The sequence below is a fragment of the Papio anubis genome, chromosome 18 (assembly GCF_008728515.1).
Source record: "Papio anubis isolate 15944 chromosome 18, Panubis1.0, whole genome shotgun sequence".
Taxonomy (NCBI): domain Eukaryota; kingdom Metazoa; phylum Chordata; class Mammalia; order Primates; family Cercopithecidae; genus Papio; species Papio anubis.
Window position 1 is genome coordinate 42,988,124 of NC_044993.1, and position 228,239 is coordinate 43,216,362.

Genomic DNA, 228,239 nt, shown 5'->3' on the forward strand with positions numbered 1-228,239 from the left:
TGCTATGATGTAATCGACTGTAATTCTACTCAGGGCAGAAGTCATCTATTTAGACACAGGGCATGCTGCCTCTTCCTAAAGGTAACAGAGTGAAGGACTGGGGAAGCCAGATTGCAGGACAGGAGAGGAGGATAGGCCTTTTTTTTTTTTTTTTTTTTTTTTTTTTTGAGACAGAGTTTCGCTCTTGTTGCCCAGGCTGGAGTGCAATGGTGTGTTCTCAGCTCTCTGCAACCTCTACCTCCCTGGTTGAAGCAATTCTCCTGCCTCAGCCTCCTGAGTAGCTGGGATTACAGGCATGAGCTACCATGCCTGGCAAATTTTGTATTTTTAGTAGAGATGGGGTTTTTCCATGTTGGTCAGACTGGTCTTGATCTCCCGACCTCAGGTGATTGGCCTGCCTCAGCCTCCCAAAGTGCTAGAATTAGAGGCATGAGCCACCACGCCCAGCCAAGGATAGGCTTTTGAGATATCTGTTTGTCGCCCAGGCTGGAGTGCAGGCCGGATCTCAGCTCACTGCAACCTCCAGCCCCTGGTTTACTTATTCTCCTGCCTCTAGCCTCCCGAGTAGCTGGGACCTGCTGTGCACCCCTCACGCCCTTCCCGGCTAGTTTTTATTTTGCAGACGGGGTTTCACTGTGTTAGCCAGGATGGGCCCTGGCCCTCTCTGACCTCAGATCCTGGGCTGCCTCGGCCTCCCAAAGTGCTAGAATTACAGGCTTGAGCCACCGCGCCCGGCCAAGGATAGGCTTTTGAAGACTGTTTGTGATAGATGATATGGCAGTGATGCAAGCAAGCCCCAGACAGATGAGGCCAGGGGCTGCTGGCCACAGGCTCCTTCCCTACAAGTGCAAAGAAAAGTGTCAGCTCATAAACTGGGGATGAACTGGATGTGTTCATCTAGCTGCAAGGCTCTGGTTCCAGCTCCCAGCTTGCTTGCCTGCCTGCCTGCCTCCTTCCTTCCTTCCTTCCTTCCTTCCTTCCTTCCTTCCTCCCTCCCTCTCTTTCTTTCTTTCTTGGAGTTTCGCTGTGTCACCCAGGCTGGAGTGCAGTGGCATGATCTCGGCTCACTGCAAGCTTTGCCTCCCAGGTTCATGCCATTCTCCCACCTCAGCCTTCTGAGTAGCTGGGACTACAGGTACGTGCCACCATGCCCAGCTAATTTTTTGTAGTTTTAGTAGAGATGAGGCTTCACCATGTTGGCTAGGCTAGTCGCAAACTCCTGACCTCACGTGATCTGTCTGCCTCAGCCTCCCAAAGTGTTGGGATTACAGGAATGAACCACCACACCCAGCCCTAGCTTTTCTTTTTTGTCTTAGACTCAGGTACTCAACTTGCTGGATTAGATACTTGATTAGACAGTTTGGCCACCAATGCAGAGCTCTCCTTTCTTGTTGCCTCAGGACACAGAGAACAGAGGATCTCAGCTTTTGAACAGTCTGGGGAAACAGAGTATACCAAAAAATATGAGAAAAATACAAATTTTACAAAGACCTGACAATCTTGTACTAGTCTTGAGTACCCAGAACCCTATTATGGTCAGAAACTCTTAGAGATGAAGAAATGCTCCAGCCAATTCTGTTGTTTGAGGGTTTGTTGTTGTTGCTGTGTTTTTGTTTTTGTTTTTGAGACAGGGTCTCACTCTGTCATCCAAGCTGGAGTGCAGTGGTATAAACACAGGAAAGGCAAGTGATATGGTTTGGCTGTGTCCCCACTTAACTCTTATCTTGAACTGTAGCTCTCATAATCCCCACATGTTATGGGAGGGACCCAGTGGGAGGTAATTGAATCATGGGGGTGGTTACCTCCATGCTGTTCTAATGATAGTGAGTGAGTTCTCACGAGATCTGATGGTTTTATAAGGGGCTTTTCCCCTGCTCCACTCTGTAGTTCTCCTTGCTGCCACCATGTGAAGAAGGACGTGTTTGCTTCCCCTTCTACCATGCCTGTAAGTTTCCTGAGGGGCTTTCCCGACATGCTGAACAGTGAGTCAATTAAACCTCTTTTTTTTTTTTGAGATGAAGTCTGGCTCCATCGCCACACTGGAGTGCAATGGTGCAATCTAGGCTCACTGCAACCTCTGCCTCCCAGGTTCAAGTGATTCTCCTGCCTCAGCCTCCCAAGTAGCTGGGACTACAGGTGTGTACCACCACACCCAGCTAATTTTAGTATTTTTAGTAGAGACGGGGGTTTCACCGTGTTGGCCAGTATGGTCTTGATCTCCTGACCTCATGATCTGCCTGCCTCAGCCTCCCAAAGTGCTAAGATTACAGGCGTGAACCACCATGCCTGACCTAAATGCCTTGCCTTGCCTTGCCGATGGAGTCTTGCTTTTGTTGTCCAGGGTGGAGTTGCAATGGCATGATCTCGGCTCACTGCAACCTCCGCCTCCTGGGTTCAAGCAATTGTCCTGCCTCAGCCTCCTGAGTAGCTGGGATTACAGGTGCCCGCCACTATGCCTTGCTAATTTTGTATTTTTAGTAGAGACAGGGTCTTGCCATGTTGGTCAGTCTGGTCTTGAACTCCTGACCTCATGATCCACCTGCCTTGGCCTCCCAAAGTGTTGGGATTACGGGCGTAAGCCACTGCACCTGGCCTCTAAACCTCTTTTCTTTATAAATTACTCAGTCTTAGGTATGTCTTTATTAGCAGCATGAGAGCTGACTAATACAATAAATTGGTACCACAGAGAGTGGGGCGTTGCTGTAAAGATACCCAAAAATGTGGAAGCAACTTTGGAACTGGGTAACAGGCAGAAGTTGGAACAGTTTGGAGGGCTCAGAAGAAGACAGAAAAATGTGGAAAAGTTTGGAACTTCATAGAGACTTGGAAGGCTCAGAAGACAGATGTAGGAAAGTTTGGAAAGATGGAGGAGAGTTTGGAACTTCCTAGAGACTTGTTGAGTGGCTTTGATCAACATGCTGATAGTGATGTGGACAATGAAGTCCAGGCTGAGGTGTGATCATATGGAGATGAGGAGCTTGTTGGGAACTGGAGCAAAGGTCACTGTTACTATTCAAAGAGACTGACGGCATTTTGCCTCTGCCCTAGAGATCTGTGGAACTTTGAACTTGAGAGAGATGATTTAGTGTATCTGGTGGAAGAAATTTCTAAGCAGCAAAGTGTTCAAGAGGAAGCAGAGCATAAAAGTTGGAAAATTTTCCAGCCTGAGGATGCAGTAGAAAAGAAAAACCCATTTTCTGAGGAGAAATTCAAGCCTGCTGCATAAATTTGCATAAGTAACAAGGAGCCAAATGTTAATGACCAAGACAATGGGGAAAATGTCTCCAGGGCATGTTGGAGACCTTCATGGCAGCCCCTTCCATCACAGGCCGGGAAGGAAGCCTAAGAGAAGACAATGGTTTCCTGGGCTGGGTCCAGAGCCCCCCTGCTGTGTGCAGCCTCAAGACTTGGTGCCCTGCATCCCAGTCACTCTAGCTATGGCTAAAAGGGGTTAAGGTACAGCTTGGGCCATGGCTTCAGAGGCTGCAAGCCAAAGCCTTGGCGGCTTCTGCATGGGGTTGACTGTGGGTGCACAGAAGTCAAGAATTGAGGTTTGGGAACCTCTGCCTAGATTTCAGAGAATGTATGGAAACACCTGAATGTCCAGGCAGAAGTTTGCTACAGGGGCAGAGCCCTCATGGAGACCCTCTGCTAGGGCAGTGTGGAAGGGAAATGTGGGGTTGGAGCCCCCACACGGAGTCCCCACTGGGGCACTGCCTAGTGGAGCTGTGAGAAGAGGGCCGCCATCCTCCAGACCCCAGAATTGTAGATCCAGTGACAGCTTGCACCATGTACCTGGAAAAGCTGCAGACACTCAACACCAGCCCATGAAAGCAGCTGGGAGGGGGCTGTGCCCTGCAAAATCAAAAGAGTGGAGCTGCCCAAGGTGGTAGGAGCCCACCCCTTGCATCAGCATAACCTGGATGTGAGACATGGAGCTAAAGGAGATCATTTTGGAACTTTAAGGTTTAGTGACTGCCCTATTGGATTTCAGACTTGCTTGGGGACTGTAGCCCCTTTGTTTTGGCCAATTTCTTCCATTTGGAATGGGTGTATTTACCCAATGCCTGTACCTCCATTGTATCTAGGAAGTAACTAGCTTGCTTTTGGTTTTACATGCTCATAGGCAGAAGGAACTTGCCTTGTCTCAGATGAGGCTTTGGACTTGGACTTTTGAGTTAATTCTGGAATGGGTCAAGACTTTGGGGGACTGTTGGGAAGGCATGATTGCATTTTGAAATGTGAGGACATGAAATTTGGGAGGGGCCAGGAGCAGAATGATATGGTTTGACTTTGTCCCCACCCACATTTCATCTTGAACTATAGTTCCCATAATCCCCATGTGTCATAGGAGGAACTCAGTGGGAGGTAATTGAATCATGGGAGCGGTTACCTCCATGCTGTTCTCATGATAGTGAGTGAGTTATTACAAGATCTAATGGATTTATGTATGTATGTATTTATTTACTTGTCTATTCATTTTGAGATGGAGTCTCAGTCTGTTGCCTGGACTGGAGTGCAGTGGCGCAATCTTGGCTCACTGCAACCTCTGCCTCCTGGGTTCAAGTGATTCTCCTGCCTCAGCCTCCTGAGTAGCTGGGATTACAGGTGCCTGCCACTACGCCCAGCTAATTTTTTGTATTTTTAGTAGAGATGGCGTTTCACCATGTTGGCCAGTATGGTCCTGAACTCCTGACCTCGTGATTCACCCGCCTTGGCCTCCCAAAGTGCTGGGATTACAGGCGTGAGCCACTGTGCCTGGCCAAGATCTCATGGTTTTACAGGGGGCTTTCTGCCACCTTTGCTCTACACTTCTCCTTGCTGCTGCTATGTGAAGAAGGATGTGTAAGTTTCCCCTTCTGCCATGATTGTAAATTTCCTGAGGCTTCCCCAGCCATGCTGAACTATGAGTCTATTAAATCTCTTTTCTTTCTAAATTACCTAGTCTTGGGTATGTCTCTATTAGCAATGTGTGAACAAACTAACACAGGAAGCAAAACTGCCATGAAACTTCCCTCCTTTTTTTTGAGACAGAGTCTAGCTGTGTTGCCCAGGCTGGAGCATGGTGGCATGATCTCAGCTCACTGCAACCTCCACCTCCCAGGTTTGAGCATTCTCCTGCTTCAGTCTCCTGAGTAACTGGGACTACAGGCACATGCCACCATGCCTGGCTAGTTTTTGTATTTATAGTAGAGATGGGGTTTCACCATATTGGCCAGGCTGGTCTCAAACTTATAGGCTCTAGTCAGCCGCCCACCTCGGCATCCCAAAGTGCTGAGATTACAGACATGAGCCATCATGCCAGGCTCCTTCCATTTTTAATGTGGCTTTTTCTTAGATGTGTATTCACTTGGTTGCTGGTCTTTTTATTGATTTCCACTGTCCCTATTAAGTTATTTTAGCCAGTTTCTAGTTGTTCATCTAATGTTTCCATAGTGGAAACAAGGACCTGAAACTTTCTAGTCCACCATCTTGCTGGTAACACTCCAAGCTTGTTTGTTTGTTTGAGGCAGAGTCTCACTCTGTTGCCCAGACGGGAGTGCAGTGTTGCAATCAGGGGTCACTGTAGCCTCAACCTTCTGAGCTCCAGCTATCTTCTAGCCTCAGCATCTGAGTAGTTGGGATTATAGGCATGCATCACCATGCCCAGCCCTTAAAGTAAAGGATAGAAATTCTTCAATATGTATCTCCAAAAATAAGAACATTCTATTCCATAACTATAATACCATTATATTATATTATATGTACACATTTAACAGTAGTTTCATAATACTACCCCTAGTCCATATTCAAGTTTCCCTAATGTAATTATTACATATTTTATTTCATCATTTTTAAAACTTTTTCTTATAAAATATAACACAGACATAAAAACTAAACATACATATGGTGAATTATTATAAATGAACACCCTTACAGCTACAACTGAGGACTAGAGATAGACCTGCCAGCTACCTCTGAAACTATCCACATACCGTATCCCAATTACAACCATCCCCCGCTCAAAGTGACCATGATTATAAGCAAGATGCCCGAGTTTTTGCACGTTGAGAGGTTGTTTTTGTGTCCCTTATACTCAGACACAAAATCTTGGCTCACACATTCCTTTTTTTGGAGACAGGGTGTTACTCTGTCACCTAGGCTGAAGGCAATGGTGCAATGAGCTCACTGCAGCCTCGACCTCCCAGGCTCAAGCAATCCTCATGTCTCAGCCTCCTAAGTAGCTGGGACTACAGGTGTGTGCCCCAACACCCACCTAATTTTTGTATTTTTTGTAGAGACGGGTTTTCACCATGTTGCCCAGGCTGGTCTCCAACTCCTGAGCTCAAGTGATCTATCCACCTTGGCTTCCCAAACTGCTAGGATTACAGGCATGAGCCACCACGCCCAGCCAATATGTAGTTTCAAATCTTTAAGAAAGTTTTCTTGAATTATAGATTTTGAGCTGGGCATGGTGGCTCATGCCTGTAATCCTAGTACTTTGGGAGGCTGAGGCTGGGGGATCACTTAAATCAGGAGTTCAAGACCAGCCTGGCCAACATGGTGAAACCCATCTCTACCAAAAATACAAAAATTAGCTGAGTGTGGTGGGACACACCTGTAATCCCAGCTACTTGGGAGGCTGAGGCAGGAAAATCCCTTGAACCTGGGAGGCGGAGGTTGCAATGAGCCAAGATCGCACCACTGCACTCCACCCTGGGCAACACAGTGAGACTGTGTCTCAAAAAAAAAACAAAAAAAGAAACAAACAAGAACAATTATAGTTTTTGGTATTTGCCATGTTTTCTTTTGCAGTTACTTCGATTTACAATATGTTGGAACTGCCAACCTGAAATAATCTAAAGGATCAGAATCCAGGTGGTTTTTTTTTTTTTTTTTTTGAGACAGAGTCTCACTCTATCGCCCAGGCTGGAGTGCAGGGGTGTGATCTCGGCTCACTGCACACTCCACCTCCCGGGTTCACGCCATTCTCCTGCCTCAGCCTCCTGAGTATCTGCGACTACAGGTGTGTGCCACCACGCCCGACTAATTTTTTGCATTTTTAGTAGAGACGGGGTTTCACCATGTTAGCCAGGATGGTCTCGATCTCTTGACCTCATAATCCACCCGCCTTGGCCTCCCAAAGTGCTGGGATTACAGGCATAAGCCACCGCGTCCGGCCCAGAAGCCAGTTTTAAAGAGTTTATTAAAGCGAAATGTTGGGAATGACTAGCTGGGAGACACAGAGCGTAGGGAAATGGGGTCAGTGTTCTGAAGTTAAAAGTTAAGTTATTGCTTAAGTAGGTAAAAAAACAAACAAGTAGGATCGTTTTCTATATGAGGCTGGTTCATGAGTTACAACCATTTAATTACAGCTTCTTTCCTTTTCTATATGGCTTGGTTTCTTTTCTCTACAACTGGTATTTCATTTCCCTTCCTACATATTTATTTTTGAGACGGCGTGTTCCTCTGTCATCCAGAGTGGAGTAAGATGGTGCAAACATGACTCATTGCAGCCTTCACCTCCCAGGTTCAAGGGATCCTCCCACCTCAGCTTCCTGAGTAGCTGGGACTACATGTGCTTGTCCCCATATCCGGTTAATTTTTAAAAAAATAACAAGAAGAAATAGGATCTCACTATGTTGCGCAGGCTGGTCTCAAACTCCTGGCCTCAAACAGTCCTCTCACCTAGGCTTCCCAAGGTGCTGAAATTACAGGTATGAGCCACCTCCTGACCCTCCTTTCCAATTTAAGGTATTTAGCATTCCATTTTATGACAATGTGATGGCCAAAAAGTCTTTGTGTGAGAAAGGTAAGAGGGAAGTCAATCTACAACGAAGATCGACAGTGCAGTCTTTCCTGATGCCCTGTAGTCATTTGCAACATTTTACAAAACAATGTAGGTAAGTAAGAAGACTAATCTATAATCAGAAACCAAGGGTTACAGCTGCCTAAGTTACAGCTGCCTGTCAGGTAACATTCCTCTACGGTTCAAAATAATTTAGAATTCCAATAGCTTAGATTTTAAATTATTTTCAGAGATCTTATTTGCATGACTTCAATATTTGTCACTTTTTTGCACATGCTTTTTGTTTCTTTTTTCCTTATTTTCAATTTTTTTTCACCTTCTATTTCTTATCAGGCAATATTTGTAGCATTTATTTACTTTTTTTTTTTTTTTTTGAGACAAGCTGTAGTACAGTGGCACAATCACAGCTCACTGAAGTCTGTGCTTAAGTGATCCTCCCACCTCAGCCCCCAGAGTAGCTGGGATTACTGGCACACGCCATCATGTCGGGCTAATTTTTTTTAATGTTTGGTAGAGATGGGGTCTCACTATGTTGCTCAAATTCCTGAGCTCAAGCAATCTTCCTGCCTCAGCCTCCCAAAGTGCTGGGATTACAGGTGTGAGCCACTATGCCCAGCTTATTTATTTTCCTTTGTTTTCCTTCTGGTTTAGTTTCATTTCTGAAAATTTTTTATTTATTACTATTTTTTCCCGGAGTTTTATCACCTAATTGCTATATTTTTCTAGTTCTGATTTACGTATGTATGTTGTTCTTTGTATCTTTCAAAATGTCTTTTAGCTAGTTTTGAAATACTAGTTTATACTGTTTATCTATTTTGTGGAAGGGAGCTTGGTTGATTAGTGCTATAGCTTGAATATTTAACCCTCCAAACCTCATGCTGAAATTTGATCCCCAGCCTGGCAGTGGCTCACGCCTGTAATCTTAACACTTCAGGAGGTCAAGGTAGGTGGATCACTTGAGGCCAGGAGTTTGAGACCAGCCTGGCCAACATGGTGAAACCCTGTCTCTACTAAAATCACAAAAGTTAGCTGGGCATAGTGGCTCACACTTGTAATCCCACCTACTCAGTAGGCTGAGGGAGGAGAATCACTTGAGCCAAGATTGTGCCATGTACTCCTGCCTGGGCAAAAGAGCGAGACTCCGTCTCGGAAAAAAAAAAAGAAAAAGAAAACAGAAATCTGATCCCCAGTGTTGGCAGCAGGGCCTAACAGGAGGCGTTTGTGTTAAGGGGGTGGATCCCTCATGAATGGCTTGGTGCCCTCTTTGTGGTAATGAGTAAGTTCTTACTCTACTAGTTCCCAAGAAAGTAGGTTGTTCAAAAGAGCCTGGTGCCTCCTCCTCTCTCTTCTTGCTTCTCTCTCTTGCCATGTGATCTCTGCCCATACTGGCTGCCCTTCCCCTTCAGTCATAAGTGGAAGCTTCCTAAGGCCTCACCAGAAGCAGATGCTGGCGTCATGCTTCTTATACAGTCTGCAGAGCTGTGAGCCAAATAAACCTCTTTTCTTTTTTTTTTTTTTTTTTTTTTTTTTTTTTTTTTTTTTTGAGACGGAGTCTCGCACTGTCGCCCAGGCTGGAGTGCAGTGGCGCGATCTCGGCTCACTGCAAGCTCCGCCTCCCGGGTTCACGCCATTCTCCTGCCTCAGCCTCCTGAGTAGCTGGGACTACAGGCGCCCACCACCGCGCCCGGCTAATTTTTTTTGTATTTTTAGTAGAGACGGGGTTTCACTGTGGTCTCGATCTCCTGACCTTGTGATCCGCCCGCCTCGGCCTCCCAAAGTGCTGGGATTACAGGCGTGAGCCACCGCGCCCGGCCAAACCTCTTTTCTTAATAAATTACTCAGCCTCAGGTCTTCCTTCATAGCAACACAAAAGGACTAAGACAATTGCTTTAAAAGTTGATGTTGTCTCAACTGCTCCAGCCCCTCCACGCTTATCAGAGTCTGCTTGTACTCACCCATATTGAAGCATGCAGAACACCTCCCACTTTCGCTGCTTTTCTCAGTTTGGCTCACTCTGCCCTCCTGCAAAGACCTGTTTGCTGGCCCCTCAAGTGCCCTATCTCTTCCCTCTGCATTCTTCTGTATAAATGTGAATATCATATAGATCTTATAGTGGTGGAAATGGTTGTCATCATGCTCTTTCATTTTACAGTTCATGGGGATACCTAATAATCTGGTTTTGTTGAAGACGCTCTTCATAGGTTTTTTGGTTTTACCATCTGGTTGCTCTGCCTTTTTTTTTTTTCCCCCTGCAAGGCGGATTCTAGGAGATCAAAAACAGCTATACCACTGCTGTGTCTTTCCAGAATTATGAAGGGAAAAAGTACCATGAGAGCTCAGGAAGCAAATTATTACATTTGCCCCCATGGCCAGGCCAGGACCATGTGCTGAAACCAGACTCAGATGTGAATAGGATGTAGTTCCCATGAAGCAAGCTATCTTATATTAGATTCTACACCCAAAGAAGGCAAAACATAACATATGTTTATTACAGTGTTTCATATCAGGTTTTATTTGAGGGTTCCACTACTTTAAAAAAAAGTATAAAAACATTAATCTAAGATAGTGTAATTATATGACTTTGCTTTAACTCCAACTTTTTACTTTTGTTTTATTTATTTATGTATTTATTTATGTATTTATTTATTTATTTTTGAGATGGAGTTTAGCTCTGGTTGCCCAGGCTGGAGTGCAATGGCGCGATCTTGGCTCACCACAACCTCTGCTTCCTGGGTTCCAGTGATTCTCCTACCTCAACCTCTCAAGTAGCTGGGATTACAGGCATGTGTCATCACACCTGGCTAATTTTTTTTCGTTTTTAGTAGAGATGGAGTTTCTCCATGTTAGTCAGGCTAGTCTTGAACTGCCAACCTCAGATGATCCGCCTGCCTCAGCCTCCCCAAGTGCTGGGATTACAGGCATGAACCACCATGCCTGGCCTATTTTTATTTTTAATTTTGAGACAGGGTCTCATTGTGTTGTCCAGGCTAGAGTGCAGTGGTGTGATCACAGCTCACTTCAGCCTTGACCTCTGGGTTCAAGCGATCCTCCTGCCTCAGCCTCCTGAGTAGCTGGGATTACAGGCACATGCCACCACACCCGGATAATTTTATTTTTTATTTTTTGTGGAGATGGGGTCTCATTATGTTGCCAAGCCTCTAGTCTTGAACTCTGGAGCTCAAGTGATCCTCCCATCTCGGTCTCCCAAAAGTACTGGGATTTACAAGTGTGAGCCACCATGCCTATCCCCTAACTTCAACTTTTTAATGGTAACTTTCAATTATATGACCTTCCTTCATAAGAGATGAACACATAGATGAGGCTAAAGTCCCCTTGTCTCTGGGTTCCCTTTGGATGCCTGGCTGACTTTAAATGCCACCTCAGTAGGCCTGAGGACCATGGACCAGAGTCTGCTGAGGATGGGACAAAGTCATTTTACCATTAACCAGGGTGAAATACAATCATGAAAGTGAATCCTTTAATGCAGTTATGAGGGATTATTTGTGCTGTTGCCATTCTCGGTTTGTACAAAAATGTAAAGCTTGAGAATGGTTGAGGATTTTACAAACATGTTCCTGGCTCTTTCTCTGTTGTTTAGCAAGGCGAGGACCTTGATTCACGGTTTCATTTTTGACTGGCAGACTTATTGTTCCATCCCAGCATTGGTAACTAATGGGCTTTCTGGCTTGGGTTTTAATAGGCTTATTGAGATTGTTTTGATTAGGATGCATTATGATTCAAGTGGCAGAAAACCCTACTTATATTGCCTTTTAAAAAGATATACGTTGGCTCATGGAGTGTGGAGGTATTTGACACTTCAGGAGTGGCTGGATTCAGCGTTCAAATGAGGTGATGGCAATATTACCCTTCCCAGCCCCAGGGCCCATTTATATTGTGTGACATGAGCCCAACACTATGTGCTCTTGGTGATGACCCAGTCGCTGCTGTGGCTTCTGGTCTGCAGCCCAGGTCCCCTCTTTGCTCTGTTTTCTCTGTTTGTCAGCTTTCCCTCAGGCAGCCTCCCCTCATGTAGTGAAAGGGCTACAGTAGATCCTTGCTGAACTCCCTGCCATCCAAAACCAGCAGAGAACAGAGAACTTCAGAGGCCTCAGGAAATGTCTTGTCAAGACTCACTGGCTCTCACTGCATCACAGCCCCAGCCTGAGTCCCGCCCAGATCACTGAGGTCAGGGCAAGGCTGATGTCCGACTGGCTCATACCTAGTCAAAGGCTCCACTGCTGGTTACCAATGAAGAAGGCAGCCTCATCAGAACTCCTTGAATGAAGAGGAAGGGAGAGGGGAATGTGACAAGGGATAACTCAGCATAGCTCAGATGGCACCCCCTCTGACAGGCAGCAGTCTCAATTAAAAATAAAATAAAATAAAAGGCTGGGCACAGTGGTCACACCTATAATCCCAGCACTTTGGGAGGCCAAGGCAGGTGGATCATCTGAGGTCAGGAGTTCAAGATCACCCTGGCCAACATGGCGAAACCCCGTCTGTACTAAAAATACAAAAATTAGCTGGATGTGGTGGCAGGCACCTGTAATCCCAGCTACTTGGGAGGCTGAGGCACAAGAATTGTTTGAACCCGGGAGGCAGAGGTTTCAGTGAGCTGAGATTGCGCCACTGTACTCCAGCCTGGGCGACTGTGAGACTCTGTCTCTCACACACACACACACACACACACACACACATACACACACACACACTACACACGAACAAAAGGGCCAGGCATGGGGGCTCACACATGTAATCCCAGCACTTTGGAAGGTAGAAGTGGGAGGATTTCTTGAGCCCAGGAGTTGAGACCAGCCTAGGCAATGTAGCAAGACTCACTTCATTTTTTTTTTTTTTTTTCAGGTGGAGTGTCGTTCTGTCGCCCAGGCTGGAGTGCAGTGGTGTGATCTCAGCTCACTGCAACCTCCACCTCCCAGTTCAAGTGATTCTCCTGCCTCAGCCTCCCAAGTAGCTGGGAATACAGGCACCTGCCACCACACGCAGGTAATTTTTGTATTTTTTTTTAGTAGAGATGGGGTTTTGCTATGTTGGCCAGGCTGGTCTTGAACTCCTGACCTCAAGTGATAGGCCCACCTTGGCCTCCCAAAGTGCTGGGAGTACAGGCATGAGCCACTGCTTCTAGCCCCCACCTCAATTTTTTAAAAAATTGAATTAACAACAATAACAAAAAGAGGCAGCATGTCACAGTGGTTGAGGGTGTGTATTGCAGTTCCGAGAGGCAGCATGTCACAGTGGTTGAGGGTGTGTACTACAGTTCCAAAAGGCAGCATGTCACAGTGGTTGAGGGTGTGTACTGCGGTGCCAAGAGGCAGCATGTCACAGTGGTTGAGGGTGTGTACTGCAGTGCCAAACCACCTTGGTTCTAACAATGGCTTTACCATTTAGGGTATGTGACCTTGGGTAAGTTACCAATCTCTGTGCCTCAGTTTCCTCACCTGTACAATGGGAGATAATAGCCTCACTGTTATAAAATTATTGACATAAAATTGATTTAATATGTATAAAATACTTAGAACTCTGACTGGCATGGAACAAGATCTAGATGTCTTAGACATTGCTGAGATTTCATGATCCTCAGAATAGGGGAAATTTCTAATGCAGCAAGTGTTCAACAAAGGGCAGTGTTCCTTTGGCCTAGGACAGTGATGCTGTGGCTTGAAGCGACCCCTTTCATCAGTTTACCCATCTTAGTCTGGAACGAGCAACTTCCAGGTCTCAGCCCTTTGCATGTGTTGGGGCTCAGAACACGATATCCCAAATGAAGGCTGCAGAAGCAGCCTCAGAAGCAAAAGGTTTTCACTGACCTGCCCTCCCATCTTTTAGGCCCATCTCCCCAAAACTAGTTATAGAAACTAGAATCCCTCTTCCTCAAGGCAGATCATAGACACCAAAACCCTTTTTCCCCAAAGCCAGCCATAAAACCTAAAAATATTCTGTGAAAAAACTGGCCTACCCTGTTTGACTGTAGGTCACAAGATCCCTATTCGGGAGAGGATCCTGCCCCATACCTAGAGGGAAGAAATGCCGCTGGGAGAGGCCAAGAAGAATCTAGACCAACAGATCTTGACAGGTTTCCCCACTCTATTAGTGTTAGCTCAGACCCTTTTTGCCCAATCCTATTTCTACATGGCTGTCGAGACTTTGTCGAATCCAAGCATAAAAATGAACAACTTCCCCTGTATCTTTGGGTCTTCATTCAGAAGGCTCCTGTGTATACATGTCATGCTTTTTCTCCAATTAACCTACCTTTTGTGAGCTGATTTTTCAGTGAATCTTCCAAGGGTGAAGTGAAAGTCTCCTTGGCCCCCCCACACACTGGGGTGTGGTTTGCCTTGAGGCTGGTCTGGGGGTGAGGGCATGGCTGTTGTGGTTTGGCTTGAGGCTGGTCTGGGGGTGAGGGCATAGCTGTTGAATACCATTAAGGGCATTTCACTGTGAGGTTTGATTCACAAACATTGTTCTAGAACTTTAGACTGATTCACAATTTTGCTGCCATCCGGTGCAGCAACTGCTTCCATCTGTGACGTCGTGCACTGATTTATAAACCATTTATAGCTCTCCTCCCCACTTGACACCACTGCTCCACAAATGACTCAGGATTGCAACTAGAGGGGAAACTGGGGACTGCACTTGAACTTTCCCATAATGAAGCGTAAATTGTCCTTTTGAAAAGTGCTTTCTTCATAAATCCGAGGCCTCAAATGTGGCAATTAAGAGAAGCCTTAAAAGCAAAAGAGGCTTGTGTTCCCAGGTCTTTTCAAACCCTAAATGTCAAATTCTCTGTGCCTGTGTCCTGGCCTGGCATCTTATTTCCCTCAACACCCTCCTCCCATCTCTTTCTTAGTAACAATCTCAGATCCTGGCAGCGAATGGCATGTGAAGCTGGGAACATTTTTCTTCTACACAGACAGGGTTATATAAATCTTCCTGTTTTAAAGTGATTTCTTTTACCCTTTATTTCTTTTGTGTGCCTTTAGGAGTCTGCTTGAATTCTTAATGGACTAGATCCCTGGCTGGCTTGTTCTCTGCTTAAAGCAAACCATGTTGATGCCAATTATTTTTATCCAGGCATGTGCATGTTTACTAAAGTCCTACTACCAGGCACTGATATCATCAGAGACTGTTTCCATATTCTTTGTATCCAGTCTTCTTCCAGAAACATTCTACTTTCGGCAGGGCACAGTGGCTCATGTCTGTAATCCCAGCACTTTGGGAGGCTGAGGTGGGCGGATCACAAGGTCAGGAGTTCGAGACCAGCCTGGCCAACACAGCAAAACCCTGTCTCTACTAAAAATACAAAAATTAGCCAGGCATGGTGTCGTGTGCCTGTAGTCCCAACTACTCAGGAGGCTGAGGCAGAAGAATCACTTGAACCCAGGAGGCGGAGGTTGCAGTGAGCTGAGATGGTGCCACTGCACTCCAGCCTGAGTGACAAAGCGAGACTCTGTCTCAAAAAAAAAAAAAAAGAAAAGAAAAAAAGGAAAAAAAAGTCTACTTTTGATAAATCTCGTTTCTGTTGTTACTGTTGTTGTTTTTTTTAGGGAGGGCCTCACTCTGTCACCAGGCTGAAGTGCAGCTGTGTGATCATAGCTCACTGCAGCCTTAAATTCTTAGGCTCAAGCAATCCTCCTGCTTCAGCCTTTGAAGTTGCTGGGACTACAGGCACATACCACCATGTCCAGCTAATTTTTAAAAAAAATTTTAAAGAGATGGGGTCTTGCTATATTGCCCAGGCTGGTCTCAAACTCCTGGCCTCAAGGAATGCTCACACCTCAGCCTCCCAAAATGCTGGGATTACAGACATGAGCCACCATGCCCAGTCTGTCCTTTTATTTTTTACTGTTTTTAAAAAGGCATTGGCTTAGCTAAAGGACCTGGTTCCTAGATAGTTCCTTCCTGTTCCAGAGAGTTAATACAATGAGACTAAGGTCGTCAAGTCCCCCCAGAATACATCAGGCTATGTTACATTTCCAATTTTTCAAATATGCTTCAGAGGGAATCTTCTTCTTCTCCTTCATCTCTCTAATGCCTTCTCATTTTTCTAAAGTTAGGCCAATGTCATGACTCTGCTGGGAAACTCTATTGGAGCCCTCTGATTTTGATATCCCTTCTCCAGGCTCCCTTGAGTTCACCATTCTTGGAGAAAGCATTGCAATTGGACAGTGATCATTGATTTACTAGTCTGCCTCCATCACTAAGGTAGAGGCCAGAAAGGGACTATGTCTGATTGAACTTATTTTCCTCAGTTTCTTTTTGTTTTTGTTTTTTTTTTTTTTTGAGACGGAGTCTTGCTCTGTCTCCCAGGCTGGAGTGCAGTGGCACAATCTCGGCTCACTGCAAGCTCCGCCTCCTGGGTTCACGCCATTCTCCTGCCTCAGCCTTCCGAGTAGCTAGGACTACAGGCGCACATCACTACACCTGGCTAAGTTTTTGTATTTTTAGTAGAGACGGGGTTTCACCATGTTAGCCAGGATGGTCTCGAACTCCTGACCTCGTGATCCGCCCTCCTCGGCCTCCCAAAGTGCTGGGATTATAGACGTGAGCCACTGCACCCGGCCATTTTCCTCAGTTTCTAATAGACAATTATCAAATGAATGAATAAATGTATATTTCCTGAATACCCTCTACGTGCCAGTTACTGTATGAGACTCTGGGGACATCAAGACCTTGTCCCCTTGAAGTTTATGGTGTAGTGGAAAGTTACACACTACATTAACAATCACATATATCACAATATTAACTTGACCTGATCAAGGAAAAAAACAGAATGCTTTGAAGGAAAAAAACAGAATGTTAGGAGACTGTCTGATAGGAGGACCCAGAGACTGGATAAGCAGGACTTTTATCTGGGAAGAAGGGAGAGGGAGGGCTGGAAGTGCTTTCAGGAGGTCCTGAAGTGTATCAAATGAGTAAACCGATGAAAGTGAGTGGGAGGGGGATGGAAACTCGCTGCCTGGTCATCGTGGGCATCCATGAGTTGGTTCGTCTTGTGTCTTCTCCAGGTGGCAGGATCCTGATTTTTGGAGGATCCAAGCCTCCCTCATTCTCATCCCGACCTACCCTCTTTCTAATAATGGGCACTTGACCTAGCCAAATTGAGTGTCATCTACCACGCCTCCTCCCATGTGATTAATTTAGGAATGAGTTTGAATTTAAGTCAAGTCTGGGATTCTTGGCAGAACTAGGAAGAAAGACTTGCATTTCTTTTAGCACTTTGGGTATTGTGCTTGAAAGAGAAGGGTAGAGATAGGTGGAGACGCATTGACTTCTGATTTTTTTTTTTGAGCACCTGGATCCAGCCATACCTGAAACTCGTGTGGCTACAGTTGTGTCTAAATTAACACACATATGGCTTTTAAAGCTATTAAGTAGGCTGGGTGAAGTAGCGCATGGCTGTAATCCCAGCACTCTGTGAGGCTGAGGTTGGAGGATCGCTTGAGCCCAGGAGTTTCTAGCCTGGGCAACATAGGAAGACCTCATCTCTACCAAAAACAAACAAACAAACAAAAAACATGGTGCACACCTGTAGTCACAGCTACTCAGGGGGCTGAGGTGGGAGGATTACGTGAGCCCAGGAAGTTGAGGCTGCAGTGAGCCATGATAGTGCCACTGCAGTCCAGCCTGGATGTCTCAAAAAAAAAAAAAAAAAAAAAGCTATTAACTGCCCCATCTTTTTATTTGGCTGAGGCTAGTTTGCACAGGGCTTCAGTTACTTGCAAGACCAATGGCACTCATTTGCTAAGTCCAAAGAGGGTAAGGGAGGCCAGCTAAAGCAACTATGGAAGTCATCTGGTCAGGCAGAGCCAAACACAGCAATCTTTCCTGCACCAGGAGAGTTCCCCCTAAGTGTCTATATTCTGGTCTTCTCCTCAGAGACTCTGACCCTTGGGTTTCTATCTGTTTGAGTGTCTAGCAACAGGTGCACTGAGGGAGGGTGGTTGGAGAGAGATACCAATAGGTACCTTTCCAGGTCCTGACAGGGCAGGGAGTCTCAGGTACCCAAAGTGCTGGAAAACCACGAACTGCCTCTGCATTGGAGGAATGTGGACTAACCCTGATTTGAGACTGAAGAGCCAGCAGGACAGCCGGCTTTTGCTGCACTGCAAATGATGAACCTACTGGGTCAGGCAAGCTGGAATTGTTAATGGGCTTCGGTGAACAAGAACACCAGTGGGTCACCGCTGCCATCTAGCGTCAGATGCCAGCTTTTGCAAGTTGTTTACTGGCTGTTTCCAGCTGAAAGGCCTTTCTGAGGGGCCAATTTGGGGGGAAAGGGGTAGGTCAGTACCTCTACTTTCATATTCAGGAAGAACCTTAAAATCAGACTTTCAGTATTATCTCTAAATCAGATTATTATACATATAGTCCCAGAGCCAAATGGACTAGATGACAAAAATGGGCAATCATTGCACAACATTTTTTTTTTGAGACGGAGTCTCGCTCTGTCGCCCAGGCTGGAGTGCAGTGGCCGGATCTCAGCTCACTGCAAGCTCCGCCTCCCGGGTTCACACCATTCTCCGGCCTCAGCCTCCCGAGTAGCTGGGACTACAGGCGCCCACCACCTCGCCCAGCTAGTTTTTTGTATTTCTTAATAGAGATGGGGTTTCACCGTGTTAGCCAGGGTGGTCTCGATCTCCTGACCTCGTGATCCGCCCGTCTCGGCCTCCCAAAGTGCTGGGATTACAGGCTTGAGCCACCGCGCCCGGCCCACATTAATCTCTGTTTCATTCCAAATCTCTAGACTGCTATGATAGATTGATCAGATAGATAGATAAATAGATAGATAGATAGATAGACAGACAGACAGACAGACATTTAAGGGCAGGCACGCTGGCTCATGTCTGTAATCCCAGCACCTTGGGGGCTGAGGCCCAGAGATCACTTGAGTCCAGGAGTTCAAGGCCAGCCTGGGCAACATAGCAAGACCCAGTCTCTACAAAAGATGGTGGTGCATGCCTGTGGTCCCAGCTCCAACCTGTGATTCCATCTCCAACTCGCTGCCTTGAGCAGAGAGTTGCTTGAGCCCTGGAGTTTGAGGCTGCCGTGAGCTATGATAGCACCACTGCACACTCCAGCCTGGGCCATAGAGTGAGAACTGTCTCAAAAAAAAAAAAAAAAAAAAAGATGGATTTTTAAAAAGATGGATATTTTAAAAATAAATCCTGTAATGGTTCTATTTACGATTCAGGTTTCTGGCAGAAAATAGGTAGGTAGTGTAACTGCCCAATGGGTTCACCTTGCCCGCTGCCTAGACCTGCCTAGACAGGGGAACTGCAATGGAGAAAGAGTAATTCATGCTCCGGCTGTGCAGGAGACCAAGGTTTTATGATTACTCAAATCAGAGCATTCAGGGATCGAAGTTTTGAAAGATAATTTGGGAGGTAGGGGCTTGGGAAGTGGGGAGTGCTGATCGGTCAGGTTGGAGATGGAATCACAGGGGGTTGAAGTGAGGTTTTCTTGCTGTCTTCTGTTCCTGGGTGGATGGCAGAACCAAGTGTTTCAGATTATGGTCTGTGGTTTCAGCTCGATCCATCCAGTGCAGGGTCCGCGAGAAATATCTCCAAGCACTGACTAGTCATACAGATAAGTACTGCACGGTGGCTCAAGCCCGTAATCCCAGTACCGGGAGGCCAAGACGCATGACTGACGAGGTCAGGATCGAGACCATCCTGGTTAACACGGGTAAAACCGCCTCTACTGAAAAAACCCGAAGCTGCCAGTGGCAAACAGGTCCCAAAGCTAGTTGTATGCTGAGGCAGGAGAATGCTGGAACCCAGGAGGCGGAGCTTGCAGTGAGCTTTCAGACCCGCCACCTGCACTCCAGCCTGGTGATAGAGCCAGGCACTACCCCAAAAAAAAGATACAGTGATGTTATCCCCTGCAGCAATTTGGGAGGCCCAGACCTGGAGTCAGAGGCTGCATGACCCTAAATCACAAATTTCAATCTAGAAGCAACGGCACTGGCAAAGGCAGACTGGGCCAAAGGTGGCAAACTTTTAGGAAGGGCTGCACTAATTGACCCTGAGCTCTAGAGTCAAACTATAAACCACCCTTCCATGTTAGTCTGCCAAACACCCAGGAATGAACAAGAACAGCTTAAGCCGGGCGAGGTGGCTCACGCCTGTAATCCTAGCACTCTGGGAGGCCAAGATGGGCAGATCACCTGAGGTCAGGAGTTCGAGACCAGCCTGGCCAACGTGGTGAAACCCCGTCACTACTAAAAATATAAAAATTAACCGGGCATGGTGGTGGGCGCCTGAGATTCCAGATACTTGGGAGGCTGAAGCAGGAGAACTGCTTGAACCCAGGAGGCGGAGGTTGCAGTGAGCTGAGATTGTGCCACTGCACTCCAGCCTAGGCAACAGTGAGACTCCATCTCAAAAAAAAAAAAAAAAAAGACAACTTAAAATTTAGTAAGGGAGGGGACCACCCCTCATATCATCTTATGCCCAATTTCTGCCTCCAAAGAAAGAAGAAGTAAAAACTAAAAGGCAGAAATGAAATTCACAGGTAGACAGCCCAGCACTGCACTCTGGGCCTGGTAGTTAAAGATCGACCCCTGACCTGATTGGTTATGTTATCTATAGATTACAGACATTGTATAGAAATGCACTGTGAAAATCCCTATCTTGTTTTGTTCCGATCTAATTACTGGTGCATGCAGCCCCCAGTCATATACCCGCTGCTTGCTCAATCGATCACGACCCTCTCACACGCACCCCCTTAGAGTTGTGAGCCCTTAAAAGGGACAGGAATTGCTCACTCGGAAGCTCAGCCCTTGAGACAGGAGTCTTGCCGATGCCCGAAGGCTGAATAAACCCCTTCTTTTTTTAACTCAGTGTCTGAGGAGGAGTTTTGTCTGCCGCCCGTCTGCTATATTAGAAGCAAGATAGAGTGGATTAAGTCTGATCTCTTTCACTGTCATAATTTCCTCAGTTATAAATTTTGCAAAGGCGGTTTCAGTAGTACACTACAAAGGGATGCCTGGGGAGAGTTTAACGATAGGCTACTAACAAAGGTGTGAGAAGGGACCAAAGGAAACAATCAAGGTCCAGGGAAGCAGGCCAGGGTCAGTGACTGGAGGAAGCTGCTTCCACCCTCCGGAACTGATGGGACAGGAAGAGGGCAGGAGCTCAGCAGGATGGCTCCGTAGGCCAGAGCTCCTGGGCAGGCACCAACCCCAGGGGCCGGTTCTTGGTTGGGTTCGGAGAAGTACTCCCTAAGATGTGGATTCCGGTGAGACTGAACTCGTTAAGGAGTGCTCCCAGGGGAGAGGGAAAATGGAGTAGCGGAGAGCAGGGCAGAGGAGAGGAAGCCAGCAGGTGTGACCGCAGGCATAGTCCTTTGGAGGTAGCTCCAGCTTGACCTGCAGGGCAACCCTGGAGGGGAAGTTGTTTCAGGAGGTCTGACTGCAGGCCAAGAGCTTGGCATTGAACTCCTGACCTATCAGTTATTGATCAAGTGGGAGGGCAAGAGGGGAAGTGCGGGAGTCATCCCAGGCACTTTGACTTTCTGCATGTTGGGTTGGACAAAGTATCTTCAAGAATGATTTACTTATAGGCTGGGCGTGGTGGCTCATGCCAGTAACCCCAGCACTTTGGGAGGCTGAGGTGGATGGATCAGTAGAGGCTAGGAGTTCGAGATAAGCCTGCCCAACATGGTGAAACCTCAACTCTACTAAAAATACACAAATTAGCAGGGTGTGGTGGCAGGCACCTGTAATCCCAGCTACTGGGGAAGCTGAGGCAGGAGAATCACTTGAACCTGGGAGGCAGAGGTTGCAGTGAGTTGCAATCGTGCCACTGCTCTGGCCTGGGTGACAGAGCAAGACTCCATCTCAAAAAAAAAAAAAAAAAAAAAAGATTTACTCATAATTTAGTAATGACTTTGTGAGAAGTACAGCAATAATGTGTGAGAGGTTTTAGTTATAATGTAAGTATGTTATTTGTTGAATTCTAAAGTACTCCGCAGGTGTTTTGATATACACTTGTTTGGGGTTAGCAACATACTTTCTGGTTAAACATCACAAGGGATTACACATTTCTCTTCTCACCAAAACAGGCTCCTGTAAGTGGTATGTAAATACGACAGGCCTCCTTTTTCTCTTAAACTCAATGTGATATTCTGGTTTCACTCATTTGCCTTCTAGCAGCCACCCCATGTTAGCCTTGCCACATGGTCAGTCTTCTATTTGTTGGTTTTATAAGTCCTAAAAGTCTTACTTCAGAAATAGCTCTAATAAACCAAGCATGGAAAATTTCACTCATTTCTTCTGAGGCTTTAGAATTTGCATCCATTTTTTTCGCAGCTGTCACAACTGTTGCAGATGCCTCTGACCAGCCCACAAGGTTGACTAGCCTGCTATACTCTACAGAGCAACTGAAAAGCATACAGAGATCCAAAGGAATACGGGTAAAGCCAGGAAAGCTGCTGTGAGTGGGGTGGGGGACCAGTGAGGTGTAGTGTGTCTGGGAGGAAGATGTGGAGATGGAGTTGGAAGTATCAGAGGTTTGTTTGGGGGAAAGGGCAACAGCTGTGAAGGATAAAGAAGGAGGAAGTAGGGTCGGGCAGGGAGAGGCTCAGAACACAATCAGCTCTTACATTATCTGCCGAGCTCTGGAGCAAAGATTACCTATTACAGGAGTCATGTATTAGGCACAAATGACCAGGCCCTGGTACACTTTGCTTTGTCTGGCCATTGGCTGGTGGCTGACTGAGCCAGACATGGATCCTAAAGGTGGTACAGCTGGAGACTGGTAACTAACTATACTCCTTGCAGTTGAATGGCAAGTTTTTGTGTTTTTGCTTTTGTTTTGTTTTTTGAGACAGGGTCTTTCTCTGTTGCCTCACTGCAGCCTCAAACTCCCGGGCTCAAGTGATCCTCCTACCTCAGCCTCCCAAGTAGGTGGGATTATAGGTGTGTACCATCATGCCTGCTCATTTTTTTTTTTTTCAATAGGGATGGCATCTTGCTATGTTGTTCAGGCTGGTCTCAAACTCCTGGCCTCAAGTTGTCAGAGGCATTTGAACTGGAGCAACTCCATCTTGAATAGGGGCTGAGTAAAATAAGGCTGAAACCTACTGGGCTGCATTCCCAGATGGTAAGGCATTCTAAGTCACAGGATGGAATAGGAGGTCAGCACAAGATACAGGTCATAAAGACCTTGCTGATAAAACAGGTTGCAGTAAAGAAGCCGGCCAAAACCCACCAAAACTGAGATAGCCACCAGAATGACCTCTGGTCATCCTCACTGCTACACTCCCACCAGTGCCATGACAGTTTACAAATGCCATGGCTATATCAGGAAGCGACCCTATATGGTCTAATAAGGGGAGGCATGAATAATCCACCCCTTCCTTAGTATATAATCAATAAATAACCATAAAAATGGGCAACCAGCAGCCCTTGGGGCTGCTTTGCCTGTGGAGTAGCCATTCTTTTATTCCTTTACTTTCCTAATAAACTTGCTTTTACCTTATAGACTTGCTCTGAATTCTTTCTTGCCTGAGATCCAAGAACCCTCTCTTGGGGTCTTGATCAGGATCCCTTTCTGGTAACAAAGTGATTCTTCCTCTTCAGCCTCCCAAAGTGCTGGGATGAAAGCTGTGAGTCACCATACCAGCCTGCAAGTTATTTTTGAAAAGAAATCCAAGTGGAGCATTTTCATGGCTGCCACACTTAATGAAATGTAGTATATTTGGCTATTGCAGTCATTCCTCCAACACCAATAAGGAAGACTCTATCTGCAAGGGGTACAGAAACAAGGGGCAGAGAAAGAAATAGGGCCCTGATGGCTCATGTGAGTGCATAGATCCAGCTGTGCCTGAAGCCCATCAGATTATTGGCTCTTTTGGTTCTGTGAGCCAGGAAATACTCTTTTTGCTTAAGCTATTTTGAGTTGAGTTTTTATTTCACAAAATTTCTGATTCCTGATTTAGATACTCCCTGAGTTTCATGTTCCTTAACTTTAAGATGGGGCTCGCCGGGCGCGGTGGCTCACGCCTGTAATCCCAGCACTTTGGGAGGCCGAGGCGGGCGGATCACGAGGTCAGGAGATCGAGATCACAGTGAAACCCCGTCTCTACTAAAAATACAAAAAATTAGCCAGGTGCGGTGGTGGGTGTCTGTAGTCCCAGCTACTCGGGAGGCTGAGCCAGGAGAATGGCGTGAACCCGGGAGGTGGAGCTTGCAGTGAGCCGAGATCGCGCCACTGCACTCCAGCCTGGGCGACAGAACTAGACTCCGTCTCAAAAAAAAAAAAAAAGATGGGGCTCATGATTCCACTTTGCAGGGTTTGAGAGAAAGAATAACGAGTAATGTAATGTAAAGGACAAGCTGCAAAGTAGATGCCCAATAAATAGTAAATAGCATGAAAGGGAAAACAAAGGAGGCAAAGCAAGGTGTGGGACTTCCCGGAGGCTCCTCTGTGCCCAGGGCAGGCAGCGGGCTGAGTACAGTGCTCAGCGAGGGTAGTGCCTGGCTTGGGCTGTCCAGAGCTACCCAGCTACAAAAGAGGCTGCCTCTTGAGCTGCTTTGAGCCTGTGGCTTCTCAACAATGAATGTGCCCACACAGTGTGTTATTAGCTCTGTAGGAGGAGAAGAAAAGCTCTCTTTCCAGCCCAAAATGAGGCTTCTCATACTCTTTCTCTTCATCTGGACAGTTTTGAGGGTTGTGGTGGTGTTTATTTTTTATTTTTATTTTTTAATTTTTTCGAGATGAAGTCTTGCTCTATTGCCCAGGATGCAGTGCAGTGGCATGATCGTAGCTCACTGCAGCCTCGATGTGCACGCCCGACTAATTATATTATATTTTGTAGAGACAAAGTCTCATTATGTTTCCCAGGCCGGTCTTAAATTCCTGGGCTCAAGCGATTCTCCTGCCTTGGCCTCACAAAGTGTTAGGATTACAGACGTGAGCCCACTGCTCCCAGCTGGACAATTACTTGTATTCATTTTTTTTTACTGTTGTTATTTGAAGATGATTCCTTTGTGCAAATATATAAAATTTGTAAAAAAAAAAAAAATTAAAAACATAAACAAGTGATGACACATTTGTAGCATTGTGATGATTCCCAAAGCTTCTGGGGAAAAAACAAACAAGAAAAAACACAAAGCCCTCTAATTTATTTTATTTTATTTTTTATTTATTTATTTTTTTTTTTGAGACGGAGTCTCGCTCTGTCGCCCAGGCTGGAGTGTAGTGGCCGGATCTCAGCTCACTGCAAGCTCCGCCTCCCGGGTTCCCGCCATTCTCCTGCCTCAGCCTCCCGAGTAGCTGGGACTACAGGCGACCGCCACCTCGCCCGGCTAGTTTTTTTGTAGTTTTAGTAGAGACGGGGTTTCACTGTGTTCGCCAGGATGGTCTCGATTTCCTGACCTTGTGATCCACCCGTCTCGGCCTCCCAAAGTGCTGGGATTACAGGCTTGAGCCACCGCGCCCGGCAAAGCCCTCTAATTTATAACTCCGGATCTATTTTCTTTTTCTTTCTTTCTTTTTTTTTTTTGAGACGGAGTTTTGCTCTGTCACCCAGGCTGGCATGCAGTGGCGCAATCTCGGCTCGGCTCCCTGCAACCTCCGCCTCCCAGATTCAAGTGATTCTCCTGCCTCAGCCTCCCAAGTAGCTGGGATTACAGGCATGCACCACCATGCCCAGCTGATTTTTGTATTTTTGGTAGAGATGGGGTTTCATCATGTTGGCCAGGCTGGTCTCAAAACTCCTGACCTCAGGTGATCCAACTGCCTCGGCCTCCCAAAGTGCTGGGATTACAGGTGTGAGCCACCACACCCACCCTAGGATCTATTTTCTTTCTTTCTTTTTTTTTTTTTTTTTTGAGACGGAGTCTTGCTCTGTCGCCCAGGCTGGAGTGCAGTGGCTGGATCTCAGCTCACTGCAAGCTCCGCCTTTCGGGTTCCCGCCATTCTCCTGCCTCAGCCTCCGGAGTAGCTGGGACTACAGGCGCCCGCCACCTCGCCCGGCTAGTTTTTTGTATTTTTTAGTAGAGACGGGGTTTCACCAGGTTAGACAGGATGGTCTCGATCTCCTGACCTTGTGATCCGCCCGTCTCGGCCTCCCAAAGTGCTGGGATTACAGGCTTGAGCCACCACGCCCAGCCGGATCTATTTTCTAAGATAAGTGGTTATGTTTATATTTTAAAGATCTGCTAAGGCTCCTACTGTTCCTGTTCTCCCACCAAAAATATAAAAGCCTTAAAAGGCTCATTGATAGGGGCTTTGTGTCCTGAATGTTAACAGTGACAGGTGCAGAGGTGGAGGCTGCATCTCATTTCTCCGCAACTCCAGGGGAAGCTCAGGTCCTAATTATAAGAGAGAACAAAAAGTGGCTTTGAATAGCCATTTTGGTTCATTCATCAAGTACTTAATACTTATTATTAAAGAACCTCCTGCTAGGTCTAATTGCATATTGTGAGATTAGAAGCTCCTGCAGTTACTTTAATAGCAAGCATGAACGATCTTGAGCAAAGTTAGAAACAGCATTAAAAACCAGTGAAAAGTGGACTCTTCTGGCACCCATTCTGGTTCTTTGTTTCTGTCTTCAGGTCAAGGATAGATGGCCTACACAGATCCTTCTCATTTTTCTTCAGGTCTTCACCTGTCTGTCACTTCTTCTGTGGACCTCTCCCCAGCATGCCCTGATGGAATTAGTTACTGTTTCATTTGAGTACCTATGAAAGCCGGCATCCAAGATGATCCCTACTTCCTGGGATACATGCCCTTATTTAGTCCCCTCCTATACTGACTGGGGTGATCTGTGTAACTAATAGGATATTGCAAAAATGACAGAGTGTGAGTTTTGAAGTTCAGGTATAGAGGACGTTGTGGATTCCCTCCCGTTCTCTGGTGGAAAATGTGCTCTGTAGAAGAACAGATGCTATGTTATAATGATACTCAAGCAGTCCTATGGGGAAGCCCACACTGTAAGTAACTGAGGCCACCTGACCTCAGCCAGTGTAGTGGTTTTAAAAGATGTCCACACATTCTTTGACATGTCTGCCTTTAAGAAGTGGAGTTTAAACCATGCACCTGTAATCTCAGCACTTTGGAAGGCTGAGGTGTGTGGATCGCTTGAGCTTGAGTTTGAGACCAGCCTGATTTTGAGACCAACATGGCGAGACCCCATCTCTACCAAAACCCAACCAAACAAACAAAAAACAAAAATCAGCTGGGCATGGTGTCTCGGGCCTGTAGTCTCAGCTGGAGGGACAGGGTTGGGGCAGGGGTTGAGCTGGGAGGATCACTTGAGCATGGGAGATTAAGGCTGCAGTGAGCTGAGATCATGTCACTGCACTCCAGCCATGGCAACAGAGTGAGATCCCGTCTTAAAAAAAAAAAAAAAAAAAAAAAAAAAAAGCCGGGCATGATGGCTCACGCCTGTAATCCCAGCACTTTGGGAGGCCAAGGCGGGTGGATCAACTGAGGTCAAGAGTTCGAGACCAGCCTGGCCAACATGGTCAAACCCCGTCTCTACTAAAAATACAACAATTAGCCAGACATGGTGGCAGGCACCTGTAATCCCAGCTACTCAGGAGGTTGAGACAGGAGAACCACTTGAACCTGGGAGGCAGAGGTTGCAGTGAGCTGAGACCGTGCCATGGCACTCCAGCCTGGGCAACAGAGCGAGACTCCATCTCAAAAAAAAAAAAAAAAATTGGAGTTTAATTCTCCTTTCCTTGAATGTGGACCGAACTTGTTGACTCACTTCTAATAAATAGAATATAGCAGACATGATGGTTTGTGACTTTTGGGACTTGGTTATGAAAGTAATTGCAACCTTACTCTCAGCCTTTTTTGTTGTTGTTGTTGGGGGGGCCTGCGGATGGGGACAGGCTCTTGCTCTGTCACCCAGGCTGGAGTGCAGTGGCATGACCACACCTCACTGCAGACTCAACCTCCCAGGTTCAAGCAATCCTCCTGTCTCAGCCTCCCAAGTGGCTGGGACTACAGGCATGCACCACCACGCCCAGCTAATTTTTCTTTTCTTTTCTTTTCTTTTTTTTTTTTTTTGCAGAGACAGGGTTTCACTGTGTTGCCCAGGCTGGTCTCCAACTCCTGGGCTGAAATAATCCACCTTCCTGGGCCTCCCAAGGTGGGCCTCTCTCTTGAATCACTTCATCTGGGAGGGAAATCAGCTGACATGTCACAAGGACATTATGGCATCCCTATAGATAGGTCCATGTGGCAAGGGATAAGGCCACTTGCCAATAGTCAGGGGCGGGTGCCATCTTGGAAACACATCTCCTAGTTCCTGTCAAGCCTTCAGATGCTCAGCCCTGGCCAACAGCTCAATTACAACTCCCTTTTGAGAGACTCTGGGCCAGAACCACCCAATTAAGCTGCTTCTAATAATCATTTAACTTTTTAATTAGGACTTTAAAATATGTATATATGGTTTAATCTTATTAGCTAAATTAAGGAATTAAAATTTGTTTCATTTATTTTTCACCAAACTGTGGCAAAATAAACATTATGAATTTTGCTTTTTTCAGTATTTTGTTGTTGTGTTGTTTTGATTGAGACAGGGTCTCACTCTGTCATCAAGGCTGGAGTGCAGTGGCACAGTCACAGCTCACTGCAGCCTTGACCTCCCTGGCTCAGGCGATTCTCCCACGTCAGCCTCCTGAGTAGCTGGGACTACAGGTGTGTGCCATCACACATGGCTAATTTTTGTTGAGACGGGGTTTCCTCATGTTGCCCAGGCTCGTCCTGAGCTCCTACAGTCTGCCCACCTCAGTCTCCCAAAGTGCTGGGATTACAGGCATGAGCCACCGTGCCTGGCCACATTTTTGTTTTTTCGAGAAAGCCAAAAGGTACAGTCAAGAGCTCAGGGCCGGGCGCAGTGGCTCATGCCTGTAATCCCAGCACTTTGGGAGGCCAAGGCGGGTGGATCACCTAAGGTCAGGAGTTCGAGACCAGCCTGGCCAGCATGGCGAAACCCCGTCTCTACTAAAAATACAAAAGTTAGCCGGGTGTGGTGGCAGGTGCCTGTAAATCCCAGCTACTCAGGAGGCTGAGGCAGGAGAACCGCTTTAACCAGAAACGCAGAGGTTGCAGTGAGCCAAGATCATGCCACTGTGTTCCAGCCTGGGTGACAGAAGAAAAAAAAAAAAGCACAGACTATGTTATTTGTGACCATGTACTAACAATGAAAGGATGAAAATTTAAATATTTACATTCAAACCCAAAGAAGGCCGGGTGCGGTGGCTCACGCCTGTAATCCCAGCACTTTGAGAGGCCGAGGTGGGTGGGTCACGAGGTCAGGAGATCGAGACCATCCTGGCTAACACGGTGAAACCCTGTCTCTACTAAAAATACAAAAAAATTAGCTGGGCGTCGTGGTGGGTGCCTGTAGTCCCAGCTACTCGGGAGGCTGAGGCAGCGGAATCACTTGAATCTGGGAGGGGGAGGTTGCAGTGAACCGAGATAGTGCCACTGCACTCCAGTCTGGGCAACAGAGCCAGACTCCATCTCAAACAAACAAACAAACAAAACGAAACAAAACAAAAAAAACCCCAAAGAAATAAATTCAAAACCAAAATAATATTTTAAAACAAAGATTGCTAAAGAGAAAACAAAAAAATACGGCAGCTCCTTTGGAAAACAGGCAGTTCTTTAAAAATTTAAACACAGAAGTTGGGTGCGGTGGCTCACGCCTGTAATCCCAGCACTTTGGGAGGCGGAGGAAGGTGGATCACTTGATGTCAGGAGTTCGAGACCAGCCAGACCAAAATGGTAAAACTTCGTCTCTGCTAAAATAACACAAACATTAGCCGGGTGTTGTGGCAGGTTTCTGTAATCCCAGCTACTCCAGAGGCTGAGGCAGGAGACGCACTTGAACCTGGGAGGGGGAGGTTGCAGTGAGCCAAGATAGCGCCACTGCACTCCAGTCTGGGGAAAAAAAAACTACTGTTACCATATGATCCCACAATTTCAATATTAAGAATATGCTCATGAGAAAAGTGTACATATGAATGTTGATAGCAGAATTATTTATAACGTTTAAAAAGTGGCCACGTTCAGAGCTGTGGACGGACCCAGCGCCACCGCACGCCTTTCTCCGACAGCCGCGGGGCGCTGAAGCTGCGCGTCCCAGTTCAGGACGAGTTTCCCGACCTGAGCAGCCACCAAGACCCAGTGGCTGAGGCGCTGCCCCAGCTGAACGCGCAGCTGCGCGCCACAGGTGGCTTCGCGCTGGAGACGCCATCCAGACCCGCGTGGACAGCCCAGGCCAGCCGTACTCAGGGCCGTGGGCCGCGTGGCGGCCGACGAGGAGTCCTACGACGTGTTCAAGGATCTCTTCGGCCCGATCCTTGAGGACCCGCACGGCACTACAAGCCCAGCGATCAGCACAAGACCCAGCTCAACCCCGACAACCTGCCGGGCGGCAGCCACCTGGCCCCCAACTGTGCTGAGCTCGCGGTGCGCACGGCCGAGGCTTCTGCCTCCTCTGGGACCCGCGGTGGACGCCCTAGAGACTGGTTGGCGACCTGGCGGGACCGGACGACGCGCGCAAGAGCAGGACCGACAGCAATAGCAGCTCCTCGACAGCCACTTCCTCCTCCACGAGCCGGTACCGCTCCTGCTGCTGGCCTCTGGAAAGGCCCAACGCCCGCGGCATCCGGCACAAGGACAGTTAAGACCTTCCCGGTGTGAGGACCATCTGCAGGTCATCTCCGTGCAGCTGGGGGGCAACACGAAGGAGGAGTTTACTGCTTCTGCCCTGGCCTCTCCCGGATTGAAACTCTTCAAGTCTAGGAATGACGAGTTCATGTGGAACCCTCACCTGGGCTCCATCCTCACCTGCTCTCCCAACCGGGGCACAGGGCCGCGGGAGCAAGTGTGCACATCAGACTGCCCCACCTGGGCAAGCACGAGTTCTCGGAGGTGCTTAAGAGGCTGTGACTTCTGGCTTCTCGGAGGTGCTTAAGAGGCTGTGACTTCAGGCTGGGCGCGATGGCTCACGCCTGTAATTCCAGCACTTTGGGAGGCCAAGGCGGGCGGATCACTTGAGGTCAAGAGTTGGAGACCAGCCTGGCCAACATGGTGAAACCACCGTCTGTACTAAAAATACAAAAACTAGCTGGGCATGGTGGTGGACGCCTGTAATCCCAGCTACTGGGGAGGGTGAGACATGAGAATCGCTTGAACCCGGGGGGCAGAGGTTGCAGTGAGCCAAGATCACACCACTGCACTACAGCCTGGGCGACAGGGCAAGACTCAGTCTCAAAAAAAAAGAAAAAAAAAAGGTTGTGGCTGGGTGCGGTGGCTCATGCCTGTAATCCCAGCACTTTGGGAGGCCGAGGCAGGTGGATCCCCTGAGGTCGGGAGTTGGAGACTAGCCTGACGAACATGGAGAAACCCCCATCTCTACTAAAGACACAAAAAATTAGCCGGGCGTGGTGGCGCATGCCTGTAATCCCAGTTTGGGAGGCTGAGGCAGGAGAATGGCTTGAACCTGGGAGGAGTAGTTTGCAGTGAGCCGAGATCGCGCCATTGCACTCCAGCCTGGGCAACAAGAGCGTAACTCTGTCTCAAAAACAAAAAACGGCCAGGCGTGGTGGCTCACACCTGTAATCTCAAAACTTTGGGAGGCCAAGACGGGCAGATCACGATGTCAAGAGATCAAGACCATCCTGACCAACATAGTGAAACGCCACCTCTACTAAAAATACAAAAATTAGCTGGGCATGGTGGCGCGCACCTGTAGTCCCAGCTACTCAGAGGGCTGAGGCAGAAAAATAGCTTGAACCCAGGAGGCGGAGGCTGCAGTGAGCTGAGATCGCGCCACTGCACTCCAGCCTGGCGACAGAGCGAGACTCCGTCTCAAAAAAAGGAAAAAAAAGAGGCTGTGACTTCAGAGGCAAGGGACAGATGGTGTGGATGTGACCGTGGTGGGTGGGGTCTTGGACGTCTCCAATGCTGATCTCCGGGGCTTCTCGGAGGTAGAGCTGGTGCAGATGCGGGTGGGTGTCATAAAGCTGCTCATTGAGATGGAACAGTGGCATCACCAGGGCCAGGCCACCTATGGCCTAATGCCTGCTCAGCCCACACCTGCCACCAGCCCTTGCTGCTTCCTAACTTATCACCAGGCCAGTGCCTGCCATGCACCCCTGATGTTGGACACCTGGCAAGCCCTTAGCCTCACTGTAGAGACTTTCGTCACCCTTGCTAGAGTTTATTTTTTTATGATAAGATAAAAAATGCCAATGCTGAAATAAATTAGAGTTTTGGCCTAAAAAAAAAAAGTGGAAACAATCCAAATATACATCATTTGGATAATAAAATGTGGTATATCCATACAACAGAATATTATTCAGCCATCAAAAGGAATCAAGTACTGATAGATGCCATAACATAGTAAGCCTTGAAAACATTATGCTAAATGAAAGAAATCAAACACAAAAGGAACATACTATAGAATTCCATTTATAGGAAATTACCAAAATAGGCAGATCCAAAGAGACAGAAAGTGTTAATAGATACGGGAAGTGGCTGTTATTGGGTATAAGGTTTCATTTTGCAGGGATGACAATATCTGGGAATTAAATAGTGATGACAGTTACGTAACTCCGTGAATATACTAAAAACTGAATTGCACACTTTAAGTGGTATGTGAATTATATCTCTATAAAGCTATTGTTAAAGCCAGCAGAAGCAGACATTCAGTATTTCCCACATAAACATTACTGCTTTTCGGCTTCTTATAAAGGTTCACTAAAACCATAAGATAGGCCGGGCGAGGTGGGTCACGCCTGTAATCCCAGCACTTTGGGAGGCCGAGGTGGGTGGATCAACTGAGGTCAGGAGTTTGAGACCAGCCTGGCCAACATGGTCAAACCCCGTCTCTACTAAAAATACAACAATTAGCCAGACATGGTGGCAGGCGCCTGTCTGGAGGCGCTACTCAGGAGGTTGAGACAGGAGAATCGCTTGAACCTGGGAGAAGGAGGTTGCAGTGAGCCGAGATTGTGCCACTGCAGTCTAGCCTGGGCAACAAGAGTGAAACTTTGTCTCAAAAAAATAAAAATAAAAATAAACAAATAAACAAATAAATAAATAAAACCATAAGATGACAAAGATATTTACTAGGAATGTGGGCAGGACTTGAGTTACTTCTAATAAATAGAATATAGCACATATGATGGTTTGTGACTTTTGAGTCTTGGTAACGAAAGTAATCGCAACCTTACTCTCAGTCTCTCTTTTTTTGGTGGGGAGCAGGGCTGGGGGAGGGGCACAGGCTCTCGCTCTGTCACCCAGGCTGGAGTGCAGTGGCATGATCACAGCCCACTGCAGCCTCAACCTCCTGGATTCAAGTGATCCTGCCATCACACAATATTGTGTGAATCTGTGGCAAGAATAATAGAACAAGGGCTGGGTGCAGTGGCTCAAGCCTGTAATCCCAGAACTTTGGGAGGCCGAGGCGGGCGGATCACTTAAGGTCAGGAGTTCAAAACTAGCCTGGCCAACATGGTGAAATCCCATCTCTACTAAAAAATCAAAAAAATTAGCTGGGCATGGTGGTGCATGCCTGTAGTCCCAGCTACTCGGGAGGCGTGAGGCAGGAGAATCGCTTGAACCCAGGAGGCAGAGGTTGTAGTGCGCCGAGATCACGCTGCTGCACTCCAGCCTGGGTGACAGAGCAAGACTCCATCTCAAAAAAAAAAAAAGATAATAATAATAATAGAAAAAGGGAAGCTAGCAAAGTATTTTTCCTTGCAACATAATACATGCTGAGATATTGCTAGGATGTGCACTTTGAACATGAAGGTGATACAAAGAATAAAATTGTTTTCCTGCTTCTTTGGTCACAAATACAACTAGCTCTGATACAGTCAACAAATGTGGTGTGGAGCTTTAGAACTGTGGAGAAGTCTGTGTGGTTGGCACAGCTGCAACATAAAATACTCTGGAGTAGGTAACCAGTTTAAGGAGCAGAGATCAAAATGTGAGTGAAAACAATGATTCTTTCCTTAAGAAAGTCATGCTACAAAAAGAAAGTCAGCTGAAATAAACAGTGCACTTAGGCATATAGTAAAAATTGTGAATTATGTAAAAGCGAATGCATTAAATTTGAGATTATTCTTTTTGTTAGGTGATAATATGGAAGGTGATCATAAACAATTGTTATTGTATGCCATAGTAGCTTGTAGCGAGTCCTGATACCTTTATTATTTATGAATCGTTATTATTCATGGATGCTGTATTTGCAAATTAGCCTACTCACTAAAATTTATTTGTAATCCCAAAATCAATACTTAAAGTGCTTTTGCGGTCATTTGTGGACATGTTCAGAGTGGTAAAAAAATTCAGCTGACTGACACTCCCATTCCCAGCAGTGGTCAAAGTTGATGCTTCGCTTCTTGTTTTTGCTCCAATACTGTAAACAAATGTCCCATTTGGTGGTCTATTTAGTGACACTTTGGGTGGGGGGAGGGGCTGTTGTTAGTGATTTTGCTGTTTAAAATGGCCTCCAAGGAATCGCAAGAACCCCGGAAGTGGAGGTTGCAGTGAGCAGAGATCCCACCATTGCACTCCAGCCTGGGGAACAAGAGCGATTTTCAAAAAAAAACAAACAAAAAATGCCTCCAAGCACAGTGCTGAAGTGCTGCCTCGTGTTCCAAAGTCGAGAAGTCTGATGTGCTTTACCGAAAATATACGTGTGTTGGAGAAGCTTCAGGCACAAATTGTTGTGCTGCTGGCTGAGTTCAATGTTACTGGATGAACAATATATATTAACCAACATGTTTTTAAACAGAAGTACACATAGACTAAGGTTCTCGATTAATCTCTTGAGATAAATATGACCAGAGGCTTGCAGGAAACGAATCCTGCATATTCCCTGGGAGCAATGGTCAGAATTTGCAAATTTGGTGTTCGCAGTGACTTTCTAGAACATAACTACTGCAAATAACAAGAATCAACTGCATGTCTTTGTGTAACTCTCTTCCACCAGGCCAGTGAATATAGCCTAGTCCTGTTTTACTAATAGAACTCAGTGGGAGCAATTCTCCATGACTTTTTTTTTTTTTGAGATGGAGTTCGCTCTTGTCACCCAGGCTGAAGTGCAGAGGTGTGATCTCGGCTCACTGCAACCTCCACCTCCTGGGTTCAAGCAATTCTCCTGCCTCAGCCTACCAAGTAACTGGGATTACAGGCACGCAACACCACGCCCGGCTAATTTTTTATATTTTCAGTAAAGATGAGGTTTTGCCATGTTGGCCAGGCTGGTCTCAATCTCTCGACCTCATGGTCTGCCTGCCTCAGCCTCCTAAAGTGCTGGGATTACAGGCGTGAGCCACTGCGCCCGGCCAAGTGCCAACTTTTAAAGATAAGGATTGGTCAATCAGATGTACTAATTTTTCTAATATCTTCAGTATTTTAACGATCCTAATATTTTACTTCTTTTTTTTTTTTTCTTCCCGAGACTGAGTCTTGCTCTGTCACCCAGGCTGGAGTGCAATGGTGTGATCTCGGCTCACTGCAACCTCTGTCTCCCAGGTTCAAGCGATTATCCTGCCTCAGCCTCCTGAGTAGCTGGGATTACAGGCGTAAAACAAAAACGTGTAAAACATACTTAGGAATAAAGCAAAAACGTGTAAAACATACTCTGAAAACTACAAGACACTGTTGAAAGGAGTTAACGATCTGAATACATGAAAAGATACCCTGGCTGGGTGTGGTGGCTCATGCCTGTAATCCCAACACTTTGGGAGGCTGAGGTGGGCGGATCACTTGAGCCCAGAAGTTTGAGACCAGCCTGGGCAACATGGCAAGGAGATATGAAAACAGTTTCTATTTTATCCTTTTTGATGATATTGTAAATGGAATTAATTTCATTATCATATTGTTGAGTCCAAGTATATAGAAATAGATTTGATATTTATACATTGTGTCCTAAAACTTTGCTGAACTCATTTATTCATTCTAATAATAGATTGACTTATTAGGATTTTCTACATATAAGACAATGTCATCTGCAAATAGAGATAGTTTTGCTTCTTCCTTTCCAATCTACATGCCTTATTTCATTTTCTTGTCTAACTGCCCTGGCCAGAACTTCCAATACAATTTTGAGATATCAACTTTTTTTTTCTAAAATGGGGTCTTGTTGCATTGCGCAGGCTGGTCTGAAACTCCTGGGCTCAAGCAATCCTCCTGCCTCAGCCTCCTGAGTAGCTGGAGTTATGAGCAAGACTCTGTCTCTAGTTTTGTTTGTTTGTTTTTAATGTATTAAAAAAAATAAAATATCCCATGTTCCTGGATTGGAGGTCTTAATATTAAAATGGCAATATTCCCCAAATTGATCTGCTGTTGAACACAATCCCTATAAAAATCCAGCTGGGTTCTCTGCAGAAATTGACAAAATGATCCTAAAATTCATATAGAAATTACAGGGACTCTGAATTTTTTCCCCGAACAACCCTGAAAAAGAATAATGAAACCATCTTGAAAAAGAAGAGCAAACCTGGAAGACTCACACTTCCAGATTTTAAAGCTACATAACAAACCAGTGCAGTACTAGCAGAAGGATAGATGTATAGATCAGTGGAATAGAGCTGAATGTCCAGAAACAAACCACATGCAAGGAGGAAGGCAGCCTCTGATCTCTTGGCCAGTGTGACTTCACTCACATACCCAATATCTTGGCAGACTGGAATCAACTAGGCCCAGCTAGAACTTCTAATACTATGTGGAATAGAAGTGAAACCAGGCAACCTTGTCTTATTCCTGATCTTAAGCGAAAAGCTTTCAGCCTTTCACTATTGAGTATGATGTTGGCTGTGGGTCTTTCATATACGGCCTTTAACATGTTGAGGAAGTTTCCTTGTATTCCTAGTTTATTGAATATTTTTTCTTTTTAATCGTGATAAAATACACATAACATGAAATTTACCATTTTAGCCGTTTAAAAATGTACCGTTTAGTGTCATCAAGTACATTGACATTGTTGTGTAACCATCACCACCATCCATTGCCAGTACATTTTCATCATCCCATACTGAAACTCCATACCCATTAAACAATAATGCCCCCTTCCCTCCTTCGTCTAGGCCCTGACAACCACTGTTCTACTTTCAGTTTCTATGAATTTCATGACGCTAGGTCTCTCATCTAAGTAGAATCATACAATATTTGTTATTTTGTGTCTGAATTATTTCACTTAGCATCCTGTCTTCGAGGCTCATCCATGTTGTGGTGTCACAATTTCCTTTCTCTTTATGGCTAAATAATATTTTGTTATATGCACAGTCATGAGTCACTTAACCATGGGGAAATGTCTACCATTTGGCTACTGTGAATAATGCTGCTGCGAACATTGGCATACAAGTATTTGCTTGAGTATTGGCTTTCAACTCTTTTGTGTATATGCCTAGAAGTGGAATTGCTAGATCAAATGGTAATTTTTTTTTTTTTTTTTTTGAGATGGAGTCTCGCTCTATCACCTAAGCTGGAGTGCAGTGGCACGATCTTGGCTCACCCCAACCTCTGACTCCCAGGTTAAAGTGATTCGCATGCCTCAGCCTCCCAAGTAACTGGGATTACGCGCACATGCCACCATGCCTGGCTAATTTTTGTATTTTTAGTAGAGACAGGGTTTCACCATGTTGGCCAGGCTTCTCGAACTCCTGAACTCAAGTGATCTGCCTGCCTCTGCCTCCCAAAGTGTTGGGATTACAGGTGTGAGCCACCACACCAGGCCTCAAATAGTAATTCTATGTTTAATTTTTTTAGGAATCTCCAGGCCACATTTCCACAACAACTGCACCATTTTACATTCCACAAGGGTTCCATTTTCTCCATATCTATATCCATATCAACACTTGTTTTCTGTTATTGAGTGTTTTTATCATGAAAGGGTGTTGAATTTTGTCAAATGCCTTTTCTGCATCAATCAAAATAGTCATGTCATTAGCTGGTCATGGTGGTACATTCTTGTAATCCCAGCTACTTGAGAGTCTGAGGAAGGAGGATCACTTGAGCTCGAGAGGCAGAGGTTGCAGTGAACCAAGATCGAGCCACTGTACTCCTGCTTGGGTGACAGAGTGAGAACCTATGTCAAAAAGGTCATGTCATTTTCCCTTTCATTCTATTAATGTGGTATATTACTCTGATTGATTTTTGTATGTTTAATCATTCCTGCATTACAGAAATAAATCCTCCTTTATCATGATGTATAATTCCTTCAAACTATGCTGAAGATGGCTTGCTAGTATTCTGTGCAGGAGTTTTGGATCTTAAAATTTTAGTGCAAGTAAGGAGGGCAGCATATTTTTCCCTAGTAGTTATGATTGAGAGATGCAAATTTAAGTAAGAAACTTGAAATAACAGGTATTTTACATATTATTATAATATGTTCCATGTTTTTACAGTAATTATTAAAGAGGCAATGAACTTGACATTGCACCTCTGTGAATGCTATAACTAAACATTTTACAAATGTGATAGAACAGTTTGAATTTTATTTCCCTCAAAAGAAAATTCCTGCATAGGAAAATCATAGATCTGAAATCAATTTTTCCACTGAAGATAATTTAAAATTTAACTATTACACTATAGGATAAATAGCTGACCAAGTTGTGAATGCAAAGAAAAAGTCTTGAAGGAAATCAAATGTGCCACTCCAGTGAACATGCAAATGATGAGAATGAAAAACAGCTGTACTACTGATATGAAGAAAGTTTTAGTAGTCAGGATAAAAGATCATAATAGCCACAACAATCCCTTAAGTCAAAGCCTAATCCAGATCAAGTCCCTAACTCTCTTCAATTCTATAGAAGACTACAGAAGAAAAGTTTGAAGCTAGCAGAGGTTGGTTCTTGAGATTTAAAGAAAGAAGCCAACTTGGCCAGGCGCAGTGGCTCACACCTGTAATCCTAGCACTTTGGGAAGCCAAGGAGGGCAGATCACCTGAGGTCAGGAGTTTGAGACCAGCCTGGCCAACATGGTGAAACCCCATCTCTACTAAAAACACAAAAATTAGCCAAGCATGGTGGCGGCCACCTGTAATCCCAGCTACTGGGGAGGCTAAGGGAGGAGAATCGTTTGAACTCGTGGGGGTGGAGGTTGCAGTGAGCCAAGATCATGCCACTTTACTCTAGCCTGGGTGAAAGAGCGAGACTCCATCACAAAAAAAAAAAAAAAAAAAAAAAAGAAAGAAAAAGAAAAAAAAGAAAGAAGCCATTTCCATAATGTAAAAGTACAAGGTGGGGAAGCAAGTGCTGATGTAGAAGCTGCAGCAAGTTATCCAAAAGATCTAGCTAATTTTATTAGTAAAGGTGGCTACATTGAAGAACAAATTTTCATTGTAGGTGAAACAGCCTTCTACTGGAAAAATATGCTACCTAAGACTTTCACAGCTGGAGAGAAGGCGGCAATCAAGGCCTGGCTTCAAAGCTTCAACAGAGAGGCTCACTGTCTTGTTAGAGCCAAGTGTAGCTGATGACTTTAAGTTGAAGTCAATGCTCATATACCATTCCCCAAATCTTAGGGCCCTTAAGAAACATGTTAAATCTACTCTGCCTATACTCTATATGGAATAACAAAGTCTGGATGACAGCACATCTGTCATGGTTTACTAAATATTTCAAGTCCTCTGCTGAGACCACCTGCTTGGAAAAAAAGATTCTTTTCAAAATATTATTACTCATTGACAATGCACCTGGTCACCTAACGGCTCTGATGGAGGTTTAAGAAATTAATGTTATTTTCATGCCTGCTAATCCATTCTGTAAGCTATGGATTATGGAATAATTTTGACTTTCAAGTCTTATTATTTCAGAAATAGATTTTGTAAGGCTATTGCTGCCATAGATGGCAATTCCTGTGATGGATCTGGGCAAAGTCAATTGAAAACCTTCTGGAAATGATTCACCATTTTAGATGGCATTAAGAACATTCATGACTCATGGAAGCAAGTCAAAATATAAACATTAACAGGAGCTTGGGAGGAGTTGATTACAATCCTCATGGATGACTTTGAGGGGTTCAATACTTCAGTGGAGGATGTAACTGCAAATGCGGGACACATAGCAAGATATAACCCGAATTAGAAGTAGAGTCTGAAGATGTGACTGAATTGCTGCAATCTCATTCTCTCCTCTTTTTTTTTGGGCACAGGGTCTCACTCTGTTGTCCAGGCTGGAGTGCATTGGTACGATTATGGTTCACTATAGCCTTGACCTCCTGGGCTCAAGCATTCCTCCCACCTCAGCCTCCCAGGTAGCTGGGACTACAGATGCACATCACGCCCAGATAATATTTGTATTTTTTTGTGAAGATGAGGTTTCACCATGTTGCCCAGGTTGGTCTCAAACTCTTGAGCTCAAGCAATCCTCCTGCCTCGGCCTCCCAAAGTGCTCGGATTAATGTTGCAATCTCATGATAAAACTTGAACAGATGAGGAGTTACTTCTTATAAAGGAGCAAAGAAAGTGGTTTTTTGAGATGGACTCTCCTGGGGAAGATTCTGTGAACATAGCTAAATGACAACAAAGGATTTAGAATATTACATAAATATTAGTTGATAAAGCAGTGGCAGGATTACGTTCTTTTTTTTTTTTTTTGAGACAGGGTTTCTCTCTGTCACCCAGGCTGGAATGCAATGGCACAATCATGGTTCACTGCAGCCTCGACCTCCTGGGCTCAGTGGATCCTCCACCTCAACCTCTTGAGTGGCTGGGACTACAGGCATGCACTGTCACCACTTGGTTATTTTTAAATTTTTTTTGGAGACGGGTTTCACCATTTTGCCCAGGATTTTTAGCCCAATTTTAACATCAAAGTGTGTACACTGTTTTTTAGACATAATGCTATTGTACTTTTACTATATTATGGTATAGTGGAAACATGTTTATTATATGTACTGGGAAACAAAAAAACTGAGTGTGGCTCTCTTTTTTGTAATGGCTTGGAACTGAACCCCTAGTCTCTCCAAGGTATGCCTGTAAATGACCAAACAGGAAGCAATCTCGTGGGTTTCATATTAAAAGCTTTAAACATTTACATACCTGTTATTTATACAAAGTGTGCTTACAGGCATTTACTATACACAATTGTAACTCATAACTTTGCTTTAGTTAACAATTGTAGAATAAAAAGTTATCAGTGGAATAGCCAGTCTCTGTAATAAATGCATATTGGCAAATTTTCTCTGAGCAACGTGTACAGTTTGTAAATTATTTTCTTTCTGTTATGTTTGTTCTGATTGTTTATTAAGCATAACTCTGGGTCTGTCAAATTAAATATTTAAAAGTAAGCTTACATTTTGCAGAGTTGTTTTTAACTCCCCCCTCCCCTTTCCTCCCGTCCCCTCCCCTCTCCTCCCCTCCCCTTCCGACGGAGTCCGACTAGAGTGCAGTGGCGCGATATTGGCTAACTGCAAGCTCCGCCTCCCGGGTTCACGCCATTCTCCGGCCTCAGCCTCCCGAGTAGCTGGGACTACAGGCGCCCGCCAACATACCCGGCTACTTTTTTGTATTTTTAGTAGAGACGGGGTTTCACTGTGTTAGCTAGCCTTGGCCTCCCGAAGTGCTGGGATTACAGGCGTGAGCCACCGCGCCCGGCCTTTTTTTTTTCTTTCTGAGACAGAGCCTCGCTCTGTCGCCCAGGCTGGAGTGCAGTGGTGCAATCTTGGCTCATTGTAACCTCCGCCTCCCAGCTTCAAGCGATTCTCGTGCCTCAGCCTCCCAAGTAGCTGGCATTACAGACGTGCACCACCGCACCCGGCTAATTTTTGTATTTTTACTAGAGATGGGGTTTCACCATGTTGGCCAAGCTGGTCTCGAACTCCCGACCTCAGGTGATCCACCTGCCTAGGCCTCTCAAAGTGTTGGGATTACAGGCGTGAGCCACCGCGCCCGGCCCTTTTTTTTTTTTTTTTTTTTTTTTTGGAGACAGGGTCTCCCACTATCACTCAGGCTAGAGTGCAGTGGCCGCAATCTCGGTTCTCTGAAGCCTCAACCTCATAAGCTCAAGCGATCCTCCCACTCCAGGCATGGGCCACCATGCTCAGCTAAATTTTTAAAATCTTTTACTTTTTGTAGAGATGGGGATCTCGCTATGTTGCCCAGCGTGGTCTCGAACTCCTGGGCTTAAGTGATCCGCCCGCCTGGGTTTCCCAAAGTGCTGGGATTACAGGCGTGAGCCATTGCCCCCGGCCTCGAATAATTTATTTAATGTTAATTTAGTAAGTATCGGTCACGGACAGATTGGAAAAAGAAAAACAACTGATCCCTCCTCTTGATAGTGAGTAGCACTGGTTTACACAGCTAGGCTGCTCCTTGAAGGCTGACACTGCATTTTATTCAAATTTTCCTGACAGTCGGACTTAGGCAATTATATATTGAATAAATAAATGAATTTTCACTCTGCTGCTAGGTCCAATGCTCTCATAAAATGTCTATCATAATTCTTCAACGATTAGCCTTGGTAACATCTACTTAAGTTTTTTTGTTTGCTTTTTTTTTTTTTTTTTGAGACGGAGTCTTGCTCTGTCGCCCGGGCTGGAGTGCGGTGGCGCGATCTCGGCTCACTGCAAGCTCCGCCTCTCGGGTTCACGCCATTCTTCTGTCTCAGCCTCCCGAGGAGCTGGGACTACAGGCGTCTGCCACCACGCCCGGCTAATTTTTTGTATTTTTAGTAGAGACAGGGTTTCACCGTGTTAGCCAGGCTGGTCTCGATCTCCTGACCTCGTGATCCGCCCGCCTCGGCATCCTAAAGTGCCGGGAGTACAGGCATGAGCCACCGCGCCCAGCCTACTGAAGTTTATTAAATGCCAGGATCCACGCTACGCCCTTCACCATTCATTCCCCAGCCTTCGCTCCCACGTTCTCGTTCCATGGGGAGGGGGCGTGCCCAGCACTACGGCCCGTCCTACCTGTGCATTCGTTGGTCGAGCTCGACGCCCGTTACTGCCGAGTCCCGCCCAGGCCTTGCCCCCTCGTAGTCGGCCAGGCCGAGAGGAGGCGTGGCCACTGCCGCGCCGGGGCGGTCCGGGAGGTCTCTTCTCCTCCAGTGATACTTTGGGCGAGCTCGCGGGCGAGCTGTGGGTCGCAAGTCGTAGTGGGAGCGCGTGTCGCGGTCCCCAGGAGCCGCCAGCCGACGCCCCGCCCCGCCCCCTTGGCGCGCAGGTTCCGCGCGAGCTCGCGCACGCGCGCGCGCACCCGCCAGAGGCTTGGTGAGGCTCGCGGGGACGGGGCGGCCGGAGGCCGGGCTGCCGAAGTGCGAGGGGAGGAGCCCAAGCCGTCGCTGCCGCCGCCGCTGAGGTAGAGGAGCATGTCTGCAACTCGAGCCAAGAAAGTGAAGATGGCCACCAAATCATGCCCCGAGTGCGACCAACAGGTGGGTGCTGGGGGCCGGGCGCGCGGGCGGGCGGCAGTGGCTTGGCGGCCGTTGTCTGTGGAGGGGGACCTCGCCGGGCTCTCGGTGGCCGAGCGGTGGGCAGGTCCTTGGGCCCGGCCGCGACGGCGGCGGTGGGGGTCCGGGGCCGGTCGGGCTGCACCGAGGGGTTTCGCGGGAAGAGCCCGGGGCCGTGGCCAGCCAGTATCCGCCTGGCGGCGGCCAGACAACCGAGCCCCTCCTGCTGTGTCCCGGCTGGGGGAGCACGCCTGTGGTGGGCTCATTGGGCGGCTGTCTGGCGCCCCAGACTCTTCTCGCCGGCGGCAGTGACAGCGGTGGGAGCCTGCGGGCGGCAGCCCCGGCGAGAGGGCGCCGTGCGCCCGCCTCCCAGACCAGGCCCTGGCTCCGAGAGCCCCTCCTGCGGCCCGGGCGGCTTTGTTCCCGGTTCCGACGGGTGCGGGGCTCCCCCAAAACGGCGCCTCAGCGACCGGGGCGGGCGCCTGAGTGGGACAAAGCGGGCCGCGTGTAATGATTTTGAGTTTCGGCGAATTTGGAGATTTTTTTTCCCCTCCTTACGTATTTATTATATTTTTGCTGTGCAATCGCGAATCCTGCATTTACGTTGTTTTTAATGGTTCATGATTGAATAAGGCCCCCGTTTAAGCCCTTCCTCCTTTTTGGGCGCTCGTTACTTCCCCACCCCTCGCAGTATCCACTGTTACAAATTTGGCCTGTCTGCTTCTAGATCTATATCTCTGTCTCTCTCTGTCTCTCTCTCCCTCCCTCTCTCTATCTGGTTTCTTGAATTTGAAACGATTCCTTTCTACATTGAGTTCATGGTGTAATAGTTGTAATTTAAACATCTCATTTCAGTGTTCTCTGTGTTGAAGCGTGTCTCAATTCTTTACTGGAGTAATAGACATTCCTTTAAGCCTTAACATCGAATGAGTTAAACTCCTTCAATTAAAAGCATTCGTAAGGCCCTCATTTGTTACCAGCGTGTAGATCTGGGTGTGTTTTTTCCTTTTCCACTGAGTGAATTTTTTCAAAATGACTACCTTTCTCGCCTCCCCTCCCCACCGCCTTTTAAAATTTTTTTAAATCAAGAGTAATTTGAAATGGCTGGAGACTTTTTAATAAGCTGACTTTAGTGCATTTTTCAAGGATAATTCTTGTAGGTTTTTCAAATCTTGTAACAGAAAACATGTTACATGTTTTATTAAGTATCCTTTATGGGCTGTAGTACAAACGCTCATCAGAAAAAGGTTGTGCAAGAAATACAGTGTAGGAGCTATGCCAGTATGCAGTATAAAAACAGTTTAGTCATGTTTTCCAAAGAGTTACTTTCATTCTTACTACTAAACTAAATTTGTTAAATTTTGACAAAACTGGTCTTTGCGATATGACTCTTTGTGGGAGATTATTTCAGTGTTTAAATCATTTCCAATTATTCCAGTTAATTGTGTAGAAGTATAAGGTTTACTTGGGGTATGCGTTATGCATTCCAGTTTCTGTAAGGCACAAGTATTTGCAAATCCTGACTTCGTTCTAATTGGCATAAAGCAACCTTTTGGGAAAACTAGCCAGTTTTTTATGACTATTTTTATATAAAAGAGCAAAGGATACTAAACTTATAGGAGTTTCTGAAAAGCTGTTCAACAAAACAGGATCAGTGTTTTATTTGGAAAGATCACATTCATTTTATTATACACCCCCTTCCCCATATTTATTCTTTCATATAAAATCAGCTTTCCCAGCTTTGGCTGTAATAACAAAATACCATAGACTGGGTGGCTTAAACAACAGAAATTTATTTTCTCACAGTTCTGGAGGCTGGAAGTCCAAGATAATGGTGCAAGCATGGTTATGTTCTGGTGAGGGCTCTCTTCTTTTTTTTTTTTTTTTTTTTTTTTGAGACGGAGTCTTGCTCTGTCACCCAGGCTGGAGTGCAGTGGCCAGATCTCAGCTCACTGCAAGCTCCGCCTCCCGGGTTCACGCCATTCTCCTGCCTCAGCCTCCCGAGTAGCTGGGACTACAGGCGCCCGCCACCTCGCCCGGCTAGTTTTTTTGTATTTTTAGTAGAGACGGGGTTTCACCGTGTTAGCCAGGATGGTCTCGATCTCCTGACCTCGTGATCCGCCCGTCTCAGCCTCCCAAAGTGCTGGGATTACAGGCTTGAGCCACCGCGCCCGGCCGAGGGCTCTCTTCTTGGCTTGCAGATGGCTGTCTTCTTGGTGGCCTCACATGGCGGAGAGAGGGTCAAGCTCTCTCCCTTTTCATAAAAGGTCTCTAATCACATCATGAGGGCCCCACCCTCATGACTTAATTTAAATCTAATTATCTCTCAAAGGCCCCATCTCCAAATACCATCACATTGGGGTTAAGGCTTCAATATATGAATTTGGGTATGTGGGGGGCGCATAATTCTGCCCATAGCAAGCTAGTACGTAATTTAATGAGTTTGGTTTGTTTTGTCCTTTATTCCAAATACTTAAGTGAATATAACGTGTATAAGGACTAATTAAAACTTTTGGTGATATGAACCTGATGTGAAAAAATAATGGATTAATTTTAGCTTTCTAATTTAAAAGTACTGGCTTCTTTTAGTTACAAACCAGAATATGATTATAATCTAGAAAGCCATTTTCTAAACATTAGATTACTGCTATGATTCTAAGTTGCCTAAAAAACATTAAATTAGAATTTAGGTATAGTTTATAAACATAAATGTAAAATCTTTAAATTTGAGATTTCCCAGTTGATTAGATTTACTTGTGTGTGTGTGCGTAAGTTTGAAAGACTGGTACAGAGATCAGCAAACAAGAAAAAGCTAGATTATCAACTGCTTTGTAACATCTCCTTTGCAGGCTTCTGTTGAACATATCATTCTAAAACATATTAAACCACAATACTTTTATTTTCAAGGGGTTTCATATCCATCAGTCACTCAAAATCACTGAGCTATTTTGTGTGCAGTGGTACTCAAGATTCTTGTCAGTTTTCTGGTATCTTTTGTGTATGCTTCTGTTTTTGTCTTTGTTTTTTAAAAAAATAGAGCAGCTTTTTTTTAATTTAAAGGAAATTTTATGTGATGGATAGCAAATATGTCTGGTATAAGTTCCTTTGGTTCTCTCAGTAATAAAGAATCTAAATGAGTTATCTGTAATGTAATTATTTTAGAGCTTTTAAAAAATCAGTTAAATGGCGTGCGCAGTGGCTCACACCTGTAATCCCAATACTTTGGGAGGCAGAGGCTAGTGGATCACGAGGTCAGGAGTTCCAGACCATCTTGGCTAACACGGTGAAACCCCATCTCTACTAAAAAATTAGCTGGGTGTGGTGGCATGCACCTGTAGCCCCAGCTACTGGGGAGGCTGAGGCAGGAGAATTGCTTGAACCTGGGAGGCAGAGGTTGCAGTGAGCCAAGATCGCACCACCGTACTCCAGCCTGGGCGACAGAGACTCCGTCTCAAAAAAAAAAAAAGGTGAAAAATCAGTGAAACACTATAGGACGAGATTTTTTTTTTTTTTTTTTTGCAGATTTAAAAAATCCAGGCCAGGCACGGTGGCTCACACCTGTAATCCCAACACTTTGGAAGGCCGAGGCGGGTGGATCACCTGAGGTCAGGAGTTCGAGACCAGCCTGGCCAACATGGTGAAAACCTGTCTCTACTAAAAATACAAAAATTAGCCGGGCATGGTGGCAGGCACCTGTAAACTTCATCTCAAAAAAAATAAAAAAATTGGCCGGGCGCGGTGGCTCAAGCCTGTAATCCCAGCACTTTGGGAGGCCGAGGCGGGTGGATCACGAGGTCAGGAGATCAAGACCATCCTGGCTAACATGGTGAAACCCCGTCTCTACTAAAAATACAAAAAAAAACTAGCCGGGCGTGGTGGCGGGCGCCTGTAGTCCCAGCTACTCGGAGGCTGAGGCAGGAGAATGGCGTGAACCCGGGAGGCGGAGCTTGCAGTGAGCCGAGATCGCGCCACTGCACTCCAGCCTGGGTGACACAGCGCGAGACTCTGTCTCAAAAAAAATAAATAAATAAAATAAATAAATAAATAAATAAATAAATAAATAAAAATAAAAATATCTGTTTTACTTGTAAAACATACAAACAACCTAAATCTTTCTTTCAAAAAGTGAATACCCAGTAAACTAGCAGTAAACAATACTTTTAATATTTTCTTTCCTTTTAAAATCCTGAAAGTATAACATTAGAATTTCATTACTGTTGTGTTTAGTATTATCAACTGAAATGTAAAGAAACTTTAGTGTGTTTGTTTAAAATCTAAATTATACTATAATTAATGAAATGAGGTTAATATTACTGAAGTTGTCCAACCTATTTGATAATTGTTTTTACAGGATCTGGGGTGGTGATGGTGGTGGTGGTGCGTTTGTTTGTTTGTTTTTCCAGGGCAGAGGTTGTGGGGAAGGAACTTTTTATTTTAAACAGGATGATAGAATGAATTAACTCAGGCACATGAAGGTTTATTGAGCATAAAACACTTTCATTTGTGGATGAAAATCAACCTATCAGTTGAGTTAGTGTTTGTGCATTCTGGGTCCCAAAGCCAAATGTACATTTCTCATCTAACTGCAACACTGTTAATTCTGGATATGGATTGATATGATGTTCTTTTGTATAAGACTGAAACCCAAATTCAAATTTATTGAGTTTCAGTAGCTGGAAGAAAATGCTTGCTGATTAGGAAAGGAGCTGTTGAGTAAGAACATGCATTTGTGTATTTTGGATAGCATTAATTTAAAACAATTTACATTACTGTGGATGCCCTTAATAATATGTTTAGGTGTAAATGAAATGAGTCAGTGCCTTTGGGCTTGGTTTATATGAAGATATGAAATTTGAAAAAATGGCAGACATCTCTTTTAGACAGATTTTACACTATTTAAAAAATGTAACTTTTTTTGGTTGTGATTTGAAGGGATCTCATCACATTCTTAACAAAGCAAGCTGTTAGACAAATCTGGAGTTTGATTATTTTTATTGATTTCTGTGCTATTTTTCTTAAATACAAACTGGAGATCCTTTGTTCAATGTTTTTATACAAAGAAAAGGAATTCTGCCAAAATTTCAATTTAGCTCAATTAGATCAAGTATTTAGATTTTGTAAGATGAGGCATTCTGTACAGACATAGATAAAAAGCTTCAGCAGAACAACTGCCAAATGGGGGAATTTATCTTACAAAGAAAATTGAAATTTTCTTACTGTAATTATTCTGTAAATACTTTTTTGTCAAGATTAGTTTCAGACTTTTGGTGAACAAGTCTTGATTCCAAGGATTGTTAACTTTGATATGGGTGAAATGATTATGGGGAAAACTAAAAAATTTTTCCAATGATTTTCAGTAGCACTTGGCTTAAGAAACAGTTACAAGTTTGGAGTAGAGAAAGAAAATTTACGTATTTTGCAGATTTGGAAGCAGAAGCTTGAAGATCTTAAATATCTTGTCCAGAGTCATTTCTGGAACTAAGATACAAGATTCTGGATCTAAATTCCTACTTTCTCCTACATTCTCTTTTTTTATGTCAGTATACTTTTGCCTCTCAAACTGGTTGTTGTTAGAAAGAATAAGACCTAATATTTGATAGTACAACAGGGGGATTATAGTCAATAATTTTTTTTTTGAGATGGAGTCTTGCTTATGTTGCCCAGGCTGGAGTGCAATGGTGCGATCTTGGCTCACTGCAACCAACCTCTGCCTCCCGGGTTCAAGCGATTCTCCTGCCTCAGCCTCCCAAGTAGTTGGGATTATAGGCATGCGCCACGATGCCCGGCTAATTTTGTATTTTTTTTTTTTAGTAGGGACAGAGTTTCACCATGTTGGTCAGGCTGGTCTCAAACTCCTGACCTCAAGTGATCCACCTGCCTCGGCCTCCCAACAGGTGTGAGCCACCGCGCCCAGTCCTATAGTCAGTAATAATTTAATTGTACATTTAAAAATAACTTAAAAAGTGTAGATTGTTTGTAACACAAAGGATGAATGTGTGATTCATGATGTGATTGTTAGGCACTACATGTCTGTGTTAGTGTACCCCATAAACATGTACACCTACTATCTACCCACAACAATTTAAGAAAAAACTGGTTGCTGTAAACTATTCTTTATTCTTTTTTGTCAGTAGTAGCTGATATCTTCTCCTCTCATGTTAGAATCCTGAGTTATTTTCACTTCTTCCCACTTTTTCACCAGTCATCAGTTTGGGCCTTTGTCTGTTTTTCTTGCCTTTGAAACTCTGGCAGATCTACCTTTTTCCATTTCCATTCTTACGATTCCACTTGGTCCTTCATAATCTTTTACCAGGGTTACTTTAATGACTTCCTGCCCACTCACCCTTTTCAAATTTGTTCTATACCATAAAATGCTGTCAAAGTAACATTTTAGGAAATGCTACATTTTTTTCCACATACTTCCCCTTGCTCTGACCCTATTACAGTTTTCTATTGGTCGCTCACATCAGTGCATATTTAATATGCATTTATTTTTTATGGTGTTGGTATGGTCCTCATGGTTTTGTTAAGCAGTAGAAGAATATGAATATCAGGCCGGGCGTGGTGGCTCACTCCTGTAATCCTAGCACTTTGGGAGGCTGAGGCGGGCAGATCACGAGGTGAGGAGTTTGAGACCAACCTGGCCAATATGGTAAAACCCTGTCTCTACTAAAAATATAAAAATTAGCTGGGCATGGTGGCGGGCGCCTGTAGTCTCAGCTACTTGGGAGGCTGAGGCAGAAGAATCACTTGAACCCGGGAGGCAGAGGTTGCAGTGAGCCTAGATCACGCCACTGCACTCCAGCCTGGGTGACAGAGTGAGACTCCATCTCAAAAAAAAAAAAAAAAAAGAAAAAGAAAGAGAGAATGTGAATATCTATGTGATATGATACTCATCTCAGACAATTTGTTGTAAGGAGTTGGGGTTTAAATAAATACGTGATTCCTACTTCAAGTAATTTATCATTCGTTTGAGGAGACCATATAGACACTGAGAAATTTAACAATAGAAAAATAGTAATAATATATATTTTTCTTTTTTTCCTACAGGTTCCTGTTGCATGTAAATCATGTCCCTGTGGTTACATATTTATTAGCAGAAAACTTTTAAATGCAAAACACTCAGAGAAATCACCACCTTCTACAGGTAATTGTGAGTTTAATACCTTTTTAGCTTTTTGATGTAGAAACACAAAGTTAATTTTTGTGAATTTACTATTTACATTTTTTTGTTGAAGTTAAAAGTTTAAATCTATTAAAGTGTCTTTGACTTTTATTAACTATTGGAATTAGTTTATGACATTGGTTTCATGTGCATTGCATTTAAATGTTAAGTCGCTTACAACCTGATAACGCTTGTAACAAATTATTTATTTTTGAAGTTGGAGAACCATTGATGGGTTTTAGTAAGTGACCTGATCTGATAGACAAACTTAAAAAAAAAATAGTTTTAGTAATAATTGACATTGAGTAAATTGGATGTATTTGAAGTGCACAGTTTGATAAGTTTTGACATATGTATATACCAGTTAATCACCACAATCAATATTATGAACATTCATCAGTTTCATAAGTGTCCTAGTTCCCCTTGTAATCCCTCCTTCCTGCTACCTCCACTCTAGGTAACCACAGATCTTCCTTCTGTCACTGTTCATATAAATGGAATCATACAGTATGTACTCTTTTTTGCCTGGTTTCTTTCACTGAGTGTAATTATGTAGGATTCAGCCATGTTGTATGTACCAATAAGAGTTCATTCCTTTTTATTGCTTAGTAGGAGTCTTTGTATGGAGATTTGTTTATCCATTTTCCTGTTGATGGACATTTGAGTTTTTTCTCTTACAATGCTGGTAAAATTTGCAGCAACTTTAAAGTTTTGTTTTTTTTTTAAACTAGTGACCATTGAAAAATATAACTTGGTTTTGGTATGAAAAATGTTTTTAGACATGTTGGCTATATTTTACAGTTCCCTGACCGAGGATATCCAAAAAATGATTTTGTTTGAATTTGTTGTTTTTCCATTAAAGTAGACAAATTGGATTTGTTCAATAGACATATTTATTAATACTAAAAGATACAATTTTGTTACTTATGCTTGGCTAAAAGCAGACCTTCATACAGTGGTGACCTCGAAATAAGAGTAGGTTGATTACAAATACGTACTGAGCACCTGCTGTATGCTAGACACTGTTCCAAGCCTTGGGCACAAAGCATTGAATTCTACTGTTAAGGCAGATTTACTGCTGTCATGGAGCTTATATTCTTGTGGGTGGGAGATAGTGAACAAATATACAGAGAAAATGTAACCTTGTGATAAATGCTTTATAGTCCTATGAAGTGACTGGAAGGCTACTTTTGATTGGGTGGTTAGAGAAGGTCCCTCTGAGGAGGTGACATTTAAATGGAGTCTCAGTGGATAGAAGGGGCTAGCCATGATAAGGTCAGGGAGAAGAGCGTTCTTGACAGATGGCAATAGCAAGTGCAAAAGTTCTAAGGTTGGACAAAATTTTGTATATTTTAGGAACAAAAAGACCATTGTGATTGCAGTGTAGACAGTATGATTAGAAGAGTGGAAGATGAGTTCAGAGGGCTAGGCAGAGGCTAGATTACTCTGATGGTAAACCAGAGTAAGAAGTTTGGATTTTGTTTGTAAACTGTGAGGAGAAACTGTCCCTGAGATGGGGTGGGACGAAGTGAGGAGAAGATGGCATCCTCTGATTTGAGTTTTAGAAAGATCATTCCAGCTGCTGTGTAGAGAACAGTTTGTAGGGGTACAAATATGGAAGTGGATTATTGCAGTAGGTTAACTAAGGATACTGAGTTACAGTGATTATAGTAGCAGATGATTCAATAATAATTTTTATTTATGTCTGAGAGGTTTATTTATCTTAGGTCTATATAGAAGTGGCGGGAAACTTGTTTAGTTCCATTTCTGTCACTGTTTCAGTTCTCTTCTAATCATGAGAATGAACATAATTCATTGGTTCTTAAAGGCGGTTGCTGGGTTGGCTGTATAGGATTCATCCAGAAGAGCTTGTTAAAAATGCATTTCTGGATCTTACTTTCTGAGAGTTTGGTTTAGATAAAGGAACCCTGAAATGATGATTCACTCAGTAGCTATTTTGGGGTGGCATGTCAGCTCAGTGCTGAGTTTCTAAAAATGAATAAGACATGGTCCTTGTTCTTAGGGAGACAAAGTGCTTATTTTTTTTATTCAAGTATTTTTGAGTTCATTTTATGTACCAGTGATTCAGATGAGAAATGAGTTAAGAAACTCAACAAAGATAAAAGAAGGAACAGGGCCAGGCATGATGGCTTATGCCTGTAATTCCAGCATTTTGGGAGGCCGATGCAGTAGGATCACATCAGCCTGGGAAGTTGAGGCTGCAGTGAACTGTGATTGTACTGCTGTATTCTAGCCTGGGTGACAGAGTGAGACCTTGTGTAAAACAAAATGAATAAAAGAAGAAACAGATGATACAAGTGTTAATGAGTTGTTAAGTTTAACCAGTTAAACCACAGGGAAGAATTTAGAAGATTCCCAGATCTCTGACTTGGATTGCTAGTTAAAAGAGAATATAAGAGGGAAAACAAGCTGTGGGGGAAAGATGAAGAATTTAATTTTGGGTATAGAAACATCATCCATGTAGTTTTTTTTTTTTTTTTTTTTTTCAGTTGGACATACAGTCTGCAGCCTTGGCTGCAGATAAAACTTTTGAGCCATCAGTGACTAGATGGTAGTTGTCATCAGGGAAAATGGATGAGCTGGCACTGCAGAGTTTGTAAGTTAGGAAGAGGAAGGCATTCAGGGACTAAACTTTGACAAACACCAATTTTACAGACAGGTCAGATCAACTGAGAAGAAATGTCAGCCGTAGGAGAAAAACCAACAGCACGATGTTATATAAGTCGTGGCAATGAGTGAGTTTTAAGAAGCAATTCATTATTATTTTATATTTGGAGTTTCCTGAGGTTTCCTTGTTTAATAAGAGTGGTCTTTTGACTTTGAAGTGAAGAGGAAACATTGAAGCCCAGAAATCCCTGCAGGAGGAAGAATCAGCAGCAAAACCAAACCAGAAAGGAAGGAGAAACGTCAAGGATTGGCTGTGCCATAGAAACCACAGGAGGAAAAGATTTTAGGGAGAGGATTAAGAGTATTCAAAGCCTCAAAAACGGTTCGGTAGAGTAAGGACATGGGGGTCAGAAAACCTGGCTTCAGATTCAAATTCTTTCCCTTTCTAAGCAACTTAGTTAACCTCCATGAGCAACTGTTGTTTGTTTATAAGATAGATTTATAGTACCGGTGTTAGAGGATTGAAGTGCGTATGAAAATGTCTGACATTTGCAAAGCATGTTAAGTTTTAGGTACTCAGTAATACTCGTTTTTACAATTAAATTTCTTAGAAATAAGGTTTGCCTTGGATAATCCCATAGTATGTAGGGCATTGAGAAGAGTTTAAGGTCACTACAATTTATCAAGTGCTTAGTGTTGTCAGTGAGATCTAGAACATTTCAGTTTTGAGGAAAGTAGTAGAGAATTAATAGAAGAAATGAAAATGTACACTATATATCTGAAAGATAACCAACTTCATTAATTATCAGGGAAATGCAGTTGAAACGAAATGCCATTCTTTTTGCCCACAGCTCACATAAGTGTAAAGAATTTCTGGCCGGGCGCGGTGGCTCAAGCCTGTAATCCCAGCACTTTGGGAGGCCGAGATGGGCGGATCACGAGGTCAGGAGATCGAGACCATCCTGGCGAACACAGTGAAACCCCGTCTCTACTAAGAAATAAAAAAAATAGCCGGGCGAGATGGCGGGCGCCTGTGGTCCCAGCTACTCGGGAGGCTGAGGCCGGAGAATGGCGTGAACCCGGGAGGCGGAGCTTGCAGTGAGCTGAGATCCGGCCACTGCACTCCAGCCTGGGCTACAGAGCGAGACTCCGTCTCAAAAAAAAAAAAAAAAAAAAAGAATTTCTAAGTACTTTCATGAGTATGGCAAAATGGATAGTCTCATACTATTGGGAACAAAAATTGGTACAGCCTTTTTGGAGACCAGTGTTACCAGTAATTGTTAAAAGGTTTAAATACACATAGCCTAGAATGCAGAGCCTAGAATCAGTAGGTAGGTAGCCTAGAGAGCCTAATTGTTTATATACACAATTAAGCATTTACTAGGATTTTCAAGGCAACACTTTATAATAGCAGAAGGTTGTTAGTAAGCCAGATGTAATCAATAGGGGAATGGTTAAATTAAGTAACTAAATTATCTTTTAGTTACTAGTATGTGCTAGTTTGAAAGAATGATACAGATTTTATGTACTGAAACGGAAAGATCTCTAAAACATTGTTAATTTAAGAAAAAACTGCAAAACAGTACTTGAAGTATGAGCTTGTTTTTAAAACCCCACAAAATGATTTCTACATGTAGTATTAATAAGGAAATACATAAATGGATAGATAGGTAATTTTTTTTTTTGGAGACGAAGTCTCGCTCTGTCGCCCAGGCTGGAGTGCAGTGGCGCGATCTTGGCTCACTGCAAGCTCCGCTTCCCGGGTTCACGCCATTCTCCTGTCTCAGCCTCCCAAGTACCTGGGACTACAGGCGCCCGCCACCACACCCGGCTAATTTTTTGTATTTTTAGTAGAGATGGGGTTTCACCGTGTTAGCCAGGATGGTCTCGATCTCCTGACCTCGTGATCCACCCGCCTCGGCCTCCCAAAGTGCTGGGATTACAGGCGTGAGCCACCACGCCTGGCCTAGATAGGTAATTATATAACAAGTACAGAGTCAAGGAAGACTTGTTTGCATAAGTAGACATCTTTTTTTAAAAAGGACTATAATTAAAGCTCGTTGATTTTAAAAATAAAGCTATAAAAGATATTTTTAACATTTCACTAGGTTGAAAGCTCTTATTTAATTATTGTACACAGTTTGTGATGTGCAGGAAGAAAAGAATCTGTTAGGCTGACTAGATTTAGCTAGATATGAATTGTTTAAAACTCATGTTTTTCATAAATACTAATCAATTATACCTTCATAACATTCATAGAAATTAGGGAGGTGGTAGAGTAAAACTATATAGAACTTAATGTAGCTGAAAATATGTATATATAAGCAAAATCTATTATAGAAATTAATGAATCTTTTTTTGTTTTTTTGAGCGAGAGCTCTTGTTGCCCAGGCTGGAGTGCAGTGGCGCGACATCTGCTCACTACAACCTCTGCCTCCTGGGTTCAAGCCGCTCTCCTGCCTCAGCCTCCCAAGTAGCTAGGATTACAGGCATTTGTCACCACGCCCCACTAATTTTGTACTTTTAGTAGAAGCGGGGTTTCTCCATGTTGGTCAGGCTGGTCTCAAACTCCCAACCTCAGGTGATCCGTCCGCTTCTGCTTTCCAAAGTGTTGGGATTACAGGTGTGAGCCACTGCTCCAGGTGGAATTAATGAACTTTTTAAAATTTAAAATTAATTTTGGTGAGAGAAGGAGATGCATGTTAGCACTAACACTGTGTTAAGAAATGCTCAGCCGGGTGCGGTGGCTCACGCCTGTAATCCCAGCACTTTGGGAGGCTGAGGCGGGTGGATCACCTGAGGTCAGGAGTTTGAGACCAGCCTGGCCAACATGGTGAAACCCCATCTCTACTAAAAGTACAAAAATTAGCTGGGCGTGGTAGCATGCACCTGTAATCGCAAATACTCGGGAGGCTGAGGCAGGAGAGTCGCTTGAACCAGGGAGGCAGAGGTTATAGTGAGCCAAGATCATACCATTGCACTCCAGCCTGAGCAACAGGAGTGAAACTCCACCTCAAAAAAAAAAAAAAAGAAAGAAAGAAAGAAAGAAAGAAATGCTCAGGCTGGGCACAAGGTCTCACACCTGTAATCCCAGTGCTTTGGGAGGCCGAGGCGAGCAGATCGCTTTGAGCTCAAGAGTTCGAGATCAGGCTGAGCAACATGGCGAAACCCTGTTTCTAAAAAAGAAAAATACAAACAATTAGCCAGGCATGGTGATGTTAACTCTGGAGTATGTCCAGGTTCTTGGTGTCTTGAACAGAGAACTGGACAAAACACACAAAGCAAGGAAGGATTGAACGGATTTATTGATAATGAAAGTACAGTGTGGGAGTGGGCTTGGAGCATAGGGTCTCAAAGGCCCTGTTACAGAGTTTTTGTGAGTTTAAATACCCTCTATTTGGGGCACACCCTATGTAAAAGGAGAGCATGAAGTAAGGTTACAAAGTCATTTACTTGGCCTACCCCCTATAGAGAGGATGAAGTAAAGTTACAAAGTCATTTATTTGGCCTATGCCCTATGAAGAGGATGTTTCCTGTTATAGCCGAAGTGTGAGATCGCCATAAGTTCCCTGCCTCCAGACCCTATTTTTGGCCTCAGTGGTATGTACCTGTTGTCTCAGCTACTTGGGAGGCTAAGGTGGGAGGATTGCTTCAGCCTGGGAAGCAGAGGTTGTAGTGAGTGGTGATCTTGCTGCTGCACTCCAGCCTGAGTGACAGAGTGAGACTCTATCTCAAATTAAAAAAGAAGAAAATTTTAATTATAAAAACTGTAGAAGGAAATAAATTTCTAAATGAGACACTAGTTCATAAAATTTAGAATTTAAAATTTAATAAAATTAAAAATTTAGAGTTCCCTGTAAAGGAAAGAAAAAATAGTTGAGACAGTAGGAAATTATAATTGCTTATTAGTATTTTAACTGTGTAATTTTCAATGAGTAAAAGGTTTAGGGTAAGCATAGTCAAGTAAATAACCTTCTCATTTTTTATGGGGAGAAAGAAAAAAGGGAAAAAAACCTAAACTTAGTTTTCAAATTATTCTTTAATATAAGTTAATAGGCTAAGGCTGATAAGCAATGAAGTTTATAAATGACAAGTTCACTTTTAGTTAAGGGAAAAAAATGGAGAAATGATTATCACCTGTACCTTTTATAAATCCAAAGTGATTGAGTGGTATAAGTGGTCCTCAACTCTGAATTGACTGTGGAGGTTTGGTTTTGTTATTCAGAAAGTATTGTTCTTTACTTGCTGGCCGGCGCGGTGACTCATGCCTGTAATCCCAACACTTTGAGAGGCTGAGGCAGAGGATCACTTGAGGTCAGGAGTTCAAGACCAACCTGGCCAATGTGGTGAAACCCCATCTCTACTAAAAATACAAAAATTAAAAAAAAAAAAAATGCAAGCCTCATTCCTTACTTGCTAATTGCATAAAAGTGCTGTACGTTCCTATATGAAACATGGCTTTTATGTAGTTGATTTTTGTGGGGGTTTTTTTGCCTTTTGATGAAAAAAATGCATACCTTTGCCTCTGAGCCTGTACTTTTGGATTCTTAATCATACAGTCTATGATATCTATATTCATCTTCAAAACACTTTTCATAGAGTTCTTTGACTTCTAATTAAGACTGATTGTTTTTTTTTTTTTTTTTTTTTTTTTTTTGAGACGGAGTCTCGCGCTGTGTCACCCAGGCTGGAGTGCAGTGGCGCGATCTCGGCTCACTGCAAGCTCCGCCTCCCAGGTTCACGCCATTCTCCTGCCTCAGCCTCCGAGTAGCTGGGACTACAGGCGCCCGCCACCACGCCCGGCTAGTTTTTTGTATTTTTAGTAGAGACGGGGTTTCACCGTGTTAGCCAGGATGGTCTCGATCTCCTGACCTCATGATCCACCCACCTCGGCCTCCCAAAGTGCTGGGATTACAGGCTTGAGCCACCGCGCCCGGCCAAGACTGTTTTTAGGTCTGCTGTACAGCTCTTGTACTAGGATTTCTTTCCATTGTACTCCCAGGATAATCCCTTTTCTTTTCTTTTCTTTTCTTTCTTCTTTCTTTTTGAGACAGTCTTGCTCTGTCACCCAGGCTGAAGTGCAGTGGCCTGATCTCGGCTCACTGCAACCTCCACCTCCTGGGTTCAAATGATCCTCCTGCCTCAGCCTCCCTAGTAGTTGGGATTACAGGCATGTGCCACCATGCCTGGCTAATTTTTTTATTTGTAGTAGAGACAGGGTTTCTCCATGTTGGCCAGGCTAGTCTTGAACTTCTGACCTCAGGTGGATCTGCTCGCCTCGGCCTCCCAAAGTGCTGGAATTACTGGGGTGAACCACCACGCCTGGTACCACTCTTTCTTACATACTGTGTGTTTGTTCCTTTTAACCCATGTGTTTTTACTTTTGGAACAAGTTTCCCAGAAATTGTTTTATTCCTGGAAAAACTTTTCCAGACAAGACATAATGGTACATTTCTTATCTTATATTGTGGAGAGTGCCTTTGTTTTGCATTCACACTTTAATTTTGTTCTCATTCTTCCTTGGCATTCAGTGGGTCCTTTCCATCTGAAAGCTCAGCTCTTCAACTCAAGGCAGTTTTTATCCATTATTGCTTTTGCCCCCATTTCCTTTCCTTTTCATTCTGGCATGCCTATAGGATCATGTTAGGATTGTGTTGTACACTGTATTGGAAATTGACACTGTATTGGAAGGAGGATAAAGATAGGCAGTACAAGGGTAGTGGCTCAATGATTTCATCAAAGACTTAGTCTCTTCTCTTTCTTCCACCTTAAGAAGATGTGGCTTACCCTCATTGTTCTGAGGTAGTTCTTATTGCACCTCTAAGCATCCTATGCACATTTCAAGAAGGAAGAAGAGGGAAGAGCAGAGAAACAAAGGGGCATGCCAGCTATGCTTCTTCCCTAGAAAAAATCTTTCTGGAAACCTTACCCAGTTTCACTTACCTGTCATTGGCTAGAGCTAGATGCCACCTCACCTGCAGGGAGAGTCTTGAGAATATATACCGATTTTAGGCATATTGCCCTCTTTAACAGAACAAGATTCTGTTCTTAATGAAGACAGGGAGAAGGAATAATGGGTAGATAATTAGCAGTTCTGTCATAGGGATATCTATTAGGTTTCTTGGATCTTTCCTTCATTTTTCTTTACTTTCTGTCACATTCTCTTTTTGTCTTTTTGCTTTATTCCAGGACATTTTGTTGATTTTCCTTTCTCCATCTATAATTTCGTCATCAAGTATGTCTACCATTTAGCTTATTAGCACCTAAACTTTTTTTTTTTTTTTTTTTGAGACGGAGTCTTGCTCTGTCGCCCAGGCTGGAGTGCAGTGGCCGGATCTCAGCTCACTGCAAGCTCCGCCTCCCGGGTTCACGCCATTCTCCGGCCTCAGCCTCCCGAGTAGCTGGGACCACAGGCGCCGCCACCTCGCCTGGCTAATTTTTTGTATTTTTAGTAGAGACGGGGTTTCACCGTGTTAGCCAGGATGGTCTCGATCTCCTGACCTCGTGATCCGTCCGTCTCGGCCTCCCAAAGTGCTGGGATTACAGGCGTGAGCCACCGCGCCCGGCCTTTAGCACCTAAACTTTAGCAGGGTATCTTGTTTTCTAATTTCTTCTTTTTCATAGAATTTTGAAAATAGTTTTATTATGTTAAAATATAACAAAATATACTATTTTAACCATTTATAAATGTACAGTTTAGTGGCATTAAGTACATTCATATTGTATTCTTAACCATCACTACCATCCAATTCCGGAACTTATTTTTCCAAACTGAAACTCTGTACCCATTAAACAATGACTGCCATTTCCTTCTCCCCCATGCCCCAGGCAACCACCATTCTACTTTCTCTGTCTGTGAATTTCACTGCTCTAGGCACCTCATGTAAATGGAATCATACAATATTTGTCCTTTTGGGTCTGGCTTATTTTACTTAACACAGTGTCCTCAAGGTTTCATCCATGTTGTAACATGCATGAGAATTTCCTTTTTAAGGTTAAATAATATTGCATTTTATGTATATGCCATATTTAGTTTATTCATGTATTAATCAGTGGACACGTGGATTGGTAACTTTTTGCTATTGTGAATAATGCTGCATGGTATACAAATATCTGTCCTGATATCTGCTTTCATTTCTTTTGAGTATATGCCCAGAGGAATTGTTGGATCATATGTTGATTCTATTTTAATTTTTTGAGGACTGACTTTACTGTTTTCCATAGCAGCTCCATTTTACATTTCTACCAGCAGTGTACAGATGTTCTAGTTTTTTTACATCCTCACCAACACTTATTTTCTGATTTTGTTTTGCTTTGCTTTTTATAATAATCTGGTGAGTATGAAGTGGTATCTTGCTGTGGTTTTGATTTGCATTTTCTTATTCATGTGATATTGAACATCTTTGCATGTGCTTAGTGGCCATTTATATATCTTCTTTGGAGAAATACCTATTCAAGTCCTTTGCCCATTCTTGAATTGGGGATTTTTTGTTGTTGACTTGTAAGTTCTTTATATTATTCTGAATATTAATCTCTTTTTTTTTTTTTTGAGATGGAGTCTCGCTCTGTCGCCCAGGCTGGAGTGCAGTGGCCGGATCTCAGCTCACTGCAAGCTCCGCCTTCCGGGTTTACACCATTCTGCTGCCTCAGCCTCCCGAGTAGCCAGGACTACAGGCGCCCGCCACCACGCCCGGCTAGTTTTTTGTATTTTTTTTTAGTAGAGACGGGGTTTCAGCGTGTTAGCCAGGATGGTCTCGATCTCCTGACCTCGTGATCCGCCCGTCTCGGCCTCCCAAAGTGCTGGGATTACAGGCTTGAGCCACCATGCCCGGCCTAATCTCTTATCTTGTAATAATTTGCCCATATTTTCTCCCATTCCATGTGTTGCCTTTTCATTCTGTTGATAGTGTCCTTTGATACACAGATGTTTAATTTTGATGAAATCCATTTTGCCTGTTTTTTTTTTCTTTCTTTGCTTTTGCTTTTGGTATCATATCCAAGAAATTATTGCCAAAATCCAATGTCATGAAGCTTTTCCAAGATTTTTAAAGCAATTTTATGGTTTTAGTGGTTATATTTAGATATTTGATCCATTTTTGTGTATGGAGTAAGATAAGGGTTTTTTGGCTAATGTGAATTATGCTACATTGTGTAGATACCCAGTTTTCCTGTTACAACTTGTGGAAGATACTGTACTTTACCTTGAATTGTCTCAGAGTCCTATTGAAAATCCTTTGACTGTATGTATGTGTTTATGTCTGAGCTTTATTTTTATTCCTTTATGTCAGTACCATACTGTTTTGATTATTATAGCTTTGTAGTAAGTTTTGAAATCAAGAAGTGTGGGACCTTTAACTTTGAATTTTTTCAAGATTGTTTTGGCTATTTGGAAATCCTTGGGATTCCATGTGAATTTTAGGATGGGTTTTTCTGTTTCTGCAAAAATAATTTTATTCTTTTTTTTTTTTTTTTTTTTTTTTGAGACGGAGTCTCACTCTGTCGCCCAGGCTGGAGTGCAGTGGCCGGATCTCAGCTCACTGCAAGCTCCACCTCCCGGGTTCACGCCATTCTCCTGCCTCAGCCTCCCGAGTAGCTGGGACTACAGGCGTCCGCCACATCGCCCGGCTAGTTTTTTGTATTTTTTAGTAGAGACGGGGTTTCACCGTGTTAGCCAGGATAGTCTCAATCTCCTGACCTCGTGATCCACCCGTCTCGGCCTCCCAAAGTGCTGGGATTATAGGCTTGAGCCACCGCGCCCAGCCAATTTTATTCTTAATGATAATCTCCTTTCAGATCTCTCAAGGTATGCATTAGAATGTTTTATTTGTTTGTTTGTTGAACTATCTTTGTTCTTCCTGTTTTATTTTGGTTCTTCTCTCGACTTTTATTTTCTTCTTATAGCTAGTAATGTTTAATTGGCTGTTGGTTTGATACAAATGAAGGACTTGGTTTATCAGTGTAGATAAGTTTAGTGAATATCCTATACTGTTTTAAATGTCTGTTTTGACAACAGAGCTCTTCAGTGTATAACTGGGAGTTTAGTAGCAGGAGGTGAGCAGGCAATACACTGGTGAATTCCCTTATTGCCAAAATAAGGCAGGCTTCATTCTGGGGTGGAATGTGAAATCTCTTACAATATTTCATTCCTGTCAGGAGCTGGCTTTTTCCTATGTTATGGAGGTTTGAAGTTCTCTTGCACATTGCTCTGTTCATAAGAGCTTCCTTATGTCAGTTGCTCTGTATACATAGACCCAACTGTACTGCAGTAGTCTCTAGTTATTTTGATGATCACCTGGTGGCCTGCTCTCACTTACTGTACTTTTTGTCCTGCCCTGGGATTATCCTTGAGAATCCTCCTTTGGGAGGAACAGCTCTCCCTTCTATAGCAGCTATCACTTACTCCTATTTTTGAATTGTAGTTTATTTTATTGCTGTTTCTTATCAGAATCATCAGGTTGCCAGTTTGCTGAAATTCTGTAATTTTGGGTCATTAATAGTACCTTTTTCTTGTTTCCAGCACCACATACATGTTTTCCTTTTTCTCCTTCCCCCTTTCCCATGTTTCTTCTCATTCAATGGGATTTTGAGAAGGTGGTGAGGTAAATGTATGTCCTATCCGATTTTATTTATTCAACAGTCTGTGTAAATAATGTTCTAGGTTCTGCAAATAAGGTAGGCAAAGGATTCCTAACTTTCATAAAGCCTGTATTTTAATGGAGGAGACGTATTGAGCATATAAGTAAATAAATAACAGATTATAGCTGTAGTAGATTACAGGAAGTGACTTGGGCTGGGAGAATCAGAGCAAGTGACCTGTATATGGATATCTGAAAGAAAAAAAAAAAAGCTTATCTCATGAAGAGCCTTGGGAAGATAATTCTAGGCAGAAGGATTAGCATATACATAGACTCAGCGGAGGAAGGAGCTTGTTTTATTAAAGGAAAGGCACGTCTGGAGTGTAGTGAGCAAAGTGGTGAGCATGAGCATCATGAGACTAGAGAAAGAGGCAAATGCCAGATCTGTTGGGGACTTGTCTTTGGTAAGGAATTTTTACTTTAAATATGGAAAAAAAGCTAATGAGAGGCTTTAGAAGGGAAGCTATGCCGTTTGATTTTTTTTTTTTTTTTAAGATAATGTTGACTGATATGTAGAGAATAGGTTTGGCTGGGATGTTGCCCATGGAGGTGGAGAGAAATGAAGAGATTATGGGTATATTTTGCAAGGAGTACCTGTGGGCCTTTGCGATGGTACAGGAAGCAAGATGAGTCACAAATGACTACAAGTTATTTGACTTGTACAACCAGGTGATGCTTTTTACTAATATGATGAAAGTAGGAGGAGTAACAGATTTGGGAGAGGGCAAATCAAGAGTTGTTTTTTGATACAATTTGAAATGCCTTTGAGACATACAAGTGAATTTGTCAGGTAGGCAGTCTAGAGTTTAGGGAAGAAATCAAGCAGAAGGTGAAAACTTTGTAGCCATTATTGTCCCGTCCCGCGGGATCGTCAATGTAGGCCCTAGAAGAGGGAGTGGGAACTCGGGGGGACAAGAGACACGAGAAATGGAGACAAGACAGTATCCTGATCAAGTCTCATTTATTGGTGGCTGTGTAATGCCTTATATAGACCGGCAGGGGCGGAGGTTGGGCCAGGGCGATGATGGTGGCCCTGTGGTGGGCGTGGCCAGGTAGGTCTCGGTTTCTTCCGTCGGACGTCATGTTGCACCTGCGCCGTCGGTTGGTAATTTTCCCGGGCACGGGATGGCGCCTGCCCTGTAAGTTGATCATTTTCCCGGGCGCGGGAAAATGGGTGATGAAGAACCCGGAAGAGCGCCATTTTGTACTGGCCTATGAGACAGCAGAACAGGGAAGAAAGTAAATCTAGGGAGGAGGCATAGAGTGGAAGCGTATAGAGCTCAGGCGTCAGTCGTCAGTTATAATCGCTATGGCCGGGCCACGCAGCTCCGGACACATTATAACAATAGTGTTTAATGCTGTGGGTTTATGAGATGATCTAGGCAAAGTCTAAGTAAGAGAAGAGGCCTCTGGACAGAATCCTGGGGCTTTGACATTAGATTGGGAAAGCACCTGGGGGAAGAGCACACAGCAAAGGCGATTAGGAGGAGTGGCTGGTGAGATGAGGAAACTAGGGGAGCCTGAGAATCAAGCGAAATAATTTCAAGGAAAGTAGTAGTCATCTTTGTTGAAGTTTTGAGAGATGGTGTAAGATGGTAAGTGAGGTGTCTATTAAGATTTGATAACAGGTTTTTTTTTAAATTATTATACTTTAAATTTTAGGGTACATGTGCACAACGTGCAGGTTTGTTACATATGTATACATATGCCATGTTGGTGTGCTGCACCCATTAACTCGTCATTTACATTAGGTATATCTCCTAATGCTATCCCTCCCCCTTTCCCCCACCCCACGACAGGCCCTGGTGTGTGATGTTCCCCTTCCTGTGTCCAAGTGTTCTCACTGTTCAATTCCCATCTATGAGTGAGAACATGTGGTGTTTGATTTTTTGTCCTTGCGATAGTTTGCTGAGAATGATGGTTTCCAGCTTCATCCATGTCCCTACAAAGGACATGAACTCATCCTTTTTTATGGCTGCATAGTATTCCATGGTGTATATGTGCCACATTTTCTTAATCCAGTCTATCATTGATGGACATTTGGGTTGGTTCCAAATCTTTGCTATTGTGAATAGTGCCGCAATAAACATACGTGTGCATGTGTCCTTTTGTTGTTTTTGACAATCAGTTTCATTGGGATAGGAACTATACTGGAATAGATTTGATGAGTGAATGGGAGATGAGAAACTGAAGGCAGGAAGTACAGGCACCTCTTTTGAGAAGTTTGGCTGTGAAGAAGTTTGCAGAGATGACTGGGTTGCTGGGGGAACAAACCTAAATTCACTGTTAGACTTTAATAGGCATACTATATAAAGCTTTATTTATCACTATTTCTCTTAACCTTTATTTTTTTGAGAAATTCTAAGCATATGCAAAAGTAGAAAATGACCAACCCTGCCCCATCCACAATCCTGAACATCTTCCCTTGCATCATTTTGAAGCAAATCCCATATAATTTCAGTTATAAACATTTCATTATGTTTCCAAAAGATGAACATTAAAAAATGTAAGCACAATGCCATTATAACATAAAAAATTAATAATTCCTTGTTATTAAATATCCAACTTGTGTTCACATTTTCACTTTTCTCATGAATTATCTTAGAGTTTTAAAAACAGATTTTAAATAAGGTCCACAGATTGCATATGGGTGCTATCTTCTTTATTTATTTATTTATTTATTTATTTATTTTTTGAGATAGAGCCTCGCTCTGTCACCCAGGACGGAATGCAGTGGCACAATTTCAGCTCACTGCAGCCTTCTGCTCCTGGGTTCAAGCAGTTCTCGTGTCTTGGCCTCCTGAGTAGCTGGGACTACAGGTGCACACCACCATGCCTGGCTAATTTGTGTATTTTTAGCAGAAATGGGGTTTCATCATGTTGGCTAGGCTGCTCTTGAACTCCTGACCTCAGGTGATCCACCCCCTTCGGCCTCCCAAGATGCTGGGATTACAGGCATGAGCCACCACACCCCGTCATTTGTGTAAGAACAGGGTGTCACTTTGTCACCCAGGCTGAGACAGGGTCTTGCTGTGTGGCCCAGGCTGATCTCAAACTCCTGACCTCAAACAGTCCTCTTGCCTCGGCCTCCCAAATGCCTAAAGTGCTTTTGGATTACAGGCATGAGCTACTGATCCTGATTTTTTTTTTAACCCTCTTATTGTCTATTATTTTCTCTTTTTTTCCTTGCAAGTTAGATGTTGAAGAAATGGCATCACCTGTTCATTTGTGTGTGCTGTTTGTATCCCCATGGTGTCAGTTAACATATTCCTTGAATAACTTCTCTTTTTCCTATTAGTTGTAAGTTAGATCTAAGGACTGGAGAGATTGGAATTTTTTTTTTTTTTTTTTTGAGATGGAGTTCATTTTTGTTGCTCAGGCTGGAGTACAATGGCACAATCTCAGCTCACCGCAACCTCTGCCTCCTAGGTTCTAGCGATTCTCCTGTCTCAGCCTCCCAAGTAGCTGGGGTTACAGACATGTGCCACCACACCCAGCTAATTTTGTATTTTTAGTAGAGACGGGGTTTCGCCATGTTGGTCAGGCTGGTCTCCAACTCCTGACCTCAGGTGATCCACCCACCTCGGCCACCCAAAGTGCTGGGATTACGGGCGTGAGCCACCGTGCCTGGCCTGCTTCTCTCTCTTTTAGTGATGTTAGTACCTGCTGATGTTCAGTGCTTAGAACCTTTAGTTCATTGCAGGTTGAAAAGTGTTGGCCGGGCGCGGTGGCTCAAGCCTGTAATCCCAGCACTTTGGGAGGCCGAGGCGGGCGGATCACAAGGTCAGGAGATCGAGACCACAGTGAAACCCCGTCTCTACTAAAAATACAAAAAATTAGCCGGGCGCGGTGGTGGGCGCCTGTAGTCCCAGCTACTCAGGAGGCTGAGGCAGGAGAATGGCGTGAACCCGGGAAGCGGAGCTTGCAGTGAGCCGAGATCGCGCCACTGCACTCCAGCCTGGGCGACAGAGCGAGACTCCGTCTCAAAAAAAAAAAAAAAAAAGAAAAGTGTTGATATTCTGATTCTGTCATTCCTTCTTCATTTATTAGCTTTAACATGAGAAACCTCTTCATCTGCCCTTTGGTTACCCTGTGAGTAGCACAGTTTAAATAGAAAAAGCAGAAGAAATGCTTTGTTCTTTCCCTTTATTTAAATTTTCAAAGTAATGAGTTGCTTCTTTAGTATCTTCATATGGTGGCCAAGTAGTTTTTGTTTTTAATGTTAATATATTCATATGCTTGATATATTTCAGTCTATTAACAGTCATTATTTTTATTGATACTCAAATTGTCCTATAATAGTAGGAACCTCTTCATGTTAGCCCAAGTCTTAACAACACCCTGCTTGTCTTTAATAACTTTCTTGCAATCTGGGATAATTAAATGTTCTTGTATTATCTGGTATATGTCTAATTTGAAACTCCAGATTAATTCTCCAAGGATATGTTATTTGGAGATAATATTACATTTTACTTTTCATTTTTACAGCAGTCTATTATCATACTTATTTTATAGTCTTTCACCTTGTTCCCTTTAGTTCTTTGGATATGAATTTTTCTGTTTGTTTTGCCCCTTTACCACTGTGATTTTTGGCATTTGGGGAATTCTCTTTCTTGCTTTTGATTGCAGGTATGTGTTAAAGCAGGGTATCATATATATTTTTTTCTTTAAGTTTATTGTTTGTCTTATCCAACATTTTGATTTGTTTAGAGTGGGAGGAGTGACTTCTTGCATTAATTAAATCACCATATTTAGTAAAGTTTCCCTATTGCTATTCCATTTATGGAGTAACATGCTCTTATATCAGAAATTACCTTATCTGTGGCTAAAGTGAAAACTACTCACTTGCCTAGGGTTTTTATATTTGTTATGGATGCTTTCTGTTTGATTTTTATTGTAAGCTTAATATATTGTCTTTAAGATCAGTTTTACTTTTGCATATTTCACGTATTTTAATCTTTAATTCAGGTAGAGGGCAAAAAGGTATGGAATTTTTTTTTCTTTTCTTAATATTTCACTACTTTTAGCTTGTAAACAGGAAGAAAAAGGCAGACAGGTTGCTATGGAATTGTGTGAACTTGTAGAGGCTGAAATTTAAGCTGCCAAATGAAGAAACTTGTTTTCTCTTCCAAGATTCCTCCTACTTCATGTGTTACTGCGATCTGAATTCCATTGAATTTCTTTTTTTCTTATGTGGGTGTGGGGGAGACATACATGTTATGGTTGTAGTTCTATGAAATATGCCAGGAAGCATACTGTAGTGCTATTTAGAAAGAAAAAGGAAGACAATGAGAACTTGGGCAAACAGTTCTTGCTAAGCCCTAAAATATATCACTTTTATTCATCCATACAGAAAACAAGCATGAGGCCAAGAGGAGGCGAACAGAGAGAGTTAGGAGAGAGAAGATAAATTCTACAGTAAATAAAGATTTAGAAAACAGAAAGAGGTCTCGAAGTAACAGCCATTCAGATCATATCAGACGAGGAAGAGGAAGACCTAAAAGTGCATCTGCCAAAAAGCATGAGGAAGAAAGAGGTATGAAATAAATCAAGCAGTTTTTTTTTTTTTTCAAGTATTAAATTGATCTGGGATCTTAATTAGGTAGTAGTGAAGAAAGTGGAGGCATTGAGTTCCTGGACTTAAAATCACAACTCATATTTTAGTTTGAAAGCATTTCCTCTATGGTGGATGCTTATTATTTTTTTAATCACAGGAATTTAATTCTTATTGGAAACCTAAAGGCTTAGTTAGGTAAAATTTACCTTGCTATAAACTGATGATAATAGAGTTCAAAGGTGATTTGTATATGACATCCTGGAGAAGCCTGTTAAAATGATTGTACCTTCTTTTTTTTCCTTTTTGAGACAGGGTCTTGCTCTGTCACCCAGGCTGGAGTGCAGTGGTGCAATCATGGCTCACTGCAGCCTCAACCTCCAGGGCTCAGGTGATTCTCCCTCAGCCTCCTGAATAGCTAGGACTACAGGTGTGCACCATCATGCCTAGCTAATTTTTTTGTAGAGGGGGTTTCACCATGTTGCCCAGGCTAGTCTTGAACTTCTGGGCTCAAGCAGTCTGCCCTCCTCGGCTTCCCAGTCTTGGGGCCTTTTTTTTTTTGGTCTTTTTAAGACAAGTCTGAGTTCTGTTAAGACTATTTCAAACTGTTATACTGTGAGTTTTAAACTTTTACTATTGAAAGTGTTCTTGGTGGAGTTTTTAACTGCTTATTGGGCGATTTGTGTGCTTCCTACTCTGAGGCAGCTTTTGTGTAGATGAATTCTTGGTCCAGAGTATATTTCTTTTTCTCCTTACAGGTCTTCTCCTTTCTTCTGACAAATATCTACCAATAACTTGTTTTTAGACATTAAAACTTCAGTTTCTCTTTTTCTTTGATGTATGCATCTTTTTAAAAACTTACGGAAAATTTCATCATATGCAAGAGTAGAGAAAATAGTATAATGAACCTCTATATGTCCACAAGTATCTTTTTAAAATTGAGACTTTCAAGCCAGGAGTTAATTTAAAAAAGGGATAATTGCTCTTTATTGTGCTTTAAAAACCTCTGTCAAAATGATTTCATCTTCATTGAAATGCATTTATATTTTCTTACACTATTTGTGAGTTATGCTTTGCTTTTCAGATGTTCTGTCTTACTCAAGTGCTTTTTGTATAAATGTAAATTTCACTTATTTTAGACAATGAGAACATTCTACCAGTTCACTATTTCTCTCTGCTTTATGTGCTTTTATTTGAATAAAGTTACTATTGCTAGAAAACAGCTTTACCAGTATAGCCATTCCTAGCTTTTATCAAAGTTAAAGGTGTTTTACTATTGTATGGCTAAAGGAATAAGATTTATATCATTTTTTACTGTATTCTAGGAAGGCTGTGCTGAGGTACTCCTTATTCCTTGGGTAATTTTACTGCTTTTCTCTTTCTTTCTATTATGCTCTTCCAGAGGGTTTGAGTTATTTATTCAATGTGAATGTTTCTTTAACAATAGGGTGCAGAAAACCTATGCCAAGGATTATTTTAGAAGGGAAACTAGGTAAAGAAAAGTCAACAGAGAAAAAGGAAAAGAGAGAACTACTGCCTGGCTCAGAAAACAACATTCTTTTCAGTTGAAGTAGAGGGAATGCAGCTGAAAGAAAAGAATGCTTCTGGTGGTGGGTGAGAGGAGATGAGAAAGCAGATAATGACAGTCTTTAGCTGGGGAAATGAAGTCTGTATACTCGTGGTAGAACTGTATATATGCCGGATTTCAGCTTTTATTTCATGATTACTTGAAAAAGGAAGCATTTATTTGGCTGTAAATATTTTTTAGGCATTTTCTGTTTATTACAGAAAAATTTTAGGAAAGCTATTTCTAGAGTAATATGTGCTTTTAATTTATTTGTTTTTGATACAAATTGCAGGAAATTGCTTAAATTAGTTTTTGTAGCACAAACTGGAATCTTACGTAGACCGTGAAGTCATTACACTTTTTCTGTAAAGAGCCAGATAGTAAATGTTTTAGGCTTTGTGGGCCATACTCTCTCTCTCACAACTACTCAGCTCTGCCATTTTAGCTGGAAAGCAGCCATAAACCATGCATAAATGAATGGGCATGCCTGTGTTCCAGTAATACTTTATAAAGCAGGTGATGGGCCACATTTGGTACCAATCTCTTTCTTTCTTTCTTTCTTTTTCTTTCTTTCTTTTTCTTTCCTTGCTTTTTTTTTTTTTTTTTTTCCTTCTGAGATAAGGTCTCTCACTCTGTTACCCAGGCTGAAGTACAGTGGAGTGATCATGGCTTACTGCAGCCTCGAACTCCTGGGCTCAAGTGATCCTCCTGCCTCAGCCTTCCAAGTAGTTGGGACTAGAGGTGCACGCCACCACGCCAGGCTAATTTTTTTTTACTTTTAGTATAAATGAGGTCTCACTATGTTGCCCAGGCTGGTCTCAAGTTCCTGGGCTCAAGTGATCCTTTCATCTTGGCCTTCCAAAGTGCTGGGATTGCAGGCATGCATGAGCCACTGCACTTGGCCTAGTTTGCCAATCTTTGTTGTAAACCATTGTACTCTTAAATATAATATGGACAAGAACCATTAGACTGGTGCAGAAGTAATTGTCGTTTTACTTTTGTACCAACCTAACATGAACTTTTGAAATGTCTGTGTGTTTTTTGTTTTTTGTTTTTTTTTGAGATGGAGTCTCGCTCTGTCGCCCAGGCTGAAGTGCAGTGGCCGGATCTCGGTTCACTGCAAGCTCCGCCTCCCGGGTTTATGCCATTCTCCTGCCTCAGCCTTCCCGAGTAGCTGGGACTACAGGTGCCCACCACCTTGCCGGGCTAATTTTTTGTATTTTTTAGTAGAGACGGGGTTTCACCATGTTCGCCAGGCTGGTCTCGATCTGCTGACCTCGTGATCCGCCCGTCTCGGCCTCCCAACGTGCTGGGATTACAGGCTTGAGCCACCGCGCCCGGCCAATGTCTGTGTTTTAGAATAGATTTCTTGGATATGCTTCTTAGTGCTAAATAGCTATTTCGTTGATTTTTATTGATTCCTTGCTCTTAGAGCATTTGAAAAATTTGAAGCAAGTTTTAACTTTAACACGTGAATTAAGGAAAACCTGACAATGTGTCTAAAAAACCTAACTTAAAAATGGACTTTTCTATCTAGTCAGATGAGAGGTCCAAAGGGGAAAAAAATGACTTCTATTTTGAAACCGAATAAGAAGGAAGAATGGAAAAGGAAAGCTTGTTAGACATCATCGTAATAATATATCTTTATAAAGTCATAAAAACAAATCATTAAATAATTTTTGTTAGTCTGATGTAAGTCTTCATTTTATATATAAGGGTATTCTGGATATTATAGAAGTGACATTTGGACTGATTAAAATATGTTAGGCAATTCTGAACATCATATTAATGAACTTAAGAATGAATGGGTCGGGTGTGATGGCTCATGCCTGTAATCCCAGCACTTTGGGAGGCGGAGGCGGGGGGATCACGAGGTCAAGAGATCGAGACCGTTCTGGCCAACATGGTGAAACCCTGTCTCTACTAAAAATACAAAAAAAAAAAAAATTAACCAGGTGTGGTGGTGTGCGTCTGTAGTCCCAGCTACTTGGGAGGCTGAGGCAGGAGAATCGCTTGAGCCCAGGAGGCAGAGGTTGCAGTGAGCTGAGATCGCATCATTGCCCAGCCTGGTGACAGAGCGAGCTCTGTCTCGGGGGGGGAAAAAAAAAAAAAGAATGAATGTAGACTTCAAGCTGAAGATGGTGGATTGAAGAAACACATCTAGCTCTAAACTCCTTTGGGGAAATCTAAGAAAGAAACTGATTTTTATTACACAATTACCTAAAAGTCAGGAAATTTGTGTATCAGTTATGTCTGGAAGTAGAAGTGGAATTGAGGCTAAAAATGAGAAGATTGTTTGCAAGTCTTTTTATGAATAGCCCACTAGGACTGTTTACCCTCTTATCCCCCAACTTTATCCTTTGAAAAAGATAAATAATACAGTCTTTGGTCTCAGGAACACCAGGTGTCTGTTGATGGCCAGGATACCATGTTAAGATCAGGAAGCCTAGGTGAAAATAGGACATAGTAGATACTGAGTTCTTGAGTTTGGCTTATTAGCGTCCAGGTAAAAAAAGATGGAACATATCTTCTCTAGAGAATCTGAAGGATCCAAGAGAAAAGGCCCCAAATAAAGATACGCTCATTAGAGATTCACAGAGAAGTGGCCTAATTGGATCATCCTAATCTGATGACTACAGTCAAGCTCCACATATGTGTAAATGTTTCTAATCAGCTTCTTTGGTCACTCTCCTATATATGAGCATATTGCCAAGAATTACCCAGATATCTGGAAGAAAGCGTGTATTACAGTTTGAAAGGCTAAGACCAAATCAACAGGAGAGAAAAAATAACCTGGAAAACAAGTTTTTGCAGGGAAAAGAAAAACTATAAACTATTATTAATATCTTTAGCAAAAGAAGTAATTATAATTATAAAACGAACAAGATGATATTTAAAAGGAAATTGCAGAGGTCAAAAAGCCAGTTGGAATATGAGCTTTAAAATATTTCCAAAAAACCCCCAAAACATAGATGATACACAGAAATGAACAACTTTAATAAAAGGCTTAAAGATAAAATTGAAGAAAGGTTCCAGAAAGTATATCAATTGAAAAGAGATGGAAAAAACAGAATGGAAACCATAAATTTAGAGGACCAGTGTGAGGTCTGACATCTGTAAATAATTGAAGTTTCAGATAAGGAACATGGAAGATGGAGGAGAAGGAAGTCATCAATGACTTTAACAATGACAATTATTTATTCAAGAAAATTTTCCCAACCTGAAGGACATTTAGTTTCTTTGTTAAAAGGGCCTACAAATTCCCAGTCTAACAGATGGTTAAAAAGATAAATTATGCCAGAGTTTGTCATTATATCTCATATCTCTTTGGTTAAAGAAAATTCCTCAGGTTTTCAGAAAAAAGAAAAGCAAAATGATGTTGGAACTAATACAATGGAATATTGTCCAGCAAAGAACAAACTACTGATATATGAATAGCATCAATGAATGTCAAAAACATGTTGAGCAAAATAAGCTAGACACAAAAGAGTACATACTATATATGATGCCATTTATGTGAAGTTTAGGAACAGACAGAATGATTCTATGGTAATAGAAATCAGAACAATGGTTGCTTGTAGGTGTAGAGAGGGATTGGCTGGAAAGAAGCATGAGGGATTTCTGGAGGAAATTTGTTACAGGTTGATTGTGACATGGGTTACATGTTTGTATATGTTTGTCAGAACTCCTCCAGTTGAACACATAGAGAATCTGTGTATTTCACTCTATGTAAATTTATCATTGATTTTAAAAATAACTGTAAAAAAGGTATTGGGTTTTCTCAACAGTGGCACCAGTAGTCAGAAGACAATTTACTGCCTTCACAGTTCTAAGCGGAAACCTACAAATCTATACTCAGTCAAACCATGAATCAATGTGAAGGTAGACTAAATATATTTTCTGACATTCAGGGTCTCAAAAAATTTGCTACCAATACTCCCTTTCTTAGGAAGCCCCTATAAGTTACCTGCTACCAAAATAAGGAAGTAAACCAAGAAAGGATCTTTGGATTCAAGACAAAGGTGGGTCCACCCGACTCTAGAGATGAGAGTCTCCAGCATGATGCTGATGAAAGAGCACAAGATGATAATTGTGCAGTAGGCCTAGAGAGCAACCATTTCATACTGGAGCAGGTTGGAAGACTTGGAGAGATTTCTTCCACAAGATAAAAATGATAAAATACCTTATATGTATAAACATCCTGAAAAATTTATACAACTAGGAAAGACTTTGGGTTGAGTTAGAAATGAGAACTAAGCAAGTAAAAAGAGAATCACTTCAGGGAAAACAATGTAAAGGAAAAGTGAAATCACTTACCGTAGGCATAATAATGTAATCATTGAAAATTGATGTTACTGAAGTTGTGATTGAACTATAGTGAGAAGATGAGGGATGGGCAGAGTGTTTACTGGGGCAAGAGACGCAAAACAGTGTAACCCTTATTTTCCATGGGGGAAAGTGAATCAGTAATGCCTAAAACCCTGAAGTAGCATCTTATACAAATGTTACTTAGAGATTTGTTTTTGTAAAAGCAAAAAGGAACAACTGGAAAAAAAAAGTCACAAAAAAAGTAGTTGCATTTGGAGAATGGGAAATGTGCATGGGGCAAAGGACTTCTGTTTAACAAGTTTTATAAAAATGATTTGATTGTAAATTATATGCATTTAACTTTGATTAGAATGTCAAAACAAAATAAAAATAGAATCAGGGGATCCTGAAAAAGTAACTCGGAAGAATACATACCAAGATGTTAATTGTGATTTTTGGTGACTCATGAGATTACGAGTGATTTTTATTTTCTTTTTCAAATTTTCTGTGAACTTGGATTACATTTGTAAACGAGAGGGGAAAGATAGAAATAAATGTTATTTCCTGTATAAGAAGATGAAGATGAATATGTTAATGTATTCATAAAGTGACCATTGATGTTCAGAAGGGGACCATCTCTCAGAGTGAATTTTGTCTAGCAGAGAAAATTCATTTTGATTGAGACAGTGAGGAGATAGAAATATATGAGGCTCTTAGAGAAATGATGTAGCTGTTAGATCACCTGTGTATAGAAATATATATTGTCTTCATTTAATCTTCATTTCGGTAACTCCTTTGTATAATTTTAAAAACTTTTTAGTTCAGTAGCATAGTAACATTTAATGTATATTGTAGTATTATATATAATACTGTCATTTAAAGAAATACTTGAAAGCTTTAAAAAATTTAAATTTACTGCATCTACTGCCTTTGTATTAAACTTTCCCTTTTTCTTTTAACAGAGAAACAGGAAAAGGAAATTGACATCTATGCTAACCTGTCTGATGAAAAGGCTTTCGTGTTTTCAGTCGCCTTGGCAGAAATAAATAGAAAAATTATCAATCAAAGACTTATTCTCTGATATTTGGTCTGCCAAACCTGCCGAAACTTCTGTCAGGATTACATCAGCAAATTCTCAAACAGTTACGGACTCTCAGGAGCATTCTGACTGCATCAATAAGGGCCATTGATTGTTTCTCTCCTGTCATTTAGCCTGTGCCACACAAGCTGTGTAGGCTTGGACTGTTCTGGGATTTCCTTGTTTACCAAGGAGTATTGTCAGTGTTTTGTGTTTGGGATATAAGTAAGTGTATTTGCCAAAAAAAAAAAAAAAAAAAATGCTGGATGGATGTAAAGGATAAAAAGTGATGGGGTGTGGGGTAGGTATGAAAACTAGGGTAATAAGATGCTTGATTGTTTTCAGGTTTGCCACCAGAGATGCAATATTTTAAATACTGTCAGAGTGATTTTTAAAAATATATATTTCAGATTTTCAGTGCTAACAGATTGCATCTATACAGTTCATTTACTTTTAGTAAATTGGCAATTGATATTTTATTGAATGGGGAATTAAGAATATAAACTGTACATTTTGTCTTAAATTGATTTTTTTTCTTGGCCTTTATTTTTATTACTTAAGGTATGAGTTATATTTTAGGAGATACTTTCTAGACAGTTTGAAGTTTGGGTGCTATATGAAGAAAAACATTTAATGATATACTCAGATATAAACACCTTGTTTTTTTGAATGTAATTTATTTATTAGTTAAAAAAAAAAACTTCTGCTCTCAAGATGGTGCCTGTTAACCTAAACATGAAATATATTTATTACATGCAAAATATTTCTTAGATAGCCACTTTTAAGCAGTAATGTTTTATCTGAATGGATATTCGTTTATACATCCTGATAATTATTTAAATTGTTACTTTCACTCTGGAAGAAAAAATAAACCTTAATATTGAAACTAAGTAGATTAAATAGTGTGATAAAAATTTTTTGTTCTGGTGAAGTTTGTGAAATACATTTAAATTCTCAATTTTTCTAGTGTTAAGTTATAATCATTTCTAGTTGATTTATACTAAATGCTTTTGCATTTTGGCATATCAATTTAATGATTAACATATTCAAACTTGGCAGTCACTCCCCTTATTTTCAGTCCCTCTTCCCCCAATCTGTTTGGAAATCCTTTTAAAGCCTTCTTACAGAAGATAGTCATCAATTAGATTTAGCCCCCTTTTAAGAGAATCTCCTTTCAATTTTAGTAGTAACATTATCAACTTCATCCTTCATCCTGCATCTCCCATCACCCCCTCAAAGAAAAAAGGAACATTTTTTCCTACTTTATTTAAATGATAACCAGCAGAGGGAGCTTAAGAGGTACTCTAGATAGGATATAGAATTTTCCTAAGGATTCCTTTTCCTTTAATTCTGTATCTGTCTGCAGGTACTACTGCAGCTATTTTGTATGCATTTTATTTATTTATTTAGGAGACATAGAGTCTTGCTTTGTCGCCCAGGCTGGAGTGCAGTGACACTATCTCAGCTCATGCAACTTCTGCCTCCTGGGTTCAAGTGATTCTCATGCCTTAGTGTCCTGAGTAGCTGTGATTAGAGGCGAGTGCCACCAGGCCTGGCCAATTTTTTTTTTTTTTTTTGTAAGTACAGATGGGGTCTCACCATGTTGGCCAGGCTGGTCTCAAACTCCTGGCCTTAAGTGATCCGCCTGCCTTGGCCTCCCAAAGTGCTGGGATTACAGGCATGAGCCACTGCACCCAGCCTTGTATGCATTTTAGAGTCTTAACTAGTAGTTTCCCCAATAATGTAATGTGATTTTATCTTTGAAACATACTGTAAGGAAACTTTTGATTTTAAGCAAAAAAACTTAAAAATGATTAATATCTAAAAACGCTTGTATACATACATATGTCCTCAGAAAAAGCAAGAGCAGCTTGTGGAATAAGCACCTCTCTAAGGAATTATCGATGTCAGAGTCTATCCATGTAAAGCTGAAGACCATTAGAGGGAAGTCATGTTAAAATATTCATTGGATATGGTAAAGGAGGTACTGGTGACTGGGCTGGAGCTTGTCATGTAGAAAAGTAATTACTTCAGATCTCATAATGTTAAATTATTGGCTTATTTAAAAATTTCCTTGGCAGAGAGGCAAATTAGGTTTCCTCTGTGACATAACCTATTTAACCAATTTTCCAAAAAATTGTATGCTCTGAGATACATTTATGAGCTTTCTTGTTATAAAGCTAAAAAATTTAATTTGTCTAGGCATGTCGTAATGGTTTCAGAAAATATTACTTTGTCACTGGTGTCAGAGAAACCTCTGTCATCAGCAAATGTCCTAAGAGTATAATTATAGTTCTTTACTTAATCCAATTTGTTCTGCTCTGATATCTATAAATGATGTGATTATTCAGAATACCTTGAAATGATTCCACAAGTAGATTAGGTCTGTTGAAGATAATTTATTCTTAAATATATAAGTAAGATTAAATAAAAGTAGTTTGAGAGTTGTTACTCCCTGCCTCACTCAATTCCATGGTATTCCAAAATGGTTTTGTGGGCACTTTAATACTTATAGTTTGATTTTGTTAGTTTTTGAAATGAACATTTCTTAGATTTTTATGGGCATTTTCTTGTATTTAAATGTAAATGATATAAAAGGGAAACTCTGCAAATTATTTCTTGTGTAGTAATCAGTGGAAGTGATCAAAGAGCTTGAAGCGGTTTATGATGAGAAAATTTAAAATTGCAAATGACCTGAAAATTTAGCCAGAATCTATTCTTATTTCTTTAAATTTCAGAAATACTTAAGGGGGAAAAAAAGGTCAGTATGAACTCCGGGTTGCTTCCTAAAAGTAATCAGATAGTGTTTTCCCTCAGATAAGATTTCAAATTGAAAAATATTTGACTTCTTCAACTCTAGTAATTGCACTTGATTCTCTAATTCTGACCATTAAAATGACTTGGCAATATTTAATTTTGGCTTGCCTTTTAATCTGCATGTTTGTCTTAAATTTAGAAAAATTAAGCTCTTCACTTCTTTTATATAAAGTATTAATTGGCTGGGCATGGTGGCTTACACCTGTAATCCCAACACTTTGGGAGGCCAAGGCAGGAGAGTTGTTTGAAGCCAGGAGTTTGAGACCAGCTTGGGCAACGTGGTGAGACCGCGTCTCTACAAAAAGTAAAATTAGCTGGGTGTGGTGGTTCCAGCTACTAGGCAGCTGAGGCTAAAGGATCACTTGAGCCCAGGAGTTCGAGGCTGCAGTGAGTGATGCAGTGAGTGAGTTTCAAACAAGACCGGGAGGCCGAGGCGAGCAGATTGCTTGAGTCCAGAAGTTCGAGACCAGCCTGGACAACATGGTGAAACCCCGTCTCTACAAAAAATACACAAAATTAGCTAGGCGTGGTGGCATGTTCCTGTAGTCCCAGCTACTCAGGAGGCTGAAGTAGGAGGATTACTTGAGCCCAGGAGGCAGAAGTTGCAGTGAGCCAAGATCACTCTACTGCACTCCATTCCAGCCTGGGCGACAGAGCTAGACGCTGGGTCTCAATAAAAATAAAAAATAAGACTCATCAGACAATGTCTTTTTTCCTTACAACTATCATAGATATTTTTAAGAACCCAACAGGAAAACAGTCTATCACATTTACCACAATATTTTTCATTTGTATTTATCTTCTTTAATTATTGATGTTCCAAGTTTACATCGGTATCAGTCCTTTTCATCTGGAAAATTTCTTTTAGTGCAAGTCTATTGACATTTAATTCTCTTAATTTTTCTTCATCTGAGAATGTCTTTATTTTGCCTTAATTCATGAAAGATACTTTTGCTGGATATAAAATACTGTGTTGACAGTTCTGTTCTTTCAGCCTCCATGGTTTCTGATGAGAAATGTGCAGCCATTAAAGTAATAATTCCCCTATATGAAACCTATTATTTTTTTCAGAGTATTTTCAGGAATCTTTGTCTTTGGTTTTTATTGGTTTGATTATGATATGCCTGGGTGTTTGAATTTATTTTCTTTGGGATTTGTTGAGCTTAAATGTAAGTTAATGCCTTTCATCAAATATGTAAAGTTTTAAGCCATTCAGATATTTTCTGCTCTACTTTCTCCCTCTTAGACTCCAGTGATGCAAGTGTTAGACTCTTTGGTATTATCTCACTGATCTCAGAACCTCTGTTCATTTGTTTTATTTTAATAAGTTATTTCAGTTGACAAAATTGTATATTGTATACAACATGATGTTTCAATATGTATGTTCACATTGTAGGATGTCTAAAGTAAAGATAATGAACATATGCATTATCGTGTATACTTATCATTTTTTGTGGCTAGAACAATTTTCTTGGCAATTTTCAAGTATCCAATATGTTATTAACTGTTGTCGATATGCTGTATAATTGATCTCTTGAACTTATGCTTCCTAACTGAAAGTTTGTTTCATTTGACCAGCATCTTCCTAGCTCCCCTCCCTCACCACTGATAACCACCATTCTACTCTCTGTTTCTGTCAGTTTGACTTTTTTAGATTCCACATGTAAGTGAGATTATAAAATACTTATTTTTTTGTGCCTGGCTTATTTTACTTAATATTCACCAGTTTCATCCATATTGTCATAAATGGCAGGATTTCCTTTTTAATGGCTGAAGAGTATTCTACTGTGTGTATATACTACATTTTCTTTATCCATTCATCTGTTGAACACTTAACATTGATTTTGTATCTTGACTATTGTGAATAATGCTACAATGAAAATGGGAGTGCAGATATCTCTTTAACGTACTGACTTCATTTCCTTGGATATATACCCAAAAAATGGGATTGCTGGATCATAAGGTAGTTCTATTTTTAGTTTTTTGATGAACCTCCATACCATTTTCCATAATGGCTGTACTAGTTTACATTCCTACCAACAGTATACAGGAGTTTCTGTTTCTGCACATCCTGACCAACACTTGTTATTTTTTGTCTTTTTAATAATAGCCATCCTGACAGGTGTGAGCTGATATTATTGTTTTGATTTACATTTCCCTGATGATTACTGATGCTGAGCACTTTTTCATATATGTGTACACCATTTGTATGTCTTCTTTTTAAGAAATGTTTAGGCCGGGCACGGTGGCATAAGCCTGTAATCCCAGCACTTTGGGAGGCCGAGACGGGCGGATCACGAGGTCAGGAGATCGAGACCAGCCTGTCTAACATGGTGAAACCCTGTCTCTACTAAAAAAACACAAAAAACTAGCTGGGCGAGGTGGCGGGCACCTGTAGTCCCAGCTACTCGGGAGGCTGAGGCAGGAGAATGGTGTAGACCCGGGAGGCAGAGCTTGCAGTGAGCTGAGATCCAGCCACTGCATTCTAGCCTGGGCGACAGAGCGAGACTCTGTCTCAAAAAAAAAAAAAAAAGGAAATGTCTATTCAGAAGCTTTGCCCATTTTTAAATTGGGTTATTTTCTTGCTATTGAGTTGTTTCAATTACTTATGTATTTTGGATATTAACCCCTTAGATGTATGTGCTCCCATTTGCAAATATGTCCTCCCATTCAACAGATTATCTCTTCACTCCTGATTGTTTCCTTTGCTGTGTAGAAGCTTGTTAGTTTGATGTAGTCTCACTTGTTTGTTTCTGCTTTTTGTTGCCTGTGCTTTTGGTGTAATATTCAAAAAATCATAGCCAAGGCCAATATCCAGGAGTTTTTCTAGCTTGTTACCTGTTTTCTTCTAGTAATTTTATGATTTCTGGTCTTAGGTTTAGGTTTTTAATCCGTTGTGAGTTGATTTTTATATATGGTGTAAGGTAAGGGTCTAGTGTAGCTCTTTTGCGTATGGATAGCCTGTTTTCCCAACACCATTTGTTGATGATACTATCGTTTTTCCATTGTGTCTTCTTGGTGGCTTTGTAGAAAATTATTTGAACATACATGATTGGGTTTGTTTCTGGACTTGCTGTTCTTTTCCATTGGTGTACGTGTCTGTTTTTATGCTAGTACCATACTGTTTTGATTAGCTTTGTAATATAATTTGAAATCATGAACTGTGATGCCTCCAACTTTGTTTTCCTTTCTCAAGATTGTTTTTGCTATTTGAGATCTTTTGTGTTTTTAAGTTTTTGTTTGTTTGTTTGTTTTCTGTGAAGAATGTCATTGGAATTTTGATAGGAGTTGTGTTGAATCTGTATCATTTTGGTTAGTATGGACATTTAAGTAGTATTCTTCAAATCTATGAACATGGGATATCTTTCCTTTTTTTGTGTCTTCGGTTTCTTTCATCAATGTTTTATAGTTTTCAGAGTACAGATCTTTATTATTATTTATTAAAATTTATTACATTTATTAAAATTATTTCTGGGCTGGGCGCAGTGGCTCACGCCTGTAATCCCAGCACTATGGGAGTCCGAGTTGGGTGGATCACGAGGTCAGGAGGTCAAGACCAGCCTGGCCAAGATGGTGAAACCCCATCTCTACTAAAAATACAAAAATTATTGGGTGTGGTGGCGGGTACCTGTAATCCCAGCTACTCGGGAGGCTGAGGCAGAGAACTGCTTGAACCTGGCAGGCGGAGGGTGCAGTGAGCCGAGATTGTGCCACTGCACTCCAGCCTGGGCAACAGAGCAAAATTCTGTTTTTTTGTTTTTTTGTTTTTTTGTTTTTTAAAAAAGCAGCGAAACTCTGTTTTTTGTTTTTTTGGTTTTTTTGAAAACAAACTATTTTATTCTTTTGATGCTATTGTAAATGTGATTTTTTTCTTTTTTTTTTGGATAGATTGTTATTGCTGTAAAGAAATGCAACTGATACTTGTATGTTGATTTTGTATCTTACAACTTATTAATTCATTTATTCTAACATTTTTTCTGTGAAGTTGTTAGGTTATTTATATTTAGGATCATGTCATCTACAAATGGATAACTGTACTTCTTTTTTTCTGATATGATGCCTTCTTGCCTGATTGCTCTTGCTAGTATTTTTAGTACTGTGTTGAGTGGAAGTATTGAGTGGGCATCCTTGCCTTATACACATCTTAAAGGAAAAGCTTTCAGTTTTTTCCCCATTAATGATATTAGTTGAGAATTTGTACTTTTCATCAATTGCCTTTATTACATTGAGGAATTTGTCTTCTATACTTATTTTGTTGAGAATTCTTTTATCATAAAAGGATGTTATGTTACTGTGATGTCTGACTTTAGTATTAGGGTGATGCTGCCCTCAGAAAATGAGTTTGGAACTTCTACTTTTTGGCAGAGTTTAAGAGGGATTGGTATAAATTCTTTTTTTTTGTTTTGTTTTGTTTTTGTTTTTGAGACAGAGTTTTGCTCTTGTCACCCAGGCTGGAATACAATGGCGCAATCTTGGCTCATGCAACCTCCGCCTCCCAGGTTCAAGCGATTCTCCTGCCTTGGCCTCCTGAGTAGCTGTAATGACAAGCGTCTGCCACCATGCCTGGCTAATTTTTGTATTTTTAGAAGAGATGGAGTTTCACCATGTTGGCCAGGCTGGTCTTAAACTGCTGACCTCAGGTGATCTGCCTGCCTCAACCTCCCAAAGTGCTAGGATTACAGGCTGAGCCACTGCACCTGGTCAGTATTAATTCTTAGCTATCTGGTCCTGGGCTTTTCTTTGATGAAAAGTATTTTATTACAACTTTAATGTTTTTATTTGTGATTGGTATGTTCAGGTTTTCTGGTCTTGATTCAATCTTTGTTGGTTCTATGTTTCTAGAAATACCCATTTTCTCTCGGTTATCCAATTTGTTGGCATATAATTGTTCATAATAGTCCCTTATGGTCCTTTTTATTTCTGTGACATCAGTTGTAATGTTCCCTCTTTCGTTTCTGATTTTTAGTCTTCTTTTTTTTCTTAGTGTAGCTAAAGGTTTGTCAACTTTTATATTTTTTGAAAAACCAACCTGATTTTGTTGATTTTCTGCAGTTTTTCCGTTCTCTGTTTGATTTATTTCTGTCCTGATCTTTATTATTTCCTTCTTTCTGTTAACTTTGGGTTTAGTTTGTTCTTTTTCTAGTACCTTGAGGGGTAAAGTTAGGTTATTTGGGATCTTTCTTCCTTTATAATGTAGGCATTTGTCACTATAAAATTCCCCAAGTGCTTTTACTACATCCCATAAGCTTTGATATGTAGTATTTTTGTCTTCATTTGTGTGTATGTATGTATGTATATATGTATGTATATGTATGTATATATACACACAGGGTCTTGCTATTTTGCCCAGGCAGAACTCAAACTAATAATCCTCCCATCTGAGCCTCCCAAGTGGCTGAGACTACAGGTGTGTACCACCATTCCCAGCTTGAGATATTTTTAAATTTTCTTTTTTAAAAAATTCACATATAAAATTTATTTCCATATAGAAAAATTTATAAGCTAAATATAAAGATTAAAATAGTGTTTAAAAGGCCCACTATATTTCAGTGCTAACAAACTAAATGAAAATAAGGCTATTTTGCATTTTAAATCATAAAATCTAAAATGTATCTTAAAATAATTAGATCCCCAGTGTTTGCTCTTTTTTTTATTTTCTTTCAACTTACATTTCCTGCTATAGCTTCTTCTTACCTGAGTGTTTGCTCTTCTTCCATCACAGCTGTATTGAAGAACATACTGGTTTGGGTTGACTGGCCTACCTTGGTCATCTTTTATTAATCTAAAAACACAAATGTCATGCAGTTTCTGTTTCATTATGTTAATAGCTTTATTACATTGGGCTTGCTCTCAAGAGTTTCCTTCTTTGCTTGCAATTTACATACATCATCCTCTAGATTCAAAATTATGTCTAATTTGCATTTATAACAGTTCTGAGCAGCAACTTTATTTTTCCTTCTTCATCTGATATCACAGATGAGCAAGACTTGTAGGTCTGTCAGATAGTACCTACTTAATATGCTATTGAAAGAATCAACAGGTGGGCTGGGCGCAGTGGCTCACGCCTGTAATCCCAGCACTTTGGGAGGCCGAGCTGAGCAGATCACCTGAGATCAGGAGTTCGAGACCAGCCTGGACAACATGATGAAAACCCATCTCCACTAAAAATACAAAAACTAGCCAGGCATGGTGGCGGATTCCTGGAATCTCAGCTACTTGGGAGGCTGAGGCAGAATTGCTTGAACACAGGAGGTGAAGGTTGCAGTGAGACGACATCACACCACTGCACTCCAGCCTGGGCAACAGAGCAAGACTTGGTCTCAAAAAACAAAAAAAGAGGCATGTGGACAATTTCATCTACAGAAAAAGGGATATGCAAAGTTTTAGCATGCCATTCATCACAGCTCAAGTTTCTATCTGTGTCATTGAGGTACCTACTCATTTTCTGTGACTTTCCAGGCCTGAAAAAGATTCAGAAGTAGATTCTGGTACACTTGGCTGTAAGTAGTAAGTGTGGTTATGAAATATGTCTTGAAATGCAAGATCCCTATGGAAACTATAATCACTACTGTGATCCATGTGACAAAGCATACTGGGTTCTGGGTAGCAGCCTCCTACAGCACCTTCTAAGTCATGATGGGAATGAGACTATACTAAAACCTATAGCATCTTCACAGAGTGAGAAGAATTAGACTTGGTGATAAGGTGCTATTGTGACAAGTCTAAAGAAAGGCCAGAATCAAAATCTGGTTCGTCAAAAAGCCGAGAAACATCCATTGGATCAAAGTCATTGTGGCTAATGACATTAAGTTTTTCAAATATATTTACGGGAAGGTAATACAGTAGGTCTTGGCTTTTTAGATTCCTCATCTGATTGTCAACACGTGGAAGAGATCCTGTCAAATTAGTTCTAGGAAGGGTTTGCCCAGGATTGGTGGTATGAGAATGTAACTGTAGAAATGGTTCTTGTGCCTGTGAAGTCCTTCCTCCTGCATCTCTTCTAAATGTATTGTTGGGACACTGCAACATGGCCTCATGAATATTGACATCATGAGTTATAGCCTGGCTAAAGTTTCCATTATAATGTGCTGAAGAAATTCATGCTATCATTGATACTGCCTGGAAGAGGAGGGGTATCTCCCGATGAGATCCCTCCAGTGAATTTTCAGGTTGTGATGAAAACAACAATCTTCCAGAGAGAAAGTATCTGTCCTATTCAGATGGCTCATTTCTAGGTTCAGTGGTCTTTTCTGCCTCCCAGTCATGTTTATCTGCTATTTGTTTTCATCTTCATTGTTCTGCTTTGTAATGAGTTCTTCTGGGTTGACGCATTTTCCTCGTGCTGGGAACTGGGAGCCCCAGCTTCATGCTCTTTTCTTAGTGCCTCATTTTCCTTGTTCTTCCCCGCTGGCCCCGGGGCTACTCCGAGCTGCTTGGGGATCCCCACTGCCCCGCTCCTGCGCAGCCTGGCTGGCACCGACTCCTCTGGTCAACGTGGCGGTGGCGCCGAGCAGCCCGTGGGCCATGTCTGCATCCCTAGCTGCCACGCTGTGCACCAGCCACAAATCCACTTGGGTGCGGGGGATGCAGGGGACCCCGAGCGCGCGCACCTCCTGGAGCAGCTGGCCCGCGCACCCTCACCCTCTCCCGGCAGGGAAGAGGCTGAGCGCAGAGGCAGAGCTGGCGGGGCCTTTCCGGAGCAGCAGCTCGTCGCAGTAGCATGGTGGGCGGAGCTGGGTGGGCGGAGCTGGGTGGGCGGTGGCATGCAGAGGGTGAGGTCCATTTTCTTATTTCCTTTTTAGTCCAGTGGCTATTTAAGAGTATGTTTATATTTAGTTTTCACATATTTGTGAATGTTTCTTTTTTTTATTTTTTAATTTTTTTTGCTGTTACTGATTTCTAATTTCACTCCATGTAGTTGGAAAAGATACTTGATATGATTTAAGACGTGTTGTGGCCTAACGTGATCTATCTGGGAGAATGTTTTATGTGTGCTTAAGAATGTGTAGGCCAGGCTTGGTGGCTCACACCTGTAGTCCCAGCACTGTGAGGCTGAAGGGGCAGAATTGCTTGAGGCCAGTTCAAGATTACACTGAGCTCTGCTCATATCACTGTAGTCCAACCTGGGTGACAGAGTGAAACCCTGTATCTAAAAAAAAAAAGAAGAATGTATATTCTGTTGAATGAAAAGTTCTATTTATGTTTGTTAAGTCCATTTGTTATAATGTTCAAGTTCACTCCTTACTGATTTTCTGTCTGGATGTCCTGTCTGTTACTGAAAGTGGAGTATCGAAGTCTCCTACTACTGTTGCTGTCAATTTGTACTTTTAGATCTGTCAATATTTGCTTTGTTAGGTGCTTTTATGTTTGGTACATACATATTTTTAATTGTTATATCTTGTTGACCCATTTTTTGTTAAATGACCTTCTTTGTGTCTAGTGACAGTTTTTGACTTAAAGTCTGCCTTGTTGGATATGAGTATAGCCACTTCTACCTTTTTTGGGTTAACATTTGCATGCAATATGTTTTTTCATCCCTTCACTTTCAGCCTTTGCGTGTCCTTGAATCTAAATGAGTTTCTTGTAGACAACATATAAATATTAAATCTGTTCAGGCACTCTACATCTTTCTATTGTGGAGTTTATTCCATTTACTTTTTTTTGTTTTTTAAAAATATTTTTATTTGATGTATTATAATTGTATACATGAACGGGGCACAATGTAATGGTTTGATGTATTATATAATGTGGAATGATTAAATTAAGCTAATTAACATACCTATCACCTCATTTTTTTGTTGTAAGACCTTTAAAATTTATTCTTAGCTATTTTGAAATACATAATGCATTATCCTTGACTATAGTTACCATACTATGCATTAGATCTTATATATTTATTTCATCCTAATGGAAACTTTGTACTCTTAGATCATTTATTTGATACTCTGATTCCTTGTTCTCTCCCTCTTCCAATCCCCAGCCTCTGGTAACCACCTTTCTAGTCTAGTACTGTCAGTTTGACATTTTTTAGATTCCACATATAAGTGAGATCATGTGGCATTTGTCTTTCTGTGCCTGCCTTATTTGACTTAGCATGATGTCCTCCAGGTTCATCCACAGTATCACAAATGACAGGATTTTCTTCTTTTTAAAGGCTGAATAATATTTTATTGTTGTATATACCATATTTTCTTTATCTAGTCATCTGTTGATGAATATTTAGGTTAAATTCATATCTAGCTATTGCGAACAATGCTGCAATAAACATAGGAGTGCACATACCTCTTCAGCATGATTTTAATGTCTTTATTCCATTCAAATTTAAAGTAGTTATTGATAAGGAAGGATTTACTCTTGCCATTTTGTTAATTGTTTTATTTGTTTTGTGGTTATTTTATTCCTCTTTTTTTTTTTTTCTTGCTGTCATTTGTCTCATTATTATTATTATTATTATTATTTTGCATTGCTAGGTTTTGATTCCCTTTTTCTTTGTGGTTATCAAGGGGCCTACACACAATATAGTTCTCACAGTCTACTTTAAGCTGGTAACTTCCCTTGCATGCAAGAATGCTTTTCTCTCTTTTCTTCCCACATTATGCTATTGATGTCACAATTGTCTACTATTTATATTATGTATCCATTAACATATTTTAGTATTAGTTGTTTTTAATACTTTAAACCTTTTTTTTTTTTTTTTTCTGGGATAGAGTTTTACTCATTGCCCAGGCTGGAGTGTAATGTCGCAACTTCGGCTCACTGCAACCTCTGCCTCCCAGTTCAAGCGATTCTCCTGCCTCAGCCTCCCAAGTAGCTGGGACTACAGGTGCCTGCCACGATGCCTAGCTAATTTTTTTGTAATTTTAGTAGGGATGGGGTTTTGCCATGTTGACTTCAGGTGATCCGCCCCCCTCAGCTTCCCAAAATGCTGGGATTACAGGTGTGAGCCACGGAGCCTGGCCTAATACTTCGAAAGATTTTTTTTTCTTTTGCTTTTTAAGAGACAGGGTCTTGCTCTGTTACCCAGGCTAGTGGCCTGATCTTGGCTTACTGCAACCTCCACCTCCCACATTCGAGTGATTCTCCTGCCTCAGCTTCCCAAGTAGCTGGGATTACAGGTATGCACTACCACACTCAGCTAATTTTTGTATTTTTTTTTTAGTAGAGATGGGGTTTTGCCATGTCGGCCAGGCTGGTCTCGAACTCCTGACCTCAAGTGATCTGCTCACCTCAGCTTCCCAAAGTGCTGGGATTATAGGTGTGAGCCACTGTGCCTGGCCTAAACTTTTATAGTAGGATTGCAGTCCATTTACTCACCACTGTTGGAATAATAAAAGATTTTTTGCCTGTATATGTACATTTGCCAGTGAGTTTTATGCTTTGTTTTGCTTTCCTGTTGTTGTTCAGCATTCTTTCAGCTTGAAGGACTCTGCATATCATTTCTTACTTCTTGTCAGACAGGTCTAGTGGTGATAAACTCCCTCAGTTTTTGTTTGTCTGAGAAAGTCTTTATAGCCCCTCTTTTTTTTTTTTTTTTTTGTTTTGATGGAGTCTTGCTCTTGCTGGAGTGTAGTGGTGTGATCTCAGCTCACTGCAACCTCCACCTCCCGAGTTCAAGTGATTCTCCTGCCTCAGTCTCCCAAGTAGCTGGGATTACAGGCATCTGCCACCATGCTCGGCTAATTTTTGTATTTTTAATAGAGATGGTGTTTCACCATGTTGGCTAGGCTGGTCTCGAACTCCTGACCTCAGGTGACCTGCCTGCCTCAGCCTCCCAAAGTGCTGGGATTACAGGCATGAGCCACCCCACCCAGCCCAGCCCCTTGTTTTTTAAGGATAGTTTTGATGGGCATAATATTTTTGGTTGGCAGTTTTCTTCCTTGAGTACTTTGAATATACTGTTTCACTCCCTTCTGTCCTGCAAGGTTTCTGCTGAAAACTGTTAAGTCTAATGTGGATTTCTTGTATGTACCAAGTTGCCTTTCTCTTGCTGCTTCAAAATTCTTTGTCTTTACCTTTTGTCAGTTTGATTATAATATGTTTCCGTGTAGATCTCTTTGGATTCTTCTTATTTGGCATCCTTTGGGCTTCCTGAATTCAGATTTCTCTTTTCTTCCCCAGTCTTGAGAAGTTTTCAGCCATGTCTTTCTCTCTCTCTCTCTCTCTCTCCTCCTAGTACTCCAGTAATGCATAAATTGTTCTACTTAATGGTTTCCAATAAGTCTTTTAAGCTATCTTTACTTTTTTATTCTTTTTCATTTTTGCTTCTCGGATTGCATAATTGTGATTGACCTCTTTTCTAGTTCACTGATCCTGTCTTCTTGATCTAGTCTGCTGTTGAACTCTATTGAATTTTTCAGTTCAGTTATTCTTCAGCTCTGTGATTTCTGCTTGATAATTTTAAATATTTCCTATCTCTGTTGAAATTTTCAGTTCAAGAATTACTCTTTTAATCTTGGTGAATGTCTATTTCACATGCCCTATCAGGTAAATCACATATCTTTATTTCACTAGGTTCTGTTTCTGGAGATTTATCTTGTTATATTTATAACATATTTCCCTGTTTCTTCATTTTTCTTGACTTTCTGTGTTGGTTTTTGCACAGTAGGTAAGACAGCCACCTCTTCTAGTCTTCTCATACTGGCCTTATCTGGGAGATGGACCTCACCAACCAGCCCTGCCAGATATTCTAACTTTAGATGCCTCTCATATCTTTTTGCTTTTCCAAATTGCTTTGTTCTTCATGGCCCTTTGGATACTAGGGTGTGCCAACTTCTGTCAGTGCCCCAAGATATGAGAGACAGAAGTCAGTCCCTTGAGATGCAGCTTGAAAAGTCGAAGTGTTGCCGGGCGCGGTGGCTCAAGCCTGTAATCCCAGCACTTTGGGAGGCCGAGGCGGGCGGATCACGAGGTCAGGAGATCGAGACCATCCTGGCTAACATGGTGAAACCCCGTCTCTACTAAAAATACAAAAAACTAGCCGGGCGTGGTGGCGGGCGCCTGTAGTCCCAGCTACTCGGAGGCTGAGGCAGGAGAATGGCCTGAACCTGGGAGGCGGAGCTTGCAGTGAGCCGAGATCGCGCCACTGCACTCCAGCCTGGCCACTGCACTCCAGCCTGGGTGACACAGCGCGAGACTCCGTCTCAAAAAAAAAAAAAAAAAAAAGTCAAGTCGAAGTGCTAGATTTATGTTCCAATTCCTTGTACCTCAGGGAGAAGCTGAGAGCTAGAGTTTATCTCCCACTCACTCTGTCCTAAGCCTGGAAGAGGATCTGTGGCAAATGTTTGCACTTTTATGCAGTCTGCACATTCTGAGTTTCAAAGGAATCCACCGGATGTGCACCCATTTAGCAACCAGCTTTTTTTGTCTTCTGTGTCCTAGGGAGACTCCAGAATACAGAGCCCCGTCAACTCCCAGAGCTAGGTGATTTAGGAATCAGTTGCTCATATGGGAGCTGTTAAAATTGAGGCACTTGGTGCCTACATATACTTTTTCCAGGAAATCTTCAGACCTGGATTTATCACTCGGTTGAGCTGGGGGAGAAGGTGCAGGAAGTGCCCATTCTTCCCTTGAGCCTTGCAGAGGTTTATTGTTTATCTGCTCTGTTTGCTCCAAGATACAGGCTAGCCAGAAGCCCGAACCTCAGGCAGTAGCTGGAAAAGTGTGCAGGCAGACCTCTTTCAGAGAGATACTTGGAGCTAGGCCTCTTAGCTTATTCTCTCTGGACTGGTCCTGGGTGGGCTACAGCCACTGGAAGTGCCCTTTAACTCTACAAGCTAGATGAGCTCACAAACAAACCCTTCATTCCTGAAGGAGAAGCTGGGAGTTGGGGGATTCTTCATGTTTATAAAGTGCTGTCCCTGTGGTGGGGTTTGTGCACAAAAGTGTCTCAGCTTTTACTACCTGTTTTGATATGAATATTTTCTCAGTTGCTCAGTGTGTTAGAGTCTTTCAACTAGTTTTTGGCATTCTCTCAGAGGGATTTAATTTGTGCGTAGATGTTTATTTGGTGTGTCTGTGAGAGGAGATAAAGTCAGCGTTCTCCTTTTCTGCCATCTTGCTAATGTTTATTGTAATTTTCTTTTTCTTTTCTTTCTTTTTTTTTTGAGACAAGGTCTTGCTCTCTCACCCAGATTGAAGTGCAGTGGCATGATCACAGCTCACTGCAGCCTTGATTTCCCGGGCTCAAGCAATTCTCTGGCCTCAGGCTTCCTGAGTAGCTGGGATTACAGGCACACACCACCACACCCAGCTAATTAAAAAAATTTTTTTGTAGAGGTGAGGTGTCACTATGTTTCCCAGGCTGGTCTCAAACTCCTGAGCTCAAGTGATCCTACTGCCTCGGCCTCCCAGAGTGTTGGGATTATAGGCATGAGCCACTGCACCCAGCTTAATTTTCTTTTCTTGTGATGTCTTTGTCTATATCAGGGTAATGCTGGCCTCATAGAATGAGTTAGTATGTGTTGCCTCCTGTTCTGTTTTATGGAAGTATTTGCTATTAAAATTCCTTAGGCCGGGTGCAGTGGCTCATGCCTGTAATCCCAACACTTTGGGAAGCTGAGGCAGGGGGATCACCTGAGGTCAGGAGTTTGAGACCAGCCTGGCCAACATGGCAAAACCCCATCTCTACTAAAAATACAAAAATTAGTCGGGCGTGGTGGTGCGCACTTGTAATCCCAGCTCCTCGGGAGGCTGGGGCAGGAGAATCGCTTGAACCCAGGAGGCAGAGGTTGCAGTGAGCCAAGATCATGCCACTGCACTCCAGCTTGGGGAACAGAGCGAGACTCCGTCTCAAAAAAAAAAAGAAAAATTCTTTAAATGTTTCACAGAATTCATCAGTGAAACCATCTGATTCTGGACTTTCCTTTGTTGAAAGGTTTTTGATTACTGAGTCAATCTCTCGTTATGTGTCTGTTGAGATTTTTTATTTCTTCTTGAATCATTTAGGTAGTGTGTGTGTTTTTAGGAATTTGTCTGTTTCATCTAGGTTATTTAATTTGTTGGCATACAATTGTGCATAGTCTTTTCTTATAATCCTTTGTGTTTCTGTATGGTCAGTAGTAATGTTCTCATTTTCACTTCTGACTTTAGTCATTTGCATCTTCTTTTTCCTTAGTCTAGCTAAATATTTGTTAATTTTGTTGATCATTTCAAATAACCAATTTATGGTTTCATCGATTCTCTCTATTGTTTTTCTATTCTCTATTATATTTATATCCAATGGGTAATTTTAAGGAACTCAATTCCAGAACCTCAACTTCTATTTTATTATTTACTATGGCATTATATAGGTTCTTTTCCACTTTCTACTACCCCTTTCTCTCTAGTCCTTCTCCCACCTGGCAAAATAAAGTTGAAACCTTTAGTCATCTGAATCTTACTGTGGAGCATTTTATGGAGTGCAGAAACCTCTAGGATGCCCCCCGAAAAGGGCCACTTGAAATACTGAATGTTTTATGCCATAATCTTACTATAGGGTTTCCTTTCTGCTTTTATCTGTTGAGGGTAAAGCATTGTCAGTCAGGGTTCAACCAAGGAAAGAGGACCAGTAGGAGATAACTATTAAGAAATTTATTGCGACCGGGCGCGGTGGCTCATGCTTGTAATCCCAGCACTTTGGTAGGCCGAGGTGGGCGGATCATGAGGTCAGGAGTTCGAGACCAGCCTGGCCAACATGTGAAACCCCGTCTCTACTAAAAATACAAAAAATTAGCTCGGCTTTGTGGTGGGCACCTTTAATCCCAGCTACTCAGGAGGCTGAGGCAGGAGAATCGCTTGAACCTGGGAGGCAGAGGTTTCTGTGAGCCGAGATTGTGCCACTGCACTCCAGCCCGGGTGACAGAGCTAGACTCTGTCTAAAAAAAAAAAAAAAAAGAAAAGGAATTTATTGCAAGGAGCCATCAGGAAAAGCAGACTGGAACTGCTAGGCACTGGGAAAAGCTGCTGTTCACAGGTGGAATTTCTTTTGGGGGAATGAGCTTCAGCTCTGCCCTTAAGACTATTCAAATGATTGAATCAGGTTCACTCAGAATATTTACAGTAATCTTTAAAGCCAACTAATTATGGGCTTTATATTTAAGGTGGGTTGATGGTTGGATTTATTTTTTGTCTACTCTGATAATCTCTGACTTATAATTGATGTATTTAGACCATTCACATTTAAAGTGATTATTGATATAGTTTGACTAATGTCTATCATATTTGTAACTGTTTTCTGTTTATTACACTTGTTTCTTTTTCTCCCCCATTTTTTCCTGCTTTCTCTGGTTTTAATTGAGCATTTTATGACTGTTTTCGCTCCTCTCAGTGTTTCAATTATACTACTGTTAAAGTAATTGTAGTGGTGCTTTTAGAGTTTGTGATATACATTTACGAGTAATCAAAATTCACTTTCAAACAATAATGTACCACTTCATGTGTAGTACAGGTACCTTAAAGCATCCCCAATTCCTCTTTTCTATCCCTTATAACATTGCTATCATTTATTCACTAATCTATGTGCTGTGATCACCCAATAAATAAATAATATACTTAAATATTATTTAGAGATAGGATCTCACTCTGTTGCCCAGACTGGAGTGCAGTAGTGATCATAGCTCACCTCAGCCTTGAACTCCTGGGCTCAAGTGAGCCTCCTGCTTCAGCCTGCTGAGTAGATGGGATTATAGGTACAAGCCACTACACTTGGCATGAACAGTTACACATCAATTAAAGATAAGAAAAAAGATTGCCGGGCGCGGTGGCTCAAGCCTGTAATCCCAGCACTTTGGGAGGCCGAGACAGGCGGATCACAAGGTCAGGAGATCGAGACCATCCTGGCTAATACGGTGAAACCCCGTCTCTACTAAAAAATACAAAAAACTAGCCGGGCGAGGTGGCAGGCGCCTGTAGTCCCAGCTACTCAGGAGGCTGAGGCAGGAGAATGGTGTAAACCCAGGAGTCGGAGCTTCCAGTGAGCTGAGATCTGGCCACTGCACTCCAGCCTGGGCGACAGAGCGAGATTCCGTCTCAAAAAAAAAAAAAAAAAGAAAAAAAGAAAAATAAAAGATTTTATCATTTATTTTTTCTTTTCTCCAACATTCTTTTTTAATTTTTTGTAGAGGCACTGTCTCACTGTGTTGCCAGGCTGGTCTCAAACTCCTGGCCTCAAGTGATCCTCCTGCCACAGCCTTCCAAAGTTTTGGGATTACAGGCAAGGGCCACCATGCCTGGCCTCTTCCTTTCTTTATGTATCCAAGTTTCTTTTTTTCTTTTTTTGAGATAGTCTTGCTCTGTCACCCAGGCTGCTGGAGTGCAGTGGTATGAAATTGGCTCACTGCAACCTCTGCCTCCCGGGTTCAAGTGATCCTCCCACCTCAGCCTTCCAAGTAGTTGAGATTATAGGCACGCGCCACCACACCTGGTTAATTGTTTTGTTTTGTTTTTATTTTATTTTTCGTAGAGATGGAGTTTTACCATGTTGGCCAGGCTGGTCTTGAACTCCTGACCTCAAGTGATCCTCCTGCCTTGGCTTCCCAAAGTGCTGAGATTACAGGCATGAGCCACTGTGCCCTGCCTATGTATCCAAGTTTCTCACCTACATCATGTTCCCTTTCCTTGAAGAACTTTTCACATTTCTTTCTTGCTAGGCTGTCTGTTGGCAGGGGAGTCCCTCAGTTTTTGCTTGGAAAGTCTTTATTTCCTCTTCACTGTTGAGGAATAATTTCACTGGGTATAGAATTCTAAGTTTTGGTTTTTAAAAAACCTCAACTCTTAAATATTTCACTCCACTTTCTTGGCTTGCATGTTTTCTGACAGAGGTTTGCTGTAATTCTCATCATTGTTCCACTCTAGATAAGGTATTTTCTCCCCCTTGGCTTCTTTCAAGATTTTGTCTTTGTCTTTAGTTTTCTGTACTTTGAACATGATGTGCCTAGGATAAATATTTTGGTACATATTCTTCTTGGTTTTCTCTGGCCTTCTGTTAGTTTGGTGTCTGTCATTAATTTTGGAAAATTCTCAGCCATTGTTACTTTCAACTTTTTTTTTTTTCCTCCATTCTCTCTTCTTCTGGTATCCAGTTAGACACATGTTTCCTTTTTGAAATATCCCTCAGTTCTTGGATATTCTTGTTTGTTTGTTTTCTTTTTCTCTGCATAAGAGTTTGGGGAGTTTCTCTTGACAAACTTTCAAGCCGAGCAATTCTTTCTGGAGCCAGTTTTGTCCCATCTTCTGATGAGGCTGTCAAAGGCATTCTTCATTTGTGTTACATGTTTGTTGATTTTTTTTTTTTTTTTTTTTTTGAAATGGACTCTCCCTCTGTTGCCCAGGCTGGAATGCAGTGGTGTGATCTCGGCTTACTGCAGCCTCTGCCTCTCGGGTCCCAGTGATTCTCCTGCTTCAGCCTCCTGAGTAGCTGGGATTACAGGCGTGTACCACCATGCCTGGCTAATTTTTTGTATTTTTAGCAGAGATGGGGTTTCACCATGGTGGCCATGCTGGTCTTGAACTCCTGACCTCAGATGATCTGCTCAGCTCGGCCTTCCAAAGTGCTGGGATTACAGGTGTGAGCCACCACGCCCAGCCTGTGTTACATGTTTTTGATTTATGTAGCATTTCCTTTGATTTTTTTTTGAGATGGAGTTTCACTCTGTCGCCCAGGTTGGAGTGCAGTGGTGCGATCTTGGCTCACTGCAACCTCCGTCTCCCAGGTTCAAGCAATTCTCCTGCCTCAGCCTCCCAAGTAGCTGGGACTACAGGCACGCGCCACCACACCCAGCTAATTTTTGTATTGTTAGTAGAGACGGGGTTTCACCATGTTAGCCAGAATGGTCTCAATCTCTTGACCTCACAATCCACTCGCCTCGGCCTCCCAAAGTGCTGGGATTACAGGCATGAGCCACCACACCCAGCCTCCTTTGATTCTTAGAGTTTTCATCTCTCCACTTAATATTACCCACCTATTCCTGCATGTTGTCTACTTTTTCCATTAGCGCCTTTAGCATATTAGTCATAGTTGTTTCCCTGTTTGATCATCCCAAAGTCACATCTGAGCCTGGTTCTCATGCTCCATGTAAGCAGATTTGGACTGTGGCTCTGTATTTGTGTATGTCTCCAGATTGCAGGGTGGCGGTTTGCCCCACTACCTCAGTTCTGATTGGTCCAGGAAAAGTCATTGATGTTTTAGTTCGTCCAGGTCTTTCTTGTAAGGATGAAAGTGCTGAATTCTAAGGTCTCTAGAGTTGAAACCAGAAGTCTGATCATGGACTTTAATCGCATCTACAACATACCTTCACAGCAGCACCTAGGTTTGTGTTCGAATAACTGGGGGATGTGGCCTAGTCAAGTTCACATATGCATCACAGTCCACCCCTTGTGACACCCATACTTATCTCCTTAAGCCATATTAATCTCCAAACAAAGGCAATAAGAGAGTCACAATTTCACCTGACATGTTACAACTGAAAACGTGCAGACTTACTCAGAGAACAATGCAACGTCCTGGTAGGATGCTCCTGCTGCTTCTTTGATCCTGTGATATAAAGTTAACCATTATGAATACACTTCATATTAGAGATGGCAAGTAGATAAGAGAGGGAAGAACATATCCCTAACCTTTTGGATGCCTTCCTCTATCATATACCAAGGCTGCTCTGACCTTTTGACTGATTTGGTGTAGGCCACCTATGGGCCCTTGGTTCAGTTGACCATCCAAACTGTTAGAGCCCTTGGGTTAAAACATCAAGTTCAGAACCTCTGCTTAGTGGACCCACATCCATCTGACGGCAGCGGCTGTTGCCATCACACCAGCCGCAGCAGCGAGGGGCGGCTGGGGCTGCACACGCCATGGAGCCAGTGGGAGCCCCGCCCCTTCCGAGTTAGGGCGGGAGCGGTGCTTCCGCAGCCGCCCAAACTAAGGCTGCAGACCCAGGCCTCCTGCTCTACTGGGCGGGGCTACAGCTGCCCAAACTGCGGCTGTGGATCTGAGCCTCGCTGTGCTCTTGGACAGGGCCAGGAGCAGGCAGGATCTGCCCTCCTGTGTGCAGCTGTGACCACTGGAGGAGGCTGCAGACCTGAGCCTCCCGCTTCACAGAGCAGGCAGGACCTGAGAACAAGCGGGAAGCCTGCCCCTTCCGAGTTGGCGGGGTGGGAGCTCCCCAGGTGCAGCTGTGGCCACCCTCCCAGGCGCAGGACCAAGGTATTTCTGCAGCATGCACCCTTGGGGGCCCAGGAAGCCCGTCCCCACCCATCTCTGCAGGCTTGGGGTGTCTGCTTCCACTGCCTGGCCCTTCACCTCTCCCGGCACCTGCTCCAATCTTGGAGCAAGGTTGGGACGGAGCCCTGGGGCCATGAATGGCAGTGGGAGGCCTGGGCAGAAAAGGGTCACACTCTGTAACTCATCTTTCAGAGTCTTTCAGGACTTAAGTGTAGTTATAGAGAAGGAAAGGGGTGGTGGGAGGGTGTCTTGAGGAGAATCTGCAGTGCTTTGCAGGGCAACTTCAGGCAAAGAAAGGCTAGCTTTTCAGGCAAGAGTGGAAGAGCTGCTTCCACTGGCAAAGACGACAGGAGAATTTAGGGGTTCAGTGTCCCTAGCTTCATGTCTCCCTTGCAGATTTCGGGATCCTATTCTTTCCCAATCAATGTCCTCACTTTAACAGAAGACACTCTAGGAAGTTGGGAAATCAATTTGCCTTGTAATTCAGTCACTTGCTGAATGAGCCGCAGGGCTACAGGAGATGAGAATTTCTTTCAGGGCAGACATAGCTTTCAGATCAGTGAAAAGTTTGAGCTGGGAATCTGAAGCCCTGAGCTCATCCTTTTCTTTCACAACTCTCTAACGTGCTGAGGTAATTCCATTATACTTCTTACCTCGACTAAAATATTCTAATATGGAAAACATGCGGTCCCTTAGTGTCTCACCTTCAATAGGTATTTTATTAGAAGAATCCAGTGGTGATATTTTGTGTATCTCTATTGCCACATCTTGTCGTGGATTACCAGGGCCCTCTTTACTGTGGGAAATAGAGTCATGAATGCCTTTAATAAGATGAGAAAGTTGGCCGGGTGCAGTGGCTCACACCTGTAATCCCACCACTTTGGGAGGCCAAGGTAGGCGGATCACCTGAGGTCAAGAGTTTGAGACCTGCCTGGCCAATATGGCGAAACCTCGTTTCTACTAAAAATACAAAAAATTAGCTGGGCATGGTGGCAGGCGCCTGTAATCCCAGCTACTCGGGAGGCTGAGGGAGGAGAATCACTTGAACCCAGAAGGCAGAGGTTGTAGTGAGCCGAGATCGCGCCGCTGCACTCCAGCCTGGCGATAGAGCAAGAATCTGTCTAAAAAAAAAAAAAAAAAAAAAAAAAAAAAATTAGAAAATCAGTTCCAGAAAATCCAGAAATACTTCAGAAAATTCATTCTTAAGAGTCCCGTCCTCTAGAAACACTTCCAGTACCAGAGTCTATCAGTCAGTGTTCAACCAGAGATAACCAATAGCAGATATTAAGAAATGTATTGCGAGGAATTTACATACATGATTGTAAAGGCTGGTTAGGCAAGCCTGAAATCCTTAGGGCAGGCTGGCATGAGGACAGGCTAGCACTCTTGGGCATGGGGTGAGGCTGCTGTTCACAGGTGGAATTTCTCCTTTCAGAAGGTAAAAGATGTAGCATAGTGCCTGGCAGGTGGACCAAAGATGACATCTGTAATTATTACATATAAGATGTTATAGTAGAAGAGCAAAAACGGGCTTTTAGAGTTAAATTAATCTTTTTACCAGTCTGCCTTTATCATGCCTAGTGTTGATTTATTCCTTTTTAAATATGAATTCAAGAGTGTCCATTTAATGTATGAACCTCCCTACCCCTGCCCTTGTTTGGGGGTCAAGGGCAGCTTGGATTATAACTCAGTTTGGGGATAAAGTGCACTGAACTTGCTAGCTTCCTGGACAGCCCACTTATGTTCAGAATCGGGGAGCTTCACAAAATCAGGGACTCAGTTCCTGACTACAAATTTCAGGCATGGATAGCAAAGTCCTAGGAGTGTAGGAGGTAGCTAAGGATTGACTCTTTTCCTCCTTACTCATCTCTCTAAGACAGCAGTATGAATATTGGGACAGGCTGGAATCCCTATGAGAAAAATCTATCAGATCCTCAGATGGATAAGTCTCTTGCTTGGCCGGGTGCGGTGGCTCACGCCTGTAATCCCAGCACTTTGGGAGGCCGAGGCGGGCGGATCACAAGGTCAGGAGATCGAGACCACAGTGAAACCCCGTCTCTACTAAAAATGCAAAAAATTAGCCGGGCGCGGTGGCGGGCGCCTGTAGTCCCAGCTACTCAGGAGGCTGAGGCAGGAGAATGGCGTGAACCCGGGAGGCGGAGCTTGCAGTGAGCCGAGATCACGCCACTGCACTCCAGCCTGGGCGACAGTGTGAGACTCCATCTCAAAAAAAAAAAAAAAAAAAAAGTCTCTTGCTTGAAGGTCTTCGCTTATTAAGCTTCCTTCCGTTTTACCTATCTGCAGTGCCAATTCAAGTGACAATTCCTTTTTGGCCATTATCTCTGTCAACTGGTGGTACTCATTTAATCCACACATCTGTAAGTCTTGTCTAAATATTCTCCCTACCAGGCCAGTAACCCTCAGGTTGTTCCTGAGTCAACTTTCCACCTTGTCACTGTCACTTTGCAGTTGACAATGACTCTACCCCTGGATAGCCCTCCATGTGATTGTGCCCTCTACAACGATCCTGATCGGTAAAGCTTTCTAGATATCACTGCTATAAAGAATTGGCCAGCCAGGTAACGGTGCCCAACATCATTCTTATTGGCCGTGTGACCTTGAACAAGTTACATAACCTTTCTGCACCTGTAAGATCATGGTAACGATAGTACCTATTTTTTTTTTTTTTTTTTTTTTTTACAAATTTTGGAGGATTAAATGAGTTAACGTCAAGCACTCAGTGCCTGGTGTGTTTTTGGTACTTAGAGACAGGTATGGTTGTGCTGTTGCTGCTAGTGCTGAAGACTTTGGTTTCAAAACTTGCACTTGCTAGTTTCTCTCACTAACACCAAGCCTTTGCCTACAGAGGCCTTTCTGTTTGTCCCATTCTTTCTGTTTCTTAGGAGGCCCAGTCCTCTGGCTGCCTGTGTGTCTGCTGAACAATAGAAAATTCTGTTATTTTGTTATGCTGGGTAATACACCTCACATATTAGGGGTGGAGGATGGAAGAGATGAGCCGCCAACCTGTTCAAAAGGCCATTAAAAATGTCTTTCTGGGCTGGGTGCAGTGGCTTATGCCTGTAATCCAAGCACTTTGGGAGGCCAAGGTGGGTGGATCACCTGAGGTCAGGAGTTCGAGACCAGCCTGACCAAGATGGTGAAACCCCATCTGTACTAAAAATACAAAAATCTGGCCGGGTGCAGTGGCTCATGCCTGTAATCCCAACACTTTGGGAAGCTGAGGCGGGTGGGTCACAAGGTCAGGAGTTCGAGACCAGCCTGGCCAATGTGGTAAAACCCCGTCTCTAGTTAAAAAAATACAAAAATTAGCCAGGCATGGTGGCGCGCGCCTGTAATCCCAGCTACTCTGGAGGCTGAGGCAGGAGAATTGCTTGAACCCAGGAAGCGGAGGCTGCAGTGAGCCGTGATCATGCCACTGCACTCCAGCCTGGGCGACACAGCGAGACTGTCTCAAAAAAAAAAAAAAAAAAAGTCTTTCTGAACAAAATGTTGAACCTCATTCGATCTAAGACACCATCAGCTGTGAAATACACCTTCGTGTTATGTAACATGTATAAGGAAGCCAATTAACCTTTAACATTTAATTTTATACTTAAAAATTATTTTAGGCTGGGCATGGTGGCTCATGCCTGTAATCCCAGCACCTTGGGAGGCCAAGGTAGGAGGATTGCTTGTGGCAAGAAGTTTGAAACCAGCCTGGGCAACATAGGGAGACAGCCTCTCTGCAAAAAAAAAAAAAAAAAAAAAATTAACCAAACAAGATGCACGCCTATAGACCCAACTACTTAAGAAACTGAGGCAGGAGGATACAGCCCACAAGTTTGACATTGCAATGAGCTGTGATCACGCCACTGCACTCCAGCCTGGGTGACAGAGAAAGACTCTGTCTCTAAAAAAAAAAAAAAAAAAAAAAAGTTATTTTAGATTTATTTACACATAGAATTAATGATGATGAACAGCTGTGGCCAAGTTCACCCATGTGCAGACAATGATAACCATACCACAACTGCTACCTGGCTGATGGTGTCAGATACCATTGATTGTATGATGCACGTGAATTTCAGAGATGTTAAAAAGTGAGGGACAAAAGTGCATCTTGGCTGGACACAGTGGCTCACGCCTGTAATCCCAGCCCTTTAGGAACCTGAGGTGGGTGGATCCCCTGAGCTCAGGAGTTCGAGACCAGCCTGGGCAACATGGTGAAACCCTGTCTTTACCTAAGATAAAAAATAAAATTTAAAAAAGGGCCGCCTGTAATCCCAGTACTTTGGGAGGCCAAGTCGGGCAGATCACGAGGTCAGGAGATTGAGAACATCCTAGCTAACACGGTGAAACCCTGTCTCTACTAAAAATACAAAAAATTAGCTGGCCGTGGTGGCGGGCGCCTGTAGTCCCAGCTACTTGGGAGGCTGAGGCAGGAGAATGGCGTGAACCTGGGGATGGAGCTTGCAGTGAGCCGAGATCGCGCCACTGCACTCCAACCTGGGTGACAGAGTGAGACTCCATCTCAAAAAATAAAAATAAAAAATAAAAAATAAAAATAAAAAAAGAAAGTGCATCTTAAAGTCAATGAAATATGTTTTGCTTCAGCCAATCCCTAGAACATAGAGACTTTATTTTTCTTGATTCAATTACATGTCTTTGATACATGAATTTCTGTAAAATAATTTCTGTGTTCCAAGACTTCAGATTTTAAAATGTTTCTAGCTTTAACAGAAAATATTTTGGCCAAGGCAATGATTTGTTGTTGATTCTTATTTCAGGCAATAGCAGAGGCTCTGTGACTGAGTTGTCAAACATACATATTAAGAATTTGGTTTTTTTCATTTTATCAGACAGAAAAGATGATTAAGAGGTTATGACCCTCTTAGAGAGATGTATACTGTTTGATTCTTAGCTACAATTTCATAATACTTTAAATTTCATCTTAGTGTGGCATAAAGAACAACATTTTGGAGTCAAACAGACTGACTTAGATTTACATTCTGGCTTTGCCACTTACTAGAGATGTGACTCGGTATGTCACTTCACCTTCCTAGACCTCAGTTTGCTTCTCTGTAAACTCCTCATAGATTAGACAATGTATATAAAGCATAAAGTGTTTACCAAAGCATATAGTGTTTAGTAAACTGCTGTATTGATGAAAATGATGGTCTATTGGAGTGCTGGGAATACACGATTGGTAGAGCTGGATGTCACGGCAGGCAGTGGGGCTGCTGGAACCTTACCTGGAGTCACTCTGGAGAGGAAGGATAGTTTTTAAAATAGGTCATTCCTCAGGAAATGAAGTGACTTTACTATTAGTCAAAAAGAATTAGTGCTACAAATTGCAGCTAGACAGGAGGAATAAATTCTAGTGTTCCATAGCACCATAGGATGACTATAGTTAATAATACATAGTTTCTTTTTTCTCTTCTTTTCTTTTTTTTGAGACAGGGTCTTACTGTATTGCCCAGGCTGGAGTGCAGTGGAGCGATCCTGGCTCACTGCAGCCTAAAACTCTTGGGCTCAGGCAATCCTCCCACCTTAGCCGCCCGAGTGGCTGGGACTACAGTTGGGTGCCACCATGACCGGCTAAATTTTTTAAAAGTAGTTTGTAGAGACAGAGTCTCATAATATTGCCCAGGCTAGTATATAGTTTCAAATAGTTAGAAAGAGGATATTGAATATCCCCAACACAAAGAAATGATAACTGGTTGAAATGATGGATATGCTAGTTGCCCTGATTTGATCACTCTATACTGTATTATCAGAATATCATTATGTATCCCTTAAACATGTACAATTATGTCAAATTTTTAAAAAGTGACCCTGACAGGCCGGGCACGGTGGCTCAAGCCTGTAATCCCAGCACTTTGGGAGGCCGAGACGGGCAGATCACGAGGTCAGGAGATCGAGACCATCCTGGCTAACACGGTGAAACCCCGTCTCTACTAAAAAATACAAAAAACTAGCCGGGCGCGGTGGCGGGCGCCTGTAGTCCCAGCTACTCAGGAGGCTGAGGCAGGAGAATGGCGTGAACCCGGGAGGCAGAGCTTGCAGTGAGCTGAGATCCGGCCACTGCACTCCAGCCCGGGCGGGAGAGGGCCCCCCCGTATCAAAAAAAAAAAAAAAAAAAAAAAAAAAGAGTGACCCTGACTCAGATAGATAGATAGATGATAGATAGAACTGGTGCTTCCATATTGGCCTTTTTGGGGGTTTTGTTTTTGTTTCTGTTTTTTTTGAGATGGACACTCACTCTGTTGCCCAGGCTGGAGTGCAATGGCATAATCTCAGCTCACTGCAACCTTTGCCTCCTGGGTTCAAGTGATTCTTCTGCCTCAGCCTCCTGAGTAGCTGGGACTACAGGTGTGTACCACCACGCCCGGCTAATTTTTGTATTTTTAGTAGAGACAGGTTTTCACCATGTTGGTCAGGGTGGTCTCAAACCCCCTGACTTCAGATGATCCACCCATCTTGACCTCCCAAAGTGCTGGGATTACAGGCTTGAGCCACTGTGGCTGGCCAATATTGTGGAATGGTAACATTATATTAGTCTGGGAGCAGAAGGAAAGGTCGGGAATGCAAAAAGAATATTTTGATAATTTGAGAGGGATTTTGAAATAGGAATTGATTCCTAAAGCTTACGAATGGAAGAGGTCATTTACTCGTCATTCATGAAGTACGTATTGAGTACACGCTACATGTCAGGGGTTCTGCTAGGCCCTGGGAACTCAGTGGTGAGGATGCAGACAAGGTCCCTGTCCTTGTGGAGCTTACATTAGGGTGGGGGTAAGGATACACAATAAAAAAGTAAACCACTTAAAAAACAAGATATATAATGATTCTTAGAGTTTACTGGTAAGGGAAGATCTCTCTGGGACGATGACATTTAACTGAGGCCTGATGACAAAGTGATGTTTCTTGTGCTTGAGGTTCATTGAGCTTCTTCTTTTTATCTGTGGATTTATAGTTGTGCTCTCTCTCTCTCTGTCTCTCTGTCTCTCTCTCCTTTCTTTCTTCTTTCGTTTTGTTTTCTTTGTTTTTGTAGGGTCTGGCTCTGTTATCCATACTGGAGTGCAGTGGGGTGATCTTGGCTCACTGCATGCCACCTCCTGGGCTCAAGCGATTCTCCTGCTTCAGGCTCCCAAGTAGCTAGGACTATAAGTTCATGCCACCATGCCCAGCTAATTTTTAAAACTTTTTGTAGAGATGAGGTTTCACCATGTTGCTCAGGCTTGTCTTGAACTCCTGGGCTTAAGTGATCCTCCAGCCTCAGCCTCCCAAAGTGCTAGGATTACAGATGTGAGCCAACGCACCTGGCTGGGTTTATAGTTTTCATCAAATTTGGAAATGACGTGGCCACTATTTTCTCGCCTCTCCTTTGGAAACTCCAATTACACAGATATTAGGCCACTTAAAGTCCCACAGCTCACTGCTCTTTTTTTCCTCTTTTTTTTGGGATAGTTTCTATTGTTATGACTGTATCTTAATCTTCACGTATTTTTGTCCTTTGTAGTGTTCAACCTGTCTTTAGTCCCATCCAGTGTATTTTTCATCTCAAATGTTTTAGGTTTCATCTCTAGAATTTCAACTTCGGACTTTAACAAATGTTTTCCAGGGGGGCCCAGTGGGTGGCTCACACCTGTAATCCAGCACTTTGGGAGGCGGAGGTGGGCAGATCACCTGAGGGCAGGAGTTTGAGAACAGCCTGGTCAACATGGTGAAAGCCCATCTCTACTAAAGCACGGCCGGGATCTTTGGGGTGTCAGTTTTCTTCCCAGAAACCTCTGCAGGCTATGGCACCTTTGCCTGAGTTCTTGTCCTGTGTCCAGGAAGAGCAGAGAAGTGAAGAGTGACCAATTGTTTGAGTTCTTGTCCTGTGTTCAGCAAAGTGAAGGGTGAACATGAAGATGAGCTTTATCAAGTATTACAACAACTCAGAAAATGAAAATGAGCTTTATTAAGTGTTACAGTAGCTCAGAGGAGACCTGCAGGGGGTAGCTCCTCTCTATAGGCAGGTCATCCACCAAGTGTTCAGTTCTCAGCAGAGAGGAAACCCTGGAGAGGGTAGCTCCTCTATGCAACCGGACTTCCCAGATGTCTGCAGTTCTCAGTGGAGAGCAGGCCCTGGAGAGAGTGCCTCTTCTCTGCAATCAGGTAGTCTCTGCAGCTCTCTGCAGAGAGGGTAGCTCTTCTCTGCAGGTGGTGGTCCCATCCTCTCCAGCTCTCAGCAGACAGGGGACTCCTCTCTGCAACTGGTCATCCTGTTGTCTCTCTGCCGCTTCATCCTCTGGCCGTCTTTTGCCCTGCTCTGGCTGAGCCCAGGGCTTTTATGGACCTCAGAGGGGAGGAAGTGTGTGCCCATTGGTCCATGGGCATCATGGGCCGCCACTGGCCAGCAGGAAAAGGCACCACAAGTCCCCACTTCGGTCCATTGGACGGGCAGCCCAGCCCCCAGCCTTCTGGCCCTCCCTGGTCTGAAGGTGGGGCCCTCCTGGGGACCTGCCTCTTCTACCCAGGGCTCTGTCTGTGTCCCACTGCCATTCATGGCCCTGGGGCTGGGCCCCAACTCTGCTCTGAGATCGGAGCAGGCACCAGGAGCCAAGAGAGACCAGGCAGTGGCAGCAGACACCCCTGAGCCTGCAGAGATAGGGGGAGGGTCCTTCCTGGGGCCTTGGAGGGTGCGGGCTGCAGAGACGTTCCGTCCTGCACTTGGGAGGGCATCCGCAGCTGCACCCTGGAGCTCCAGTCCCCACAACTCGGAAGGCTCAGGCTTGTCCCCGGCTCCTGCCTGCTCTGTAGAGTGGGAGGCCCAGGTCTGCAGCCACAGTTCCGCTGCACCTGGGAGGGCAGATCTTGCCTGTTCCCGTGCCCCCGCACCACACCCCATCCCCACAAGAGCACACGGAGGCTCGGATCCACAGTTGCAGTTTGGGAGGGCAGGGCTCCTGGCCTGCTTGGTAGAGCAGGGCGTCTGGGTCTGCAGCTGGGATTTGGGCAGCTACAGTTGCACCCGGGGAGCTCCTGGCTCCAATTTAGCAGGGGCGAGGCTCCCTCAGGCTCCATGGAGTGTGCAGCCCCTGCGGCAGCCTGCGTGATTACAGCAGCCACTGCCATTAGCGGTGCAGGCCTGTAGTCCCAGCCACTCGGGCGACTGAGGCAGGAAAATTGCTTGAACCTAGGAGGTGGAGGTTGCAGTGAACCGAGATTGCGCCACCACACTACAGACTGGGCGACAGAGTGGGACTGTGTCTCAAAAAAATAAAAATAAATAAAAAATTTAAAAATAAAAATGTGTTCCATGTCTCTGCTTAACATCTGGATGCTGGGGCCATCAGAGGGTTCACCTCATTTTCTCGTCACTTCTCATGCCTCACTGTCCACATCATCCATGTCCAGTGTCTTGAGCACTGATCTTTCCCATATCCTGTCCACATTTAGTTGTTACCTTAGGAGGGTAAATCCAGTCCTGCTTTATCTTGGCTGAATGTAGGAGTACCCTATCTTTATTATTTAGCTCATATTCATATTTACTGTAAGGTTTTAAAATGTGCAAATAGGCTACATATTGATTTTAACCAGTTACTGTTAATAAAAAAACACTTGAGATTCCAACTAATTTTCCTGCTGCATGGTAAAGCCCATGCCTTCGCTCTGATCTCCGTACTAATCTTCATTCACTGTGTATTTAACAACATAGCTCTCAGAAAACTCTGGCTTGGCTTTGCCTTTCCTTTCCTTCCCTTTCCTTCTATTCTTTCTTTCCTTCTTTTTTTTTTTTTCTTTTTTTTGACAGTCTTGTTCCATCACCCAGGCTGGAGTGCAGTGGCCCGATCTTGTCTCACTGCAATCTCCACCTCCCGGATTCAAGTGATTCTCATGCCTCAGTCTCCTGAGTAGCTGGGATTACAGGTGTGCGCAACCACACCTGGCTAATTTTTGTATTTTTAGTAGAGATGGGGTTTCACCATGTTGGCCATGGCTGGTCTTAAACTCCTGGCCTCAAGTGATCCACCCACCTCAGCCTCCCAAAGTGTTGGGATTACAGGCATGAGCCACCACAGCTGGCCTCTTTCTTTTTTGTCAATTAAAAAAGTCACTTCTGGCCAGGCATGGTGGCTCACCCCTGTAATCCCAGCACTTTGGGAGGCCAAGGTGGGCAGATCACATGAGGTCAGGAGCTGGAGACCAGCCTGGCCAACATGGGGAAACCCTGTCTCTACTAAAAATACAAAAAATTAGCTGGGCGTGGTGGTGGGCGCCTGTAATCCCAGCTACCAGGAGGCTGAGGCATGAGAATCGCTTGAACCCAGGAGGTGGAGTTGCAGTGAGCCGAGATCGGGCCACTGCACTCCAGCCTGGGTGACAGAATGAGACTGTCTCCAAAAAAAAAAAAAAAAAAAAAAAAAAAAAGTCACTTCTGACCTTACCAGTAAGAGAAATCTGCTTCAGATCATTTCCATTGTTCATTATGTATTATGGTATCATTCCTGTGGCTGAGCTGCTTCCCAGATGTACTTATCAAACATTTTCATGCATTATATGTGGGCCCAAGAACTTTTAGAATGTGGGTCAAGGTGGAAGCTACGGTTTTAGTTGTGGTAAAAATATATAACAACATTTTACTTTTTCTTTTCCTTTTTTTTTTTTCCAAGACAGGGTCTTACTCTCATCCAGGCAGGAGTGCAGTGGTGCATGATCACAGCTCACTGCAGCCTCAACTTCCTGGTTCAGGCAGTTCTCCCTCCTCAACTCCTCCCCAAGTAGCTGGGACAACAGGCACCTGCCACCCCACCTGGCTAATTTTGTGTTTTTGTAGAGACAGGGCTTTCCATATAGTCCAGGCTGGTCTCGAACTCCTGGGCTCAAGCCATCTGTCCGCCTTTGGCCTCCTTAAAGTGCTGTAGATTAAAAGCATGAACCAATCAGATCTGGCTTTTTAATCATTTTAACTGTCCATTCTAGTGACATTAGTATATCTTCACAATGCTGTGTGTATCATCAGCATTGTGTTACTACTAGTAGTATTACTACTATCTAATTCTAGAACTTTTTCATCATCCCATACTCGAAACTCTGTACCCCCTTTTTTTTTTTTTTTTCTTTTTTGAGACGGAGCTAGGTGTCATCACTCCAGGTTGGAGGCAGGCTGACTGCTCACTGTAAGTCTCGGGCCTCCCAGGTTCAGGCCATTCTCCTGCCTCAGCTCCAGAGTAGCTGGGACTACAGGCGCCCGCCACCACGCCCGGCTAGTTTTTCGTATTTTTAGTAGAGACGGGGTTTCACCATGTTAGCCAGGATGGTCTCGATCTCCTGACCTCGTGATCCGCCCGCCTCGGCCTCCCAAAGTGCTGGGATTACAGGCTTGAGCCACCGCGCCCGGCCAACTCTGTACCCCTTACACAGTAACTCCTCATTCTCTCCTTCCCCAGCCCCTAGCAATCTCTATTCTACTGTTTGTCTCTATGAATTTGCCTATTCTAGGTACCTCATATAAGTGGGATCATAACAACATTTGCCTTTCAGTATCTGGCTTATTTCACTTAGCATAATGGTTTCAAGCTTCATCCATGTCGTATCAGGTATCAGAATTTCGTTCCTTCTGAATGAGTAATAATAAGGCTGAATAACTTTCCACTGTATATATATTCCACGTTTTGTTTACCCATTCATCTGTTGAACATTTGGGTTGTTTCCACCTTTGAGCTACTGTGAATAATACTGCTGTGACCATAGATGTACCAGTATTTGTTTGAGTTCCTGTTTTCCATTCTTTCGGTTATGTACCTAGGAGTGGAACTGCTGGATCATGTGGTAATCCTATGTTTCACTTTTTGAGAAATCACCAAACTGTTTTCCACAGTGGTTGCATCATTTTTGCATTCCCATCAGCCATGCAGTGTCTGAGTTTCCCCACCTTCTCACCAATACATGTTATTTCTTATTTTTGTGAGTAATAGCCATTCTAATGGGTGCGAAGTGATATTTCATTGTGGTTTTAACTTACATTTCCCTAATGACTAGTGACATTGAGCAGCTTGTCATGTGCTTATTGGCTATTTCTGTGTCCTATTTATAGAAATATCTATTTAAATCACTTGACCATTTTTGAGAACAACAATTGAATGGGATTGTTTCAGTGGGGCTTGTGGTTTTTTTGTTTTTTGTTTTGAGACAGGGTCTTGCTCTGTTGCCCAGGCTGGAGTGCAATGGTGCGATCTTGCCTCACTGCAACCTCTGCCTGCCAGATTCCAGCGATTCTCCTGCCTCAGCCTCCCAGTTAGCTGGGACTACAGGTACACAGCATCATGCCCAGTTAGTTTTCTGTATTTTTAAGTAGAGAAGGGGTTTCACCATGTTGGCTAGTCTGATCTCAAACTCCAGACTTCAAATGATCCACCTGCCGCAAATGCCCAAAGTGAGCCACCGCACTTGGCCTGGGAGGGGTTGTGTTTTAATGCCCAAATCTATCTGCTCCCCAAGTGATCTTTGGATTTTTGGTATTATTTCTGATGTTTTATATCTAACATATCTAGAAAGTACTCCATAGAAAATTGCTTCATGTTTCCTTGATAATTGCCCATATGTGACAGATTTTTCTTTGCAATAGATGAAGCAGATGGTGATTTCAAGTTGCTTCCCATGTATCTGAGCTGTTTCCAGAGTCTGCCCTTTCTGTTTCTATGCAGCTAAAGAGTGGCTGACCAGGAGGCAGGAGTGGCGGCTCACGCCTATAATCCCAAAACTTTGGGAGAACGAGGCGAGTGGATCACTTGAAGTCAGGAATTCAAGTGACCAGCCTGGCCAACATGGTAAAACCCTGTCTCTACTAGAAATACAAAAATTAGCCAGATGGTAGAGGCACATGCCTGTAATCCCAGATATATGGGAGGCTGAGGCAGGAGAATTTCTTGAACTCTGGAGGCAGAGATTGCAGTGAGTCAAGATTGCACCAGTGCACTCCAGCTTGAGTGACAGAGCAAGACTCCGTATCCAAAAAAAAAAAAAAAAAAAAGGCTGGGCACGGTGGCTCACACCTGTAATCCCAGCACTTTGGGAGGCTGAGGCGGGCGGATCACGAGGTCAGGAGATCAAGACCATCCTGGCTAACACGGTGAAACCCCGTCTCTACTAAAACTACAAAAACAAAATTAGCCAGGCGTGGTAGCGGGCGCCTGTAGTCCCAGCTACTCAGGAGGCTGAGGTGGGAGAGTGGCGTGAGCCCAGAAGGCGGACCTTGCAGTGAGCAGAGATCGCGCCATTGCACTCCAGCCTGGGAGACAGAGCGAGACTCCGTCTCAAAAAAACACAAAAAACAACAACAAAAAAACCCACAGTGGCTGACCAGGGATACGATCTAGGAATGAGACTCATAAGACTCCCGTGATAGACCTGTTAAGCTTCACTTTTCTTTTGCTTGGAAAATTTTATCTCTTTAGTAAAATAAGAACACAACAAAACAAACCACTCACTTATTGGCCTTTGGTTGCTGCCATTTCACGTCACCAGCAACAGCAATGACTCTGACAGAAGCTTGCCAGGTGCCCTATTTCGGTTGGGAGCCACATGCCCTTGGCGTTAGGGATACAGATAAATGTCACCCCTCCTCTTCATCAGGAAACTCGGGGTCCAAAGTTTTAAGTGGGATTTTGAGGTTATAGGAATATAAAACACCTAAAAAAAGTAAAACTCATGTTTGTTACAACTTAAAAGAATCACTTGAAGCTGAGCCTTGTGGCTCATGCCTGTAATCTAGCACTTTGGGAGGCCAAGGCGGGCAGATCACTTGAGGTCAGGAGTTCGAGACCAGCCTGGCCAACATGGCAAAACCCTGTCTCTACTGAAAATACAAAAAAGTAACCAGGCATGGTAGCATCCACCTGTAATCCCAGCTACTGGGGAGGCTGAGGCTGAGGCACCGAACTTGGGAGGCAGAAGTTACAGTGAGCCAAGATCATGCCACTGCACTCCAGCCTGGGCGACAGGGCCAGACTCTGTCTCAAAAAAAAAAAAAAAAAAAATCACTTGAACACATGTGAGCAGTTATGAATTCTTTTATGGTGTGCCAACATTTGAGTGTGGTTACAAGAAACAATAGTAAAAACGGTAGAAAAGAGTGACCATTTCTGGAGTAGTCGCTGCTCTGGGCACGGTGCCAAATACTTTCCATATATGATTGTGTTTGATCACTACAAATCAGGAAAACAAAGCTCAAAGAGCTAAGAAAGTTGCTCCAGGTCACATACTTCATACGTGACAGAGCCTGGATACAAACCTAGGTCAGTGTGACTCTTGTTTTGGAGCAGAAGTATTGACAGCTTGTTGAGTGGAGGAGAAACAGGAAAACACATTTCAAATAACTTAGTATTATTGCAACTGACTAGGAAAGCAACATAGGTATTATTTAGAAAATAGAGGATTTCAGTGGATATAAAGACCTTTTGGTCCTTAAGCTGTGTTGGTAATGTTACTTCCGAGCGCAGAAGGCCAAGTGCTCATCGTAACCTTTCTGGTTGATGCAGGTGTTCTCGCTACATATGTTGCAGGTTTTCTTTTCAGATTCAAATTTTGGGGGGTTTTGAGGTCTATTTTTATTTTTATTTTTTAAGACAGGGTCTCACTCTGTCACCCAGGCTGGAGTGCAGTGGCGCGATCACAGCCCACTGCAGCCTCAGACTCCTGAGCTCAAGCGATCCTCCAACCTTGGCTTCCCAAAATGCTGAGATTACAGGCATGAGCCACCACACCTGGCCCAGATTCAAATGGTGGATTCTAGTGTTTTGTTCACATTTTGTTTTGGATTTTGAGATAGGGTCTCAGTCTATTGCCCAGGCTGACTGCAGTAGTGCAATCATGGCTCACTGCAGTCTCAAACTCCTGAGCTTAAGCAGTCCTCCCACATCAGCCTCCTAAATAGCTAGGACTACAGGTGCGCCCCTACACCCAGCTAATTTTTGTATTTTTGTAGAGGCAGGGGTCTCGCTGTGTTGCCCAGACTGATCTTGAACTCCTGGACTCAAGCAATCCACCTGCCCGAGCCTCCCAAAGTGCTGGGATTACAGGCGTGAGCCACCACGCCTGCCCTTGTTCATATTTTGATTGGTTTTTATTTCAGTTACTGTGTTCTCTCTTCATTGGTGTCACCACTTCTTCCTGAACAAAGTATTATTTCAAAAGTCTCCTTTCCTAAGAATTCTTACCATGTCCTCATCTTTCTACCTCTAACCTTAATGACTTCCCTAAACCTGTCTTTAATGGATTCTACTTCTTCATTTGAGGTTTGAAAGTCTCCAGGTCTCCAGTTAATCTGCTACTTCTTTTTTTTTTTTTTTTTGAGACAGAGTCTTGCTCTGTCGTCCAGGCTGGAGTGCAGTGGTTCAATCATGGCTTACTGCAGCCTTGGGCTCCGGGGCTCGAGTGATCCTCCCGCCTCAGCCGCCTCAAAGTAGCTGGGACCACAGGCACGTGCCACCATGCCCAGCTAATTTTTGTATTTTTTGTAAAGATGGGGGTTTCGCCATGTTGCCCAAGCTGGTCTTGAACTCCTGCGCTCAAGCAATCCAAAATTCTGGGATTATAGGCAGAGTAATCCACCACACCCTGCTTAGTTAATCTACTTCTATCTACATCATAGCCCTACTCTTCTCTTTATTTTTTTTATTTTTATTTTTTGAGACAGAGTCTCGCTTAGTTGCCCAGGCTGGAGTGCAGTGGCGCGATCTCGGCTCACTGCAAGCTCCGCCTCCCGGGTTCACGCCATTCTCCTGCCTCAGCCTTCCGAGTAGCTGGGACTACAGGCGCCCGCCGCCTCGCCCGGCTAATTTTTTGCATTTTTAGTAGAGACGGGGTTTCGCCGTGTTAGCCAGGATGGTCTCAATCTCCTGACCTCGTGATCCGCCCACCTCGGCCTCCCAAAATGCTGGGATTACAGGCGTGAGCCACCGCGCCCGGCCAGCCCCTACTCTTCTCTTGCAAACCCCGTTGTTGACAAAGATACTTTGTTTCTTATCTGAGTCTTTTGTCATGTACATCCTCATTTGTGTGTGTGTGTGTTTCACCTTGTCCTTTCTGATTTATGGGCTTTCGTTCATGGCCTCTCTAGGCTGAAACCTAAAGACTGTCTCTAGAATCTGTGTCTTACCAGACCAATTTTTAACGTCCTAGGATGGAAAATCCAGTTGTTTCAAATTGACAGAAATCTACCATCAATGTAGACTGGGTTTAGCCAGGCACTCATGCAAGACAATGCCTGCTCTATGCTGTAGACCAAGGGATTGCAAAAAGTTGTGATGCTCTTGTCCAAACATGGAGAAACATGAGCTGGGGACTTGTGTGCGATTGTAAGCAATGGAACAACCACACCCAAAGAGGGTGAACTGATATCACCCTGGAGACAAGTTGTCAGTGATGAGCTGAAGGGCTCTGCTCACTCTGCTCTGATTTTAGCATTTCTTTCAATGACTGAAATGAGTTATCCCTAGAGAGCAAGCGTCCACACACAGGCTATCGCCCTGGCTTCCTTGGTGCGAGCAGGCCACATTAAGAAAGTCGTGCACATTTGTCATTTTTTTGACCACCCTCTGTCAATTCCCCTTCCTCAAAATACCATCCCCCAGTCTTTGTGGCATAGTAAATCCAGGAGCTAAGCTCCTACAGTGGCAGCCAAACAGGTTCCCATCAGATGCCCTGGGAGTGAAAGATGCAAAGGTGCGGAAATGGCTGGAGCGCAGTCTTGATTGCAGTGAATAGCAGACTGCAGTTCATCCTGGTCTTTATTCTCTTTTCCTGGGACTCCATTAGTGAATTGTAGAGTTTTGAACTGTCCTTTTGTTTCTCATCTGTTCTTTCACAATTTATTTTTTCCCCTAGGTTCTGGGAAATTTCCTCTTTTATTATTCCTTTGAACATTTTATTTTAGCTATCATTTTTTTTTCTAAGACGGAGTCTCGCTCTGTCGCCCAGGTCAGAGTGCAGAAGTGTGATCTTGGCTCACTGCAACCTCTGCCTCCTTGGTTCAAGAAATGCTCCTATCTCAGCCTCCCAAGTAGCTGGGATTACAGGTGCCCACCACCACACCCAGCTGATTTTTTTTTTTTTTTTTTAGTAGAAATGGGGTTTCACCATATTGGTCAGGCTGGTATCAAATTCCTGACCTCAGGTGATCCACCTGCCTAGGCCTCCCACAGTGCTAGGATTACAGGCATTCGTCACTGTGCCCGGCCAGCTATCATATTTTTAATCTATCTAATTGCTTCCTCGTGTTTTCTGATTATTCTTTTTTCAGATCGACCTGTTCTGGTTTTATAAACTTTTTCTTAAACCTCTTCTAGTCGGCTGGGCGAGGTGGCTCATGTCTGTAGTCCTAGCACTTTGTGAAGCTGGCTTGAGCCCGGGAGGTTGGAGCTTCAGTGAACTATGACTGCACCACTGCACTCCAGTCTGGGTGAGAGAGCAAGACCTTGTCTCAGAACAAACAAACAAACAAAAAACCTCTTTGAGCCAAGTTTTCTTCTATTCCCTGATGATCTTTCTTTCTACCAGAGTTCATTTTTCACCTATATATCTTGGTGTTTCTTTTTCAGGTTGCTGGTCCTGGGAATGTCTTGGTGATCTTTGGTTGTCTGGTCATATCTTAAAAAGAAGGCCTATATGACTCGGTGGCTTCTCCCCAGTGAGAATTCTGACTGGGTGCTCTGGGTGTGGGGTCAAGGAGGATGAGGTCACTTGATTGCCCAGAATGAGGATTTTAGTGTATCAAGGTGATGACTAAAAGCCTTTGATTCTCCAATATGGATTGCTTAATTTCTTTTTTATTTTATTTTATTATTATTATTTTTTGAGACGGAGTCTCGCTCTGTCGCCCAGGCTGGAGTGCAGTGGCGCGATCTTGGCTCACTGCAAGCTCTGCTCCAGGTTCACGCCACTCTCCTGCCTCAGCCTCCCAAGTATCTGGGACTACAGGTGCCCACCACCATGCCCCGCTAATTTTTTTTTGTAGTTTTAGTAGAGAAGGGGTTTCACGGTGTTAGCCAGGATGGTCTTGATCTCCTGACCTCATGATCTGCCTGTCTCGGCCTCCCAAAGTGCTGGGATTACAGGCGTGAGCCACCAAGCCCGCCCTGCCCAATGCTTAATTTCTTTAAAGAGCTGTCAAGGACTTGTTTGTTTACTTTTGCCTGAGGGTAGATACCAGCTGCCTGGACTTGTAGGGTGTGTGTCTGAGGGCCTGGGGATGGGGGAAGGTGGGGGAGGAGAAAGAGAAGCAGGTGGGTACAGTTGATCCACCCTAGAGCTTTCCCAGCTCACAAGCCTCCTGGCAGCCCTTCCCTGCCGCCTGCTGTTTGTCTGTTAACCCTCTCCTATCTGCCCTCAGCTTCCAGGGTACAGGGACTGTCATCCCTGTGTGGTACCCACTTACCCTGTCCTCAGGGTATGAGTTTATTCCTTATTGGACTTCTTGTCCATCAATCTGAAGAGTCAAGGCAGAGACAGCATGTCTGGTTTATTAATAAAAAATGAAAAATAAAAACCCACATGCACGTTTAGCATTTGTTGTCTCATGGGTAGTATTTCTAGTAAAAGAACTGTAAATTAACATATTATTTCCACTGAAGTAAATAATGTGTTGCTTTAAAAGATATGTAAGTAATATACAAAAACATGCTTAGGCTGGGCACGGTTTGGCTCATGCCTGTAATCCCACTTTGGGAGGCTGAGGCAGGCGGATCATGAGGTCAAGAGATCGAGACCATCCTGGCCAGCATGGTGAAACCCCATCTCTACTAAAAATACAAAAATTAGCTGGGCATGGTGGCGCACGCCTGTGGTCCCAGCTATTTGGGAGGCTGAGGCAGGAGAATCGCTTGAACCTGGGAGGTGGAGGTTGCAGTGAGCTGAGATCGTGCCACTGCACTCCAGTCTGGCAACAGAGTGAGACACTGTCTAAAAAAAAAAAAGAAAGAAAGAAGAAAAAACCTAAAAAACACATGCTTCTTGTAAAAATGCAAATACAAAATGGCTTTTCCCTTTATTTCCCCGCCCCAGTTCTGCTTTTTTCCCAGGAAGTGGCTGCTGTTAATAATTGGGTGTGTGTCTTTGCTAACCATTGTTAATGGGTTTACGTATCCATGTTCATCCGTCTGATTATCAGTCTCTTCTCAATGTAGACGGGATGAAATTGTATGTATTATTTTGTGATTTTTTTTTTTTTAACTCGGTCATTGCCTTGGGTGACTTTCCATGTCGGTAGATGTAGAGCTATCATTCTTTCCTCTAGTGGGTGACGTTTAAGTAGTTTACAGTTTTCTAAAAAGGCAGAATCTGTTGCTTTCTCGTTTCATTGACTCTTAGCATGTTTCTCACTGAAACTGAGAAATCCTGGTCATATCTGTAAAGAAGCCCAGTGTGTTGAATGGAAAAACCTAATTGGATGAAATAAACAAGTTGAGCTGATCATACATAAATATGGTAAAACTTAGAAGTGCAGTTTAAACATCAGCCAAATAAAATACTAAAACTTATTTAATAAAACGTGTTATTCTATCCCAGTTCATGAAAGAAGCAGAATCAAATCAAATTTATTTTGCTCCGAGTTAAGGAGACAAGCCAGTTTGCATTTCTTCTGTCAAATATATTTATAACAAGTGCCCAAGTTTAAAATGTCCTTGTTTCTCCCCTGCTGTTTGTTTCCTACTATTTTCTGCCTATTTTTCTTATTCTCTACACTCTTAAGTTCTTGATTTATCAGTTGTTCTTTTTGTTATAGGTCTTGAAACTGGACTCGGTTTAACCTCAAAGAGACTATCGCAAGTTAATTTCCAGTTAAATCCCATTTAAAACAATGAAGACATGGGCCTGGCACAATGGCTCATTCCTGTAATGCCAGCATTTTGGGGGGCTGAGGTGGGAGGATTTTTGAGCCCAGGAGTTTGAGTCCAGCCCTGGTAACAAAGCGAGATCCCATCTCTACAAAAATTTTAAAAATAAAAATATTAACTGGGCACGGTGGTGCACACCTGTAGTTCTAGCTACTCAGGAGGCTAAGGTGGGAGGATTGCTTGAGCCTGGGCGGTTGAGGCTGCAGTAATCTGTGGTTGTGCCACTGCACTCCAGCCTGGGTGACAGAGTGAGACCTTGTCTCAAAAACAACAACAACCACAACAAAAAACAACAAAAACAAAAACACAAACCAATGAGAACATCTGTAGACAAAAACACACATTTTTAGGATCTAGATCCATACCTTCCCTGGAGAAAGGGAGAAGTCTCCTTTCTTTCTTTCTTTTTTTTTTTTTTTTTTTAGACAGGGTTTTGCTCTATTGCCCAGGCTGGAGTATAGTAGTGTGATCACAGGTCATTGCAGCCTCCACCTCCTGGGCTCAAGTGATCCTGTCACCTCAGCCTCCTGAGTAGTTGGGACCATAGGCACGTGACATGCCACCATGCCTGCCTAACTTATTTTTTTATTTTTTGTAGCAATGGGCTCTCACTATGTCTCCCAGACTGGTCTTGAACTCCTGGGTTGAAATAATCCTCCTGCCTCAGCCTCCCAAAGTGCTTGGGATTACAGGCATGAGCTACTGCGCCCAGCCGAGGTCTCCATGTTTGAAAGAGCACAAATCCTTTAGCTGGCCAGCTCTGGCAGGTCTTTTCTACCGTTCCACACCAAAAGATTTTCAGAGGTCTGCTATGCTGAGATTAGCATTGAATTTCACTGGCTGTGTGGCAGGATGACTTTACTTCCCATTTTCACATTTTTTTAATCTGCAGAAACTTGGTACTCACCAGGTCTCCCTTTGCAAGACTGGGTCAGAACTCCAGCTTACATCCTGCTCTTAACAAGAGCAGCTACCACTCAGGGGCCACCTGACTATGTGCAGGCACTGTTGTATGAGTTTCACATTCATTTTCTCACTTAATCCTCAAAATAATCCCATGCAGTAGGCCTTGATGGGGAAACTGAGGCCCGGAGCAGTTGGGTCACTTGCTTAAGAGTTCGGTTCCGGGCCAGATCCGGGCCTTCCTTCCTTCCTTCCATTCCATTCCATTCCATTTATTCCATTCCATTCCATTCCATTCCATCCATTCCTCCATTCCATTCCATTCCATTCCATTCCATTCCATTCCATTCCATTCCATTCCATTCCATTCCATTCCATCATTCCTTCCTTCCCCTTCCCCCTCCTTCCCTCCTCCTTCCCCCTCCCTTCCTTCCTCCTTCCTTCCTTCCGTCCATTCCCTCCTTCCTTCCCCCCCCTCCTTTCCTTCCTTCTCTTCCTCTTTTCTTTTCTTCTTTTATTTCCATTCATCCTTCATCCATCCATCCACCTCAAACTCCATTCCAGTCCTCCATTCTCCATTCCACTAATACTATTCTTTTTATTTTGTTATTGAGAGACAACATCCTATGGTGCCCCATTGACCCTGAACTCTGTTATCCACTGAACCTCCTGCCTCAGCCTCCCAGAGTGCTGGGATTACAGGCGTGAGCCACCCCATCTGGCTCAGTGAGCCCTCTTGAGCATATGAGAAGGGAGACCTGCAGCCACCACCTGTTAGTAACTGGATGGGTGACTGTGGTAGACTAGATAATGGTCCCCCCCAAAAAAAGATGTTCCTATGTTAATCCCTGGGACCTGTGAATGTCACTTTACAAATCAAAAAAAAGGACCTTGCAAATGTGATTAAGTTCAGGATCTTGAGATTGGGAGACTGTCCTGGATTAGCCACGGGGGCCTCGATGCGATCACGTGTGTGTATGAAAGAGGCGGCGGGCAGTGGCTCAAGCCTGTCCCAGCACTTTGGGAGGCGGGCTGGCCAGTCCACGAGGTCAGGAGATGCGAACCATCCCTGGCTAACGATGAAACCCCGTACTCTACTAAAGATACAAAAACTAGCGAGGCTGGTGGCTGAGCGCCTGTAGTCCCAGCTACTCCTGAGGCTGAGGCAGGAGAATGGCGTGAACCCCGGAGGCGGAGCTTGCAGTGAGCTGAGATCTGGCCACTGCAATCCAGCCTGGGCGACAGAGCGAGACTCCGTCTCAAAAAAAAAAAACAAAACAAAAAATATGAAAGGGAGGCACAGGGAGGTGTGACACACACAGAGGAGGAGGTGTGGTTCTGGAGGCAGAGACCGGAACGATGCAGCCACAAATCCCGAAAGCCGGCGGCTGCCAGCAACTGAAAGATACAAGGAATGGGCTCTCCTCTGAGGCCCCTAGAGCACGCATTAGTCAGCATAGTTCCCGAACTATGAAGGAATAAATTTCTTTTGAGCCACTAAGTTTGTGGTAATTAGAGCAGGCATAGAAAACTAATACAGTGACTGTGTGGTCTCTCTAGGCCTCAGTTTTTTTATCTGTAAAACAAGGATATTAATGATACATACCTAGTTTTTTGTTGTTGTTGTTTGTTTGTTTCTCCGGGTCTCGCTCTGTCACCCAGGCTGGAGTACAATGGCACGATCTTGGCTCACTGCTTCCTCTACCTCCCGGGTTCAAGCGATTCTCCTGCCTCAGCCTCCTGACTAGCTAGGATCACAGGCATGCGCCACCACGCCTGGCCGACTTTTGTATTTTTAGTAGAGACAGGGTTTTGCCATGTTGGCCAGGCTGGTCTCGAACTCCTGACCTTAAGTGATCCGCCTGCTGTGGCCTCCCAAAGTGTTGGGATTACAGGCATGAGCCACCACATCCAGCCTAGTATTTTTTAAAACTAAGGAATTTAAAATGCTTGGCAGGAGGCCTGGCATGAATATATGCTCAACCAAGATGAGGTATTGTGATCACTGGCTCTGATAGGAGCACGCGTGGGTTTTTTGGGAGTATGTGGGCCACTTGACAAACCCAGCTTTAGTTCATGTGATGTGCTTGGTTATCCAGTAAGGTCCACAGGGCACTTTAGAGGCAAAGAAGTTGAAATTAGTTAAAAGTGACAATACATGATATTTACTGACCACCTGGCAGGAAATTCACCCAAAAATCTCCACCTCTAATTTCCTTTTTTTTTTTTTTTTTGAGACGGGGTCTCACGCTATCACCCAGGCTGGAATGCAGTGGCTTGATCATAGAGCACTGCAGCTTCAAACTCCTGGGCTCAAATGATCCTCCTGCCTCAGCCTTCCAAGTAGCTGGGACTATAGGCATCCACCACCACACCTGGCTAATTACTGTTTTGTTTTTCTTTTTTTTTGAGACAGGATCTTGCCATGTTGCCCTACCTCGGAATCCAACTCCTGGCCTCAAATGATTCTCCTATTATGACCTCCCAAGTAGGTGGGACTATAGGTGCCCGCCACCATGCCTGGCTAATGTTTTTTATCTTTATTTTTTGTAGAGACAGGGGCCACTACGTTACCCAGGCTGGTTTCAAACTCCTGGCCTCAAGCAGTATTTTCACCTTGGCCTTTCAAAGGGCTGGGATTACAGGTGTGAGCGACCAGGCCCAGCCTCCACTTCCAATTTCTAGTGTGACTATAGCCATCAGAGAAACACTTTTCAGGTAGTAATTTTTGTTACCCAGTGAATGCCCCAGTAACTTCTTATTTTCTGGATCTAATTCTGAGTGGTCATTCCAGGACACTTAATTAATAAACATAAAAGTAAACATGGCAACTGGGAATTATAAGTGCAGATTCAGTTGCCCATCAGGAATGTAACCAGTGATCTGCATGCTTTGCTATATTATCCACGGAAATGAGCAGAGGGAGGGCTGTTTTAATCTAGGCACCCGGGTCCCAGATGCCTGAGAGCTATTTCTCCCCAAGGGCCAGACTGCAATGAGTTTGCCTTTGAGATGTTCCCATTTGTTCACCCAGCTCCAAGAGACGTCATTGCCTTCATTGTGGGTTGTTCCGGGCAAATGATGGGGGAATTAGCAGCATGGCCTGGAGCGGCTCTGAGCAGGCTTGGGCCAGCTGACACACGCCACTTAGGTTTCCAGGGAGCCAAGCTGTCCCCACTCACGCACACACGGCTGATGCACTTGTGGCTAAATGCGGTGGGGTCAGGGCCCCGGGCCAGATTCAGGGCAGGAAATAGAATACCACCTCCATCGCCAGGGAAACAATGGTCTGCGGACATGATTTAAACTGGAGCCAACGAGAACGCTCAGAGGGCCGGCCAGTAGAGGAAGGGAGACCAGAGGGCAGCTTGCACAGATCTTGTCCTGGGTTATAACTGTTGACAAGCCACTTAACTGCCTCCAGGTTTAAGTTTATCTGTGTATAAGATGGAGGTAACAATATTTACGCATCTCACTGGAGACTTATGAAAACAAGATTTTTGGACAGATCCCTTGGGACCCATGGATGGAAGGTGGTATGTAAGTGCAGTGATAAACCTACTCTGTGTGTGTGTGTGTTTTCAGCCGTGCATTAGGGACATGTAGACCCTCCAGAAAACACTTTTGGAGTCTGATCAAAAACGACAAGAAAAATGAGTAGCTCTTGGTTGTAAGTGCATGGGCTTGCTTTGGTTTTGCACAGGTCTGGGAGAACTGCATGTGTAACTCAGACGTCAGAATTGTTTTCCACCTGTTGCTGTGATGAGTAATACAGGTGCTCAGATCATCTGAGAATGCTACAGTGATTGTTGCCAAATGTTTGCCAACTTTGCTTTACAAAACTCCCCAATTCTACTGTGTGGTTTATGAGTTGTACGTGGAGTCTGAACATTTCTTCCCAAGGTGAGTGGGGAATCTATTTAAAAACAAAGCACACAGGGATAATTATTCTTTCCCCGTGACATGTGTGATTTCTGAGGAGTCTTCCTGCACCTGCTAAATATATGTGTTTCTGTTCATTTAAGCCTAAGCAATTGACCTCAGACCTCCCAATAACGTTAGTAAATGTTTTCCGTTAGCTGGGGTCCTGCGGGAGTCTATTGCTCCGCGTTCTTGGTTAGTTAAACCTGTCTCTTAGGCATATCATCTGTCTAGAATAATTCCTCTGGCTCTAGGTGAATGATGACTATTATAGAAAAAAAAATTGTTGAGTAATAAACTGTTTTATTAGAAAAATATAAATGAAATATAGAAAATATAGTTTATCTGCAATTCCCTCATGCGGAATGAACCATACTGGCATACATACATGTATATTTCCAACAAAAATGGCATTCTATGTATATGCTTGAGGTGAAGTCTTCACCTAGTAAACCTGGAAGAGCATTGCATATCCTTAGAGATTTTTGCCTGCGGCAGGGAGGGGTCCTGCTTCTGTTGCTGGCCTGCGGGATGGCGGAATGAGAGACCTTGGAAGAACTTTCAAAGGCTCCTTCCCTGAGATATTGCTCCACTTAGCGCCCCTGTGTTTTGGCAACAACATGCTTCCCAGAAGTGGTAAACACTTGCTGATTTGAGCTTCTATGTGGATGCTGGTCCCTACCACTCCCTTCTTTTTTTTTTTTTGAGACGGAGTCTCGCTCTGTCGCACAGGCTGGAGTGCAGTGGCATGATCTCGGCTCACTGCAAGCTCTCCGCCTCCTGGGTTCACGCCATTCTCCTGCCTCAGCCTCCCTAGAAGCTGGGACTACAGGCGCCCGCCACCACGCCTGGCTAACTTTTTTGTATTTTTAGTAGAGACGGGGTTTCACCGTGTTCGCCAGGATGGTCTCGATCTCCTGTCCTCGTGATCTGCCTGCCTCGGCCTCCCAAAGTGCTGGGATTACAGGCGTGAGCCACCGCGCCCGGTCCCTACCACTCCCTTCTATCCTCCTTCCCATTTTTTTTTTTTAATGCTAACAGAACTGATTAAGTCATGACTCACATGCAGTGCAATACACACACATTACAGCCTGTGGAATTCACTTTCTATTTTGTTTTGAAATGGAGTCTCACTCTGTTGCCCAGGATGGAGTGCAGTAGTGCGATATCAGCTCACTGCAACCCCCACCCCCCAGGTTCAAGTGATTCTCCTGCCTCAGCCTCCTGAGTAGCTGAGTAACTCAGCCCTGAGTAGCATGGGCGTGCGCTACCATGCTCGGCTAATTTTTGTATTTTTTAGTAGAGATGGGGTTTCACCATGTTGACCAGGCTGGTCTCCAATCCCTCCGCCCCAGGTAACCACTTCCATTCATTCCTAAATACTGACTTTATCATGTTACTGCCCACCCCAAAATGTTCCATAGCATCACAGTCCCTCTGTCTTGCTGCTTCAGGTCTGTATGTCTCCGCCTAATTTTCCTGGTCCACCGTCTTATTCTACCTGCTGGGCCTCCATTGATGTCGCATGGCTGGAGGGTGGGCCCTGCATCCTCACTCCCACCTGTCAGGCTCCACCAGAGGGCTTTGTTCCCTCTGTGACCTCACTAGAACCGTCTTTTCTTAGCCTTCCAAGTCTTGCCCATCCTTCAAGGCTCAGCTTAAGTCCCGTTTCCTCCAAGAAGTCCTCCCCAGTTTCTTTGCCTCTCTCTTACACGCTGAGTTCGCTGGTACCATGTGGCTGAGTTTCTGTAGGTCTAGGGCCCCAGAAGCCTTCCCTGGCTGCTGTGTCATTCCAACTTTTGATCCCCAACAACCATTTATATCTTGGAGCAGACATTTATCCAAGCCCTCCTCTGTCCTCACCCCTTCTCTCCCACATCCTGGGGCTGCCTGAGGGTTTGTCCCTCCCCAGACCTCAGACCCTGCTAGGTGTCTGTGTCACCTTTTTCCTACCCCAATGTTGGGACTTTGCTACCCAGATCAACCAAGTCCTCTCCTACGGACCCTCATGTCCCACCTCTGCTACCAGTTCTTCGGATTTGATACCAAGACATCTTGGGACTGGGCTCAGCTCAGAGGGTAGGGGTAGACTGAGGGGAGAGAGTTCACAGGTGAAGAGAAAGTTTTTTTGATGGGATGTGGGGTGGGGCTGGGAGCACTGGTGAGTTACACAGTCGCCCCATCTCACTCACGTCCCCTGCACTTCACAGTTTCTCTGTTGTTCCTATGTGTTAACCTCACTGCTGTCCAGACTTTTGGGATTTCCCATGGCACAAGCAGAGCTTGGAGCCCACAAGAGTGGGCACAGTGAAGGGGATTAAATAAGACAGTGCAGCTAAGGTGCTGAGCACGGGGCCTGCCCATGGTCGGGCTGAGAGAAGCGAGTTAACTTCAAGACCCTGCAGTCCCTTCTCTGATTCTTGTCAGCCAGGGGAGGTGAGGCGGGGTCTCGAAGCTGTATGTATGTTTGTAGGAGTTGAGGGGACTTCCAGAAACCCTCTCGTCCACAGTGAACACAGGCCTGAGAGCAGCGGAGCCAGGTCTGAGGCCCAGCTTTGTGCGACTCTCCCTGTGACCTGTCTCTCCACAAGTGAAATGGGGCAGTGGTCCTTCCCCCTTGGATTAGCAGCGATCGGGAACACTGGTGCTCAAGGACTTTGCAGGTGGAACCCTGCATGAGGTGGGTTGGCCTGGTTCCAACCTGCAAGCATAATTGAGTTTTCTGAAATGGCAGCTGGAAGATGTAGCCCCTCAGAGAAAAAGTTGGGTTCTAGACAGAAAGCAGAAAGTTTCAGTGAGATTAGAGCATGTGGAAAAGGGGCTGGGTGTGGTGGCTCACACCTGCAATCCCAGCACTTTGGGAGGCCAAGGTGGGTGGATCACTTGAGGTCAGGGGTTCGAGGCCAGCCTGGTCAACATGGTGAAACCCCATCTCTACTAAAAATACAAAAAATTAGCTGGGTGTGGTGGTGCATGCCTGCCTGTCATCTGGCTGCTAGGGAGGCTGAGGCAGGAGAATTGGTTGAGCCCAGGAGGCAGAGGTTGCAGTGAGCTGAGATCGTGCCACTGCACTCCATCCTGGGCGACAGAGCAAGACTCTGTCTCAAAAAAAAAAAAAAAAAAAAAAAAGTGGAGAAAAGGAAAAAAAAAAAAAGGGAAAGAAAAGAAAGCTACAGTGATACCACCCTCAGCTGTAGGCAAACTCTGGAGTCTGCGTTTAAATCCAGCATCTTACACTGACTTTGGAACATGCCTTCATCACCCTGTGCCTCAGTTTACTTGTCTGTGAAATGGGGATAACAGTTTTTTCCTCCTCGAATTGTTGTGAAGGGCAAGTACAGTAATTGATGTAAGGATGTAGCACAATGCCTGGCTCAATCAACACTAGTGTTATTATTTCCTAATAAGTGTTTGTTGTTACTCAGTGAATGAATGGATGAATGGATGGATGGATGGATGGATGGATGGATGGATGGATGAATGAATGGCCATTGGTCTGGATTTGGCTCAAGAGAGTGCTTTTTTGTTATTCTCTAGCATTTTTGGGCTGATTCCATCTGACTTTGCATAGGCAGGGAACAGTTTGACTTGCATGTGGAGAAGGAAGAGAGGAAATGAGAAGGCTTCGCCCAGGGGTGCAGGGCCGCACACAGAAGGCAGTGAGATCTGGGAGCAAACCCAGTGGCACCGGAGAGCCAGTGGGGACACGCCCTCACCAGGCTGGGTTTCCCTGCGGCTGCTGTTCCCTCTCCGCTTCTGTAGAGTCAGACTTGCACTTTGATTTTGCTCCCCAGCTCAGCTCCTTGATTCATCCCCAGCAGGGCTGTGGCTGTTGCTTTATCATCTTTCTGCATGGCCGGGATGAGACAGGTCATAGACATTTTACTATGAAAGAATAAGCAACCAACATTGAATATCTCAGAGTCCCCGCCCCTCGGCCCTCTCCCCATCTTCTCAGACAACCGTCAGAGCCGAGCCTGGGGGCGTAGGCCAGTCTCACTCTGTACCCCCGCACACACCTCTCAACCCACAGAGCTGGGGAGTTCCAGGTCATTCCAGGTCATTCCAAGGGCAATGGTTTTACCATCTGGCCGTGTCTTTGCTGCTGACGTGCTGTGTGACCTTCAGAAAGCCCCTTTCCATCTCTGGGCCTCAGAATCTCCATCTACAAAATAAGGGAGATGACCCTTCCAGTGTGTGAGATCCCTGCTGTCTGTGAAAGTGGCGGAGGGTGTGAGTGATGAGCATGGGTTCAGAACGCTGTCCCCATGCCTTTCTGGTGGAGTGGCCCTGGGCAGCTGTTAAAGTTCCCCAGGTTGCTCCTCCTCTATGAGACGGAGATGACAAACAATGACCCACCCCACGGGGCTGCAGTGTGTCTCAAATAAGGAGAGGCAGCTAAAGTGCTCAGCGCAGGGGCTGTGAGTGCGTACAGAAGCCAGCAGCCCCGTCTCTCCTTCCCGTCAGCCAAGCTAGTTAATTTGTGGTCCCAAAGTTGAGCGAGCGAGAGAGAGAGAGAGAGAGAGAGAGTGTGTGTGTGTATGCATGGCAGTGTGTGTTTGTATACTTGGTCTCTCCCAGGTGGTCTGGGAACATCTGGCCAGGGAGCCCTCCCTGGCAGAGCCACGTGTCCTTGTCTCCTTGTCTTCTCCTGCACTGCAGCCCCGGGCTTTGGGAACTCTGTGCCTCTTTGCTGCCTCCTGAGTAGTTTTATTTGGAGGACCAATAGCAGGACCCTCCCAGCCCAGAGGTGACCGACCAGGCCCGGCCAGGGTACAAGCAGCCCCACTGAAGACCTGCAGGGCTGCCACCTCTCTGCTGCGGACCTGGCCTCTCCTCTGTCCTGAGGGCTCCCTGAAGGCAAGGAGTCCCTGCACATCCCCAGGGCCCCTTGCACCTGGTTGCAGGGTTTTGAACTCAGGTCAGTTCTACCCGAGGACTCCCTCTCTTCATTCCTCTCTCCTTGGACCACACAGTGTTTGTTTCACAGATGGACACTTTGCTAAGTGATGCAGGAAGTAGGCCCCCGGGGAGGCAGATAGAGCCCAGCAAGGCAGATAACCAAGTGAAGCCTCTGGATGCCGCTGGGGCCGGGGACAGGGTCAGAGATAAGCGGAAATGCCAGGCTTATCGCTCCTGCCTGAGTTCTTCCAGAGAAATCAGCCTGGCCGGCCAGCCCACCTCATTCCCAGCGCTCCGGGCGGTTGGGCAGCATCCATCTCCAGGCAGAGTAAACACGGAGTTGGCACAGTCACAGCGGCTGATGGATGGGGACTCTGTGCCCCACTCCAGCACTGCGCGGTCCCAGCACCAGAGGCCAGTAGCGGGCGTCGGGTTACACCCAGATATTTGCGGTAAGGGCAGCTCCGGGCAAGTGTGCTTTGAAGTAAGAGCCCGAGGAACAATTGGTCGGGTCACGGGACTAAGGGAGACCTGGTGACAGTTGTTCCCCAATCCTGGGTTATCTTGCGCCAAGAAAGTCAGCAGAAAGCTTTGGTTTAGGGGGACAGTTTGGGGATGGTCAGCTTGGGCCTCTGCAACAAATGCAGGGTGTGGTGGACAGACGATGTGGATGGCAGCTACCCCTGAAGTTGTCCACATTGAACTCTGCGTGGCTTTCTGGAGCTCTTCTTCATCCTGCTTTCCTTTCTTAAGTGAGCTTGGCGCCATGGAGGGGATATGTGTACTTCTGCACTGCATTCCAGTAATGGTGTGGTGTGGGCAGGGAGGTGGCCTGGGCTGGGAGGAGGTCAGCTGGCTTAGGACTGAGAAACTGTCCCCCCCCTTCTTCCTCCTGCCCCCCACCCCACAACGAAGTGACTGAGCAAGCACACTGCTGCCTTGCTGAGCTGACCATCTGCGGTCAGACGGGAGAAGGTGTGGGGTTGGTCTTAAGGATGGCCGTTCCAATCGCTGCCATTTTCGTGGACTTACTACGTGCCTGGTGCTGTGCTAGATGTTTTGCTTACTGCTTACGTTAATGTCCAACAGCCCTGTGGTTATTGCAGTTAATGGGCCCCCAGTGCAGATGAGGAAAGCTGCGTTCAGAGCGGCTAAGTGCCAGGTGCACCGTGAGCCCCTATGGCATTTTGTGTGAATTAGAAAACTTTCCTCTCAACACGTGGCTACCTTCTCTCGGAAAATTGTCATCATATTTGATTGTGTTAGAACAAGACCTTTCACTGCTACACACTGCAACACGACTGTTATAAATAAATACACAAATCTACACAGGGCACCGTGTGTTTGTCCCCTTAGAGGCTGTCCTTAGGTTCTGGATAACCCATCTCCCATCCTGGTCCCCAGAAGCAAACACATTGAAGCTGTTTCTTTGTTTCTTTTGATATTTGCTTCCATATTTCTTCATTCTCTGTTTTGTGCATGATCTATGGAGTTGCTGGTAAGATAAATGAGGACTTAGCTCTCTCACACTCCCCACTTTCCCTCCCTCACCCTCACAAGACAGATGTCGCTGCTTTTACTTAATAAAGGGTTTACTTTACTACAACTGTAAATATTCTTCAATGCAAAATCAGTGATTGTATTTTAATCTCATTCTTTCTTGTAAGAACTCTGGGCCAGGCATGGTGGCTCACACCTGTAATCCTAGCAATTTGGGAGGCTGAGGCGGGCGGATTGCCTGAGCTCAGGAGTTCGATACCAGCCTGGGCAACACAGTGAAAGCCCATCTCTACTAAAATACAAAAAGTTAGCCGGGTGTGGCGGTGTGCACCTGTAGTCCCAGCTACTCTCGGGAGGCTAAGGCAGGAGAATTGCTTGAACCCGGGAGGCGGAGGTTGCAGTGAGCCGAGATCGCGCCACTGCACTCCAGCCTGGGCGACAGAGCAAGACTCTGTCTCAAAAAAAAAAGATAAAGAAAAAGAAAAAAGAACTCCAGTTGTCCTGGCATCTCTAATTCCTTTTGTTCCCCTTTTGCAGTATCTGCCATCATCATGCTGATGGCTAATGTCTGAGCACTTGCTGGGTGCCTCCCAGGCATTCTCATGGCACCTCCCGACCACTCCATAAGGGTATGTGTTATTATTATTCTCTTGTTACGAACAAGGAAGTATAGACTCAGAGAGGTTAAGTGAAAACTGGCCCAGGGCTGTGGCTAAGAACTGGCAGAGGCAGAAATTAAATCCAGGCAGTCCGGCTCCAGGCCCTGTGCTCTTCCCATTTTACTGCATGTGTTTAATTGCATTCTATTGTATGCTCTTTTCCCCCCGGGAGGGTTCCTGTTGAACACTCTTGATTTTCTTGCTTCAACTTTGGGCCTAGGTTGAAGCTATTGTTTCTTGGAGCTCTTTTTTTTTTTTTGAGATGGAGTTTCACTCTTGTCACCCAGGCTGGAGTGCAGTGGCGCGATCTTGGCCCACTCCAACCTCCGCCTCCCAAGTTCAAGCAATTCTCCTGCCTCAGCCTCCCGAGTAACTGGGATTACAGGCACCCACCACCATGCCCAGCTACCTTTTTTGTATTTTTAGTAGAGATGGGGTTTCACCATGTTGGCCAGGCTGTTTACCTCCTCATTTTGCTGTAGTATATCCTCAAAGTAGCTTCCTTAGAAAGCATGCATGGGTCAGGTGCAGTGGCTCAAGCCTATAATCCCAGCACTTTGGTAGTCTGAGGCAGGTCGATTGTTTGAGCCCAGGAGTTCAAAAGCAGCCTGGGCAACATGGCAAAACCCCATCTCTAAAAAAAACCCACAAAAATCAGCCAAGCGTGGTGGCACACGCCTATAGTCCTGGCTGCTTGGGAGGCTGAGGTGGAGGACTGCTTGAGCCCAGGAGGCTGAGGCAGCAGTGAGCCGAGATCATGCCACAGAACTCCAGCCTGGGTGACAGAGTGAGACCATGTCTTAAAAAAAAAAAAAAAAAAAGCATGAATTTTTTGCATTTTTGCAAATCATAAAACCCTTCATTTTGTCACCTGATGGTGGTGCAGTTCTAAGGGGAAGAGCTTTCCTATCTAGACTTTGACAGCCAGCCTCTTTTCTAGCATCCAGTTGTTTTTAGGATGAGAAGTTTCATGTCATTCTGATTCTAGTTCTTTGGTATGTATGATAGTCTATTTTCAGAAATACCTGAAACTAGGTAATTTATAAAGAAAAGGAATGTATTTCTTTAGTTATGGAGGCTGAGAAGTCCAAGGTTGAGGGGCTGAATCTTGTGAGGACCTTCTTGCTGGTGGGCCCTCTCCACAGAGTCCAGAGGTGGCCCAGGGTATCCCATGGGGAAGGGGCTGAGTGTGCTCCCTCAGGTCTCGCTTCCTCCTCTTATGAAACCACCAGCCCCACTCCCATGATAACCCATTCATCCATTAACCCGTAAGGGTAGGGCCCTCATGATCCAGTTGCTTCTTAAAGGCCTTACCTCTCAATGCTGCCACACTGGGATTACATTTTGACATTAATTTTGAAGGGGACAAATTCTCACAAGTGTGTGGTTTTTTTCTTTTACATTTTGGGGAGTTTTTAAATCTTCTCTTTATCCCTGTGTTCCAAAATTTCATAATGACTGTAGCATTTCTTTTATAAATTATTTCCTTCTTTCATTTCTCTCGAAACTCCAGTTAATTAGATGTGAGGCTAGCTGGACTCATTGTCGAACAGCTTCTCTCCTGCACATGTCTTCATCTTTTAGTTTTATTTTCTGGGATAGTATCTTAGCTTCATCTTCTCATCCCTATATTGAATTTTTAAATTATACTATTCATATTTTTAAATTCCACTATTCATACTTTAAAATTCCAAGACCTCTCTTTTATTCTACAGTTGTTCTATTTCCATAGCATCCTCTCCTTTTTTAAAGAATGGAATAGCCTTTCATGCTTTTCTGTGGCTACAAATGACAGGCTTGTCTGTTTGTTTTTTGAGACAGGGTCTTGCCCTGTCACCCTGGTTGGAGTGCAGTGGCACGGACATGGTTCGCTGCAACCTCCGCCTCTTGGGCTTTAAATAATCCTGCCACCTTAGCTTCCCAAAGAGCTGGACTACAGGCGCATGCCACCACACCCAGCTAATTAAAAAAATTTCTTGGTAGAGACAGGGTCTCTCTATATTGCCCAGGTTGGTCTCGAATTCTTGTGCTCAGTTGAGCCCCGCCTCCCTGGCCTCCCAAAGTGCTAGGATTACAGGTGTGAGCCACCTCACCCCGCCAAATGACAGCCTTTTTGAAACTTTCTGTTTCTGATTTCCTCTGTTTCTTCTATGATCATGTTTCTGTTTATTTGCTTTAGTCTTCCCTTTTCATCTTGAAGGCTTTCTTTGAACATTCAGTGATCCTTTTTGTCTGTGCATATTTCTGAAGAAGGTACTGACAGCTGGGGTGGTTGAGGCTTTTTAACTGCGTGGTTTTGTTGAGGATGAGCAGGTAGGGCGCTCCTGAGAAACCCCAAAAGCCAGCCCCTAGAACTATTATGGTGTGGACCATTACATTTCTCCAGAAGCAGGCTCTGATCTCTAGGGAGGGTGGGCCTGGCCAGGCCCTTCTGTGCTGGGGTGTGGGGCAGGAAGAAGGATGGACTTTTCAGTCTTGCATTCCTGCTCCCCATTTACCCCACCGGGGGTCTCGGGGTCTGAAGCCTCTTTGGGGTCCTACAGGGAAAGCTGGCTCCATGCTTATCTGTATTCACCCTTGTGGCCAGTGAGGCTGCAGTTTTCTCTTTCTTGTTTCTCCAGTTACCTCTCCTCCACTAGTTTTCCAGAAATTCATTGATAACACTCATTCACCAACAGCCCCTTCTATTCTCTTCATCGTTGCAGGTGTGTATTTATTTTCTTCCTTTACCACGAAGTCTCTGGAGGGGAAGGAGAGAAATATGAGAGGTCAGTCTTTCAACTTGAGTCAGAGCCTTGATATTATTTTATTTTATTTTATTTTATTTTATTTTATTTTATTTTTTGAGGCAGGGTCTTGTTCCGTTGTCCAGGTTGGAGTACGTGTCTCCATTGCTGCTCACTGCTGCCTCAACCTCCCAGGCTCAAGGGATCCTTCTGCCTCAGCCTCCTTATAACTGGGATGACAGGCACATGCCACCATGCCTGGCTAATATATACATATATGTTCTTTAGTAGAGACGGAGTCTTGCTCTGTTGCCCAGGCTGATCTTGAACTCCTGGGCTCAAGCAATCCTCCTGCCTCAGCCTCCCAAAGTGATGGGGTTACAGATGTGAGCCACCACTCTCCTGGGTTAATAAAGCCTGGAAAGATATTGAAAGACCCCATCTATAAAAGAAAGTTTTTTTTTTAAACTTTTATTTTAAGTTCAGGGATACATGTGCAAGTTTGTTACATAAGTAAACCTGTGTCATGCGGGCTTGTTGTATAGACTAACTAATGAGTACTAGGCTTAATACCTGGGTGATGACATTTAAAAAAAATTAAAAATTAGCTGGGTGCGGGGGCATGCACCTGTAATCCCAGTTATGCAAGAGGCTGAGGCTGGAGGATCGCTTGAGCCTAGGAGTTCCAGGTTGCAGTGAGCTGTGGTTGTGCCACTGTACTCCAGCCTGGGCAACAGATCAAGACCCTATCTTAGAAAAAAACAAAGTAAAATAAAATGACGGTGTTGAAATCTCTCTCACCTCATGATCCCCAAGACTATTAGGTCACTAGAAGGCCAGGGAAGAGTCTTGGGGTTTAGTGTGTGCTGGCCCCCACCTAGGGTGAATAGAGGTCAGCCTGTCTTTTCCCGGGAAAGGATCCACTGCCCTGCCCTGTCCTTACCCAGGAAGGACAAGGGGTTATTGTATTTGCTGCTCTGTCGATCTAGTTCAGCTACCTCTTCTCTGGTCTTCCTTCTCTGGGCTTGGGGGGTCAATGCCTCCCCATCCTCTGGGCAAGCACCATCACACAAAAACTGGCCAAGCCCCCTGCTGTGTCCTATGCATCAGGGAGAGTTAGAGAGAAGTATCCCTACAGGAAATCCATGTGCTCCAAACTCCTATCTCTTAAAGCTGAGAATGAAAGAGGTTAAAGTTTGTCCTTCTGGCTACTCCCTTCCACCAAAGAAGCCCCAGGAACCACCCACGGTGTGTTCTAGGCTTTCTCCCAGAGGGCCCTGGAGCTCCCTGGAGCTCCCTTCCCGGATTGTCAGGGTTTCCTGTCCTGTGCTCACTTTGATGCCTCCTCCTTCCACAGAAGTCTCAGGACGGTCTGCTCAGCCTCCTGCTGCCTCCTCCTTAGCTCATTCCTCCATGTTGAACACCTGCCATGTGCCAGGCAGCTGGTGCCTCCGGGAATCCAGGCCAAGCCTAAGAGGATTGGTCTGCCCTCAGGGAGCTTCCAGCCGTAGCCACCTTCTTAGCAAATGGGCTACTTTGTAAACTTGTTTGTTTACAAGGTTAATGTAAATGCTTAATGAAGACATGACAAATCCTTTTGTAATTTAATTCTTTTTTTTTTTCTTTTTCGAGACAGTGTCTTGCTCTGTCACCCAGGCTGAAGTACAGTGGCACCATCTTGGTTCACTGCAACCTCCACCACCCGGGTTCAAGCGATTCTCATACTTCAACCTCCTGAGTAGCTAAAATCACAGGCGCTCGCCACCATGTCCTGCTAATTTTTGTATTTTTAGTAGAGATGGGGTTTCACCATGTTGGCCAGGCTGGTCTCAAACTCCTGGCCTCAAGTGATTCGCCTGCCTTGACCTCCCAAAGTGCTGGGATTATAGGCATGAGCCACTGTGCCTGGCCTCAGATAATTCACGTTTGGTATAGGTACATGTCTGGGTATTTGGTGTTTTCCTTTGGATTCATTTAGACTTTGAAGTTATCTTTCTGGCTTTATTTATTTATTTATTTTTATTTATTATTATTATTTTTTGAGACAGAGTTTCACTCTTGTTGCCCAGGCTGGAGTGCAATGGCGCAATCTCGGCTCACCACAACCTCCGTCTCCCAGGTTCAAGAGATTCTCCTGCCTCAGCCCCCCAAGTAGCTGGGATTATAGGCATGCACCACCACACCTGGCTAATTTTTTGTATTTTTTTAGTAGAGACGGGGTTTCACCATATTGGCCAGGATGTTCTCAATCTCTTGACCTCGTGGTCCGTTCGCTTTGGCCTCCCAAAGTGCTGGGATTACAGGCATGAGCCACTGCCCCCGGCCCTTTCCAGCTTTATTAACCTAGGACTTGCCTGGATGCTGGTTCTCCAGAGGCCAGGGTCTGCCTCTCTTGTCTGGTGGGACTTTTATTCCACAAAAATTATAGGCACCAACTGGGGAGAGGCACAGGGGCTGGGTGTGTTAGACTTCTAGAGACTTCTCTAGTCAGCCATTTTCCCAAAGGTTGGCCCAGGGAGCCCAGATCTGCAGGGAAGTGCTAAGCGTGAAGTGTTGGGAGAGCCCGCTGCCCTGGTCGACTGGGGGAGTCTTCTGTGGCAAATGAGGTCCTCCTGAGGCACATGGTGAATCCCCAGAGGAACTGGAACACGGGGTTACCCCTCAAATTTCCTTTTCCAAGGAGACTTTATCTGTGTGTTTTTCAGCGGCGGTGAATATAACAGACCCTGCTCTTTCTAGCATGTTCTGGGTCATTCCACCAACGACACCCATGGCTGTGCTCTCAGGAATGGGTTTGGATTTCTCTGTGGGCTGCCCAGGGGCAACTAGCAGGATAGAGGGGTAGGTAGAGAAGGCTGTGGTCAAGCTGCATTTGCATAGCAAGCTCATTGCATTGATAGGTTAATGGTTTAACATAGCAAAACCTCTAATGGTGCTTTCATGTATTTATTTATTTTGAAGACAGGGTCTCGTTCTGTTGCCCAGCCTGGAGTGCAGTGGCAGGATCAGAGCTCATTGCAGCCTCAAACAATCCTCTCGCCTCAGCCTCCTGAGTAGCTAGGACCACAAGTGTGTGCCACCCTGCCTGGCTTATTTTTTGTGGAGACCGGGTCTTGCTCTGTTGCCCAGGCTGGTTTCGAACACCTGGACACAAGCAATCCGCCTGCCAAAGTGCTGGGATTATAGATGTGAGCCACTGTACCCATCCCTAATAGTGCTTTTAGATTCCAAATGTCCAGGTCAGACTTTATAATAATTGCTTTTATTCAGAAGGGGGAAGCTTGACGGGGACACTAAAGCCCCCTCCATTGGGGGCAGCCCTGCCCATGGCTGGACCATCCTCAGGAGGCCGTGTGCCTGCCTGGGCCACCTTGGGCAAATGCCCCTCTCTGGGCCTTGCCTTCTGCCCGAGGGGAGCTGGATGGAAATGGTGTAGGTCAGACTGCCCCGTGGCATACTTGGGACTTTGAGGGGCTCCCTGTGCCCCACCTCGGGGGTAACCTTAGCATCTCTGCTTGTGTCTGCTTTATTGACTGATACTTCTGTAAAATGTTTTATTTGAACCCAGGGCTTCTAAGGCAAAAACATTTGTAAACCACAGGAAACACAGGCCTGTTGTGCTCTGGGTCCCTGCTAAGTCTGTTTCAGTATGGAAACTGCGTGTCTGATACCTGCATAGTTGTTATTGGGGGAGCAAGTGTCTCTGGTGAGTGTCCCCCCGAGGGCCCAGTGAAGAACATGGGCCCTCAGGACAGCACTTGGCAGGTGGCCAGGGCCATTGCCCTCAGTTCTATTTTTAGGTACCAGTGACTAGTGACTGAAGGCCCTGGTGGGGAGGGACCAGCCAGCCACCCCACAGACAGTCTCAACACATGTTCTGAACGCTGGTGTAGTAGGGGCACCTGAAGTTTGTTTTAAATTTGCAGAAGCATCACAATTTTCATCACGGCAGGAGTCACAACTTTGCTGAGTGGTCTCACATTCCTTTCTGTCTCTATCTTGCTTTTTACTGTGACTCTGATATGTGTGGCCTCAGGGCTCTGGGCCTCTAAGGACCTTCCTCTGCCCTGGGATCCCTCCTGGAGCCCAGCCAGCAGGTCCATTCTCCAAAGGACCCTTTCCTTTCCACTGAACCGAACCAGTAGTTGCATGAACCCTGCCTGCTCTGGGCAGATTCTTAACATATTTGCCCATCAGCAGCCTCTCAGAGAGGAATGTTAAATGCTGCCGTGATGTCAAAGGGGCCCCAAGGAGAAGGGCCTGGGCCGACCTCGGCCTGTCACTCACAGGCCCGTGGAGGGTGGGAGATAAGCAAAGCCAAGGTACAGGAAGAACCCGGGTCTCTGCGCTCCTCACACAGCCCAGGCCATCGTGGGGGTTGGTGCTGCCGGGAGGCTGTCAGCTGCGGAGGACAATGACCTTGCAGACACCACCGCCTGAGTGAGAACCAGGGGTCTGTGCCTCTCGTCATTCCCCACTCTTACCCTGGTCAAGCCTGCACCAGCATGTCAGGAACCTCTGAGGAGAGTCTGGGGCACTGGGGGCCGCCAGGGTTGGGCAAGGCCTGCTTAACTACCATGGACAAAAAGCTGAACATGCTGAACGAGAAGGTGGACCAGCTCCTTCACTTCCAAGGAGATGTCACAGAGAAGTTGCAGAGCGTGTGCCGAGACATGGGCCACCTGGAGCAAGGCCTGCGCAGGCTGGAGGCCTCCCGGGCACCAGGCCCAGGTGGGGCTGATGGGGCTCCCCGCGCTGACACCCAGGCCGGGTGGCCTGAGGTCCTGGAGCTGGTGAGGGCCATGCAGCAGGATGCGGCCCAGCACGGTGCCAGGCTGGAGGCCCTCTTCAGGATGGTGGCTGCGGTGGACAGGGCCATCGCTTTGGTGGGGGCCACATTCCAGAAATCGAAGGTGGCGGATTTCCTCATGCAAGGGCATGTCCCCTGGAGGGGAGGCAGCCCAGGTGACAGCCCCGAGGAGGTTGGTTCCTGCTTCCCTGCCCTAGCTGGACGGGAGGCCCCGGCCCTGGTGGGAGACTGGCCAGGCAGCCAGTGTTTGGAGAGCTGGAGGCATGGTGTCCCCTTCCTGTGTGACCTGTTGATGGGGAAAAGGAGAGCCGGAACCTTAAACGGGTCATAAGTGGATTTCCAGGCAGGATACTGCCTGCTATTCTCCCCAGGGAAGGGAAGAAGCGGGGCTCTGGTCAGGACTACAGGGTCTTGGCAGCTCCAGGGAACCTAGCCGTGGGGGACATGCTGGTGGTTTGGGAGAGAGGACCACCACACTTCTCTGACACCCCCGTGACTGCCCTTCTGCTCCTTCACACATGGGATGGGACGGGTAGGAGTGGCCAGTCTCTCCTGATGGAGCCCCGCTCAGAAACCCACCCGCCACCTCCTGTTCCCAACCTTGAGCTTAGCTCCAGAGGGGGTGGACAGTGCAGCTGCCTGTGGGGAGACGAGTGTTGACAGTGACCCAGGGGGACAGCAGGCAGGAGCCGGAGCCTGGGGGTGGAGGGTGGCATTCCTGGGAGCGGCTGTTCCCAAGAGTTGCATAATCAATCCTGCAGGCTAATGGGAGCTTGGCCGCTGGGAGAAGGATATGGGGGGTGAGGTCTGCAGAGGGAACACCCTGTTTGGGGACAGCTAGGGGTCAGCCACTTAACAACACTCAGACAACCTGGAGCCACCATTTCAGACCCCTGAAGTGACTTACCAGCCTCTGGCAAGAGATGAGCTGGGGTCAAAGGGGTCTGTGCTTGACTCTGTGTCAGCTGCCGAGGACAGGAGCATGCCTCCCCTCCCCGCACCAGGCCGGAGCTCCCCTGCTGCCCCTTCCCCTCCCTGCCCTGCAGCTCCTGTCAGAGCTGCCCCTCTCCCCAGCCCCTGCTGTCTCCACGGTGCCTCTCCTGAGGGCTTGGCCTGCAGGGCAGTGTGACCCTAACCATGCCCAGCTTTAAAGAAATAAAATTATGCTGGGTGCAGTGGCTCATGCCTGTAATCCTAGTGCTTTGGGAGGCCAAGGTGGGAGGATTTCTTGAGGCCAGGAGTTTGAGACCAGCCTGGGCAACATAGTAAGACCCCGTCTCTACAAAAAATAAATTTAAAAATTTGCCAGGCATTGTGGCACATACCTGTAGTCCTAGCTACTCGGGAGGCTAAGGTGGGAGAATTGTTTGAGCCCTGGAAACGGAGGCTTTAGTGAGCTATGTTTGTGCCAGTGCACTCCAGCCTGGGCCACAGAGTGAGGCCCTGTCTCTTAAAAAAAGAAAGAAATTTAATCTAATTATAGTCAGCCCTCCATATTTGTGGGTTCTACATCTTCAGATTCAATCAAATCTCAGATCAAAATGTAGTTAGTCCTATGATGGTGTGTCCGTACTGAGCATGTACAGGTTTTTCTTTCTTGTCATTATTCTCTAAATAATAATACAGTTGTTACACGATAGTATAACAACTACTCATATAGCATCTACATTGTATTAGGTATTATAAGTAATCTAGAGGTGATTTAAAGTGTATGGGAGGATGTGTGTAGGTTACATGCAAATACCATGACATTTTATATCAGGGACTTCAGCAGCCATAGATTTTGGTGTGGAGGGGGCCCAGGAACTGATCCCTGGCAGATACAAAGTCACGACTGTAAGTAATAAAATAGATCTAATCAATAGCGTTAACCAAATTAATATGCACATAGTAAAAAAATAATAATGTAAAGAGCATACATCTCCTTCCTATTCCATCCCCCAGGCCCCAGAACACCAATACCCTGCCCCGCAGGCAAGCGTGGGTTCTGATTTCCTTTGAATCCTTCCAGATAGAGGCTGTGTCTACAAGCAACTTGGTATCCACAGCACCCTTTTGTTTGGTTTTGTTTTTCCCACAATCTGTCCACCAGAATTGCTTTGTTGATTTGTTTTGTTTTTGAGAGGGAGCTTCACTCTGTCACCCAGGCTGGAGTACAATGGTGTGATCTTGACTCACGGCAACCTCCGCCTCCTGGGTTCAAGCGATTCTCCTGTCTCAGCCTCCTGAGTAGCTGGGATTACAGATGCCCACCACCATGCCTGGCCAACTTTTTTGTATTTTTAGTAGAGATGGGGTTTCACCATATTGGTCAGGCTGGTCTCGAACTTCTGACCTCAAGTGATCTGCCTGCTTCGGTCTCCCGAAGTGCTGGGATTACAGGTGTGAGCCACCGCTCCTGGCAGAATTGTTTTATTTTAATTTAAATGTTATTCACATTGTCCTGGCCCTGATTTCTAATTTTTTACTTAATGTATTTTGGGCATTGATTGATGTTTATATTGTTATGAATATATTCCGAGTACTCCCTTTGGGGGGCTGTGTGTTCAGTTGTTAACCAGCCCAGATCCTCGTTTGTTTCTATTGTTTCTCATTTTTGGCAACTATACATAATGATGCAGTGAATATCCATAGATGTATGTCACTGAACACAAGTGTGAGTTTATCTGCATGATACACTCCCACAATGGAAATGCCAAGCCAAATGGTAAATTGATACGGATAAAGGCAAATCAGCCTTCAAAGAAGTTACTCCAAATCAGTCTCCTACCATCAAGGTGTGGGAATGCTTTTGATTCTTTGCCTTTCTGGTGAATGAAAATGGGAAATTATTGTGCTTTTTTTTTTTCTCTTTTCCCCACCCACTTCTCCCTTCGGATTATTTTAAGGAAATCTGAGATGTTGGATCATTTCTTTCATAAACGTTTTAGCATTTATAGCAAAAAGATAAGGGCTCTTTTAGAAAAACATAATCTTGATACTGTCATCACACCTAATAAAGTGAATAACTTTATTTATTTATTTTTATTTAGAGACAGGGTCTCACTACATTGCCCAGGCTGGTCTTGAACTCCTGGGCTCAAGCGATCCTCCTGCCTCAGCCTCCCAAAGTATTGGGATTATAGGCACAAGCCACTGCACTGGGCCGAATGATAACTTTTTAGTATTACTGAAGTTCGGTGTTCTAATTTCCCTGATTATCTTATACTTTAAAAATATTTTAGGCTGGGCGAGGTGGTTCAAGCTTGTAATCCCAGCACTTTGGGAGGCTGAGGCGGGGGATCATCTGAGGTCAGGAGTTCGAGACCAGCCTGGCCAATGTGCTAAAACCCTGTCTCTAATAGAAATACAAAAATTAGCTGGGCATGGTGGTACATGCCTGTAATGTCAGCTACTCAGGAGGCTGAGGCAGGAGAATTGCTTGAACCCAGGAGGTTGGAGGTTGCAGTGAGCCAAGATTGCGCCACCATACTCCAGCCTGGGCAACAAAACCAAAAACTCCATCTTAAAAAAAAAAAAAGCTGGGTGTGGTGGCTCACACCTGTAATCCCAGCACTTTGGGAGGCCATGGTGGGCAGATCACAAGGTCAGGAGTTCGAGACTAGCCTGGCCAATATGGTGAACCCCCCCCCCCCCGTCTCTACTAAAAATGCAAAAATTAGCTGGGCGTGGTGGCGGGCGCCTGTAGTCCCAGCTACCCGGGAGGCTGAGGCAGAAGAATCACTTGAACCCGGGAGGCAGAGGTTACAGTGAGCCGAGATCGCACCACTGCACTCCAGCCTGGGCGACAGAGTGAGGCTCTGTCTCACACACACACAAAAATAAATAAATAAAATAAAAATTTACAGTTTATTTGTATCAGACCCAAATAAGACAATTATTTTTATGTCTCTTAAAGCTAACCTTTTGAACTTCTGAAAAAATTTTAGGTTTTTATTATGGAAAATTTCAAATATAACCCAAATAGACTAATATGTCTTATAGTTTTGATTTATATTTATTTTGCTAGAAGACTGAACATCACTCACAGGTTTGAAACCTTTTGTATTTTCTGTGGACTGCCTGCTCATATCTTTTCCCCCTCTTTCCTATTTTGTTTTTTTGCCTTTTTCTTATTGATTTGTAAGAGTGCTTCATGTAGTAATGAAATTAGCTGTTACATATGTTGCATGAAGGCATTTCTGGGTAAGGGAAGTCACAGAACTTCCTACTTTTTGAGTTCTTGTGCCATTTCCCGTCTGTCCTGCTCCACTGGAACTTGCTAAATCTCTCCTCTGACCCTGGCCTTTAATAAACATATCAGGAATGTCTTTAGGTTTGGTCCAGTCTCCCCATCAGGCTGTCGGCTGCTGATTGGCCCATGACAGGAAACCTCTGCTTCCCTCCATGTTGTGAGGCCAGGGCAGGTCTTGCAGGAAGGGCTCAGAGAATGAGCGGTGAACTGAGACATAGCCACGGCTGCTAAACACATCGTCAGTGCTGAATGCTGTGCATTATGGAGGCTTCTTGGGGACTGAGTTTCCTGGGAGAGTGGAGCATGGCAACCGTCTTTGGAATGGAATTAAATCCTAGCACTGGCAGTTAAATTTGAAAATTGTGCCAGGACTTTGTGAAGGTCCTCCTGAGATCTTCAGAAGTCCCCAGCGGCACTTCATCTGGTTCCAGCAGTGAATTTGATGATACCTGGAAGCCAGGTGTGCTCTTCTGGAAAACAGCCCCGGGCATATGTGTTCAGAGGCACCAGTCCTCTAGAATGGTGTGTGAGGAAGCACAGAAACAGCAGGGACTAGAAGGCTGAGCCCTGAAGACAGAACCCAGCTGGGGGTGGGGGGTGCACATGCATGGGCCTGCCTACCCTAAAGAGGGGGGAAGCAGAGGACAGTTTGAACCCAACAAGGTCTGCCAAAGGACAGTCTGTCCAAGTCCCTTTCTGCCAGTGGGTGAAAGAGGAGGAGGTCTATTTCATGCCTCCAGTCCCCCCAGCTCTGGGGGCGGCAGGACAGAGTCTGCAGAAGGATAAGGGGGAGCTGTCTGCCGAGCAGGGGATCTGGGCCACATTGATGACTCTGGTGATCCTGGTGACAGTGGCAGCGAGCAGTTTTGATGAAGTGCCTCCCCCACGCCAGGTGCTGGGCTGTGTGTTCTCCATGTGCTATGTCCTTACTGTTCAGAGGTCAAAGCTTGGTGTCCTGGAATCGCAAAGTAATGAGCAGGTAGTAATTTAGAGTAGTGGGCATGGTGTAGACGAACAGTGGAACCAACACCTTAGGGTTGGGGAGACATTTGGAACAGCTGTAGTGCGCTGCTTAGAGGAGACTGCCCTAGCCGAGTTTTGCCATCTTGGCCTAGAGTTGCCAGATCTTCAGGTTTTTTTCTGTGTGTGTGTGTGTTTTTTTTTTTGACAAGAGTCTTACTCTGTCCCCCAGGCTGGAGTGCAGCAGTGTGATCTGGGCTTACTGCAACCTCCGCCTTCCGGGTTCAAGTGATTCTCCCTGCCTCAGCCTCCCGAGTAGCTGGGATTACAGGTGCCTGTCACCATGCCTGGCTAATTTTTGTATTTTTGTAGAGACAGGGTTTCATCTCACCATGTTGGCCAGGCTGATCTGGAACTCCTGACCCCAGGTGATCCACCCTCCTCAGCCTCCCAAAGTGCTGGGATTATAGGTGTGTGCTACCATGCCCGGCCATCCTCAGATTTTTTAAGAAAAGCTGGGAACTTAGATTTTTTTTTTTTCTAGAGAGTTTTATTAAGGTTTAGTAACTACGTAATAATTATAATGGTATAATTTACATGTAATAAACTGCACATACTCACAAACTATGCACATTTCAAATATATAGCTCCACAAATGTTTCTATCCATGTCACCACCACCACAGTAAAAATGGGAAACAATTCTGTCACCCCAAAAGGGATCCTAACTGTAAAAATCTCATAGATTTTAAAAGTTGGGAACAAATTGAAAAATTTAAACCTGGGTAACAAAGTGAGTACCTTGTCTCTATAAAACAACGTCAACCAACAATTAGCTGGAGGTGGCAGCACGTGCCTGTAGTCCCAGCTGCTCGTGAGGCTGAGGTGAGAGGATCACTGGATCACTTAATCCTGGAAGGTTGAGGCTGCAGTGAACTGGGATCCAAACACTGCACTCCAGCCTGGAAAACAGAGCGAGACCCTGTCTCAAAAAAAAAAAAAAAAAAAAATCCAAGCCCAACAAAATATGTCCTGAGCTGTTTTTGGCCTCTGGGCTTCTAATTAAGGGCTTCTATGGCAAGGCAGGGGAAGGCCCTGGCTGGGCCCCCAGGCGTAAGGCACTCACTGATACAGGGGCTTCTCTTGCCTTGGCCACAGAAGCCCCAAGACTGGTGAGTGCTTTACACCTCGGGGGCAAGCAAGGCTCTGGGCTGTGGCTGGCACTGCTGCTGTAACATGTGCCAGAATTCATCTTAGGGACTTCATCGAAGGGTGCAAACCCCAGAAGCACCGTGCTCTTGCATGAGGACCCAGCAAGAGGTCAGACCATCTGGAAATACTTGCTTAAGTATGGACTAGCTGAGCATACTGAGGGCTCTGGGCTGTTTTATGGGTGAAAGCATGGGCAGGCCAGACACTGGTCTGGTGTGGACCATTTGGATTTAAGGAAAAGCTGCTGAGAGCTTCTCTGGGTCAGTGTCCTTACACTGGGCTCATTTAACATTGATAGCTCTTGGTTCCTGGCAGGACAAAATCAGCAGAGCTATTGAGCACCCACTATGTGCTGGGCACACTTCTAGGACATTTGCACATTACTCCCAAATCTTCCCACTGACTCTACAAGGCCGATAATGTGATTATCCCCATTTTACAGATGAGGAAAGTGAGATGCAGAGAATTTAAGGATCTTGACCAAGTGGTGAAGGTGGGGTTCAAACCCAGCATGGCTGGCTCCAGAGTCCATGCCCCTGGCTACACTGCTACACTGTAAAGAGGTGACCATGGGATCCCCCAACCCAGCTCCCAGGCACACATTACTAATTGACCTTGGCACTGTTTCCCCCAAGCAGGGATTTGACTTCAGAATTCAGCCGAAACCAATGCTGTAGTAGCCATGATCAATTGATCTGGGTTGGCATATTAAGATTATTTTTCATCTCTGGCCAGGCATGGTAGCTCACACCTGTAATCCCAGCACTTTGGGAGGCCTAGGGGGGAGGGTAGCTTAAGTCCAGGAGCTCGAGACAAGCCTGGCCAACATGGTGAAACCCTGTCTCTACTAAAAATACAAAAATTAGCCGGGCATGGTGATGCATGCCTGTAATCCCAGCTACTCGGGAGGCTGAGCTGGGAGGGTCTTTTGAACCTGGGAGGCAGAGGTTGCAGTGAGCTGAGATTGTGCCTCTGCATTGCAGCCTGGATGACAGAGCAAGACCTTGTCTCAAAAAGAAAAAAGAAAAAAAAAATATATATATATATATACACACACACACATATATATTTAAATGATTATTTTCCATCTCTAGTCTTAAGTCCTTTGGGGTCCAGCCTATTTTGAACCCTGTATCAGGAGCTGGGTTCATCCCTTATGGGGAATATGGGGAAGCCCTGGAAAGGAAGTGGTTCTTGGTGTGAAGCTGGGTGCCTCCTCTTTTAAATTTTATGACATTGGGAAGGCCTCAGTGTCCTTCTCTCTAAAGTGGTAACTGCAGTGTCTACTCTCCAATGTTACTGTGATACTGTGTGAAATAACCTAAATGCCCTTACCTTAAGCACGCGGGAGGTGCTCAGCAAATGTCTGTGGCCTGAAAGGCAATATTTGATGATAATGATTACATTTTTTTATGGTTGTTATTTTAGAACAAAGAGCAAGTGGAAGAAGAAGGAGCAAAACCAAAGCATGTACTGAGCGCCAGTGGGGTGCAGTCTGATGCCAGGGAGCCTGGGGAAGGTGAGTGGGACCCCATTTGCTTTATCTGACATTGCAGACACAACAGCTTCAGAATAAAGTCCCCAATGACATGGCCCACAGTATGATTCCTGGGCAACTGTCAAAGCTTCTTTTTGTTTGTTTGTTTTTGCAGGGTTTTTTGGTCATATATATCCCACCAGAGACACACAGTCAATTGCTATGTTTCAAAACCACTTGGAATACGGTTGACCCTTGAACAACTCGGGATTGGGGAACTGACTTTCTGCACAGTTGAAAATTCAAGTATAATTTTTGACTTTTCCAAAATGTAACTACTGATAGCCTTCTGTTGACTGAAAGTCTTGCTGATAACATAAATAAGCGATTAACACATGCTCGTAATGTTTTATGTGTTAAATATGGTATTCTTACAATAGAGTAAGCTAGAGAAAAGAAAATGTTATTATGATTATCACAAGGAAGATAAAATATATTCCCTATTCATTCCGTGGAAGTGGGTCTTCATTCTTGTCATTTTCACATTGAGTAGGCTGACGAGGACAAGGAAGGTGAGAGGTTTGTTTCACTGTCTTGGTGGCAGAGGAGGAAGAAAATCTGCATCTAAGTGAACTTACGCAGTTCAAACCTGTGTTGCTCAAGGGCCAACTGTAGTACCTTTCTGTGCAGGCGATGCCACCAACTTGGTACTCAAATGCTTTAAATGTTTATGGATTACTTTGTTAACCTTTAATTTTCTTGTATAATTTTGCATGATATTTACATGGTTCCAAAGTCAAATAGACAAAACAGTGTGTATTAAGAGAAGTCTAGAGGCCAGATGCAATGGTTCCTTCCTGTAATCCCAGCAATTTGGGAGGCCAAGGCAGGAGTATCACTTGAGCCCAGGAGTTTGAGACGAGCCTGGGCAACATAGTGAGACTCCATCACTATGAATTTTTTTTTTTTTTTTTTGCTTAAAAATAAGAGGCCGGGCACGGTGGCTCACACCTGTAATCCCAGCACTTTGGGAGGCTTAGGTGGGCGGATCACCTGAGGTTAGGAGTTTGAGACCAGACTGGCCAACATGGTGAAACACTGTTTCTACTAAAAATACAAAAATTAGCAAGCATGGTGGCATGTGCCTGTAATCCCAGCTACTTGGGAGGCTGAGGCAGGAGAATCGCTTGAACCAGGGAGGTAGAGGCTGCAGTGAGCCGAGATCACGCCACTGCACTCTAGCCTGGGTGACAAGAGCAAGACTCTGTCTCAAAAAAATAAATAAATAAAAGAGAAGTCTATCTTCTACCTTTGTTCTCTGCACCCCGCTTCCTCCCCTGATATGTAAGTAACCATTTAAAAAGCTTTTGTCTTTTCTTTCCCTTGAGGTCTAGTCTACCTGGACAACATGGTCAGTGGTTATGTGCACATGTGCACACATGCACACTCACACATGCTCCCTTCTTAGAGAAACAGGACCCCAGACACACCGTTCTCCACCTGGCTTTCTTTCACTTACAGTATATCCAGAGATCACTCCATAGTTGCGCTTAAAGATGGTTTTTTTGAGACAGGATCTCACTCTGTTGCCCAGGCTGGAGTGCAAGTGGCGTGAACATGGCTCACTGCAACCTCTATCTACTGTACTCAATCAATCCTCCTGCCTCAGCCTCTGAAGTAGCTCAGATTGCAGGCATGTGCGACCATGCCCAACTCATTTAAAAATTTTTATTTTTAGTAGAGACAAGCTTTCACTGTGTTGCCCAGGCTTCCATAGAGATATTAATTTCTTCTTTTTCACGACTGTGCCACACTCCTTGTTGGATGCTTCATGGTTTAGTCAACCAGCCCCTTTCATTTGGGTTGTTTCCAGTCTTTGGCTGTTGTAAACCTGAGCACTGAATGGCCTTGTACAGATTCCTCGCAGTATCTTTGCGGCAGACTCCTCCACATGGGAGTGCGTTTTTGTCCTGCCTGTTTTCCTGTAGAGAGCCAGAAGGTGGACGTGCTGGAGGGGACAGTGGAGAGGCTGCCCCCCATCAGAGCTTCGGGGCTGGGAGCTGACCCCGCCCAGGCATGGGCCTCACCAGGCCAGGGAGATGGTGTTCCTGGCCCAGCCCAGGCATTCCCTGGCCACCTGCCCCTGCCCACAAAGGTGGAAGCCAAGCCTCCTGAGACACCCAGCGAGAGCCCCAGGACTGGCCTGGAATTGGCTCCAGCACCCGGCAGGGTCAATGTGGTCTCCCCGAGCCTGGAGGTTGCACCAGGTGCAGGACAAGGAGCATCATCCAGCAGGCCTGACCCTTGGCCCTTAGAGGAAGGCACGAGGTTGACTCCAGGGCCTGGCCCCCAGTGCCCAGGGCCTCCAGGGCTGCCATCCCAGGCCAGGGCAGCCCACAGTGGTGGAGAAACACCTCCAAGGTAAGGGGAGCTCTTCCAGGCTGGGCGAGGGAGGGGATGGACTGCGGCGCCTCGTTGGAGCTCGGCTGTGGGCAGCATCCACTGCATCCATGTTCCTGGGCTGTTCTTGCAAGGGGAATGGGAAGGAGGCCTGGGCCTCTGGGAGCTTTGAGTGCCGCTGCTCACCGGCTGCCCACTAGAAGTACCTGGGGGTAGTCTGGAAAATAAAGATGCCTGGAGATGTGGATTGAATTGGTCTGGAGTGAGTTTCAGGAATTAGATTTTTTTTATATGCTCCCCAGGTGGTTCTAATGGAGAGCAGGGTTGAGAATCACTAGCTCTAAGATCAGTACTAACAGTAGCTAAAAGATGGGGCTCACGGAGCACCTGCTCCGGGCTGGCCATTGGCTGGGCATTTCACCGGCTTCCCCTTTTATTCTCAAGCCGTCCGCAGGAGATGAATGTGGTTGTCATCCCCATTTCATTGATGAGAATACTTAGGCTCCAAGTCCCCAGGGCCCCACAGCTAGGAATTCATAGAGTTGGGGTCTGAATCCGGGTTACCGGATTCCGAAACCTGTGCCCCAATCACTGCACCATCCTGCTTCCTCAAGTCGACATTTTGTTTTTTTTTTTTTTTTTTTTGAGACGGAGTCTCGCGCTGTGTCACCCAGGCTGGAGTGCAGTGGCGCGATCTCGGCTCACTGCAAGCTCCGCCTCCCAGGTTCACGCCATTCTCCTGCCTCAGCCTCCGAGTAGCTGGGACTACAGGCGCCTGCCACCACGCCTGGCTAGTTTTTTTTTTTTTTATTTTTAGTAGAGACGGGGTTTCACCATGTTAGCCAGAATGGTCTCGATCTCCTGACCTCGTGATCCACCCGCCTTGGCCTCCCAAAGTGCTGGGATTACAGGCTTGAGCCACCGCGCCCGGCCTTCAAGTCGACATTTAATTAAGTTCTAAATAATACGGTGAGGCAAGAAGGACAGGAACCTCAGGAATGTGAGACGGGTGCAGGCTGAGTCAGCCCCAGGGGCTTTCGGGAGGCTCATGCCGAGGTCCTGGAGGCGGAGTCGTGGCAGCTGTCTTGGCCCTAGAACGCAGCCTGAGGACCTGCTCTGGCAGACGTCTGTAGCAGAGTGAAGCACCTGCAGACTCCCATGCCGTCCCCAGCATGTCCTGGTCCCCAGGGCGGCCCTGCTGAAGGGTGCTGTGCCCCCGGGCTTTTCTCGGAGGGACCTGGTGTTTCCTAGCATATTCTGTGCCTGCCAAGGGTGGCCCTGACCTGTCATGGAGAACCCAGGCCTGGCTCAGGGAGTGGATCTGGTGTCTGTGTTTGCTGTGGTGACAGGCAGAGAAGCCCAGATCATTTGTCAGACTTGGTTCTAAGAGGAAATGGGAGCCTCCCAGGGGGCCTCACAGGCTGGAGGAAGGGGTTCCTGGCAGGCATCCCGGGATTGGAACCAGGACACTAAATGTGGAATCTGGGGCTGGGGGTGAACTGTCTATGAAGTTGTTATGGGCCTCAAAAGTTCTCTATCTCAGGTTCAACCCTTGGCTGAATTCAGGCCCAGCAGACCTGCAGCAGCCTCAGGAAGTGAGGAGATCACTATCTGCCCTTCCTCACCTCCGACCTGGGTGCATTTTGAGGAAAATAGATTGGAAGTATCAGCTCTGATGGGTCGTGATTGCCTGTGCAGAGGATCCTGCCAGGCGCTGTGGCTCACGCCTTGATCCCAGCACTGTGAGAGGCCGAGGCGGGAGGATCGCTTGAGCCCAGGAGCTTGAGGCCAGCCTGGGCAACAAAGCAAGACCCCATCTCTACAAAAATTAGCTGGGCTGCCATGGGCATGATGGCGGGCACCTGTAATCCATGCATGCTACTGGGGAGGTTGAGGTGGGAGGATCACTTGAGCCCAGGAGGTTGAGGCTCTAGCTAGTTATGATCACACCATTGCACTGCGGCCTGGGAGACAAAGTGAGACCCTATTTCAGACAAACAACAACAACAAACAAACCCAGAGGATCCTGAGGCCATGCCTACTGAGGCACTGAGCTGGAACTGGTCAGCACTGCCTGCATGGGTCTGCCACCCGGCAGGTGGACAGCTTTGGGTACTCAAAGTGGCAGGAGCTGCTTGGAAGTGCCTTTAGGGGCTTCACTCAATGGCCCTGGAAGTGAAGACCCAAAGGGGAGTCATGATTGCTGGACTTCTCAGCTGACTGTTGACTAGCAGCAGTTTCCTGTGTCCCTTGGTCTGGCAGGAGGCCTGAGTTAGATTTGGAGTGGCTTGGCGTGGATGCCACACTTCCCCTCCTACCTATCATTACTGAACCATGCCCAGTCCCAAGGCACAGTGTTGGAAGGATTTCTACCTCTCATCCAATGAGTCACACGCACCTAGGGACAGGTGTATCAGAGAGGTCCAGCCACTGAGACACGGGGACGGGGCCTTCAGCTGCTGGAGAAAGCCTTCACTGTTTTCTTTTTAAAAATTGGGATAAAAACTGGCCAGGCACAGTGGCTCACACTTGTAATCCCAGAACGTTGGGAGGCCGAGGTGGACAGATCACCTGAGGTCAAGAGTTCAAGACCAGCCTGGCCAACATGGTGAAACCCTGTCTCTACTAAAAATACACAAATTAGCTGGGCATGGTGGCAGGTGCCTGTAATCTTAGCTACGCAGGAGGCTAAGGCAGGAAAATCGCTTGAACCTGGGAGGCAGAGGTTGCAGTGAGCTGAGATCGTGCCAGTGTACTCCAGCCGGGGGGACAAGAGTGAGACTTTGTCATAAATAAATAAATAAATAGGGATAAAAACCACATAATATAAAATTTAACATCTTAGTGCCCCCTTCCTTTTTTTTGAGACAGGGTGTCACTCTGTCACCGGGGCTGGAGTGCAGTGGTGCTATCTCAGCTCACTTCAGCCTCCACTTCTCGGGCTCAAGAGATCCTCCCGCCTCAGCCTTCAGTGTAGCTGGGATTACAGGCATGTCCCACCATGGCTGGTTAATTTTTTTTTTTTTTGTAGAGACGGATTCCACTATGTTGCTCAGGCTGGTCTCGAACTCCTGGCCTCAAGTGATCTTCCTGCCTCAGCCTCCCAAACTGCTGGGATTACAAGTGTGAGCCACAGTGCCCAGCCCCATCTTAACCTTTTAAAAGTATACACAGTAGTGTTAAGTATATTCACATTGTTGTGAGACAGATCTCCAGGACGTTTTCATCTAGCAAAACTGAGATTCATCATCCACTAAATAACATCTCCTGCTCCTAGCCCTTGACAGCCACCATTGTACTTTCTGTCTCTGTGAATCTGAGACACAGATTTTTGAGGGTCCTCATATCAGTGGAATCATACGGGATTTGTCTTTTTTTTTTTTTTTTGAGATAGAGTCTCACTCTGTCACCCAGGCTGGAGTGCAGTGGCGTGATCTCAGCTCACTGCAAACTCCACCTCCCGGGTTCAAGCGATTCGCGATTCTCCTGCCTCAGCCTCCCAAGTAGCTGGGACTACAGGCATGTGCCACAGCACCCGGCTAATTTTTGTATTTTTAGTAGAGATGGGCTTTCTTCATGTTGGCCAGTCTGGTATCAAACTCCTGACCTCAGGTGATCCATCCTCCTTGGCCTCCCAAAGCGCTGGGATTACAGATGTGAGCCACCACACCTGGCCACAGGATTTGTCTTTTTGTGCCTGGCTCATTTCACTGAGCACAGTGTCCTCAGGGTCCATCAGCGCTGTAGCACGTGTCAGAACGTCCCTCTTTTCTAAGACTGAATAGTATTCTGTGCTATGTAACGCATAGACACCACCTGTGCATTATCTGTCACTGGGCATTTGGCTTGCTTCCATCTTTTGACTGTTGTGGATAATGCTGCTACCGTTATGAGGGTACAGATGTCTCTTGGAGACCCTGCTTTGGATTCTCTTGGATGTATACCCAGAAGTGGAGTTGCTGAAACATACGGTAATCCTACTTTTAATTTCTGAAGAGCCTCCAGTTTTACACAGCAGTTGCACCATTTTAGGCCTTTTGAACCCCTGCATTTGTGCCTTCCTCTCTTGGTTGACTCTTGGTACATCTGTAAGGTGTCACTGTCCCTGATGACAAAAGAGGGAACTGAGGCCAGACTTATCCAAAGCTGTCCAGCAACCTGCTGGCAGAGCTAAGCCCAGAATCAAGGCCACCTGCATCCCTGCTGAGACTCAGTCCCCGCCAGACGCTGTCACCCTCACCCCCCAACACACATAGACCCCATGCTGTGGGACTGTGGCCCAGCAAAAAGAAGCCCCACCAAGAGGCAGCCAGAGCTGGGGAGACTCAGAGAGGGAGGGTCTGGATTCCCGGGTGACGTGACTGGCAGGATCAGGGTCTTTCCTTCTGGAGGTCGGGGTTCAGAGGGCCTTTCCCACCCCCAGCTGGGCTCACAAACCCTAGTGTTGCAAGGTCTGGGTAGTGAAAATGAGTGAAGTGAGCTGGGGCATCGCCAGGGTGCGCAGGGCCTGTGCTGAGGTGGAAGGCTGTTCTTCAACCACGTGGGCACGTGGGCCCAGCACAGCTAGCTCTTCTGTTTGTTCAAGATGAACAGAAAGTCTAGTCTTTTATGAGAATTGCCTGATTTTATTTTATTTTATTTTTTGAGACAGGTTCTCTCACTCTGTTGCCCAGGCTGGAGTGCAGTGGTATGATCATAGCTCACTGTAGCCTCCATCTCCTGGGTTTAAGCAATCCTCCTCCCTCAGCCTGAGTATCTGGGACCACCACTCCTGGCTGAGTTTTTTAAAATTATTTTTTGTAAAGATAGAGTCTTGCTATGTTGCCCAGGCTGGTCTCAAACTCCTGGCCTCAAGGGATCCTCCCATGTTGGCCTCCCAAAGTACTGGGATTACAGGTGTGAGCCACTGTGCCCAACTGAAATTGACTGATTTTAAACAAATACTTCTGAACTGGGGCTTCCAGTGTGACGTTTGACTTGGTTTCTCCTTCTCTTCATTTAAGTGAAAGGGGAACAGGGCCCGGGGAAGGTAGAGGGACCTGGGCCTACCTCCTACAGGCCTCAGTTCTCCTGGGGCAGAAACAGGTTCTTGGGGGTGTATGGTCCTCACCCCTGTCCACCGTCAAGCTTCCCGGGACCCTCATCCAGTGGGATCCTGAGAGCTGATGGCACCAACTGCCACTGAAGCCAGCTCCTGCCCTGGTGTCCTGTCTAGCAGGGCCTCAGGGCCATTGTCAATGATGGCAGCAGTGGGCATTGGAACCCACATCTGTTCTGACTCCAGAGTCCTTGCCTCTAACCTCAGCACCGTGTTTCTCTCTGCCCCAGGATCTCCATCCACATGCAAGAGATGGATACTCCTGGGGAGATGCTGGTGACACGCAGGGGCAGCCTTCGACCCAGCCCCGCCACAGAGGCTCCAGCAGCTGCCCAGCCAGGCGAGCAGGGCCCACCTGGGACTGGGCGCTGCCTCCAAGCCCCTGGGACGGAGCCCAGAGAACAGACCCCTGAAGGAGCCAGAGAGCTCTCCCCACTGCAGGAGAGCAGCAGCCCCAGGGGAGCGAAGTCAGAGGAGGATCAAAGGGCTGGGGTCGAGCCTAGCACGAGACCAAGCTTGGCCAGGAGGGACGACGATGACCACGCAGTTGGGGCCCTGGGCCTGCAGCAGGGCAAAGGCCCAGAAGCAGGAAACCCTGAGCCTGAGCAGGACTGTGCAGCCAGGGCTCCAGGGAGAGCCGAAGCAGTAAGGAGGATGCCCCCAGGCGTCGAGGCTGGCAGCGTGGTTCTGGGTAAGTGGGGCTGTTGGCTGGTTAGACATGAGCCCTGAGGGGAGGGAGTTTAGAGCCCCTACTCCTGGGGAGTCTTCCTGAAACTTCCAGGGGTAGATCATATGAGTCTGGGAGCGTCCAAGAGTCGGGAACATCTCCAGGTACGTCCTGGGGCTGGAGACCAAGGCACAGAGATGTGGGGCTGGCCACTGGGAGGTTTCTTATCGCCACCTGCCTGCCTGCGCTTGCCTCCATGAGTCTCATTTTGGATAGAGAGAGAGAAGGCTTCTGTTAAAAAGCAAAGACATGAATTGGAGTATGTGACCACTGTCAGCCGTTCCCACCCACCCAGGCTAGTGACCCAGGGTGTGTTCTTGTGACCTAAAAGCCCTCAACCCCTCCAGCCCTAGGGTCACACCCTCTTGGTCTGAGAATTGTCCACGGACCGCTCTCAGAGTTCCCGGTAGTCGGAGAGCAGGCAGAGCGCTCCCATGGCGAGCCCTGCAAACAAACGCCAGCCGAGCCAACTTCCTTCCAGCCCTTGGTGCACAACCGGTTCACACCACTGCACTTGCTGTGTGTTCTAGATTCTGTTTTATTCATTTAGTCTATTTCCTGTAAGATTTCTAGGTATTCATATCACCTCTGAAGGACAAGATTAAAATAAAACAACCCTAAACCATTAAAAAACAAACAAGCAAACAAACCTTTCCAAGTGCTGGCTGTCCTCTATTTCCCTTGCAGACAGATACCCTGTCGACCCCCTCCCCAGTCCTGTGCCCTGGGGCCTGCCCCCTGGCTCCATCACGGGCTGTCATGCTGAGCTTCTGGTTGGGCTCAGCTGGCAGGAGATGGAGGGCGAGAGGAGAGAGGGTGGATGTTTATTTCTCCAGCTGCCTCCCTCTCATAATACCCGCGCGAGTTTCCACAGCCCTGACTTTACAGGCCCTTTAAAAATAGTGGCGTCACTAACTGCCCCATCACCTTGTCCACGTGGGCCCTCTGTTTCCTGCGGGCCACACAGATCCACTAGGATCGCCTTCTAGACATCATGAACAGACTGGATAGAACTTCTCAGCCTTGCCAAGGGCACTGTCCTGGGTGCTGGGAGACCCGGGTTTGAGTGTCGTCTGTCACGGGCTCCCTGTGTGACCTCGGTGGTCACCTCACCTCTCTGACACTCAGCTCCCTTCTCTGCCGAATGGATGGCTCTACCGAGATGGTTTGGAGAAAAGGTTTCAAATACCAGGGTTGGCCGTAGGGCCTGGTGGACCAAGGGAAGCTAAGTGGGTCTGGCATAGGTGACCGAGAGGTGTGGGCTGCACAGAGGAGGCTCACGGGTTCCTATTGCCTCCTGAGCAGATGACAGTCCGGCCCCGCCAGCTCCTTTTGAACACCGGGTAGTGAGCGTCAAGGAGACCTCCATCTCGGCAGATTACGAGGTGTGCCAGCACGAAGTCTTGGGAGGGTAGGTGGGCATCTGCCTTGGTGGGGGGGCTCAGAGCAGGAGTCACGGGGTGGGGTCGAGACCACCTGGAGAACTGGGGTGGGTGCCGCAGGATGACTCTCTCGAGCTAATGGAGCCCAGGCTGGGGTGGGACATCCCGTACGGTGTGGGGTGCATTATGGCCCACAGAGTAGGGGAGAGAGAATAGCCTGAGAGGACAGGAGAGCCCACGTGGCGTCGGGGAGGGGAGGCTCGGGAGGGCAGGCACCCTATGGGTATGGGAGGCACAGCCTGGAGGTGGCCAGAGAGCCAACATGGGGTGGGGTGAGGAGAAGCTTCTTTAGGGTGGATAGCCCAGGTGGTATGGGGTGAGGGGATGTTCCCTGGGGTGCAGGATGGCCTGGGTGGTGCGGGGTGAAGAGTTGCTTTGCAGGTTTCAGGATAGTCAGCAGGGTTTTGGGGTGATGACAGGCTGCACTCTGGGATGTAGGATGGTCCACATGACCTGTGTGTGTGGAGGAGTTGGACCCAGAAGTCCGGGGATGGGTGTGGGATGAGCCTCTGGGCTCTCAGCCTGCCGTGTGGCTGTGTCTCTGCAGGGGCCGGTTTGGCCAGGTCCACAGGTGCACAGAGAAGTCCACAGGCCTCCCACTGGCTGCCAAGATCATCAAAGTGAAGAGCGCCAAGGACCGGGTGAGGCATCTGCCTGGGCCAGGTCCCTATGGCTAGCCTCAGGATTCCTTTCCTTCCCTCAGGGCCCCCAGGCTCCCAGGCTGCGCTGGAAACGCTACTTATTCCTGCTCTTTTCCAGGATTCCCACCCTCCAGTCAGCTCTCCTGTCCTTGTTGGGCCTTAGGTTTCCTGTCTGTGAGATGAGTGGGTCACACTCAGGCCCTTTGTGTTGTAGAATCTGGTTTGGGTGTTGAGTCAGGGAGACCTGGTGTGAGAATAGGAAACTGAGGAAGGATGAGGAGTTCTGTGTCTGTCTTGGGAGGTCAGCTGGCTCCTCTTCCTGACTCATTCGCTTGGAAATCCCTCTGTCCTCTGGTTCCCCTAAGGAGGATGTGAAGAATGAGATCAACATCATGAACCAGCTCAGCCACGTGAACCTGATCCAGCTCTATGATGCCTTCGAGAGCAAGCACAGCTGCACCCTCGTCATGGAGTAGTGAGTATCAGAGGCGGGGCGGCCGCCTCGGCTCAAGCCAGGGCTCAGCGCTAGGGCTTAGAGCCTTAATTCAAGGCAAAGCCCTCTCTGTCCTTTCCGCTTCCTGGCATGTCCAGGGTCGTGTCATCCTGTCTTCTCTGGCTTGGCTATTTGACCTCCAATATGGAATGTGGAGGACAAAGCAACTTCCTCACAAACCAGTGGCCAGTGAGCCTGATTTGACCTGCAGGTGTACGTATGTTGATTGGCCTATACTATTTTTAGTAATTTTTTGAAAATTAAATTGAAATTTTTTTTTAGAGACAAGGTCTTACTCTGTGGCCCAGGCTGGAGTGCAGTGGTGTGATCACAGCTCACTGCAGCCTTGAACTTCCAGACTCCAGTGATCCTCCCACCTCAGCCTTTCGTGAAGCTGTGTCCACAGGCATGTGCCACCATGCCCAGCTAATTTTAAAAATTTTTGTAGAGATGAGGTCTTGCTATGTTGCCCAGGCTGGTCTTGAACTCCTGAACTCAAGCAATCCTCCTACCTCAGCTTCCCAAAATGCTGGCATTACAAGTGTGAGCCACCACACTCTGCCTATTTTTAGTAATGTGGGATTCGTTGTTAACCATTGGAAATTAGGATCTTCACATTAAAACCTAGATATCTGGCTTTTCTCGAAAACGTAAAAGATGTTGTAAATGCCGGGCCTGCCTTTCCAAGTGGAAATGATGTGTGGGAGCTCCCAAGGACTGCCGTTTGTAGACAGGGTGACCAGGCTTCCTCTGCCACAATCCCCAGCACTCCCAACCGCCCCAGTGCTGGGGCCAAGGACTCAGAGGCCATTCATATTTGCATTTGTGTTGCTGTTTTCCTTCCGGGTGGAGCTGAAGAGAATAAAGTGTTTGTCGTGTCATGTCCTTATCGAAAGTGGAAAAACAAAAAATAAGTGAAAGACTGTGTGTCTTCAGAACATGTTTGCTTCACGGATGGCCTCGTTGGTCCATTTAGGCTTATGCCACAAAGGTCCAAGTTGGCCTCCATAGGCGAATGAGTTCGCGGCCCTGGTCAGGACCATCTAGAGTGTGCCTGGATCATCAACACTGATGGCCATCCCTTCTTCCCTTTGACCTGTCACTTCCTTTTTACCATCCCTAATCTTTGCTGGGAGTGGACTGGAGCAAAGGTCCCAGTAAAACCCCAGTGGCAGGCCTGGTATGGTGACTCACGCCTGTAATCCCAGCACTTTGGGAGGCTGAGGTGGGCAGATCACCTGAGATCAGGAGTTCAAGACAAGCCTGACCAACACGGTGAAACCCTGTTTCTATTAAAAAATACAAAAATTAGCTGAGTGTGGTGGTGAGCACCTATAATCCCAACTTCTCAGAAGGCTGAGGCAGGAGAATCACTTGAACCCAGGAGACGGAGGTTGCAGTGAGCAGAGATTACGCCACTGCACTCCAGCCTGGGCGACAGGGTGAGACTCTGTCTAAAAACAAAACATGCAAAAAACCCAATGGCAATGGCAGCAGCCCTGTGACCCATGAGGTGTAACAGTGGGCCTACCCAGGCTGGCCTCTTTTGGCCCCGTGATGACAGTGGATAAGCCCTGAAGAGCCTTGCTCAGGCTGGTACCTGCCTCTCCCTTTGCTCTGGCAGCGTGGACGGGGGTGAGCTCTTCGACCGGATCACAGATGAGAAGTACCACCTGACTGAACTGGATGTGGTCCTGTTCACCAGGCAGATCTGTGAGGGCGTGCATTACCTGCACCAGCACTACATCCTGCACCTGGACCTCAAGGTGGGTTCTGCCCTGGGCATGCGGTAGGGGCCCCTGATGCCCTAGCCCTTGGCGTGCTCTCACCATTGAGAGCTCTGTCCACAGACAGCCCCAGCTTCCATTCCTGGCTCTCTGTCATTTTGTAGTTCTGGAGTCTGGACAGGCCACTCTTGCTGCCTCTTGGGGCTGTAGTTCTTCCATCTGGATAATTGTACCTCTTTAAGTATTATTTGAAGATTAAGTGAAACAATGAGCTTTTCTTCTTTAAAAATACCTTTAAGATTAGTTTTTTTAAAAGATCAAAAGGGAACATAGGCTTTTGGTAACAAATATAGACAGCAGAATAGTGTGTAAAATACACAGTGAAAGTTCCTCCCACCAGGCCTCCCTGCTGAGGGGACTTCTCTGTGAGCAAGCTGGCATGACTCACACACACACAAAAGGAGATCCTACAATGCGTTCCTCTCTCTCTTTCTTTCTGACTTTCTTTCTCTTTCTCTCTCTCTCTCTCCTCTCTCTTCTCTCCTCTCTCCTCTCTTTTTTTTGGAGACAGGGCTTCTCTCTGTTGCCCAGGCTGGAGTGCAGTGGTGCCATCATAGCTCACTGCAGCCTCGACCTCCCAGGCTTAAGTGATCCTCAGTCTCCCAAGTAGCTAGGACTACAGGTGTGTGCCACCAAACTTGGCTAATTTTTCTATTTTTTATAGAGAGAAGGATTCACCATGTTGCCCAGGTTGGTCTTAAACTCCTGGACTCAGGCAATCCTGCCTTAGCCTCCCAAAGTGCTGGGATTACAGGCGTGAGCCACCACATCTGGCCCACATCTTGTTTTTAATGTTGCTTTTGTTGGTCATACAGTATAGACATCTTTCCTCATTCTCTGTAAGAGCTGTGTGATACTCTATGGAGTGAATACACTTTTGAATTCCACTATTTTGTCTCCTAGGAGTGTCCTGGGAGTGTCAGGTACATAACACCCTGGGCACGGTGCCTGGCTGATAGCAATCACTTGAGACATAGTGGGAGTTTCTGTGATTTTCCACTCCTCTGGGCCAAAAGGAGGGTGTTTCTTTACAACTCATTTCAGGAAGGGGGTGAATGTCGGTGGCTCCCCACAGAAGAAGGCCGGTGGGTTGGCCGCATCTGTGAGGGTTCACATTGCCCCTTCTGACCGTCTTTCCTTGTGGACATCAGACTGTAAGGTGGGGTGCTTGGAAAGTTGGTAGGGGTGAGGGGAGGCCCCTTTTGCTCATTAGAGCTCATCCCAAGCCTCCTGCACCAGCTGCTCTGGGATGGGCAGCCAGGAAAAGCTCAGGAATCTGCCCTGTGATTCTGGGGCAAGGACCAGCCTTTGGGGCACCGCCTGTGGCTGCAGCAGAGAGGAGATCGCTGCTGAGGCTGTTTCTCTCAGCTAACACTATAGTTTGTAGTAGGAGACTGAATGTTTTCTCCTTAAAATCAGGAATAAGACAAGGATATCTGTTCTTGCCACTTGTATTAAAGGGGCTGTGGGGGTTTAGCCCCTTCTGATTGTGAGACTTGGGGTAAGTTCTTTAAACTCATCAGTTGTGAAATAGAGAAACATAATACCTACCTCTTGGGGTGTTGTGTGGATTAAATATAGAGAAAGAGCTCTGGAACTGCACTGTCCAAGACAATAGCCACAAGCCACATGGGGCCACTAAACACTTGAAATGTAGCTAGTATGACTAACCAAACTTTACATTTTATTAATTTAAATTAATAAACTGACCCTTGATGCAGTTATTGGAAAACTATTAGTATGTTTGGAACAATTTGGATATATGAATTTACTTTTCAACTCTAAATTTCTTGAAATCTAAATACCGATAAAATATTTCTGGGCTGGGCGCAGTGGCTCACGCCTGTAATCCCAGCACTTTGGGAGGCCGGGGTGGGGGGATCACGAGGTCAGGAGATCGAGACCATCCTGGCTAACATGGTGAAACCTTGTCTCTACTAAAAATACAAAAACAAAATTAGCCGGGCATGGTGGCGGGAGCCTGTAGTCCCAGCTACTCAGGAGGCTGAGGTGGGAGAATGGCGTGAACCCAGGAGGCGGAGCTTGCAGTGAGTGAGTGTCACTGCACTCCAGCCTGGGAAACAGAGTGAGACTTGTCTCAAAAAAAAAAAAATTCTGATGAAAACTTAAGGTCTGAATTGAGATACACTGTAGATGTAAAATATACACTGGATTTCAAATGGATTTCAAAGACAATATGAAAAAGAATGGACACAATCGCATCAGTATTTTTGTACTGATAGTCTATTGACATGATACTATTTTGGATATATCCAGTTAAATAAAATATATTATTAGTCTGTAATCCCAGCACTTTAGGGGGCCAAGACAGGAGGATTTCTTGAAGCCAGGAGTTTGAGACTAGCCTGGGCAGCATAGTGAGACCCTGTCTTTAAAAAACAAAATTATTTTTAATTAGCCATGTCTGTAGTCCTAGTTACTTGGGAGGCTGAGGCAGGAGGATTGCTTAAGCCCAGAAGTTGGAGGCTATAGTGAGGTATGATTGTGCCACTGCACTCCAGCCTGGGCGATAGAGCAGGACCCTGTTTCAAAGGGGGAAAAAAGACACTAGAAAAAGAACAGCAAGTTCTTTGAGTCTGATTGACTCAAAGCAATCAGAATGAGGGAAATAAAAATTGGAGCATAAAAAACAGAAAAAAATAGAGAAAATCATTAAAACCAAAGTTAGTTCTTTAGAAAGATCAATAGATTGGCAAATATTTAGCTATACTAACCAAGAGAAAGAGAAGATGCAAGTGACTAAAATCAGGAATAAAAGAGGAGACATTACTACTGGTCTTACAGAAATAAAAAAGGATTATAAAGAAATATGATAAAAAATTGTATGCCAATAAGTCAGAGCACCTAGAAGAAATGGACAAATTTCTAGGAAGACACCAACTAGTGAAACTGGCTCAAGAAGAAATAGAAAATCTGAATAGACCTATAGCAATTAGAGATTGAATTAGTAACCAAAAACTATCCACAAAGCAAAGCCCAGGCCCATATGGCTTCACTGGTGAATTATACCAAATGTTTGTTTGTTTGTTTGTTTGTTTTGAGGCCAAAGCAGGTGGATCACCTGAGGTCTGGAGTTTGAGACCAGCCTGACCAACATGGAGAAGCCCTGTCGCTACTAAAAATACAAAATTATCTGGGTGTCGTGGCACATGCCTGTAATCCCAGCTACTTGGGAGGCTGAGGCAGGAGAATCACTTGAACCCGGGAGGCAGAGGTTGCAGTGAGCAGAGATCAAAGCACTCACTGCATTCCAGCCTGGGTGACAAGAGTGAAACCCCATCTCAAAAAAAAAAAACAAAAAAAAGCATTAGCTAGGATATGGGAAAATTGGAACCCTCATACATTGCTGGTGGGTTGTAAAATGTGCATTCACTTTTTTAAAAGTTTGGCAGTTCCTAAAAATGCTAAACATAGAATTACCATATAACCCAGCAATTTTACTCCTAGGTATACCCCTAAGAGAATTAAAACATAAGTTGACACAAAAACTTGTACACAAATGTTTTTAGCAGCATTATTTATAATAGCCAGGAGTGTAAACCACCCAAATGTTCATTAATTTTATTAGTTAATGGATAAACAAAATATGGTCTAATCCATACAATGGAATATTATTTAGCCATGAAAAGGAATGAAGTGCTGATACCTGCTACACATCATGGATAAACCTTGAAAACATTCTGGTAAGTGAAATAAATCAGACACAAAAGGCCATATGTTTTATGATTCTGTTTATATGAAATGTCCAGAATAGGCAAATCTACAGAGAAAGAGGACATTAATGATTGCCATGGCATGGGAAGTAAGGGGAGAATGGACAGGGACTGATGATGGGTATGGGTTTGTTTTTTTTTTTTTGAAGTGATGAAAATGTTCCAAAGTTACATAGTGATATCATTGCACAACTCTGTGAATATACTAAAAATCAATGAATTGCACACTTTAAAATGGTGAGTTCTGGATGGGCGAGGTGGTTCACACCTGTAATCCCAGTACTTTGGAAGGCCGAGGCAGTCTGATCACCTGAGGTCAGGAGTTTGAGACCAGCCTGGCCAACATGGTGAAACCTGTCTCAACTAAAAATACGAACAAATTAGCTGGGCGTGGTGGCCCACGCCTGTAATCCTAGCTACTCAGGAGTCTGAGGCAGGAGAATAACTTGAACCCGGGAGGCGGAGATTGCAGTGAGCCGAGATTGTGTCACTGCACTCCAGCCTGGGCGACAAGAGTGAAACACTATCCCCACCCCCACCCCAAAAAAGGTGAGTTTTATGGAAAAAATCAGTATTATTTGTATTACTTAAAATGTTATAAAATTTAAGTTCACCTGTTTCTTTTGACCCTTTTAAATGTGCATACTAGAAAACTTTAAATTACTATATATGTGGCTTGTGTTATATTTTTATCAGATAGTGTTATTCTAGATCTTATATAGAAGACATAGAGATTTTTAAACACCACTCTCTCACACCTTTCTGAAGGAATTGTACAACCCCATTGTAACATAAATAACAGTGAAAGCTTCTGTTGGGAGAAACAGTAGCTGACATTTGCTTTGGAAGCTGTAAAGTGTTTCATGCATGTTATGTCATTTTATCCTCACACCCTCCTGAGGGGCAGACAGGAAGAGGTTATTACTCCCGTTTTACATATGGAGACGTTGAGTCTTCAGGAATGGAGAGGGACTCATCTAGGGCTACAGAACCAGGTAATGAGCCCCTAGGCCTCAGGCACTAGACCCTAGGTCTGCAAAGTCCTGTCTGACATAAGCCCTACATCTTCATTCAGCTTCTCTCCCCAAACCCCCAACACGCTTACCCCCAAATTTGTCATGCATGAGCAGAGAGCATCCTTCCAGACTCCCTCAGGGCCTCAGAGCTGATCCAAATGCCGTAAGAGGGGAGGCGTGCCAAGGCTGCCACCCTCATGCCATGGGCCACAGCTGTCACTGCAGAGTGGCAGGTGGACATTCAGCAGCTCTGCTCTCCTTAACCAACCAGTGATGCTTTGGTGTTACCCCAGAGATTCTGATGTGATTGGTCAGGGTTGAGGCCTGGGCACTGGGATTTTTTCTTTTTCTTTTTCTTTTTTTAATTCTCTTAGCATTCCAGTATAACACTGGGATTCTAAAAGCTCCCCTGATGATTCCAACATACAGCCAGGGTTGGGAACCCACCCCCAAACCAGTAGTTCCATACAAGCAGTTCATGGGCCAATTATACCTCACAGAGGTATTCTGTTGGGCTCTGAGATGTGAATTTAGATTTCATTTAGTTGTTAACATTTAAAAGCATGGAATTTTCACATAAAAACCTGAATTCCTAGCTGGGCATGGTGGCTCATACCTGTATGCTCAGCACTTTGGGAGGCTGAGGCTGGAGGATCTCTTGAGCTCAGGAATTCGAGACAAACCTGGGCAACATGGTGAGACCCCATCTCTGTTCTTTTAATTAAAAACAAAACTGACCAAAACAACAACAACAACAACAAAAATCCCTGAATTCTCGGCTTCTCTTGAGGACTGAGAAACTCTGGCGTTGTGCCTACACTCCTACATGGTGACCAGTGTCTGGGACTGGGTAGTGCTGTCCCTTTACACAGGCTGGGAGCCTCCAGTTCCCCACAGTCCACTCCAATCCTTATTGTCTCGCCAGTCCCTTCATGTATTTCCTTTATCTATCCAGCCCTTGCAGGGCTGCCCTGAGCCATTTATGTCCCTTGAAGGCTGGAAAACAGAGGCCTATAGACAAGTGTGGCAGCTGCAGACCTCCTCAGCTATTGCTTGGGCTAAGCAGACTTCTTTCTTTCCCAGCCGGAGAACATATTGTGCGTCAATCAGACAGGACATCAAATTAAGATCATTGACTTCGGGCTCGCCAGAAGGTAAGGGGGTTTTACTTAGACACCTTAACAAAATTCCTTGGGACTCTTTGTGGCTCTCTGGGTATGGTTACTCCTGACCCAGCTAATGCTTGAGTTTTGGAACTGATGCAAGAAAGCTCTTGTACACAGAGGCTGGTGGCCTCTGACTTGCAGACAGGCCTTGTTGCTCTTGCATGGGCTGGCTTTGTGTTGTGGGCTCTGCTTCTTCCTAAAAGGCTGTGGAATTAACTGAACTTCACTCCACCTATCTGAGAAAAGAGGACAGTGATGGTGAAGGGGGCTGTTGATCGAGGTGCTGGGCTGCTCAGTTCTGTGGGTTCCCCAGGCCTCCTGGGGCCAGGAGGTGCTGGGCTATGTGATGCATCTGCCACCATCCCTGCCCTCCAAGAAATGACCAGGTTAAATACAAAAAGCGAGCATGTGACGGTGTTGGGTGGCGCCATGGGTAGGTGTTTCTGTAACCTCTCAGGACTGGTTTAGATCTTGGTGAAATGGTGATGTAATACATTACCTGCTGGCATGGGGATGGTTATGAGCGTTAAATGAGAAAATACACAGACAATGTGGACCCATCCTATCCGGGAGGTTAGGTTCTCAAGTTTCAGGGCATAAAGTAAACATTGTAAGCCCAGCACAGTGGCTAACGCCTATAATCCCAACACTTTTGGGAGGCCAAGGAGGGAGGATCTCTTGACCCCAGGAATTCAAGACCAGCCTGGGCAATATAGCAAGACCTCATCTCTACAAAAAATACAAAAATTAGCCCAGCATGGTGGTGAGCACCTGTAGTCTCAGCAACTTGGGAGGCTGAGGTGGGAGGATCACTTGAGCCTGCAGTGAGCCAAAATCACACCATTACACTCCAGTCTGGGCAGTAGAGCTAGACCCTGTCTAAAAATAAATAAATAATAAAGTAAACATTGTATATTTATTATTATTATTATTATTATTTTGAGATGGAGTCTTACTCTGTTGCCCAGGCTGGAGTGCAGTGGTGCAATCTCTGTTCACTACAACCTCTGCCTCCCGGATTCCAGCAATTCACCTGCCTTAGCCTCCCAAGTAGCTGAGATTACAGGCACCCGCCACCACACATGGCTAATTTTTGTATTTTTAGTAGAAATGGGGTTTCACTAAGTGGGCCAGACTGGTCTCAAACTCCTGACCTCAAGTGTTCCTCCTGCCGCAGACTCCCAAAGTGTTAGGATTACAGGCCTGAGCCACCACATCAGGCCCATTGTATACGATGTTAAAAATCTCATAGTCTCTTAAAATACCTGAAGGCTAGTGCAGTGTGGCTAATATTGCTGTGTAGCCCAGGGATGCCACACTACCCATGGCACCACCCAACACTGTCACATACTCACTTTTTGTATTTAAACTGGTCATTTCCTGGAGGGCAGGGGTGGTGGCAGATGCATCACATAGCCCAGCACGCCCTGACCCCAGGAGGCCTGGGGAGCCCACAGAACTGAGCAGCCCAGCACCCTGCTCAGCGGCCCCCTTCACCATCACCCTACTCTCTTCACAGATAGGTGCTGTGAAGTCCAGTCACATGTGTGCTGAATACTGTGTGCCTGGAGAGCTCCTGCCCATGGCATGCATGCCCAGGGGTGTGGGTTCTTGGCAGTGGTAGTAGCAGACCCTTGGCATTTGGGAAGGCTTCCCCTAAACCTTCAGACATCCGCAGTTCGTAAACATGGCAGAAACATGGCAGTAGTTGTATGCCCAGCTTCCAGGATTCCTCCAGGATTCTGTTGCCTCCAAGAATGACATTTCTCTGGGAATCACATATCTTTGTTTCTTTTTTTTTTCTGAGACCGAATCTCATGCTGTCACCCAGGCTGGAGTGCAGTGGCACAATCTCGTCTCACTGCAACCTCCGTCTCCTGGATTCAAGCAATGCTCCTGCCTCAGCCTTCCAAGTAGCTGGGGTTACAGGTGCCCGCCACCATGCCCAGCTAATTTTTGTATTTTTAGTAGAGATGGGGTTTCATCACGTTGGCCAGGATGGTCTCGATCTCTTGACGTCATGATCCGCCTGCCTGACCTCCCAAAGTGTTGGGATTACAGGCATGAGCCACCATGGCAGGCCGAATCACATATCTTCTAGGTAGGTCTTTCAGCTACAGCTAAATTTTCAACTCTTCTGGAAGCTGCTTCTCTTTCCTAATGGCTGGCTGTTTTCTTTTTCTTCTTCTTCTTCTTCTTTTTTTTTTTTTTTTTTGGACAGAGTCTCTTTCTGTCACCCAGGCTGGAGTGCAGTGGCGCAACCTCAGCTCACTGCAACCTCTGCCTCCTGGGTTCAAACAATTTTCCTGCCTCAGCCTCCCGAGTAGCTGGAACTACATGTGCCCGCCACCACGCCTGGCTAATTTTTGTATTTTTAGTAGAAACAGGGTTTCACCATGTTGGCCAGGCTAGTCTTGAACTCATGACTTCAAGTGATCTGCCCACCTCAGCCTCCCAAAGTGCTGGGATTACAGGCATGAGCCACCACGCCGTGCCCTCCACCACATCCACGAGTGGAAGGAAACACAGCATCGCCCCTGGATGCAGAGCCGCGTGCCTGAGCTCAGCTCTGCCTTCCAGCACCTGCCTCCCAAGCAGCATCCACACCCTCAGTGCTGGTTTTCCTGGTCACTCCTCCACTGGTTGAAGTGTAAACGTTACCCATTTGCAGTGTGATGATGCATTTTCAGTGCCCCATGTGCTGCTAGTGTAAATGCAGGAGGAAGTTCACATCATCCCACGAGGCCTTCAGGGTCTCTATCACACAGTGTATTGTAGTTCATAAACAGAAAAAAATCATATGCAATCTACCATGTTAGCAAATTGCTTAGTATTTTCCCTGATAATATGCTATAAAATTCAGATGCCTCCCACACACTTGCATGTCATATACACTAGGGCAGTGTTTCTCAACCTATTTCATTATCGCTACCTGCCCTGTAGTGAGCCCTTTTTGACTTTATTTCCCCAATCGCCTAGTCCCCCAATGCCATGAAATTTAATACCACTGATGTACCATGTATCTGTTTATGTGCTGTGGCCCTTTGGAGAGCCACAAACCATTGTAATAGCTAAGACTGTTTTGTCCCCCAAGAACCAATGTTTGTCCCCCACGGGGCAATATTGTCTTCACTGAGAATGCACACACTGGTGTATGCAGTACACTCTCAAATACCTGATGGTCCGCTGCCAAATGAGCATTTGCAGGGACACATTGTGAACACCGAGAAAGAAGCAACCACTGGACGCCCCTGGAGTCAGAGAAGGCTTTTCTGAGCAGTTGGCAGGGACTGATGGACAGGATTTGCTGTCTGCAGGCAATGCTGCTATGCTGGCAAATGCTTCAGCACCAGCCCTGGGGGAGTGGGGAGTGAGAGGGGATGGGTTTGATTTGTAATCTTTGCCAGTGTTTGCTAATTACAAGCTACCAAGATGATATCACTGAAGGCGGAGCTGGAAGGAGAGGCACTCAGGACTCCTGTGCACCTGAGAGCCAGCTCTAGTGTAGCACTACCTGGAGGGGAGGTGGGGGGGCCCTGTGAGTTGTGGGCTGAGAACAGGGTGCACCCTGTATGTGCAGGCCGGTCGGGGGAAAATACAGTCGAAGATGAGGGCACTAATGGGGAATCCTGAATGCGGGGCTCACACGTCTGAACATTATCCTATAGGCCAGAGTCTTACCTGGTGGGGAGGTGAAAAGGGCTGTAGGTCAATTTACCAAAACTTAGTCAAACCAAAAACCTCCATGCCAAGTGGCTGTTTGGGGAAAAGCTCTCAAATTGTATTTCCTCTGCTCTCACACCACAGCAAACAACACTGAAGACTTCTGTGATCAAAAGCGGGCAGGTGGGTTCCCCACCAGCGAGCAGCGGATGCCAGCTGGGTGTCCTACAGTTCAGTTCTAACATCCCCTACCGGGAGATAGCGTCAGATCCCACAGGTTGAGGGCTCAGTCCTCAAGGATACCCACTCTTCCCCCAGTCACTGGTCACAAGTGCAGGCCTCTGGAGCTTCTGATGGAATGTCTTCATGTTGGGGTTCCCACGACCCCCTCTTTGGGTTTGCTTAATTTGCCAGAATGGCTCAAAGAACTCAAGGAAACACTTACTTACATTTACCTGTTTATATTACAAAGAATACAGGTGAAGAGGGACATAGGGCGAGGTATGGGGAAAGGGGCATGGAGCTTCCATGCCTTCCCTGAGTGTCCCCTCTCCAGGAATCTCCCCGTTTTCAGCCCTCGGGAAGCTCTCCAACCCTGTCCTTTTGGGATTTTATGGAGGCATCATTACATAGGCATGATTGACAATGGCACAGAAAGATGATTGGACAAAAAGCCCATGATCTAAACCCAGCAAGGCCTGTCTTTTTCTTAGCCTCTCTGTATTGCATTCCTTCCTTTAGGGTAGGGGGCAGGACCCTCTCTAGAATGAGGGTCTTTTGATCCACAGTCAGATTAGAGTCCTGCCTTGGGCAGGTGAAAGAAGGACTGGAGAAGGACACAGAGAGAGAGATTCTCTCCTGAGGCCTAAAGTGTCCCAACATTATAACAAGGACTATGCAAGTTAGAAGCCAGAAAAAAAAATATATATATATATATACACACACATACATATATATACACATATATATAGAGATACACAGCCCACATATATATATATATATGTATCTATATATGTATCTCATAACATGTATCTATCTATCTATGTATCTATCTATCTATCTATCTAACCATCTAGTTCCCTGGCCCAGTCCCTCAACCCCCGCCACCTTGCTGCTCTTTCACTGGATGGGCTCAGCTGTGTTGGCGCTGAGTCATTGTCTGCCTGGCTTTCAGCAAATTTGGAGGAGAGGAGACTGCTCTCTGAAAGCTGATTTAAAGGAAGCAGGGTATATTGGCAGAATATTCATTTTATTTATTTTATTATTGTTATTCTCAATTGCCTCATCTATAAAATGGGGATAATAATCCTACCTATTTCATAGGGCTCTTGGAAGGAGGGAAAGAGATGCTATGCATGTATAAAACTTTTAGCATAGCACCTGGCAAATAACAAGTGCCCATGAAATTTTAGCTAGAGACTCTTTTTCTTCAAGAGTGATTCTAAAACACACTATTTGCCCCCCTTTCCCACTCAGCCATTGACTCTCTTCCTAGCCTTAAACTTCATGTCCGGAACTTTTTCTAATTTTTTATTTTTGGAATTGTGGTTTAAAAAATACATAACATAAAAGTTATCACCTAGTGTCCATCAGTGGATAAAGAAACTGGGGTGTATATATGCAAATGAATACTGTTCTGCTTCAAAAGAGAAGGGAATCCTGTCATTTGCAGCAACATGGATGACTCTGTAGGGCATTATGTTAGGTGAAATAAACCAGGCTCAGAAAGACAAGTACCACGTGATCTCACTTAGGTGTGGAATCTGAAAAAGACAAACTCTTACAGGCAGAGTTGGATGGTGGTTACCGAAGGCAGGGCAGGTGGCACTGGGGAGATGTCGGCCAAAGGATACAATATTTCACTTAGAAAGGAGGAGTAAATTCAAGAGAGCCATTGTACAACATGGTGATTATAGTTAATAACAACGTATTGTATACTTGAGAATTGCCAAGAGAATAGACTTTAAGTGTTCTCACCATAAAAAATAAGTATGTGAGGTAATGCATATGTTAATTAGCTTGATTTAGCCATCCCACAATGTACACATGTATCAAAGCATCATATATACCAGTTGGGTGTAGTGGCTCACGCATGTAATCCAGCACTTTGGGAGGCTGAGACAGGCGGAGTTTTTGAGCTCAGGAGTTTGAGACCAGCCCGGGCAACATGGTGAAACCTTATCTCTACAAAAAATACAAAAAATTAGTCAGATGTGGTGGCGTGTGCCTGTAGCCCCAGATACTCAGGAGGCTGAGGTTAGAGAATTGCTTGAGCCTGGGAGGTGGAGGTTGCAGTGAGCTGAGATCTTATCACTGCACTCCAGCGTAGGTGACAGAGTGAGACCCTGTCTCAAAAAAAAAAAAAAAAAAGCGTCATATATACCATAAACATGTACAATCAGTACATTCATATTTTTGTGCAACCAATCTACAGAACTTTTTCATCTTGCAAAACTGAGATTCTATATCCATTAAATAATAACTTCCCATTTTCTGCCTGCCCCAACCCCTTCCTTATTTCTGTTTCTATAAATTTGACTACTGACAGAAGCAAATGCCTGGAGGAGGAAGACTGTAGTTTTCTGATTCTATCACTGACTTAGAAAAGCCTGAAGTCTGGGGCCTGGGATCTGAGTATTCCCCAGTAATTCACAAGTGTAGTGTGGGTGTGGGGTCCAGGCCATATGGCTGATGGGAAGTGGGGAATGTCTGCATCCCACCAGAAATGAGCCCCAGCATCCACATCTCCCAGGCCTCACCCCATGGTTCTTTGTACCCTCCCCTCCTCCCCAGGTACAAGCCTCGAGAGAAGCTGAAGGTGAACTTCGGCACTCCTGAGTTCCTGGCCCCAGAAGTCGTCAACTATGAGTTTGTCTCATTCCCCACGGACATGTGGAGTGTGGGAGTCATCACCTACATGCTGTGAGTGCTTAGCAGCCTGGCTCTGAAATGGGGATGGGGGTCATTTGTCTTCCTTTGGGTAGTCTTAGAAGCAAAATTTTGAGTACAAGTAGTCTATTTGGGAAGTATCCCCAGGAAACCCCACTAGAGGAATAGGGTAGGGAGATGGGGAAGGAAAGGAGCCAGGGAAGGGTATGTTATCAAGCCAGTTACCATATTTACAAGGCGGTCGTATTTCCAAGTTATTGTAGTAGGTTAATATTGAAACAATTGAGATGTGCTGATATTATTCCCTGGAACAAAGGTCTAAAGGCCTGTTTCTTGGTGAGGAAGGCCTACTTGGGCTTCAGCAGCTGTATCAAAGTTATGGGTTGAGCTGGGCACGGTGGCTCATGCCTGTAATCACAGCACTTTGGGAGGCCAAGGTGGGAGGATTGCTTGAGCCAAAGAGTTCAAGACCAGCCTGGGCAACACAGAGAGACCCTGTCTACCAAAACCAAAAAAAATTAGCTGGGCATGGTGGTGCGTGCCTGTCGTCCCAGTTACTAGGGAGACTGAGGTGGGAGGATTGCTTGAGCCTGGGAGGTTGAGGCTGCAGTGAGCCATGATCATGCCATTGCATTCCAGCCTGGGTGACAGAGCAAGATCTGCACCCAGCCTGTAGCCAAATTTTTACTTACATTTTGATTCTAAACAGAAAGATTATTTAGGGGGAAAAATCTCTCTCATGTCAAAAGCTGCTAACTTGATTTAAAAATGTCACAGAGCAAAAAAAAAAGTTATGGCTTGAGCCATTGAATTTTTTGGTACTGAGACATAAAAGTAATAACTGAAAAAAACAAAAGTATTCATGACTCAGGAGTAAGGCCCAATTGTGGGCAACTAGAGTTTCATTCTGCTGGGGAACTCCAGAATCCATCATGGAATACCCTCTGAGAGTTATTTCATCTAGGGGAGGGAGTTGGGGTATTTATACACTAACTCTTATCAGTTATTCCATGTGGACTAATGGAGATGGGGTGGAATTGATTTCCTGATACTTCTGGGTGGGTAAAGCAAGCTTCAGCTGGAGAGAAAGCCCTCCAGCAGAGACATGCATGTGCTTTGGTACAAATGGAGCTGGATCATGCCTATAATCTCAGCACTTTGGGAGGCTGTGGTAGGAGGATTGGTTGAGCCCATGAGTTCGAGGCTGCGGTGAGCTATGATTGCACTCCAGCCTGGGTGACAGAATGAGGCCCTGTTTAAAGACAAAACAAAATAAAAACCCAAATGAGGCTGGAGTGCACTGAAGGGGTAAGGGGGTGGGGGGCAGGGCAGGATACCCTTTATGGCATCGTTGAACCCGTGCTCCCTGTTTTCTTCTCTGTCCGGCTGTGGACTTCCCGTGGCTGCTTTCTCAGAGGCAAAGTCGTGTTTTGCTTCTGATCTTCTGATTACTGTGTAACTGCTACGCACTGTCCCTGCACTCGGATGTGTGAGCTGCACCAGGCTGGGGAAGTTCAGATCCCTGAGGCTGGCCGTCACGGTATCCTGCTTCTTTTACCCTCCCTCTAGCGGGAGCCTAATAAAGCCCATTTTCCTTTGGCTTGGGGCCTGGGTAGCATCTAAACAAGCCTGGCTGTCTCAAGGACATGGAAGGCTATTTCTATTTCTAAAATTAAATCAATGTGTACTTGATAACTGGGCATATGAAGTAGGGCCCTAATTTTACTCTTTACTTCAGGAATGAGGTGCAAAGAGGTGAGCACAAGAGGGGACTTATTCCAAAAATTCTTCCTGCCTCCAAATTTTAAATCCTTCCGTGTCCTCCCTTTAATGAACACACTGGACCCCATCCTGTGGAGAAGTAGTGGGGGTGCTTTTCTTTTGAACCCTCTTGGTTCTGGCTAGGTCCACTTGAACGCTGTAAGCTTCTCTATTCTGCCAATGCACGTTGGCAAATGTGGCCTCTACCTACTGATGGTCCTTTCTCTCTTCTGTAGACTCAGTGGCTTGTCCCCATTTCTAGGGGAAACAGATGCAGAGACCATGAATTTCATTGTAAACTGTAGCTGGGATTTTGATGCTGACACCTTTGAAGGGCTCTCGGAGGAGGCCAAGGACTTTGTTTCCCGGTTGCTGGTCAAAGAGAAGAGGTACCTTTCATCGCTTGTCACTCATGGGGACCCCAGGTCTGGAAGCTGGGCAGGACTGCTGACTGTGAAGGTCTTTCTTCCTGTGGACAAATTCCGTTCAAGATTTCTTAGTTTGCTACTTCTTTGGAAAAATAAAGGGAACAGAGAAAGGGACAAAGGAAATAAATGAAACAAACAAGTAGGGGCATAAAATACAGTTTTAGAAAGGAGCATATGTAGATTGGTCCTATCTGCAAGTTATCACTTGTCATAGGCTAAGGTTGAAAAAAACCTGAGCTATGCAGATGTTATTTCCAGAAGAAAGATCTGAATACCTTGTTTCTTGGTGAAGAAGATCTATTTAGGCTTTAGCATCTGTATCAAAGTCATGGGTCGGCCGGGCGCGGTGGCTCAAGCCTGTAATCCCAGCACTTTGGGAGGCCAAGACGGGCGGATCACGAGGTCAGGAGATCGAGACCATCCTGGTTAATACGGTGAAACCCCGTCTCTACTAAAAAGTACAAAAAACTAGCCGGGCGAGGTGGCGGGTGCCTGTAGTCCCAGCTACTTGGGAGGCTGAGGCAGGAGAATGGCGTGAGCCCAGGAGGCGGAGCTTGCAGTGAGCTGAGATCTGGCCACTGCACTCCAGCCTGGGCGACAGAGCGAGACTCTGTCTCAAAAAATAAAAACAAAACAAAAACAAAAACAAAAAAAAAAACAAAGTCATGGGTCAAGCCATGTGAGTTTTTTGATACTCAGAATAAGGTAATAACTGGACATAACCAAAGGTATTAACAACCCAAGGCTAAGGCCCAAGAGTCTGGGCTCTAAGACAGCTTGTGTTTCCCTGACTTTTACAGTTTTGTTTCTTTCTGACTGTGAAAAGTTATGTGAGAGGAAAAAAAAAAATCTAAGTCAGATGAACAAGTTGCCTTCATACTCTGGAAGGAGAAATGAACTTCCTTCAAATTTCCTGTTCTTTTGCTTCTTTAAGAGCAATTCCAGGCATAGCTAGCCTTCCTACTGCCCTGCTTCAACTTCTTAGCCCGCTCTGGGAAGTGGTTCCTCCCAGAATCACTGGAATATGTTCCCGCTATAGAGGTCAGAGAACATTTTGCTGACGACCTTCTGGTACTTTGAAGGAAGGGAATTTTAGACACAAGGAGTTCCCTTTTTTGTACATGGCATGAATCTGCCTAAATGATTAATCTGTTCCACTGACTCAGGCTTCCTACCCAACTGAACAGATTTTTGGATGAGAAAATGCAACTCCAACTAAAAGTCTTAACTGCTGTTTGATTTCACAGCTGCAGAATGAGTGCCACACAGTGCCTGAAACACGAGTGGCTGAATAATTTGCCTGCCAAAGCTTCAAGATCCAAAACTCGTCTCAAATCCCAACTACTGCTGCAGAAATACATAGCTCAAAGAAAATGGAAGGTATTTGGTTTTTCTCTTAGTAAACGTGAAATTTGTCATTCTAATCTGTCCTTTGAAAAAACTGCAGCTAAGTTTTCTTTACTTTTCTTTTTTTCTTATTTTTGGGTTTGTTTTTATAGACAGGGTCTTGCTCTGTTGCCCAGGCTAGAGTATAGTGGCATGATCATGGCTCACTGTAACCTTAAATTCCTGGGTTCAAGCAATCCTCTCACCTCAGCCTCCTAAGTAGCTGGGACTACAGGCATGTACCACCATGCCTTGCTAACTTTTCTATTTTTTGCACAGACAGGGTCTTTTAAGTTGCCTAGGATGGTCTTGAACTCCTGGCCTCAAGCAATCCTCCTGCCTCAGCCTCCCAAAGTGCTGGCATTACAGGCATGAGCCACTGCACCCAGCCTGTAGCCAAATTTTTACTTACATTTTGATTCTAAACAGAAAGATTATTTAGGGGGAAAAATCTCTCTCATGTCAAAAGCTGCTAACTTGATTTAAAAATGTCACAGAGCAAAAATAACTGGCATAAAACTTACATTTGGTTGTGCTTATATGGATACTTGAAGTGACAGAATGAAGCTTAAGCGTATGTTCTCAGTGGCAATCACAGTGAAGCTCCTGAACTAACTTCTTAGAGCTTGAGGCCTGATTCTTCCACATTTTAGAAATGGGAGATAAGAAAGGCCTGTTAAACTTTTAAAACTTTATAATTTTGTTTACAACAGAATTCTTTAGTACCATGGACATAAAACCTATCTTAAAAGCAATTGTGGAAAAGGCCTTTGACAAAATTCAATAGCCCTTCATGCTAAAAACTCTCAATAAATTCGGTATTGATGGAACGTATCTCAAAATAATAAGAGCTATTTATGACAAACCCACAGCCAATATCATACTGAATGGGCAAAAACTGGAAGCATTCCCTTTGAAAACTGGCACAAGACAGGGATGCCCTCTCTCACCAGTCCTATTCAACATAGTGTTGGAAGTTCTGGCTAGGGCAATCGGGCAAGAGAAAGAAAGAAAGGGTATTCAGTTAGGAAAAGAAGAAGTCAAATTGTCCCTGTTTGCAGATGACATGATTGTATATTTAGAAAACCCCATTGTCTCAGCCCAAAATCTCTTTAAGCTGATAAGCAACTTCAGCAAAGTCTCAGGATACAAAATCAATGTGCAAAAATCACAAGCATTCTTATACACCAGTAACAGACAAACAGAGAGCCAAATCATGAATGAACTCCCATTCACAATAGCTTCAAAGAGAATAAAATACCTAGGAATCCAACTTACAAGGGATGTGAAGGACCTCTTCAAGGAGAACTACAAACCACTGCTCAGTGAAATAAAAGAGGACACAAACAAATGGAAGAACATACCATGCTCATGGATAAGAAGAATCAATATTGTGAAAATGGCCATACTGCCCAAGGTAATTTATAGATTCAATGCCATCCCCATTAAGCTACCAATGAGTTTCTTCACAGAATTGGAAAAAACTGCTTTAAAGTTCATATGGAACCAAAAAAGAGCCCGCCTTGCCAAGACAATCCTAAGTCAAAAGAACAAAGCTGGAGGCATCACGCTACCTGACTTCAAACTATACTACAAGGCAACAGTAACCCAAATGGCATGGTACTGGTACCAAAACAGAGAAACAGACCAATGGAACAGAACAGAGCCCTCAGAAATAATACCACACATCTACAGCCATCTGAGCTTTGACAAACCTGAGAAAAACAAGAAATGGGGAAAGGATTCCCTATTTAATAAATGGTGCTGGGAAAATTGGCTAGCCATAAGTAGAAAGCTGAAACTGGATCCTTTCCTTACTCCTTATATGAAAATTAATTCAAGATGGATTAGAGACTTAAATGTTAGACCAAAAACCATAAAAACCCTAGAGGAAAACCTAGGTAATACCATTCAGGACATAGGAATGGGCAAGGACTTCATGTCTAAAACACCAAAAGCAATGGCAACAAAAGCCAAAATTGACAAATGGGATCTAATTAAACTAAAGAGCTTCTGCACAGCAAAAGAAACTACCATCAGAGTGAACAGGCAACTTACAGAATGGGAAAAGATTTTTGCAATCTACTCGTCTGACAAAGGGCTAATATCCAGAACCTATAAAGAACTCAATCAAATTTACAAGAAAAAAACAAACAACCCCATCAAAAAGCAGGCAAAGGATATGAACAGACGCTTCTCAAAAGAAGACATTTGTATAGCCAACAGACGAATGAAAAAATGCTCATCATCACTCGCCATCAGAGAAATGCAAATCAAAACCACAATGAGATACCATCTCACACCAGTTAGAATTGCAATCATTAAAAAATCAGGAAACAACAGGTGCTGGAGAGGATGTGGAGAAATAGGAACACTTTTACACTGTTGGTGGGACTGTAAACTAGTTCAATCATTGTGGAAAACAGTGTGGCGATTCCTCAAGGATCTAGAACTAGAAATACCATTTGACCCAACCATCCCATTACTGGGGATATACCCAAAGGATTATAAGTCATGCTGCTATAAAGACACATGCACACGTATGTTTATTGTGGCACTATTCACAATAGCAAAGACTTGGAATCAACCCAAATGTCCATCAGTGACAGACTGGATTAAGAAAATGTGGCACATATACACCATGGAATACTATGCAGCCATAAAAAGGATGAGTTCGTGTCCTTTGTAGGGACATGGATGCAGCTGGAAATCATAATTCTCAGCAAACTATCGCAAGAACAGAAAACCAAATACCGCATGTTCTCACTCATAGGTGGGAATTGAACAATGAGATCACTTGGACACAGGAAGGGGATCGTCACACACCAGGTCCTATTGTGGGGGGAGGGGGAGGGATAGCATTAGGAGATATACCTAATGTAAATGACAAGTTAATGGGTGCAGCACACCAACATGGCACGTGTATACATATGTAACAAACCTGCACGTTGTGCACATGTACCCTAGATATTAAAGTATAGTTAAAAAAAAAAAAAAGCAATTGTAATCCAGGGAAGTGGCTTCCAACAATTTAATATAGACTTAGATCCTCACTGGGGATCCAAAAGCACGAACAAAACCCTTTATGTATGGAGCCAGTACACAAGAATACCTATACGTGTACACACATACCGGGAAAGACACACACACACACACAACAAAAATTTGACTCAGGCATGGTGACCTACACCTATAGTCCCAGCTATTCGGGAGGCTGAGTGGGGAGGATCACTTGAATTCAGGAGTTTGAGGCTGCAGTGAGCCATGATCTCGCCAGTGTACTCCAGCCTGGGTGACAGAGTGAGACTCCCATCTCTGTTTTTAAAAAAATCACAATATTTTCTCTAACAGAGTATGATGTATTCTGATATTTTCTATTCTGTGCCACTTGGCTTTATTTTTTAAATGCTGTTCACAACCCACCAATTTGATTTCATGACCCATTGCTTGGTTGTGAATCACAATTTGAAAAACACTGTTCTATCAAAGCACGATGTAGGCTGATAAAAAATAAAAATAAGACACTGTTCTAGGGTGCTCCATTTTTAAAATGTGAAAAGGGCAGGATAAGCCTGGGTAACATAGTGGAGACATATCTCTACAAACAAGACAGAAATTAGCTGGGCGTGGTGGCGCTTGCCTGTAGTCCCAGCTACTTGGGAGGCTGAGGTGGGAGGATCGCTTGAACCCAGGAGGTGGAGGTTGCAGTGAGTCAAGATCATGCCACTGCACTCCAGCCTGGGCAACAGAGCCAGACCCCATCCCCACCCCCACCCCCCCCAAAAAAAAAGAAAAAAAAGGGGTAGGATGATATATCTTCCCACTTCATATTTACTCCCAACATGCCCCTGAAAGTCATATGATTATTCTATAATTATTTTAGAAACTTGTTTTTCCTTTAAGTGATCAGATTTAAACCAACCCCAGCAGCTGGGATTGGTTTTATGGTTCCTTTTATTGTTTCTTCATAAAGCAACTGGTCTGAAATATATGCTTTTTCTTTTCTTTTATTCTCTCTTTGCCTCAAGAAACATTTCTATGTGGTGACTGCTGCCAACAGGTTAAGGAAATTTCCGACTTCTCCCTAACCTTCAACTCTGCTGCTCCAGTGGGTCCAGAAATTACTGAGGCCAGTGGTGAAGTGAAGAGATGACTCGAAAATTTAAATAATTTGGCTTTTTGGTATTACTGATTCCACTTATTTTGTAAAAATGGTTATGGCTGCTGCCTTCCTTGTGGGTGAAAAGTGGCTGTAAAGAAGCTTCCTAAGAACGTTTTTTTCTGCCTTGTAAGATCACTACGTGTGAAATGCTCTGCGTACCTTTCAAATATACCTACTTTTGGTGGTAAGTGTAGGGATGCTTTAGGTAGGTACTTTGCATATGTCGAATTTAAATTCTAAACTCACACTGATTAAATAACTCAGTAGACTACTTTGCAGGCGCCATGTTATTCGTATTATCTCCTCCAGTACAAAGAATTCCTAGAATTTTGATTTGCTCAGGTATGAGCTGACATTTTATTGTACTACCCCATTCTTGTGTCAAGCCATGTGGATTTAGGACAGTGATCTTCAAACTTGCTTTAACTTATGCTCCCTCTTGAGAATCAGCATCACTTGAAATGTCAAAATATGTCAACTCTCATAGCCAAATCGGAGCAGTGATCATTTTGAATGTGCTTTTTAAATCTCCACACACCTGCACCTCTCTGGTAATTCTGCCCTGTCCTAACCCCTCTTAGTTACAAATTTCTGGTCTTGTAAGTCTGGAAGCTGATAGGCCATTTATGAAAGAGATAAGAATGTAATGAGGTTCAGCTTTCTGAGAAAACACAGAAATGATACATCCTGAGACATCAAGGAGAGCGGCTCTTCTGCTGCCTCAGGCTGTAGCACGCTCGATGTTGTCACTCTACACGTACACTTCCCATATACATGTACAGTTGACCCTTGAACAGGGTTTGAACTGCACGGTCGACTTATACGTGGATTTTCTTCTGCCTTTGCCACCCTTGGGACAGCAACACCATGCTCTCCTCTTCATCCCACTCTGCAGCTTACTCAACAGGAAGATGACGAAGATGAACACCTTTATGATGATTCACTTTCACTTAATGAATAGTAAATATATGTTCTCCTCCTTATGATTTTAATAACTTTTCTCTAGCTTACTTTATTGTAAGAATACAGTATATAAGCCGGGTGCGGTGGCTCATACCCATAATCCCAGCACTTTGGGAGGCTGAGGCAGGCAGATCACTTGAGGTCAGGAGTTCGAGACCAGCCTGGCCAACACAGTGAAACCCCATCTCTACTAAAAATACAAAAGTTAGTGGGGCGTGGTGGCAGATGCCTATAATGTTGGCTACTCCGGAGGCTGAGGCAGGAGAATTGCTTGGACCCGGGAGGTGGAGTTTGCAGTGAGCCACAATTGTACCACTGCACTCCAGCCTGGGCAACAGAGCAAGACTCCATCTCAAAAAAAAAAAAAAAAAAAAAAAGACAGTATATGTATATATACACACACATGTACATGTGTATGTATGGGTGTTAATTGACTGTTTATATGATTGATAGGGCTTCCAGTCAACAGTAGGCTATTAGTAGTTAAGTTTTTGGGGAGAGAAAAGTTATACCCAGATTTTCAACTGCAAGGGGGTAGGGCACTCCTAACCCTCACATTGTTCAAGGGTCCACTGTACATTTAAACACTTTTCTGTATGCATTAGAGTAGCCCTGTGATCCCTTCACTGAAATCACACTGTTCTCAACATGGCAAGCAACTAACACTTTTTTTTTTTTTTTGAGACAGGGTCTCACTGTGTTGCCCAGGCTGGAGTGCGGTGGTGTGATCTTGGCTCACTGCAGCCTCTGCCTCCTGGGCTTAGGCGATCACGAGTAGCTGGGACTATAGGTGTCCACTGCTACACCCAGCTAATTTTTGTATTTTTAGTGGAGACAGGGTTTTGCCATGTTGCACAACCTGGTCTTGAGGTCAAGCCATCCACCTGCCCCAGCCTCCCAAAGTGCTGGGATTATAGGTGTGAGCCACCACACCCAGCTTCAACTAACACATTTACAAACTTGTACATATGTATATTTAGATACTTTACCAACTTGCAAAATGGTTAAAAGGAGTACTTTGTTATTTAAAAATACACAATCTTTTAAATTTCCTTACTTCTACATGATTTTTGTGCTATTCCCATTTTTTTTCTCGGGTGAGCAGCTTTAGTTTTTTATTTTATTTTTTTGAGAGAGTCTTCCTCTGTCACCTAGGCCGGAGTGCACTGGTATGTTCTTGGCTCACTGCAACCTCTGCCTCCCGGGTTCAAGTGATCTTGTGCCTCAGCCTTCCAAGTAGCTGGGATTACAGGCATGTGCTGCCACGCCCAGCTAATTTTGGTTTTGTTTGTTTTTTTTTTTTTGAGATGGAGTCTCGCTCTGTCTCCCAGGCTGGAGTGCAGTGGCCAGATCTCAGCTCACTGCAAGCTCCGCCTCCCGGGTTCACGCCATTCTCCTGCCTCAGCCTCCCGAGTAGCTGGGACTACAGGCGCCTGCCACCTCGTCCGGCTAGTTTTTTGTATTTTTTTAGTAGAGATGGGGTTTCACCATGTTAGCCAGGATGGTCTCGATCTCCTGACCTCGTGATCTGCCCGTCTCGGCCTCCCAAAGTGCTGGGATTACAGGCTTGAGCCACCGCGCCCGGCCCTAATTTTCGTATTTTTAGTAGAGATGGGGTTTTGCCATGTTGGCCAGGCTGGTCTTGAACTCCTGACCTCAGGTGATCCACCTGTCTTGGCCTCCCAAAGAGCTGGGAATATAGGCGTGAGCCACTGTGCTTAGCCTCAGGTGAGCAGCTTTAGTCAATGTTGTGAATTTTAGATTTTAATTAGACATGCAACAGTTTCACCACCTTTCAGGATTTTTGTCCCAAAACAGAGGCTCTTCTTTTTTGATGGAGAGGTAGGCAGGTGGAGAGGTTATCCTGCTGCTGCAGTTCTCAGGTTGTTAAGTTTCCTCTGGAAGGCTAACCCTTGTTGGGAACAGTTTCAGTACCAGCAAGTCTAGGCCTGCTCCAAGTTGGTCAGCTGAAGAATGAACATCAGAAGACACAGCTGCTGGAAGTTGTCCTTTGATGAGACAGTGACAGTGATTTGGTAAAATGTCTTATTTTTCAAATGTCAGTTATCTTTCCTTAAAGGTTTTTTGAGGGCAGCCTCCAGAAGGAGCTAGAGAGTGTATTTTGTAGTTCTACTGTGGTTCATACCCTCCTTTGGACTTAAGATTCTGGAGAATGCTATGAATCATCTCCCCAGAAAAAGGTAGTTAATTACCATATCTACAGCAGCACTGCCCAACAAAAATATAGTACAGGCTATACACATAATTAAAACATTTCTAGTAGCTTCTCTAACAAAACTCATTGAAAATCAATTTTAATAATTTATATGTTAGTGTATCAAAAATATTTCAATACATAATCAAGATAAAATTGAGATATTTTACCAGCTACTAGGGAGGCTAGGGCCAGAGAATCGCTTGAACCCAGGAGGTGGAGGTTGCAGTGAGCCAAGATTACGCCATTGAACTCCAGCCTGGGTAATAAGAGCAAAACTCTGTCTCAAAAAAAAGAGATTTTTATTCTTTTTCTCATACTAAGTCTCCAAAATCTGGTATACTTTACACTTAAAAACACATGTCAAGGCTGGGCATGGTGGCTCACATCTGTAATCCCAGCACTTTGGGAGGCCAAGGTGGGCAGATTGCTTGAGGCCAGGAGTTTGAGACCAGCCTGGCCAACATGGTAAAACCCTATCTCTAAAAATACAAAAATTAGCTGGGCATGGTAGTGCATACCTGCAATCCCAGCTACTTGGGAGGCTAAGGCACAAGAATCACTTAAACAGGAGGCAGGGGTTGCAGTGAGCTGAGATCACACCACTGCACTCCAGCCTGGGTGGCAGAGCAAAACTTTGTCCCCACCCCCCACCCCACACACACCCAAAATCCTGTCAATTCAGATGCTAGGTTTTCATCAGACGTACTTAATCTGTATTTAGATTTCTTAAAACTTACTGTGGAAAAACGTATTTACATACTCAAGTTGTTTGAAACATAACTCACAGTTTTCCAATAACTGAAGTATCCACTTTTACATGTATTAAAATCAAATAAAATTAGAAATTCAGTTCTGCAGTTGCACTAGCCACATTTTAAGTGTTTAATAGCCACATGTGGTTAGTGGCATTTATATTGGACAGGGCAGATCTAGAAAGAATCCTGTATCTATCAATTTTAATTTTTTTCCCTTTATGCTGTTATTCCTTACCTAGAGAAACAATTTCCCTCCAAAGTTCCTTTGAGGGGTCTGTTTAGGCCAGGCCCACACAAGTGAGCTATGTGGATTTTAGCATCCCTGATTTGAAATTTGAGGTTTTATGAAGCTTGAGTTTTTCTGGATTTTAGTACTTTGCTAGTATGTACTTAGCTCAAATATTTAATTGCAACTGTGTTGGGTCAACTATTTCTAATGGGACTTTTCCATGTGCATGTACAGTCACTGGAAACTGCTGGGCAGAGAAACTCTAAAAGGTAGTTGGGGCCCCCCCTTTTCACCTGTCAGATTGGTGAAGAATTGGTGAGGGTGTGGGGAAAATGGCATTCTCCCACTTTTGATGGATATGTATCCAAATAAAAGTTATGCCCATGCTTTCATCCAGCAATTTTATTTCTAGAAATTTATCCCTCTGTACTTGAACAATTGTATAGAGATTTATGCAAAATGATGTTTACTATAGCACAGTTGCTAATGGCCCAGTAGAAACAACCAACACATGCCTATTAGTTTGGTTTTAGTTAAATGAATTTTGCCACATCCATATAGTGGAATACCTCACAGCTGTTATAGATAGATCTAGATATACTGAAAGCCATTTTTTCTTAAAAAAATTATAGAATGTATATATGGTATCATCCCATTTGTGAAGAGACATATGCTTATATGTGCATTAAAAAATTGTAGGATATACAAGAAACTTAACAGTGGAATGTGAAAAGTGGGTGATTGGAAGAGGTGGAATTCCACTTTTCATTTATCTTTCTGAACCTTTTGAATCTTTTTTTTTTTTTTTTTTTTTTTTTTTTTACAATAAGCACGTATTCCTTTTTTTTTTTTCCAAGATGGAGTCTTGCTCTGTTGCCAGGCTGGAGTGCAGTGGCGCAATCTCAGCTCACTGCAACATCCGCCTCCTGAGTTCAAGCGATTTTCCTGCCTCAGTCTCCCGAGTAGCTGGGTCTATAGGCATGCGCCACCACGCCCAGCTAATTTTTGTATTTTTAGTAGAGACAGGCTTTCACCATGCTGGCCAGGATGGTCTTGATCTCTTGACCTCGTGATCTGCCCACCTCGGCCTCCCAAAGTGCTAGGATTACAGGTGTGAGCCACTGTGCCTGGCCCGCATGTATTACTTTTATAATTAAAAATTCACAACTCAATGTCAAGTGTGAACCTTGTGTTGACCCTGATTTGAACAAACAATAAAAAGATATTTTTGAGACATTTAGATTATGAATTTCACATTTGATGATAGAGTTACTATTAATTTTGTGAGGTGTGATATTGGCAATGTGGTTAAATGACTTCAGAGAAAAAGGAAGGTATAGTTAAGCAAGTATGACAACATCTAATAATTTGGGTCTAGGTGATGTGTATGGGTTTCATTATACTGTCCTCTTTACTGTTGTATGTATTTGAAAACATGACAAAAAAACCTTTTAAATCAGTTAAACCATGAAGAACTGTTAAAGAAGTGAGCTTCCAAAAAGTGTTTATAACAGTACTGAAACACATGAATTCACTAACTAGTAAGCATCTGTATTAGTCAGGGTTCTCTAGATGGACAGGAGATATATATATACACACATATGTGTATATACATATATATATATGTATATACATATATATGTATATAAAGGGGAGTTTATTAAGTATTAACTTACATGATCACAAGGTCCCACAATAGGCTGTCTGCAAGCTGAGGAGCAAGGAGAGCCAGTCCGAGTTCCAAAACTGAGGAACTTGAAGTCTGATGTTCGAAGGCAGGAAGCATCCAGCATAGGACAAAGATGTAGGATGGGAGCTAGAAATCTAAATCTTGGCACCAAATAACAAATTACATAGCTTCTGTTTTTTTGAGATAGTCTCGTCTGTCACCCAGCCTGGAGTGCTGTGGCACGATCTTGGCTCACTGCAACCTCCACCTCCCGGGTTCAAGCAATTCTTGTGCCTCACCCTCCTGCATAGCTAGGACTACAGGCACGAGCCACCACACCTGGCTAATTTTTTGTATTTTTAGTAGAGACAGGGTTTCGCCATATTGCCCAGGATGGTCTTGAACGCCTGAGCTCAGGCAATCTTGCCTGCCTCAGCCTCCCAAAGTGCACTTCACAAATACAATAACTTTAATCCTCACAAGGCAGGTATTTCTACTTTAGCTATTGTTATTCTTTTTTTTTTTTTAAGCGATGGGGTCTCCCTATATTGCCCAGGCTGGAGTGCAGTGGCTATTCACAGGTGTGATCATAGCATACTACAGACTTAAACTCTTTGGCTCAAGTGATCCTCCTGCCTTGGCCCCTGAGTAGCTGTGACTCTAGGTGCACACCACTGTGCCCAGCTTTTCTATTTTATAAATAGGAAAACTTAGGCTCAGTAAGATTTTGGGCTTTTGTTAGGGGAGAAGTAGCAGAGCCAGAATTTAAACCCAAGTGTGTGTGATTCCAAAGCTCATGTTTATTCCCCAATACCACAGGCCTTGCCAGACATGCTTATGTTGGGATCATTTGATTGTGGTATTTCTTTAGCCTTAGTCTGCTAAAGTTCTAAAACTAAAAAGGGTAGGGGGGAAAAAAGAGACACCACCTTTAGTCATTCTAGATCTATGTAGCAGGTATTCATTACTTGTAGCAGAAAAAAGGCAACCATTATTATTACTGATGCCATTCTAAGTAGATTTTAAACATTTGGATGTAATCCCTTTATCATGGAAATATTTAATTATATCATATATTCTTAATTTTAGTTAAAATCATGTCTGGCATGATGCCTTTAGCAACTTCTTACCATCCATGAAACGGTCCTCTTCCATAGTCTTAAAACAAGTAGTATTTACTAAGTTTACATTTTTCAATATGTAGACATTAAAAAAGAAAAACTTGATTTTTTTTTTTTTTGAGACGGAGTCTCGCTCTGCCGCCCAGGCTGGAGTGCAGTGGCCGGATCTCAGCTCACTGCAAGCTCCGCCTCCCGGGTTCACGCCATTCTCCGGCCTCAGCCTCCCGAGTAGCTGGGACTACAGGCGCTGCCACCTCGCCCGGCTATTTTTTGTATTTCTTAGTAGAGACGGGGTTTCACCGGGTTAGCCAGGATGGTCTCGATCTCCTGACCTCGTGATCCGCCCATCTCGGCCTCCCAAAGTGCTGGGATTACAGGCTTGAGCCACCGCGCCCGGCCAAAACTTGATTTTTTAAAAAGGTGCTAATGTTTAATTCATTATGAGACCTCCATATGTGAGATTCTTTCTCTATTCTAATATTTTCTAAATGCTTACTCATAGCAGGTACTGTGCTAAATGCTTTATATGTATTGGCTCAGAAACTCCTCCATATTATCTATGAGGTGGTACCATTTCTATTCCTACTTTATAGATGAGGCATAAAAAGTTAATTAATTTGCTAAAGGTTTCACAGGTGATAAGTGGCTGAGCAGGGTTTTAAAGTCTGATCTGAGTTTGTGGTCTGGTGGGCAGTGTGGCTCAGTGGACAGGAACCTGATAGAGGAGACATAGCTTTGAATGTAAGAAGGATTCCCCCAAACTGATGACAAGTACAACTTGAATGCATATACAAATAACATTTATTAAGTTAGGCTGTACAATAAATACCTCGCACAAAACCTGAAGTAAAAATCTGTAAGATGTCTTTCAGACTGAATTTTATATTCTGAATAAGACAAGGGACTGCCATTTATTTAAAACAAAGCAAAATGACTCCAATTCCATTTATTTATTTATTTATTTTGAGTTAAGTCTCGCTCTGTCATCCAGGCTAGAGTGTGGTGGTGCGATCTCGGCTCACTGCAAACCTCCGCCTCCCAGGTTCAAGTGATGCTCCTGTCTCAGCCTACTGAGGAGCTGGGATTACAGGCATGTACCACCATACCTGGCTACTTTTTATATTTTTAGTAGAGACGGGATTTCACCACGTTGGCCAGGTTGGTCTCGAGCTCCACCCACCTTGGCCTCCCAAAGTGCTGGGATTACAGGCATGAGCCACTGCACCCGGCCTCCAATTCCATTTTGTAGGAGAGCGCATGAGGCTATACCAATCAGGCACTGTGGCTGGTCTAATGCCCACACCAGGGACCAGCCCACTGCCCAGACTTAGCCTCCGGGTAGGCTGCTTTGCTATTAAGGCAATAGTCTTAGGATCCTTGTTATAAAAGTTTAAACAAAATCCCAAAGCTCTCAAGTCTTCCTGGAGGTGGCAATGTACTATCAGTTTGGAATGCATACCAGTCTGGAAGCTGAAATTACTCTGCTGTAGCCTTTTGAGCATTGGCAGCATTTTCCAAAATTTTTCTTTTCCATTCTTCATAATCCTGTGTCAGATCTTCATCTTTCTGTGGTTTATGTGGCATCTCCTCTACCTTCTTCATTTCTGACAGAAAATCATCAAAAGCAATTTCAAAATTCTTATGCTTAGAAATGAAATTTTAAAAAAAGGTAAACCTGTTTAAATTGTCTAAAATAGAAAAGAAGACACTGAAATGAAGTGGAGAAACAGCAGTTATCACTTTTTTTGAGATGGGGTCTTGTAATGTTGCTCAGGCTGCACTCAAACTCCTAGGTTCAAATGATCCTCCCACCTCCACCTCCTGAGTAACTGGGACCATGGCTGGGACTATAGGCTCACACTACCACACCTAGCTTAGCTATCACTTTTTCTCTCCCTTACACTCCAAGCATTCCAAGACATCTAACAATAGCTAACGTCTATCAAGCACTTAACTGGTGCTTGAGAGGCACTGAACCAAGTACTTTAAATGGCATTATTTCCTTTAACCCCCTACTACACTCCATAATAGGCGATAATACTAATCACATTTTATAGATCAGGAAACTGAGGCTCACAGAAATTACAGACTTTCTTAGAATCCCATAGCCAGTGGCAGGGCATAATGGCTCATGCCTGCAATCCTAGCACTTTGGGAGGCGAAGGGGGCCGATCACTTGAGCCCAGGAGTTCAAGACCAGCCTGGACAACATACTTGAGATCCCATCTCTACCAAAAATACAAAAATTAGCCAGTTGTGGTAGCACATGCCTGTAGTCCGAGCTATGCAGGAGGGTGAGGTGGGAGGATGGTTTGAGCTCAGGAGGCGGAGGCTGCAGTGAGCTGAGACCGTGCCACTGCACTCTAGCATGGGTGAGAGAACCAGGCCATGCCTCAAAAAAAAAAAAAAAACCAAAAAACAAACAGACAAAAAATCACATAGCTGGTAGGTGATATTAAAACAGTAATGCGCCGGGCGCGGTGGCTCACGCCTGTAATCCCAGCACTTTGGGAGGCCAAGGCGGGCGGATCACGAGGTCAGGAGATTGAGACCATCCTGGCTAACACAGTGAAACCTCGTCTCTACTGAAAAACACAAAAAATTGGCCGGGCGCGGTGGCTCAAGCCTGTAATCCCAGCACTTTGGGAGGCCGAGACGGGCAGATCACGAGGTCAGGAGATCGAGACCATCCTGGCTAACACGGTGAAACCCCGTCTCTATTAAGAAATACAAAAAACTAGCCGGGCGAGGTGGCGGGCACCTGTAGTCCCAGCTACTCGGGAGGCTGAGACAGGAGAATGGCGTGAACCCGGGAGGCGGAGCTTGCAGTGAGCTGAGATCCGGCCACTGCACTCCAGCCTGGGTGACAGAGCGAGACTCCGTCTCAAAAAAAAAAAAAAAAAAGAAAAAAGAAAAAAGAAAAACACAAAAAATTAGCCGGGCGTGGTGGCGGGCGCCTGTAGTCCCGGCTACTCGAGAGGCTGAGGCAGGAGAATGGCGTGAACCCGGAAGGCGGAGCTTGCAGTGAGCCGAGATCGCACCACTGCACTCCAGCCTGCGCGACAGAGCGAGACTCCGTCTCAAAAAAACAATAATGCAGCCATTTGCCTGAGATTGTCTTTGTAGCTAAAGCTCTTATAAGCAACCTGGAACTTAACTTGGAAACTTTTTTTTTTTTTTTTTGGTGGGGGGAAAAGAACCTCTGAAAGACAAAAACAATCCCCAGCCAATCACAACCAACCAACCAGCTGACTGGCTGTACAACTAGAGACTTCCCATCAGACCATGCCCAGGTAAGACAAATACCTAGCTGTAGCTGCCCAGGCTGGTCTCGCACTCTTGGGCTCAAGCAATCCTCCCGCCTCAGCCTCCCAAAGTGCTGGGATTACAGGAATAAGCCACTGTGCCAGACCAGACATATTCTTAATTACCCAATACTGATGTTACTTCCATTATTGATTGCTTGGAAAACTGGTCTTATCAAATGATTCACAGTCAGAATTTACTTAAAACTGGACTCCTGTCAGGCAACCTGCTAGAGCAGCAGTAGGCTGTTCACTGCATAAAATGTCAATGTCAGTACCGTGTTAGTAAAACTTACCCTTGGCTGGGGCTTCAACCACTATCTTCTTTTTCTTCCGTGGTGGAGCAGCTAAATCTCCAGGTTCTCCTTTAAGAAGTGTTATCAAGGTTAATTTTTCTCCTGTCCTCAATTTCAGTATTTGGGCATGTTTCGGATCACAAATAAAATTAGACACCTTAACTAATCAAGTATGAGAAGGAGAAGACAAATGATCTTAGACTTCTCTTTTCTTTGGCTTCTCTTGTCAGACTTGAGAATCATTTCTATCCTGGCTTACGTATCTACAGGCTGGTATTTAACATGGGAACATGTTAATAAAGAATCTATTTTCCAGGCATAGATTCATGGAGTCATAGGTTAGAAACATCAATAAAAACATACCTGGTCCGCATGTAATACAGAATTTAGGAAGCAGCCAGTTTACACATTTGAAAATATTTGACTTTTACAAACAAAAGTACTACATTTTCAAATGACACATTCTTGAACTACAGAATACTTACTGTCGATCTGCTGTCCAATCTTCTCTAGTTGTTTACACAGTCGATCAAATATAGCTTTTTTTACACCGGATGTGGCTACCATTTTGTTTTTATCCACTTTCAGCTTTAGAATCCTACAAAACAATTTCATAAGTTGCTTTTCTCAAAACCTGTACAGTTTTCTTCTCTGGGCAACCAGATAATCAACTTATTTTCTTTTTGACCATGCTTTAAGAGCCTCTAGTTTTTTCCTTCATTCCAAACATGTTATTATCTGTGCTAAGTTGTTTAGTTGTTTATTGGACTGAGAGTTAAAATGCACATGGGATCTGTTTTATAACAAAAGGAGTACATAAAAGACATTTGCTGTAGTGTTTCATGACTTTTAGAACTCTTTAGTAAATCTCAGATTAATTTAATGAATGACAATCATAGGACTTTTGAATGTTCCACTCGTTTTAACTCACAGGATATTTATATTTATATTACAGGAATGTAACAACCCCACCCCACCCTGAAAATAAACTCTCCTAGTAACACTCCACAGCAACCACTAATTACAAACACAAAATAAGCTTTTTCTTCAGGATAATAGACCTGTCAAGACCTTTTCTTACTCAGCATAATATGGTTTCAAAAGTAGGGTTGACTAGTCTCACTGTTTTCTACAATAACAGCTACATTCCCTCTTTATATGCACATACTTTTGTTGAATTGAAGAGATGTTTTCTACAAATGCCAATTAATACTCCTAGGTATGTAGCTAATAGAGCCAAGCATACCAAAATTAGTGAGTAGGTAGTGAGAAATCCATTCTTTAAGGGCCAACTACATTTTGTTTTCTAAGGAGTTTTCTGGCAAGATAAAAACAAGACAATTTTAGACAAAGATATCAACTATTACTAATATTTCCAAGGTAACATTTCAGTATACACATAGATAACCCACAATTCTAAGATTCAGATGTGAGAATTTATCACTAAAATATGTTATAAATTCCTTGACGTTGTAGCCAGTGCTTTTTTTTTTTTTTTTTAGAGACAGGGTGTTGCTGTGTTGCCTAGGCTGCAGTGTAGTAGCATGACCACAGTTCACTATAACCAAGAACTCCTAGGCTCCAGTGAGAATTCAGCCTCAGCCTCCTGAGTAGCTGAGAAGCCAGGACTAGAGGCATGCGTTGACACCCAGCTATTTTTTTTTTTTTCTTAAGAGATTCGGGTCTCACTATGTTGTCTAGGCTAGTCTTGAACTCCTTGCCTCAAGCAGTCCTCCTGCCTCCACCTCCCAAAGTGTTGGGATTCCAGGCAGGAGCCACCATGCCTGGCCCAGCCAGTACTTTTAAAAATATACGAGCAGAAAATCACATATGAAGATTGTTTTAATGATATCTCTTTTATAAGAGATATCATCTCTTATAAAAGGCAGGCTGAAATCAGAATTCCCAGCATATGTATACAGCTGCTATTTGGCTGGTGGAATTCTGACCACACTAGTTCCAAGTTGTTAGCTACATTATGGGATAAACTAGGAATATGGTCACTTGGCCAATATTCCTAATATTATTTCTAGGGGAAAATATGCTCTGAATTGATATCAACTAAATTAGAAGTAATCCTTGGGGATGAAAAACCAACTTGTAAATTGGTAACTTTACTGAATGTTTAATAAAATACTTACTTGCATGCTGAAAGCAGTGCAGCAGAAGTGAAAAGTGGCCTGGATAAGTCAAGATCTACTTGCTGTGTCTGGGGAAGACTGGACTCATAGCTAAAGGAGAAGTTATTACAGAATTATCTGTTAGAAAATATTATTTGAAAAGAGACTGAAAGTGCAAACCAGAACTTACCAGCTTTTAAAACGGATGAGATATGTGTGCTGTCACTTAACATGAGTTATTTTTTTAAGACTGAAAATTAACCAGAATAGGACAACGGATAATTTGTATCTATCAGTATAAATTTTCTGGTCGCGCCTCACTCCCCACCCCCCGCCATGAAGTCTTGCTTTGTCATCCAGGCTGGAGTGCAGTGATGCATTCTCGGCTTACTGCAACCTCCACCTCCTGGGTTCAAGCAATTCTCCTGTCACAGCCTCCCGAGTAGCTGGGATTACAGGTGCATGACACCATGCCCAGCTAATTTTTGTATTTTTAGTAGAAATGGGGTTTCATCACGTTGGCCAGGCTGGTCTTGAACTCCTGACCACATGATCCACCCTACTTGGCCTCCCAAAGTGCTGGGATTACAGGTGTGAGCCACCACACCCCGCCTATTGGTATACATTTTCAATTAAGGTTCTTTATGCCCCATACCTTTTTAGTATCTTTGAAGCCATATTCACTGCTTCTGTACAGCTAAACTGTACAGCTAGGTCTCTTATTCCAATATTTGAATTCAGGCCCAGTAAACACTCAAACGATTTAAGACAGCTCTGATACGTCTTCTTGTTCAAACCAGAAAGTTTAATTAAATAAGCCTGTGAAAGGAAACACACATACACAAATCATAAAAACTTTACATTCTATATATTAGTACCCTTAAACACTTGTTTAATAAGCAGTATAACTTTTCAAAGTTAATTTTGTGGCAAACCTTAATACCTAAAGGTTTAGCTTCATTTAGTAAAAAAATTGGTAATTATGTCAGGCTGAGGAAGTACTGCTTTCAAAGAGTTCAAACTATACAAAAGCAGGCAGTCATGCATATGCACAGATGATTTAAAATTATAACACAGGCCGGGCGCGGTGGCTCAAGCCTGTAATCCCAGCACTTTGGGAGGCCGAGACGGGCGGATCACGAGGTCAGGAGATCGAGACCATCCTGGCTAACAGGGTGAAACCCCGTCTCTACTAAAAAATACGAAAAAACTAGCCGGGTGAGGTGGCCGGCGCCTGTAGTCCCAGCTACTCGGGAGGCTGAGGCAGGAGAATGGCGGGAACCCGGGAGGCGGAGCTTGCAGTGAGCCGAGATCGCCCCACTGCACTCCAGCCCGGGCGACAGAGCGAGACTCCGTCTCAAAAAAAAAAAAAATTATAACACAATACTAACATAGTCAAACAGGCAGTAAAAAACCACAGGAAACACATATATGGTTACTTGTGTTTATACAAAGGTGCTAACTGTTATTTATTGGGAAAAGGAAGGAAAGAAGTAGTGGGAGTGGAGTAGGGACGGGATGGGGTGGGGGTGTGTGTGTGTGTGTGTGTGTGTGTGTGTGTGTGTAAGAGGAAAAGGAAAGTAGGAAAAGAAACAGGAGGCTCCACTGTGGGAAACCAGCTCTGTCTGGGAGATTTGAGTAAAGTTTCAATGTAACAATAAGACAGGGTCATGTAAGACAAATAGGAGTTTACCAGAAGAGTACTGCAGGAAAAAACAAGGTATTGCATTTTCAAAGCCACAAATCATTGAAGTGAAGAGTCTGTTAAGTGAATACTGTAGCTTGAGGCCAGGATTCAAGAGAGGCTGGAGGGTTTGATGGTCATCAACAAAGCTTTGTTTTTAATATTACCATTTAATGAGTGTAACATTATGACACAGGTACCGTGTTAACGGTGTTATGTACGTTTAATCCTCCTCACAATAATCCAGCAAAATTGGATTTTATCTTCACTTTATGGATGAGGACACTGGAGGCTAACAGAACTAGCTAGTGTGGAGATTTGATCTCAACACGCAACTCCTCCTGACCCCAAAGCTTGTTCTCTCAAACACTGTGACACTGGAAGAAAAGCACAGGGGTTTGGACGTGCTTTAAAACGAGGGTAATGCTAGCAGCAATGTGGAAGATGGCCTCCAGCCGAGAAAGAGGTGGTCAGGGAAAACAGTGATGAGTAAAGAAAACATGGCAAAATTTTTTTCCAAAGCAAAATGATTCTACGGTATTTCCAGAATAACATACAAGAATAGCCAGACCAATCTAAAACAAGGGATTTTACTGGGGTTTAGTTCAACCAAAAGTTAAAAGAGCTTCACTGTTACACTGGATTATTCAGACATTCGGTGGGACCTACTTACCCTGTCCAAGGGACACTTCATCCAGGAAGCTGCAAGGTCCAGGCACATGACTGCACTGCTGGTCTCCGTGGTACGCGCAGAGAGGCCGACACACTTCAGCCGGGACAGGCGCAAGTACTCCTCTGCTTTCCTGGTTAAAAGGGCAGTGTGTTTGCTACAACTTATTCAGAAGTTTGCTCAACACGTTGGTAAACAATGAATACAGCCTGGTGAGCTTCACGCTAAACCTAACTCCTGTGGCACGTTTATCTGGGGCTGGGAATGAAGGTCATACCTCTGGGGAGAGGAAGACAGAACCAGCACCGACTCCAAACATCACTGTGCTCAAATGCTTTCAGGCAAAAGGAAGTTAAATTTCGACAAAAAAATAACCCTTCTTTCCTCCCTCCATGACTGGAACAAGCATGAACTATCACAGAGGCAGGCAGGTTAGACCAGGGTTCCTCCTTTCCTCCTATTTCCTTTAAATCAGTAGTTCTTAAACTTGATTGTAGGCGAGAATCACCTTGGGGGCTTGTGAAAACAAATTACTGGGTCCCAGGCCGAGTTACTGATCAGTAGGCTTGAGGTGGGACCGAAGAATTTGTATTTCTAACAAGAGACAAGATGATATGGCTGTTGCTGGCCCAGGAACCACATTTTGAGAACCACTGTTCTAAACGACTACCGAGTCTTGCAGGTGTGTCTTTAAATCTTTTAAGTGCTCTATTCCTTGCCTTCCCTCGCCTGACTGCTCCACGTTTTAGCTACAATGGCTTTATTTCGAACCCCGGATCCCGCTTCCCATCTCAAGGCTTTTGCAGGAGCTGTCGTCCCTGCCTGGGCAGCTCTTGCCATATCTTTCCTCGCCTAGCACCTGCCATCAATCCGGCCTCAGCGGGAACAGCGCCCGCTTTTCCGAGTTTTTGTTGTTGTTTTGTTAAAGGCAGCCGCTAGGCCGCGCTCCACCCCACGCCCAGTGGTTCTGGCACACGGCCCGGTTAAGGTCCTCGCCCTTATAGACAACGGAGTCTGCGCCGCGTTGTCGGGTTCTCTGCTGTAAACCCGACTGCAGTAGGCGTTGGCGGAATGAGCGGCAAGTTCTCCCTGGCTCATTTTTCTACCACCGTGCTACCCGCGGACAGGGCTGGCTGTTCCCAGGGACGTTTGCCATCACCGTTTGCTATTGCCCTTCTTGCCATCTCATTCAAGCTTACGGCCGGGAAGTTTCTCTTGAAGTAGGTGTCCTAAACCCCGCGCGGCCCCAGCGCTCCCCGTCACTTCCGCGCCGCCCGACGCCTGGGAAGGGCGCCGGCCTCGCCTGAGGGCCCAGGGCCGCGAGGCGGGAGCCCAGCCCTGGTCTTGCGCGGCCGAACTCACCTCAGCATGTCGGGCTCGGCAAGGCCCAGGCGCCGGGCTAGGCGCCCGATCAGCTCCGACCCCATAGCGCCGGGACTAAAGCGAACAACTCGGGCAAAAGCCGCGGGGCAATGAAACCCGCGCGCAAAGGCTGCACCAGCCAGTGAGAGCCAGGCCCCACCCCCGGCGCATGTGGATTGGTTGGGACAGGACGTTGAGACCGTCCCACAAGCCAATCAGGGTCTTCCTTTTGCGCATGCGCATCACTAGCCCACTCGCCAAGGCAGATATGGTGAATGTGGACTTGTAGGCTTTCCCTCCTTCTATTCCTTTCTTCTTGACAAACTCATCACACACTGCCTTTCCCTCCTGTTGTCTCCTGTCTGCCTCCGGGGGATCCCCACTGCGCTGCACCGACCGCCCACTCTCACACGCTGTGGTGAGATTGGCTGGCGCCCAGGTCCGTCTATCTAGCGTTAAGTGGCCGGGGCCAATAAGCACGCGAGACTTCGGTTCCTAGAAGTAGGCCAATCAATGAGCAGCCTGTAGGGCCCGGGGGTGGGGCTAGAGAGGGCGGGGCTTGGAGGGGCCGCAGCGTCACATGACCGCGGGAGGCTCCGCGCGGGGTGGGTGCTCCTTGCTGCAGGCTCTGGGGAGTCGCCATGGTGAGTGTTGAGGGGGCAGTAGCACCCTAGCCGACCTTCCTTGTAGTCCCTGCTCTCTCCCACCGCCCCGGACCCTAGCGAGTGGAGAAGAGGCCCCAAAGACCGTTCGGGACTAAGACCAGCCCGATTTGGCCTGCGGGATAGGGGACAGGAGGAGAAAGGCCGCGGGCAGGCTGATCCGGGCCGGGGTGGGCGGCGGCTCCTGGCTGCGGCCGTTGCTGAGAGACGGGGCGGCCTCTCTGTGGGGGTGACTTGGCCTGTAGGCTTTGGGGTCCATGAAGGCCTGCGGCCTCCTGTAAGTGGAATCGGCCGCCTGCCCGCCACGAGGGGACCCGTAGTCCAAGGTCTGAGCATCTGGCCCCCTGGGCGCGCGGAGGCCCTCAGATCGGAGTTGGCGCCGGGACCCGCCCAGATGTTGCGTTTCTACCTTTGTGCCTAGTTGTGCTCGGCCGTCCTCACGCCCTCCTGGAGGGGTCGCAGTGGTTCCTTGGCTTTTCTTGGCCTCATACCCGCCTTCGGCTGCAGTGTTTGTCAGCGAGTTCTGGGGACCTGCTTACATGAATTTCCTGGAAGGAATCAGGCTGTCTTCTAATCCTGACGGTCGGAAAGGAGACTGATTGTTTCCTTTAGCATTTGTGCGTTGGGCGCACCTTGGCTCTTTTGTCTCTCCGTTGATGAAATCCAAGTATTTGACTTGCTGGAAGCAGTCCTTCTCCTTAGGGCCCCTCTATGACGGCAGCAAATCGTGGTGTGGCTGTTGGCCGGTAAACTTGAACTTCCTCAAAATATGAATCTTTGTGTCTGGTTCCCACAAAGGCAAGTTGTCACTTGCATTTTATTAGCGTTTGACATAGCCTGCACTGTGCAAATAAATTTTTTGAGTATATACTGTATGTCCGCTTTAATTATCTTACTCACTCTGTGTAGACAGGCTTCTGTAAATCTGTAAGCCTAGAAACAGATTTCACTTTAACTGTCTTAGTGCCGGAAAGGATTAAGTATTTTACAAATACTATTTTCATATAACATTGCCTTACAAGGTGATTTTTGTCTGTTTCTCAGAATATTTGCAATTGGGAATTGAAACAAGACCGGCGCAAAATTTAACTTTAGGATTTGTGTGTTTCCCAGCGTTTATGGATTGACATTTATATTGTTTTGTAATGGAAAACACTTAATTGAGGATGTATTACGCACTCCGATTCTTTGTTGGGTGAACCAGTTGGGAGTAATCAGCCAGACACACAATCTTGTCCTCATGAATTTTACTGGGAAAGGAAACTTGAGTATTCGTTCTTTCACAGTCACTGTCTATAATTTAGGCAGGTCGTTTAGTCTTCTTGGTGTCGCACTTTTGCATCCGAAAGAAAGTGTTGGCCCCTTTGGCCCTTCCAAGCCCTAAACTTCTAGAATCCACTTCAATTCATCAAACATCTTGTGTGCCTTTAGTGTCACGGACTGTGGCACTGGGTTCCAATGTCGAACTTAAGAGGCTACTGTGGGAGATAAGCTTGTAGAACTTAACTGTAATGCAGTGTGTGGATTGCTTTACTAACATTGTCAACTCAGTGCTTTGGGGTCATGGAGGGATAGTTTTGCCTGGGGATTTTGGGAGGAACTACAGGAAGTAACGTGAACTGAGACTATAAAGAGGGTGGACAGAAATTTTCCAGGTGGAAAGAAAAGGTATTGCTAATAGATGAAGCCAGAATGTTCAGTGTGCTCCATCAAAGGATTCTTGGGGATATGTATTGGAAATGAAGTTAGAGCCATTTGGTGTTCAAATTACATTTTGAAGTTCTTATGCCCTCATCATCCTTATTTCTCTCTACTTCAGTTGTCAATGTATGCCCTGTCATTTTAAAAATAGTTCTTTCATTAACATGATATTCTGTATCTTTGTTTGAAGAGATGAGTGTTAATTTGGTTTACGTTGTACTGTCAGATTACATCTACAGCATATGAGCAGGGAGATTGAACCACAATAGGTTTCTGACCTAAGTGGAGATAATTATTTGTATCTAAACTGAATAATAATTGTAGCACTTATTAAATGCTTATTACTAAGTAGTAGGCATCTTTTGAGCTTTGGTTTCATTTGTTCTTCATAACAGTGGTGGGGGTGCTCTCATCTCTGTTTCATAGAAGAGGAAACAAAAGCACATTGTTTGAATGGAGAGTAGTTTTCCAAGTGATCAGTTCATGATGACCTTTGCTTTGCTCTGCACCTTATAACTGTAGTCTTGAGAGGGCTGTTTGTGGGTCTCAAGCTAAAATGGGCCTAATCACAAATGTTAATTTGATCCCCATTCTGTAGGGTTTCCATTTTCTTCTGATCCTTGTAGCTGTGAAGTACAGTCATTTACAAATGGAAAACTACTTTAATGATTGAGGAAACATTGGTTAATTGACTTGTGTTTAATGATAGCGTGTTCATATTATAATGGTTAAGGCTCTATGTGACCCTTCCTAGGAAGGCATCAAGAATAGCCCTTAGAATAGCTGTTGCTAGCATAACTACACTGTTTTATGAGTAATATATAAAAATAGACTGCATTACTATAGCTTTATGTCTTCATTTGTAGCTTACTTTGTAATAAGTCATTCTGTAATCTTCAACATTTTGTATTTACATTTCTATTTTAAGCCCAGTTGAGACAAAATAGAAGAATTTTCCTAAAATTGCATTCCTTTGTTTGTACATCTCTAAATCTTTCTAGTCATTCTATACAAATGTTTTTGTAACTGTTTGTAACCTCTTTGTAGCCACAGTTTCATTTGCTATGCAATAAAAATTATTGTACACAACAGCCAAAAGATGGAAACAACCTACATGTCAATGGATAAACAAAATGTAGTATGTGTGTATATATATAGATAGATATATAATGAAATATTTCGTTTTTAAAAGGAGGGAAATTCTGACACATACTGCAACATGGATGAACATTGAAGATATTATAGTCAGTGAAATAAGTGAGACATAAAAGGAAAAATACTGTGTGATTTCACTTATATGAAGTATATAGAGTAGTCAAACTCAGAGAAAAGAAGGTAGGATTGCCTGGGGGATCGGAATGGGAGTTTAATGGCTACAGTTTCCATTTGCATTTGTAAAGATAAAAAGTTTTAGAGATAGATGGTGGTAACTGTATTAATGTGGATGTACTTAATGCCACCAAACTGCACATTTAAATGTGGTTAAAATGGTAAATTTACGTACATTTTACCACTATAGTAAGTCATTTTTAATTAAAATATCCAGATGTATCATAAAGAAAAATAAAAAAAATTCAGATGTATCACTGTTTATCTCTAAATGGATCAGTTGAACTTAATGAAATCCATTGATTCAAATTATTATTAAATCTATTGCATCCAGAAGTAAGGAGCCAAAATATTCCAAATGATGGCCTGGTTTCACTAAAGTTCAGAGAAGACTAGCCCATGATGAGTAGTAAATTTCATTAAGTCAGAATCTTTAAATGCTGGTGGTCATCCTTGCCTCTGAAACTAGCATTTTATGGTAATAGTTCTGCTGGGATAAATTCATGTTCCCTTTAAGTGAAGTTTAAAAGATACCTAACTTTTTCTTTGAAATTTGTTTAGCCAGGCGCGGTGGCTCAAGCCTGTAATCCCAGCACTTTGGGAGGCTGAGACGGGCGGATCACGAGGTCAGGAGATCGAGACCATCCTGGCTAACACGGTGAAACCCCGTCTCTACTAAAAAATACAGAAAAAGTAGCTGGGCGAGGTGGCGGGCGCCTGTAGTCCCAGCTACTCGGGAGGCTGAGGCTGGAGAATGGCATGAACCCGGGAGGTGGAGCTTGCAGTGAGCTGAGATCCGGCCACTGCACTCCAGCCTGGGCGACAGAGCGAGACTCCGTCTCAAAAAAAAAAAAAAAGAAATTTGTTTGTGCTTCTGAGGAAGAGTGCTTGCAGCAGAGCTCAGTTTACTAGAGTTAGTCATGGGAAAAAAAGGGGAGATGCATGGCATTGCTCATTATTCAGTTAATATTTTTCTCTTTCCAAAATTAGAACAAAATTTTTTATAAAAATTGAAAACCCACGTCTGAACTATGCTAGTTCAGACGTGGGTTTTATGTGACTCACGTTTCTTTGTTAATCTCAAAATGAAATGTTGTTTTACTTTTCTTAGTTAATGAAACAGACTAGATTTTACTTGCAGGTTGATGTGTAAGTCCTTGCCTTCCACCTCTTCAATTCATTGTGTGAGAGGCATTTTGTCTTTAGTCATTGTTTTAAAAAATAAAAGTGAAATGACATAACGTAAAATTAACGATTTTAAAGTGAACAATTTAGTGTGCTCACAATACTGTACAATCACCACCTTTGGTTTTAAAACATTTTCCCCACCCCCAAAAGAAACCCAGTACCCATTAAGCAATTATTCCTCTCAGCCTCCCTCCTGGTAATCAGCAGTCTACTTTCTGTTCCTGTACAGAATATTTCATTTAAGAGGAATCATACAACATATGGCTTTTTGTGTCTAGCTTCTTTCATTAAGCATGATGTTTTCTAGGTTTGTTCATGTAGCAATACTTCATTCCTTTTTATGGTTGAATAATATTCTGTAATTGTATATATGTACCACAATTTGTTTATTCATCCATTAATTATTCAGTCATTTTTTTGTTAAATATCTAAACATTCTAAAACCAGTGTATTCATTTATGCAGTGAACATTTATGGAGCACCCATTATGTGTCAAGCAGTGTGTTGGGTCCCAAGGATGTAAAAATGACCATCATTTATAATGATAATGTGATGCATGCTGTGATGGAGATGTAAACCGTGTTTATATGACTTGAAGAAGTGGTTAATTCTTCTTGGCAGGGAGATTGAATTCATTTTGCAAGCAGACTTTTGCTGATGGGAAAGAGAAGAGTGTCTAGACATATTTTGTCCACTGTAGCTGTAGATCAGTACATTTGAAATGATGTAAGCTATTTGAGGGCAGTGCTCTTTATTGTTTTCTACTGTAAGTCACTAACAATTTCGGCTATTTTATTTCTAGGCTGTTTAGTCTTGTTATATATTGCCAAGGAGGGGCTGGTCAGTGTTCTTGTAAACTAGTTCCTTAGTCTGTCTAAGAATAGACTGAAATGCAGATGATAAGTAGTCTAGGGGAAAAGAGAGGCTTTAGAGACTGGTTTCGGCTATACCTATCACAAGATTTCGATTGGTCAGATGGCTTTGTCTGGGTTTGATTCAGAGTGTGTTAGCAGAACACAGCCATGAACTACCACCGCAAGTTTCTTTGATGTCAGCCTACTACAAGAATGTTGAGTCAGTTTCTGAGAGAGAGGCAATTCTCTGTACACATACTGTTCTCCTTTGTCAGTCTTATTCTGTTAACTTCAGTGATGGGGCATGGCTCTGTGTGCAGCAGCTGTTAATAATTGGTAAATGGGCCAGGCGCGGTGGCTCATGCCTATAATCCCAGAACTTTGGGAGGTCGAGGCAGGCGGATCACGAGGTCAGGAGATCGAGACCATCCTGGCTAACATGGTGAAACCCCATCTCTACTAAAAATACAAAAAAAATTAGCCGGGCATGGTGGTGGCCGCCTGTAGTCCCAGCTACTCGGGAGGCTGAGGCAAGAGAATGGCTTGAACCTGGGAGGTGGAGCTTGCAGTGAGCCAAGATCGCACCACTGCACTCCAGCCTGGGCATAGAGCGAGACTCCGTCTCAAAAAAAAAACAAACAAAAAACAAAATAATTGGTAAATGGGTCTGAGGTATAGAGCTGGATTGATCCTTTTGTGACAGTCTTGGAGAAGGACTATGGCTAGAACTATAGAAATAACATATTTACTAGAAGAATGTGCTCGAGACATCAGTGGAATTTTTTATTTTTCAGCCTACAACACAGCAGTCCCCTCAGGATGAGCAGGAAAAGCTCTTGGATGAAGCCATACAGGCTGTAAAGGTCCAGTCATTCCAAATGAAGAGATGCCTGGTAAGAATGGAAATGTGGGAGGCACAGTTGGAGTTCGTGTGTTCCTAAGGAAGCATGTGCAGTGTTTTCTAGAGTTAGGTGGCACAACTGTTTCTGGTAAATCTAATCTTCACTGTCCACCAGCATCTATCTTCAGTCTCATCTTCCTCAAGCACTGTGTGGAGCAATTTCAACAAAGAGGCCCTGCTTACTCACATGTATATTTTTGGTTTGGGATTGTCTGTCTTCCCTACTAGAATACATGCTTATAAGAGCAAGAGGCTTTTCCTTTTATTTACGCATTACTGTAATATTACCACACCAGTGTCTGACCAGAATTACTAGCCTCCTTGGTTCTATACCTCGGACCTGAGGAGTACTTAACGTATAACAGGTACTCTGTAAATGTTTGTTGAATGAATGAATTTAAATGCTTTGCATTTGAATTATTCAGCTTTTTTTCTAAATATCTTGAAAACTTTAATTTCTTTCCTGAATAGATATATTTATTATAGAAGATAGCTTAAAAATTATACTTACACTTATTTATATATTTTCATATTCTAAAAGATAAAGTAAGAGATAATCTGTGTAGATACTGTAGATTCTCTGGATTAAAAGATAAGGAATTGAGCCAAATTGGTTGGTACTTCAAGCTATAAATTACTGTGATGAAGATGATGCTGTCTTACCTTTGTAAAATGTCTTACTATGTTTTCCAAAGCACAGTAATATGCTCTTGTATCTTTTATTGGTTTCATTCCCAACAAGTTGGGAATGAAAAATAAATATCTTGGAATGGAGAAGATGGTTTTGCTATTGCTTGTTTCTTCCACTTCCTGGGTATGGATAGTGTTTCCTCTGTCTCAAGGAATTGCTTGCATTTCTGAGTTAAGTGGAACATATGGGCATTGTAAGGGTTTGAAATATGTAAGAAGAAAGCAAACTTACATGAATAGTTATTTCAGACAGCTCTGAAGAGTCTTTAACCCATGACAAAGCCATGTCAGGATAGTATCTTCCTTCGCCTGAATCAGTATGCCAGTTCTTTTAATTGCAGGTAAAATGTGATGAATGGAGCTAGTTTCCTAGTCTCTATAGATTGAAAAGATTAACATTCTATCAAGAAGCTTGCTGTCTTAGCTATGTGAACTGTACTAAGTATCATGAATCTTTTTCTTTTTCAGTAGGGACGGCAAAGTGAACTGATCTAAGTTGATTTTTTTATGTGATTAAAAATCATTTAAGTGCTGTACACTTTTAAAACTATGTAACAAGTCCTTGATGTAAGGAGTTTGTACAACCAAGATAAATGTTTATTTAAATTAAGCATTCTCATCTATTCTCTTGGTATTTCTGTAGGACAAAAACAAGCTTATGGATGCTCTAAAACATGCTTCTAATATGCTTGGTGAACTCCGGACTTCTATGTTATCACCAAAGAGCTACTATGAACTTTGTATCTTTTGAATGTTGAAGACATTTGGACCATACCTTTTTCTTGATAAGGATAATTTTGTTTGTTCTTTATGAAGTTTGTCTGGAGTTACTTCCTTATCTGAGTCACATGGCATTCCTCCATGCAGATGTGCTAAGTGAGAAAAACACTTGGAGAGTACTCCTTTCCTATGCCTCAATGTCTTTAAGTGTGTTGTTGGTGCATCTCAATTTTCAGACCCTTCATGAGGATATTCAGGCTATGACGCAGTTGGTTCTTTAATACTTAGATATTATTACGCAGCAGCCTCAAATGGACAGGAATTTTAATCATTTGCCATTTCAAAACCCATTAACAGTCTGACAGGTAACCGTTATATTTACTGCTTTGCTTCACCACACATGCTTTAAAACCCTTATTTTAAAGTAAGAAAAGCCCAACTAAAATTCTGCCTTCACTTGAACACTCTCTTAAAAGACTAAAACTTAAGATACCTGCCCAGTAGTTAATAATGACTCCACCAAGTTTCAATGACTCCACCAAGTTTCAAAGTTTTGCTTAGGTTGGCTTATCTTTATTTTTAGTCCTTAATCATAATTAAAAGATATGGCCATTTCTGATGAACTGCACTACTTGGAGGTCTACCTGACAGATGAGTTTGCTAAAGGAAGGAAAGTGGCAGATCTCTATGAACTTGTACAGTATGCTGGAAACATTATCCCAAGGCTGTAAGTAATAACAAATCAGAGGACTTTTGTGTCTGTATTTCCCACTTTATGTTATGTCCTTTATGATTATCAGCTTAAGAAAAAGTTTTAAGGGTAATTTCTTAACAAATAGAGATTAACATTTTGGTAGATACTCTCTTATTTGTTTTTAGAGTAACTAGATTTACGTTTTATGTAGATATTTGAGGAATTTTAGAAATAGAAAAAATGTACATGCTTGCTATTTTGTTTAATGTCTTGACTGTTAGAAAAATTAATATAATTGTTCTCTTCCTAATATGTTTAAAGGTAATATCTATGTTGTGTATGTACAGTATAAGTGTGTGTGTGTATGTATTTTTAGAGATCAGTGGTTATATTTTAAATCAGATATTTTCCTTGTCATGCAGGAGAAAACAACATGGTTCCTATCTTTATTTAATATTTTGTTCAATGTGTTTGGAAATAAGTTCTTGATTTGAATATTTTATTTATAATCAGCATTTCTTCATTCTTCTCCTAGTTACCTTTTGATCACAGTTGGAGTTGTATATGTCAAGTCATTTCCTCAGTCCAGGAAGGATATTTTGAAAGATTTGGTAGAAATGTGCCGTGGTGTGCAGCATCCCTTGAGGGGTCTGTTTCTTCGAAATTACCTTCTTCAGTGTACCAGAAATATCTTACCTGATGAAGGAGAGCCAACAGAGTAAGTGACTTACTTTCTTGATTTTGTTGCAGCATTTTTTTCATTGTAGAATGTGTAAAAGCGTGGAAACATGTACAGAAAGTAGGTATGAATAATTCTTCCACCCAGTCAGCCATTTAGGTAGCATTTGTATAGAGATTTCCTTTGTAATATAGAACTCCTCAGTATATGTAGCATGCTCTACAATGTCCTCTTATGCAAATTTTATCTTTGGATTTTTAGGACCTGCTTTTTTCAGTTAATGTAATTGAGCATTTTTGCACTACATTAAATATTCTTTGAAAATACAATTTTTTTAAGAGGGTTATATTTGGAAATTGAATTTGTAATGAAATAATAAAGTGTGAGCCCGCTGGATTTCATAATTGTTCCTTTAATGTCTATCAGTTTTTATAATTTATAGACTGCTAGTTACCTTGGAATATAAGTGATTTGAGTTATCTGTTACAAGTTACCTATTAACTCCAGAAGAGAAATAATAAAAGCCATTCAGAGACACTCATTTCTCTTGTGTAATCAGTATTCTAGCATCAAAGTCTACTGTACTTTTATCCCACAGCAGGGGCAGATGGTCAGCCAACTGTGGTCTTCAGTGGGGTAAGCTGTTCACATGACAGGTCCTCAGATTAAAGAACTTCATTCCTTTTTTAAAAAGTTTATTCATTTATTTTCTTTTTTTAATTTTTAATCTTTTTCCAGTTTGCTCCAACAGATTTTGTTTTTTTTAAAAAAAATCATTTATTTCTGAGATGTACAATTCAATGGTTTTTAATATATCTGCATCAATTTCTTTTTAAACAGTACAGAAAAGATAAAAAATTAACAGTGTAGAGAAATCGATGAAGTTATTTGCTTTATTATGTTTTGACTATCCATTTTGAGCATTTAATTAGGCAATCAATAAAAATTTTTGAAAGCTGCCGAAGTCTCCATCCTAGGAGACGTAGAAAAATAAAGCAGGAAATCCATGGTCTCTTCCCTCACAAAACTTACATTCCAGTTAAAAACAAAATATTCAACAGTAAAATGATGTAGTTAGCAATACACCATAAGTGTTGAAATTTTTAGCGTTTTGTTTTTGGTTTTGGTTTATAGGGGTGAGGTCTCATTATGTTGCCCAGGCAGGTTTTAAACTCCTGGCCTAAAGCGATCTTCCTGCTTTGGTCTCCCAAAGCACTGGATTACAGACATGAGCCACCATGTCCATCCTTCTAGCCTTTTGAATTAAGGAATTTGCCATAAGAGCAAGTCCAGTTGGCCCAACTCCAGATACAGAGTTGGGGAAAGTAATTTGCCCTTTAAATTTATAGTGTCCTTTCCATGGTACTTTTTACCCTAGAGTCTGTTCCCTTTGAAATTTAACACTAAGCCAATGAAGTTGAAAGTGATTTTTTATAAAGCATTCGTGTACTACAGAGATAAGTAGGAAATGCACAAAGGAGAGGGATAGTAGTAAGTTGGTTCTGTAAATACTGTGTAAAGACTTTTCTGTTTCTTTGCAGCGAAGAAACAACTGGTGACATCAGTGATTCCATGGATTTTGTACTACTCAACTTTGCAGAAATGAACAAACTCTGGGTGCGAATGCAGCATCAGGGACATAGCCGAGATAGAGAAAAAAGAGAACGAGAAAGACAAGAACTGAGAATTTTAGTGGGAACAAATTTGGTGCGCCTCAGTCAGTTGGAAGGTGTAAATGTGGAACGTTACAAACAGGTTTATATCTTTTTGTTACCTCTTCTTATGTTCTGAGATAAAATGAAATCTGATTTTTAAAATTAGAATATTTTTGTTACGTAATAGTACATTGAAAAACATCTTAAAATGGCTTTTATTGAAGAAGACTTAAATGGAAAGATATATATGCAATGTTTGTGGATTGGAAGACTTAATATTGTCAAGATAGCATTAAAAAAAATTGATCTATAGATCCAATGTAATCTCAGACAAAATCCCAGCAGACTTTTGTAGAAATTAAGAAGCTGATTCTGAAGTTTATATGAGGAAACAAAGAACCTGGAACAGCTACAACAAATCTGAAAAGGAAGAACAAGTTGAAAGACCCAGACTATCTGAATTCATGATTTACTCTAAAGCTACAGTGAGAGCCTGTGTGGTATTGGTGAAAAGGATAGACACACAAATCAATGGAGGAGAATAAAACAGGGAATGGCAAACTTTACCTGTGAGGGACCAAATAATAAATGGTTTTTGGCTTTGCAAGACGTATGCCTTACAACAAGCTTATCCAACCTGCGGCCCAGGGCAGCTTGGAACGTGGCCCAACACAAGTTTGTAAACTTTAAAACATGAGATTTTTTGCTTTTTTTTTTTTTTTTAAAGCTCATCTTCTGTTATTAGTGTATTTTATGTGTGGCCCAAGACAATTCTTCTAATTCTTCTTCAAACCAAACGATTGGACACCCCTGGTCTACAACTACTAACACTGCAGATATGGTGCAAAAGCAGCCACAGACAATATGGAAGTGAACGGGCATGGCTGTGTTCCAGTAAAACTTTATTTGTAAAAACAAGCAGCAGCTCAGTTTACCGATCTCTCACTAGACAATCCAAAATAGACCCAGATATTTATGATCAGTTATTTTTGATAAAAGTACACAGGCAACCTTTTCAGCAAGTGATTCTGGAACAATTTGATGTTTATATGCAAACAACAAAAAACCCTGAACCTTGACCCTCATCCCTTATACCATGTAGAAAAAACACAAAATCTATCAGAGACCTAAATATAGAACCTAAAACTGTTAGAAGAAAACACAGAGGAAATCTTTATGACCTAGGATTAGACAAAGATTTCTGAGGATGCACAAGCACAAGCCATGAAGAAAAAAGCTCACTTTTGAGAGGCAAAGGCAGATGGATCACTTGAGTCCAGGAGTTCGAGACAAGCCTGAGCACCATAGAGAGACCCCATCTCTACAAAAATTACCAAAATTAGCTGGGCATGGCGGAATGTACCTGTAGTCCCAGCTACTCAGGAGGCTTGAGGTGGGAGGATGGCTTGAGCCCAGGAGGTGGACGTTGCATCGAGTGGAGATTTTGCCACTGCACTCCAGCCTGGGCAACAGAACAAGACCTTGTCTCAAAAAGAAAATAGCTTTTAAAGATTAGAAGTGAAGTCTTGATGAGAAAAATCTCAAATATGATTTTCAAGTTAGTAGTTCAAATGTGTTGCTAGAGGAATAGCTTAAGAGTTTGAAAACAGATTTTAACCCTTATGTGTGTTTTTTTCTCTTTTAGATTGTTTTGACTGGCATATTGGAGCAAGTTGTAAACTGTAGGGATGCTTTGGCTCAAGAATATCTCATGGAGTGTATTATTCAGGTAGGTGGGAACACGTCATTTTTTAAAAATGACCTATTTTATCTTTCGTTAAGTTTGTTTTGAAAAAATTTTGAAGGAATAGGAAATAAGCTTTCCTGAATAAAGAATTTTCCTTGATGGGTGTGGTGACTCACACCTGTAATCCCAGCACTTTCTGAGTTCAAGGTGGGAGGATCTCTTGAGGCCAGGAGTTCAAAACCAGCCTGGGCAACATAGCAAGATGCCATTTCTATAAAAACTTAAAATAATTAAAAAAAATTTTTTTTTCATGTAATCTTGCTTCTTCTAAAAATAATTTAAAAACAGGGATTTTCTGTTTCCGACTTATAACTTGTTCTTTGCATCAATGTGGTTTGTTTTCCTCCAAACTGTAGGAATGAGTCATCTGAGTTTTCTTGGTCTCTGTAGCTAGCTTTAGTTTAATTGTAGGTGCACTTTGTTTATTGGAATATTTCTGTCTGAGCTTATGTTTAGTAGAGAGGTTCAGAAGTAATGTGTTCAAATTTAGTTGTATAAGATTACAGTGTTTTTTTCCCCACAAATGTGAACTTTACCATATGAGTTCAGAATATTATGTGAAATACTTTTACTTGTATTGATCATTTGATTTTCAGGTTTTCCCTGATGAATTTCACCTCCAGACTTTGAATCCTTTTCTTCGGGCCTGTGCTGAGTTACACCAGAATGTAAATGTGAAAAACATAATCATTGCTTTAATTGATAGGTAAGACCTTCCAACACTGGAGGATACATGCTCGGACTTGACAATAATGAATTTTAAACATTTTTTGAATTATTTGTGTCTGTTACATCTTTATCATACCAATGATCTTAATTTAATTATACTATAAATAGTGTAGCTTTGTGAGTATGAGTACTAGGTACTTGCCTTGGTTAGACACGAAAGAGGCTTAACTTAAATGTGCAGGAGACATGAAGATAAGATGTTTATTCTATGTGTTTAATTGACATTTAAAGGCGTTGTGCAGACTTTTTTTTTAAATTGTACAAATCCAGAGATCATATTGAAGAACAAAATTTGTTTTTTACTGTGATGTAAGTATCTTGCAGTGGGAACTCATTTGGTTTAGAGTAGCCATAAGATACAGATGATTGGAAATGTTCAAGTAATCACTCTATCATCAGGTTTTCTTTTTTTTTTTTTTTTTGAGACGGAGTCTCTCTCTCTGTCTCCCAGGCTGGAGTGCAGTGGCCAGATCTCAGCTCACTGCATGCTCCGCCTCCCAGGTTCACGCCATTCTCCTGCCTCAGCCTCCCGAGTAGCTGGGACTACAGGCGCCCGCCACCTTGCCCAGCTAGTTTTCTGTATTTTTTAGTAGAGATGGGGTTTCACCATGTTAGCCAGGATGGTCTCCATCTCCTGACCTCGTGATCCACCTGTCTTGGCCTCCCAAAATGCTGGGATTACAGGCTTGAGCCACCGCGCCCGGCCCACATTTTCTTAAAGAAAAAATTTTAAGTATCAAATATGTTTAGTACATCCACTTTAAGTTTTATTTTCTTAGTTTTTTTTTTTTTTTAGACAGAGTCCCACTCCGTCACCCAAGCTAGAGTGCAGTGGTGCTATCTTGGCTCACTGCAACTTCCAACTCCTGGGTTCAAGGGGTTCTAGTGTCTCAGCTTCCCGAGTAGCTGGGATTACAGACATGCACCACCATGCCTGGCTAATTTTTGTATTTTTAGTAGACACAGGGTTTTGCCAGGTTGGCCAGGCTGGTCTCAAACTCCTGAGCTCAAATGATCAGCCTGCCTCCGCTTCCTGAAGTGCTGGGATTACAGATGTGAGCCACTGTGTTTGGCCAATGGGTGACTTTTTTGCAGCCATGTTGTGTAGTAGTACAGAATGTCTGTCCCACTACTTGTAAGCATTGTCATGAAACCAGAAACCTAAGTGAAGATTTATTTCTGCAGATACCTTTTGTATGTTTTTTGAAAAACTAAGTTATTCATTTTAAAGTCTGAGAATTCAGATTACAAAATTTTCCAAATTATCAGCTCAATCCTGGGCAGCAAAAACTCCATACTGATTGGGCCCCCTCTTAAAGGAAGCTAGTAACTGGATTTTCCTGTGTTGCCTGTAATGTCACTTACCCATCTCTATCAGTAGTGATGCTTCTGGGCATAACAAAATGTGGATGTAGTTGTGACTGTGACAAACAGATAATGATAATGAAACAGACATTATTTTGAGTAATTTAAGATGAGGGAAATAAAAGTTAATTTTATGAATTTTAGACTTAGTTGTATTTCAAACTTTAGTAAAAATGCAGTATCTTAAAATAGTCTATGTACTTTTATTTTTTAAAGATTATTTATTTGAATCATGGTTGTTGAATACATTTGTCACTTTAATGCATTTCTGTCCATATCTACTTAATTATGCTTCAAAGAGTTTGAGAGAATTATCTTGTTGAAAATCTACTTAGTATAGTATGAAATAAGAATGCTGAAGAAAAAAGGTTGCACTGGCAAAACTGTTTAGTTAAAAATGAATTGAGGAGGCCGGGTGCAGTGGCTCACATCTGTAATCCCAGCACTTTGGGAGGCCAAGGAGGGAGGCTTGCTGGAGTCCAGGTTAGTACCACCCTGGGCAACATGGTGAAACCCTATCACTACAGAAAGCACAAAAATTAGCTGGGCGTGGTTGCACATGCTGTTAGCCCCAGCTACTCAGGAGGCCTAGGTGGGAGGAGGATAGCTTGAGCCCAGCAGGTGGAGGTTTCATTGAGCTGAGAGTACACAACTGCACTCCAGCCTAGCCGACAGAGTGAGACTCTGTCTAAAAAAACAAGCCTTTTGGGCTCATACAAAATATAGAAAAGCAATAAAGAATAAGATGTCATCCATGATCTCACTACCCAAACCCTGTATCTTTTAAAATAAAGGGGTTTTGTTTTTTTTTTTAGATTAGCTTTATTTGCTCACCGTGAAGATGGACCTGGAATCCCAGCAGATATTAAACTTTTTGATATATTTTCACAGCAGGTGGCTACAGTGATACAGGTTTGTGTAGCATTTCTTCTAAGTTCTCAAAATTTTGAAACTTCTCTGCCTTCCTTTTACAATTGTTTAAAATAAATTGTATGGTTTTCTAAACATTCCAGTCTAGACAAGACATGCCTTCAGAGGATGTTGTATCTTTACAAGTCTCTCTCATTAATCTTGCCATGAAATGTTACCCTGATCGTGTGGACTATGTTGATAAAGTTCTAGAAACAACAGTGGAGATATTCAATAAGCTCAACCTTGAACAGTAAGTCAGTTACATTTTTGTAAAAATCCTCATAAAGACACTTTTTTCCTAGATTTGATTTTCTTTCTCAATTGTTTTTTGAAATGCTGGCATTTGTTTTGTTTTAATCATGCATTAAGATTGTCATGCTTAGCACTACTAGGGGCAGAAAGTGGTGACCAATTACTTGGTTGTGTATATTAATGAAATTGTGGTACCTATGGACCATAGGCAGTCTTCAGGGACCAGTGACTCCAATTTGGATCCCTTTCTGTGTATCAGGGGCATCCAGTCTTTTGGCTTCCCTGGGCCACATTGGAAGAAACATTTTCTTGGGTCTCACATAAAATACACTATCACTAACAATAGCTGATGAGCTTTAAAAAAAGTTGCAAAAAACTGATAATGTTTTAAGAAGGCTTACAAATTTGTGTTGGGCTGCATTCAAAGCCATGCTGGGCTGCATGCAGCCTGTGGGCTGCGGGTTGGAGGAGCTTGCTGTATGTGAATGAGTTCCTAAACTGGTAAGGAAACTTTCTCAGGCAGTATTTATTTCCATAAGAGGTGTTTTCCTACGAATGAGCACATGGTGAAAAATGAAGGGTGTATGTATATTTAAGGTGCAGAATTAAATTGGTTTAAATATCTTTTCTATTTTGAGCTTTGATTTTGATACCTTCAAGGAAGTATGAACAGTCCTGTTTCCAACTTGAAGCCTCCTCAGCTGTTCTGTCCTAGACCTGTGGCGTCCTGTAGTGGCCACTGTGGGCAGCTCGGATCCTGTTACCTTCCCCCGCAGTTCCCTTCCTGCCCCATTCCCCACTGCTCTGGACTTGGTTCAAGCCAGGCCTGCCTCCCCTGCCCATATTCTTGAGAATTTTACCTCATGTCATGTTCCTCCTTTCTATCTCCCTTCTAGTGGTTTACCTGCGTCAAGAAAATTTACTCTTTTTTTCCTCTGTTTGTGTTACCCTTTTTCTTTTGGTCATTTTGGTTTTGTGTGTGTGCGAACGGAAAACAAGTTCAGATATGGAATAAGTATGAGCGAAAATTAAATGATGTGCCAGGTGTGGTGGCTTGCACCTGTCATCCCAGCTATTCAGGAGGCTGAATTGGGAGAATCACTTGAGCCCAGGAGTTTGAGAACAGCCTGGGCAACAGAGCGAGACCCTGTCTCTAATAAAAAATAAAATTAAAAATTAAAAAAATTTAAATAAAAAAACTAAATGATGTATCTATGTCTTTCTCCCCAAGTGAATTTTAAAGTAAAAATAGACAAAATCATTGGAAATAACAACCTCTAAAGAGGTTGTAATAAATACCCCAATATGCCTCAGTATCTACAGAATGCTTTTACTAACCACTACCTAAGTCAGTCAGCCTGCTTTTCCTTAATCACCAACATCTAATGCAGAAGAAATAGTTTATATATTTTTTTATTGTGTCAAATTGCTGGTTTTGCATGGATTTTTTTTCCTATTTATTTTCATCGTGAATATACAATACTTGTTGGCTGCCCCCTGGGAACCAAACTACCACTTAAAATACTTCCCTTAGAAATGTCATCGAATTCTAGACAGTCATCTTAACTCCAGCTATACCATCTGTTCATGAGTTGGAAACTGTTTCTAGTTTTGTATCAACAGAAAAATAATAGATGAATATATATATTTATGTTTAGATAGGCATTTTTTATCCTCTTGAAAGGAGGTTGTTACAGTCTTCTGTGGTGGTATGATTCACCTGACCCATTTCTTTTAATGTGTAATGAAAAATTTCAAATTCTTACAGAACAAGTGCTATTTGTGTATAGAGAAAGTTAATTTTGTTCATTAAGACTTCTGTTTTTCTTTTTGTAGTATTGCTACCAGTAGTGCAGTTTCAAAGGAACTCACCAGACTTTTGAAAATACCAGTTGACACTTACAACAATATTTTAACAGTCTTGAAATTAAAACATTTTCACCCACTCTTTGAGTACTTTGACTATGAGTCCAGAAAGAGCATGAGTTGTTATGTGCTTAGTAATGTTCTGGATTATAACACAGAAATTGTCTCTCAAGAGCAGGTAAGAGAATACCTCCATGCTATTTTAGGGCAACAGTGTTACAATTTTAGACTATGGACCTAGATACCTGAGATGGGAGGGGAGGGTAATTCAATACTAAAGAAAATGTACAAGTAACTTATTCATTATATAAATTAGAAAATTGGAGATGTATAAAGAATCATAAAACATTTATAATTCCACCAGATAGAGAATAACCACTGTTAATTAACATTTTGTGCATATCTTTCCAGACTTTTGTCTGTATATGTGTGTATGACATACATGTGTATCGACTTTCTAACCAAAAAAAGGAATATCTTGTTGATACTGTATTGTAATTTTATAACTAGAAACACTTTTGACAGTGGCTTTATATGCCAATGGTTTCACGTCAGTGGGTTTCTTGTGCCTCACATGTTACAGGTGGATTCCATCATGAATTTGGTATCCACATTGATTCAAGATCAGCCAGATCAGCCTGTAGAGGACCCTGATCCAGAAGACTTTGCTGATGAGCAGAGCCTTGTGGGCCGCTTCATTCATCTGCTGCGCTCTGAGGACCCTGACCAGCAGTACTTGGTATGAGTTTACTCTTAGTATATCCCTGTATCAGCTCCTAGTGAAATCACATGTTGAAGTGCTTAAAATGGTTTAATTCACCTTCTGGTCTTAGACGGTTTTGAAGGAATTGCAACTGAATCAAAAATTGACTTGAACCCGGGAGGCGGAGGTTGCAGTGAGCTGAGATTGCGCCACTGCACTCCAGTCTGGGCAGCAGAGCGAGACTCTGTCTCAAAAAAAAAAAAAGAGATTCATAGCATCTGTGGGCTTTTACTTTATATATAAACATAATTGTAAACTTCTGGAGCATGTGAGTAACAATTCAGTTGCTCTGATTTCTTTTGAAGACTATCTGAGAATTACAAAAAAGTCTCTTATTTTACTTGAGTGCCCATAATTATTCCATGTTGATTTTTTTCTGAACTATGTATTGCTTATAATAAACTTTATAAGAAATACAATTCTTACATTTAATTTTACTTTTCCAAATTTGCAAGTATAAATTATATTTGTCACATTGAAAATGTGCGTTTTTGTTTTTTGATGAGAGGTTTTAAAATTCATTTTGCCTTTTTCTTGACTTTTTTTTTTCTGATGAAGAACAATCACATGAGGTTCTCTTTATTATTAGTCCACAGGGAAACTTTGTGAAATGGATAAAGCATGTTGCCTGAGTAGGGGTATCAGTGATCGATACTAGATAGAGAATTTATTTTAGTGAAGGGTTAGCACGGTTGGCTGCTTAATTATTGTTTGGGCAAAGTAGTTTAACCATTCTTGGATGCATAAGGCTGTTAGGCTGCTATGATGAAAAAGACATTTGCTTGAGGATGTCCTGACTGTTTTATCTCTTTCTGTTGACTTTCTTCATTGTAGTTGACACTCCTGTACTTCTTCATAATCAGTGTGAAATAAGAGGCTGACTGCTGTTGATAGTGTGATGGTCTTTGTCTTGGCTTAGTGGCAAACATTCCAGGACTGTGGTATTGTGCTCTGTGAGCTATGTCATCTGTACAGAGTGACTGAGTATTTTAACTGTTTCCCTTAAGTTTCTGTGTGAGATTGTGTGTGTCTGTGTGTTTTCATTTTCTATTGCATACCAAATGTAGTAGTTAGAAAGTATGCCTTCCTGCTGGGCATGGTGGCTCGCACCTATAATCCTAGCACTTTAGGAGACTGAGGTGAATGGATCACCTGAGATCTGGAGTTCAAGACCAGCGTGGCCAACACAGTGAAACCCCATCTCTACTAAAAATACAAAAAACTAGCCAGGCATGGTGGTAGGCACCTGTAATCCCACCTGCTTGGGAGACTGAGGCAGGAGAATCACTTGAACCTGGGAGGTGGAGGTTGCAGTGAGTGGATATCACGCCATTGCACTCCAGCCTGGGCAACAAGAGTGAAACTCTGTCTCAAAAAAAAGTATGCCTTCTGCATGTGGCTGATTGGTTATTCCCATGTATAACGATCTTTAATAATAGGGTCATTAGCTCTGACTGCCCGAGGGAAAATGCATTCTCTTATTCATCTGCCATATCAGGAATTTCACAAAATCTGAATGTCATTGTGTCACACATATTAAAAACATTTTATAAACTCTTTTTCTTGTAATTTTTCTGAATTGGCTATATGTTGTACCATTTCAGAAAAAAAATCCAAGAAAAACACAGAATTCATGGAATATTTCACAAGTAGCTCTTTTAAAGTATATAAGCCTTTTCAGTCTTAATATTTTTTGGAATGAGGAGGTATGATGTACCAGTAATATGCATATAGTTGTTTTGTATCATAGTAATAGTTAATATTACTGAGCGTATGCCTTGTGCTAAGTAGTGGTGAAACCTCACGTGTCACTTGATCTTCCCAACAACCCTAGGAGTTTACAGAAACTTGTGGCTAAGAGAAGGTAAATAATTTGCCCAAAGCCACACATGTAACAAGTATTAGGATTTACTTTTAAATGTGAGTCTCTGAGTGTCTTCACAGCCTTCTTTTTTTCTCTTTTTTTTTTGAGATGGAATCTTGCTCTGTCACCCAGGCTGGAGTGCAGTGGCATGATCCCAGCCTACTGCAACCTCCATCTCCTGGGTTCAAGCAATTCTCCTGCCTCAGCCTCCCGAGTAGCTGAGATTACAGGTGTACGCCACCATGCCCAGCTAATTTTTGTATTTTCAGTAGAGACGGGGTTTACCTATGTTGGCCAGGTTGGTCTCGAACTACTGACCTCAAGTTATCTGTCCACCTTTGGCCTCCCAAAGTGCTGGGATTACACACATGAGTCACCACATCTGGCCAGAGCCTACATTCTTTATCAATGCAGCATACTTTGCATGTGTGTATATGAAAATATATTTAAATATATCTTTGCTTCTAACTCACTACCTTGGGCAGGTTATACAACCTCTCTGAAACTCATACTTCCCCATTTGTGAAATGGAATTGTATCTGTCTCTGAATTGTTGTGATAACTTGAGGAGATAAGAAATATATAAATTGCCTACCATAAACTATGGTACATTGTATATATTCACAAAATGTTAGCAATGATGATTAGAGCCCACATTTATTTCACAAATGATTAATCATAGTTTGGAAATTTTTTTTCTTTAATGCTTTTGGGTCAGATTTTGAACACAGCACGAAAACATTTTGGAGCTGGTGGAAATCAGCGGATTCGCTTCACATTGCCACCATTGGTATTTGCAGCTTACCAGCTGGCTTTTCGATACAAAGAGAATTCTAAAGTGGTGAGTTTACTTTTAAGTATTTAGGCACTTTTTTCCTTTTTCATTACTCTGAGTGTGTGTGTGTTTGTTTTATGTTATTAAAAATTTCAAACATACAAAAATAGACAGTGGTATAATAAAATCCCATTTTTGGCAACTCTGTATTTGTTACTTATCCTGTGCTAAGTGTTCCTAATGGTGATGTTGGTGGATCACATACTAAATGAGGGATCACATAAAAAGCACTTAGAAATGCAAGATTAAAGCAGTGTGAATTTATGCTGAAACTGTTTCCTAAGTTCTAATTCAGGTTAGCTTTAAAACCTAAGGAGAGGGTCTAGCATTGCAGTCATTTCTCTCTAAAGGCATATAATTGCATAATATCATGAGTTGTGGGCAACTTTTTATGAGCTTTTTTCTTCCTCAAACCAGAATCATGGCTTGAGTCTTCACGGTGTAGTTTTGAAGAAAATACCTCAAGCTCATGTACCTGAAAGTTGGACAGTCAGGTTAATGTTAAGGAACAGCCTCAGTAACTTAATTTTGTTTGTTTGTTTTGAGATAGGGTCTCATTCTGTCCCCCAGCTGGAGTGCAGTGGCTCAGTCTTGGCTCACTGCAACCTCCACCTCCTGGGTTCAAGCGATTCTTGTGTGTCAGCCTTCTAAGTAGCTGGGATTACAGGTGTGCACCACCATGCTCAGCTAATTTTTGTATTTTTAGTAGAGACAGGGTCTTGCCATGTTGATCAGCTGGTCTCGAACTTGTGGCCTCAAGTGATCCTCCTGCCTCAGCCTCTCCAAGTGCTAGGATTGTAGGTGTGAGCCACCACACCCGGCCTCAGTAGGGACTTGATTTTCTCATAATAGAGAAAAAAGGATGTATTAAGTAGACCTACCAGCATGAAACAGCAACTTTTGGCCAATTTGTATTAGGCCAGCTTATCATTCACTCTTTACCAGCATTTACGGATAGAAATTTGTGAATATAACAATAAAAATAGCAACCAGCCTACATTAAAAAGCCATAGTAATTAAGACAGTGTGCCAATATGGTACTGGCGTAAAAACAGACACATAGACCAATGGAACAGAATAGAGAGTCTAGAAATAAACCCATACATGTGCAATAAACTAATCTTTGATAAGGACACCAAGAATACACAAAGGGGAAAAGGATGGTGTCTTCAATAAATAGTATTGGGAAAGTTGGATATCCACATGCAAAAGAATAGAATTGGACTCTCATCTTGTACCATATATAATAATGAACTCAAAATGGATTAAAGACCTGAAACCATAAAGCTCCTAGAAGAAAACATAGGGAAAAACCTCCTTGTCATTGGTCAGTGATTTTTTGGATGTGAAACCAAAAATCTAGGCAATCAAAGCAAAAATAAGCAAGTGGGAGTCTATTAAACTAAAAAGCTTCTGTACAACAAAGGAAACAATCAGCAGAGTGAAGAGACAGCCAATGGAATGGGGGAGAATATTTGCAAACTGTACATCTGAAAAGTGGTCAGTATCCAAAATATATATGGAATGCAACTCAGTAGCAAGCAAATGAATAACTTGATTTAAAAATGAGCAAAGGATCTGAATAGACATTTTTCCAAAGGAGACATACAGATGGCCAACTGGTATATGAACAGATGTTCGACATCATTTATCAGGAAAATGCAAATCAAAACCACTATGAGATATTACCGCATATCTGTCAGAATAACTGTTACCAAAAGGACAGAAAATCAAGTGTTGGCAAGGATGTAGAGAAATGGGAACCCTGTTTATTATTGATGGGAATATAAATTAGTATAGCCATTATGGAAAACGGTATGGAGGTTCCTCAAAAAACTGAAACTAGAACTACCATGTGACCCTGCAGTCCCACATCTGGTTATGTATTCAAAGGAAAGGAAATCAGTATCTCAAAGAGATACCTGCACTCCCATGTTCATTGCAGCATTATTCACAATGGCTGAGATACGGAAACAACCTTAGTGTCCATCGATAGATGAGTAAAGACATTGTGTTTTGTATATATGTGTGTGTATATACGTGTATGTGTGTGTGTATATATATATGTACATACATTCTCTACATAGTAGAATAATATTCGGCTATAGAAATGAAGAAAATCTTGCCATTTATGACAATAGGGATTAATCTGGAGGACATTATTCTAAGTGAAATAAGCCAAACACGGAAAGGCAAATATTGCATGACTTCACTTATATGTAGAATTGTTTTTTAAGTTGAATTCACCCAGCCTGGGTAACATAGCAAGACCCAATCTCTATTAAAAAATAAAAAGGCCGATTGTGGTGACTCACACCTGTAATCCCAGCACTTTGGGAGGGCGAGGCAGGCGGTTCACCTAAGGTCAGAGTTCGAGACCAGCCTGACCAACACGGAGAAACCCCGTCTCTACTAAAAATACAAAATTAGCTGGGCGTGGTGGCGCATGCCTATAGTCCCAGCTACTCGGGAGACTGAGGCAGGAGAATCACTTGAACCCGGGATGCAGAGGTTGCAGTGAGCCAAGATCACGCCATTGCACTTCAACCTGGGCAAGAGTGAAACTCCGTCTAAAAAAAAGAAAAGAAAATTTAAAAATTAGCCAGATGTGGTGGTACATGCCTGTAGTCCTACCTACTCAAGAGGCTAGGGCAGGGCTGGGTGTGGTGGCTCATACTTGTAATCCTAGCACTTTGGGAGGCCGAGGTGGGTGGATCATCTGAGATCAGGAGTTTGAGACCAGCCTGGCCAACGTGGTGAAACCCTGTCTCTAGTAAAAATGCAAAAATTAGCCAGGCGTGAGGGTACATGCCTGTTATCCCAGCTACTCGGGAAGCTGAGGCAGGAGAATAACTTGAACCCGGGAGGCAGAGGTTGCAGTAAGCCGAGATTGCGCCACTGCACTCCAGCCTGGGCGACAAAGTGAGACTCCATCTCAAAAATAAGAGGCTAGGGCAGGAGGACAGTTTGAGCCCAGAAGTTGGAGGCTGTAGTGAGTTACGATTATTCTTTTGCGCTCTAGCCTGGGCGACAGAGGGAGACCCAGTCAATAAAAAATGGTTGAACTTGTATAAGCAAAGACTAGAACACTAGTTGCCAAAGAATACAAACTTTCAGTTATAAGATGAAAAAATTCTGGGATCAAAATAATTTAGGGCAAATAAATAAAAGTAACTAGCCTTTACTTATTTACTAGCATTACTTACTGTGTTGCCATACACTGCGCCAAGGTCTATGACTGTCAATGTCACTTTTTTTTTTTTTTTTGGAGTCAAGGTCTTTGTCACCCAGACTGGGATACAGTGGTATGATTACAGCTCACTGCAGCTTTGAACTCTTAGGCTCAAGTGATCCTCCCACTTCGGCCTCCTGAGTAGCTGGGACTACAAGCATGTGCCACCACACTGGCTAATTTTTTATTTTTTGTAGAGACAGAGTCTCACTGTGTTGCCTAGACTGGTCTGAAACTCTTGGGCTCAAGTGATCCTCCTGACTCCTCGGCCTCCCAAAGTGTTGGGATTACAGGCATGAGCCACCATGCCCTGCCTGTTGCCATCTTTTAAAAATGAAAAGAACTGATTGCTTTAACAAGAAGAAATTTGGATAGTCAATCATGATAAAATATTTAACCTTGCTTGTAATTACAACAGCGAACCTTTTAAGAAATCAAATTGGCAAAGAGAAATGAAAAATAAGGTTTAGCAATGGCGATGGTGTGATGAAAATTCATTCTCATCTAATGTTGGCAGTGTGAATTACTGTAATACTTCTAGGAAGTTGGCAGTATGTAAGTAGGGTGTTAAAATATCCAATAATTTTACTCCAAGTGGAATTCCAAGAATTTATACTAAGGGAATAATTAGGGTCTCAATAAAGCTTAGTGTATATAGAACATTCATTGTAATATTAGAGATTATTTCTAAAAGGGAATAGTTAAATAAATTATGCCATAGCCAGTCTCTGTAATATTTTCTAGTCATTACAATGATTTTAAATTAGTATCGGGAAAATTGTTAGGATAAAATAAGTGAATGAAAAATTAGAGCTGGGCGCGGTGGCTCACGCCTGTAATCCCAGCGCTTTGGGAGGCCGAGGCAGGCGGATCACCTGAGGTCGGGAGTTTGAGATGAGCCTGACCAACATGGAGAAACCCCGTCTCTACTAAAAATACAAAATTAGCTGGGTGTGGTGGCACATGCCTGTAATCCCAGCTATTCGGTAGGCTGAGGCAGGAGAATCACTTGAACCTGGGAGGCGGAGGTTGTGGTGAGCTGAGATCGTGCCATCGCACTCCAGCCTGGGAAGCAAGAGTGAAACGTCGTCTCAAAAAAAAAAAAAAAGAAAAATTAGATACAAATTACTTGAATCGATTTTGTTTAACTCTCAAGTAAGAAAATAAGGGCTAGATGTGGTGGTTCAGGCCAGTAATCCTAGCACTTTGGGAGGCCGAGTTGGGTGGATCACTTGAGGTCAGCAGTTCAAGACTAGCCTGGCCAATAAGGTGAAGCCCCTTCTCTACTAAAAATATAAAAATTAGCGGGGGCGTGGTGGCACGCTTGTAATCCCAGCTACTCAGAAGGCTGAGGCAGAATAATGGCTTGAACCCAGGAGGCAGCGGTGGCAGTGAGCCGAGATCGTGCCAAAGAGAAAAAGGAAAACCACACACAAAAATTCCAGTTACATTTACGTAGAAAGAAAGGAAGACATTTAGCATCAGAATGTTACCAATGATCATCCCTGGATGGTAGATTTAGGGATGATGTGTGGATGATTTTGTGTATTTTTCTAATTTTCTCCAATTTTGGAATGTTACTTACGAATCAGAAAAAACAAATATCAGCCAGTTGTAATGGCTCATGCTTGTAATTCCAACACTTTGGGAGGCTGAGGCGGGAGGTTTGCTCGGGGCCAGTAGTTCAAGATCAGCCTGGGCAACAGAATGAGACTCTGTGTCTACAAAAAAAATAAAAATTAGCCAGGTGTGATGATGTGAGCCTGTAGTCCTAGCTATTCGGGAGTCTGAGGTGGGAGCATCACTTGAACCCGGGAGTTCAAGGCTGCAATGAGCTGTGATCACACACTGCACTCCAGCCTGGGTAACAGAGCTTAAAAAAAAAAAAAGGAAAGGAAAAACAGATTGGGTGCGGTGACTCATGCATGTGATCCTAGCACTTTGGGAGGCTGAGGTGGGCGGATCACTTGAGGTCAGGAGTTACCAGCCTGGCCAACTTGGTGAAACCCTGCCTCTACTAAAAATATAAAATTAGCTGGGCGTGGTGGCAAGCACTGTAATCCCAGCTACTCTGGAGGCTGAGGCAGGAGAATCACTTGAACCCAGGAGACGGAGGTTGTAGTGAGCTAAGATTGCGCCACTGCACTCTAGCCTGGGCAACAAGAGCAAAACTGTCTCAACGTTAACATTGCAAAGGCAGTTTAACTTCAAATGATGTTTTGAGAAGACATCCTGCTTGATTTACTTGTGTGCCCTATAACTGAAACAGAGAAGGAAAATGACAGGAAAACTGCGCTCAACTTACCGTGTTCACTATTTTGTTCTATTAAAAGTTTTAAATAAAATGGAATCATGGAACAAGTTAATTTTGAACTTAAGGTAACTTAAAATGTTTTTTCTTGTTTTAGGATGACAAATGGGAAAAGAAATGCCAGAAGATTTTTTCATTTGCCCACCAGACTATCAGTGCTTTGATCAAAGCAGAGCTGGCAGAATTGCCCTTAAGACTTTTTCTTCAAGGAGCACTAGCTGCTGGGGAAATTGGTTTTGAAAATCATGAAACAGTCGCATATGAATTCATGTCCCAGGTGATGATCTGTTCTTTCTGTGTTACGTCAGCTCTACTGAGTTCAGTTGCTTGTTTGCAGGCATGGTGGTAATGACATGAATTTACTCTTCTTTTACTGAATATGTAACTACCACCTTCCCACCATCATGGAACCTCTTAATATTATTGTCATAATTGACTGGTATTGATCATTTGCTGATGAAATCTAAGATTTCCAAGTGGGTCATGGTAAAAGTGTTCCATGGAACATGAAATTTGGGAAATGCATTCCATTCCCAAAATTCAGTTTGGGAACCCGGGTTAAACAAAGTTGAAAGAAGTTTCTTTATTGCAACCTTTTAGCATTTTTACCATCTCAGCTGTGTCCTGTGGCTCTCGAGAGGGTGCAGCATTTTCTGATTTGAAGGCTGCAGAAGTCTCAGGGTGGAGGTTCGGTGAGAAGTACTTTGGAAAATGCTCAACTAGAGGATGGTTGGTTCTTGAAAGTCCTTTCTGCTTTGTGTTCACTAGGCCTTTTCTCTGTATGAAGATGAAATCAGCGATTCCAAAGCACAGTTAGCTGCCATCACCTTGATCATTGGCACTTTTGAAAGGATGAAGTGCTTCAGTGAAGAGAATCACGAACCTCTGAGGACTCAGTGTGCCCTTGCTGCATCCAAACTTCTGAAGAAACCCGATCAGGGCCGAGCTGTGAGCACCTGTGCACATCTCTTCTGGTCTGGCAGAAACACGGACAAAAATGGGGAGGAGGTAAGTTCATTCCTGACTGCATGATAGCAGACAGGATCGATAACAGGGATCGGTTGCCATGGCCTTGTGTTCTGGAGGTGAAACATTTGGGGAGCTTGGAAATCTGATGAAGAGAATTGCTTTGTTTTGTTAAAAAAGAGTCTCATCCTGTAGTGAAGCCTCTGCTTTGAGGATATTGTAACATAGCAAGTTGAAACCACTACCTGTTTTTAAAAAAATACAGCTGTATACTTCAAAAGAAGAAGGAGAATGAAAAGGATTTAAATTTGTTGTGTCCCTTTAGAACACGAAAGAGCACGGTAGTGTTGTGTTTCTTTGTATGAAAACAGGACATTTCGTTAATCTCTTCACTGTCCCCCTGCCCTTTTATTTTAGCTTCACGGAGGCAAGAGGGTAATGGAGTGCCTAAAGAAAGCTCTAAAAATAGCAAATCAGTGCATGGACCCCTCTCTACAAGTGCAGCTTTTTATAGAAATTCTGAACAGATATATCTATTTTTATGAAAAGGAAAATGATGCGGTAAGTGAATTAGTAAAGTGTTGTTAATAAACTAACATTTTCCCTTCCTACTCAGGAAATTTGATATGTACAAAAGTTTATCATTCTGATACTTTAATCACTGTTCATTTGAAAAATATGAAATAATTTACAGATGTCAAGTAATAGCCTAATTTGTCATAATGTTCTAGTTTAAGACAATTCCTAGGCCGGGCACAGTGGCTCACGCCTGTAATCCCAGCACTTTGGGAGACCAAGGCGGGCAGATCACCTGAGGTCAGGAGTTCGAAACCAGCGTGGCCAACATGGTGAAACCCCATCTCTACTAAAAATACAAAAATTAGCTGGGCATGGTAGCAGGCCCCTGTAATCCCAGCTATTCGGGAGGCTAAGGCAGGAGAATCGCTTGAACCCAGAAGGTGGAGGCTGCAGTGATTCACGATTGTGCCATTGCACTCCAGCCTGGGCAACAAGAGCAAAACTCTGTCTCAAAAAAAAAAAAAAAAAAAAAAGGCTGGGCGCAGTGGCTTACGCCTGTAATCCCAGCACTCTGGGAGGCTGAGGTGGGCAGATCACGAGGTCAGGAGATGGAGACCATCCTGGCTAACATGGTGAAACCCTGTCTCTACTAAAAATACAAAAAATTAGCCGGGCGTGGTGGCGGGTGCCTGTGGTCCCAGCTACTTGGGAGACTGAGGCAGGAGAATGGTATGAACCCAGGAGGTAGAGCTTGCAGTGAGCTGAGATCATGCCACTGCACTCCAGCCTGGGCGACAGAGCAAGACTCTGTCTCAAAAAAAAAAAAAAAAAGATAATTCCTAAATGCAGTATCCTTTTAGCAATACAGTTTTGGTCAAGATTTGTAAGTTAAATAAAATTTTCCTTTTTTTCTTTTTTTCACAGTCTCGTTCTGTCACCCAGGCTGGAGTGCAGTGGTGCAATCTCAGCTCTGTGCAACCTCTGCCTCCTGGGTTCAAGCAATTCTCATGCCTCCGTCTCCTGAGTAGCTGGTATTATAGGTGCCCAGCACCACACCCAGTTAATTTTTGTATTTTTAGTAGAGATGGGGTTTCACCATGTTGACCTGGCTGGTCTTAAAACTCCTGACTTCAAGTGATCTGCCCGCCGCAGCCTCCCAAAGTGCTGGGAGTATAGGGATGAGCCACAGCACTGGGGCCAATTTTGCTTGTTTTAAAGGGTTGTTTGGGTTTTTTTGATAGTCAGTAGATGTTCAAACTAGGAATTGTATCCCCATCTTTCTTTTTTCATAATTACTTAGGTAATTGATGAGAGTAGCAGAAGCTCCTCAAAGCAATTTTATTAAATTGTGTTTAGCTGGGCCTGGTGGTACACGCCTGTAATCCCAGCTACTGGGGAGGCTGAGGCAGGAGAATCGCTTGAACCCAGGAGGCAGAGGTTGCAGTGAGCCGAGATCTGGCCACTGCACTCCAGCCTGGGTGACAGAGTGAGATTCCATCTCAAAAAAATAAATAAAAATAAATTGTCTTTCATTTTTTGTGGTATGTGCTTGATCATGAATTTGTACATATTCTTTTGTAGGTAACAATTCAGGTTTTAAACCAGCTTATCCAAAAGATTCGAGAAGACCTCCCGAATCTTGAATCCAGTGAAGAAACAGAGCAGATTAACAAACATTTTCATAACACACTGGAGCATTTGCGCTTGCGGCGGGAATCACCAGAATCCGAGGGGCCAATTTATGAAGGTCTCATCCTTTAAAAAGGAAACAGCTCACCATACTCCTTTCCATGTACATGCAGTGAGGGTTTTATTATGCTAGGTTTTCCTTCCATAGATTGTGCCTTTCAGAAATGCTGAGGTAGGTTTCCCGTTTCTTACCTGTGATGTGTTTTACCCAGCACCTCCGGACACTCACCTTCAGGACCTTAATAAAATTATTCACTTGGTAAGTGTTCAAGTCTGTCTGATCACCCCAAGTAGCATGACTGATCTGCTATTTAAAATTCCTGTGATCTGTAAAAAAAAAAAAAACCCACAAGCACTTATCTTGGCTACTAATGAAGCTCTCCCTTTTTTTTTGTTTGTTTCATTGTTGATTGTGTATTTTCTTCATTATTGGGGAGTACTAACCCAAAAGTGTCTGTCTCTTTTGTTCTTTAGTCCAATTTGAGATTAATTTAGAAGAAAGGAATACTGTATGTGAAATTCAGCTTGGGCTTTTCCCTAAATTGCAAGATAAGGCCATGTGTAAGATTTTCCCTAAAACTAGAATATATTAATGCATGTTTGAGAATTTTAAAACACCATGGTCAAAACGAGAAGTTATATTTTGCATATTTGGACTCAGCCATCCATTAAGAACCTATGTTGTCCTCTGGACATATTTATCAATATAATTTGGTTTTAAATAGTATAAAAGAAAATTTGTGATCTATATAATTTATGTATCACCTTCATTGTAAATTTAGCAGGAAATGCATCACAATTATGATTTTTTTTTTTTTTTTTTTGCACCAGTGAAACAATAAAGTTGCTATTAACAATTTTGGAGCTTTTTTTCTCTTTTCATACTATCTTTAATTGATAAAAAGAACTAATAGAGTGGCTATAGAGTTTAATAGTCATTCTCATATATTCACAGAGCTCACTTAACTCTGGTTTTAAGCACTTGTTGAACAAGGCAGCATCTACTCTTTTAGTCATTTATACCCCTTTTCTTTCCTCAACTTTACCCTGCTTTTCCCAAGGCGTGATGAATTCACATAAACCCCCCAAAGGCTCACCAGCAATACTAGTTACCTACTATATAATAAACCATCCCAAAACTTAATGTCTTAAAACAGCAAATATTTATCTCACAGGTCTCTGGATCAGGAATTTGGGAGCAGCTTAGCTGGTGGTCCTGGCGAAGAGTATAAGGCAAAGATTATAAGGTTGCAAGCAAGATACTGGTTGGGGCTGCAGTCATCTGACACTTTGAGGCTGACTTCTCTGCTTACTGACCTGGCTGTTAGGCAGAGGCCCCAGTTCCTCTCCTTGAGGGCAGGGGCCCCAGTTCTTCTCCTTGAGGGCCCTTCCATAGAGTGTCCTCACAGCATGGTGGCTGAGTACGAAAGCAAGAAGGAAACCACAGTGCCTTTCAATGGCCTCCCTGTGGAAGTGACACTCTCAGTTTTGCCTTATTCTGTTAGTGGGGAGTCACTAAGTCTAGGCTATATTCAAGGGTAAAGAGAATGAAGCTCCACCTCTTGAAGGGAGAATTTATAGACATTTTCAAATGACTACATCACTTAACCCCTCACCATTTGCCCTCCCATTGCTAGCACTTGATGACTAGCCCTTGCTGGGGTTTACATGAACAGATGTTTCCCAAGAATTAGTACCACTAAAATGTATCAAATCTTAAGCCATTCTGTGGTATGTCATAGTCCAGCAAACCCTTTCTGTTCTTTGCAGGTGTTAGTTTACCCTGTATAAACCTGATTATGGCTTGACATAGCCATATGATTTACATGTTTTGTGAAATACAACTGGAATAGTAGAAAAGACATGAGAATACTTGAATTTGAACTGAATTGGAGAGGTTGGTTTGCAGGTGAAATAATGTCAGTACAGTGTGTAAATTATCTCATTTTCTGGGTTGAGATAAACCCAATTTTAAAAATAATAAACCAACAAAGTAAATAAAAGTGAAAGCAAAGCACTGCTGGTATCCTTAACTTACAGATTTTTTTGTTGTTGAACAAAAACTCAGTACCAGATATAGTTAGGCGCTGAATCTAAAGGTGAAGATCATAGTCCCTAGCTTCAAGAATGTTAGTCTGCTGTGAAGACAGACCCGTAGTTACAGAAGATGGTATGGGTGTGCCCAGGAGAGCAGTGAGGAAGAGCTTTGAGGGATTGGAGATGGGCAAGTTCTGCAGAGGGTTGTGTGAATTCTCATGGAACGTCAAGTCCAATAGCCTATTTAGCCTTCTGAGGCCAGTGCTTTGGCCTGCAGTTCCAGGCTACTCAGATAGACCCATGGACTGAAGCAAGTTATACTCTTGGCTGTCTGTAGTGAAATAGGTATTTAAAAATTGACTTGGCATTTAAAACCTTTTATAGCAATTTGACAGTAATTTTATGTCTATCGGATGTAATAAACATTTGGCTTTGTGTTTTGTGTGTCTGCTATTCCCTGTTCTCCTTTTTTAGTAATTTTTATTGTATCTTACAAAAAAGTACCTGTCCTTAAATGGGGTGTGGTGGGGAATCCTTCACAGGTGGATGGAAATGCTGAGCCAGGGCTAGGGATAGCTCAGGAGGACACAGCTAGGACGATGCTGTGATTGGATGAGAGATGCCTGCTGTGTTAGACTTTCCTACTCTCCCGTTCCTGTCTCCATGCAGGAAACTAGTGATTCTTAGAGTCCGGATGATTCCTTCTTTGCCTAGAAATCCATGTGCCTGACTCATCCTCAAGCCTGAGATTGGTGGTCATCAGGTTAATGAACTGCAAAAACACCCTGTCCATTAACAGCCCTTGCTGATACACACAGCTCAAAGAGAGAGGCGTTTGAGTTGATCAGGCATCAGAGCACCTAGGAGAATGATGATGACTTGTAGTGTACAGTTCATGTGCAGCTCTCAGAGCCATTGAAAAATGTGACAGACTTTAAGGAATAAATGCACCACCACAGGCACTGAGGGGATTTAAACACAAAGTCTTGGTTCCAGAGAGACCTGTTAAATTTGCTTTCTCATTCAGAGACCTCAAGGTAATAAGCTCAAGCAGAAAGGATTTCCCAACAGAATTGTGTTTGACAATGGGAATCCAGACTGCATATTGTAAATGAAAGGTAGAGAAATCTGTGCGGGAGACCTTCCTGTTTGCTGGGGTTGGTCCTATGGAGATGCTGTGGGTATGGACGACAGACACTGATTCAGGTGCCAGTATCTACACATTTGCTGCACACTTGAATTCCCAAGAGTAGTGACTTGCCTTAGGTTTGATTAAAGACAAATGTTTCCTGGCTTGTGGTAATGCAAAACAATTCATTTGGGATGGTCTTGTATTGGCTGTACTGCCGTAGGGCACCCTGCATTGTCCCAACAAAATGGTCCATGCTTCCAAAATCTTTGGAGATGGACTGTATATTTTATTTTTTTGAGATGGAGTCTTGCACTCACCCAAGCAGGAGTGCAGTGGCGTGATCTTGGCTCACTGCAACCTCCACCTCCCCGGTTCAAGTGATCCTCCTGCCTCAGCCTCCCGAGTAGCTGGGATTACAGGCGTGCACCACCATGCCTGGCTGATTTTTGTATTTTTAGTAGAGACAAGGATTTCACCATGTTGGCCAGGCTGGTCTCAAACTTCTGACCTTATGATCCACCCGGCTCAGCCTCCCAAAGTGCTGGAATTACAGGCATGAGCCACCTCACCCAGCCAGAACACACTCATTGCTGTGTTCAGCCTTGCGTCAGTAGTGTTTTCAAATAAGTAAAATCTCAGGCTGTGACTTAAATCCATTTTCACTTAGCGAAATAGAAACAGAAGGAAACCTTTGGACGCTTCATAACTGTTGGGAAAGGGCTATTATCAATTGTGTTTCAGAGTCAAACTACAAATTACTTCCCAAGGTTAGTTCGACCTATGCCCAGGAATGAACAAGGACATTTTAAAGGTTAGAAGCAAGATTGGGTCTGATCTTTTTCACTGTCATAATTTCCTCAGTTACAATTTTTGCAAAGGTGATTTCAAATGCTTTGCTGACCTCCCATAAACAAGGACGAGCCAATTGTAACTTCAGGTCTGCAATCCAAGTCTAGCTCCCAAAACTAAAGTCCATTGAATTGCACACTGATCGATAATATTCATTACAAGCTTATCTTCCCATGTGCAGAGCAAAGACGAGGAGATCAGCCATTCCTCCACCTACCCAGAGACGTTGCATTGGATACCATATCTTCTGGTATGGTTTTGCAAATGTAAAATGTAAAATCTATGCACACTGACAGGAAGGGAGAAAGAAAAAAGTAAAAGAGGGAGGGTAAGAAAAACAGTAAAATGTAAAATCTGCCTGATATATTTTTAGAAATCAGGTTCTATCATTGTTTTTTCAAGCCTTGTCCTTATATACACAAAGGTGATGGAATACTTTCATATACTAGTACTGTAAATTAAAAATAAAACGCTAAGCCCCCCAGCTGACTGAATGGACTACCTTTTGGCCAAGGAGACCCCAGTGAAACCTGAAAAACCAAGTTCTCGGCCATGATGAGAAGGGAGGTTGGACTCGCCCCATTGCACCGCCTTGCTTTTGG

At 43.8% G+C, this 228,239-nt stretch overlaps 5 protein-coding genes, 1 long non-coding RNA gene and 1 pseudogene across 21 annotated transcripts; 4 read left to right on the forward strand and 3 right to left on the reverse strand.

Annotated features, from left to right (window-relative positions):
- Positions 1–5,205: 5,205 nt before the first annotated feature.
- On the reverse strand, positions 5,206–43,157 carry LOC116271297 (translation initiation factor IF-2-like). 2 transcript variants are annotated; one of them, XR_004179791.1, is made up of 2 exons: positions 14,057–15,078; positions 5,206–5,652 (listed from the first exon to the last, which is right to left on the reverse strand). XR_004179791.1 is itself a non-coding variant. In XM_031658266.1 (2 exons), the coding sequence occupies exons 1-2, from the start codon at positions 43,147–43,149 to the stop codon at positions 5,638–5,640; spliced, it is 459 nt and encodes a 152-aa protein (XP_031514126.1). In that variant the 5' UTR covers positions 43,150–43,157; the 3' UTR covers positions 5,206–5,637. The 2 variants fall into 2 exon arrangements, 1 of the variants encoding a protein (XP_031514126.1); XM_031658266.1 differs by lacking the exon at positions 14,057–15,078 and adding an exon at positions 42,706–43,157.
- On the forward strand, positions 13,126–27,139 carry LOC116271298. Its single transcript, XR_004179792.1, has 3 exons — positions 13,126–13,210; positions 22,119–22,222; positions 26,370–27,139. It is a non-coding gene; the product is annotated as an uncharacterized LOC116271298 (long non-coding RNA).
- C18H16orf87 (chromosome 18 C16orf87 homolog) lies at positions 42,982–76,033 on the forward strand. 2 transcript variants are annotated; one of them, XM_021931925.2, is made up of 4 exons: positions 42,982–43,169; positions 50,235–50,331; positions 67,966–68,148; positions 75,004–76,033. In XM_021931925.2, exons 1-4 carry the CDS (start codon positions 43,104–43,106, stop codon positions 75,120–75,122), a joined length of 465 nt encoding a protein of 154 aa, XP_021787617.2. In that variant the 5' UTR covers positions 42,982–43,103; the 3' UTR covers positions 75,123–76,033. The 2 variants fall into 2 exon arrangements, with proteins under 2 accessions (XP_021787617.2, XP_031514125.1); XM_031658265.1 differs by lacking the exon at positions 67,966–68,148 and having other exon boundaries at positions 43,014–43,169.
- A 7,593-nt stretch (positions 76,034–83,626) lies between these two features.
- On the reverse strand, positions 83,627–90,738 carry LOC103880412 (annotated as a pseudogene).
- Positions 90,739–96,998: 6,260 nt separating this feature from the next.
- On the forward strand, positions 96,999–177,396 carry MYLK3 (myosin light chain kinase 3). 7 transcript variants are annotated; one of them, XM_017953320.3, is made up of 13 exons: positions 96,999–97,110; positions 144,263–144,353; positions 146,300–146,732; positions 152,040–152,500; positions 153,842–153,947; positions 154,526–154,619; positions 154,985–155,094; positions 156,737–156,878; positions 162,733–162,803; positions 169,272–169,400; positions 171,365–171,517; positions 172,804–172,936; positions 176,971–177,396. In XM_017953320.3, exons 4-13 carry the CDS (start codon positions 152,053–152,055, stop codon positions 177,028–177,030), a joined length of 1,446 nt encoding a protein of 481 aa, XP_017808809.1. In that variant the 5' UTR covers positions 96,999–97,110; positions 144,263–144,353; positions 146,300–146,732; positions 152,040–152,052; the 3' UTR covers positions 177,031–177,396. The 7 variants fall into 7 exon arrangements, with proteins under 7 accessions (XP_017808809.1, XP_021787616.1, XP_017808811.1 ...); XM_009196368.4 differs by lacking the exon at positions 96,999–97,110 and adding an exon at positions 120,530–121,451; XM_017953319.3 differs by lacking the exon at positions 96,999–97,110 and adding an exon at positions 120,530–121,447.
- A 7,446-nt stretch (positions 177,397–184,842) lies between these two features.
- Positions 184,843–194,675, reverse strand: ORC6 (origin recognition complex subunit 6). Of its 4 annotated transcripts, none has more exons than XM_009196363.3 (7): positions 194,568–194,675; positions 192,138–192,267; positions 190,436–190,599; positions 189,802–189,891; positions 188,146–188,258; positions 187,661–187,729; positions 184,843–185,663 (listed from the first exon to the last, which is right to left on the reverse strand). In XM_009196363.3, the coding sequence occupies exons 2-7, from the start codon at positions 192,183–192,185 to the stop codon at positions 185,536–185,538; spliced, it is 612 nt and encodes a 203-aa protein (XP_009194627.1). In that variant the 5' UTR covers positions 192,186–192,267; positions 194,568–194,675; the 3' UTR covers positions 184,843–185,535. The 4 variants fall into 4 exon arrangements, with proteins under 4 accessions (XP_009194627.1, XP_003916876.1, XP_017808807.1 ...); XM_003916827.5 differs by lacking the exon at positions 194,568–194,675 and adding an exon at positions 193,497–193,641; XM_017953318.3 differs by lacking the exon at positions 194,568–194,675 and adding an exon at positions 192,643–193,441.
- Positions 193,828–224,478, forward strand: VPS35 (VPS35 retromer complex component). 5 transcript variants are annotated; one of them, XM_031658271.1, is made up of 17 exons: positions 193,828–193,935; positions 200,025–200,123; positions 201,465–201,561; positions 202,145–202,268; positions 202,771–202,953; positions 204,456–204,669; positions 206,215–206,298; positions 206,913–207,022; positions 209,226–209,322; positions 209,424–209,572; positions 211,411–211,618; positions 212,024–212,179; positions 214,786–214,908; positions 220,543–220,722; positions 221,214–221,453; positions 221,829–221,972; positions 223,512–224,478. In XM_031658271.1, exons 2-17 carry the CDS (start codon positions 200,109–200,111, stop codon positions 223,689–223,691), a joined length of 2,304 nt encoding a protein of 767 aa, XP_031514131.1. In that variant the 5' UTR covers positions 193,828–193,935; positions 200,025–200,108; the 3' UTR covers positions 223,692–224,478. The 5 variants fall into 5 exon arrangements, with proteins under 5 accessions (XP_031514131.1, XP_031514128.1, XP_031514127.1 ...); XM_031658268.1 differs by lacking the exon at positions 193,828–193,935 and adding an exon at positions 194,039–194,140; XM_031658267.1 differs by lacking the exon at positions 193,828–193,935 and adding an exon at positions 194,788–194,904.
- Positions 224,479–228,239: the final 3,761 nt, after the last annotated feature.

What these genes read in the sequence shown, in the direction of transcription:
- ORC6 (XM_003916827.5), bottom strand. Translation starts at nt 193,561, where the DNA reads ATGGGGTCGGAGCTGATCGGGCGCCTAGCCCGGCGCCTGGGCCTTGCC. An exon ending in GCCGAGCCCGACATGCTGAG is followed by an intron (nt 192,268 to 193,496) that starts GTGAGTTCGGCC and finishes CCTTTTAACCAG; the next exon opens with GAAAGCAGAGGAGTACTTGC. An exon ending in GATTGGACAGCAGATCGACA is followed by an intron (nt 187,730 to 188,145) that starts GTAAGTATTCTG and finishes CACTTCTTAAAG; the next exon opens with GAGAACCTGGAGATTTAGCT.
- LOC116271297 (XM_031658266.1), bottom strand. Translation starts at nt 43,149, where the DNA reads ATGATTTGGTGGCCATCTTCACTTTCTTGGCTCGAGTTGCAGACATGC.
- C18H16orf87 (XM_021931925.2), top strand. Translation starts at nt 43,104, where the DNA reads ATGTCTGCAACTCGAGCCAAGAAAGTGAAGATGGCCACCAAATCATGC. An exon ending in GCCCCGAGTGCGACCAACAG is followed by an intron (nt 43,170 to 50,234) that starts GTGGGTGCTGGG and finishes TTTTTCCTACAG; the next exon opens with GTTCCTGTTGCATGTAAATC. An exon ending in AAAGCATGAGGAAGAAAGAG is followed by an intron (nt 68,149 to 75,003) that starts GTATGAAATAAA and finishes TTCTTTTAACAG; the next exon opens with AGAAACAGGAAAAGGAAATT.
- VPS35 (XM_031658267.1), top strand. Translation starts at nt 194,815, where the DNA reads ATGAAATCCAAGTATTTGACTTGCTGGAAGCAGTCCTTCTCCTTAGGG. An exon ending in AAAGAGCTACTATGAACTTT is followed by an intron (nt 201,562 to 202,144) that starts GTATCTTTTGAA and finishes CATAATTAAAAG; the next exon opens with ATATGGCCATTTCTGATGAA. An exon ending in CATATGAATTCATGTCCCAG is followed by an intron (nt 220,723 to 221,213) that starts GTGATGATCTGT and finishes TGTGTTCACTAG; the next exon opens with GCCTTTTCTCTGTATGAAGA.
- MYLK3 (XM_003916828.5), top strand. Translation starts at nt 136,125, where the DNA reads ATGTCAGGAACCTCTGAGGAGAGTCTGGGGCACTGGGGGCCGCCAGGG. An exon ending in GGCTGGCAGCGTGGTTCTGG is followed by an intron (nt 152,501 to 153,841) that starts GTAAGTGGGGCT and finishes CCTCCTGAGCAG; the next exon opens with ATGACAGTCCGGCCCCGCCA. An exon ending in CAGCACGAAGTCTTGGGAGG is followed by an intron (nt 153,948 to 154,525) that starts GTAGGTGGGCAT and finishes GTGTCTCTGCAG; the next exon opens with GGGCCGGTTTGGCCAGGTCC.